Raw genomic sequence first — 244,813 nt, forward strand, 5'->3', positions numbered from 1 at the left:
GAAATCTTAGTATTTAACACAATATTATGAGGTAAAAATTAAACTGTTGAAGTATTATGATAAAATATCATTATTTATTATTACTTTTTTTGTATAATATTCCTTGGGGACTTATTAATGAGTTATCAGTAAGTCAGGACGCTAATGTAAATTTAATCCTAAACCAAAAACTTACAAATAAAAGAAAGTTATTCTTCTCTTCTGTAAAAACATTTTTCCAATATTTAAAAAAAATTTGTTTTATAAAAGTGTTTATGTCATTAAAGATATTAAATTACAGTAATCTCTGAATGAATTTTTGCTCTACATAAAGGGATTACATTCAAATAATGCAGTCTATGGACTTCCACAAACCTGCTTGTTTCATTTATTCCCATAATTTTAAGTGTTGGATTTTTTTTATACATCTCTCAGTTTCAATTGATTATTGTTCCAGAAATGAAATAAGTAATCCGTTCCATGAAATAAGTAATTATTGTTGGTCTTGAAAAACTTATTTTCATGTTTCATATTTCCTTACCTATTATAATATAGACATTCTTCTGTAGCCTAAAAACCTTTATTGAATTTTTTTCAGATGTTGATAATGATCCCAAAAAGAGCACTGAGTGTTAGAAATAGGAGATGATTATCAATTCATCATGTGGAGTTAATCACCATCAAACCTTAATTCACATGAGCATTAATTTATCATCATAAAACCTAGATATTAATCTCATATTTTTCCCTGTAACCTACTTACACTACCAAAATAGGTTGTGATCAAACATTACATCAAAGAATTTTTCTGGTGATGACTATTCTGCAGTTTATTACTGTTCTGTAGTATCTATCATGACATTCACATTATTTTATTTGATATTTTACTTTCGAAGCTTATAAAGTTGGATTTATTTTTATTTATTAAAAATCGCACGGAATGAGATGTTGAATAGCTACACAAATAAATGTATTTATCTCTATAGCATTTATATTGGCACTTGAGTTACGTCAATTTTATATCATCTGCTAAGAATGTTAATTGAGTTCATTGATATACATAAAATATAAATCTGAACCTAATATTGAATCTGTCATAATCCAACTATTAGTTCAGCAAACTGGATCTGCTAATTTCTTACTACTCTTATCTTTTGCTTTATGCTAGACACATTATTTTCCACCTATAAAATTCTATTTAAACTGTTTATTGGCTGCTATACTTGTTTTCTGACAGAGGAATTCAAAATTTACATAGCCAAATGTTTTATGATATACATTTTTATACTAAAACTACTGCATTTAACACTTTTCTTACACAAATACTGTTAGACTACTTGTAGATTTACATTCTCATACCATGTTTTTATGCATTTTGATCTCTTAGAGGATTTGAATTTTTCTTCCATGAATACTCTTATTCTGAATAAAGTTAAGTATTGTCTGAAAATGTTCATTAAATGTATTGTTAATTTCACTATCATCTGGTGATGTATTTTAATTATAAAACTACAACTTAAGGAAGTCATTGCTTACTAACTTAAATATCTCCTTCCTCATTTATTACTTTCCTCACTGTCAAAATAAGGTTTGTTATGCTTTTAAACATTTTTCAATATTTTCCCTTCGTACTTGTTTATATATACACAGTATGTCTGAAAAGTTCCTGAACTAAATTAAATAAGAATATAGATTTAAAGACAAACGAATTTACTCACATCAGCCCTCTACATAGAAGCCTTCTCTAGTTATACACTTGTTGCATCGCCGGTAAAGCCCGTCAAACGCTCTGGAGAAATCACTTTGTGGGATCGCCTTCAACTGCTCTACGCAAGCCCTTTGGATGGCTTTGGATGAATTAGATTCCACGAATGGTTAAAAAATTGATATAGGATTAAACATATGGACCCTGAAAAAAGTATCAAAATCAGATTGCAACTACATTTACAATTATTTTCTTCTGGATGCAATTCTAAGTCAAAGAACTTGCTGTTTAAAAAATAATATTTCTAATAATATCATTAATTATAATAAAATTAACTATGTTAACAATGGCTGATAAAACAAATAGTAGAATATGATATTCAATGTTGTATCAGGATCAAATAAGTAATGGACATTGGCAAAAGTAATGCACAACTTTTGTCTCCTCTGTTAAATTGTGGCATGCTTCATGGATAATATTGTATTTCTTATAACTTGTTTGTTCCTAGAGGAACAATTTTAATAGTATATTAAAAAAGAATTAAAGACCTTATAGAGTTTAAAGAAATATAACAAAGGTGATTCTAAAATTACAAAACATGAACCATATTTAATCATTTATCATTAATAGATCTTAATAGATGATCTGTGCTATTGAAAGTACATCAGTTATACAATTTTTCATGCTAGAAAATTAAGAAAGGGATTTTGTTGTAAAACATATTGATCAATTCATATTGATAAACTCGTACTGTAAACATAAATATTTATACAAATATTTAAATATGCAACATATACAATCATTGGTCATATTTATTTTAATTTTAGCATAATTTAGAAGTGGAAAATATATCCCAAGCAATACCCTTTTTCCTTTCATTAGTTTGTTTCTGCTTCATACTTGGTTACATAACTACAACTTTGATAACATTTGAGATGACTGTTTAGTGCATTAAAGAGCTTTTTCTTGAAAAACATTGTTTACAATTATTAGTACAATTATTCTACAAAATGATTCATTTTTATTCCTTAATAACTAATCAATCTAAATATATATTTAATGGATATTTTAAACTTATGTCTAAATGTTTTCAGTAGATGATATGTTTATCATCAATTTTATTTTATTTTTAAATGATAAACAAATCAATTTTTATGAATATAAGTTTTTTAAAACATATAATGTTTTTAGCCAGTCTTATATGATTTATTTTAAGTTAGGCAGACAAATATTTAGAATATGTTCAAAAAGTATTTGGATTCAAATTATTCATTTAGTTAGTTGTAAAATTAAACATTTCATAATGTGTTTAATATTAATTAATGTTCAAATGTGTTTAAATTTTTGTGTATGTGTATGCACGCTCACACACTGAACAACAGTGTTTTTTTAGTGTATATGAATTTGTAAAGTTTGCCTCTGTTTTACTGACTGGTTTGCAATCTTTACAAACTATTACAGTTACATTTTAAAGGGCTTTTAAGTGTTCGTTGTGTGTATCCTTTTTCACCAATGTCAAACATGTTGAAGTAGACATTTTACATTATTCATTAGTCTCACAGAGTGCAGTTTCAAAAATATAGTGAACTCCACAACTAAGTGAGTCAGCATTTGGCAACAATCTCATAGATGCAAATCATAAATCCCCAAAACATTAACAATAATCATCTTGGTATTCTACACAAAAGAAAAAAAAGGATTACATCTTTGAACATTATGAAATATACAAACATCAAAATATACATTCATATACTAAATGAATCATCCCAACCCCATAGGGGAAGACACCCACCTTGTGATGCTTCCACACATCACACCACTCCCCCCATTCCTAGCCCTGATGCGCTTTAACGAGAGTTTACTAAATGAATCAACTAAATTCAAATTCAACATAACAATTTTTTATCACTTCTAAATGCATTTGCTTAACTAAAAAGAGACCAGCAATAGCAATCAGCCGGCATCAAGGTGAGAACAATATAGTACAATAGTTACTACTAATATTCGCAAGTTTGAAAAATGTTATATTTATTAAATTAATTTTGTTTCTTGTTAAAAATTTACAGTTTTAATTAATTTTCTTTGCAGGCCTTTATGGATAAATATATAGAAAAAAAATTATATTTTGCAAATACACCGACCGGTACATTTGTATTTCTGTAAGGAGTTGGCTATAATACTACTTTGTTTTCAGTAAATCTCAGAAGTGCATTCATTTGTTGGAATTTAGCTTATATATTCCTGGGACTCTATGTTTGTTTGTTTTATTCTTCCTGTACATAGTAACTTGTTTTTTATTTTTCATCTAATAGTTAAATTGAGTGTAAACTTCATTAAATCTTTGAGTTACAGAATCTACTTATACTGATAGTAATTTTTTTATTTACATTATATTTTATCCAGATCAATACATAATTAAATTCTGTACAAGTTACATAAGAAGTGAATAAAAATACTTCTTCTTAGGTAACTAAAGGAATTATTGAAACAATGTAAATCATTGTTACCTTTGCTACAAATTTTGAAATTCTGTTTTTGTTGGTCTGCCAATTGGCATAGTAGTAACATGCTTGTTTTGATTCACTGGTTCTTGGATGCAATTCCCAACAAGGCTTATTTTTGATTAATTATTTCATCTTCCTCATAAAAATATACGTATAGTATGTCTGAGTAGATAATAAAACTAAAAACTTATTGTTATAGGTTAATTAAATTTTGGGAGATTAATCAAATATATTGATTAATTTATTATTAATTTCCTTTAAATTTATTCCTGCTAAAGTAATTAAATTATGACATAAAAAATGGATATTTACACCATGGGAATTCGTTGAAAAGGTTTTGTAAAATTTGAAAAATAATTGATAAATATTTCTACACTCGTACTTTAAATAGTGGGTGAACATATAGTTCCATAACTCTCCTAAAAGATAGCATAATTACTTATAAAGCGTTGTTAATAGTTCGAAACATTTTTGTGAGATGGCGAAAGTGAGAGTTTCATTCTCAAGAATCAATCTTCAATGACGCCCTCTGAATCATGTTAACGAATGTTAGCCAGGTTTTGTTTAGCTCCGTCGGTTGTGGCGAGCGGTCGTAGCAGTACGTTGGTAGCTTTCGATTTCTTTGAGATATTAAATCGTAGACATTTTGTAATTCGTGCGATTAAATCGTATGTAATCAAACAAATTTTTGGTAATACGTTATTCGTATTATTGAGCTATTAAATTTGCAGTAAATTTTCCTTGTGGGTTTGGCCGGATTAAATACGTATATCTTGATTAAGGTAAGAAGAATAATATATTTCAGGCTATATTAATGAATTGATTTTCAGAAAATACAATTTTTTTCATCATAATACGATTTTATTATTTTTAAATATTAAATATTAGGTCAAGGCTATTGGTTACTTACTTTTTGATATAAACTACTACACGATTGTGTGTTTAGTAATTAATTACAGATGATTGGCACTTGATTAATTGTTTGTTTTTAATGTCATTTATTCACAGAACATTGATTTTAAAAAAAGTAAAATAAATTATAATTTAACTAATTATTATTAAACGTGCTGTGATTTATGTCGATGCATTTTTATGTATAAAGTTTTCGTTAAAAAAAAAAAAAACATTTTTTTAGGTTATACGCTATGTGGAAATAAAACAAAATTTTCAGATAAATTTCCTTTTATGTGTAAGTTTTAGGTACTAGAATTTGATATGGATTCAGTCTGCTGTGCAAGTGCAACAATGTTATTGATTATGAAATAATTTATTTAATAAATGCTAAACTACTGTTCTGGTTTCAACTGTTTTTTTTTTGTTTTTTTTAATAATTATATTAAATATTTGACATTTTATTTGTTTGTTGTATCTTTTACTTTTTACTCCTCAGTAAAAAGAAGGATACAACATAAAATATGCATGTAGCAGATCTGAATGATTATAATTATGTAAATATGTAAACATTTAGATAATACTAATGTGCAGTTATTTTAATTTGTTAAGGTAATTGAATTTTAATTCCACTAGTTTAGTAAATCTATTTTTAAATTTCCCATTTTTCTTTGTGAAGTTATTTTTTTATCTGTAAAATTATTTACCATTATGATTTTATCTGTTATTTTAAGTTTTCTAATTAGTAATACTTTTCCCTTTAATTAAAAAAAAAAATTTGTCACTTAAACTACAAAAAAATAAAAGTTTGTATTCTAGAAAAATGTTTATTTAGTGACTAAAATTAGTAATTAGAAAAAGATTGTGGATGTAAAATTAAATTCTAATTATAGTTTTAGTGATTGGATTGCTGTTTATTCTATAATAGAATTGTATTTAATTTATCAATTTTTCAGTATTTTTGTTCATTTACTTTTAAAAATTTTGTTTATTTAATATTAAATTTATTTCCATTAAGTAAGAAACTGATAAAAAAGAAAATCTATTTTTATTAAGTTGTAACTGGAAAAATATTTAGGCATTTAAAAAATGTTAAGCGATTAATTATATTGATTTCCATTCTTTATTCTAGATTTTTGTCATTCATTTTTTACCATTCACTGAACAATAAATTAAATATTTTTAGGCTCACATAATTTCCTTAAATTATATTTTATATTATTGATTAAAATATATTGTAACCAAAAATTAAAGTATTAGTGATGATTAATCATCTAATGTATCCTTGGAAATAATTAATTTTATATTTGTTAAAATGCATAGGCTTTTAAGAAAGTTCATCTGTGAGGGCTACTTTTTAATGCATCTAGATCGAGCAAATGCATTCTATTTAATGATTTTTATTGCTATGTGACGGAAAGACATAAACTTAATTCCAAATAATTATTAAAAAAAACACATGTAAATAAAATTACAATTTTTTTTCAAATATGTTTATTTTATTTTTTTAATGTTTTTATATATATCATGGTTATTTTATATCAGTATGCATCTGATTTTTATTGAAGCACTTATTTATTATTTTTTTAAAGGTTTTTTGTATTGTTAAATTTATGAATGACAATACAGAAAAAGTAAATTTCATTTTATTCAAAATTTATTTGTTAGCTTTGTAATAAAAATATGTGAATAGAAAGATATTCAATTAGTTTTATAACTTTGAGCTTAATATCTATTTCTCAAAAACAAGAAGCCAGTTGATTAATTTTTCTGTATACTACCTACTAACTCTAAAGCATCCTTTTTCAAATGCAATTTTTCATTTTGTGAATTAACACAGAACTATAAACTTTCTTTACTATTGATTCTATTTCTTTAAATGTTATTTGCAATCTTGCAATTAAATATTTTTCTACTTATGAATACTTACATTAAAATATATTCTACCTGTAGAATTATTATGTAATCTTACTTCCTTCTTTCCAGTTTTTTTATTTATTATATCATAGCTGCTTTTGCAGTTCATTGTTATTTGCATTAGCAAAATTCATTTGTTTCATGTCTTAAAAACTTTGTTAATTGCCAGTTAAAAACAAGTACTTTTTTAAAAAAATAATAGTTGAAAACAGTATAATCTTTTTTATTTTTACTTTCAAAATATTTTAGAATAATTTGACTATTTCTGTATTTTGCTTTTACTTTGGAATAGATTTTCTTTATTTACTTATAAAGAATTGGAATACTCGGAAAAAAACAATGTGAAAATATGCTTCTAGGGAATCTTAATAAATTGTATTCGGCTCCGTCAAGAGATTTTATTTTTTATATTTCAGATTTTGTTTGTTAACCAGATTTTATTCAGCTCTGTTAACTGATAAGTTGAAAGAGTGTATATAACACACTATTCCTCTACGGAAGAGGCATACTGAATCATTAATTTACGGTTACTTTCTTCGATACCAATGTTGTTCACTTCACAGCCAGTCCCAGTGGTAAACAGAGTGAAGGTAGGGGTGAATATCACCTTCATTTTGGAGGAATAATGGTTTGCATCTTTTATTTGGTTGAATGAAGAACACCATGGAAACAAACCATTTCTGAGTTTACAATCATAATTTTTCCCTTGTAAGCCTGGCATTGAATGTTTGTTATTCCTAAAGATAGCTGTGTAATTTTTGGAAATGGCTTAGATCAGGTGGTTTAGATCAAGTCACCTGGAACTGTTACAGATATGGAATTTGGCAATTATAAACACACACACACACACACACACAATCAGATAGAGAGAGAGAGATTATGACTAATAAAACAATAAGAAATTAATAGATATAATAGAATTTTACAAAAAATGTAACATATTATACATACTGTTGACTCCATTTAACAAGGCTTTTGTAACCACTCCAAAATTAAAGTTACCAACTTTATCCCTAATAAAGAATCAGAATAAAAAAATCTCTGAAAATATGTTGGAAGTAGATTTTTATGTACTTAGAAAGTTAGCCGTGTTATTAAATTTATTACTTTTTCAAATTTTATTCCATTTATCATGTGCCAATCATTGAATTATTTACTAATTTAAAGCTAATATTACGACATTGGAGAAACAGAAACTAATTTTACTTGGTTTTAAAATAATTATGTTTGTTTAGAATAATTAATAAAAAAATTATGAGAATGCAGTCTGTGAATGAATCCTTTATTTTAAGTAATGATCTTTTGTATGTGTGCTTAAAATTACTCATTTAATTTTAAGAAGGTTTTGTCTTGTTAAATAAATTACTTAACTTGATACAAAAGAATATTCTGTATTTTAATGTTAAATTGTCTTAAGTGTGATAACAAAAAATAATATTATATTTTGATTTTATAAAATTGTAACAGTATCCAGTGCAATAAAATTTTGGTTGCTATACTATAAAAAATTAGAGTAATTTTATTTAACTGCTAAGAATTTTTTTAATTTTTACAAAGATTTTAACAAAATTTTTCAGAATTACTGGTGTTATTAGCACTCTCAATTTAATGTAAATTTGCCATACTGGGGATGACTGGAAAATTATTAATTGATATTGATTGCTGATAGACATAGATAGCTTATAGTGTAATATATTTGATTATATGTATATTTAAAATTCGATTTTAATTTTTTTCAGATTTGACAGTACAAAATAATTTGCCAGTTTAATTTCTGCAATAAACATGTTTATTTTGTGTTTTAAATCATAAATAAAAAAAACCATTATGTTAAGAACATTATATTTCAAACTATAATATGACTTCCATGTGTCATGTCCACAATATCATGTCCTGTTAACAGTTAATGACTTCTCACATGGACTGTAGCATGTCTTGTGCAAATTCTGTACTTTGTAGTTTTCACTTAAAAATTTTTAGTTTTCTACTGATAGTTGCTCGTAAACTTTAATGTTTACTCAACCTCCTTGAGATAACTCAATAGCCATATGTCAGACCTAGTTGATTTATATACAGACTTGTAAAAAGTACAATCTCTTAATTTTACATTTTCAAATAAAAAGAGGAAATTACTATTATTTCATGTAGAGGTGTGTGTTTCTTCCTGAGTGTCTTACTCAAAATGATTGTGTAGTAGATAAATAATAATTGGTTTGTAGATTGTAACATTTTACTTTTATTTCTTAATCTAAAAATTTATATTTTGATGTTTACTACTAAATATGCACTGATTTCATATTCATGTTGTATTTCCTTTTAATTGCAAATGAATTTGTCCACTTTGACTGAAATGATTTCCAATCATATTTCATTGAAAATTTGGTTTTACTGAATTAATTATTTATTAAAAGTAACATTCTCCACTTTTGTTTTTTATTCACATTTATTACTAAGCATTTTATCATTAAGGAGGTCAGATTTATTTTTCTGTCCTGTTACAAGCAAAGGAGCTCATCTTCTCCTCCTTGTAACAGTGCATGTGCAACAAATACATTTGCTCCAATTTGGCATTCAAGAGAAATTAACATCCACCTCTCATTCTCATCTGTTAAAAACAGAATCCTCTGCAGAACTATTTTAATCCATATAATATTAGCATGTTCAAGATGAGAACATTGGAGAAAATAGTGGCTGTTTAGACTAACACTGTGGAAAGTCTGGAATCTATTCCAGGGTAACTTAAATTTGAATAAATACGTTTTTGAAGTATCCTTGTCCTTAAAGTTGTATCAGATTAACTTACTCAGACAAAGAAATCCAGTGATAATTGAGTTTGAACACATAGTATAATATATATTTATTTTTATGCTGTGTTCCCTTTCTTATCCTCATACTTTGGTGCATCAACCTGTAAATGTCGCAGATAAACTGAATTTTTTCACTCAAGTGACTGCATTTTTGTTATTTTGTTTAGCGACTCAAATCTTCATTTGTAGGACTAATGCAGTGTAATGTTTTCCTTTATTTAATAGTCTAATCCTTAATCTCAATACAATAAAAGAACAATTTTTTTTTTATATTAAGAGTTAAATATTCCATAAATTACTTAAAACTTGGGCTTCAGTAAAAGTCCCATGAAGTATGATGTTATGTTAGTAGACTTTTTTGCATTAGATTATGAAATTAATTCTCCTTTTATTCATGGTTGTTACATTAACCAATTATGTTATATTAACGTTCTAATACAAATTAAATTAAAATTGATTGAAAGATTAAATTATAAATGTTAATGAGAAAAATTGGAATTTAAATAAATATTGCAAAACCAAAAAAAAAAAAAAATTAAAATCACAAAAAATTTAAAAAAATCCAGAATTAATTTTTTTGATTTTATGATTCAAATTAATATTAAGAGTGTCAATAGCTTATTATGTTGCCTCAACTCTTATAATTTTTTCTGTTATCCTGAAATAGTTGGAATAAACTTTTTTTTATCTTTCTCTTGGATTTGTCATATTGAAAACCAATGGCGTGACAAACTTCAGTAGCATACTTCACTTTATACTACGGGATAAATTTCTGTTAACGTTTTCCAATCTTCTACTTATTTTATGATAAAATTTTACTAAAGATTAACTTTCAAAACTGCTTTAATTATACTGAACATAGGATTTGGCTAAAGTAGATTGGCTTTAATGACCTTCATCTGAAAATTTTTGGGTTTAAATCCTAGTGAGGTGTAGCATTTTTACATGCTGCAGATTTTCATACTTCATTTCTTTTAGTAGTTCGATATTATGAAGGATATCTGGCTACTTTAAATACTTGCCAAATTCCTTCCAATTGATTTTAGAAAAAATGGGGAGAAAACCCATCGATCTCCATGGCGCAGTGGTAGTGTCTCAGCCTTTCATCCAGAGGTCCCCGGTTGAAATCCTGGTTAGGCGTGGTATTTTTCATACACTACAAATTTACATTTCCATATCCCACATATAAGCTTCAAGCTTATGTGGCGATATCATCAAGCAAAAAAAAGTCATAATGGGGATTAACCAATGGAGTATTATTCTCTTTGTAGATATATGCTTAAACTGCAGAATTGAGTTAATGATTACTCCTGATGTCTGATAGTATTTATCAGCATTGTAAAGAATAAAAATTTTTACTACTCTTTTTTATCAAAAAAACTAATTTTGTATGTTATGAATAACATACCTTCAGTAATCAAGGAAAATTTTGTTGCTATATTTGTAATGAAATATATTTGCATTTGTACCAAATCATTGTAGTTTTATGAAATAAATGATGCTGGTATTTTGATTATTCTTCTACAATTTTAATTCTAAATATTACATTGATACTGTTATTTTGTTTTATATTTTTTAAGCAAGAAAATATTTACTTGCTTGTAAAATATAATTTCTAATATTTTTCCTGGTGTAGTAGAATAATTATAAGTAGATGTTATAATTGCTAAAATTATATGTTTTAATGCATGGTTATGTTAAAAGTTTGTAATAATGCATGATTTTGCAAAATTTAAGCATGGATACAATTTTATACATATGCACAGCATACAACATTTTCACATGCATTTTACTCTATATTTGTTGATCAATTTATTTTTATTAATTTATTATAAAATATTAAGCACATGATTTCATTATGATTATTATTTTTTAATTAATATTGCATTGTTAAATGTAATTTTAATTGAATATTATTTTTCATACTTTTTATTTAATTTTATTATTTTGTTTTGTCTTGTAAGCATGGTTTTATATTTATACATAGCTGAGATGAAAATTAAATAACTTTAAGTATATATATTTATATATATATTTTTTAAGTATAATTTTTCGTATTGAATATACATAGTATGCATATAATTATGCATTAATTTGTATAACTGTTCCTACCATTTATACTTAATAATTTTAAATCATCTATTTGAGAATTTGTACATCAGTTACTTTAATAGTAAAAATATTACAGCTAGTTCTTAATACATTTATATTTAATAAATAATATTTAAAAATTCTGGAAAAAAAATTGTGTGATATTTTTTCAAAATAAACGTAAAATTTATGGTTGTATGACCTGGATTTATTTCATAAAGAGAACTGGTTAAGATAATGAACTATATCTTTTTGTGATTTAATTGTTCTATAACAATTGAAACACCTTAGGAGGTAGTAATAACTGAAGGTTATTGACTGATTTATGTAATTCACTATTGTTTAAAAATGCTTGGTCCAATTACCCATTAGATTGGTAGCTGTCTGCTTTTTTTGGGGGATTTATCAGCTCAGTGACATTATGATTTTACTAGTTAGTGCTACTTAAAAAATCTATTTATAATTTTTTTTTTTAATTGTAAATTATCATATTCTTAGCTGTTTTGTCATAAAACAGAGATCTTAAGTCCAAAATACCAAATTCTTGGTTACTGAATTTCTATGTATCCATTATATGGTTTTATATCTCTGGAATATTGAAACCTTTGTGAAATTTGGTTTGTTAGCTTGTGGGTTATTGATTTGATTAGATTTTATAAAAAAAAACAAATCAGATGAGGCTAATTGATATTAAAGGGATCTATTTTTAGAAGAGGTTTACAAATTTTTCTTTTGTGTTTATTAGCTTATCCAGAAGTAATCAAAATAATGAAAAAAACTTATAAAATCCTGCATTTTCAAAAATTTAATTTTTATAAAGTTTTGAGACATTACTCACTCTGGTAATGCATAACAATTTCTAGCTGTTATCAGAAAAGTAGCTGCTTGTATTTAACCTATGAGCAGCTTGTGTAAAAATATGAGTTTTGTAAACTATTCTTACATTTTACTGTTCCATTTTCAAAAAGAGGCTTTGTTAAATGTAGATCTCCAGACGAGGCTACAGCAAGGGCAAAAACAGAATTTTTAAAAAACACCGATGCAAATGTCTACTGAGGCATTTACGGTGGCATTACAATGAGGCCTGGTTTATAACTGTGAGATGTAAAAAGTTAGAGGGTGAAAGACGACTCCCGTTAAAGCCCTTCAGGGCTAGTAACAGACGGTGGGGAGGGGGTGTGTGGCAACTGGAAGCATCATAAGGCAGGTGTCTTCCCCTATGGGGTTGGATGTTTCATTTTCAAATTGAAATTTATTTCATAATTTCTCTAAATCAGAGGATTCATTTTTAACCTATATCACAAAGGTAAAAGATTTTTTTTAATAAGCTTAACATTGCAATTTAGGAGTTTTTACTATAGTTTTATGATATTAATCTTTGACTTACATATCATATTTAAAGATAAAATCTGATTGACTCGATTACATTTTAATATTGGATTGATTTTTTCCTATGTTGTCCCGGATTACCATTGTGTTATTGGGTTCTAATTAACAATTCATTGTGGCCTAATGATTCATGAATGGTTTGCTCATTACATGAACAAGGGATGTAGCTGCCTATGAGTCCTGAAACAAGAATGTTCCACTATAAATAAGGAGATATCCAGAATGTTATATAAATCAGTCGATCTTGAATCATGAAAATTTTTTTTCACATTATTTGTTATTTTCTTTATATAATAAATTAAGAAAATGCCAATTTCTATAGAAAAATGAGAATATTTTATCTTTTGTTTAAATCCCAGTCATGCTTAATCGATGAAATTAATTCTGTTTCTTTGTGGGGGATCTTATGCATTTTCATACACAGAAATATTAAACCAGTATAAAATTATTATGGGTGAACTGTGTTTATCTTGGAATCCAACTGCTATGCTAATGATATAATTTTCTGTAAAATGTTTTTGGTTAATTTTATTTAGGATTTATTGTAATGGATAGATTCATATTTTCATATAAATTTTGTAATTCTTTTTTACTTTATGAGTAAACAACATTAAAAATTAGCCCTACTTGAATTTTATTTTTGAATTTCTGTAATGAGTGGAAAAAAAATTCTCTTTTGCACAAAACAAAATCAATTATAGAGCATATGATTTCTTTCTTATATTACAAAATAGAATTGTTCATTTTTACCATATTAAAAATAAATTTAATGTTTTATTTTTTTTTTGTTTCCATTTAATTATTTGTATCTACTGGATCTGAAGTTTATTTTGTTTCCATAATAAAAAAAAAATATGTACTGCCAATTTTTTTGTTAATTGATGATATGATCGTTAAAAAAAGTTATAAAAGGAAGAAATAGAATTCAGTAAATAAATCTATTAATAAATTAGGTTTGTTATGCTTATAAACATAAATCATAACATAAATGATTTATGGGGTAATTAATGCAATAAAATTGTGTTATCTTTATGAACAATTTACCAGCAATAATATTTTGACGTAAAATTATTTTAGTCTTATTATTATTAATATTATATTTTTTTATAATAGATAACATATACATAAGCAACTTTAATGTAAATGTAATGATTGAATAAAGTGTGTGGTAGAAAAACTTTAAGGTGAAATCAGGAATTGAAACAGTCACCTTCAGTGCATCAGTTAGTTGTACTGAGTTATGGTTTGACTGCTAATGTACATTTAAAAATTAAAAATCAATTATTTACCGTTGATTTATTTCAAAACAAAATTAAATCAGGTCAATCAGTTATTGAATTATGAAATTGTACAACATATAAATAAGGTTCTTAAGATTCTGCTAAAGGTTAGGAATTTTTTTTAAACGTAGTATGCTTAATTTAGAATTACTGTTCGTGTAAATTTTTTGTATTAGGGAAGCAATTTAATATTATTTGTATTTTAGTTATTTTTTTTTTCATTTATATATACCTAAAGTAAGTATAATTCTTGGAAAAGCTAGAAATCAGTTTTGGTAACTTGATAGAATTATGTTTTATTCAGGGAAGAGCTTAGAGGTAGGTAGCTGAATTCACGTTAATGGGAAATTTTATTCATTTATAATTTTATTATATTGTAGCCTCCCAATAGGATTTTTGAGTTAACATTCAGATAATGATCTTGTTCAGATTGCCAGTCTCCTTAATTGGACTCGCATTTCATCAAACAGCGATGCACATCGGTAATGTAGTCACTTATATAAATAAAGATTTATGTAAATAAAGTTGACATTGGTCAACAAAATTTAATTTTTTGGTTGTTAAATGAAAATGAATTGCTGATTCTTATATTATTTTTTATGTTATTTCATATGTTAATATACTTTTTCTTTTGGGCTCAGTTTTTTTGTAATTGAAATTTTTTTTGAAACAAAGAATTTATGGTGAACATATATGACAATACATTACAGGCATTTTGTACTCGCCTAAAATCTATCTCTTTTGGATTTACTGTGTAATTTGCTGTAGATAGTCCCTCTTTAGATTCCAACAGCAGTCAGCTAACATTTTTGGGTTCCATTTTCCCTGGTATTGTGTTTCCATTCTAGATATCTTCTGTTGAAAGCGCTCTCCATGTTCATCACTGATAGTGCCGAGATTGTTAGGGAAAAAATCCAAATGTGAATGTAAGAAATGGATTTTCAGTGACATGTTACACCCTAGATCTTTGTAGTTTTGAAGGACTTCACTCATAAGTTCTGTGTAGTTATTGGCCTTATGGTTTCCAAGGAAGTTGTTTACCGCATTTTGAAATGATTTCCATGCAGCAATCTCCAAGTCATTTAAAAATTCTTCAACCGCTGGATCACTCATTAGTGTTCTTATTTGTAGTCCAACAAATATACCTTCCTTTATTTTAGCGTCGCTTATATCAGGGAATTTGTTTTTTAGAAACTGAAACCCTGCACCATTACAATCCATTGCTTTAACAAAATTTTTGAATAAATCCAGTTTAATGTGTACAGGGGGTGGAAGATAAACTTTTTCTGGTTTTACTAATGCCTGACTAACAACATTCTTCGCTCCTGCAATCAGTACCTCTCTCCTTGGCCATTGCTCTTTTATGTAATAGTTTTTCCTATCCCTGCTACCCCACTCGCACAAAAAGCAACTTAGTGTATCCAAGTTGCAGTTCAAGTAAAAGCGCTATTATTTTCAGATCTCCACAAATATGCCATAAATATTTTTCTCATACTGAATCCTGTTCAATACAAGTTTCATATTTTCATAAGACTCCTTCACGTGAACAACATATGTTCATAGTATTGATGAGCATTTATTTCCAATGTGCAGTAGAACAGCTTTGTAACAACTAAGCTTTGATGAGTCAATAAAAAGTCACCATTTGTCAGGATGATGCATATGTCGCAAAGCTCTCAAAGTAAAGAGTCCATATCATTACAGTAAACTAAGTTTTCTTACCGAGAGAAAAAATGTTGACTGACTGTCATAGAAAGCACTTATTTTGTTCTTGGTCGTAAAAGATCCTATCCTCTCAGTCTTGACGCTAGTATTTCTGCTTGATTCTTTGATCAATTTAAGTTATGAACCAGATCATGTAATTCTGACTCATTAATTAAATGTAGTTCAATATATCTATTTTTGTAAAAGTTTGGATCTGATAAGTCAGTACAAGATTGACATTTTCATCTAAGTTCCATGTTTCTAGAACAATGTTCCATGTTTATTGGAATTGGAAGCTCTTGGCTATGTGGCCAGTGCCACATTAGTTGGCGCAATAAATTTGGTTCCCTCCAAATCATTGGAATTGCAAGTGGCATGTGATGAAATATATTTAGCCAACTAGTCAACAATATTACACAAGAAGCACTGCAGATATTAGGAGCCGAAGATTTGTCCTGATCACCAAATTTATCAGTAGATTTATGTTTCTTTTTTTAGACTTCAACATTACCTCACCACAGATGTAGCAGAGATTGTTTGGGTGATTAATGCAACTGTGAGGCATTGTTAATACATTACAATAACTAATATTGTTTAAAAAGAAACACTGTATAAACACACTAATTTAATAAACACACACTCACTTTACTGTTATTTTTTTTTTTTTTGGTCTTCAGTCATTTGACTGTTTTCTGCAGTTCTCCAAGATTCCCTATCTAGTGCTAGTCGTTTCATTTCAGTATATACAGCCTACATCCTACAAACCTAACAATTTGTTTTACATGTTCCAAATGTTGCCTGCTTGCACAATTTTTTCCTTCTACCTGTATCTCCAATGTTAAAGCGACTATTCCAGGACGCCTTAATATGTAATCTATAAGTTTTTCTCTTCTTTTAACTATATTTTTCCAAATTCTTCTTTCTTCATCAATTTGCTCCAACTCCCTTAATTTGTCACTTTATCCACCCATCTGATTTTTAACATTCTCCTGTTACACATTTCAAAAACTTCTAATCTTTTCTTCTCAGATACTGAACAATATATACCTACAAATACGATAGCCAGTTACAAAACTGAATGTTACACACACAAGAACACGCACTTGAATGAGAATTAAAAATATTTCTCTAGTCTGCACGACAGTTTATAAGTAAATATAATAACAACATAATAAATAACTAAGCATGGAATTTTTCATATGCTATAAAATTCTCTTTCCATATTCCCATGTACAAGCTTCTGTGGTGTGTTAATTCATCAAGCAAAAAAAAATAAATATTGTGAATTGATTTCACTATAATACAAATTTTCTGTACCTTGTTATTAGGCTGATTTTAGTCAGAAAAAAATTATTTTTCATGTTAATTAAACAAGAATTATGTAAACTGAGGTGTACTTCCTTTATTTTAACTAACAATTTTTTTTTTCATGTTTGTCCTCAAATCTTGCATTTTAATTTAATATACTTCCTGACATTGTCGATTGATGAAATTTTGCTCAGTTACTAAGGTTGGGTGACAATAGAATATTTTCCACCATTTCTTTTGCTAACATCCTCCTGTACGGGGATAAATTTATAAAATGTATGTAAGCAACGAAAAAAAGTTTTGTTAATTAACAATTGTATTTCAATAATCAAAAACTTCTCTATTTCGTTACTTTGTATAATAAATGTTTGATTGAAAATTTGTGTTATATTTTATAAATAGATTAGAAATTTCAATATATGATCATTTGAATTCAAATTAAACTCATGTAACATATGATAATAATTTGATTAAAGTATGAGCAAAAAGTATAAACAAGTTTTTAAAACTTTTTGTAATATTATTCATTATTCTCTTTATCAGTTCTTTTACTTTTAAATTTATTGAAATCCTTTCTTTGCGTTTATTGAATTCCTTAAGGTATGCAGATTTGGATTTTGAATAATTTTATTATTATAATATGAAATTCAATTCATGGAAAAATCAGTTATTTTTGGTGGTTAAAAAATGTGAATAGTGCAAAACTTTGAATTTCACTTAAACGTTAACATTCTGTATCTAAAATCTTTTCTCACAGATTCAGTTGCTTTTTTTTTAGATGTGCTTTTTGCAGTGATTGTGTTCTTTATATTCTTGTTGGATTTCTTCTATATTTTCCTTCTTTGTATTCTGTAACCAATATTATTTCCCTAAATAATCCTGTCATAATAAGCCTTTTTTCTTGTTATTTAAAACGTATAATTTTCATTTAAGACATTGAAGATTTTTTTAATATATTTTCTTTGAAGATTTCGTTTAATTTTTCAATTATATCTCCATGTAGTTTCCTTCATTTAAATCTGATAAAAAATTCCATTATACAATCTGCATCCTGTTAAATTTCTCCTTTGTTGTAGTATTCCATCCATATAATATAATAATCATAATCTATCTTTTTTTTTTACATTTTTATTTTTATTTAAATTTGTTTTTTTATGACATCATCTTATCGTTTTCTTTTTCAGCAGAAGTGACCATGATATATTATGTATTTTTATGTTTTCTTTAATCATTGTTTTTTTATTTTAATAACTTTATTAATTACAATTAATCCTGTAGTTGAGGTAAATTTTAATCATGCTTATCACAGAAGCAAAAGGATGTGAAAGACACATCCTTTTGTTATTTCTTTTTATGTTTATAAATTTCCTTTTGGTCTGTAATTACTTTATTTATATATTAACCTTTTAATTTGTTTCTCTTTTGATGATTAATTCACCATATATTTTTGAAACTTGTGCATGGGAATATGAAATGGAACTTTTTTAGTGTATAAAATGTCCCAGGTTCAAATCCCATGCCGGATGGGATTTGAACCTGGGACCTGGCACCAAAATAGTCTGACAATCTAATCCTCTGTCTTAATGGATGACATTGTTTAAGTATCTGTTTTATAACATTCATTTATTTTGTTTCATAGGAATTGATTGTATTACAATTTCTGAGCGATGATTCCAAGTCTTTTCTTTCAACAGTACATTATTTTGTTGTTTTTCCATATTGCCACTTCATAACTTTTTGCTTAATCATATTCCACAAACCCTTTTTTCATATATTCTTTATGTGTATTTGTTGGGTACCATAACTTAATAGTTGTAAGCGATCTGTGACACAGGATACAAATCGATCAAGGAAATGACATAACCACTATCAAGATAAAAAATTATCTCATATCAAGTTTAATTAGAAAAGTAAGGAATGAAGTGGTTTCTTATATCACCTTCTTCAGCTAAATATGTTGTTGCATATCATCAATACAGTAATAATCTGTAATAACAATTTATAACATTCAGCTATGCAAGTGACACTTCTGTTCAGTTTACTGCTGGAATGGTTGTGTAATAAAACCTTTACTCTCAGAGAAAGCAACTACAAATAGTGTCAATTCGTGAAAAGCTTTATATAATTTATCATAGCTTTAAAAAAGATGGATTTTTTATATTCTTTTTTTTTGTCTCATTTTATCATGTTTTCCTACAAAATTAATTAATTTTTTATGTTGTACAGTTTTCTCTGTTGGTAAATTCTTTTATCAAGAGTTCTCACTTGTTTGAATAATTTCCAGTTGTTTCAATGATAGCTGGAAACCGGGTTATAGCAGAACACATTTATACAGGTGTTACTTAACCCTTTTTATCTTTGTTGCTACTAACCTAAAAGTGATATTATCTTATCAATATTTGTTTCTATTTACTTTGCTTATTTAACAAGGATATCTTTGTTTTAATGAATAAATTTTTATTTAAAAGAAAGAAAAGCAAACTATGGGGTGCATTTGTATTGCAGAATTGTAAATTCTATTAAATTTCAAATTTTTCTAATTAGTCATGTTAATTTTTAGCAGACATTTACATGATATGAAAAAGCTTTTCTGATTAGTTGTTTTGTTAAATTGTATGTAATGTTTTTTGTTTTAGTGATAATTGGAGTAGATTGTTTTTCTTTTAATTTAATTTACACTTTCTTATGTGTTAATTACTGTATAACTTTGTTTGTTTCTTTTGTTTAAATAAACCTACCAGGTGCATTTAATGAATTAACATTAGACTGTCTTTTTTACCAGTTTATGGAAGTAATTTCTTGAATTAAATATTGTTATTATCTGTCATTCCTGTTGTACTTTTCATTGAAGAAAGTTTCCTAATTTTTTTATCATGTCATATTTTAACAATTATTTTCGTATTTCTTGTGAATGTTTATAAAACAAAGTTTATATAAACATATACTTATAAACATGTTGTCTAGTGGTTTGCAATCAATAATTTCCAATAATACCATAAACATACAAAATCAGTTTGGTAATAATTCAATGCAAACTTAATAATTTATATACGTTCTGAATCCATGGATTCATCATTAGTTATTAAAATACTATTTCAGGCTAGCCGATAGTCTTATGATGAACTGAATTAAATTTGATTACAATTAAACAAGGTATCAGATAACCTTATCATATCAGAGATTTGGTTATTTTAACCCAAGATAGGAACAACGTAAATGTAAACTAGATGTGCCAATTTTTTCCCCTTGTAGATATTAAAGATTTATCTAGGACAGGTTAGGTTTCTTTTAGAAAAATTTTATTCCATCCTTAAAATTGTATGATATTTGAAATGATATTTCAATGCAGGAGGAAATACCAGTAATAATAGATTATTATATTCCATTTCGCAGTGGAATGAAATAATCTATAAGAAATGTTTTTATTTCTACATATTATCTGGTAATGATCGGTTCGGTAATATCTCTTCCCCAGAAGCGGAAATCAGTGTTACCAATTTTTTGATGTTTTTGATATAGTATATCTATGAATAAAACTGTCGATCTCAACTTGTGTTTGGGAAATTTGTTGTCATTATTACCTGGGATTTATTTGTAATTGAGTCTGTTATTTGTGATTAAATAGATAGCTTATATTACGTTGAAAACTCTGTGACTGCTTAAAATATGTGGTGGTGTATAAGTGGAAAATTGGTCTGTGAAAGTTGAACGAAAAATAAATTCAATAATACGCCCGATGAAACGATGATTTCTGTTACCGTATCAAAAAATATTTTAATAAATTTCTCTTTTTGAAACAAATTATTTTATTTTTAATTAAATCCTGAGTTTTGAGTTATTTTAATACTTTTTTTCTGATTATACTTTTTGAGAAACAGTTTACGCTTTATTTTTAAAAAAAATTCCAACATTTAATTAATTTAATTATCGCACTCGGGGCAATTACGTCTGCATCGTTTAAAAACGTATCCGTTTTAATATTTTGGTAATTATTAAAATAGTATTAAGTATAACAATGTATTTCTTTAATGAAACTTCACAATTATTTCACGAAAATGCTTGATCATACAAACTGCTCGAAGCCATGCCGGCACTCCGACCGGTAATTCAGTAGACAGCGTACTAAGCAATCCATCTTTGGCAGCTGAGAAAGCGCATACTTATAATTATTTTGTTTTTCCAGTCATATTAATACTCAAAATGTCCATTACCATATTATAAAAAAAATATTTTTCCTGCAAAATATGGTGGCAACTGTTTGGATAGTGATAACATTTTAAGACTGAAAATCTGATACTGGCCAAAATTTATATGCAATTATTTATAGTGTTTATTGTTGTATTTTATATGAAAAGAGTGTGAATTATTTTTATTATGCATGATGAAGAGCGTTCCGATAGATTATTGATAAAAGCCAGTGACATGAAGAAACTGAAGGGTGTATAATACTGAAAGGGGTAAAAAAAAAATATTAATCATTTTGAATTTTGAATTGATCTTTTCTATTATTTTTAGATCAGTTTTTGGTAAAATTTTCTACCGATATATATATATATATATATATATTCAAATAGGCTGCAAAAAGATTTATGCATTCTACGTAACATAGAAGTACCTAACTGAATATGAACGAATGTGGTCAGCTTTAGGATGCTTTTTTGCAAAACAACAGAAGGAGGAGGTGATGAATTTCAATACATTTTTAATTGTTTGTGGAAATGTAATATGGATGTAATTAGAGATGAAATGCAGCAGTCATTTTACTAACATCATCCTTAGTTACTGAATAAAATATTAGGAAATGTACTTGTATGGAATTTAATAACGGCAATCATTTAGAATTATTTTTTGAATCTTTTGGTAGATTTCATGCCATAATCAAGTGACCATTGTAAATTGTGATATGTTCTGGAGATTGTGATGCTCGGGCACTGCTGATGAAGGACATTAAGTAACAACACAACTAGATATTGCACATATACATTTTGCAGCTCTGACAGGTCATTTGATGGAAAAATTCCAGTAGAACCATTTATTTAACAGTATGCAATCTGTACACACTCTTGAGCTACTTCATTTGTTCAAAAAGTTCATAAAGTTTTTCAGTAGCAAACAGTTGGTGATTGATAATGAATTGCAGGAAGCTCTTAATAATGGGTTGGATTGGTAGCAAAGTAAAATGACAATGCTACTATGATTGTCTGGAATAAATATCTCAATTTTGACAGTAATTATGTGTAGAAGTAGGTCAATTGTATCATTGTCAGTTGTCTGTTATGTGACTTGTTTTGTAATATTGAAGAAGGCTGAAATCTAGATGAAGAACTATATCTTTTAATTGGATTTTAATGCTGTTGTTACCAGTTTACTAAATTATTTATTTGAACATTTACATTGTCAACTGGAGGCTTGTAATTGCATTCAGATGACATAATATGTAAAAGTGAAATAATAGATTTACATTACAATTAAACATTTTTTACAAACAGTATTTATATTCTATAATTAGATTTTAATTAATAGTATTGGCTGGCAAGACCAATTTGATTTGGGTTTTGTAAATGTAGGTCTGGCCCAAGCCCACCAGATTGGTCTAGTGGTGAACTCATCGTAAATAAGCTGATTTTGAGGTCAAGAATTCTAAGGTTCAAATCCTAGTAAAGGCTTTTATACGGATTTGAGTACTAGATCATAGACCTTTGGTGGCTGCGTTTCAGTTAACCACATATCTCAGGAATGGTCGACCTGAGGCCAAACAGAAAAAGAGAGGTTTGGCCCAGGTCACTATATCCATTTTGAGGATGTCGACCAGTGTCTCCTTAGAGTAGGTCTGGGTGTGCCTGCAGATTAATTTGGGAATGCTATTTATTGTCCAGTGACAGCATAGTTCCATTATAATATTTAAGAACAAATTCCTCTCTAAATTCAGAACAGTTAAATCAATAGAAAGGTTTCATTAAAATTAAGCTAAGTTTAGACTTTAATTTCATGATGTGTAGGTATTTATAATTGTGAAAATGTCCATTGCGTAATAGTTTTCATAGTGTGTAGGACTAAATAATCTATTACTGTTTTTTTTTTCTATTTGCATGTTTAATATCACAGTTACTTAATTTATATTATTGGCACAGTTATTGATTAATATAATTATTATATTAGTAAATTCATTTCCTTATTCATTATTATTATTATTGTTGTTTTCCTACTGTCACAGAAATTAAATTTTTGCACTTAAAGTTGATGAAAAATAACATAATTGGTTATTATCCGTGATTATAATAATTTCTTTAATAACTATTGTGAACATTCTTTTTATGTTACTATGTTATATTTTGTAAAAAATTAAAAATACTTTGTTAAAAATTATTCTGTGTTATCTTTCATTTATCTAGAAATTTTCCACATTTATTCATATTTACTTTACATTTACATTGCACAATGTGAATTAATTGAATATTTCATTTAATTATTTTAATTGCATGTTTATTTTTATTTGTATTCCAGTACAGTGCGTAATTTAATTAATTGTTAGTTAAACATATAACACTAGTGTAAAAATAAAAATAAAAATAATCATTTTTATGTTTAACATTAATGAAATTATCCATTTATAATTGGTTTGTAGCCGAAAATTAAAAAATAATTAAAATAAAGCTGTAACATGTATAATTTTTTTATGAGCCATGTTGTATTGACCACTAAAGAAAATTTATAAAAAGTAATACTACTCATTAGAAGTAGAGTACTCAGTTTACTCAAACATTTTTTTTTATTTGTCGTGAAATAATATTTTGTTCAACTAGATAATCATAATGTTAGGCTTTGTAAAAATAAAATTAAGAATAATATTAATATAACCAAATTACAATAACATTTTTTATTTTTTTCCTTTTGAGTGAATTCAGATTTTTTTTACAAACCAGTCTTTGCTGGATGGATCCTATCAACGTATTGAGTCTCCGTAGTATTAATTTCTGGTTTCCCAGAAAGATGTTTGAAAATGTAAAAAATATATTTTTAGCGACATTTGATATCCCGTGGCTTGGTAGGAATTAAAAAGCTTCTGTATTATGGTTTTTTATTTTTTTTTGGTATAAAAATCCTTTTACCACATTTATAAACAATTTAAATGCTGTCAGTCAGATTCCTTTTGTTTGAGTTTTCCTTCTTAAGCAGGATTACAGATTTCTTTTCTAATGTCAGTCCCAGCAAATATATACTCTTTAACTTCGGCTTCTCCTAATTATGAAAAAAAAAAGTTAAATGGTTTTTTGTAAAGCCTTCACCTTATTTATTCTTTTTCTTTACAAAATTTTTCCTAATCTTATGTAAAGTGGAGGAAGAAGAATAAGAAGAATCTTTTCAGTTTTAATAAAAGAGCATATGAGATATTTTTTTCACATGTCCAAAAAAAGTTCTCTTTAGTCAGTCCTTTTTTCCCTTAGACTTTCCCATAGGCTTTCCCATAGACATAAAAATAATAATCTTTTGTGAACCCAATGTGAAGACCTGCATGACCTTCAAATTTCACATACATGTCAATAAAAAAGTATTTGACTTAACTGCATTAAGAATGGCAACCACATCATCATATTTTTTCCCCTTGAGACAATAATCAATTGGTATAGAAGGGTTCGTGTTTTATTGTAGAGGAAAACTGCTTTTTTGGTCAAGATTTTGAAAATACACTTATAACAGACAATTCAATTTAATGATTTCAAGTCCAGGTTAAATATCATATTGCAATACCTTTTTCAAATTCAGATTGGCATTGATCAGATGTCGGATTCAATTCTTTGTTCAGAATAAACAATTTTTCTTAATTTAAGAAGTTACTTATTATTCCATCTTTGTCAGAGAAAATTCTTGCATATGTGTTTTACGTATATGTTATCTATTTTATATTATGTTAAAGAAAATTTATTGAATTATTTTATAACAAAAAAATATATATTAAATTGTTGCTTTACTCCTATCTGTTTACATTTTCCTTATAACTTTTACATATTAAAAACACCTAAGGTGCAACACTAAAAAGAGTTATTTTCTTTAATACTCAAAATTTGTCTCTTTATATCCAATCATTGTTTTTCTATTTATTTAGTCAAGAAACAACAAGCTGAAATCCAATTACAGTTTTTTAACATGAATTTTCTTATGCTTATAAAATGCCCTGCCTGATGAGTTCAAATCCATAATCTTCTGCACGAAAGGTAGATATGCTACCATTCTGCCAGAAAAGTCAGCAGAACTGAAATATATTCATTTGGACGAAGAAAGTGTTCTGAAACCTTTTAACTCCTTACCTTCTCTTAGTAAGCATGAACTTATGTGCTTGTTATTTTTGAGAACAGCTGTGACATTTTTTGAGTGAGACTTGGTCTCAATATCAGGTTGCTTATAACCATTTGATTATGATATCTAACAAGCGCAAACTACTCTTAGTAGAATTAGCCGAGTTCATAAAATCTGATTTAAAATATTTTGCCCCAGATTCTCAGGTTTTTATGTATGTGCCTAAATTCTGTAATACAAAATGCTGTTGTATTTTTTCCTACTTTAATTGAATGTTGTATTCATTTAATTACAAGCAAACTTTCTAGACAAAATAAATTTGTGTAACTAAAAATAATTTTTATTTTTCATAAAAGCTTATTTTTAAATCTATATTGTTATTTTTACAATATATTATTTATAAACATAAATAAATTTTCATCTCAGCTTATCAGTGTTTAGTTTATTTAGTTTTCTTTTTTATTTTATTTTTTTTCTTGTAGCTGTTTTTTGTTCAGTTGTTTATGTAAGACGGATTTGCTGGATTTACCTCTTAAGTCAACATCAACTTCGGCACCATGCCTGCGGGGCTGGGGGCCTCGTACAGGTCCCTAACAGGGGATATCTACAAGACAACTACTATTGCTGAGAATAAGTTCAGTGTTATTGAATCTGTGAAGAAAGCATTTAGTTTCACTAGTAACAACAACAGAAGATCAGAACCGCTTATCGAGAAGCAGGAACCAGTCGTTGTTAACAGGTAATGTAATAAAAGAAAAAACAAAGAAAAATTGTTTAGAATTTTTTTTTAAAATTACTTACTATTTTTTTAACTTTGCAAGATTTCTCTGTTCTTTTTCTTCAACTTCATCTTTTCTACTTCACTTCATGACAAGGTACAGTCTTTTTTTTTTTATTCATGTCTAAATTAAAGTTTGTTAATTAGGTGTTGTTTATCATCCTCATAATTTTATTAGTTTTCCTAGTTACTAATGATCTTTCCTATTTTACTTTTATACTTTTTTCTAATAAACAAGATTTATTGTGTGAAAATTATTTAATTGTACAGTGAATGTTGAAATGACTAACCAACCTTTTTTTTTTCATTTTATAACTCATTAACCGGGTCCATTTTAATTATTATTCTGCCGTTAAGTATTACATTGTCTCTGTCATTTGTTGTAGAGGTTTCTTCAGTTGTATTTTAATTATTTATTATTTAATTGATAGTGATTATTCTTTCTTAATATTTTCGTTATTGTTAGATTTAATTTAATATTTTTAAAGAAATTGTAAAAAAATGTTTTTCCTTTTATAAAATAGTACTGTAAAATCTGTGTATGTGTTATATTTCAATGAGTTACTTTATTTATTACTCCGTAGTATTTTTCAACTTTATCACTGCTTTTCTTTTTTAGTATTTTTTAATATCTTTACATCCTTTACAATCAATTTTTTTGAATGTTTCTTAATAGTGGTTTTTCTTTGCACTTTTCTCCTTTCTTCCATGTGAGTCTTTTTTAATTCATCCATGATTTTTCTATTGCATTTACTGATTCTGAGTATTTTGTCTTACGATTGATTGTAAAAATAATAGAACCCAGTTTTTCTCAATAAGAATCTCAGTCATTATGCATTTTGTGCATCTTGGATAGAAAACAGTTTTCTAGAACCAATTACTATCAGATTTGCCACCCCCATTAAGGAAGTGGCTTTCGTCTATCATCTGGAGTGTTGACTCATATTCAAGGTACCTATCCAAGGAAGAAAGTATAACTGATAAGGAAGCTTGGAAATGGGAGTTGTAGGAAGAAAACAATCAATCCACCTTTGGGAGTTAGGTTTTGCTTCCTTTTTTTTAAGCGATTAGGAAACTTCCTTTGCCCAGTAGAAGGCTTCTGCCATTGAAGGCTTGTGTAGCTTATAGACAGGAAAAGACAGTCACAGAGTTGTTTGTAGGCAGCCCGCTAAGCATCCTCAGCATGGAGAACATAGTAGGATGTTAGACCTACATCCACAGAATCAGTATTGGGAAAGAAGGATTAGTAAAGGTGATGGTGAGAAAAGATTTCAAACATGAAGATAAATTGGCAAAGTTTAATATCTTGCATAGATTTCCATATACTTCTATTAATGCAGACCAGTTCTACTGATTAATTAAGGTTTTGCTTTGCATTCAAAAGTTATTTTCTTTTTATTTTATTTAACCTTTCAAATGTTGTTATGAGAAAATGTATCCGTCAATAGGTTTTTATAAAATTAAATAGTTTTTATCCATTTCTTCGTAACTATTTATTTTTTCTTGATTTTACTAGATTTATTTGTATTTTTGGCTGTGAATTTTCATTTTGAACTTTTTGTTGGTTTCATTTTTATGACAATCTACCTCTTTGAGTATCAAGAAACTCTGTTCACCTGAAATTCTGCCAGAAATCCTGGATTTCAAATTTCAAATTTGACTGCAGCTATCAGCACACCATGTGTCCATACAGGAAAGATACTATGGTTTGGCAATGCTTGTTTGTTTTTTTTCAATACATGTATAATAAGTCATAATCTTTTATTTAATTAATACATTTTTTGAATTTGTTTTTGTATAGAATAAATTGATATCAGGACGATGTGAATGTATTTACTAAATTTTGCTGGTGTTTGCAAATTTTAAGATATATATTTCTTACCATTATTGAAATTTTTTTATATTTCCAATAATTTTTGTCTTCTTATATTTTGTGAAGGAAAAACTGTATCCCATACACCTACAATTTATCTTTTTTACTTTATCCAAAACATACATCAGCACATAATTACTATTTCTGATTAGTATGAATTTTTAGTTTATGAAAAATGAGAGGTGAAAACAGGATTTGAGTCGAAAATCTTCTGGATGAATTGTAGATAATTGTGATCATAATTCGACCTTGAAGTATATATAATGTATTATTTTATGATAAATAAGATACATTCATTTATTGGTTTATACCATTGTCCTAGTCTTTCTTTTGGTTATGGTGCCTGTAAAAGATTGTAATAGAAGAGGCACTGGTCATTGATGCTTTCTGTGAGAGTGATGATGTTCATTATACAGCCAATTTTTTAATGAACAAAGTGAATGCTGTTATTTGTAGAGCTGAATATCTTCTTCGTTTTAGCAGGCTTGGCATGCTGATGTGTGATAATATATTTAGCTCAGTGAAGAAGGCAATGCAAAGTCTGTAAATCCCTTAGTAAGCATGGCATAGGATGCTTGTTATCTAAAGCTTGAGGTGCTAATTTTAGAAGCAGGTTGCATCTCATGCCTATAACTATTTTCTTTATGATATCTAACATACACTAATGATAAGAAGATTTCTAATTTGTATTTTGAGTCTGATAACTTACAATTGAGTTGTTACTAATGACTTAATCAGCAACATTTTTTTTTTTAGTTAGTGTCACCTGGGCCTTAAGCAAACTGATAACTACCCTTAACATACAAAAGGGCTCAAATTCCTTTCAACAATTGGTCATCAGGGGAAGATCAGTTGACGAAGCATATATAGAGGCTGCTTAATTTTTCCTTATCTTTCATATATTCTTTCCTGGATAGATAAGCGGTTCATTTGCATCACCAAGGAACCAATAGCTAATAGAGTTTGTCTTTGGGATAATTCAGTGTCTGTATTTTCTATACAGAGATTGCACAAAAGGTAAAACAAGAGATTTGTGTCTATCATTTAACTCTGGACCTCATGCTATTATTAAAATTTAAATCCAACCATTTTGTGGAGCCATGAATGTAATAAATATTTTCTCTTTTACTTCTGATTCATTTTTAAATTAATTTTCTTCATGGAATTTCTAAAACTCCATTAAATAATAGAGAATGTACTTATGTCCTTAGCTGACCCTTTTTTTGTAATAATTGTTACTTGAAAGCTGATGATTTTATAAATACTGTTGAATTCTTGTTCATTTCATCAAAATTGTACTAGCTTGATTTATCTTTCTTTAAGTAATGAGATAATTCCTACCTGTCATTTGTGCAAAATGTATATTTTCTTTCAAAACTCTGGAATGGGTACTGACTAAATCAGAATAAGCTCTGTACTCCTAGTTGCCAGTATTGCAGTTCTTTTATGTTGTTATTTTGGTGACTTAAGTGCTATTTTTTGATAGAAATTTATTTTTTCATTCGTTACATAAATATTACAGGTATGTTTGTATAATCTTCATATGTACAGTCTTGATTTCTTCAGTTTTATGTTCAACCATAATCCAAAGATATTTCATTTGTTTACATATGTACATACATTTTATTTTTTAATTATGATTAATCTATTTTTTAAATATGTTAAACTTAAAATATCAAGGATAAGGTAAGTTGTTTTTATTACAAAATTATTGCCTTTTAGTTAAATCACAATACAGCTATTTTATTTTAATCTAATTGTTCCTTATAATTTTTGCATGATCACTTTTTATTGCCAATGTAGACCAATAGATCAGTTAATCTTTATAATGAGTTTTGGTTTACGCCATCACATGTGTTCTGTGTAATAATTGTACATGAGACTGAGAGACTCACTACGTAATTAAATACATTAAAACATTAATTAGTATTTAAATGCATATATAATTACTTACTGCTAATTGATACTCTTAATATATACTTCAATTTTAACTGGTTTAAAACAATTCAGAATTAAATAGATTAGCTTAGATTTTTTATTGTGTCGTTAATATTTAGCTACATAGTAGTAAAAAAACTACATACTAGTGTAAAAAACTACATAGTAGTTTTTTTATAATTTTAAAATTGAGATTTGAATGTTTATATTTTATTTTTTACGTAGTTTGTTATTGATACATCTTATATAATTTTTTTTTAATTTTATTTAGACAAAATTTTCAAATGAAATAATAAGTTTCAATAATTTATTATTAACATCATAACTTATTTCTTAGGTTGTATTGATTAAAATCAGAATTTATATCTCATCACAAAATTCTTGGCAAGTCATCATTACAAATAAAATTGAAATCAAATCTGGATCACAAGACGTTATTACAGTTCTAAAAATTAGATGCTTTATTTCTGACGAATGACGTTATGTTTTCTTCAAGGTTTAAAGTTTCATATTGAAAAATTTATAGTAAATATTGAATACTCATGAGCCTTCCTGGTATCCTTCACATTGCCTTATTGTATGTTAAAAGAGTTTGCTGCAACTGATTGTTCCTCAGCACGTATTGCTAATGATTGTTTAACAGTTGTAATTATCATATAATTTTAACAAAAATCAGATTTGGTTTCATAATTAAAACTTTTCTACTTAGTTTGATTTTTTTTCCTAATTTTCATACTTTATCTTTGAAATGTTATTCAAAGGAAAATAATTATATTTTTGCTGTAAATTGAATGTAGTTTTATCAATTGCATGTTGTATATGTGTCAAGTCCTAACTGTCCTGGGACTTTACTCATTTTTAACCATATGGGTATGTATACCCTTAAAAAATGAGAAAAAAAGATTTACAAAACATTATATTTTAATTCACACCATATTACAAATATGTTTATATTGAAAGGATTTTTTAATGTTTTTGTCACTTATACTTAAAAAAGAAAAAAATTATCGGTTATAACATAAGATTTAACTTAAATTCCTAGTCAACAACCTTAAACATATCGCAGAAGAATCGGCCTCAATAAAACGCCATACAAAGGATCAATGGTGGAACAGTGAATGTGACGAACGGTGAAGAGACATCTTGCTGGCTATTACACCAAAATCAGAAATAACCTTCAAAAATCTAGTAAAACAAAGAAAAGAAACCACTTAAACCATAAGGAAAATAAAAAAAAACACCATATAAATCAATATAAGAAGAATTCAACAAAATGCAGTCTAGCAACTACCTCAATACCTTCAAAACATAACCCCAAAAATACGAACCCGCAACCCTACTTAAAGATGAAAAAATCTGCCCCATATCAATAAAGATAACACAGAAATCCTAGCTAAATACCCTTCTTTCAACAAACTCCTTAACTGCGAAGAACCGACAGAACTCGTAAACTTCAGCACCAGCTCCCCAATAAAAATACCACTGGAAAATATCAACCTTCCCATAATAAAAGAAGTCTCTCGAGCACGGGGTGAGATGAAGAATTACAAAGTATCGAGAGAAGATCAGATGATTTTGTAGAGATCTTGTATCATGCACGAAGACCAGCAAAAATCGCCCTTCATCAACAGCTTTTCAATATCTGGATTAAAGAAGAACTACCAGAAAAGTGGATGACAGCCCTGATTTACCCACTACACAAAAAAGAAGACAAAACAAACCCTAACAATTAACCCACCAGGTTGATCTAGTGGTGAACTCATCGCAAGTTAGCTGATTTTGAATTTCAGTGTTTGAAGGTTCAAATCCTAGTTAAGGCAGGATTTGAATACTAGATTGTGAATACCGGTGTTATTTGATGGTTGGTTTAAAATTAACCACACATCTCCGGAATGGTCGACTTGAGACTGTACAAGACTGCACTTCAGTTACCTATCATACATATCATTCAGTTACATATTCATACATATCATCCTCATTCATTCTCTGAAGTAGTATCTTATGGTGATTCTAGAGGCTAAACAAAAAGAGACCCTAGTAACTGTATGGGAATCTAACTCCTAGATACAACATACAAAATTCTTTCAAAAATCATCCTCAACAGGATTAGTTTACAACTCCAGAAAGAATTAGGAGAATACTAGGGAGGTTTCAGACCCTGGAGGAGCTATCCAGACCAGATCATGAGGTTCAAGCTAATAATGGATTACAACAGCAAAAGAAGCCAGACTGATAATGTTTCTAGACTTCTCAGACTATATCCCAAATTAATAAACATATAAAACTGTCCCTGAGAAACACAGTCTAAAGTAAAATTCAGAGACAAACACTTGGAAACATTTGAGATTAAAACAGGACTGTGCCAAGTTAATGGACTTTCATAACTACTTTTCAACTGTGCTTTAGAAATGGTAATGAGGGAAAGGCTCAAAAAATGCCTCCCAGAAATTAAAATAGGTCAAAAAATCAAAACTACTTTGGTGTCGCCGATGATTTAACATTGCTAGCAAACTCCATCAACGAAGTGGAATTACAAAAAAAATTTCCCTCAAAATATCATTAAAAAAGACAGAAATATTCTCCCTAAACCATCACAATTAAAAGAAGTAAATATAAGTAGTAGTAAAGTCAAAATAGTAACCCAGTTTAAACACGTCGTAGAAATAATAACAAACAAGCTAAACCACAAAAACCTCAATCAAAGTAAGAACAAAGTAGCTAAAGCACAAAAATTACCTGGTACACTTACAGTAAAAAATGTCTTCATAAATGCAAAAATGAGACATTAGAATGCAGTTATAAAACCGGAAGCCACATATGTAGCAGAAACACACTTCCACCTGAACAAACAATCAAAGACTAGCAAACTCCAGAAAATCGAAAGAATTGGAACCTGCATCAACAAAAAGTACCAGAAAGTTGGGCAGTGGTGGATCGTGCCCAGCAAAGTCGAAAAAAAAGAGTTAGAAACTATCACTGACACCATGCTTAAGAGAGGACTAGAATTCTTTAGATGCATCATAAGGATGCAAGATTTGAGAAACATTTTGTACAGTACAGTATTGATTTGAAAAACACCAAGACAGTATACAGATGAATCAGAGAAATAAGAGAGGATATGAAGGAAATTGGCCTTACAACAAAAGATACTATAGAAAAAATAAAATTAAATGAAAGAGATCAAGGACACAAACAACTCGCTTCACATTCACAAGATAGAAACTTACAACATGAACATTTTCAACACCATAAAGGGGAGCATGGAGATCGAAATGTATGAAAAAGTACTGGGAGGACTGCAAAGCCCGAACAGTTTGTTCGAACAGACTTGGATTATAGACTGACTAAAGTGATCGATCCTATGTTGAAAAGATGAAAAAACACATAAGATTTGTTAAGAATAGATAAGATTACATAATCCATGAAATTTTGAGTACATACATAGTATTTTAAATGATAAAATTATTTATTGCATATCCTCTTTACTACGTAGCTTTGTGTTTTAATCCATTTTATCTTTGTTTTTTTAAAGGAAAATTTAGTTATTTATCAATCACACATTCTCCATTAACTTTATTTAGTTACCTCTGTAACATATGACATGTGCTGATTATATACAGGTACAAATTTAGTATTAACTTTTAGATAGATTACCATTCATTATTGAAAATTTTATATAAGATTTATTTACTTATTTTATTTTTTGTGCACATTCTTATTATGATCATGTCCAATCATATTACTGTTATTTTATTTTGAACTATTCCCATAGAAAGTAATTAATTTAATTGTTGCTTGCATTTTTCAATTTTTTTATTTTATAAAGTGCTTCTGTAGCTTATCCAGATTCCAGACATTATTAGGATAAAATAGATTATAATCTTTCAATTATAATTATTTTTACATTAATATCAAAATGTTTTTCCTTCTTTTAATAAAACTTGTATATTTATTTTGTTATAATTGGTAGAATACTTTTTCTAAATATTTTATATATATAAAATTAAAATTTCTGGAGTGTTTACATTTTTTTTCTGTAAATAAAATTTACACTTGCAGATTAATTTGAAGATGAATTTACTTCAGTTCCGAAGATAATGTTTTCTAGTTGGACTAGGTGTACAACCAGCTTTTGTAAAATTACAAATTTATCTAAAAATTAGTTATGGTTTTTAAAAAGTCAGTAACATGTTCTTTACTTTTTTAATTGTTTTAAAACCACTCCCATAATTGTTCTGAATTGATCCACTCTAACATGAATTTTAGAACTATGGCGAAGAATAAAGGTTTTAAACAATTAATAGAATAATGAAAATTACTGACATTTAAAAAAATTAACTTATACGCAACTGCAATTTTATAAAGACTGATGATTTATAACTTGAAAGTTTTACCTTCAGAAATGCAGTATAAAATTATACTATTACTAATATAATAGTGTAGGTATAAATCTTAACTAAAGAACAAAGTAACTAACTGTACATTCTAGTTTTATAATCTTTAGGTAAAATTGTTATATTTGCTGCTACATGATAAACAAAATAGAACTCTCATAACAGTTATTTTTACACACTTATTCTTATTAAAAAATACCATTGACAATATGCCATTTTAAGTATGAATTCCCATTCTTTGAAAGTTTTCTGAAGAAACGAATTAAGGTTTAATTAAAGTAAGCATTTAAAAGTGGCTGTCTATAAATTTAATAATAATATAGTTCTGCTAAAAGTAAATTTTTTTAATACATAGTCATAAGTATTAAAGCAGTTTAGTAAATGAAAACTTACCAAGAATTTAAGATATTTTATTTATTTGAAATTAAATGTTTCTCAAACTAAAATAGTTAGTTTTGACTGCACAAGAGTATTTACCATTATTAATAATGCACATGTTTCAATCATTAACGCTTAGAAGCATTAACTTACTGCTTTTATTTTATTAGTAATTGCCACCTGTATTTTTAGAAATGAGAATGTTTTGTTTATTTATATTGTATTACTAACTGGTAGCATAAAATGAAAATAAAAAAAATTACTAGTGTATAGATTAATTTTATTAACTAATGTAGTGGCATTCCTCTTAGTGTATGTATTGCTATGAATCGAGTGAGTAGATTTGCAATTATTTTGTTTTTTAGGAAGATGCCGACATCAGTTAGCGCTGAGGAAACAGCACTTTTGGGGTGAGTGAATCGAACACATACACACTGCTTTTAGATATTTAACAGTTAGGTCAGGTAGTACAGTTAATTATTAAGGTTTGGTTAGTTTTAATTTAACAAATTTTGATGATGGATGTATTGTAGATTGGTGAGATAATGTAAGTTAAATACATTTTATAATTTTCAGGAGCAGTATCTACGTTCCTGAAGTCAGTTGTATCAACTGAATGCTAGGAAGTCTTGGTGGTATTAGGTACCGTATTATCATTTCTGAATTTAAAAGAAAATAAAAATATAAAAATGAATTCACACACTGCATTTTATGATCGTATTTCATCACTTACATATCTCCACTGCGCATCATAGGCTGATTTATTTGTCGATTAATAAAGTAAAGATTGCTTAAATTCACTTATTCATTACTGAGGTTTTCATATCATGATAATTAGAATGCTGCAGACAATCAATTTTACTTTACAGGATTTTCCATCTATCTCCTTCCTGTACTGCCCTTTTCTAATTTAACAGTTCTTTTTCTCTTCCTTTATGTTAGTTAACATTAATTTTTTCTCCCCGCCTTTTCCTATCATTAAACCTTCTTTAATCTGTTTGTGAAAAATGTTTGGACAGATTTTTTTTCTCTTTCATGTAGTATTTATATATTAGATAAGCATTTATTCGAAACCTGTCTGCCGTACCTTCATATTGAAAACCTACACCTTATTCCTTAATACTCTCAAAAGCCTCACCTTTTAGTTATTTTTGGATTAATTTTTCCTTGTCATTGTCTCCGTAATCATTTTAATGTATTATTTACAATCAAAGTGCCTTCTTTTGTCACTTAACGTATTTTTTACCTGGTCATTACTAAGCATCATTCCAAAACTCTTGTATTCATTTTTTAAGCCTGTTTTCTAGTTTTTATACCTTTTACATTTTTATTTTATCCTATTTTCATTACAGTAGAATCTCTGTTACCCATTATGAATTAAAGATTAGAGTAATACCTAATGTGCTTAAGTAATACAGTAATAAAATATAAATACCATAAAATTAACCAAAATGAACAAAACCAGGAGGCATTTTTGAGTTCCTTCTTGGTTAAAGTAATACGTTGTATCTGTGCTTTTTTTTAACTTTGAATAACTCATTGCAGTTTGATGGCACTATTTAAGCTTTACTTTGACTGATTTTTTTATTTATTTTCCTTTCATAGCTAGTTCCATTTGTTTTTTCTTCAGATTCAGTCATCCACTATGTTCACTGCTTTTTGGTGGTTTATTATTGTTAATGGTTTAACAACTGGCATAGATTTTTATTTATTTTCAGCCAAAATTGATGACTACATTCAAATTGATACTTTTGAACACATCAACATTTAATTACAATTTGGATTAGATCGTAATGGGATTCACTAGTTGGTGAATTAGTTACATGTTTTAACTTTTCCACTCAATTTTTATAAAGTATTAATTGACAAATTATAAGAAAGAATTATGAAAAATGGCTATTAAAATAAATTTTAAAATTGAAAACACCCAAAACTGTTTAGGAAAATAAAATTAAATATAAAATGATTTAACAAATAAATTTAATTAAATGTACAAATAAGGGATTTCTAAGTGACATTAACAAAAACGATAAAAAAAATTATGCGGTATCATTTTAGAAAATCCCAGTCAGAAGTGGAATGTTAACTTAAAAACCATCGAATACTCAACTTCCAACTCGGATTGCCTGACTGAATTTCTGTAATTGAAAAAGTGAGTTGGGATTTGAATAATTTAGATTGTTTTTAAGTTTCTGCTTTTATTTCAGATGGTCTAAAACAGAGTATAATTTTTAGTCAATGGTTATTTCAATTTTATTACAGATACAGATAGACTCTCTTTGATGTGTTTTATAAGTTTTGTTTATTTAGTTACATATTTTATTCTAATTTCTCAGCATCTACTGATAGTTGTTTAACATTATCATCTAGCTCATTGTTGAAGTGGTCACCTAACTTTAGATTACATTTTTTTTTTATAAATTCATTTTTTTAGCATTTTATATTTTTTAATTTATAAATTCATTTGATTGTTGAGCAATGTTGAAAATTGCACACTTTTAATATGAATTTTTAACGTGTACTTTACACTGTACATCTGGACAGAAGGATGTTAAAATTATAATGTAAAATATAAATGCACATGGAGGGGTTTATATCAATTACTGTTATGTACAATTGATAAATCTGATGAATTTCCTTTCATAATTTTATTACAGTGTTGGATAAACAAGGTTTTCCTGTAAATAATCTTTTCATCATTTTCATACCAATTGCTCCAATTTTCCTCATTTCCATCATTTCATCTGTCATGTCTGCAACCATATTAATATTAAAAAATTATAATGTATTTAGTTTAGTGATTAATATTAACTCACTTTTAATTAAGGTTCAGTAGTTTTCATCTTGCAGTGTTTTTTTTTTCCGGTTTATGTATAGTACATAATGTCACATGCTCATTATTACATCAATTTTACTTTGTACAAAGTTTTAGTACAATTATAGTTTTTGAAGAAAAATGTTTTTGCTAATCTCAGTTAGATTGAATAGTGTGCAATATTATTTATTTTAAATTTATAAACTGTAATTAATGGTCGCTTGTCACAATTTTTACAATTTTTTTCTATATTTTATAATTATCACAGTAATTTTGTAACGGGGAAGTATCTTTTGATAATTTTCACATTATAATGCTGCATTTCAGATTCTTCTTCTTCTAAGAAATTTTATTTATTATTTATTTTTTTAATTTTCAGTTGTAAGGTATGGTCAGTATGTTTATTTACAGTGGTACTAAAATCGTAATTAGTCACTTATTTATACAGTTTACCACAAAGTTTGTTTTGTTTGTATCTTAAAATTATTTTGAAAAATATTTACAGCTTTTTATACTTAACAGGTATGAATGACTTTTTATGTATTTTTTTTTTAATTCTAGAATAACTATTATAGTTGAGTAATTTCTTAATATTCAGCCTCAAGGTTCAGAAAATTTTCCAGGGGATGTGTGTGTGTGTATATATATATACACATTCAAATGTTGGTACAGTTTTTCAAAGAAAGACATTTTATTTGTATTTTGCATTAATTTTTTTAAATAAAGTATTTTGTTTTCTTTATTTCAATTTATTCTTTAAAATCAGTTATTACAGTGGAGAGGTTTTTTAATTAAAGAATATTGTTGGGTATTTATTATTACGAAAATTAGCTGCTGTACTGTTCTGCCAACTCTTGCATCATTAATATTTTCTGATATTTCTCTGTATCATTATTTCTTTTATTTAAACACCGAGTATATTTTTGTTTTACTCATAATATCAATACTGATATTCTTATAAATATTTTTTATCACTCTTTAATTTGTTGACATTATTTACTTTTGTTATTGTTATTATTGCTATTTTTACTCTTAAATGGAGATTTGTTGTGAATATAATATATGTCAGAATAAAAAACAGTCTGAGAAGGCATTTGTATCTTAATCCAATTGTAAAATGGTCACTTATTTGGCTGCTTTTGTCCTTCCACATATTAAATTTCTGATCGATAATACATTGTGAGGTTAAATTTATAAATTCAACATTAGTATAACAACATGTTTTCTTGTTTAACAGATGTGAAGTAAATTTAAAATTTTTATCATAACAGCATAAATCTTAGATTACCAATCTTTTTATTTTGGTATTTTTATGAGGATTAAACAGAGATCAATTTAATGAATAGAGTTAAATTATAGAGAGAATTTTTATTAATAAAATCAGGGTTGTGAACCCAATAGCAACATACTCAATTTACAATATTATAAATGCATGTATATATTCATGGGAGCATATATGGTAATTTGTTAATACTGATGACGTGCCTGTTTACATTGGTGGATGCCCTGATTAGTATTATCTAGCATAGTTTCAACGTTTCCTTTGTTGTGTTCATTCATTTAAATTGGATTGGCTTGTAATGTCAGGTTTCACCACCCTATGCTTTTATTTACTTTTAATCTTTTTTGTTTTTATTTTTCTTTTATATTTATGTTGTACAATAATGTTTACCATAATGATTTAAAATGTATGACTTACAATTCTTAATGTTAAGTTAAAATAGTTTGTCATAATTCAGACAATAAGGCCTAATAATAAAGGAAAATTTATTCATAATTAGCATAGAAAAATATTTTCTATGCTAATAATAAAACATAATTTTTTAAAAATTATGTTGTTCAAAATAAGCTACACAGTCTGATAGACTGCGCTGATTGAAACTAGAAAACTTGTTATTGTAGTGGTTAGTATATGCCGGCTTCTAAATCAACTGGTATCAGATTCTATTTCTGGCAAGGGTATGGTTTTCATTTTCATTTTTATTGTTTCATCCGTCTTATCTTTCTCATTAATGCATGTAAAACCATTTACATAGCTTTGTATATATATATATATATATATATATATGTAATATTAGCTGCACATTGTATTGTATCTTAACTATCAAAAATTATATTGTTTATCTGTATACTGTGAGCTAAATCCTTGTCAACTTGTTATTTTGAAATAAGATAAAAATTTAATCTATTAAATGTTTAAAAGCATTAGAGCCATTAGGCAAGCTTGTATGATACTCCCTACGTCTTCTATCATTTCATTATTGAAGGAAATCACAATTGCTGAGTTGGCCTATCTCCCAGCAGTAGTAGACACAAGATATTTTTTTGGATATCCATTCTTCATCTAAAATACTTTGGAAATGATTTTTTTTTAATATTTGAAATTTTAAGCCCAAAAAATGTAATTTTTATTAGATTTAAAACTGAAATTTTAGTGGTACTGGTAAATGTAACTATGGTTGTAGTAAATTTTTGTTCTTGTTCTAAATTATGTGATTTGTTTTATATTATATTTTTAGTTTCAACATCATGTTTTACTGGTTGTTTTATAGATAATTTAATGATGAAATGAAGTGTAACTATTTAATTTGTTACACTTAGTACTTCCTTTCTTTGAAATTTATTCTGACAATTTGCTGGAACGATTGTAAATAGTTGTTACATTTTACTTTTTTTCTTCCTTGTCCTACATATATAAAAAAACTCTTTACTCTTTTCTTAAAAGAAAGTGCTGTCAGCTAATGTTTTTTCCATTAAAACTTTTTGTTATATTTCTTTTTTAAGTAAGAATTCTTTTAAATTAAAACAAACTCTTGACCCCACAAATTCATCAATCTAAAAATAATTCTCTGTAAATCTTTTTAATTGAAGGTAAAAGTTTTTTCTTTTATAATAAAGAATTTTTTTTTCAGTTTGTTGAAATGTAGTCATAACTCTTTTTAATGGTGTCAGTTTTTTTACAAATTTAACTTTTAGTTATGCTTATTGCTCACACTACCAATCTTTTTTTTTGCGGCGTGTGTGCCACACACACAAACACAAATATATATGTATTTTAGTTACTATTTTCGAAAGCATTTACAGCAATGGACCAGTATCATATTAACAAATTGCATTTTTTTGTTGTTTCTTTATTTACTGCAACATGAATATCAAATTCTGTTTTTTTAAGATATATAAGTTTTAAAAACATTATTTTGAAATAAATTATATTTAGTGTGTCAAAATTAAACTGATTTTCAATATTTATAATAAAAAAAAAATGAATATGATTGTTGCGTTAGAATTGTGCTGTTTTTATAGACTATTATTAGTTAAAATTTTTAATTGTTAGTACTTCCATAGATTAAATTAAATTTATACCATTCTGTTAACAAAATCTAATAAAATGAAATAAAAAGGTATAATGTTGATGATAGAAAATTTTTTTTAATAAATGGTTCAATCAATTTTTTCAATGGTTTTTTTGTGGTAGCAATTTTTATCTATCCAGTATTGTTTTTATATCCATTCTTTGTTTTTTATAAATATTGAAAAACAGTTATATTTGACAAGATAAATAAAATTTATTTTAAAATAATAGTTTCAAAAACTCATGTATCTTAAAGCTTCTTTTAGTAACTTTTGTAGCTATTTAAAAACTCCTTGTCACCAAAGATGCAAAAGCAGGCTGACAGTGTTAAGTGTCATTATTCTAATTCATGTGCTATTACACAAACATTGCTCAGTAAATTTTAGTCAATAGGAACACTACTTTCATAATAGTCAACTTTTATTTGGACTAGAGTAACTGTAACTGGACTTACAAACCTGTTACATCACTTACTATTGATAGGTAGTATTTCTGCAATAAAAAAGGGATGTTTAGAACTTATTCTGTGTTATGGAAATTATTTTCATTTTTATAGAATCATAAGAATAATAATTTTCTTAGGTACTTAGGAATATTTTTAATAATATCAGGTTGAAGATTGTGTGGCTAATTAGTAATTATTTTGTATAAAAAAATTATTTACTTAGTAGATTTAGTCTTAATGAGTTTAATTGATAAAAATTTAAAATGGGAAATGGAATGGATAATTTGGTGGTAAAATGTTGAATTCTAGTTCAAGACTTTCTGGTTCAAAACCATTTCAAGTTGATTAAAAATAATAAAATAATGGTTGCCTTGGTATGTAGACCACTCATTTTCAATTATCAGGAAAGATAAAGGTGATCAGATGTCTCCCGCTAACAGACTATTTGACAATTTACCAACGTTCTGTATTGTTGAATTGAAAGTAGGTTCAACTACAGTTATACACTCTCTTTGTTTTAGTAGTTTATCTTAATGCATTAAACTTTCCCTTCAATGAACAGAACTATATATTCATTGAAGTTGGTTGAGAATAGTTAGAACTACATTTAGAATTGCTAGAACAACACATAAAAGGGTGGTCTACCCTCCACTTTAAGTTCAGTTTAGTACTGTGATTAGTATATAATTTGCTTACTATTGAAAGTATTCCGTTTTTCTTTTGTTCTTGTTTTTTTTTTTTTTTGCACAAGTTCACTTTATTTTTTGTTTGAGAGATATCTTAAAACTTTTGCATAGGAATATAAAATGAAAATTTTTTAATGTGTGAAACTGATTGAGCTAAACTGTGATATTATCACAGATTGCCTTGATTTATAAATGTGCTCAACACAGCAAACCTTTTGTATCAATCTAATAAAATCAAATTATAAAAAAAATTTGCCTCGATTAATAGAGGTTCAGTAATCAGTTTCATGCTGGTAAATTTTTTACCCGACACCCAAATAAACCTATTTGTGACTTTCTTTCAGGGAAGTATGAATTGATGTTTGCTCATATATATCTGCATTTTATTTTTGGGTTAATAAAGGAAGTCGCAGAAATATGAATTGAACTGGTCTCTTGCAGTCCAGGATTTTCTTCATTCTCTGTGTTTTTCAAATGCCCATGATGACTATATCGTCTGTGTAGGTGCAGTAGTAGCCAGATATAAAAAAATTTTCACACTGTTGACTTTCAACAGAAAGAAATTCATGTTTGGAAATTCTAATATGATATTATATCCTTGTCGTAAACCAGAAATACTCATGTAATAAAGCAGCCGGCACACCATATCTGAATTAATTGTTTGTCTAACGATGTATTTCCCCAAATATCTACTATTGAGGCCATAACCTGCAATAAATTATGCATTTACCTTTAAAAACATGATTCATCTATATCTACAGTCGTTTTTGGACTGCTGTTAATCGATAGGATTTTGAAATATGAACGCACTCACTTCCTTCAAATAGTTTTTCCTGTTGTTTCAGTTGTTTTAGTAATGGATTAAAGCATTTACTGTAGAAATCTTATTTATTCTTTATGTTTATGAAAAGTGACACTTTCCTGGATATTTGGAAAGAAAATTTTTAAAAAAACTTCATTATAAAAGTCAAAGCTCTGCCAGTAAATAAAAATCTTTTGTTACAGTTTCTTACTTTTTATTTATTTATTATAAATAGATTATTGTGGAAGTATTTTTTTTTAATTATAAAAAAATCCAAATAATACATAAATGGGGCACACAAACTAGATTCATTAAAACAAATTTTATTTCAATTTGTGTGTGTGTCTGTGAGCGCGCGCGCGCGCAATAAAATTCGTCTGGTGAAGTTTTTTTATCGGCCTTTTGTTTTTTTATAATTATGAGTAATAAACATTGGTTTTGTTTTTTAAACATCAATTGTGTTATCCGATAAACGAATAGTAAAAAAAATAAAAACTTCTTTTGTTATAAAGGTGGTATTTTATTTGTTAAACTTGTTAATACGCGTCATAAATAATGATTTATTAAGCAATGTTGTAACATTTAATTCGTATTGTTCTTTGTTTTTTCTTTTTTTTTTGTATGGTCAGTGTTAACCTGCCTGAGCATTTACAAAAAAAAAAAGATGACAGCAGTTGCTCATTAAATTATTGTGGCGACCTCCTTCCTTTCGGTCTGTATGAAAAAGCGGTTTGCGATTAACAAGAGAAGGACGTAGAAATAAAAATAAATAGTCTATATAAAGTATCCTTGGGCTATACTATGGACTCGGTTAGTAGTGTTCGTTTTATAGTTACGTTTAGGTGTACAGAAGTATGGTGAGGTCATCCTGAATCGATCCGAGTAGAAATAGCTCTGTCGGTCCGTTTTGCATCGATCCTGCGCACCTAATGACACCGCCTAGTACCGCGGAGCCGGTACGCCGCCAATACTGGCCGCCCTGCCAACCGCTTTCAACCGAGGTACGCTCTACTTCAATTTAACTTAAACCTGACAAGGTTATAAGCGCTGTATAACCCTCCTTCCTCACGCCATTTTAACTGCCGTCTGCATGTCTATCTTTTACTTGTCGCACGGTTCAAGGTCACAGAAACATTTGAAGTGTGGAACTGCTGAAAAAAATTATTAATCACGAGTATTCGATTACCTTTAATTTATATTTAAACTGTATCATTTAAAATCCTACTTTAGATATTTATTTGCTGTTTTCCCGAAGTTCGTCCAAACGCCGCTCGGTTTCTTGTCTACCTCAACCCATGACCTAGTAGAACGTTTACTCCATAGTTACGTGGTTTTATTCCCGGATTAGATGTGTTTTATTATGGATGTGATTTACTTTTAATTGACCGGTTGATACGATTCTAAATAGAAATTGTAAAAGAAGTTTTTTTTTTTTTTTTTAATTTTTGTTGAATTTTCGCTGGAGTATTTGAAAACTCCTACAATTATCTCATACTGTGCACGAAAATATATTTATTTAATTACAATTATTTTTTTTGTCTTTTAAATTTCTTTCAGTTTATTATTAATTTTTTTATGTTTTTAAAAGCCAATAAATTTACCACCCTCTCGAAAGGAAGGCTTTGTAAATTCAAGTGCATGTTTTGAAATTAAAATAATTTCTTCTACCAGAGATTATTACTTAAATGCAAGTTTAAAATTTATTTAAAATAAGCTCATTACACAGGTTATCAAATAAATTGTCAAATTCGTTATTAAAGGGATTTTTGTCCTTTTTAAATTTATTATTATTGTCGGTTTTTAACTGTTGGGAACTTAAAAAGAATACTTAACCGCCAATTCTAAAGTATTGTCGGCCTTTAGTAAGGTCAATTTCTTTGTTATAAAACAAAAACCTTTATAGATAAAGAGTCTGTCTTTCGGAACTAGCATAATTAGAAAAAAAGCTTTAACGTAAATTAAGTGTAAGTGAGCACCTTTAATTGTCTTTGTTTGGGTTTATGTTAATCGTGATGTTAATTCAGCTCAGTTGACAGTAGTATTAATTTCTCGTTTTATTCAAGATAAATATTTCTTAATAAGGAGATGGAAAATATTTTTTGAACTCTATCTATCTGTACATTATTATATTAGTCAGTTGATGTCTTTACTGTTAAGTTCGGTACTTAATCGCTTAATAAATTTAAAAAAGAAGTTTTTTTTAATTTTATTATCCTTTCTTTTTTTCTTTCGGTCAAAAGATTAGTTCGTAAATTTCATTACGGAAATTTTCTTCAGAAATCTAAAGAACTTACTCTTTTTAACCGACTTCAAAAAAGGAGGTTATATACTCGACTCGTATACTTTTTGTTTGTTTGTTGGAGCATAATTTTTTTGTTATTAATCCAGTTGAAATAAATCTTGTTACAATCGACGCAGCTGCTTTTCGCGGTGGTATCTTGATGTTGAAAAAAATTTTTGGACACAAAAAATCTGTCTGAAAATTGACAAATTCTTTTTTCGCCGTCCGCGGGTTGGTAGGGACAGTGGGAATCCTGATATTTTGTACGTATGTTTCACGTTATATGATGTCATACAGTCTTCTTTAGAACAGTTAATGTAAGTTTCTTTACAAGATATGTAGCAGCGTTATTAAAATCATCAAAAAACGAGATAGCTCGTCTTAAACCTGTTAGACGAATATACATTATATATAATATACAGCATCGGTGGGGACAGTAGGAATCTAATAATTTTAAATACGTGCGCACATTACAAGGTCTTGATGTAGGTTCCAATGTTTATTTTTTTTTTGTTTTTAATAATTATTTTTCTAATACACTTGTTTTAGTGATTGACACTTCATTAAGGAAAACATCAAGTTAAAAATGTTTAAAGTCCCATCCTTATATGTAGGTTTTAGTATCATTAGTATATAGATATTAACGCTTTCATTGGAATTCTGTCGAGCAAAATATTTTTATAAAAATATAATATATCCTTTTTCTAATTTTTTTTAAAAATCTGTTGGAAGACTATATATTTTTTCTACAGAAATGAAAAATTTTTTCTTAAAAAAAATTCTCCATTTAAACAGTAAACAGCTAGTGATTGTTACATTCCGGTGTCTACTTTTTGGTTATATTTCATTATTTTATGAAGAAAAGCAATCACATAAATAAATAAAAAATATGTAAAAAAAATGTTTAAAACAACATTCTTAAATTAAACACACTAAAAAGGAAAAAATAATTTTAGGACGGAATCTCAGAATAAAGTCATAGCTTCAAATTAAAAATTAGATTTTTTGCCAATTTTTTCTTATGCGTGTTTGCACCTTACTTTTAGGTTATTCATCACGCATAAGGGAAAATTGGCAAAAAATGAAATTTTTTATTTGAAGCTATGACTTTCATCTTGCGTATCACCATCAAAACTTGTCAAATTAATTCTGAAATTCCGTCCTAAATTTTTTTTAATTTTTTTTTGCGTTTAATTTAAGAGTGATGTTTTACTTTTAATATGAGTGGTTTTTAAAAAGTTTTTTTATATATTTTTTATTTCTACTTTTTAGTCTTCATAAATTTATACTTTGCAGCTGCACTAGCGCACAGGTTTGAGCGTATTTAACAAAATATCGAATAGGCACGTTTTACGGTGGGTGAGCACATTCAAAACATAGGGCTAAACGATTTAATTTACGGATAACCAAAAACCGGTCGATCAAGAGTGTACACGATGCATTAAACAGTTAGCGCTCGACCTGCTGATACATACGCCGTTTTAATCGTGAAAATCGGACCAGCAGTTGGTGGCACCCCATCACATTCCTTCCTCAATTTCTGAACGGCGCTCCGGAGGCACTTGAAAATATTATCACCCTACAAGTACCTCTGGAAGCGAATTGGGTGTTGTTAACGCGGGTCGAAAAAAAATTTAGGACCGATCGTTTTCGAGATATTTGCGATTTTCGTCCGAAAATCCGGATCCGGTTAAAAAGTACTAAATTTTCTCAAAACTTCGATATATATTTCGCATATATATCGATATATGTACGGTATATCGATAAATAATAATAACTAGTATACATCTGACAACCACGAGACATGTACTAACGAATCGGGATTTTCCGCTACTGATCGGTACATTCCGGTGCTAAGCAAAAACAAGACGCACATACAAATGCCGTTTAATAGGGTAAAATGTTACATTTATTATAATTACTGATGGATTATGTAATAATAATATTATTACACTATTATATTATCCTTTTTTATACGTTACATGTCTTTATTAATTACTTTTTTTAAACTTGACTAGAGTTTATGTCTGTATGAAACAAGCAATAAAAGTTCATCTTGAATTTACATTTGTAATAATTCTAAAAATATTTCCTATTAACCCATTTTTTTCTAATTATCTTCATCGAATTTTGATGTTTTTGGACTGTACAGTTTTCCGCTTATTCAGTAATTTTCAAGTATCAGTATTTATTTCATCAAATAAAAAATAAGCGTGTACATTGATGATGAAACGGTATTAGAAGTAAACATTATATTCTTTATTAATTACTATAATACGTGTAATAACATAGTTTACGTAATTGATAATGTCGACTGCTATTTATGAGACAAGATTCCGGTTAATATTTTTTGCGAAATCACATCAAGTAAAAATAAAAACTACGCATCGATCCCTAATAAATTACATTTAATCACGTAGTATAATTTTATCCGCGACATAATAACGGTTGATTTTATAGCCTGTTGACTTTTTTTTAATCGGTTTATCAAAACTAATAAACTAGTAATTTAAGTGTATAAAAATAATCATTCCTAACTGATACAGCTGTTATATTGAAAAAAAAAAAAATGGTTACTTAAAAAGTTTGATTGGTTGAGGACAACGAGATAAGGTTAGTTATCTGGCAGTGAATAAATTTTTTATTTTTTTTATTATGAGTTTCACATCGGCTTAAGTAGAGTTAGATTAAAAAAAAATTGTGAAAAAGGTTATCTTTTTCTTCAGTTTTTATGTACTTTTCTTTTTTTAAAGCAAATTTTAATAATAACTGTAAGTTACATACGTTAATAAAAAGAAAATTGTAATTGGAAGGGAAAATAATATTTTATAAAACGAATTATTAAGCTTCAAACTCGTCGGCAAAGATATAACTAGTTATCAATCGTAAGTATTTTCTGTAAATATGAAAATTACATATATAATTAATGTAAATTAATTTTAAAACTACATCGTAAATATTTTTAATAAAATATTAAAAAGGATAAAAAGTGTAAATAAGTTATCATAGACAAAAATTTGTAAATAAGGTCATAAGCCCGTTACTATGACGCTTTGTAACTAAAACTATATTATCGAGCCGAATGCCGTTTACTTTACTGTTCGAATATCTGTCATTAAAGTGTTACGCATTACATGATTTATTCAACACGTACTCCAATTTTGTACCGTTTAATAATTCAGTATGTTTTTCACTTCATTTACATAATATCTTCATTTTTATCATTCTTTTTTTATAGTGGTACTTTTCGTGCTATATAAAGCTCTTAATGTGCGTAGGAGGGATAATCCGATTCAATCGGCGTTATTCATTTTTTTATTTATGTCTTAACGTTTCCGTTTCGATTATCGTGCCGGTTGTCTCGATTATCCTTGGTATATATGGTGGAACTAATACAGCGTAAAATGGAAGTTCCGAGTAATACAAAAAAATTACATGTAGAGGAAATGGATAAAAGTTCTCTTTTAATTTACTTATTTCACTTGAAAATAAGTAAATGTAGGTTAAAGAGAAACAAAAATAATAACCAAAGATAAAATAAAGGAAATAACATATCTGCTGACCTAACTGACTGGATTCCTTAGTTGAAATATACCTATACTACTTCATCACTTCTCGGCTATAATCCACCAAAGCAGTTTTCTATCATTTAACAATCTTATCACTTCTCCTTTCAAAATTTCCCATCTCCCTGACCTTAATTTCCTAATATCTCCTAGAATAGAACACCTATCGATGAAATTCACGTTGTTCTTCTACTCTCGTCCATTATACTTATTAGCATACGACCATTAATTATACTTCGCATATTCGACTAACACCTTTTCCGGCCGATCTGCTATTAAGAAAAAATCGTAGAACTTTGAGCGTTGAACATATTACTTATTTCATTTTATAATTTAAAATGATAAAAGCTCTAAAAATGAAAATTATCGAAAATAAATGGAAAAATTAGTAAATCTAATAAAATAGAACATAAATTTTGATGATATAACTTACTTAACAATTGAATAGTATTTATTAATTTTTATTTTTAATCGAAGTCCACGCAATGCAAGTTTGTCGAGTAGCAAAGCACATCATCTTCATCTCTTAAGTTATTTGATAAACCAATCAACAAAATGTATCACTCTGACGATTTAACTTTTTTTTACATTTTCAATTTTTTTTCTCTTTTATTTCTTATGAAGTGTTTTAATCCCTGAACGTGATGTTGCAATCTAGTCAACTGGATGAACTCAGCGTTTTTTTTACACATTCTCCTCTAATGAAACTTGTCTCTGACTGTTGTTATTAAGTTTAAAAGATGAAAATATCGATATCGTTTGAATCCTTTTCTCTTTGTTTTGCCGGGTATTTTATTGTGTGATTAATCAAGAATAATAGGTTTTTAATTAAGTTAAAAGAATTTTCAGATTCTTAGAAGTTTTTACGGTTGCCGTTTGCAAATAATCAGGCTGTTTATAGGAGTTAATTTACATGATGATTGATTTGTTTCATAGCAATGTTATTAATAATTAAAGTTTATAAAGCATTGGTATACCTGTGTTCGGTCTTTAAATATAAATATATGCAAATATATTATTACCAGGCTTTCAGATTATTTACCGGGTTTTATTTTTAATTTGGTAACAAAGTTTTTTATTTACATTATTTTATGATATTTTATATTAAAATAATTGTAGTGTTTTTTTCTTATGCAACAAGTTATAAATATTACAAAAATACTTCAAGAAATTACAATATATAAATTTATAGACTCTTAATCCATTGCATTTAAAGCAATTCCTGCAATAATTTCAACAAAAAAAAATAATTTTACAAAATAGCAATCTTTACAAAAGATTATTTTAAATCACAAGATATGAAAAGAATTATTAAAACTTACAAATTTTATATAATTTACATTGAAAAAAAACAAGCAAATGCAGGCTAAAGAGAAACAAAAATAATAACCAAAGATAAAATAAAGGAAAGAACATATCTGCTTACCTAACTGAATTCCTTAATTGAAATATACCTGTACTTCATCACTTTTTTTGAATCGCCCATCTCCCTAACCTTAATTACCTAATTTTCCCATGGAATAGATCACTTACCGATGAAGTTCATGTCGTTCTCTTCCTCTCTTGTCATTATACATTAGCATATTCGATTAACGCCAAATATTTTTTGGTCGGTCTGCTACTAAGGAAAAAGCGTAGAACTTTGAGCGTTAAACATAACGCTTATAAATCTCGAAATAAACTTATCGTTAATGTATTTATCGACATCCAAAGTCGTCTCAAGCCTAATAAATTTCATGGACATCTGCCTTACCGCAGCAGTCTACGCATAACTAAAATTCTTTACTTTATTCTGTGATAACAGTAACGCCAACTGAACCTTCCACTAACCACTATATTAAAATAATAATATTTAGTTTTTAAGGTAAAGCTTTGAATGATATAGGGTCAAACCCCGATGGGTACGCAATTGTCATAAAGCGTTTAGCCTGTTGTATATATCGTGTAGCGTGTGTGCGGCTCGATCAGGATATTGAGAGATTGACAATTGAAAATGTTTATATAATTACAATTTATTAGTTTAACAACATAAATAAAATAAGACAAATCAGTAATAACAATGGCAATAAGAATAATAAACTCTCAGTTATAATCAGAATAATAACAATAATGACAACAGCAAACAATAATGATAATAAATGCCAATAATAATAATAATAATAATAACAAAAAGTGATAACATACAATACAGGATTTAAAATAATCGTCAGGATTTATTTAAGGTAGTTAAATATTGAAAACCAGAATTCAGTCCCATTGACAAAAGACATTAGGATGACCGCTAATCTTAACACTTTTAACAATAGTCTTGTATTAATAACAGTAGTACAACAGATAAGACAGATATAAAGTTATTTTACTGCAAATACCTTTTCTGTTCACAAATTTAATTATCCTAACAATTTATGAATGAAATTTAGTACATTATCTCTTTCACTGATAGTTTAACGGTAACTCACAGAACCACTTTTTGTTTTCGTGTACTGGAATTACTTGTGACGTCACCTTAATCGCGTCGATCTTTTACGCACTAGAAATTTGCTCTTTCACTGATCTCCTCGCAGAATTCTCTCCTCACTTCAAACTCTCATAACTCTTCCTTTAGAACTTTTTCGCAGAACTCTATTGCAGACTGACTGTCATCAACTGGTCTTCCCCGGAGTATTTATACTTCTATCCTCTTTACCTACAGGACCGTACCCAACTCGAAGCGTGAGAATGATCGTCCACCCTCAGATTTTCTCATGAGATTCCTATCCTGGTCTGGCAACACGTTTTTACTGGACAACATTTGTTTTCGGGCAGTATTACTAAGAATGATTGTTAAACGGACCTCTTTTTAGCCTCTTTCTGGATTCCTCCCATTATTATATTTTCTACTACTTTCTTGTTAATTGGCAGGAATCCGTTGTATCGGTCTAACAATATTTATTAGATGTTTCTTATTTACAGTCATGAGATTTGATGTTTGTATCGGCTAGCGTGCATGAAAATTCGATTTAAGATTGTGAATAGAAGAATTAACATGTGAAAGGAAATTCAAAAAAATAATACTTTATTTGAAAATGGGTCTTGTATTTGTAATTGGGTAATGTATATTTTGTTAATTAAATTTTTTCTGTGCCGGATTTATTTTGTTGGAGAATTACATTTTTGTGTGAAAGCTTAACATAATATATATATATATGCTTATAAATGATTCGATTGAAATTTTAATAACAAAAAAATTTCGTTCATGTTGGTATTTATTTGACTTAGTGAACGGCTTTTGTGTAATTACAGAAAACTGTACTTTTTAATCAAATGCTACTGTATTTAGTATTTATTTTTAAGGATCGAACGTAAATATTTAATTTTATTGTATTATTTATTTTAAAATAATAACTTCTTTCAAGCTTTGTAAAAACAACACTTTTTGTCTGCTTATATCTCGTTAAATATTGATTCTAGTATTAGTTACTAAAAAAAATCCAGCCTTTTGTGAATTAATTTTCCGCTTAATAAATAAGCAGGAAATTAATTGCACAAAAGATATCTGTAATACATAATCCGCTGATATATTTTCCAAGAAATATTTAGGGGGAAAGCACAACGTAAGCTATTGTAACCGCTAACGATGCTAGCTTTCAGCTAAGATATTCGTAAATTAATGTAGATAAAATTAATGAAAGACAGTTTTATCTTGTATTACATTTTATAAATCGTTATTTTAAATACTTTTAGTACGAAGTAAATTATTTTAAATTTCAGTGAGATTAGAATTGAATTTTCTTTTTCTTCAATATATGGCAGACTATTATCATTGTAGATTTTTATAAAATGTGTTATAGCCATCTAATAATCAGAGTGAAATGAAATAATTCCAAAACTTAAACATAAAAAAGTGAAAAGTTTTGTTAATTAAGGAGAAATTTATGTAATTTTTCGTATTCACGAATTACATTCATAAAAAGTATCTACTTTTGAAATTTATCCGATCTAGTTGTTTTTTTTACTATTAGCTAATGTATTACTAAATTTTCCAAAAGCAGTGAACTCAATGAACTAATAATTTGCTGCATTTCACAGTTCATTTTTAAGTTTACATAGCTTCAACATTTAATTTAAAATGTGGATGGGCTTCAAAAATAAAAATTGAGCTATGCTTATATAAAAAAAAGAAGGTTTTCTTGAAAAGATCGAGAAAAATCTAGATAAAAATAAGAAAGGAATTAAGATAAACGACGTAAAGAGATTGCTACTGATGTGAACTAAGGCTTTCTGAATTGTGAGAGCATTGGTTACTTTTTTTACCGTTAATTTTTTACCAGAAATTCGTTGAATTTTGACGATTGATTTTTAAAATATTTTACTAATATATCAGAGTACTATATGTATGTGGTGTTGACCATATTTAAGGGAGTGATTCGAAACTTCAAAATAAACAAAAAGGTAGGCAAAGTATTGTACGACTTTCCCGGCTATGCCGGTCAAGTTATAAAATACCTTATACGTCTTTTTCATTACAAAATCTTTCGCAAAAATTTTACAAATCGAACATTAAATTTTATTTAAAAAATGTAAAAAGAACTAATTTAAAAATATTGGGAAAATAATATATATAACTGTTTTGAAAATAATGAAAAAAATTCTAATAATATCCTTATGTAGGTTAAGATTAACAAATTTGCTTAAGTAAAGTTTAATCTAAATCCCCTTCAATAAAGGCTAAGATAAGAAAAGAAAATGCTCAAAAAGACTTTTTGCACTTTAAGTTCGAGGAATAAAATTAAAAAAAAAATTGTAGACATTTCATATATTCACTTTTAAGAGGTAGGAGATGTTTTTTTTTAAAAAACACTATTTTACGTTTATTTATATACACGTTGTAGGTACAAATTTGATTTAATAAAGCTTTCTCTAAAATGTCTCTGAAAAAAAACGAATTGGGTTTTCACGATATCCCCCACCCATTAATTAATCTTAAAAAAGTTAATATGATCATTCCCCATTCAAATATTTTTAAATATTAATATTCAAATATATTTATTTGAGCCAAATTTAAAGAAAATCGGTTTGGTCAGTCCTGACATATAAGGCCAAAAGCAGTGTGACACACATACTTATATTTTTGTATCTAGATGAAGTAGTTAGACTCTGAAACGTAAAGATTTGCAAAAAAAAAAACAACCCACAATCCATTTTTAACATGATCACCGTACTTTCCTCTTTAATACAGCTATTCTATCTATCGTCGAGAAAGCCACCGAGTTAGTCTAGTGGTGAACGCGTCTTCCCAAATCAGCTGATTTGGAAGTCGAGAGTTCCAGCGTTCAAGTCCTAGTAAATACAGATATTTTTACACGGATTTGAATACTAGATCGTGGATACCGGTGTTCTTTGGTGGTTGGGTTTCAATTAACCACACATCTCAGGTATGGTCGAACTGAGAATGTACAAGACTACACTCATACACATCATCCTCATTCATCCTCTGAAGTATTATCTAAACGGTAGTTACCAGAGGCTAAACAGGAAAAAAAAGAAAAAGCTATCGCCGAGAAAATTAAAAGTTTAACAAAAAATTTTCTTAATTTTCTGCTTATTATATTATTATTCAACTAGTGAAGTAAATGAAAGCAGGCGCAAAATTGTCAGACTGCTTAATTTTTGGGATTCGGTTTGTCATATCAACCGATTTGATCAAATGAGGTGTAATTTTATTTACAACTAGCAGACCCGACAATGCTTCGCTATTGGTAGATTTAAGTATATTTATATAGATTAAATGAACACTCTTGAAAGTTAGATAAAACATTTAAAAAAAGGAACTTTACGGAACTTCGTAAAATTTAACCTTTCACTTTATAAAAGTCAGAATGTGTGTAAATAAATTAAATTGTCAAAACAGAACACCTATTGGATTTAATTCAAATTGCTCTGTTAATTCAAACAATAGTCGATTCAAAATACCCCTAACTTTTTTTCTACTGGTGTCAGATGGAGTATTTCAGTAGCTTTAAATCTTCTCCAGACAAAGCGGACTATTTTGCAAAAACAAGCGCGTATTAGTTTTTTTAGTCTATAGCGGACACACATACGAACATTGCTTATATATATATATATATATATATATATATATATATATATATATAGAGAGAGAGAGAGAGAGAGAGAGAGAAGAAAATCTGTTTGTATATTTGTTTGTTTCTTAAATATCTCGACACCGTCGCCACCGAACGGGTATAGTTTTTGCAAGAAAGTTTCTTTTCACGTAACTAATATATATTTTGAATATGCCAAATCGGACCATAAATACAATTTTCCCGTTATCTCAACCCCAGCGCCATCTAGCGGGTCCATTTTTTGCATATTTCTTTCCATGTAACACATTCTGAATATGAACCAGCTCGGACCACAAATACAGTTCTACGAAATATCTCGACCCCAACCCACCTAGCGGGTCCAAACTAATTCAGAAACCTTCGCGGGCTTCCGCACAACTCACCAAAGTTTATCGCAATCGGATGAATGGTATAGGAACGCATACTGCACAAACAAACATTCATTTTTATATATATAGATAAAGGCTTAACATTTTATCAAGTAAAATTAATATTTATGGAACAATTAATGATTTAAAACTTTAATGGATGCATTTTGGAATTTTCAAAGGTAACATTTTAGAACTTATTTATTTTTTAGAAAATGTTGTGCATTTATACAAAATTTCATTAAATTATCTCCGTCTGCTTTTTAGATATTCATTTTTATTGAAAAAAATAAATAAATAAATGGCGGACAGAGGGGAAATTGGAAAGAGATTTAGAAAATTTGTCTACATAAAATTTTTTGTTTATTTTGGTGCCCTGAAGTTGGCTAACGCCTCTCATAACTCTTATGTAAATATATTTTTTTAATTTATACATATAGAAATGCGAAAATTGTCTATTTGCAACAGCATGACACGAGAACCAACCGACCGATTGCTTTCAACTATTTAGGATATATTCGTTTTTATCCGAGGGAAGGTTTTTAAGCCGTAGATAGAGGCCTAGCCCCCTTGGGGGCAAAGTTGTGAATTAAACATATTCATTAAAGAAAATATTACTCTTTTTACTCCATTATTTTTCTGTCACCATGGCAACAAAATTATAATGAGATAAAACGACTAATTTTTTTTTCTTTAATTAGTATGTAAAATAATTAATATTCTCACAACAATAAGAATAACGAATGGGGTTGCGTCCCCTGGTTAGACGGTCGGGCGAGCGAAGCGAGCTCTGACCGGCTAATAGTAGTATTAAGCAATAATGATGACAATATCATTTCTAAATAAATCGAATATATTAACAATGCAATTTTTTCTTTAATAAAAACGTCTACTAAAGTTAAAAAAAAAATTAAGAATCATTGGTTTTTTAAACATTAAAAAGGGTAATTTTGAAGATAATCTTCACTTGGATTATAACGGATAAAACAGATGGTATGACTGTTTTCTTAACGTTTTTAACGGCAACACTATAATAGCATTATAATTACATAAGTAATGGTAGTTTGTCATAGTTGACGACCGTTAATAATTACTCGTATTTAAAAATAAATATTCATTTTAACAATCGGTTCGTTTAAAGTCATATAAGTTTCTTATTAGTTACAAATAATTATTCTTTATATTTATATATGTATATATATATATATATATATATATATAAAGAATTCAAACAATAAAAAAAAAGAATAACTTTAGATAAATAAAAAAAAAAAACAAAATGGCTAATATATATATATATATATAGTCATTCTTTGTCACAAGCCTGGTTTTTTAATAATACGCCTTCGCTTAGTATTATAATTTTCTTTTCTTGCTTTTGTATCTCTCTTGCTGTAAGACCTTAAAATAATTATGTGTTATCGGAAGTATTTTTCTATTTTACAATCGACTCGGTACTTAGGAATTGAAGACTGAAAGAGGTGGGGAACAACGTATAGAATCGATCCTATATAGATATACAGAAAGAAACGGGCTTATTTATTTTTAAACCCTGGAATATGCGACTAAGCTTTATTAATATTATTGAAAATGTTATTTTAATATCATTCTGTATTGTAATAAAATAAACATTAAAATAATTAGTAAAAAAGAAGAAATGACATTACACTGTCTTCTAGTTAATTAACTGTTGACCGAATTTCACGTTATGACAATCGTTTAAATATTTTGGTGTTAAGATTAAATTAAGATTCGTGTAAAGTACAGGTGTTTCAAAAAACTGTACACACGCTTTGAACTGTCATACAACATTTAATTTTACCTTCAAGGTTAAGTGGGAAAAGTAAGGTTGCAGTGTTTGAAAAATAAGTTTACTATCTGGTAACTGAATGTTCCAAACGATGGTTAAAGTAAATGTTCAAAATGGTGGCCTCGATACATTTCTGCGTACGAACCACTCGTTGTTTTGTTGCACAACATTTTTCTTTTTTTTTGAACTGTCATAGAAAATCTATTTTCCTTCCTACAAGGTTAAATTTCAGGGAAAATTTCCTGAACAGGTGGCAGCGTGTCACTCATGTGCGACGCATTCTGAAGAAAGGAAAGTCGCGTGTGTACTTTCCAAAGCTGGTACAGCAGCTAAGTGACGACGACCCAAACCGCTGGGTACAATTTTGTGAACGGGTTCAGGGGATGATTACATGTGAACCGAGATTTGTGAGTAGAATTGTTTGGTCGGATGAAGAGCAATTCAGACTTAATGGAACTATTAACAGGCATAATTGTGTGTACTTTGCTGAAGATAATCCCCACATTATTGTTGAAAAGGCTGTCAATTTGCCTTGTGTGAACGTGTGGTGCGGTTTGCCTCCTAGGGGATTGACTGGGCCTTTCCGTTTTGAAGGTACTATAACTGGAGAAAAGTACCTAACAGTGTTTGCCGATTTAATTTTCCCTTCCATTCCTGCAATATACGGTAATGACAGGTTTTATTACCAACAATCTGGCGCCCTGGGGCACTATCATAGGGATTCGCGAGCATAATGTACCAGGATAATGGATAGGACGTTGGGAACGATCGAGTTTATTGCACGCGCTCTGCAAAGCTTACGCCGCTCAATTTTTACTTCCTTGTACGAAGTAAAGGAAGTATTGAGATCGCGAAAAATTTCAGTTATCAGATCTCAACGGAAATATCCATTTTGACCATCCCTGAATCCATTTGACTAGTTTCGGCGTGACGTCTGTACACGTATGTGTCTCGCACAACTCATAAACGATTATTTGTAGAATATCGAAATTTTGTATTTAGAACTGTTGTAACATCTAGTTTTGCACCTTCCTTTTTGATTGCAATCGACTTACCTAATAGTGTCTAAAAAAGCCCAAAATCAAAAAAAATTGGATTATTGACTTTTTCTTAACCGCAGTAATCAGCCCCCATTGAGAGCTTTTTAACAATATACCATAAGTAGTGCTAATTTTCATCGGTTTCATAGTTACAGTCAAATAAAATTTTAATTAATGAAATATTTGGATAGTACAAGAGGAAGGGACGTCGGTTCAAATCAGACTTAATTTCCTTCTTTTTTTTTTTTAACTTTTTTTTAATATTTAAATATATTGATTTATTATATAATTTATTGATTTATAATAATTATTAACCTCTGATTGTAAAAAAATGTGTATATTTAGTAACATATGTGTATAAGGAAGTCATGTAGTGTCCACAATAGATTTTTTCTTATGCGGCACAGTAAAAGATGAAGTGTAGTATCGCAAACCACGTAACCTGGATACACATTGGGATGAGATTCAAGAGGTGTGCGCAGAAATACCATTGGACATTTTGGTGCAAGCTACAGAATATTCGTGACTCGTACTCAAAAATATATAGATGCTGAAGGCCACGGTTTTGAACATTTACTTAACCAAGATTTGGAACATTCAATTTGACCAGAAAGTACACTTATTTTTCAAATTGGGCTGTAACCTTACTTTTCCCAGAAGTTTAAGCTTGTAGGTAGAAAAAAAAAATTTATATGACTGTTCAAAGTGCGTATACATATTTTTTAATCATTCTGTTTATCAGTCTAGACCAAAATCAGCAGTTTAACTGTAATGAGGCTTATACCCGTACACATCTGATTTCAGAAAAGAAGTTTTTTCCTTTCTTCTTTAACCTCCGGGATCACCGTTAGGTATTGCTTCAGAGGATGAGATGAATGATTTGTAGCGTGTGTGAAAATGCCATGCCTGACTGGGATTCGAACCCGAGACCTCCGGATGAAAGGCCAAGACGCTACCACTCGCGCTACAGAGGCCGGCTCAGAAAAGAAGCTAGACTTATTTTATTGTAATCGTAGTTCGGTAGCTGCTTTTATTTGTACTTTTTTGGTAAATATTTATTTTATTGTACTTTTTTTGCGTTTTGTATACATATAGTAAAATGATAACTAGGTTCCTCCCGGTGCGTGCATCGCGCAAAAGCTACTGAACAGATTTTAATAAAACTTTGCAGATTTATATCTTAGAAGCTTGATCATTATCTCCAATTAGAATAATCATGATATTCCTAATGGGGGTGGATTAAATATCAGATATCCATTAAGGAAGAAAAAATTTTTTTTCTTAATTCTTTTCTCTTTCCATGGTAACAAAAAGATCTGTAAGTTCAGATCTATATACTAATCATCTAACTTAATCTGTAAAATATGTAACATTTTATGGGTTTATTAACTTTTATGGGTTTTAATTGTTTATTTTGGCTGCAGATATTAGATTGCCAAAAGTTAGAAAAAAAAATGCCCTTAAGAAAGAGAAGTAACCTTATTATTCAAAGTCTGCTAAAATAATGAGAATACCTCGGTCTACTGAAACCACTGAAGTGCGTGATTCTCGGTTAGTTGCTGACCAAGAGTACTACGCCTAGTGTGTAGGTTCTTCTGCAGCAGGAGCGTATCAGAGCTTCTACGTCAAGAAGGAGGAATACCTTGGAGGAAAGAGAGCTTTTCAGGCTTTAATTCTTCTCTCTGTAACCTCATAATAATGAGAGTAATACTGATTAATAACAATTCAGGCTTTATAGAAACCGGAAAAAGAAACTAGATTACAAAATATCCTCCCAATTATTCACTCCTTTGAGGATGAAAAATTCATAATGTATTTCTGTGGCCGTGGTAACAGAAGTATAATAATGAATTAAAAAGATTCTATTTTCTTTTTATTTTATGAATACCTTTAATTCACAGAATTAAAACCTCGGTCTACGGTTTAAAACCTTCCCTATAATACGAATATATCCTGCAAATTTGAAAGCAGTCGGTCGTTTGGTTCTCACTTGATACGAGAACAAACATACTTTCGGTTTGTTTAAGATGATGAGAGGTCATTGGCATCCTTATTACTTTATTATAGTATCGGATTGTAATTTATGACATAATAGTATATAATTACTAGTGTCTTAAAAGTTACGGGTTTATAATATCATTAATGTAAAGCGATAAATCATTATTATTGTTATTGTTTTCTGAGTAGATAAATTAGATTAATGATTATCGAATAGATGTTGTGATTATACTATGTTGTAGCTAAACCTTGTCTCACGAAACCGTGCTGAAACCAAAACAACAGTACGATACTAATTTAATTTAGCGCAATCTTTTTTTTTTTTTTCTTCAGTCATTTGATTGGTTTGATGCAGCTATCAAGATTCCCTATCTAGTGCTAGTCGTTTCATTTCAGTATACCCTCTACATCCTACATCCCTAACAATTTGTTTTACATATTCCAATCGTGACCTGCCTACACAATTTTTTCCTTCTACTTGTCTATTAAAGCGACTATTCCAGGATGCCTTAGTATGTGGCCTATAAGTCTGTCTCTTCTTTTAACTATATTTTTCCAAATGCTTCTTTCTTCATCTATTTGCCGCAATACCTCTTCATTTGTCACTTTATCCACCCATCTGATTTTTAACATTCTCCTATAGCACCACATTTCAAAAGCTTCTAATCTTTTCTTCTCAGATACTCCGATTGTCCAAGTTTCACTTCCATATAAAGCGACACTCCAAACATACACTTTCAAAAATCTTTTCCTGACATTTAAATTAATTTTTGATGTAAACAAATTATATTTCTTACTGAAGGCTCGTTTCGCTTGTGCTATTCGGCATTTTATATCGCTCCTGCTTCGTCCATCTTTAGTAATTCTACTTCCCAAATAACAAAATTCTTCTACCTCCATAATCTTTTCTCCACCTATTTTCACATTCAGTGGTCCATCTTTGTTATCTACTAAATTTCATTTCTTTTGTTTTCTTGTTTATTTTCATGCGATAGTTCTTGCGTAGGACTTCATCTATGCCGTTCATTGTTTCTTCTAAATCCTTTTTACTCTCGGCTAGAATTACTATATCATCAGCAAATCGTAGCATTTTTATCTTTTCACCTTGTACTGTTACTCCGAATCTAAATTGTTCTTTAACATCATTAACTGCTAGTTCCATGTAAAGATTAAAAAGTAACGGAGATAGGGAACATCCTTGTCGGACTCCCTTTCTTATTACGGCTTCTTTCTTATGTTCTTCAATTATTACTGTTGCTGTTTGGTTCCTGTACATGTTAGCAATTGTTCTTCTATCTCTGTATTTGAACCCTAATTTTTTTAAAACGCTGAACATTATATTCCAATCTACGTTATCGAAAGCCTTTTCTAGGTCTATAAACGCCAAGTATGTTGGTTTGTTTTTCTTTAATCTTCCTTCTACTATTAATCTGAGGCCTAAAATTGCTTCCCTTGTCGCTATACTTTTCCTGAAACCAAATTGGTCTTCTCCTAACACTTCTTCCACTCTCCTCTCAATTCTTTTGTATAGAATTCTAGTTAAGATTTTTGATGCATGACTAGTTAAACTAATTGTTCTGTATTCTTCACATTTATCTGCCCCTGCTTTCTTTGGTATCATGACTATAACACTTTTTTGAATCTATTTGAGAAAAATGCTTCTCTTAACAAACTGTGAAATAAAAATCACTTGTAATAGAAAAATTATGATAAAACGATATATTTACATTAAAAATAAAAATTTACAAAGTACGTTATCGCTCTATTAAAATATTATCCAGTAAAAAATATATATATATATTTTACGCGATGTATTTCTTCAATAAACGACGATACCTGCTGTCTGTTGAACCAATGTCATAGTTTCCCAAATTTATTACAACATCTTAAATAATATTTTCACACAAACTTCCGCTTCACATGCATTTTTCTTCTTTAATTACTTGTTGAATAGAATTTTTCCAAGCATTTGCATCTACTCTATTAACACAATCTCTCAATATATATTTTTTTAACACTTAACAATTGTGTTATTACTTCCAATATAGCCTGTGACTTGGGCTCTTATCAATTCTATCGGTTGCAATGGTTTGGGGAGGAAGACTCAACACGACACAATTTTTTTACCTTGCCATTTCATCTACTTGATAATGAATATATTTTTGTTTTAACTGATTTTACTATTTTTACAAGTTCTACTCCCAAGATGTTTTCGATGTACTGCGATTTTCTTTGGTTTTAATCATTTGGCAATTTCCAATTTTCTTGTCGAAGTGTTTGGATTTTTTTTTTCAGTTTTCAGGCAGTGGAACGGCATATTATCCATTATTATGACGGATCCTTCAGCAAAATGTTGATAATTTTTTTAAACCACTTCATAAAATTGTCACCATTCATTTCATTGTGATACTTTTGGAAAGATCTGAATTCAGATATCCATAAACCACTGTTCAAAAACCCATTTTCACTTCCTACATGTTATTAATCCTTTACCTTTTCCAGCCGGGGTTTTCATCCCAGTTGACAAACCTTTTCATAAAAAAAGGGCACGAAAGATCTTCCTTTGCGTCTCCATTTACTCGTACTTTTTCCGTACATGTTCTGCATTAACCCAAATTTCATCTATATAATAAATTATATTATCCTCTTCACGAAATCACTTTCTTTTAAATATTTCCTACGCCATGAAATATGTTCGTATTCAGTCAATAAAAAATTATTTTTTTCTGGACATGGAACAAAAATTCATTGATTTTCAAGTACGAAGTAATTTTAAAAAAATTCGGCAATTCAGAATCAGTATTCACGGCATTTAGTATTTTATTCAAGTTACGAAGCTCGTTATTGAAATAAAACGATAGCAGTTTTAATAAAATCATCCAACTTTTCAATCAACGCACTTTTCAATTCGCACGTTTTCGAGTCTTTTTATGGCTAACATGTTTGTGTTTCTTTATTATATTAAAAATTGTACTTTCGTTAATTCCTGCTGCACTACTTGCTTTCCGAACAATGCCTCTGACTGGAGTTTCAGGGTCATCTTGTTTTAAGGTTTTATATATACGTTGCTGATGTTTTTTCGGAGCTACTGAAGGGTTTTCCAGGTTTATGTTTTACGACAATCACTTATTGTTAAAATCCGATTGGCACAAAAACGCTGGGTAAATTAAAATTAATGAAAATAAAAATAATAAGACTGTAACATAGACTGAAATACTTTCTTTCGCTGTACTGAGTAATAGCTTGAAGCATTAAAAATGATGTTATCGTTATTAAACATCAGTAACAAAGATAAACAAATTTTTAATTGCTTATCATCGACATGCTACCGTGCCAGACAAGTAATAGCTTACAGTACATTATTATACGCACAAAGCAATAAATAATTACACTTGCACGTGGGAGTGACAGAATGATTCAGCCTGAACAGGTGAGATATTACTCATATATCCTGAATTCATATTTTTATCTGCCTTACGGTTTCGTGAGACAAGATTTATACTGTTTACTGTTGAGTGTGTTAGTCGAGAAACATAGTATGCAGCACGCAAAATAGTAATACAGTACCAGTGCCACCTTAGCCAACTTCAAACGTGTCTAGTTACACAAAAGGTTTAAGATTTTTTTTTAATGCTGTGTTCTCTCATTATAATGGTTACGTCTTTCAAAAAAAAAAAAAAAAAAGGCTGGTACATTCTTAAAAGTTAGTGTATTCAACGTTTTTTTTATGTTGCATATTTGTAGCTGCATATTTATTCATGATTAAAAAACAGACATTGTATTTAATGCTTTGCTCGTTTTTGTTGAATTTTTTAAGTATGATTGAATTTATATTATAGTAATAGTAATAATAATAATAATGTAATTAGGGTGACCTGATTATATACAATCCATTTATTTAATTGTATGCAACTAACAAAGTGCATTAAATAATAGACTCATAAATAATACGTACTTGTGACCTAACCTACTTAATTATTTTTAAACACTTTTTAATACTGAATGACTATGAATCGATACAACCAGGGCGGTTCAAGATATTCTACCGCTGTAGACAAAGAGAATGAAACTACTCCTACCGAGAAATATTAAGAAAAAAATGAATTCTCTCTAGTGAAAAGAACCAGCATAGAATCACTAGTGACATTTAATTCATTTTTTCATGTTGCCAGTACTGGTTCAAGAATAATATATACTGTATTCAACCTTACACTTCTACTGAAAATGCCACCCTTATCTCATACACGCGTGGACGAACATTAACTAAATATAAATTGGAATCGTCTAGTACTTGCATTCATTTCTTTTTTTAAGTATTGTACAATTCTTTCTTATTGTTTGAATATCTCTTTTTTCAGTCTTTCAATTCAGAAACGTTTCCAGCAAACTAAATTCACAGAAGTAATCTTGACTGCTGACAAATTCTTTGTTAATTCAAATTAGTTTCTCTTTATCTGATTTTTCTTTCTTTTTTTGCCGTTTCTGAATATAATTTTTGTCTAAAACAAATTAAGGTTAACTGTTTTATAAAAATTTAATGAAGGCTTTCTTTCGCCCTCGTGAAATGGAAATTATTTTATTTTTCAGGAAGTTAAATTTAGAAAATTTATTTTGGGTCCTTCGCCTAAATAGATATAAAAATAAACAATAGGATAGCTTAAAAATAAGTTTTCCTGAATCCGAGATTCCTCAAAATTAAATTTAATGGGACTGTTCTCGTATTTTAATGAAGCTGTCTAAAAATATGGAATCTCGCTGAAAAAAATCTGGATTACTAGAAAATATGGTGTTTCCATAACGGAAAGGTTTTTAGAACTAAACTTTGTTTTACATCTAAAAGCATTGTTTTTTCAATATCTAGATAAAGTATTATAAATAATACGCACATAATATTATATTAAAAACTGAAAAATTTAATAGTGTATGTAAAAAATACGTTTAAGCTAATTACGTTTTGAAATAGTTCAGATTTTAATTCCCATCTTATCTTTATATACTAAGAACAAGTGAGGAACCATACGTAACAAATTAATAAACAAACGGTTACCATATTTTTAGTTATAAATTATTAGTTGCATTATATATTTGTTGATGAGTTTGAAGCTCAATAAACTAGTTTCACAGCAGTAAAAAACTTAGAATAGATTTATTTTGTTATATATTTAACTTCCTTGTTAACGAAGTAAAGGAAGTATTGTATTGTAATTGCGAAAAATTTCGATTTTCAAATTTCATCGAAAATACCCATTTTGACTAGTTTTGGCGTGATGTCTGTATGTAGCTCGAATAACCCAAGAATGATTAGCCGTAGAATGTTGAAATTTTCTATTTAGGACTGTTGTAACAACTAGTTGTGGACCTCCCTTTTTGATTGCAATCAACTGGACCAGTTATCGGCCGTCACTGGAAGCTTTGCAACGATATATCATAAGTGGTACTTATTTTCATCGGTTCCAGAGTTATAGTCTAATGAAATATTTGGATCTTACAAGGAGAAGGCACATCAGTTCGAATCCGACATTATTTAATTTAAATATATTGATTTATTAATAATTATTAACCTCTGATTGTAAAAGGTTTTTACATTGAATATTAATTCAATAATAACGATAAAAAAAAAATATGAAAAAAATCACAAGTTATTAGTGAAATAACATTTTATGTACTTTTCCAAGTGTAAATGTAATTTAATAGGCGTACAAGGAAATCATGTATGTGGTGACCACATTAGTTTTTTCTGTTACTGTTTATGTAATTTAATTTCATTTTATCTCTGAAATTACATTTTATTAAATTTTAGTCAAACTGTACTATATTCGCATATGAAACGCATAATAAAAAAAGTTCTAAAATATTTAGTAATAATTTATCTTTTCCCTTAGTCCTCGCTCAGTCGAGTCGTTTTGGGACTAAAAAAGCCCAAAGTAATAACTATTTACATCAGGAATGGTTATTTTTGTAAGATCTAAAAGTGGTGCTTTTTTTTATGTATTTATAATCCCGAGTGTGGAGATCCCCCCACCACCATAGGGGATTATTTCATCTACGAGTATACACCAACCACCCTACAGCACTTAGCATATTATACATAGCCGCAGTCGTCTATTTTCCTGGAACATTTTTTTTCCTTAACTTGTAGACTGATTATATATAGAGCTTTGGCCCGTAACTATGGTACAGTTATAGCTCGGTAAGAAAATGTGCATATTAATAAAAATTAACCACTATATATCGCGGATATAATATTTCGTGCCAGTTGGAAAGATGTACAGTAATTTTCCGAAGAAAATGATTTACCGGTGCATTGTATTATAAGGATTGAGGATCGCTGTAGTTGCCACGTATCCTATGTTATTATATGTTGATTACGGTATCCGTCTTTCCATGATTGTTTAATATAATAATATGTTAAAAAGAATTTTTATGTTAATATCTCTCTCTCTCTCTCTTTACGACCTTGTCGTAATAATAGCTTTTTATTTATTTAATAAATAACGTAACGTAGAAGAATAAATGAAGGTAGAACAATACTTGCGATTATCAGAAGGAAGAAAGGAAACCGGATTGTGCTTATAATTAGGGGAAAAGGATTAATAAAGACAATTCTTGAAGGATCCGTTAAAAGTGAAAAAAGAAGAGGCAGGAAAAGACTGAGGTTAATAAATGATAATAATAGGTTGTGAAGGTTATGATGAAACTAAGGGAAAAGCACGGCACAGAAACACAGATGGTGACAGTGCTAAAGCACAGAGGTGTTGGGGACCACCAATAGGAAGAACACCACATAATGATGATTTATTATAGACATTTTCTTTTTCGGTTATGAAAAAAAATTCTTTTAATTATTAAAAAGAATTACTTCTATTCCTGGTTAAAATAGTTATTATTTGAAAATGGTCAAAAACTCCCAAATTTGGCGGAAAATTAGAAAATATTAATTATTACGAAATTAATAGATCATAATTTTAGATTATTTTTGTTTTGGGCATCTCATATCCGAAAAAAGATTGAAAGATTGGGAAGAGTTTAAAAAGGATATTTTTGTTACTTTTTTCAGGAAATAATCTTAATTGTCAATAATATATTTCAACTCGAATAGCTAATCTAGAGTTAATTGAAATGTATAACTGTTTTTTTTTGTTTCGTGATCCAGAATTATTTCAATTTGTAATAATTTTATTTATTTACTTTACTTTATTCGTCTTACGTAAATAATTTAACTAGGAAGATTGTGATATAAAAAGATTTTATGGAAAAAAATTAAACATTATACAACACCCACACACACACACACAGAGGGTGAGAGAGAGGGATCGAGTGTGAGAGAGGGAGGATAAATTATGTAAATAGAACCGGAAGTAATAATATTTTCTAGTCTATCGTTGTTTCCTCTCCTTTCTAATCGTGTAATAAGTGATATACTATACTAAGTGTAATACTATAATTACACGATCTTTAGTTTCGGAAACATACCCTCATCTATTTTTTCAGTATTGTACAGAAGTTTTTAAAAGAAAATTTGTATTTTAATAATATGTTTGTTCAACTTGAACCATTTCTTTTCTTGTTTATTTGACTAGAGTCCGCCTGTATGCAGAATTATTTTAATCAGAATGATAAATGATGGATTTGTGTATTATTATATAACGGTAGTCGAATCTGGAATTTGTAAATAACTGGAATTTTACTATTGACCGACCAATAAAGTAGTTTGGTAGTCTTTCTTTCTTTCTTATTACTGGATTTGTTTTATTATCGGAAGGTTGGTACTGTTATGAACATGAAATTGGGGTTATCCAATAATTTTTGGCTGTGAAGTTTAGATTTATAGAAAGAGTATTTAGAAAAACTGAAACTCAGTAGCGTTTGGTAATAACCTTAAATGATTTAAAGAAGGATTCAGTCCTAAATGTGTGTGTGTGTGTGTGTATGTATATATATTAAACAAACACACACACACACACACACACACACACACACACACACACACACGCACGCACGCACGCACGCACGCACGCACACATTATATGCATTCATTTATGTATAAAACAGTATCTCGCAAACATATCTATTTCTGGTAATTTAAAGCTTGTCAGGGATTTCATTTACATTTTAGACTATCAACAATAAACTTGTTACCTAGCGTGGGGGATCTGGTCGTAACGAGTTCCCTTAATCTGACTAATTCTACATATCTTTCAGTCTTAAGTATATCTCAGGTTGTTCCTCTAAGAACAGGTGTAATTTTGTACTTGATCAGTAATGTGCTCCCATACGGATAAAAATTCCATTATTCCATTATCTCCAACAAAATCCGTTATTTAATTGGATTAGCGCCCGCTGCAACAAATGGAAGAACTTGAGGCTTTCCTTTAGTTGACATTTTTTTTGTCTGGTATAACCTCCGAAGATAGATAATTCTCGCCACCTACCGAATTTGTCATGCTCGATTCCTTCTTCCATATTTTGGATTCTCTTAAGTTTAGGCCTGAATCTGCTACGTCCATCCTTAGGATTTCAGGATTTGTAAAGCCAGTGTATCCTTAATGTGATGTTTGGAGCTGTCTGTGAACCAATTTTTCGATTGTTTTTCGTATTTAGTAGCCACAAATAAGCATAACGGGTAATGTACCTATTGGATAAAGATAGGCGTACTAATCAAATGCATAATACAAAATAAAAATACTCCTGCGAATGTTTTAAGACATTCCAACCCCGTAGGGGAAGCACCCGCCTTGTGACGTTTTCGGTCGCTACCTTCCTGTTCCTAGCCCTGATGGGCTTTAACGGGAGTCGTGTTTCGCTCTCTAACACTGGTGGCATATTTAAAATGAACACTTGTGTGGGTAAAATATATTATAACAGTAGCATTTCATCTTATGTATGAAATAGTTATTTTTAAATGAATAATGAATTTTAAGTGTAAGATTGATCAAATAATACATTATTAGTCTGTGGATGAAGGTTCATGTTGATGGTGCGTGCGTGTGTTTCTTGTTCTCTCATAGGAGTTTTCTGTTCTACTCTTTTGTGAGATAAATATTAATTTAATTTAGGATACGCTTATCTGAGAGTATTAAATCATTTGTAAATTATACTTTTTTGATAAGTAATACCGCTCTAATATTGAAATGGAAAAAATATTTTTCGCAATAGAATAAAAAGGACAAATCTAGGTTATAATTAAGTATCAATTGTATTTTGTATCGACTACATATGGTTTTTTGTAACCTGAAGCCAAATCTAAAATTATAAGAATTAACATTCCCGTTCTAAACATAAAAAAAAATTAAATAGTATTACATTATTGATGCTAACTGTATCTACGTGGAAATATTACGCAACTTGATAGAAACAAATGTCAGATTTAATACAAACTAAATGAATATGCATTATATTAAATAAGGATTATCTTTATTAAATACACGGCACGACGATACATTTGACACCTATTAATATTACAATGTCATACTACCGAGCGAAATGTGTTCGTTATGTAGGCTGCGTCATACTAATGGTATATAATAACATAGAAATTTAACCTTGTTATATCATGTAACAAATAAACCAAACCGCAAACTGATATTATTTTTTATTAACCTTTATATCGTATCATTTTATTTTTAACAAAAACAAGACCTTGTAAATAAGATACCTAAAATATGGAATAATTTGTATATTGTATCTAGTTACAAATAGTCGAATTAATTTATTCTTTTTCATTGTAAAATGAATGATTACAGTCTTGTCAAAGAACAGTTGAACCTTTTACGCACGTTGATAACATTTTTTTCTTTGTTCTTCACATTTCTTATAAAATTAAATTTTATAGAAAATAAAATTTTTTTAAAGTTAATTTCTCTGACAAATCTGTACGGTAATTAAATATTATATTTATTATCCAATTATAGAATAACTAACAAAACTTAAGTTTAAAAAGTTTATCATTTTATTTTAAATATAATATTTTTCGTGTATTTAATTCAATGATTCTAACTAAAGCGCGCGCGCATACCGTATTTAATTCGCGTGGGTGTGGCGGTACTAGTGGCGACGGTCGGCACTAACTAAATTAATGTAATTTCATAACTTATATAGAAGAGATTTCGCTTGTACGGTCGGCACACTGGTGTAGACTCGAGGCTTAATGCACTAGGTACCGAGTGATCGAATTTGAGACCTAGCCAGACCGATTTAATTTTTTACATTTCAATTATTATTCATTTATTTAACTTCACCGCTCACCTGTGTTGTCACAACATGCAGTAGTTTTTTCCTCCCATCATCCTGGAACCGCTCTATAGAGCTATGCGTCGGAAAGGGGAGAGTAACGCCGTCAGTATGCGGAGTGCCTGCGACCTCACTGCGCCAGAACGACCCTCACATGCTCGGGGGGTCCCTCTAGGCGCTCAGTCGCGGGTCTGTCCGGCCCGGCACCCTCTGACGTCTTATTCCCTGACGGAAATGTTCACAGACGTGTAACTTGTCTAGTACCTTCTTGACGAAGTTTTCTACTGCCCTCCATTCGCTGGTTCTCTTTAATATGATGTCCTACGTTTCCTCGGTACGGAACATGTCTTTCAGGTCCAAAGCGTCTCCTCAAGCTCACCTCTAATCCGTGGCCAACAAAAATGCACGTAATATGGAGTCTCCTCCTCGTCACAAACAGGGTATAGGTTCGCATAATCTAGGCCAAATCTGTGAAGGTATGTAACTTTCATGGTCCGCCAGGAACTGTGTTAAAATGTATCCCGGTGAGCCATGTGTTCTCCTGTACCAACTTTTAATGTCGCCAATAAGGCGATGGATCCAGCGGCCCTTTGTCCTCTGGTCTAAGCGCATCTCCCAGATCTCAAGTAGTTCCTCTTCAATCTGCGATGATAGGCGTTTTTTTTGTTCCCGTGCGACAAAAGTTGCTGTTCTCAGAGCCTCCTCCTTTTTTGTGTGACTAGATCTATCCCCACCAGAACTTCGGCTGTTTCCTTCGAGACGGTCCGGTACGCCGCTGTAATTCTCAAGCAGCATTTTGTGTGTACCGCCTCAATCTTCCGTTTATATTTTTTTGTATTTTGTCACGTCGGCCCATAGCTCGGCCCCGTAAAGCATGGTGGTATATGTGACTCCAGCCAGTAACCTCCTGCGATACTAAGTCGGTCCTCCAGTGTTTGGTAGGGCAGCAATTAATCTTGTCCTCTCTGATTTTTTGGCGGTTTCTGTGGCATGAATGCCGAATTTCATGCGGAAGAGTGACCCGGAATACCCCATCATACGTCAGGTTCTAAAGGGTCGGCCGAAGGACCTATCCCTGGGACACACCCCTGTGCAGGCTTGTTCAACTAATCCCTCTTGCACCCTGCACTCGATCCTGCATCATGCAAGGTAAGATCGGATGATGCGCCGTAAATGCGTGGGTCCCCGTGATTTTCCAGTGCCTGCATTATATTTTTTAATTGTTAACAAAATCAGTCAAAACGTCAAGATCCGGTGAAAACCGGACATGCTCGAATTGGACAGATGACAATTTTTCCCTTTTAAAGCTATAGCGCTGAAAAGTAATAATATAGATGATCTGGCGTTTACCGAACTCTAGATGTTTAATTTCACCATCCTCATTTAGAATTGATTCCCATCATTAGAGCTTATTTATTCTTGCAAATCGTTGTTGATATTTTTGTAATATACAGGTTCCATGCTTATTTTAACTAATTCATTCCATTCTTTAGTTCCACACTTTTACCCTCTCACTCTCCTTTCCTCTCTCTTTATGTGCGGGTGTGTGTTGTATGTGTCTGTATTTGTGGTAATAAAAAGGAATTTATTTTTTTTATTTGCACTACAGAACACGGTACTTCAGCTAAAGGGCTCTAACGCCCTGACAGCCGAATTCAGGGTGAATTTTCCCTCCTTCACAAACAGCATTGTCGATATTGTAATATAACTGTTAAAAAAATGGGAAAACTCATGTTTAGCAAATTTTCTGAGTGCGTTTATGGAAATTACTAATATATTTATTTGTAAATAAAATCTTTTCTACCTGCTGGTGTAGAGGCCTTGCAATGTCCTTTGCTCTAACCTGGGAACCAATTCGATCCTTTTCGAGTTACAGTCCATTTTACATCGGCCTTCTTATTGGTCTTCCGTTCATTCTCGCTTCTCTCTTTGTCGTCTTTCATCATTCATTGTGTTCAGATGTTTACAGAAATCTCTCAGCTTTGTAATCTATACTTTCTCGAAGAGTTTGTGTGGTTAGTTTATTTCAGTGGTGATTTTATCCGTTTTAGTTTATTCTCTATTTTCTTTTGAAATTATAATTTTATTGTCTGAAATCTGCTTTCGCTTTTTGTTTTGTAATTTTCAAAATTTTGCAGTGTAGATTGGTACAGATGTTGATTAAAACACAAATTACAGTTAATTTTTTTCCTTTTATTCATCTCTTTTTTGTGTAAGAAATTTCTCTGTTGCTGAAAAAGGCTTCTTCGTGGCCACTACGCAATAGTTGATTAATACTCTCCTTACCAGATGAAATATCCAAATATTGGAAAGTTTTTACCTTCTCGTACGGTTTATCTCTTATTGTAATAAGCCTCCCTATCCGCAATCATGATTTTAAATTTCCTTAGACTTATTTTACTGTTCCTCTTTTCTATTTTATTACCAATATAGTTTATACCCAAATCCAATGCTGCATCGGATATAGTTTTCTTCAGTTTTATCGAGTCCTGAAGTAAGAATAAAATTATGGAATTTATTGTTTTACTAGGCGTTCATCATGTTGATTTTTTGTGAAATCTTATGTTTTTTCGTTTTTTTTCTAACCTCCGGATTCACTTAGGTATTGCTTCAGAGGATGAGATGAATGATTTTTAGCGTGTGGAAGTGCTATGCCTGACCGGGATTCGAACTCGGAACCTCCGGATGAAAGGCCGAGACGCTACCACTCGCACCCTTATGTCAGGTTATTAAAAGTGGCATCATTCATTTCGTACGCGTAAATCACATACCTTTCTAACTCTTTACAAAGTTCAGTTACAGGCAATATATTAGTGTATTTTATTGTTGTTGCTTATTACCACCTAGAACAGACGAAAAAGCGTTATGACAACTTTTTAGCGGGACAGTGTTATATTTGCCGCTCAGGAAGAAATAAAGTTAAAATTTGTTTCTGTGCACCTTGATCCATTTCCAAGACAACTTGAAATGTTTTTAATTTCATTATTTTGTCTCTACTTTAATTTTTTTTTCTATTAATTAAATGAACGCTTATAGAACACAATGGGAATGTTTTTACGCAAAACTTCAGTCACCTTGCACCTTAAAAGTTTTCAGTTCATCGTATTTTTTTTTTTAAATGCTTAATTTCTTTAGTCCAGTCAAATTAATGAAAGCTGTGAAGAACGTATGTTCAACTATTTTTTTTAATAATTTTTTTATTCCATTTTACAAGAAACTTTCAAATCAATTACAACCGTTTTGTTTTCATAATAACTTAAACAACTAATATACACCGGTTACGTGTGGGCGTTTAGTCACTATAAGATAACGTATTTTCTCTTTTAGTATCTGATTTTAATTCCAGATGGTAGATGCCAGTGACATCGATTCTCCACCACTCAAAAAAGAACGTGTTCGTTTTTTAAACACGAACACCAACTTTACTAGTCTCACTTAACTCATTGTGTATAGAATGTTCCAGAAGATTTCTTTTAAAATTTACAAGAGTAGTCTTGTGATTAGAATAATGAAAGATAATGTCGATACAAACAGGATCCTTTAACGTTTTTTTTTTTTAGTTATGGCTAGAGAAAAATTGTTTCCTTTTTTGAGATGAATAGTAAAACCATGCGGTTCTGCGTTTGCGCGAAAGCAATTTATGACTAATTTTGTAATTCTGGATGTAATTTTACATATGATTTAAAAAAAATATTTGTTCAAAATTTGTGCATTATGCCATTTTTGAGAATTCCTTGTGAAATATCGTAAAAAAATGTTACTTTCATTAATTTTTTTGTTTGTTTTTAATGTAAAAAAAATCATATAAAATTATGAAATTTTACATCAAAACTTATGAAATATCTATTTAATTCTGAACTTTATAAAAAAATGTTTAAACATAACAGTAAAATAAGTTGTATTTGCAATAAAAAAATTAAGCAGAAATGTATTTGCGAATAATCAGTTACTTATATTTATAATAGAATAATTTAATGAAACAAACAGTTATAAACAAATTTAAGCGTAGGATTACGGTTGGGATTGTATTTTCCATTATTCTTCTGTTCCTAATTTCTTCAGCGGCAAACAATATTTTTTTGTAAAATTGTTTAGGAACCTCCTAGAACATTATTTTTATACTTAACATTCAATGTAAATAAATAAATAAAATTTTTATATGACAGTTTAAAGGAAACGGCATAAAAGAAGAAGGTTTATTTACTAGTAAGAGCGAATATTAAAGCGGTTTGCGGTTGACTACCTCCATTTCCATCCGATATGTAGGAAAAACAGAAAAATTAAATTTAATGTTGTAATACAAATAAATTTGAAACGACGTGATGCCACCCCAGCTTATAGCTACCATAAAATTCTCTGTGCAAGATTAAAAATATTTTATGTTAACTGTTTTTTAAGGTACTATTCTTTTTTTTTAATAATACTGAAATATTTTCCTTTAAGTTTGTTATTTATTTTTAGTTTGAAGTAAGGAAGAAAACGAATAAAATTTCAAAAATGAAATTTTGGTTCATTCAAAATGAATTATTTTAATAATTTTTAAATTCACCAAAAAAAAAAGTTTAAAATTTTTTTTAATATTATACGTTATTATATAATATATAATAACATTACAGTATATATAATATAATGTTTGTACAAAAAATGATACTGAATAAAAAATTCTATTAATGTCTATCCAATCGTGTCATAACAGCTGGTGTAATGTAACCGTTTGGCTTCCGTTTATGCAGATGGGTGATGTATATTTTTCAAGTTAATTGCGCTTTAAAGCGTTTATTTATTTTTAATTAAATTTTTATTTTATTTTATTAAACATGTATATTGCATGATTTTTTTTATATGATTGATTGAAATTTTTTTCCACCAATTTTTTTTTCTCAAAATATTGTTTTTTTTTTAATAATACTTTTTCGTTGAATGATTTAGTTATTTTTAACGAAGGCCGATGACGCGTAAGTTTTGCCGTATCAAATTTAGTAGAGTTCATAAGAAAACTACCTGTTGTAATGGGTACCATAATTCGACTTCCGGAAAATTTCGACATATCTTCGCGTTTCATATCCCACAGATCCCAAAACCATCGTAAGTTCAAACTTTGATATTACCAACCCTTACGGCAAGGGATGACCAAAATATTGTTGGATTGTAAGATTGGGGCTTGTTGGCTAAACATATGAAACTTTTTTCATATGCAACCATTGTATTGAGTAAACTTAAAGTTTTTCTTAACCTTAAAGTGGAAATGTTTTTTATCCCCTACTTAGCACCGGTGAAATCTACCTACGCCTACGGCGTGTCGAAAGGGATTTTTTGTCTTGACGGATGTTGGTTGCGATAAAATGCTATACAAATGTATTTTTATTTTCTTTAAGTTTTGTTTATTTCTGTATTTTCAATTGTTACATAACCAGCTATCTAGCGGATTGTTATTGTACTATGTCAACGTTTAAAATAAAGCAGTACAATTTCAATATTAACCATAATAAACAAGTATTACTTGATTTTTTCTTAATTTTTTCATGTCTCATTGTGTTCTTAACTGCGGGATTCAGAGAACATAAAGCTTTTTTATCTCCTCTTCCAATGGAAAATAAATGTAACGATCAAGTTTTTAATAATGAAGAAATTTTTTTCTTTAAATTAAACCAGCCTTTCATTCAGATTTAAAAGAAAATCTTTATGTAATTTAATTCTACTTTTATGTTTTATTTTCGAATGAATCGCGAAAATGAACGTTTTAATTAGGTGTTTCAAAATGGAGTCTAAATGGGTTTTACAAGGTGGTATCAATTTCCAGAATGCAGCTATAAAAAAAAATTGTTCTTATTTCTGGTACTCTTTCCGGATTTTTTTTGAGGTTTTTATCGAATTTTCCTGAATATTAACGGACCTTTTTCGGTAATCGGGTACCACTTTTTACTTGCTTGTATGAATTAAAGGAAGTATTATGATCGCGAAAAATTTCGGTTTTCAGATTTCAACTGAAATATTCATTTTGACCATAACTGAATCCATTTTGAATAGTTTCGGCGTGACGTTTGTACGTATGTATCTGGCATAACTCAAAAACAATTAGCCGTAGGATGTTGAAATTTTTTTTAGGACTGTTGTAACATCTAGTTGTGCACCTCCCGTTTTGATTATAATCGAAAAAGTATCCAAAAAAGCCTAAAATAAAAAAAATTGGATTTTTGACTTTTCCTAACTGCAGTAATCAGCTCTCATTGAGAGATTTCCTCCAACATATCATAAGTGATACTTATTTTCATTGGTTCCAGAGTTATAGGCAAATAAAACTTTTGTTACTGAAAGGTTTGGATCGTTCAAGGGGAAGATACATCGGTTCGAATCCGACTTCATATACATATTTTTTTTAAACTTTTATAATATAAATATATTGATTTATTAATAATATTTATTAACTTTTGATTGTAAAAAAGTTTTACAATAAATAATAATTCAATAACAACAATAAAAAATTATAAAAAAATATAAGAGGTTATTAATGAAATAAAAATTTATGTACTTTTTATTTTGAAAAAAATTGTATATGTAATTTAATAGGCATACTAGGAAGTTATGTGGTTTCACATCAGATTTTTTTCTTCCAAATCAGTGGGTATTTGCAGAAAATTTATAAATATAATCTAACCGAACTTAACTTACTCTAGCTTCGCTCGCTTTACTAGCGATTATATTTATAATTATAAGCAATAATGCTTATATTGGATCTCTGTCAGGTACATTTGGAAGACCTATGTTTGAATAAAATCGACGAGTAGAAATTAAAAAATGTAGACGACTACTAATTGATTTTTAATATAGAAAATTGGTCCTTTTTCGGTAAAAACGTTATTTTGTTATTGTTATAGTTATATAAAAAGATTTCTGACAGCGTCAGAAATCGTTGGTCTTTTAAGCACAGCCTTTAATTTTGGGAACAACCTGGGGAATAAGTCGGGTGATGTTATTCGGTAATTGAATTTATTGACCAGAAATTCTTTCCCGATAAGTCCACCAACGCTTGGAGTGTTGCGTTATGAATAATCCATCTGTTAAGCCATAATTTAGATATTCTTCTTTGAACCGAATCTTGTAATTTTTTCGGCACCATTTATCTGTTTATCAACATTGATTAACACTTAATCATTAGTTGAGCCATACCATATCTCTTAATTCTGTTCACATTCGCATCCATATTTTTTTTTTCTTTTGTCCGAGGGATCGTCCTGCACGTTTTCTGACCCATCTTTTTCAAGTTTTCCATAACATACACCATTTTTCAACGTCTTAATAGCCGTTTTGCCGAGATTTACATAAAATTTTATTCTAGCACGCTATATTAAAATTCGATTCAGTCATTTTTAGTTCAAAGTTTACACTCATTTCTATAAATAATTATATCAGGTAACCCTTTCGGCATGAAGTTTAGCACGCATAAATTAAAACATGAACCAACGTGCTTCAAAAAAATTACCACACAAACAACCTTACGCGGTCTTTTTGGTTACAAATCGTAAATTTAAAAAATTGTATGTCACTTAATTTATTTTGGTAATTAATAGAAAGTTTTTTTTTCTTTTTTTCTTAAACCCTTGGAAATGTGTGAACAAAACTTTTCAACTTTTCCACAACAAAAATTACCAGCATCTTCCATCTTGCTGTGAACTCATTGTTTATTCTTGTATAAAAAAAAACTGATGTGGACATCACATAACTTCCTTGTACGTCTATTAAATTACATTAAACATTTTTTTATTTTAAATAAAAAGTACATAAATTTTTATTTCATTAATAAAATCAATATATTTAAATTAAAAAAAAGAAAGTGATCTGGATACCACACGACTTCCTTGTAAGCCTATTAAATTACACATACGCATTTTTAAAAAATGAAACGTACATAAAATTTTATCTCATTAATAACTTATAATGTGTTTTTATTTTTTTTTATTGTTATTGAAATATTATGTATAATTTCTTTTCACGACTACCGGTTAATAAAGATTATTAATAATTCAATATATTTTAATTTAAAAAAAAAAATAGTTAAAAAGAAATGGAGACAGTCGGATTCAAGCCTTCTCCCTTATAAGATCCAAATATTTCATTAATTAAAATTTTATTTCGCTATAACTCTGGAATCAATGAAAATAAGTACCACTTATTATATATCGTTGAAAATCTCTCAGTGAGGGCTTATTACTGCAGTTAAGAAAAAGTCGAAAATCTAATTTTTTTTTGTTGATTATGTGCTTTTTTTGAACACATTTGGTCCAGTCGATTGCAATCAAAAGGGGAAGTGAACAACTAGATGTTACAACAGTACTGAATCCCAAATTTCAAAATCTTATGGCTATTCGTTTTTTAGGTATGCGAGATACATACGTACGGACGTCACGCCGAAACTAGTCAAAATGGATTAAGGGATGGTCAAAATGGATATTTCCATTGAAATATGAAAATTGAAATTTTTCGCGACAAAATATTTCCTTGATTTCTACAAGGAAGTAAAAAATGTAGTCAGTTTTTATCGCTTACCTAATTTTTCCTTTATTTTTAACGATTACTGAAGTATTTAGATAGTAACATAAGTAGATAGTGTAGATATGATATATCTGATATATATGATATATCGCGATATATATGATATATCGCGTTTTCCTAAATCAGCTGATAATTTGGAAGTCGAGAGTTCCAGCGTTTAAGTCCTAGTAGTCAGTTATTTTTACGCGGATTTGAATACTAGATCGTGGACACCGGTGTTCTTTGGTGGTTGAGTTTCAATTAACCACTTATCTCAGGAATGGTAGAACTAAGACTGTACAAGACTACACTTCATTTACACTCATACATATCATCCTCATTCATCTTCTGAAGTATTATCTGAACGGTAGTTACCGGAGGCTAAATAGGAAAATGAAAAAAAAGTAATAAATAAATTAACTTTTCTACGAACTTAATTAAAACCATGTTGCACCTCACATTATTTCATAATTTAATGGTTAGAATTAGATTGAAAAAAATTATACAAAAAGTATATCCCGTGTTAATGACGTTATATTTTATATATATTTCGTTTCTTTGAGCTTTATTCATATACGAGTAACAGTAATGTAGATGTACATTTTTCCCTTTATAGAAGGCTGAATTTCTTGCTTGTTAGTTTTTAATCTTAGAAGAAGCATTAAAAGTTGAATAAAAAAAAATATCTGTTATGTTATAGAAACCTGATGCTGTTGCAAGAGTTTAAAAGGCAGGTGTTATAGCAGCTGCTTCTTCGTTAGTCACCTGCATCCGAATTCTTTACCTGATTTTCTTTTATTTTTGTATGGGTGGTTTAAAAGAGACAAGTATACCCTTTTCTGTAGTTTAATAGAATAAATCTTTTTAAGTTATATATTTTGAAAAAGGTTTACATCTGGCGTAGAAATCCTTTTTATTAGTCAAATGGTCGGATAGGATTTTTTTTTATTGTACCTGAGAGCTGGAGTCGTATATAAACAGATGTACCATTATAATTGAAAATATTTTACTAATAAGGTCCTAAATCTTCCACTATTTGCTTTAATGTTGTGTGCCGTCAGTTACACTATTTTTTAACCATATATGGCATAAGAAATGTTCGTTGATATTTGTTTATTGGCTCATTAATAAATTACTTTTTTCAATGTAATTTTTTTTCAAATTAATTTACATATTTTGAGAAACTGCGTTTTGGTGGCGAATTCACTGAATATCTTACGATAAGCTGAGCGCTTAAGAATCGAAATAATTTTTAATTTTATTTATTTATTTTTTTTCTTTTTTAACTGTTATTATTGATTATTCCTATAACTAATTATATCGCAAAAACTGTATCAATAAGTATTTGTACAGCTGTCTTATCATGCATGTTTGCTTTATATTAAGAGATTTAATTTAGTTTGTCATAATTAAAAATCCTATCGCTAGTTTTTGTTCAATGGACAATCTATGTCGTAGTTAAATGTTTATTTCGTAGATACATATATAATTGAAAATATTTTTGCTCGTTGAAACTGATACTAACTTGAATTTTGTTAAATATTTTTAGTACGACACGTATGAGGGTGTCGTGTTGGTTTTCAGCCTTTTCCCGTCTACTTACAAACTTGACGACGCTGTTTTAAAATAAATTTTATTTGTTATGTGGGACTCTTATTTGTTATGTTAAAAAGAAAAACTAATAATAAGCGTTATTTTTTCTACGCTCTTATTTACAATGGAAATTCTGTTTATTTCAGTTTTAAAATTTGTTAAATTTATTCAGTAATTGAAGTTTACCGCGTATCTTTCGGGTGTTGATTGCTGTACTTTCACTATCTTCTCTCGTATGATATATTTATGTGCTCGCATAAAAAAAACATAAAAAAAGATTCAAAATAGTGTTATGTATGTAAGGAGTTATTTTTTTTTTGTATTTCGAAGTCGAGAGTTCTAAGGTTCAAATCCTAGTAAAGGCAGTTACTTTTATACGGATTTGAATACAAGATCGTGGATGCCGAAGTTCTTTGGTGGTTGGGTTTCAATTAACCACACATCTCAGGAATGGTCGACCTCTCTCTTTTTCTGTTTAGCCTCCGGAACTATCGTAAAGTATTACTTCAGAGAATGATATGTATAAATGTAAATGAAATGTAGTCTTGTACAGCCCCAGATCGACTATTCCTGAGATGTGTGGTTAATTGAGGCCCAACCACCAAAGAACACCGGTATTCATGATCTAGTATTCAAATCCGTATAAAAGTAACTGCCTTTACTAGGCTTTGAACCTTAGAACTCTCGACTTCGGAATCAGCTGATTTGCGATGACGAGTTAAATACTAGACTAGCCCGGTGAGCTAGGAATTAAGTAGAACCCCGGCGGGTTTCAACCTCTGAAGTAATATATTACGGTGGTTCCGGAGACTAAACAGAAAAACAAAGTAAGAGAGTAATTTTTTCTGCAATCTTTGTTTCTTGACATTTGAGTCTATCTTTTGAACATGAGATTATAAAGTAATAAAAAGCCGTTTCACCAAATTTAAAAGAAACTACCATTAAAAATTTTTAATAAAAATATTTCGTTTATTTGACGTGTATAATTTTTCAGTCTGTAATTGAAGTTGTAAGCATACCTAATTTTGGTTTGCAAAGCCGTATAGTGGTATATTAATTACACCAGTAAATAAACCATGGTACACGCTTTCTTCAAAGGCATTTTAACTCCCATTCAGCCAGATCCACTTTGAAGTCCGTTCTGCTTTTACGCAAACATCCTGCTCGGTCGAAACGTCGATTGTAATTTGTTTCACTTAAAATGAAAATCATTTCTTATCATTTGTAATGTTCTTTGCTCTTTGTGCAACACGTTTATTTTTAAAAACCCGTCTACTTGAACTTTAATATTAATTTCACAAATTAAAAGAGGAGAAATACCAGTGGCGAATCGTAGCTAAAAGTAGTGGGGGTGCTGCTCTAGAAAAGTTTTTTCTGGGCCGTTTCAAGGTCATGATTAAAGTTTTCCGTAAAATAAAAAAAAACCGAAAAAAAAGAATCAAATAGATTAGCTGGAATCAGGATAATAATCTAATTCCACACTTTAACACATTCAAGAATATGGTAAACGGTTTTTTGCACAACGTACGCGGAGTAAAGAAAAAACTTCCTTCCACTAGCACGCCAGGGTCGGTACTGCGGTAGCGACAGTGCTGTCTCACCCCCTCGCAGCCTCGCGTGCAGCTTCCTATGTGTGCATGCGCACAACAGCCAAATCCCACGCCGTTGGAACTGTGAAGCGCACAGTCCCGTAAATATGAAAAATATACAAAGATTTTTGTATGTTTTTCATAAACTGGAATTGCTACTGACATTAAGCTTAAGGATTATATATTGTACAAGTATAAAGAAAGAATTAAAGAAAAAAGGATACAATATTAAACGTTATCGATAATATCAAGTGGAAATAGGAGGTGCTGCAGTTCCACAGTGCCTATACGCGAGCCACCTTTAAGAAATTAATTTCTATAAAGGCCAGAAAAGTTCAGTCGAATTGAACTCACGATTTTCTCTAAGAGATTAACTAAATTAGTATTTCATAAATAAAATTAAATGTGTAAATATTGTTCGCTTGATATAGTCGCAGAATATATTAATATCAGTTAACCAAATGAAAATTGAATTATTATGATTGTTTTGGTTTATAAATAGTTTTATATCATAATTCATAAAAAGAGTGGAATAACGGTTTTTATTATACCTTTTGTGAAGTTTGTACGTTTATTGCAACTGGGTATGAATTTATTCTAGCTTCAACCTGTTTAGCGTTCATGTGTTCTAACCCTAGGTATTTTAAAAAATAAATTAATAAAATAAGCATAAATTCAGAGAAAAAAGCTTTAGTGAGCGAAACATTTTATTGTAATAAGTAAAAGATAAGAAAGGCTTTTGAGTACGTAAATCATATAGAATCAGTTTAATTTTTTTATTTAATTCCTTAATCTGATGTTAGAAATGGAAATAACCAGTATCAAACATTTTTTATAGCAATTTTGTACTTGATTTAAAAATTGTTTGATTTCTTTTTTAGTTTCCTCCACTAGTTTTGGAGAAAACTTTTCTAATCGTAAAATCGCAATATTAATTTGCTACAGACAATTAGTATAAGGAAAAATTTATTTACCAAATTTTAATGTTTTACAAGTTCTGTTTTTACTTCCTTGTACGAAGTAAAGAAAGTATTGTGATTGCGAAAAATTTCGGTTTACAGATTTCAACGGATTTATCCATTTTGACCATCCATGGTAAATGAATCCATTTTGCTAGGTCCGGCGTGACGTCTGTACGTATGTGTATATGTATGTATGTGTGTACGTAGGATGTTGAAATTTTGGATTTAGGACTGTTTTAATATCTAGTTGTGCACCTTTTTGATTGCAATCGACTAAATCAAAAGCGTCCAGATGAGCCCAAAATCCCCCCAAAAATTGGATTTTGGACTTTTTATTAACTGCAGTAATAAGCTCTCATTGAGAGTTTTTCAATGATATATCAAAAGTGGTACCTATTTTCATTGGTTTCAGAGTTATACCCAAATAAAATGAAAAAAAAAGTTAATAATAATATATTTTTTTTGTCTTCAGTCATTTGACTGGTTTGATGCAGTTCTCCAAGATTCCCTATCTAGTGCTAGTCGTTTTATTTCGGTATACCTCCTACATCCTACATCCCTAACAATTTGTTTTACATATTCCAAACATGGCCTGCCTACACAATTTTTTCCTTCTACCTGTCCATCCAGTATTAAAGCTACTATTCCAGGATGCCTTAGTATGTGGCCTATAAGTCTGTCTCTTCTTTTAACTATATTTTTCCAAATGCTTCTTTCTTCATCTATTTGCCGCAATACCTCTTCATTTGTCACTTTATCCACCCATCTGATTTTTAAAATTCTCCTACAGCACTACATTTCAAAAGCTTCTAATCTTTTCTTCTCAGATACTCCGATTGTCTAAGTTTCACTTCCGTGTAAAGCGACACTCCAAACATATACTTTCAAAAAACTTTTCCTGACATTTAACAATATATAAATAATATAATTTATATATTATATATTTAATTTATATTATATAATTTATATATTTATAATGTAATTAATATTATAAATAAAATGAAGTATTATATTATTATGTGTTAATTAATGAAATATTTATTTCTTACAAGGGGAAGGCACATCGGTTCGAATTCATTTCTTTTTTTCAATTTTATTTTTAATTTAAATTAATTGATTTATTAATAATTTATTAACCTCTGATTATAAACAAACTTTTATGATGAATAATAATTCAATAATTGACTTATTTAAATAGTTCTATATTTATAATTTATTTTAAATTTTTATACTTTTAATATTGAATCGTTGTTATTCTCTCCTTGATTTTATCTTTAAGACACTAAATTTGTTACTTAATTCCATATTTATTTTTCGACGTGATTACCAAGAATAAATGGAATAATTTTCTTCACAATTTCATGTTGAATATCGTTAAGCCAAGGTTTGGCTTATTGTATTGATTCTGTATTATGTATGCGTTTGCGGCTTTGTTACTACGATTTGTAGGTCGATAATGTTGTACTATAAAAAAAGGCCGACATGTGTCGAGGACTGTTGCTAATCAGGCCACAGCCCTACGGGAAATGGCAATCAATAGTTTATATTACAAAGCCGTTGAAAATTTCTTTGTATTTTTTGTTTATAGTCTACATGTATTCTAGTTGGGTATTGATTAAGTAATCTTATAATTATTTAAAAGGTTAAAATACTGAAGGTGAGAACACCGTTTGGAACTAAGTTTTACTCATAAAAATATGTTGTTGAAAATTTAAATTAAAGCCAGAAAACATCGTAGTTGCATGAAGAAAATAAAACAAGCTCTTTATTTTTATACAATATTAGTAAAATTTAATGAAGATCAGGATTACGGAGTATTGAAATAGGAAAATTTGAAAGTATTAATTACGTTAGAAAAAAGAATAACAATTCAAAGGCAGGTGTTCAGCTACACCATTTCAGCAGTTTTCCTCATGTTATGCCTGCTGTGGAGTCATGAAAGCAGTGGGCAAATAATATATTTTTCTGTTCCTTTCAAACTATGCGTTAGAGCAGTGTTTCTCAGCCTGGGGGTCCCTAGGAAATTAGCTTACAACTTTACATGTAAACATTAATGAAATCATTGTATGAAAAAAAATTATTATAAACATTCCACTTACGTTTAACAATTTAGATCCAGAGTAACAGTTCAAGGTGAAAAGATAAAGATGTTACGATTTGCTGATTATCTAGTACTTCTAGCAGAGAGTAAAATAAGATTTAGAAGAAATTATGAATGGCATGGATTAAGTTATACGCAAAAACTACCGAATGAAAATAAACAAGAACAAATCGAAAGTAATTAAATGAAGTAGGAATAATGTATATAAACCACTGGATATAAAAATAGGAAGAGAAAAGATTACGGAGGTAGAGGAATTCTGTTATTTCGGAAGTAGAATTACAAAGACGAAGCAGGAGCGATATAAAATGCCGAATAGCACAAGCAAACGAGTTTTCATTAAGAAATATAATTTATTTACATCAAAAATTAATTTAAACATCAGGAAAACATTTTTGAAAGTATTTGTTTGGAATGTAGCTTTATATGAAAGTGAAACTTGGATGATAGGAGTACTTGAAAAGAAAAGATTAGAATCTTTTGAAATGCGGTGATAGGAGAATATTAAAAATCAGATGGGTGGATAAAGCGACAAATGAAGAGGCGATGCGGCAAATTAATGAAGAAAGAAACATTTAAAAAAATATAGTTAAAAGAAGAAACAGACTTATAGACTACAGGTTAAAGCATCCTATAACGAAATGAAACGACTGGCACTAGATAGAGAATCTTGGAGAGCTGCATCAAACCAGTCAGATGATTGAAGATAAAAAAACTTAGTTTAAAAGTACACATGTAAAGAAAATAAATTAATGAGATGGTCGTATTTGTTTTTCATTTAAAAGTTTCTCCGTACGAGGATCTATGTTAAAAAAGCATATAAGCAAATTGTTTTCAATTGATAAAAAGACGAATCCTGTATTATCTTTTAGCGTAACCGAAGACGAAAAATCTTGTCACAGAGTTAAGACCCGGCGAAAGGGATTAGTATTTTCATATTCACTTCGACGAGCATGCTGAATCTTATATAACAAACCTTCAATAATGAGTTATAACGTTTTATCGGCAGACATTTCGATGAGCTAGTCGTGATTTTAACTGGTAACTTAGCATCTGCAGCAACATTTTCACTAAATGGACTCAGTACCCATCTCTTCCACAGATTATTTTTATCTTCCGAGAAATACTTCGCTATCTGAATTTTTAACTCGCGTAAATGTATGTTCGTGCTATCTCAGTATATTTGAAAGTGAACGGAAACATGTCAACTTTTTTCTTTGGAGGCGAATAATCCAGATATCAAGCTTCTTAATGAAAGCGTGGACTTAGTCTGTCGTTAATAAAATGTTTTTATTGCGTCCTTGTAAATTCTTATTCATCTCGTTTAAATGCGAAAATACATCAGCTAAGTAAGCCAACAGCAACAACATTACTCATTATTCTGTAAAAACGTTGAGAATGGCGTTTATTTATTCTGGAAAAATATTATTAATTCATCTCGCAGTTCCAGTAACTGGGTAACCAATAGCACTTTTCTCCGCGATAACCGTCTGATTTCTGTATGGAGAAGGAGATATTTTTTCTTTTCGCCCGTTTCATTCCATAATTTAGCAAACTGCCTTTTCTGTAATGGTCGACGTTTAATAAAATTTACCATTTTTACATCTTCACAAAGAACTTTTTTTTTGAGATTTCCCGGAATTTTTTTTTTTGACTAGTTTATGACTATGAACGAAGGAGTGCGTCTATGCCGCCCTTGGTATAAGAGGATCTTTTAGTTTTTCAGAAATCCACTGTTCTTTCCTGTTTTCGTTTTTGCACCATCACTCCATACTGCAATACATTTTGCCCAATCTACGTCACAATTTTTAGTAGCTTCACAAAAAAACATCAAAAAGATATTGTCCTGTTGCATGGCCAGGTATTATTAATTTGCAAAAAACATTTCTTTGATTCATCTGTCCTTATCGCATTCATATTTCACAAAACATAAAAACTGAGAAATGTTTGCCACATCTCTATTCATCAAATTGAATACTAAAAAGTTCGCTTGAACTCACTTGCTATAGTTATCTGATCGCGAACATCGGTACTCATGTCATCGATTTGGCTTGATATTGTGTTGTTAGAAACAGGAATTTTTTTCAATTTTTTGCTTCTTCCACACCTATTAAAACGCTGACCACCATATCATTTGCAGCAGGTAAAATGAGGTTTTCTGCGATTGTATGGAGTTTGGACATCTTAGCTACTCTTAATGCTACAAGTTAAGATACTTCAAGTGTACTTTTATCGGTATGGCTTGATTTACAAATAGAAGCTTTTTATTTCTCTATCAAGAATTTTCTTTCCAGAAATTTCAAGGGTTTATTTTTATGATCCGGACGGATGTTTAGTTTCAAATTGTCATTAATTTTGATGGCTTCATGCTTTCATCGGAGAGAACTCAAAAGCAAACAATACACTGTGGCTTTTCATCCGATGAGGTAAAACCGTTATTTAATGTCATTCTACAATCTTGTCTTTTTACCAATCGATTCAATAGTTGGCTCATTTCGTTTTTTTCACAAATTTATCCATAACAGTTGCACCGTTTGACCGCATACTAAAAAACAGAAACCTCAATTATTATTTTCAATGAAACTACGCTCTTAAATCCAGACCCACACTTCGCATTCGAAATTATATTGACGTTCTGCAATCCCTTACGCCTCTTTTATATTGCTGAGAGCACGACGTGTTCAAACGTATCATATGCATGTTCGAACATTGCACAGTGAATATTACGCAAGCAGACCAAATTACAAGGTGCATAGGCACATGAAGTTGGAACCTGTAAATTGCTCATGTTTAAACACTTCTTACATGCATGTTCATACATGTGTGTGCATGCATGCACTCACTTAATTCACATGTACCCGTTGCTATCAACGCAGCTAAATAGTTTTAAAGTTTTCATTGGGTTCTGACTGGGGGTCGCAAATTATTTATTATGTATACTTTTTTATTTTTTGGTGGTTGTGTAGCTGAAAAGGTTGAAAATAACTGGGTTAAGGGATTGTAGCGATATTACTTTTTTACGCCGAGGGGTAAATTGTCATTTTATTACAAAATGAAATGAAGGCGAATGGAAATTAATTATTTACTATATATTAACGTTACATTTGATAGTTTTGATTGGACCTTTAAAGAACTCCGATTTGTGTAATATTGGATATCGATTTAAATGTTGGCTTTCAACAGTTATTATGAAATATTTTATAAAAATTATGTTTATCGATCTACCATAAGATTTATATTTAATGGGATTAAATTTTGGACAAAATTTAAAAAGGAAGAGTGGTAGTTTTTGCCATCTAATTTTCTTTCAATTTTTTAGTCCCCTTTTTTATTCCTTTTTTTAGTGGTTTTAAAAAACTGTGCTTCAGTACCAATGAAGTTATTTAAAATTCCAAAGTTGTAAGTCAAACTGGTGAGGGAAATTTGACATTACTTTTTAACAGTTTTTGCCTAATATCTCGAAAATCAATTGACCAAAAAATTGAAATTTGACACAAATGTTTGGTTTCATTTTCGAACTCATCACTGTACTCAACTTTTCCCCCTTTTGCTTAGTAAATAAGTATAATTTTTTTAACATTACTAAATTGGGCTAACTTATTAAAGTAAATTACTCCAATAAATAATGAACTTTTAAGCCCCAAAAACAAGGGGACTGATTAATGGAACCTGTACTTAAAATTTAAAAAAAAGTTCTATTTTTTTAAATTTAATTTTGAAAATTGATGTAAAATTTTGTTATTAATTCTGATATTTTGTCTGATTTTTTTTTTAAGTTGTGGTGTTATTAAAAATGTTTTACGCAAAAAAGATCAAATCTGAACCAAATTTCTTTACTAAACATTCTTATTTTTTTTCGCAATTGCCCTTAAATTAATATCTTAAACCAGATAGCGTATTTGAAATAAAAATTTGTCTAGGGAAAGTTATGCAATCCTTTGTCGGCTTTTCTATTTTTATTGGCGTTGGAAATATCAATTTTACTGGTGTACGCATTACCCCCGTTATTTTTTATGGTATTTAAAAAAGTCTTTCCTGTTTGTCTATAAATTATTCGGTTGAACATTCGATTGTTCAGCTTTCATTCAACTAACAAATGGAAATAGTAAATATATGATTTTACCAATGCTCTAATGATAGTTCCCAATATCTATCCACTCTTTGATTTAAGCATTTTGTTCAGAAGGTATTTTTAAATAACAGAAACATTTTTTAAATATTTTTTGTTGAAATAAATTTAATAAAACGCAATATCGTTATCTATATTTTTGATTCCACCTAATTTTTCTATCGTGCATTCTTTTTAGCACGTATCAGAATATAATAAAAGCTGTATTATGCTCACGCGAAAGCGGTTAATTAATTATAGTTGACCTCTTATAAAATTAAATATAAAAAAAACGTAATTACTACAGATTCCTTGGTTTATAATGTATTATTTTCACAATATCTTATTGCATTTAATTATTAAAAAAAAAAGCAAAAATAATTCTTGAAGTAAAATAATACATAATATATATATCTTAACTTTTTAGCTTTCTCTTTTTTCAGTAATTTATGCTTGATTTAATATGATACGCGGTTTCGATATACTATTTTAACCTTGCTTTTGCGTTCTCAAGGCCAAATTATATTATATTGTACATCGGATAAATTGTAGTTGGCGTGATATAATTTGGAACAAACCCCTCTCCGATTTTTTTATTTATTTTAAATTTCATCTAAAGCAAGTTTTTCCGCTCGCTTCATAGTTCGACTTTGATTATTATTAAAGTCCGCTGTTATTTATTGCATTCGTGTTTCTGTTTATAATTATATATAAAAAGTTAATGATTTCATTTATAGTTGCCGTTGTTTCTCTGTTGAGGTTAACATAGTAATTTTTGCGATTTTCATCCTGTTTGTGGCAGTTGTCCACATTAATCTTATAATTTATCTTGTTAATATTTTCAAATTAAATTTTTTTCGTGGCGGGGGATGTAGGATCTGTTCCTACTTTTATTGTATTTTTATTAATATAGGCCGATAATGAGGTAGTTTGAATAGATTGTTTGATAGCAGGGAGTAGTTGATGCATTTCTATTGTCAATATACTTTGGTTCCTGTATGTCTTGTTCTTGAAGTATAACTGCAATCGTTTACCTCTTAGGATCGCTATATCCAAATGTGTTTTTGATTAGAAGAAATGGTGGCTAGATGAAGAACTAATAAATGGGCAGCGTTGTTATAACTTTTCCACTTAGTCATAAGTTTTACATCTAGGCTTTGATCTATCAGACTTTTGCAAAATGAATCTGATAGGATGTCCCATACGTTGCGATCAGCGAAGAGCGGATGTATACTAGAAAAACAAAACCATCATGCATATGGAGAAGTTTTTTTTTTAAATTAAATTTCTAAACCAAAAAAAGACATGTTATCATTGGATAAATATGAAATCGTTGAACTACAAATAGATACTGCAATATATAAACCAAACTTTTACGGTTACCGAGGTTTAGTTTACTCGGAAAGACTGGATGATATCAGGCCGTTAATTATTTACTGAGAAAGCTCCGTCGGTTGGAACGTTTTTGAATGTTATTAAAGAATAATCCCTCTTTCTTGAAGGCATAATTTTTGCGAAAATTCTGACTACTTCCTTTGATAGCGGATTGTATTATTGGCACGTATTTTTTTTTTTTATATATATACATAGATAAAGGAATATTTATCCTTTATTTTTATTGACATTACTTGTAATATAATTACGACTATCAACAGTTTAGGAATTAATTATATCCCAATATATGCGATTGTATTAATCTGCCCTGAATTCTTTTTTTGAGAAGTTTTTTTATTCTTTTGAATTTAGTGTTTGACATTAAATTCTTTTTTTTACTGCGCCGTCTATTAACAAATTTCCAAGTCAAGGCGATAAAATGAATCATCACTTCAGTGTAGTTGGCCCTAATTTCTCGCACATTTCATTCAAGTACCTAAATTTAATGTCTACCTACTTAGTGGGAATTTACTCCCCCGTTTCCGTTCTCTTCATTCCTTTTTACTTAGTTTATCACTCCATTGTAACTAAACGGTGTGTTTAATATCCAACTGATGTTACAGGGTTACCAACATTAGGTACGATATAGCCAACTTAAGCATCTAAAATTTCCCGTTCCTAAGTCCTACTATTTTCATTATTATGAGTATGAGTGGTATATTTTTAATTGTAATGTTTTTTCTTTTTTTTTTTAATTAATGAAAAATTGATTTTAAGCTGATTAATTTTCTTTACGCTTTTATTTTTATATTCTCTGTCTGCATTTTTTTATTTAGTAAAAAAGAAAGAAGATAAGGTTTTTTTAATTCTTCATTACAGTTAAATTAGAAATCGTTGGTGAAGAAAAGTAAAAATCTCCAGCTTAATGTATTTTCATCTTTTAATATTACATTCATATTTCATTAAATTTTATAATTTGAGAAGATTAAAGGACGCTGAAAGATGTAATTTTAATCTTATTTAATGTAGTTTAAGTACAGAAACGTTCAATCTAACTTCAAGGGAGGCCAATTGTACTCGGTGGGGGGCTTATGGTATATAGGCACGCACTCACGCGAGGTTAAGCTTCGCTTAATTGCCTGATACTGTAAAATTATTTTCCACTTTATCTTATGAATTCTAATTCTACTGCATTATCTTAAATTTAAGCTATATATTATAGTGTTGTATTCTTGTTTCTACGTTACATATGTATGAGGTACAATAATGGATGAATTCATATACACGCACGCGCGCTAACATAAACAATTATTCACCTATATACTTTTGTAATAGTAATTTTTTTTAACTACACTTTTAAAAGTTATTAATTATTAATTCTTGTGTTGAATAATTTTATGATTCTTTTATAGATCAGATATTATAACTACTCTGTAAAAAAAAACACACAAAAAACTGCAGCACCCGGTTTAAGTCCAGTTGTTGAAGGGTACATTTTTTACTTTTAATTGGTTTTAACAATATTATTGAAATAATTTAGTAATTAATGCGAGATAAAACCTTTTCTGTGACCTTTTGGTAAGTTAGGCCAGCGGAGTGAGTAAACCTAGTTAGAACATACCAATAAAAGTTTTTCTATCTGCATAAAAAAAAAATTCAAACAGTTGATAATTATTATATTTTTCTTGGTAACAAACATAATTTTATATTATCCTTAAAGGATTATTTGAGGGAAAGAATGCAGAATGATAAATGCGTCCAACTAACTTTCACTGATTGGTTAAAAGAACAGACGGCAGAGTTGTATAAATCGTCAAGCTCGTCTCTTGATATCAAAAAAATACTTATAGTAACTCTGATTATGTTGAGAATTGGTTTTTAAGGTATATTTTTATTTTAAAAACTAGGATTTTGTAGAAATAAATTTTATTTTATCACTAAATATTGTTACTTTAAAAACAGGTCCTTCGTATTTATGATTTAAATTAAAAGTTTCCTCTTTAGTCAGTTGCCAAATAAACAAATTGTTAGTCTTATATTCTATCCTATATTTTACGCTACTTTTATGTACACCTATGCATTCTTTATGAAAATAGATTATTTAATTATCAATTTATTGGTATTTGGATTACATTTTGCAAAAGCCATTGTTATCTGTTAACCTGCACTGCAATGTGTATTCCATGAACACGTGTTACGCTTTATAGCATGGAGGAATTATACAGTTAACAATAGAATCCTACACATTTCTTTTTTTGCTTATTTTTTTTGGTTTCTTTTAAGCATTTACCTTCGTAGTATTCTAGTTAAAGTCAGTATTTACTGGTTTAAAACTTGCTTTTGTTATTTTCCTGGTATGAAAATTTCCTCAATTAATTTTGTTTTATGTAAGGTTTCATGGAGTGTATTTTCTTAGTGTAATTTTTTTTTTTCATTCATTAGTCTTATTTATAACCACCAGTATATTGGTTTCAGTTTATAGAAGTTATTTTAACATGCTAAGAACTTATTTTTTGTAATTTATACAGTACTCCGTGGTAATGTAAACGAATTGCAATCGAACCATATTCGACATATCGAAAATTCGGATTAAACAGGCTAAATATGAGATTTGTGATTCATTTTTAGATTATGTAAATAAATTAATGTTGCTTCACCCTTTCCCAATACGAGCGCTTGAGTCTTGATAGATTTTTCCAATTTTTTTTAAGTATCTTGTATAGTTGCTGTATTTTTCTTCTTTATTGATAAATCCAAATCTTTTTTGACTGATCAGCACTTCGTTTGGGTATTCACGAACTGCGCATTCGCTTAATCCATTTTTACCTCCTACTGGATGCACCTGTAAAGAACAGGAGTGGTAGACAAAGTCTACCACTGATCATTAACCCGTTTTTTCTTAAAAAAATATCTATATATTACTGAAAGAATATTATTTGATTGATACATAATATCGGAAAGTGTATTTTTTGCAGCTTATGTATTGGCCAGCAACACAGCTAGTTTAGAAAGAACAACGAACTACTCCGAATCGTTTTCTCAAGTTTAATACAAGGATTTTCAAAGCCCAACCACATTAAATAATTTTGTAAATATTCTTTAAAATGTACACATTTCTGAGTGCGTGCCTATATACCATAAGCCCCCCACCGAGTACAATTGGCCTCCCTTGAAGTTAGATTGAACGTTTCTGTACTTAAACTACATTAAATAAAAACTACATTTAGAAAAGTGGCGTAATGGCGCTGTAAAAGTAAAAATGGCGCTGTATGTGTAATGACTTTTATATCCACGTACTTGGTGGTTAATACGAGACTGTCGCTTAGTTTACCTTTTTGCTTATAACTTAAAACATTATTTGAGAGTCGCCCTTCATTTAGTCATAAAATTTGACAATTGACATTTTCCTCCATATTCCACGATTTCAAAATTTGTAAACATTAAAATTTAATTTTTCTCATCACTGACCTAAAAAACGCCGTATCTGTCGCTTAAATGCCACTAGTTTCATTAGAGGTTGATGTCCAGTACTTACCTTTATACAAATTATCAGAAATGGTAGTGATTTTTTAAAATTTCAACAAAATATCATCTGTGATTTTGTCTTAAATGTACTAGCGATGGTTCCACATACTTTCATCGTTTTTTCTGCTTTATTTTGAAACAGTATGAAATTTCATAATAAAAGAAAATTAACTTGACACGTTATTCAGGTTTATACTTTAAAACCAGCTTCCAAGATGCAGAGTGAAAAACTTGAAAACCACTTCTCAGACGTGAAAATATATATTTAATATTTTTTTGGGGGGAGGATTTTCTATAACTCTGTTTAATTTTTATTAAATACCCCTTAGTCCAAAAATACTAAAAAAAAGTTTCAGAAATTTCCTCTCTCTTTTTCTATTAAATATTTACGGTGATTAATATCTACGCGCTGGCTTAATGTAAATTCATTGAAAATGAGTCAAAAAAATCTATATAATTTTTTTTTCGAAATGATGGGCAATGACTGCTTTGGTATTTCGGCCTATGAGAATTGAAATTTGTAGCGTTTGAAAAATGTCATGATTGACCGGGATTCGAACTCAGGACCTCCGGATGAAAGGCTGAGACGGTACCGCTCCGCATTCAATTTTAAGAATTAAGAAAGGAGGAACAGTAGTTTTTACCGTTATAAAATTTTTACTTTTTTATGTTTTTGTGTAGTTGTAAAAAAGAGCTTTATTACGATGTAGTTAAGTTATTTAAAATTAAAAAATTTTTAATTTTAATTTAAAAATATTTAATCTAGGGGTGGAGGATATTCAACATTATTATTTGTATACAGTTTTTGTCTCGTATTTCGAAAATCCGTTGACAAAAAAAAATTGATATTTTCCACAAGTATATATATATATATATATATATTTCACCTTTAGTCTGATTTTTTTATCGGACAAGGGGGCCACCATATTTTTTTTAGTGAATTGTAATTTGTTTAGCCTTGTTGCTCTGCACCAAATTGGGTCAACGTCTTGAAGCAAATAATTATCCCAATAAATAAACCTTTAACTTAAATGGGAAAATGGGACCCGTAGTTAAAATATATATATTTTTAAAGCTTAATTTTCACATTGAAAAATCCAACTATTAATGTAGATTACATAGGAACATTTAAAAAGACGGTCCCATTAGACCCGATTTGAGAATTAAATTTTCTATAATTTTTGATACTCTATCTTTTTTTCAAGTTGTGACTGTTAGAAATTTACGTGAGATAGCTGTCGAACAAGCGGCTCGAATTATTGTTACTATATATATTTTTTTTTTTTAGTAATTATATTCTAAATATAGTATATTTTTGATGAGAAACGACATTCGGTTAAGAAGGTCAACTGGTACCCAAAAACTTTTACTAAGAATTTAGATTTTTTTCTCGGTTGTACTTTTTTTTAATATCGTATAATTTTTAAGGTAAAAACCTAATTTGATCAAGAGGGTCAAATAGGAACCAAATATTTTCACTAAACATTTCTTTCTCAATTGTACACAAAATGTTTCATATTTAAGTCATTAATAAATTAAAAAGCTTAAGACATTTGAAATACGGGGAAGTTATTCGACCTTTTGCCGGCTTTTTTTTTGTAGTATTTTTAATTTTTTACCCTAATACATGTTGGATCTTTTATTGCCTCTTGTATGTCGTAGCAAACGTATACAAACGCATTATAACGTATTATCATGTTTTTTAAGTGTTAATGAAATTAAATTACAAGAATTATAATAACGAATATTTAGGTCCAAAACAACGATGAAGTATTTATTTTTGTGTAAAGGCAATTAAATGGTAATTTTGTTCTCAGATAAAAAAAAGTAAGTTGACCGCTTATGACAAATGAGTAATTAAAAATTATAATTTTTGGAAATAGTTCGATTTTGTTTCTTCAATTGAAGATTAGTTAGATTTGTAAAATATTAATTCATTTTATTTATATACTCGTTATAACCAACATGATAATATTTTATAATTGTTAAAACTTATAAATGATTCGCTTTCAGATTAATGGAAACTGTCCGTCAAAAGGCTTTTTGGGACTAATTATTATCTACACAGTACCTTTAGTGGAGTTTCCGTGGCACTATTGTCAAAAACAGTTGTGTTGGCTCTGAAAGGTCTCTGGAAATACAAATTACGTTAATCTTGAGAGTAGTTCTTTTATAATTTTTAATTAAAAAAAAAAAAAATGTATGCAAAAGCTAACGTGAATCAGAAACACAGTTGTTTCTGATTCACATACAATTTAATTTAAAATGTTTTATCATTTTATTTAAATATAATATATTTTTGTTTATTTAATTCAATGATTAATTCAAAGCGCGCGCGCATACCGAATTTAATTCGCGCGGGTATGGCGGTATTAGCGGACGACGGTCGACACTTACTAAAGTAATTTCACAACTTACGTATAACAAGTTTCGGTTGTACGGTTGGGAGACTGGTGAAGCCGCGGGGCTTAACGCTTAAGGTACCGAGTCAGTCGACGATCGAGTTCGAGACCCAGCCATATCGAGTTACTTTTTTACTCTTTAAATATTATTCATTTATTTAATTCTACTACTCACCTGTGACGTCACAACATAGAAGACTACAGCAGCATTTTTTGGGGTGGAGGTGCGATTTTGTAAAAAGAAAACGTACATACGAACATTAACATCCGAAAATTTCCATCCAGTTTTTTTGGGTTACTTAGTAGGTGTCAAATGTCAAGATCCGGTGAAAACCGCATATACCCAAGTTGGACCGATTACAATACTTTCCTTTCTAGAGCTATAGCGCTATCTGGACGGGAAAGTTTTGTGTGTATGTGTGTATATATATATATATATATAGAGGTCACTGTTTTATCTTCCATTAAATCGAATTGAGTTAGCCTGTGGTGCGGTTAAAGAGGGTTCTGTCATGAAAATTCGGAAAACACTATATTATAGAAATATCCCGATATTTAAACGGCTTGGTAATAAATTACTGGAGGATTGAAGAAACGGGAATTTTTATTAGAAACAAATGGACGTACAAAGAAGGGTGCTGGATACAAGACAGACGTTACGACTGCTGAGCAATAAACTTACGTTGCTTATATGCATTTTATGTCTGAATTTTTATATGTTTGCTTTAATTTATTATTCATACTATTACGTAAATTTCAAATAAAAGAAAGAAAGTAAAGTGTAGAGAAAAAAGTAAATATTTCCCGTAGATATTTTCTGCTACTGATCCTACTGCGGTTGCTCCCGATCGGTTTAGTTAGTTGTGGATAAAGTAACTCTTAATAATAAAAAGATATAACGAATATTGTGTTGCTTTAACTTTATTGTTTTTATGATCATCCCGACTTCTGATATTGTATGGTGGGTCATCGATGAGATTTCTTTTCCGGTTGTGACTGATATTTTTTTTTGTGTATTTTCATTTGTTCTGACTTGTTGACCGTGTTGGTTTGTATTACATTTCTTCAGAGTTTTCTTTATATCCTGAGAAATAAGGAATTTTATTATATTGCTAGACGAACGTAATATTCTAGATTTATCTGAATGGCTGCATCCCGTAAAATATGTAATGCTTATATTGTTTTTCTTCAATAATGGGTCCATCGACTTGTTACGTTTTAATAGTTTTCTTCAGAATATTTATTGAACTCTAAAATTTCATCAAAATTAATGAATTAAGATTTTTTGACGCAGTTAAAGTGATCCTTTGATGTAGGGAATTTTGATCGTGAAGTTATCTTTTCTTTGTGTGCGTTTTTAATGTGTTTTATAATTACTGCATATTTTCACAATAAAAACATTTTGTGACCTGTTAATTTTTTGTTTGATAGACTTAATTTACCTCATTGAATTAATATAAATTATGTTTACTAAAATACTTCGCTATCCGCTGTAATTTTTACTGATTTATGAAAAAAATTGAAGGATTATTTTTCTCGAGTTTTTTTATGAGATAATTTTTACCCACTGAGGGAGTATTAATTTCTTAGCTTATTCATTTTATCAATGTTTAGACTTGTAAAATTGTTTTTTTTTCAATTCAAATTTGATTATTTTATGTATATTTAATTAAAGTTTCGTTATGAATGCTTGAATTAATAATGGTGTAAACTTGATGTGTACTCCATCTTTTTTACCTTCGTTTTGTTTGAAAGGATCATTTGTTTGTATCTAGATAGATTTACATTTCTTCCATTCGTATAAAACATTTAAAAAATTCTTTAAGATTCTTTAAAAATTGATCTCTTCCGTAACTTACCTTCCGATCATCGTTATTTTCTGTTTAGATGCTTGGATACCATTTAAAAATTTCTCATAAATTAGGACGATTGCATAATCTTGTCTAAAATGTAGTGAGTAACATAACCAACTTTCTCATAATATTGTTGAAGACTTAGTCATCGTATTTGATAAATGAATAACATTTTTTTAAATTACCTGCGCTTGAATTATCCTAACAAATTCTTTACCTGTATTGTTCTTATTTTTTTTTTTTTATTCAAAAATTTTCCGTTGTATACTTACCATCCGAGTTCTTGTGTATTCAATAAGAAGCATATTAGGTTACAAAAACTATAATTTTTTTTGTTCGAGCTCTTTTTATGAAAAATATTTCAACCTTAGGAAATCATAACTATGTTCCGCCGTATTCACTTCAGACCTGCAGAAAAAGTTAAACGATAATTTTACATAATAGAATTTAGTTAGATATACAGTGTATCACGAAGTTCTCCCGGGACTTCCATAACCTATTCTAGTCGTGAAAATAATGGAAACAGTTCATAAAATACTTCGTTTGCGAGTTACGTCTAGTGAAAGATTTCGCTAGGATTTCAGCTACCCCGGTGAAATGAGGTCGTAGTGAAATTTTTGGGACGTTACTTAAAGGACAGAATTAGTCATTTATTATGTAATTTGACCTGAAAAATAGGTCCCAGAATCTGCAGTAGTTTTTGAGAAATCTAGGTTGAGAACCAATAAATTGGGATAAAAACCCCTATTTTTTATGTTTGACGTACAATAACTTTGTTAAATATGTAATAAACGTATGTACTTTAAAATAAAATGTATAAAAAATTTAATTCTGAACAAAATGGTGTAAGATAAGGTAGAAAAATTCGTATTTTATTTAGAAACAGTAGATTACTGCGTTTGTCAGAAAAGTAACTATTTAATGTAAACGAAAACCATTTTTTTGGTGATGTGAAAAATTTGTAAACACAGAATTTACTGTTAAAGAATTTAAAATAATGGAAATTACTCAACAATTGTAAAATAAAAATAAATAAAAACTACTTAGATATGGCAATAAAATAACAGGTGATCAACAATGTGCAATACTAAAGAATACACTACACCCGGGAATAGGTCCGCTTCGCCGTGAGTTCTACAACTGGTGGAATACAAATCGACAACTCCACAAGTACGTTTTGTTTACCGACGAGACAGATTTCACTCGAAAAAGTATCAACAACTTACGCAATTAGCATACATAGACAGAAGTAAATCTCATGAAATGGTGGAAGGCAATTCTCAATACCGATATATAGTGTGGCCTTCTTCACAAAATGTTGTTTGGACCGTTCATACTATCTGGCCGTTTTAATGCTGAGGTCTACTTGCAATTTCTTCAATTGCCGCAGCTGCTTGAAGGTGTTCCTCCAGAGATGAATCGTAAATTATACTTCTAGCATGATGACGACTTGTGTTGTGCCGTTTCCGCCCATTTAAATCATAATTTCCCTGAGAAATGGTCGTTCATGGAGGTCCACATTCCTGGCCACCAAGATCGCCAGATCTGATACCTTTAGATTTTTGCGTCTGGGAATTGATGAAAAATATTGTATACAAAACAGAAATACATTCTCGTGAAGAATTAATTGTCCGCATTATGGATACGGCTGAGCAATTTAAGTACAGACCTAAAGAACTAAAATGAGCAAAAAACAGTACAAAAGCGTGCCAAGAAATGTGTTGAAAATGGCGGGCTAATTCTTAAACATTTATTATAAACGGGTACGTATAATGCACTTTGGTCTAGTGTACTGTTTCTAAATAAAATTCAAATTTTTTCTTACTTCTCTTTTTTATATTCAACTTATCTTAACCGACTTTGTACAGAATTAAATTCTCTACAAGTTATGTTTAAAGGTTTTACGTATTTATTATCCATTTAACAGATTTATTGTATGTCAAACAAAAAACTAAGGTTTTTTACCCTAATTTACTGGCTTTTCACCCCAGATTTCTCAAAAACTAGAGCAGATACGGTTATGGGACCGGTAAAAAACAATAAGAAATCACTAATTCTGCCCCGTAACTAACGTCCTAAAAATTTCAGTACGACCTCATTTCACCGGAGTAGCTGAAATTCGAGCAAAATTTTTCACTAGCCGTAACCTACAAACGAAGCATTTTAGGACATAGTTTATATGAACGTTTTCTATTATTTTCACGAGTAGAATAGATTATGAATGTCCCGGGAGAACTTCGTTACATTCTGTATATACAAAGCAACCACCTTCTTTTAGACAATAGTATTACCAGAGTGAATGTAAACGTTTATCCTGTCCTTTGAATTTTGTTCGTGACGGGGGATATTTTTTATGTAGTTAAGGTGCATGCTATCTCTATCTTTCTTGTGATAATTGTTTATCGTACCCAGCTGTATATAAAATGCATATATTATTCGAGGTGTACAATCTTATTTGTAGATTTCAGTGTTGTATATATTTTTAAGCTAACTTTAAGCTTTCGATTAGGATTGGCTAAAACTGTTGACAAACAGTTGTGGTATTTTTAATTTTTATTCAGTAAATTAATTTTACTTAATAAGTAAAACATTACTTCAGAAGTAATGTTTATTTCTTTACTAATATTATTTATTTTTTTGTCTATTTTTTATATTTTATTTCCTAACATCTACTGATGTAATTGCTTCATAATCGAAATGACCGTTAAACATCCAACTAAAAAAATTTTTAAATAGTTTTTGAGGAGTTTTCAATTATTTCAGTGACAGTTTCCATAATTCTTTTTTATTTTGTGTTTTATAAGAGTAAAATTATTTTTAACTTATAATTGAAGAAAATTTGATATTAAATTATAATGCAAAAACCTTTCAGCTACAAGTTGCCAGTTTTTTTGTATTATAAACGGGTGTTTGTTTTGCTAAAATATTTGTTGTGTTGTACGCTTATCTTCATTGGTAATTTTAATAAACCGCGTTTAGTTCATAAAAGCAAATTTAATGGGAATTGGAAACTAAACTTACAGGTTTCTGTTTACTTTGTTATTTTTATAGCTAAATAATCAAGCTAGTTAATTTTATGAGTTTAAGTTTCGTAAAAATTTTATCGTACGATCTAAATATTTACTGGAAATTATACAATAATGGTACTAAATTCCTTCTATAGCCTCACAAATACATTATTATTATTGTATATATATTTCATAACACTGGATTTAAATTACAATTAACTTGTTAATATAAACTTTTACAACTAATCTTACATTTTTTTGAAATCAAACAGTAATGATGCGTTTTGTCGGTGTTCAAAACTGAGGAAGGTGGTTGTCAGTTTTATTGTTACTTAATTCATGTCGTTTATGTAACATGGGGAAAATGAATATAATTTTTTTATTTCTATTCCTTAACCTCGTAGACCTAATAACAATATATACTGAATTTTAAAGGAAAAACCCATTAACCTATTCTTTTTATCTGTTTCTTTACACGTTATTATTATTATTATTTTTATAGAAAAGATGATTTTATGTTTCTCTGGTCGCTTTTATGCTGTAATCCTTTTTTCTATTGATAGTTCTGGCTCCTAAAAAAAAAAAACTTTTGATTTGCTGTGATACTTTCTAACAGTATGTTCTTTCTTTGTGCGGTTAAATATAAACTCGCGCATATTTGTGTGTAGTCTAGTATAGACTAATTTATATTTACCGTTGACGACAGCAATGGGATTATTTATAATTTTGTATATTTTGGAAGAGAATATGCTAGTATTACGTGTGTATTTTGTGAAATTCATTTAGTTTAACTATTTCATAATTGAATTTTTATTTACGGGATGAGAGGTATTATTATTATTAATACACGAGAAAATTCCAAGTAGCGGAAAAAGGTTTACTTTAGTCGGAATTTAAAGGGAAAAAATATTTTTTATGATATACCAGTAAATAAATTTAAATGATCAAATTATTCTCTAATCTAGTTCTACTTGGATTACAACTCCGGTAATTTTTCATCAGTGCATTAAAATAACAATCTTTGGTTGGAAAAAATCGTCTACTTTTCATACAGAAAAAAAATCGTGTTTGATAAAAAGAGCCTGAAAATAAGTAACTTATTAACGAGGAGTATGTATGAGAAGTGAGGTTAAAGAAAAATAATCCTTTTTTAGTTTCAAATCTCGGGAAATATTCTCATCAACTTTCAAATTAAAGTTCAGAGAAGAACTTTTTTAATTTTTATTTACTGATTTTTTATAACTTTTTATTCAACAATGAAGATTTTATTTTATTTTAAGGAATGATGGAGGGATTATTCAGTCGATAGAAAACTGATTGATCTGAATTTCAGTTAGGCATCCTTTATCTGTTATCATTGTTGAAAAATTCATAAAGACTTTTTAAAAGATTTGTAGAATAGAACATTTTTTGTATTTTTTTTACAAGTTTATCGCGCGCGCAACACACAAACACACACAATACACACACACAATACACACACACACACACACACACACACACACACACACACACAGAGAGAGAGAGAGAGAGAGAGAGAGAGAGAGAGAGAATCTTAGCGATTAATTTAAGATATGAAGAACTGAACTGATAGCTAGCTAGTTTTCTACAACCTACCTGTAATAATTTTTTTTTAACAAAGAATATATCATCTATGTCATCACTTTCCATAAAATAGATTGGTGCGTGGGTATGTTTGTTTGTTTGTTACATGAGCTCACGTTTATTTTAGCTGCTATTGGTGCAGAACGGACCAATGGTGGTGGGCCGGGAGGCTGCGCGCAACGCACGAACGATTTATACTTCTCGAATGATTTATGCCTCTTTATACAAACGATTTATTTAAAATTCAATTTATGTAATGAAACCTTTTTGGTTAGAGCTGTGTTAAAAATTGTAAAGATTTTTTTTTTTGTTGTTAGTACGCTAAATTCATGAATGTTATTTAGTTACAGTTGGCAAAAACATTTAACATGTCTAGTGAAACATAAACCATGTAACATTTTCACGGCGGGGCGTAGGCCAGCCTCTTTTCTTTTATATAAAACATGTCGTGACTGATTCATAATCAACACCCAGCAAAGATTACTGAAGAATAATAAATTGATGCAATTTTATATGTACGTTCTTCTTACGGTGTGAGTGCACACTAGAAAGGAGTTTTTGAAATTCCTAGTTAAAAGTTAAAATGGGATAAGATTAAATTTTACTATTTTTAATTTCTCGATAATAAATGAAGATATTCAATTGATTTTTGTGTGGTAATCTCTTCATGTGAATATCTAAAAGCGTTTTTGAAATTCCGATTTTTAAGGGTTAAAATGGATTTTTGAGTTTTTATTTTTTAAACGACTATTTTTGTAATTGTTTTGTAACAAATGAAGATATCAACTTTGGTGGTTTTTGGTGAGTGTAATCTTCATGTGACTATATAAAAACAAATTCTAGACTTTTCGAAATTCGTCTTTTAAAGGGATAAAGAAAGATAATAAAATTTTGAACAGCGATTGAAAGTTTTTCCCATTTTCGACTATACTAATCGAGATATTCAGTAGATTTGGGTTTGCAAATATTCTTCAGATAAATATATAAAATCCATTTTCGGTTTCTTTTTTCTTTTTAATTTCGATTTGTTAAAGGGTGCGATGGTGCATGACACGGCGGCTCAACCAACACAGTTGTGTAATACCACTGTGCGATGCGACTGGCTGTATATGCTTCCGGTTACTTGGCTAATTTTTTTTCAAAATTGACCGCGACGAGAAAAGCAAGTAACCATATAGTGCGGATTCATTTACCAAATCTTAACTGTAAATAAAAGTAAAAATAAGAAATATTCTAATGGTTGGCTTCATTTTTCGCCCTTTTTCTTCACAAATTAGCATTTTTTGTAATTAAAAAAGATAATAGAACTGAAGATGGCTCTTAAAATTATCAGTTTCTACCTCTAGGGGACACATTAATTTCAAATTGGGAAAAAATAAAAAATATGTATGAAAATTTATATTTTTATTTCATTTTCTTCTCTTTTAATGGTAATTATTTTATTTAATTTTTGTAACTTATTGATTGAAATAAATATTCGTAAACATCATTATTGCATCGGGTAGCATTTATTTTTTCGTTGTTGATTTAAAAAGGAATATTTAAAAAAATTTCAATGAATGACCTTTTTCCCAGTTCGTGAGCCTTAATTCTGTACAATGAACTAGCCCCCTATGAAATTCCCCTGTTGAAATCAAAATTTCAACAATTTTGATTTCCGTTCAATGTGTTATCATTACAGAATGATAAATATTTGATTTAATTTTCTACTGTACTTTCAATTTATCAATGATATTTTTTTATTTAATTTATTCTCTATTCCGTTGCATTCTTTGGAGTATCTCTTTATATTTTCTCATTAATCGGTTGTGGTTCATTTATAATATATGTATTTATTTTTTAAAAGGTGGATTTCAGGTTTTGGCGTCTGGTTAACAATGGGTATTGGTAGGTCCCTTTACAATTCTTACATCATTGTTTGATCTATCGTTCATGTGTTTACACTTAACGAAATTATTTGTATTGGTTTAGTAATTTATTTAAACGTTGTATTATTTCTTTATTATATTTTGAAATTTTGTTTTATTATTTTTGTCCTTTAGTCTTTTCTCAAAATCCAGTTTTTCTTAGGCTAAAGCAGTACGGCATTGCTGTGTTTCTCTGTAAATGATATCATAACTTATTATTAAGCCTTATATTTTTACGAGTACATACAAAAAAATACCTATTAGCATGCCAAGTCTCCTAAATGCATATGATATTTGGCCGTTTAAGCAAGATGTTTACTCTTTATCAAGGAAATGATTTTTTAATAAACATAATTATTCTCAAAGAAAGCAATTCGAAATGGTATCTCTTATAGTTTACATTCTTTGTACGTATCAAACGGGAAAGGGACAAATTTATATACCTCGTTCTTCCAGAAACAAATCTTATTTTTACACGCTGTCTTCTATCAGTTGCCTAAGGATTAAAATATAAAAATAAAATTTATTCTTTTATATTCTTATTAGATTTCGATTCACGTTGTCTAATCACTTATAACGAATTATGATTTAGAATTCAGAACCAACTGAAAATGATGTTATAAAATTGTTTACGTTATTATTTTATTAGAAATATTTGTATACACGGGTACAAATTCATCAGACAAATGCATTAGGTGATGCTTTTTACTAAATTAATTTTTAGTTACTGGCCTAAATAGTGCTTTGTTGCTGATGAAAACAGTTTTACTTCTATTATCCTATTATTTAATCCTATTATAATCACCCTGCTTTTCATACCCTTTCTAGTCTACATTTTTAAATAAAATAAAAAAAAAAGCTGGGTTAATGGCTTCTCCAAAAACTGCTTTCTGTTGAATTTATTTCTAACAAAGCATGACGTGATTCAGATAAAAAAAACTTATAAAAAAGCATTTTAGTTATTATAAAATAATCTTTTAATTCTTTTGATGACTTTTTTATTTAATTATACATTTAAATACAGTATTTAATTAACTACTTATAATTTTAACATTTATTTAATCAGAATATACAAATATAAATTTTTTGTTACACGAGTAGTTTATGGACATGTATTGTATCAGAATTTGAGAACTATATAACACTTTGTTTTTATTGATTCTTAACTTATTTCAAAAAAAATTGATGTGGACACCACTTTACTTCCTTGTACGCCTATTAAATTGCATATATACATTTTTAAAAGTACATAAAATTTTATTTCACTAATAACTTCTGTTTTTTTTTTTTACTATTATTACTGAATTATTGTTTATTGTAAAACTTTTTTTACAGTCACAAGTTAATAATTATTAATAAATCAATATATTTAAATTTAAAAAAAAAAGTTAAACAAAAGGAAATGAAGTCGAATTCGAACCGATGTGCCTTCTCCTTGTAAGATGCAAATATTTTATTAATTATAGTTTTATTTGGCTATAATTTAGGAACCAAAGAAAATAAGCACCACATGATGTATGGTTGAAAAGCTCTCAAAGAGGGCTTATTATTTCAGTTAAGAAAAATTCCAAAATTAAAATCTTTTGGATTTTGATTTTTTTTAAACATTTTTGGTCAAGTCGATTGCAATCAAACGGGGAAGAACACAACTAGATGTTACAACAGTCCTAAATCCAAAGTTTCAACATCCTATGGCTAATCGTTTTTGAGTTACACGCGATACATATGTGCATACGTACGTACAGACGACGCTCGCCGTAATAAGTCAAAATGGATATTTCTATTGAAATCTGAAAACCGAAATTTTTTGCGATCGCAATACTTCCTTTACTTATGTACATGGAAGTAAAAGTAAATGTTATTTTTGACTATAACTAAAGATGAAGATGTGATAAGTTTTTATAATGGTCTCTTCGAAGTGATCACCGAAACGACTTGGAATTTGATAATATTGTAAATAAAAAGTCTATATTTTAACATTTATCTATACATTGTTCAAAACCTTTTGATGTATGAAGTAACAGTCAGATTTTATTTCACTAAGGGTAATGATGATCTCTTTATAGCCAGTACCTTTGGTGAAAAGATTGTATTAATTGTAGGGGTTGAATTTACAACCGTAAATTTGAATCATTGAAAAAAGTAAAATTGTAAATCATTCATTATTTTGCCAATAAACATTGGGAAGCTTGTTATTCTTATAATTATGTGGAGTGATTTGAAACAGACGTCAATTAAACTTCACGATGGTAGAAATTTTTTTAAAATCTTTTGGTAGAATTATAACTGCTCGAACGGAACGCAAAGATGGGGTGTGTTTTATCCCATTTTTCATTGCAGAGTCTGCACATCAGTCCCTTGCTACTGGGGTTTTCTAATTGTTTAGCGAGTATTTCATTTTGATGTGGGTTATATATTTTATTTTAATTTGCTTTTTAAGGTAGCCGGAGTTTAGGATTGCCTTCCGATCCTTCGTAATTCGTGAACGTGAAAATATTTTTACTCAGGTTATTCCTTGGGAGATTGACAAAATATTTGCGTCCCCTTCCCGATGCGATTCCCCTACAATCCGTTCACTGAAGGCCTTTCGGTCTAGCAGATCTGATGAGACTGTAGTTTTGTGATAGGTCCAATACATTCCCTTCGTGGAGGGAGTCATGTATGATGACTGTAGACGGTTGCCTAACCAATTACGTTGTAAGATGAAGGAAATGTGGGTTGTGGAAGTTCTTCTTCTGGCAGCCTAGGCTGTCGTGGAAAGGTCTTCTTGCTTCCTATACCTCTTCTTTCTTCTTTTTGCCTGACTCTGTATTTGTTGGCTCGAACTAAGGTGTCTTCTTTCGTAATATAAGTTTATTGTTTAGTCGTAATAATATGATTCCAACTTATGAGATTAGATCTCCTTATCGTACGTATGTCACAAATGTAAGGATTTGATTACCGGATGATGCAATACCTTACAATCCCATAAAATATTGAAAAGCAATAATTTCGAAACGGGTCGTCAGATTTTTATATTTGATACACTAAATTTTTTCCAATTCAATTTTACATTTATTGTTTGCTTAAAAAATTGGTTTTGTTTCCTTAATCGATATGTAAATTTTAAAAAATAAAATAAAATTTTAGAGCGAAGATTCTGAAGACCTTTCTTTGGGTGTTTTTAATTGGTAAATTCTGCAACAGATTCCTTCAAATTTTAAAGGGTTTTTCGTAATTTTTAAAAATTATATCGCCAAATTTTAAGTGCCTTTAACTTTTATTTTAATTTTTTTTTTTATCTAACTCCACAGTTACAAGTAGAGATTCATCGTAGTGTAATCGAATTTTAGATTCATTACAACAAATGAAATATTTAGATAAATTTACAATAAGTCAAGTCGTTTTTTTTAGTTTTTTATCCTACTGCATAGGGATAGCATTAATTTGGCGTTGTGTTAAAAGGGTCAGATTCTGTGTTTTAATTTGTGAATTAGTTTACTTTCAGTTTTCTTAACGTCTACTTTTCTTTTAACGTTGACCTCTTTTAACTATTTACAATTAACTGTTATGAACATAATAATTTTAATTTTTTTTTTTTTTTTCATTTTAATTCCCATTAAAAAAATTTATTTGCACGACTATAAAATTCATAATTAATCAGTAATGCATGATGATTGAGGAATAATCCGAAAGCGCTTGGATAATCAATACTCACAATTGTTTGTAAGTGGATACTCTATTTTTATATAAATTAGTTTACTGCCGGTGATTCTTACAACCCACAATCATATTACACCTGTCATTATAAACCAGTTATTCCAAAAATCAGATATAAGCAATCTTTTTTTAGTACTTAAATTGGCGCCGTCGACAAGTAGAAAAACACTTTAAATTGTAATTAATTCTTTAATTTGTCGTCCAGCGCGCTTCGATCGATTAAATTACGACTGTTGTTGTTTTACGGAACTAGGTCGGTAGATTTGGAATTGGGCCCGGAATTAAATTTTATGTTAGCTTTTATTCGCGTGTAGAAAGGCTCTTTAACTTTTGGAAACCGTACTAAAAATCTACAAACTTGTTATTTTATCGCTGCGATAACTGTGACCTTTTACGGTTTTATATATATCTATTATTTCTGATAACTTGCTAGCCATTTATGTCGATTAAAAGCAGTAGAGTTAGGTATACTGTTTTATTTGAAGACAGGCCAGGAATTCTGGATGGTGATTGAAATTTACATACTTATACGAAAATATGTATGTAGAAGAATATGTACGTATACGAAAATTTGAATAAATAAATAAAAAAAATATATCTTTATAAGATAAATTATAAGTATAAAAACAAATTGATAAAAAATCGGTGTGACCGTATTAATTATTTAAATATAAGTTCAAGAAATAATGTTAAGTTCAAATTCTATTGAAAATTATCTTCAGCACATACTTGTGTACACTTTAAACGGGATGCAGAGAAATCAGGGTATTTTTTATTACTATTTTTAATTAGTATTATCTAAAAATTCATCGACAGAATAATATCATTTCGATAAAAGAAAACCTTTTAATTGTATTTTAAATAAACTGGTAGGAAGATTTTTCCCATGGTTCGGCAATTTATTAAAAATGGAAACAAAAGCACAATAAGGGTCTTTCTCGTTAGCTGAAGAATTGTGTTATACTGATCAGATCCGTTGTCTGGTTTGTTGGAAGTGGATATTGTTATTTTTTGTAAGAGTTATAAGAATTCTTTTTACGAAAGTTTTCACATTCATTAATATAATAAAAAGATCGATAAGTTAATATATTTAATTTTCTAAATATTGCTCTACATGATTCAAACTTATAGGCGCCAGTTAATGATTCGAAAGCCTATTTTTATATCTAAGAATCTGTTATCATATTAGCTTTTATTAAAATATGAAGACGATTTCGTATTTCAAAACTGAGGGATACTAGGCCACGGTTAAAATTTTCTGTAAAATTAAAACCGAAAAAAAAGATTAATCAAATAGAATAGCTGGAAGCAGGATAATAATCTAATTCTACATTTTAGCACATTCAAGAATATGGTATACTGATTTTAAGCAGATTGCACTTAAAACCGTATGCGGTTTAACCGAATAAATAATAAAATGTCAATACGGATAATATTTTTTAGTATTATTAGATGATAACTTTAATGTCCGCTTAAAAACACTGTAGTCGATCGGTGCTTAATTTAAATCTCTATGTACACAGAAACAAATTCATAATTAGTTTTTACTAATTATCTTCTCTTTCGCCCTTCCAGCGTGTTTTTGGACAGATTTGGCGATCAAAGAGCCCTTGCTTTCCGCCATCTTCTGATCGATACTGAAAAAACAACTAAATCGCTTTCATATTCCTTCCACCGACTAAACTAGAAAAGGGAACGAACAAGGAACGTTCCATACACACACGGGGTAAAAAAAAAAACTACCTTCCATCAGCACGCCAGGGTCGGCATTGCGGGAACAACAATGGCTCTCTCATCCTCGCAGCCTCGCGTGCAGTACTATGTGCGCATACGCACAACAGCCACGCCGCTGGAACTGTGAAGTGGCGCAGTTTCATACAAAGATTTTCCGTATTTTTTCATAAACTGATGGTTACTGACGTTAAGCTTAAGGATTATATATTATATATAAAGAAAGAATTAAAGAAAAAAGAACTCATTATATTAAATGTTATTGATAATATCAAGTGGAAATAGGAAGTGCTGCAGTTTCACAGTGCCTATACGCATAAAATTTTACATAAAAAACGATGGTTAAAATTGTGCCATTTGTAGTAATGTTATAAATTATTAGTTATTGTGTATTATTATTATTTTTATGAAGGCTGTTAATATTAGTGTTTGGACCGTTAATTCCAACATTAACTGTTTAAAGTTAGTTATTGGATGTTATTCTAAAGGTAATACGAAATAGAAAAATTACTACGGGGCGTTTTACGTTCCGTAAAACAATATTTATTGCTACCCGGATGTTTCCGTCTTTGCATCTTTGATTACTTATAGCCCAAAAACGAAGGCATTTATCGAGAAACGGGGTTTTCTCATAAAATTTTAAATTAAAATCACGTATCACATGTTCATCTTCCTATTAAATAAAAAAAAACTGACAACATATTTGTCGAATTTTCCCTTCACGCGGCTAAAGCCGCGTTCCGGCTACAACTGTAGGTTGTTTCTGAATCACGGCTTACACAATTTAAATTATTTATAATTTTATTAAAATATAATATTTATCTGTTTATTTAATTAAACGATTCTAATTAAAGCGCACGCGCATACTTATTTAATTCATGTGGGTATGGTTGTACTAACGGCGACGGTCGGCACTAACTAATGTAATTTCAAAACTTCCACGGAACAAATTTCGCTTGTGCGGTCGGCAGACTGTTGTAGCCGCAAGGATTAACGCACCAGATGACAGCTAGTGAACCGGGCGATCGAGTTCTCGAGATCCAGCGAAACCGAGTTACTTTTTTACACTTTAAATATTATTCATTTATTTAATTCTGCTGCTCACCTGTGACGTCACATCATAGCAGACTACAACAGCATTTTTAGGATGGAGGTGCGATTTTGCAAAAAAATGTTTTTGCAAATATTGTTATTTTTTAATTATTAACAAAAATGGCTAAGAAAATTATGACCTTAATAAAGCGAAATCTCGAGATATTGAGGGTTAACTTGCTTTACAGCCTCGCCCCCTTGACCTTTTAAGTTGAAAATTTAATAACTTCAATGCCTCATAATCTGACCAAGTTTGGTCAAAATCGTTCCTTCAGTTATGAAAATATAAGGTGGTTTAGAGGCCAGCACTGAAAACATACACACGTACACATGAACATTAACATCCGGAAAATTTCCATCCGGTTTTTTTTGGGTTCCATAGGTGTCAAAACGTCAATATCCGGTAAAAACCGTTTATGCCCAAATTGGACCGATTACAATACTTTCCCTTCTACAGCTATAGCTCTGATATAACGCTATCTAGACGGAAAGTAGGAATGTGATGCAATGAAGCGAATCCAAGATGGCGGAAAAAATGTCAAACACGTCATAAAGTAGTAATTTTATAACTATGTAGATTCACACTTTCTACCTCATAGTATCCTTCAGCTTTAAAATACGAAGCCGTTTTCGTAATTTAATATCACACTATATAACTTTGCTTGGTAATTAATTATCATTTTATACCGTTGATAAATCAGAGATAAATTAAGCCACTAACTTAATAAGGTGCCTAGTAAATGAATAAAGGTTTGTTATAATATTAAATTTAAAACAATCAGTAATTGCTTTACAAGTAAATTGGATAGGTGCGTCAGCTATAAAGATCCGTATACCTAGAGCTTTTTAACCTTTTAAGAAATATAAATATCTTAACCTTTTAAAGCATAAATATAAATAAAATCATTGTAAACTTTAAAGCGAGACGCTTTAATAGTTGTGACGTTTTCTTAATTGAATTAATTTTTACTACATGCCGCTTCTTATTTATTATAAATAAACAATGTTTTTGCTTACGAAAAATCAATTTTATATGTAAATTGTTTAATTAAAATCTGTATAATGTTTGCGATATTGTTATTTTTACTCTTGAAGTGCAATATTGTGTAATGGAAATCTGATTTGATATGCCATTAAGATCTTAAGTCTTCATAATCACGAAGCAAAATTTTAGAAGGCAGTTTTATAAATATTTTTTACTTCAAGCCGACTACACTTTATCGCCAGATAGCATTTTTTCTATGCTGTTACATTTTTAAGCATCTGTTACGAGTCTGTAGTTTGAATACAGTATTGAAGAAGGGGAAATTTGTCCGGTTAGGGGTTAGGGTGATCGCAAAAAATTTCGGTTTACAGATTTTAATGGACATATTCATTTTGATCATCCCTGAATTCATTTTTAACTAGTTTCGGCATGACATCTGTATGTACGTATGTATCTCGCATAACTCAAAAACGATTGCCTTAGGATGTTGGATTTAGGACTGTTGTAACATCTGGTTGTGCACCTTCCTTTTTGATTTTTTTTTCGTAGGAAGAGGAAAAGCTCTGCCAGCCACCGCCAGGACCGCTCTGACGGCAAGTGCGGGGCTCTCACCCGCTAAAAAACCTTCCCCTCTAATCACGCAGGGGACAGACCTAATCCGCATGGTATGTACACAGCCCCTGCGCAATCACTCGGGCGCTCTTGTACCGACTGAATGATTACAATCTTTTTGATTGCAATCAACTGAACCAAAAGTGTCAAAAAAGTCCAAAATCCAAAAAAAAATTGGATTTTGGGATTTTCTTAACTGCAACGATATATCATAAGTGATACTTATTTTTATTGGTTTCAGGGTTATAGCCAAGTAAAATATTAATTAATAAAGTATTTGGATCTTACAAGGGGAAGGAAATCGATTCGTATAGACTTCATCTCCTTTTTTTAACTTTTCTTTTTAATTTAAATATTTTTTATTAACCTCTAATTGTAAAAAAATTACGATAAATAATAATTCAATAATAACAATAAAAAAAAAATATCCTAAGTTATTAATGAAATAAAATTTTATGTAGTTTTCATTAAAAAAAAAGAAAGTGTATTGTAATTCAATAAGTGTACAAGGAAGTTATGTGGTGACCACATCAGATGAATTTTTCTCCTCGCAATCGTGTTTGAATTATTTTATATTTCACGTTGATATATATATGAATGTAAAACGATGTAGGGAAAAACTGCAAATAAATTTTAATTAAAATATAACGTAAAGAGATTATTCAAGAATATATTTAAACTTATATAAAAAAATTAAAATATCTAATTACGCTGATGATATATTAAACTGTTAATAAACATGATTAACTTTCTTTTTCAAAAATGATTACATTTCAATAAATTACAAAAAAAAATTACGTATAATAAAAGAAAAAAAGTATCAGTAATTTAATTTAACTGAAATTTATAATTGACAGTTTCTTCAGTGAAATTATACGATTATTTTATTATTTACAAAATTCATATAACAAGTAATTTAATACATTACATTATTAAAACAATTATACAAACAGAAGTCGTGTTTTAATTGTATGTGACAAGCAGAATACGTTTTTCTTTCTTCTTTTTAATGTTTTAAAATTTTTAAATAATAATTAATATTTTAACTAAACCTGTAAATTATATTATATATATATATATATATATCCTTCGTATGTATATTCAAATTGAGTCCGACTGTTTTTTTTTTTTAAATTTATTGGTTTATTCACACGGCGTTGCTCGGAGTCGTAATTTTTTCATTGGTGTATTCATTTATTTTTTACAAAAATTGTCATTAACTTTTCACAACAAACATAAATTTCCCGTGAATTCTTTTCTGTTGAATTTAACCTTTCAAATATAGTCTCTTTATTACCCTTTAACATTGTGGTTTGAATAAAAACGCGAGGGATTTGAAGATAGAACATGTATTTTAAACTTTCAAAGAATGCAACTGTCAAATATGTTCAATTTAATTTTATTTTATTTAGTTTTAATCTTATTTTTTTAATTTATTTCATTAATCCTGTTGTGAGTAGGATTAATTAATCCAAATTGTCTAGCTTGGATCCGAATTGCTTAAAGACGACGTTCACGTTGGTCCTGGGATTCATTGGCCCTCGATGTGCTAGCGTGTTCCCGCATTTCTTGAAAATGACATTCTCGTTGGTCCTCAGATTCGGTCGCCCGCGATGTTCTGGCATATTCCTGGCCAACCTAAAGCCATTGTTGTCGTCGATCATCTGTTTTGTCTGCCCACAAAAGCTTTGCTTTTTCCTAAACGAAGAAAAGCTTTGCTTTCATCGCTAAAATCTATAAAGTTCTCAGTGATAATATTGTCCGGAATTTCGCTCGCTATCAAGAAAAGAAATTTTATTCCTCGCAATTAGATCTTAATTTCGCACTTTTAAGTTCAAACTGAAGCAACTGACATCTCACACCTCTTGTTATGTTGTTAAAAACATTTGGGGATCTCTTATATTGAAGGAATACTGAAGAATATTCTACAAATATTTCGAAAATTCCAGATTGATCTAGAAGTCATGTTCTAAAATGTTAAAGAAACTTTTGGGAAGTTCTACAAATTTCCAAAATGTAATATTCTCAGCCCTCACCCGTCTCGAAACAGTTGCGTTAGGGATATCCATGTTGCGTAAGTGATAATTGCCCAAGTTTGTTTGGAATCGGTCCAGTGGTTTAGGATGTTGGTTTAGTAGATTTCAATTACGAATGATCTCATTTTCTTATTTGTTTTTTTTATTTTTTTTTTCAATTTTACTATCCCTTTTATGGTGATAAGTCAAAAGTCCTTTTCTAAATTCGATCGATAATGATTTGTTTGATTTTTTCTTCATACATAAATGTTTGTACTTTTTTTTATAAAAGTTACATTTGTCAGAATTAGGTTTTTTGGGAGAACTGAAATAAATTTAAGTTAAAAAAAAGTATTTTCAAAATAACAAACTTTTTAAACAAATTATTCAACCTATTTTTTGGGGTGACAGAATTAGTCCATGGCCTGTAAAGTATAAATTATCGTAGCAGTAGAATCTATTTGTATTATGATAAAGTTTTGTGTTGAAAAATGAGATACGATAAATTCATAATTGGATTACCCATAACACTAATATTTATTTCAGAAAATACTGACTTTTATTCAACAAAACGAACAAATTTATCTGATTTAAGAATAGGAAGTAATAAATTATGAATGTGGAACGATATCGAAGCGTTCATTTCAACAAGTGTAATCTGTTATTATACAGTAAAACGTTCTCATCCTTTTTATCGATTTACAAATATTTACTGGTAAGTGAGTGAGAGAGATGGAAAGCGTGAATTAGAGAGAAAGATTAGTTTTGTAATTTCATTATCGATAGAATGGTTGTTAAAAAAGTAATTTATCTTTTTTCTTATTATTTCTTCTTTACTTAAATCGTATTAAAGATATTGGTGTTGATAATAAATGAAGTAGTCAAACCGATTGTCAGTTAATAATAATGTAATAAAATGGAAGTATATTGAAAGATAATCAATATTATTGTCTCTGCCATTTTTATAAATGTTCATAACGTAATTATTATGTAATCCGAATAACAAGACAGCACTTTATTTTCCTGAATGCAGTGCTGTCTGTTATAAACAGTGCTGCTGCAACAATTTCTGATCATCCCAATAAACATTTAGATTATTACTACATCTTATTATCATCTGCGTACAATAAAATAGATGTTATTGCTGCTATCTTATATGGATAATACTTTAAAACAAATAGTTTTCGTGCAGGTCTCTAATAAAATTAAATAAATAGCAGCATCAATCGAGTTATTCAATTCTTCTTATGTCTTCAAGTCCCCTTAACCCACTTTGAAATTAATATGTTGTTAACTGTTTTGAAAGTCGCGCGATATTCGGTTACTAAAAATTAATCTCCTTACGGTCAACATCATCTAAAAAAAGACATCATATAAAAGATATGAAACCAATTCGACCAATATTTGTGAATGAATTATCGGATGGAGACATGGAACAGCGTATTGTACCCTGCTGCACTTTATTAGCATGACTTCCAAACGCGTGACCCGCACAGAGAGTGTCTTTTTTCTCATGAATGTGCAAATTATCGTCCTTTACGAACTATTAATGTGATTTTCTGAGCTAAGAAGAATCCTCATTTTGTATGCTAATCGGAAAGGAATCAAACGCATGTGGAATGGTGATTTTTAGTTTTCAAATGGGCTACGATTTTTTTTTTTGACTCATTTTGATTTTCGATTTCCTAAATGAGCAATTTCCAGGCTCATTACAACAGCCACCGCGAAACCCTGGCCTTATTACACCCGAAAAATCATTGTAGAGAATAATCAATACCTGTGTACCTCAATGTCGATACGCATCAAATGATGAATTGTGTAACAGTATGGAAAATCCCTTTCTATCTTCGGAAGTGCTTCGTAATATGTCGTGGCAGACATGAAGACTCATAGCTCTGCGCACACAGATCTACTGGATAATTGGTGCATTAGTACAAATGTGTAAAAATGTCAAAATATTTGCTTTTCTAGGAGTACAGGTCGTCTTGGATGTCTATACATAAGAAAAAGACTTGATGTGGGCACCTCATGACTTCCTCGTACGCTTATTAAATTAGATATAAATATATATATATATATATATACATATATATATATATATATAAAATATGTAAATGCATTAATCCTTTTATTTCTTTATATTTCTGCCACCATGGCAAAAGAAATATAATTAAGTAAAATTACTAATCTTTTTGCTTTCTTGTACGAAGTAAAGGAATTATTGTGACTGAAAAATTTCGGTTTTCAAATTCAAATTTCAACAGAAATATCCATTTTGACATCCCTGAATCCATTTTGACTAGTTTCGGCGTGACGTCTGTACGTAAATATGTATCTCACATAACTCAAAAACGATTAGCCGTAGGTAGTTGAAATTTTGGATTTAGGACTGTTGTAACATCTAGTTGTGCACCCCCTTTTGATTGCAATCGACTGAACCAAAATATCAAAAAAAACTCAAAATCCCCCAAAAATTGCATTTTGGACGTTTTCTTAACTGCAGTAACAAGCCTTCACTGAGAACTTTTCAACGATATATTGTTAAGTGGTACCTATTTTCATTGGTTTAAGAGTTACAGCCAAATAAAATTTTAATTAATGAAATATTTGGATCTTACAAGGGGAAGGCACTTCGGTTCGAATTCATTTCTTGTTTTTTAATTTAAATATATTGATTTATTATATTTATTAATCCCTGATTGTAACAAAATTTTTACGATAAATAATAATTCAGTAATAACAATAATAAAAAATAATATGAAAAAATATCAGAAGTTATTATTGAAATAAAATTTTATGTATTTTTCATTTTAAAAAATGTGTATTTGTAATTTAAGTCATCTAAGTCATGGAAGTCATGTGGTGTTCACATCAGATTTTTTTTCTTTAATGAAAATCTGTAAAATACTTAATATTCTCATAAACATGAGGATACGAAACGGCGTCGAGGGTCAAGGTACTGGATCAGACGCCAGATACTGGCGTCGAGGGTCCAAGGGGCGGAACCGCCTGGCTAGACGGTCGGACGACCGAAGCGAGGCCTGATTGGCTAGTCCTATAGTAAAAACTACATACACGATAGAACAAATAGAATAATCTGTTGTTATTCACATGTTCTATAAACTAGAATCATTCTTTATTTTTATATAATTTAAACAAAAGATTTTATATTTTATTCCTTTAAATTTAAAATAAAACAAATGTTTCATGATTGTTATAATTATATATAAATTTTTTTTTTCTTTCTCAAAGTTAATGAATTTTATACGAAAACTAGCCTTCGACGCGCCCATAGGGCGCGCGCGTCTCCTGTCCTAGTCCCTTCGGGGCGCGAACCAACTTCTCCTGAATTCATTTTGTCGTTTGCTCAAATAATACTCCTAAACAAAAATTTAAGGCAGCTACTCAAACCACTACTCCAAACAGCAACGTGCTTATGCCTTCTTCATACAATTTTGATGTACATAAAGCCCAATTTAATAACTCTTTTCTGACATTAATCTATATCCTTATGGCTGGAAACAACTTTGCCCTGAATGATACCCTCATACCTAATTACAACAAAAAAAATTTGACAACAAACTCGTAATACATTCCTGGCACTGGTTATATATTCTTATATAATGGGATGTAAATATGCATGGAAAAAGTTACCCAAGATTTTTTTTTGGTTGGGAATAATTTATGATGAAGTTTTATTATAAAATTGTCATTATGTGTTTAAATAAACCAAAAAATGTTTAAAAGATTCAAAAAATCTCCCCACTTCCAAAATCACCTTTCAAGAACATTTTTTGACTTTTCTAGTTTACTATATTAAATGAAAAAAAATTCCAAAAAAAAATTTACAACCAATAAAACGTCTCCTAAGATTTCATTTTTGATAGTCGGGGGCATGTGAATTATGATGAAATTTTATTGTAGTAATATTACTGAAAGTGTATTATTTAAACTTTTAATACCATTTAAAAATTTAAAAAACCCAAAAAAAACTTTTAAAAATCGAAATTTTTAAACTTTGATTGACTTCCCCACCCACAATATTGCTTCCAAATTTTTTTTTTGGATCACTTGCACTACTACTATGTCTGCTATGCAATAAATAAAAAGATACCTTTTTTCAATCTTTGTGGGCAAACGTTTCTTTTTAATGGTAAGAATGCTTGCATACGTTTTAAGAGAAGTTTGAACAATTTTGAGAAAATTGTTCCCATAGAAACTACTCCCCCCCCCCCAGGAGATATTGACCGCAAAATCTTACCAACAAATTGCCCCAAATACAAGAGTCTTTGTACGAAAATCATCAAAATCTGTTAATCCGGTCAAAAGTATGAAGCTTCGAAAACCCTAACGTACTACGTACGTTTATTACCTCCCACTTTTTTTTGTTTTTTGGGAACCCTGGGTCATGTAACTTCAAGAAATGCAAAAGTATCCATACTCCATTTTTTGACTGATTACCATATTTTCCTTCTTGAAGCATAGCTCTACAGCTATGACGCCAGGAAAATAAAATCAATTCTAAAACTGGTTACATCTATGAGACCTCAACTCTGACGAAAAACTCAGTACTTTTACTATAATGTAGATAAAACCATTTAAAAATCTCACCTAAAATTTTCAGAAGCATTTTTTTGTAATAAAATATATTGTTAAAACGATTTTTAACATCGAAATATACCAAAGTTATTTCTACTATTGCTGTTTAATTTTCTGTGATCATATATCACATGATGATGACAGTTAAATTAATAGTATTTCAGATTAAATGGATAATAATTATGAATAGTATTTAATCTGAAGTTTGTTGTTCACAGAAGTAGAAATTATGTTTTAAGATAATAACACACTTGCACGCATTTAATTATTTTGCTGTACGAGATTTAACTGTAACATGATTCCGATACTCAGCGGTATATGAAGTTTGTAACTTTATGTGCTATTTACGGCCTCATTTTCAAGATTATATTATATGCGGTATCGCCACAGTTTGGTTATCCAAGCCATTAAACTTAACTGTTGGTTCCTGATCGATCCGACGTTTTCAGAACAAATTTAGTAAAACAACAGTTCTTATGAGAGGATTTCCTATTAAAGGACGGAACTGTATGTATTTCTCGTAAAAGAAAATGCGAGCGATATGGGGCTTCCCACGCGTCCTGGAAAATCTGAAATTTGAAAAATAATTTTACAGTATAATCTGTAATTTTGACTTTGCCCTGGTACTAATTTATTGATACCCTGAAAATTTTTAAATTTTATAAAATTTCACTCTTTTCCAGACAATTAATTTTAATGAATTCTTTTTTTTCAAAAATGTATGCTGAAAATAAAGTTAATACGATGGGTAGTTGAGTAGATTCCCTAATAAAAGTTTCAGAAGGAAAACGATAGAGTCCGTTTGTAATTTTCATCGTTCTATATTTTTCTTTATTGTTTCTATTACGGCGTAGAGAGATCGTCCCAAATACCTCTTTTCTAACGTGTGTTATTGTAATATTACGATACAATTTGAATTGATTTTCATTGTGTGTTATTATTTTTTGTATCATGTTATAGGTGTCTGTGGTGAATTCACGTGGGAATATCATACTTTTTTAAAAGCATTTGGCTCTATTGTGAATAAATGAATCAGTTTTCACGCACTTAACTGAATATCTTATTTTACTAGATCGAAGCTATTGCTTTAATCGACAATTTTGATCATCGAAGCTTTGATGGTCAAAATCTCTTATTAACAAAATCGAAAAATGATGGACAATTGTTACGTTTAGGAAAATCAAATAAGTGTTATTATTGACTAATTTTTTTCTCTCCGTATCTTAATATAACACTTCAACTGGTCTCTTTATTTTATCCTTGTGGCAGCAAGTTCAAAAATTTTAAAAATGAGACATTTAAGATTTTATCTGACCGTATATTTTCATCCTATAACAATACGTAATGAAGTCTTCTTCTTTGTTGATTGCATTTAATCTATAAACAGATATATGCATAGCGTTTCAGACAGATTCAACAGATTCACAACCGCTATTGCACTTTATTTTTAGGTATTAAAATTAAAATACAGGTAAACCATTTATATTGGAGCAAGTGTATCGAAGTTGAGAGCCCGATTTATATATATACCATTTTCCAATATAGGGTGTATATTATATATATATTATATAGGGTGTTTCTAAAATGGTGGGCTGGCTATTCTTTTTCGGATTCAATTTGTAAAACTAAACAAAATGCCAATTTCTCCTTCGTTCTTTCCTGACCGCCATTTTGTTACTTTTATAAAACATTTATATCTCACGTTCTGCAAATTACAAAATGGCGGCCATTTTTATTTTTCAATCTGTTATATCTCTATAAATATTAGTTTTAATCAAAATTTATGTTATTTACTAAAATAAGCTTTTTATTTTGAACAAAATGACATTTTATCTTTGAAAATCTATTCGCAAATAGCTGAGTTAAAGCAGAAAATTGATGTCTGTTTTCATGTCCTCCACTTTACGTTCAATTCTATGAAATATTAATTATTTTTATTTATTTTTAATTCTAGTATTGTAAATTAGCATAAAATTTAAGTAACAATTTTCTCACAATAATAGACCTAATAATTATGACAAAAATTACAACATCAGTTTTCTCCCGTAACTCAACTATTTATTTTAACCGATTTAAACAAAATTAAATGTGATTTTTTTCAGAATAAAAGGATTATTATTTTAACAACATAAAATTTGATAAAACTAATATTTATGGAGATATAACGGATTGAAGAATAAACATGACGCCATTTTGTAATTTGCAAAGGTATTTAAATCCTGATTTTTTGCTAATTTTAAAACTTTATTACCAAGACTGTTACCAAATATTAATGTGATTCATCTATCCGAACTTGAGATATAAATTATTATATAAAAATAAAAAAATCTCGGACAGGAGGAGAACGAAGGAGAAATAGCCATTTTTCCTAAGGATATTTTTTGTTTAGTTTTACCAGTAGAATCTGAAAAAGTACAGCCAGCCTACCATTTTAGAAACACTCTACATATAAAGCTCTTAAATAATAAATGTTGAAACTTTTTTTTTTATGTTGCTGTGTAGGTTGTAGAATATAATTTCTTGGAAGATATCAAAAGTTTAATAGATCACGTAGTGTCTGGAAAATGGTAAAATGATAAAGAAAAAAGTTTGGAGTTAAGGTTGGCACCCTGCTTTATTTCTTTGTTTTGTTCATAGCTCTACAACGTCGTTTAATTCTAAAACCAGTGTATAGCACAATTGGTGTAATATCATCGTAAAAAGCTACATAATAAATTTTAAGGTTGCTGTTTTGTAGTAGTTAGAAAAATTGTAAATATAGCAAATAATATATACATTCCAAACTTATGGGGTGTCATTAATTTCTTTGTTAACAAATGAGGAGGAATCAAATATATAATAAAATGTATACGCTTATTTTATTAAATAGGTGGCCTTAAATTAATTAACTGATTTTTATCGTTGTAAATAAATAGATAAATAAAGACAGAACTCGAACTCGACTTCGATTCAGTACTTGATGGAATTTAGAGGTATATTACATTGTCGAAGATATCTGGAGGAATTTAAGCCGTTACAAGCACAGATTCCTGAAATGTCTGTGACTGATAGCGGGTCCATTATTTTCAATTTTTATTGTATTCGATATCCTTTCTCACTGGCAGTAAGTCGACTCGGTATATTCTACACTTCTAATAAGGCGTTAGGAGATCGTTTTATTGTGTACTCAAAAAGTTAGTAAATTACACTGTAAAATCGGTTTGTGTGTCCGGTCGTTTAAGCAAAAATTCTTAAAATGGTCATCCGATCCTTGAAATTTTCTGATTGAAATTCTTTCTTTATTTGAAATTTAATGGTTGCACTGTTCACGATTTGTATGACCATTTATGGGATTTCTTTTTATAGTTTGATAAATTATTCAATAAATTTTCACCTCGACATATTTCATTATATCTCATAATATGATTAATGCCAAAATATCTGTATATAAGTTATTTCTCTATCTGGATTTAATGTAGAAAATATATTTTTTAGCATTGCTTTTTGCCCGTCGTTTCCTCATTGACTTAAATACTGTGGATCAGATTTTCAGTGCTGAGTCGTATCTGATTTTTGTTTTTTACACTGAAAATAATTATTTTCCATTTAAAATCATTAATTATTTTAATCATCAATAAATTATTTTTCTTTTTATTTAAAAGTTCATCTTTTTATTTATTAAAAGGATTATCTACTATGTATTTAATGAATATTTTTGAACACATTAATGATGATTATTACTGCACTTTTTAGGGGATGTCGGATGTACTGAACAAGAAGGTTTCTTCTATATTTATTTTTAGATTGTAAACGAATTGCCTAGGATATGTTCACTTTTATTTTATTCAATCACATTACTACGCACTGAAGGAATACTTATAATCTAAGTAATTTTTAGTTTTATTTTCTTGTTAAATAGATTTTATGGAGAGATTTCACTAAAACGTTTAGGAGAGATTTGTTATGAAATTTCGACGTAATTAGTATAAGATCTCCTGTATAAAGAAGTGTTAGTTTTATTTACTTTTCTTTTTTTTTTAATAAGGAAATGTTTTATTGGAAATTATGCTAGATCAGTATGTACACCGGGAGTTTTGAAATATGTAGTAGCTTAATTATGAAAAAGGATTATTCATGAAAAAATGTCATAAATCTATGTCCAAAAACGCTTCGTTTTTCCTATCTTATGTCATGAAAATCTCCGTATCAAAAAATGATTCAGGAATTTAAATATTTTATTATATAACGTTTAAATTACAATTAAATTTATCATTCTTTTCTAAAAAATTATATTTGTGTACGTAATATGTACAATCATTAATATATGTGCAGTTGTCATAAATATATTTTATTTGGTAATAAGATAGTACTTGCAGGTCTGTTATTTTTTTCAGATGTCCCCCTTAACTTCAAGTTTTCGAAGCATGGTATTCAAAATAAAATGATTAAGATCTTAACATAATAAAAGCATAATTTCAGAAACTGGTTTATTTACTAAGATAGTGACGAATTAAAAACTGTCATAACTGCCGATTTGGAATTTGAAAACAAGTTCATCTCCATAAATATTAGTTCTATCAAAATTTATGTCTTTTGCTAAAATATTAATCATTTTATTTTGAACAAACTGACATTCTAGTTTTTAAAATCGGTTAACAGATAGTCGAGATATAGGAGAAAATTTATGTAATTTTGTGTCATAATTATTAGATCTATTATTGTGAGAAAACTAATACTTAATTTGATACTAGTTTACAAAACTAGAATTAACAATAAATAAATCGATTAATATTTAATCGAATTGAACGTAAAGTGGACATGAAAACAGACACAAAATTAAATTGGGTAATGGCAGCGCTTACCTATTGTAATGGATAACATGATTCGACATCCAGAAAATTTCTACATATCTTCGCGTTTTACATCCCCCAAACTTCTAAACCACCGTCAGTTCAAAAGTATATATATATTATATATTTTAATTTCTTGTGGATACGATAACTGCCGTAATTTTCTGCTAATCACTTTCAAATTGATACATAAAATATAAGGACCCAAAATCTCGTTCGAGTTCATTAATGAGCAAAATCAGACCATAGGGGTGGAAATGGTTTTTTTTTTTTGTTGAAAAAACGAAATATCTATAACTTTGTTATTACGTAAAATATAGAATTCGTTTAAAGTTCCAACTATTCTTTGGGTAAGGGCCTAAAACTTATCTTAGTAAAGTTTTTTGTTATCACCAACATTGGTCCAAGGGGGGAAAAAATTGGGTTTAAAAGACAAAAAAAATCATACCTCTCTTAATAGGGACAGTATCGAATCGGTTTAAAGTGGTCGTTAGTTCTCTAAACATTACCTAAAAACTTTTGTCTTAAATTATTTTTGATATAACTAAACCCTTACGGCAAGGGTTGACCAAAATGTTGCTGGAATTGTAAGAAGATTGTTGTACGCTAAACATATGAAACTTTTTTCACATGCAACTATTGTATTGAGTAAATTTGAAGTTTTAATTAACTTTAAGATGGAAATATTTTTATCCCTTACTTATCATCGGTGAAATCTACCTATGACTTCCGGCGTGCCGAAAGGGATTTTTTTTTTTACCTAATTGTATTTGTGTGAAAACGATTAATTTTTCTTCAAATACATTAAACGTATGAAATCAACCTTTAAGTTGAGCGAGAAACCTTCTTCAATCATAACCTTAATCTTAAATTGAGTGAGTAAACTATTGCAAAAATTCAATTGAAAATATATTTAATTTTCTAAGGCAGCAATGCGCAAAAATACAATTCTTACATTCATAAAACCGTTACGTAGATAGAAGTAGTAATTGTCGATAAAATCTCTAGTAAGAAGGAGGGGGAGGAATGGTATAATTTTAATAATAAGGATGTGCTCCATATGCATAAACTGCCATTGTGTCCATTTATTTCGGTGTGGACTACATTTTATCTGCTGTGTCATTGCTTTTCTGTAGTTTAAATTGTTTTTTAAAGTTTTAATAATTGTATTGTTCACATTTTTTTCTGTTTAGTTGTAAAAAATAAAATATTCATTCGAAATCAGTTTTAGTTATTCTGGATGTGATTTTTTTTTTTAAATTAAAATAATAAAGCATACAACAGCGTAACAAGTAAATATTTTTAAAATGATGTAAGTATTATTGGTAATATTAAATTATTTTGTTTATAAGGAGCTGGAATTGAAGTTGTTTTACATTTTCCGACCACTCAAGTTTTATATATATAGAAATTTAAATCGTTACATTTTTTAAAATGTTGGCATAGTATTGCATTACTTTCTCAGCTATTAATAATAAAAATTAAAAGAATTAGAGCCAAAAAACAAAAAAAAACAAAATGTACATATATTTTTTTAGAGGTGGGAATAGATTGTAAGAAACATTATTCTAAAAATATTTATATAAAAATAGATTAAGCTTAAAAAATTTGCTCAAAGTTTTCTCAAAATCTTACCTTATTTTACCCTTCAATAAAGGCTAAAATAGAAAAAAGAAATTTTAATAAAATTTTTAGAATTTAAACCGAAGTGAGATAGAGCAAAAAACAAATACCATTATAAAAGTGGGGTGGTTGATTTTTTAAAAATGTTTTTTGACTATCTATATATGCATTGTAGGAAAAAAATTTGCTTTAATAAGTTTTTCACCAAAATACCTCTGAAGAAAGCCGAAACTGGTTTTTTGCAGTAACCCCCACCCCCTTAACAAATCTTGAAAAAAAATTATATTGATCAATGCCCCATCCATAGAAATATTTGAGTCAGATTTGAAGAAAATCGATTGGGTCAATCATGAGATATGAGGCCAAAAGCAGTGTGACGCACACATATGCACACATGTTTCTTGTATAGATGAACTAGGTGGACCAAAAAAGTCTTTATTCGTCTGGAAAATAAAGTTGCAACTTTCGTATAGATTATTTTATATATTTTCTACAAGTACCGTCTCATTTCCTTTTAGGTTTAATTGTAGTTTTGAGAAAATCTGTTTTATACCAATAGAAAATAATATGTAATCTTATTTTATTACAAAAAATGTGTAATATTATAAAAGATTAAAAATAGTGTGATATATTATTTTTTATTTGTGTTTAGTTACAAATTTTTCACTTTTATATTTATATTTTATATTAAATACGTTTCTGTGTTACTTTTTTATCGCCTTAAAAAAGAGGTGTTCAATTTTCCACCATTTATTTCTTTTATGCCAGTTTTACGATTACCAAATTACCGATTTTGATAATTATTTTTTTTATTTTACAAGAAGTTCCTCTGGGAGGGGGTTCCGTTGTAAGATATAAAGTAAAATCTAATAATCTCTTTCAATTTTTAATTTTTGAAGTCGAATCCGATTAAAGGATCCAAGCAACTTGAAAATTTTAATTTGGCGCCGACTTTTAAAAACCGAAATTTACAGAGGAATTTAAAAGTATAATTTTTTAAAGTTTATTTTTCTCTAAGATTTAAAATTCTGGTCATTTTATCAAAGCGCTGAATATTTCTTAGGGTGTAAGTATTGATCCATTACAATGGTTTTTGTTTGCGTGTACACTTATAACGAAATAAACTTCCTTCATTGAATTTGTAATTGAATCATGAATTATTAATTTAGTCGTGAAATATAATGTGGTTTTTACTATTATATTTTTTATTTGTAAGCTTACCGTAATCAGTTTTTTTTTAAATTCTGAAATGTAAGTTCATTTTTAAGTTGATAGTAAATAAATTTGTGTTTATTTCTTTACATACCTCATATTCGTATAAGATAATCTAATTTGTTATTATTTAACGTAATTTATTGATTTATTTTTTGTAATTTTAATTGGTGAACTCTCCGTAAGTAGTATAATATATTTATAATTTATTATTTTTTTAAACAATATACTTTATGAAATAATAGCTGCTCAGGGCTCGCTTCGCTCGTCCGACCGTCTACGCAGGGGCTTCGCCCCCTGAACCTCGACGCATTCGTTATCCTCATGCTTGTTAAATTATTAAATATTTTACCGATATTCATTAAATAAATAAAAAATCATTCTACTTCATTATATTTCTGTTGCCAATGTGACAGAAATCTAATAATAAAGTATAAAAAAATATTTTTTTCTTTAATGAATATCTTTACTTCACAAATTCACTTTCGAGGGGGTTAGGACCTCGATCTGTAGCTTAGAACATTCCTTGGAATAACACAAATGTATCCTAAAAAATTGAAAGCAATCGGTCCGCTGATTCTCGCGTGATGCTGTTGCAAACAGATGAACTTTCATAATTTATGTTTATAAAATGTTTAAGTTGTGATTTTTTAATACAGCTCTAACTCCAATATTTGCCTTTTTTATCCCCAAAATACAATATAATTTTATACAAATACTAGCTGACCCGGCAATGCTTCGCTATTCCTAGATTTAAGTGTATATTTTTATACGAGTGTATAGATTAAATTAATACAATTGAAAGTTGATAAAACATTAAAAAACTGAACATTACGGGACTTCACAAAATTTAAACTTTCACTTTTACCCTATTTCCCTGTTCCCTATTTCCTTTTCCATTTTCCTCCTTTCAATTTTGCCTTTTTTATATCCTCTTCACCCTTTCCCCCTTCCCATTTTCTCTTTCCTCCTTTTCCCATTTTCCAGCGCGTAAATCTGCCTAGTAGTTTTTTTGGTCTACAGCGGACTTACATAGGAACATTACCTTTGTATAAAGTCTGTTTCGTAAGTACCTCTACACCGGCGCCACCTAGCGGGTATAGGTTTTGCAAAAAACTTTCTTTTCACATAACTAATATATTCTGAATATGAGCCAAAACGGACCATAAATGCAGTTTTTTTCAAACATCTCAACTCCAGTGTCACCTAGCTGGTCCATTTTTTGCAGAGGTATTTTTTTTCCATGTAAGTAACAAATATTTTGAATGTGAGTTAAATCGTATTATAAATACAATTTTTCGAAATATCTCGACCCCAGCGCCACCTAGCCGGTTCAAACTAATTCAGAAACCTTCGTGGGCGTGTGTACAACTAACCATAGTTTTATCGCAATCGGATGAATGGCATAGGAACAGAGACGGGGGACAAACAAACAAACATAAAGTTATATATATATATATATATATATTATATATTATATATTATATATATATAATATATAATATATATATATATATTATATATACACACAAGATTTATAAACAAAAATTAAATATTAAAAATATCACAATACCAAAAAAATCAAAATGAAGAAGAATAATGACGAAAAATTTAACTAACAACTGTATAATAAATTTTACTGTGTACTGCTATAAAGAAGAGTACGTTTGTGTTTATTAATATTTATTCTATTATTTATTTATTTATATAAAAAAAAATTCAAAAAACTTACGTCTACAATAGTTTTTTTTTAACAAAATGTAAAAAAATAATGGTAAAATAGCGTTTTCAGCTTTTTTTTGTTCTATTATGCACTATTAAATCTAAAGCACTTAACGGAACGGAACGCAAGGGTACCGGGAGTTAATTATCTTCCTACTAATCGCAGAACCTGGGCAAATATCCCTTGCAGCTGTGTCTTTCTTTTATCGGTCGGGTCATTATTTATTTAGTGGCGGTTATAGATTTCTGTGTTTTATTTATGGACGGAGTTTGTTTTTGCGTTCCGGTCCTTTAGCTAATGCGAATTAATTAACCGGAGGTGATCGTGGGAGACTAGGCGCATACGAGCCTCGTACTCCCGGCGTAATTCCCCCCTCAGTCTGTCCACTGAAGTCCTTTCGGTGCCAGCGCCTTTCAGACTAACACGATACGCTTTCCGGGACCCTAGTGTTTGGAGGAAGCAATGCGCTCCCTTCTCCGGAGGGAGTCGCATGTGCTGACTGAATAATGCACTTAAAATTAATGCATTCATGAAAACTACAGCGCAGTTTAAATATACATCAAATATTAAGCTAATTATTTAAAAATATATTGTATAATAAACATTGTTTTTAAAATTATAGGAATAAAAATTTATAGGATAATATCTTAATATTTTTTTTTTAATTTAAAAAAAAATAGTAAAACATATTTTAGTAAAAACTTTGGTAAAACCTTCTTTCAATAAAATTGTATGTGCTGCGATCTAGCGTAGAAGGACTTATTTCAAAATAAAATTGTGAACTCATATAGCATCCTCTTTTTTATTGGATAGATTACATATTATTTTGTAACTTAAAATTCCAAATTTTATTTCTCATGAAATAGTAAGATATAAAGCTCAATTACTGATCTTTTTTGGTACATCTATATATATTTATGAACCCATTAAATTATATATATGAATGGAAATCAGATTTTTTGTTATATTATCTGATCATGTCAAATAATAATAGTAATACCTATTTTACACAAAATTAATAAAATATTTGTGAAATTTTCATGTTTATTTCACTAATCGTGAAATTTGGTGCGGGGAGCTAGAGTATATAAGTCCATTATTCCAACGCTTTGAAAGGGGGTTAAATGAACAATTTATTTTTAATTGTGGTTTGTATTTTTTAGTGTATCTAAAAATACTTTCCTGAAAATAACAGTTAAAATTTTTGAACTTTCTTCTAAAAGAACTTCAACATTAAAAACCGATATTTTATTGCCTTAAATTAGTTATTTCATAGACCGAAGAATTAAGACGAACTGAATCAAGATAATGGGTATATAATCATAGTTTAAACAAAATAACGTGGAAATCGAAAACTTAATATTTTTAAAAGTAGATAACATTTAAATAGTTTTTCTATATTTTCCGGGTAAATATATTAAACGATTTTCCTATTCATCATGAATGATGAGAATAAAAAGTAACATTGCGTCAACGTTGATTCAAAGCAAAAAAATTAATTTTTTTTTATACTAAACACAACGGTTGGTTATCTCCGCTTTTAACAATAGCTATACGTAAAGTTGAAAATCAGTAAGCGAAGTTTTTGTTAATTTTATTTTTTTAATTTTTACACTTAATTTTGACTGCTCTGGGATTGCAAAACCACGACTGATTTTGTTGAAGTTTTATTCATTGCCTTATTTCCTGAATTTAGCTTATTTTTCGTTTATTAAAAATATACAGCGGCGAACAAAATTAATCCGAACACAGTATTTTTAAAAGAAAAAAATGTTTGATAGTCAAACTTACTCAAATTTAATAGTTCATGTGTCCTTTGTTTTTGATTTCTTCATTTCGAAACCAAACCTGTATCACTGAACTAATAAGGTCAGTTTTTGTGCTACAATTCATTTTCCCCAGTCTTCTTTTTAGTATGGCCCATAAATTTTCAATGGAATTCAGGTCGGGAGATGTTGCCTGGCCACTAATTTTTTTGGTTTTTGAAGAACTCTTTTCCTTTCTTTGACGTGTGACATGATCCTGTTGGAAAAAAGTTCTTCTGCATAAGTGGGACTATTTTACTTTGGCATATGTTAATGTATTGGTCCGATTTCATCATCCCATCAACAGGCATAAGTGCTCCTGGCTCTTCATGTGTAAAACATCCCCAAAACATCTTTTTGGCTGGATGTTTGGAGCTTGTTGCACGTGTGCTGCGTAGTAGTCTTCTCATCTGATGACTTACGAATGTAGGCTACTCTCTCCCTTTGGACAAAGAAATGAGTTTCGTTTGAAAAAATAACTTTTTTTCACATCTCAATAGTTCATTCTTTATGTTCCTTTGTCCATTGAAGTATTTTTTCTTTATAACTTCTTTTTAGGTTTCGGAGCAATCTTTCTCATTGCCACGATCTTCTACGAACTGTCATATCAGAAATATTATTCCTACTGGCTCTCAAGACCATATTAAGGTCAACAGCTGACAATCGTGGATTAATTTTGCTTTTTCTTATTAGTAATCGATACTACGTAGGTGTGGTTTTCTTTTTCCGTCCAAATTTTCCTTTTCTCTTTGGAGAGACAGAACCTGTTTCCCTAAACTTTTTCACGATTTCATTTACAGTACCTAACCCCACACTACACGCACTGGCAATCTGTCTGACCCATTTGTGTGTGTTGGGACAGAACAACAATTTTTGACCCCCTTCGTGGGGTTATATCCATTGTATTAACTAGAAACGAATAACAAATTTGTAATAGAAACTCGCGAGGTCGCCAAAACCTAATTTACAATGAATTATAAAAGCACAAAAAAACACTAATTCTGTTTGTATATGCACTAACAACATAACCTGAAACACCAAACTGCAAGCAGTCTGCCACAGAATAAAAATTCCCTGTAACAGAACAAAATTTCCCTTTGTTCGGATTAATTTGTTTGATACTGTACTATTACAAAATCATTTATAAAATACTTAATTCATAAATTCTCACACTATGGAAATAATTTGTTTTCAAAATCTCATTCATGTAAACCAGTCATTTTTTGTCTTAGTCACTTTACCAAGGAGGATCATCAATATACTTTATACCCCTCTTCTAAATTACAGTTGATTCTTATTATAATCGTTAATGTTCAGTACTACTGGGTTCTTCAAAAAAAAATTTCCTAATAAACTCTTGTTGTGTAACTCCTTTACGTTATGTTAAGAGTCGTGCAATAACCAAAATAGTTGACAGCAAAGTTGCAATACTTTCCTGGAATTGGTTATTTATTCTTATATAATGGAAAAATAATGATACATGAAAATAAACAAACAACGTTTTTCAAAAAAAATCGATATTAACTTAAATCGATTCCCCCCACCTACAATATTGCCCTCAAAGTATTTTTTTTTATCACTTGCACTAGTACTATGCAATAAATAAAAAGATAGCTTTTTCGATTTTTTGAGGAAGGCGGAATTTTAGAGTAAATCTTTTTAAACGGTAAGATAAGCACGCGTGCATGAGCTTAATATAATGTAGAGTTATATGTTTGCTGAATTTTTAGAAAATTGACTTCAAAGAAACCACCTATCCCACTCTCTGGAGATATTGATCCCAAAAATGTATCAACAAATTGCCCAATATGCACGAGTCTTTGTACAAAATTTAATCAAAATCGGTTTATCCAGTCAAAAGTTATTAAACTTTAAATTTGCAACATAAGTATGTACGAACATTACCACCTCCCCTAAATTGTTTTGTTTTTTGGGGTTCTTGGGTCATGAAACGTTGAGAAGCGCAAAAGAAACTCTTCCATTTTTTAATTGATTACCATACTTTCCTTCTTTCACCATAGCTTTAGAGTATGATGCCAGGAAAGTAAAAGGTTGAAAGCGATCTTATATGATATATATACCAGAAATTTTTCCGTGCTTAATGATATTTTTTATACTTAATGACAGACATATATTACGACTTAATGGTAAGAAAGTGGTGTAAGTAAAATGTTTTCCCGTTGTCTACACCCTATTGATGGTCGAGTTCTCAAGATCAAGTGATATTCAACCCTTAAATGCTGAATATCTTTATTTTGTTTACCATATATGCTGTATAATAAATATTATTACTCTCCGAGAAAGCAGCTGTTATTAATTTTTCTTGTATGATTGCTTTACATGCGTCGCACTCGTAAGAATGATTGGAACATTCATTGTAAAGGAAAAAATTATATACTTTGACGGTAGTAGAATTCAGTAAAATTCAAAAAAACCTTTGTATATAGTTCCTGGTAACACAAGTTGAACGTGTAATAATGATGATGATGATAATAATAATAATTATCGAATTAGGTTTTTACATTACACTATTTTCGTTCATTTCACCGTAGATTTTCTGCATCTACTTGAGGTCGATGTATAAAAGGATATTATACTCGTAAAATGAATTATGTATAAAGTTTATAATAAAAAAACGGTCAGAAGGTGGGAGAAAATTATACAGAGGAATTCAGTTCTCTCTCGGAAAATAGTTCACTGAAATGTAATTTTATGCTAAGTTAACTAGCTGTATCGGTTTCTTAGTTCGTGATGAAGTGATAGCTATACCATCTTATTGTATTTTTTTAACGCTGTTTGGTTTTTATTGATAAATGTAGTTATTTTTTATTTATAAACTTGTTTTTAACTTTTTTTTAATTAATGTTTGTATTAGTTGAAAGTGTAAATCTTTGCAGTATTAGCCTTCTCGATGTGTGTATTTTTGTGTAGGCGCGCGCGCACGTGTTAATAATATTTAATTAATCAACTCGTTAAGTAAATACCTTCCGTAAATTTATCGGATGAAATTATACTCGTATATGATGAATTAAAATGACATTGATAGAGTAGTTATAGTTATAATTTGAAAATGACTGATGTGAGTATTTAATCAAAATGTTTCCATCAACTGATATATTATAATTAACCTAACCGATCTCCGGCCTTGATATTCTAAGGGTAGCTTTTCAAAATGTTAAATGAATATGCTATTAATTTATTTGCTATTATAATATTAATAAGTTAATTCTAATTTATTTGCATGTTTAATGGGTTTTCATTATTACTATTCATTATTTGAGTGAACGTAGAGTCATTCCCCTGAATGCTTGATAAAGTTACTGGCTTAATTAAATTAAATCGACATAAATCTCCTTTTTACTTCCTTATACGAAGTAAGGAAGTATTGTGATCGCGAAAAATTTCGGTTTTCAGATTTCAACAGAAATATCCATTTTGACTAGTTTTGGCGTGATGTCTGTAAATATGTACGTATGTATCTCGCATAACTAAAACGATTAGCCGTAGGTTGTTGAAATTTTGGCTTTAGGACTGTTGTTACCTCTAGTTGTACACCTTCCTTTTTGATTGCAATCGACTGAACCAAACGTATCCAAAAATAAAAAAAAAATTAATTTTGGACTTTTTCTTAACTGCAGTAATAAGCTCTTATTGAGAGCTTTTCAACGATATATCTTAAGTGTGGTTCGAATGAGACTTCATCTCCTTTTTTTTTAATTTAAATATATTGGTTTATTTATAATTATTAACCCGTAATTGTAAACAAATTGTTACAATAAGTAATTATTCAATAATAAAAAAGAAAAATGAAAAAAATCAATGATATTAGTGAAATAAAATCTTATGTACTTGTAAAAATGTGTATATGTAATTTAATAGGCATTATTACATGTGTATATGTAATAGATTTAGTGAAACTATATGATTATTTAATATAAATTGGAAATTATAATTTAGAATCGTATTATTTTTGGATTTTCTGGTTTAATTTTATCTACATTAAAGTTAACTATAGAATGATTGAAAAATAGACCCTCACAAGAACAGCTTATACACTGAGGTGTACATGCCCGATCTTGTAATAAATTGCAAAAAATTCTTATCTTTTATTTCATTATTCCTTTGGTATTGTCGGACAATATTCTCCCTAAGTCTGAGTTGATCATAACTTCGTTTATTTATTTTTTGTTGCCGATCTTTTAATCTTTCTTTGGTTTGATATAATTCTTACGATATTAATTTGTGTACACGTTCTGTAGTTTTCAAATTTTCTTCTCTTTATATTCATCATCCTCTCTTATCTTTTTATTCTTTCCTTGGTTATAACTTCTTCTTAAATAAGTGTATAAGTATTTGATGTTAATAAAAACTAATATTTCAGAAATTGTGTAACTATCCAGTTTATTAAAGAATAAGAGGATCGTATCTAATTTTCAAATGAAATAAGTTTAAATGAAGTGCAGCAAGTCGTGTGGTGTCCACATCAAATTATAAAAATTTTAAATGACACTATTTGTTAAATGAAGCCAGTAAAAATATAATTAGATTATGTACGCAGGAAACAAATAAAAGATTGTTTCAAATTGCTTTATTGTTATTTTTTGGTAAATACCTTTTCCTTTCTACGCGAAAGGAAATAATTCGAAAATTATATTACGAAATTAAAAAATTAGATTGATTCAAAACTGCAAAAATTCGTCCTCATATGAAACCACATTAGAAAATGCATGCTTCATTACAGTTAGATAATAAAAGAATTGTAATCATGAAGCGTTTATTAAGATACCATAAGGCACTGTTAATATTAAGTTCCTTAATGATTATGGTAGAAGTAAAGTACAGGAGATATTTCACAGTTGATTTCTTTAAGAGTAAAGATCCTATTTAACTTGTTACTATGGTAAACAAAGTGGTGATATGCCACTCAAAATAGAACGCAAGTGTGTCGTGTCGAAAGATGCGTTATCTGTATGTTATTGTTTATGTATTAAAGAGCCTGGAAATTTTATCTGCTCCATAATTCTTATGGAATGGTGGTTAATATTTTTTAAAAGACGAGTTTTCATAATATTCAAACAGACTGTCGCTTTCCGATTCCTTGTTTGATCACAGATATTTTGAAACACAAGGGTGGGAAAGTCTGTCGGGAGAGTTTCAATAATTGTATCATATTCTCGGGGAGGAGAGGATTCTCTTTCTAACCGTTTCCTGAAAACCGTTTCGATGCTTTAATTGCGGTCGTGCAGGAGTGCGTCTGGCGGGGGCCGTAGTTTTGTGGTTATTATACTGTTTCCGCGTGGCGAGAGGTGTATGAGAAGCTTAATGAGACAGTTATCGATTAGTTATCGATTTTGAGGTTGTGTTGGCTTCGACTGTACGCGTGGCATTCATATAGATAAAAGCTACATTTTGTTTACTTGGCATATCTATATATGAATAATATATTTCATACTCTGAAAAGTCAATAGGATTATTGTCGTCTACCCCGATTATTAACTTAGTAAATTTATTATCGGATGTTTATTTTTCTTCAACATGATTTTGCCAGTTTCGGATGTGGTTAGTGATTGATGATGTTTATTTGTGTTAGTGAATAAATAAATGTTTTGTTCTAATCGGTTCATGATATGATAATATTAGATAGATAATATCCCATCCATAACGGTATGTGTGCTGTTCTACAAATTAAAGAAAGGAAGTGCCTTGTCATTTACCCGGACGGATTTAGGGAAAGGCTGCGGTGAAACTAAAAATTGTTAAAGAATGTATTAATAGATAAAGATAATTAATATATTATCTAATTAAAAATTGAGTATATGATGATATTTAATAATTAAAATAAGTTCAAAATTAATAATAATTCAAAAGGCGTTAATGAAAATTATTCGAGTACATTTTGTGTTGGTTAAACATAAATGCAGAAAATTGTAGTTGTTTGTTTTTTAGTATTTTTTTTTAATTCATATTATTTAATAACTTATCAAAAAAATATTATTTCTTTGAAAGAATTTTTTAAATTTTTTTTTTAAATAAAATGCTGGGAAGATCATTTAAATGGGATTGGAATTTTTTAGAAAAACAGTTTTTTTGTTGTTTGGTTTGTTAGAAGTGGATATTGTTCATTTTTTTTAAGTGACTTCAAAAAAGGAGGAGGTTATCAATTCGCCTGTATTTTTTTAATTTTTTTATTTATTTTTATTTCATTGTACTTATAAGGAAGTATTGTAATCGTGAAAAATTTCGGTTTTCAGATTTCAACGGAAGTAACCATTTTGACCATCTCTGAATTTACTTTGACTAGTTTCGGCGTGACGTCTCGTTTTCCTGTTTAGCCTCCGGGAATTACCGTTCACATAATACTAAAGAGGATGAATGAGGGTGATATGTATGAGTGCAAATAAAGTGTAATCTTGTACAGTATCAGTTCGACCGTTCCTGAGATGTGTGGTTAATTGAAACCCAACCACCAAAGAACACCGGTTTCCACGATCTAGTATTCAAATCCGTGTAAAAATAACTGACTTTACTAGGGCTTGAACGCTGGAACTCGCGACTTCCAAATCAGCTGATTTGGGAAGACGCGTTCACCAGTAGACCAATCCGGTTGGTCGGCGTGATATCGTACGTACGTATGTATCCCGCGTAACTAAAAAACTAGTAGCCATAGGATGTTGAAATTTTGGATTTCGTATTGTTGTAACATCTAGTTCTGCACCTTCCCTTCTGATTGCAATCGACTGGACCAAAAAAGTTCAAAAACCAAAACATTTGATTTTTGGACTTTTTCTTAATACAGTAATAAGACCTCATTGGGAGCTTTGCAAATATATATCGTATGGTAATTATTTTCATTGGTTCCAGAGTTATAGCTAAATAAAACTTTAATTAATGCAATATTTGGATCTTACAAGGGGAAGGCACATCGGTTTGAATCTGGCTTCATTTCCTTTTTTTTAATTCAAATATATTGATTTATTAATAATTATTAACCTTTGATTGTAAAAATACAATTTACAATAAATAATTCAATAATACAATAAATAGAAAAAAGAAAAAAAAGAGAAGTTATTAGTGAAATAAAATTTTATGTACTTTTTTAAAATGTGTATATATAATTTAATAAGCGTACAAGGAAGTCATGTGGTATCCACATCAGATTTTTTTTTTAATGTATGTTACGCGATACCTCCGACGTTAGTAAACCGATTTTGATAATTTTTTTTTTTTTTTATTCGAAAGAGTATTCTTTCGCAGTAGTTTCATATAAGTTTTAACCAAGTTCGATGATAATCTTTGGAAAAATACCAAAAAATATTTAAACATTTTTAATCATAAGTTTTAAATTGTTTAGATTACGCAACCTCATCATTTCTGTTACAACTTTCTCATCATGCTAGTCTATTTAATAACTTATTTGGGTCAGACAAGGCGATGCCCTCTAAAGTTTTAACTCAACTAAGAGCCACATAAATCTGCTCCTTGGAAAACTTTTCTCGTCGAGGTCACTGCCCTATTATGAGTTGTACCCTGTTTGTGAATAGTTACAGCCCAGCTTAATATTAGAGATAGGATTCTGCGCTCGACATCTCCGTATCCGTTTGTCGCTTGGAATGTTGCACAAACTGGTAAAAGAGTTACACAACCGTCAACATCATTCATTCTAAGATCAATAGTCTCGTCGTCAAATTTTATAAGTACAGCTTCCGATAATTCTTTTCCCTCGTATATCAAGCCGAGGCGGTCAGACGTTGGTCTTGCATTTCGTCTGACGACAAACGTTTGTGTATTAGACACGATGAGCATGACTTTTTATGACTTTCATTCCTTAAGAATCGACTGTTATACGTTCGAAGCGAAAATATTCATGGCATTTCTTTTTCTGTTTTTCCTTAAACGATCATTCCTTTCATGGCAACTTTCCTTTCGCTGTCTCATTTGAGCAGCACGTTTAGTAGGCCTACCCATATTTTAATATATAATATTTTGTACTTATAATCTAACATATATATATATATATATATATATATATATATATATATATATATATATATATATGAACTAGGTACCACTAAAAGTTGCGAAATAAAATAATTTATAAAAAATAAAAACCCACTTCAACAAATAATAGTACTAAAAAGTTACAAATAATTATATTTTTATTTATTAACTAAACTAAAAGTATTTACAACGAATAACTATTTTTGAAGTTGGTTTATTTAACATTATCTATTAAACATTATAATTTACATTCAAAACTGCATAAATCGTCTTCTACATGTCCACCATCTGCAGATATATCCTCATCGTCTTCCATTTTAAGTTGCGTTTGAATGGCAATGGCATCATATTTGCCTTGCAGCTCTTGAAGGTTTCTTAATTTAATTCGTAAAAGATGAATATCAATATCAAATTGAGAAACGTTATATTTTTCTATAAAAGTTTTTCTTGTTATAGAGGATTTAATTGATCCTCTCTGTCTAATTAATTGTTCTCTGTTCAATATGAATTAATAGTCTTAATTAACATTGGTATATATAAATAAGAATTAAATGAGAAATAATTAAATAAAATGACTTGTTGATAATGAAGCAATAAGTTGTAGGCTGTATTTCACTGGGTAATTGGCAACCCAAAACTCCTTTGTTGAGCCACAAATTGATATGTTGAAAGATTTGTAAGGCATAACCTGGTTGGTCTTTATTTGACTGAAGAACGACACAATAAATTAAGTCTTCACATATCCCGCCCGGAGGACCAAAAAAATATTCGGTATGTGCTTTATTGCACTTTCAGAATTCGAAGCGTTTGCCGCTGGTTCAATAATATTTTCAATAAATACATTGTTACTGTGATTAATTTTATTTTTATTATGTATAATTACATTTTAGTTAAGATATTTATAATATTAATAACTTATTTATATTGTGTAGGTTAATTACTATTATGTACATAGTTTTATACTTAGATTCATAGTTTTAAGTTACATTTTAAAACAGAATTGAAATCACTTTAAATACATTTACTTTTAACATCTTTATAAGAACTTATTTGTTTTACATCTTAAAACACAAGTAATACTGAACAACAAGTAATACTTGTTGTTTAACACGATTTAAAAAAACATTAAAAAACCATAATTATATAATACAATTGCAATTCAATTTGTATTGTCAGGACCTCAAACAATGCAAAATTGTTAATAGAAGTTTTACTACAATAAAATGAGATCTTCAAAAATATAATGTAGCAATAGAATGCGACGGACAAAAATATGATATGAGAATACTTTATAGATACTTAGGTACATATACTATTACCAAGTATAAATCCCTTAACAAACTCAAGATGAGGTATGACTCATGATGAGATGATGAGACTCTCTCTTACTCTTGAGATTCCATTTTACATGTGGGAATCCTGTTTAGCCATAACTAACTCTTTTCCATAACATTATGTTTAACTTGTGTTGAGTTATGGTTCGTTTGGTGACCACTATCAGCGCAAAAAGTACGTATACCCGGGTTTGAGGCATTATAAAAATAAAAGCGTCCGTCAGATATAAAAAAAATATTGTATCATCTTTTACATTATTTTATTCTGCGATTGGTAATAATTAAACCTTTCTTTTTAATAATTATTTAAGATATATAACGACGAGAAGAAAAAATATCGGTTTTTTTAAAAGTTTTCTGTTGCATATCTTGACTGTAATCGCTTTAAAAAAAAAACCACGGAACCAATCGAGTTCACAATTTTGTACAAGATAATCGATTATATTACTATATCACCTACAATATAATATATGACGAGTGAGCGATTGGGACACGTAAGCCGGTGGTGTATCGCACTGCGCTTAGTCCGCTCACGCTAAGTAAGCTCAGGAGCTTACTTCGGACACTGGTCGTTAAACTGTTTCGAGGCTCTGTAGCCGTTTGTGGCACAGATATTCGGTCTTATGCTTTAGGGCGACCGAATGGGGTGGTGGCGGGAGAAATGCCAAGTAAACCAGTATCGCCTACGAAATTTTAGATCAATACTTTTAAAAGTTTTTGAGTTAATTGATTTGTAAAACCGTATTACTTTTGGATCTATACGATATACAGAAACGAGATAAGGTTCGTTATTTTACATTAAGGAATATGATATTTGATAAAACGTATTATTAAACATTCATTTAATAGGGATTTTTACAGCAGTCAGGATGCCCCAGGACAATCCCTTTCGGAGTAAGGGATACGGGCCTAGGGATATCTAGACCCAGCAGATCCCAACCCACCGGGTTAGTCTAGTGGTTAACGCGTCTTCCCAAATCAGCTGATTTGGAAGTCGAGAGTTACAGCGTTCAGTTCCTAGTAAAGCCAGTTATTTTAACAAGGATCTGAATACTAGATCGTGGATACCGGTGTTCTTTGGTGGTTGGGTTTCAATTAACCACACATCTCAGATATGGTCGAACTGAGAATGTACAAGACTACACTTCATTTACACTCATACATATCATCCTCATTCATCCTCTGAAGAATTATCTAAACGGTAGTTACCGGAGGCTAAACAGGAAAAAAAGAGAGAGGGACCCAGCAGATCCCAGATCTGCAGATTAACTTTAATTTTAACTTTAATTATTAACTTTAATTTTGTTATTTTACAATAATATTTATTTTTTATATTTACATTATTAAAAGGTTCGATTCAAGTTTTTGAAAGTACAATAGCTTCTAAAAATCTTACTCATATATTTTTTTGTGTTTCACAACGTTTATCTGTTCCTCTTTATACTTTTTTATACTTTAGTTTGATGATTTTATCTTATTCTATTTATTTAAAAAATAGAATAGAGTCGTACATCTATTAATATCTTCGCAAACCCTAATATGTACATATTTGTTACAAATAACGACGGTAAAATTGACCTTATTTTCAACTAAATTTGAAATTATTGATTTTACAAATATAATTTTCTTTCAAATAGTAGTAGTCAGCTTCTAAGAACAAATAAAAAATAATTTAGTTTTTCAGCTTATCCCCGTACAACGCAATAAGTAATGAGGAATCATTAAAAAAACTGTAAACGTATTTTGCCGTTCTCGAAATAAGTTCTGCTGAGTTTAATTTAGATAGATTCGTAATTAAAAAAGTTAAAATGAAATAAGAGTGAACGAGCAGTCGAAAATTCTGCCTATCTAATAGAATTTCACTTCTTTCGAGCAGTTAATTTAAAATTCCAGTTTTCTTTTTATAATTAAAAAAAACGTACTGTTTGTTTAATTATATCTAATTTATTAACAAGTAATTAAATGAATTTTTTAACATTAAAATTTTTGATTTATTGTACTATGTATAAATTTTATATCGTGTTACATTTATCTATATAGAGTGTAGTTAAAATCGTGTATATAGATTAAGTTTTATCGCTTTTCATCATGCATGAGAAATTTACAAAATATATTTTAAACGATGCCGTTTTATTACTACCCGTTATAAACGGATTGATTTTCATGTCAACGTACCTTTCATTTTCAATAATATACATCTAATTCTTGGTGTTCTGTATGTTGATTCTATTTATTTTATGAATAAAAATAACGTGAATATAAGTTTTTATGTAATACGTTTTTTATGGATTTTTATCGGACCTACTACTTAAAGTAGTAGTACTAGTTGTAGTAAATTAATCTATCTTGGGCGTGTCTTATAACCATTGAATAAAAACGTTATTGTCGATTTATACATATTCGTGTTGTTCGATTTAAAGTTTCATCTGAAAATAAATTTTACGTTCCATTTGTTTGATAGTGGAGTAATTTTTTTTACGGGTTTTTTCTTTATATTACGAGTTGTTAGGTTGTGCTGCTGGTATTGATCTACCGTTATTGCAGAGGGAAATCGTGTGTAAAAAGCTTAAAGGACCAGTACCACACGTAACATAACGGATCTTAGAAAACATTTTTCTAAATAATAAATTTTAGTTATTTTCTGATTAGAAAATTCACTGAAAATTCTTCTCATATGTTTATTAATAATTTATTAATTAGATTACGTGGTTAACATGTAACCCAAAAACAAAAATTCTCGATACAAGGAATTACTTCCTTGCACGAAGTATTGTAGTCGCGAAAAATTTCGGTTTTCACATTTCAACGGAAATATCCATTTTGACCGTCCCTGGATTCATTTTGACTATTTTCGGAGTGACGTCTTTACGTACGTACGTATCTCGTATAACTGAAAAACGATTAACGGTAGAATGTTGAAATTTTGGATTTAGGACTGTAAAATCTAGTTGTGCACCTCCCCTTTTGATTGCAATTATTAAATCCAAAAAATTTGGATTTTGGACTTAACTGAAGTAATAAGCCCTATTTGAGAGCATTTCAACGATATATCATAAGTGGTACTTATTTTCTTTGGTTCCAGAGTTATAGCCACATAAAATGTTAATTAATGAGATATTTGGGTCTTACAAGGGCACATCGGTTCGAATCAGACTATCTTTTTTTTTAATTTAAATGTATTGATTTATTTCAATTATTAACCTCTGATTGTAAAAAACTTCTACGATGAATAATAATTCAATAATACAAAAAAAAAGAATATGAAAAAATATCAGAAGTTATTAATGAAATAAAATTGTATGTACTTTTCATTAAAAAAAAATGTGTATATGTAATTTATTGGCGAACAAGGCAGTCATGTGATTCCGACATCAGATTTTTTTTAATGAAATCTGTATGAAAAAAAGCAATAATAAACTGATTTAAAAAGAAAAGTAAAAATTAACCAATTTTCAATTTTTTTAAATTTCGAAGTTATTTAAGTTGCCGATAAATAACTAACCATCAGTTATAATCAATTGTAATCGAATAGAACTTGACCATTAATTCGACGCCGACTTCGAAACGTCACGTCATTTAAAGAAAAGTGGAAGAACATATTATTTTTTAGTGAGTTTCATCTAATTTGGATTTCTTTTTTATCTTATTTAAAGTATTTAGGTCTAAAAATTAACGCTACCCGTTGTGATAAGCCGTTCAAAAAAGAAAAAATGCAAAAAGCGAGAAACAACGAAAACTTTTTATCCTGTAAAGCAATGCAGTATATCTTTCAGTAAAGAGAAATGAAAAAACAACATATAAGACAAATTTATTGTCCAACCCGCTGGGTATTAAAAGACGTACTGCTCTTTCTAAATACTGCTTTAAAATTTGCTACCATAATAATTCAGGTAGCAGCTTTTTAAACAGCTATAAAAAACCTAAAGTTTAATTCTAAAAGTAAAAACTCTATTAGTTCGTAAGGATCGGTCTCTTTGATGTGATTTACAAAACTAAAATTGGAATTATCTTTTTTTCCACCATAATTTAATTTTTTTGTCATCTAAAATAAATATAAACTATTATTCATAATTCGTTATGAAAGTTGATATTATAATCAAAAACCAAACGTTTGGAATGAAGGTTATTCGTAATTATTTTTGTTTCTTTCTGTACAGAAGCGTTAAAAGAGGAAAACTTAAAATTAACATTTAATTGTTTTTTATATAATTTTTTTCTGTTATATCTATACTGGTAAGGTTACGGTTCCATTGCAGACGGTTAGATCAGACAAACGGAAATGTAATTCTGCTGACGGTTAGACGGAAGTGAAACATAATCTTGGACCAGACCGGCATCTTGTTGAATGAAATTCATATTGTTTTAGATCGCTTCAGGTTTAAATCCGGTAAATATATCTAGTCCTTACAATGAGTAGGATGATTCTCTTATGGAACGTGTATTACTTTTAATCTTAAAAGAAAATGGAAGGTTTTACATTCATGATCTGTGACATTACCATAGCAATGGCAAATACAACAAATTGTGCTTACAGTTCAAAGAATATACCGAAAAATTACAGGTGTATTACAGAAGGGATATAAAAACATTTGAATACATCTACAAGTCATTAAAAATAATTTATTACTTTTGAACTTTAGAAAATGTATTGATTCTCGACAATTATAAATAGTAATAATATAAATAATATTTAGGAAAACATAAATTGTTATAAATAGAATTACTAAAGTTCTATGGGAAAAGGAATGTCATAAGTGAAAAGAAATTATTATCAATAACAATTGCATTTACGACCTTATAAATTAGTTTCATTGTTACGTTCTTCTACATTTAAAAGTTTTTTATTTTGGGTTTTTTAATTATTTAATATGATAAATACTCGTCCTTTATTTTAATCTTTGATATAAATAATCACTCTTTTTATTATATTTTTAATCTTGAAATTTTATGTAACATTTAAAGTGGAACTTTTAAATCTTCAGGTGCAATAATATAACATTTATTATTTAACGTAAGATTTTTAACTAAAAGTATGCTTTCTGAATTTCACAATTTCAGTTCCTAAATTTTAAAAACCTTTTGATTATACAGAATTAACTGTATTGTAGATGAAGAAGTAACCAAAAAATGTAAACAGTTGCCATTTTTTAAAATTGATACAAAAACGCTTTGTTATATATACTTCTTTTTATCTTTTTTGAACAGTTCATATTTCATAAACTGATATATTTAACTCGGCATTTTCTATGAAATAGATAAATATTATAATTTTACATTTTAAAAATGTCAAATTGCAGCTAACTTACGTATTTACTATATCTGTGTATCTACTGGATGTATCTACTACATCCTGTTTACAGCGGAAATAGCGTCGACGCTTCAGTTTAAAACAGGAAAAATTCGGCATAATTTTGAGTTAGATTTCGTTACTTTATTATGAACAAAAAAAATTGTTATGCCCCTTGCTACTGGAATTTTCTTATGAAATTGCAATTAATATGTTTTTTATGACGGGTTTTTAAAATTATTAAATAAATCGTAGATGTTCATTGGGATACCATCATTTTACTTTCATCATTCTCTCAGCACATTCCCTTTTTCTTTAGAAGTCATTAAGTGTTAGAACCTAGTGTAAACTAGCTTTTGGAGTCACTGTTTCGTTGAGAGGTGCATAGTGAGATGTTTTATTTTTCTGGATTTCGTCTCGAGATATAGATTTAAGCATTTTTGCTTCTTTGCTTGATTCTCGATATGTAATTATCCGGTATGCCAAGGATCTGAACGAAAATGTGTCGGGAGGTCCATTATTCCAATATGTATTACAGTGCCTGAATATTTGTCCTTTCCTGCTGGATGATTTTAATTTTAGTGTCGATTATATGGTTGTTGGATAGTTGGTAGAATTGATTTCAATTTTTTTTTTCATATTATCCTTTTCTATGAAATTGATAGAATCCTTCTGAGAGTTACAAAAATTCTTTATAATATCAACGTCATTCCCCTTCAGGTCGTCCTCTGTAAGCCTTTTCGTTGCTGGAACCCCCTCTTTATCATCTAGCAGGAATTTGCGTGGTGGAGGGTTCTGGGTTGTGGAGGTGGTTAATACACTCTTCTCAGAGAGAAGTGCACGGGGCAGCTGGATGAGGTTGACTCTGCCTTTCACTTAGTATCGGGTGTTTTAAGTATCGGATGTGAAGAAGGAAGAACTTAGGTGTGAGAAGTTCTTCTTCTGTTTGTTGCTTTTGGTCTATCGTGAAAATACTTGCGTAAATATGTAGTCGATAACACCCCGCTCTAATCGCCAACTCCCAGAGTAACTAAATCTTATTGGTTCCCCCATCCTTCTAGTCTGCAATAAAATGTATTCCGTGTGGCTTAAAATTTTTTCAAACAAAAATTTACATTATTATTTTTACGTAACAATTAATTTTATATAATTAATAATACTTAATTTCTCAAACATGGTACCGCTGATATGTTAAATAAATAAATTAATAATTAATATAATCCACCTTACCAACACGTTAATATGTTCTTTAGATCTTTCGGCAAAATTAATGCATTAAAGTCAATGTTTAAAATATCATAGATAAAATTTAAAAACAGTCATGACTGTTCGGTCCTACTATTATATTGAAGGAATATACACATACTCTGGTTGATTAAAATGAAATAAAACGGAACCATGTTGTCAACCATGAGTATACTAGAGAACATATCAAGCTGCTGGTAAGGTGGGTTTTATTAATTGTTAATTTATTTAATTAATAATACATAAACAACAAAATACACAGTTGTAATATAAATATTGCGATTAAAAAATTGATGCATTTAAATTATTCATATTCCGCTACTCTTTCCTGGTGTTTAACGCTCCTTAAATATTTTTTTATATGTACCATTTGAAAAGTGTCTAGATTTAATTTTGATCAGTTAATAACCAACCAAAAATATTGTTAAATTCGTTTATTTTATAAATGTAATAATACACATGGTTTGAAGAAGGATGATAAGCTGTCTGCTTTTTCCTTAGAACACCGTAATTTTGTAAATTAAAACTTGGGGACATCCAATAAAATATAATTATTGCTCAAAAAATAATTGTTGGTATTGAACATGTAAAAATTAAACGTTCATTTAGAGAATTATTATAATAAACACTTATTATTTTTATAAGGAAGATTACTTTTTGAACTTGTCATAGTAATGTAGGATCTTAACTGCTACCGATAATTTGATGGAATTGCTGGATGGATAAAATTTCATCTAAAGTAAAATCTTTTGAATCGTTTGGTTAGTAATTTAGATACTTATGTAATGCGTTTAACGAAAATTTGATTTCTTTGTAAAAATCATGAAATTTTGCCTCCTTGGCTTATCTTTGATATAACTTCATTTCATTTTTGACGTATAATAAAAATAATGTTGCGCATTTTTTACATCGTATTCTAATAACCTTTTCCCCTAACGTTATGTTTTTTTTTTCTTTTAAAGAATTAATATAAAATTATTCTTTTTGGGATTAAAAAAAAATACGTGTTTAACTGTCTGCGATTTTTTTTTATTAAAGAAAAATCTTAATTTTAGAACGACTTTTCATATTTAAAATAAAAATTAATCCACGAAGAAAATAGTGAACAAGAGTATGTGTTGAATTAGAAAAGCTTGTTTTTTTCTCCTTTTTATTGTTGAATATACTACAAAAAATGGGTCACAAAGATTAATGTTACATTGTTGTAAAGCATCTTATCTCTTCCTTTTAAATAGTTGACAATAGCCTTCCACTGATTATTCTATTCTTTAATCTCTTATTAAGAAGAAAAAACTCATAAAGGATTATTTTTTTTTTTAAGGATTTTTATTCTATTTGGCTATCTAAGTAACAAACATTTAATTGGATATTCTAGCAACCGGAATGTAAGTGTAGTATTTCAACGCTTCTTGGTCACTTAATTTATTATTCCGAGTTGGTACGGCGAATAATAGAAAAGCTTTACCCTGTTCTGTTTTGTGGTATTTTGTTGTTGTTATATCGTTAATTATTTAGTAACTTACATTAAAGTCGTGTTGTTTAAGGCAATAAACTTGCTAATCCCGGTTTTTCATTTGCTAGCAGGTTCTTATAAGATAAAACTTACTCTTTTAGCTCGAATAATAGACATATATATAGTGAATTTGAGTGTTTAAAGTTCAGAGACCGTAATTTAATTAGTTGTACGCTTGAATCTTTTTGTAATAATTATTACAGTTTTTATTTTATGGTGTACGTTAATTACTTTATTCTAGTGGAACTGAAATGTATCCGGTTATTTATTTTTTCGATGAATAAATTTTCTTTAATAATATTTTGATATTTTTAAATAACACTTATACTTAGTTAATGATTATTGTTGCACTAATTTAATCGATCGAAAGAATGATGGTCTTGTTTTAATTCTTTAATTTTTACTATTTCTTTTTTTTTGCGTGATGAATTAATTCGCCACAGAAATTTTGAAAGTTTGTACGTGGAAATACGGAAATTGAATTTTGTAGCGTATGAAAAATGCCATGCTCGAACGGGATTCGAACCCGGGACCACCGGATGAAAGGCAGAAACGTTACCACTCTGCCACAGAGATCGGTATTTCGTCTGTTCGTGTTTGTAACGCGGTTACGACCAAATGTTTTTCTAGTTTTTATAAAATTTTCCGTTACAAAATGGCGGCCATTTTAGGTTTGAGAAAGAGCGTCCTTTGTTATCCTCACTCAGTTAGTTAGGCCCTGATGAGTAATGCTTGTATTGAATACTTTGTAAATGTTAACTTCGTTGTATATTTATTTCATATATTTTGGTTGAAACAAAAACCTGAGAAGTGGAAAAAAGAAAAAATGGGAGTATAATGAAAGTACCATCTCGACAGTCATCAGTAAGCGATGTTTCCAAGGTCCCTGAAAACCGTACTTATGATAATGATAACATAACAGGATTAATTCTGGCACTGACTAAACCTTTCATAATCAGTCACGGTCGACAGTTTGTTTTTATTTTACTTCCTTGTACGAAGTAAAGGAAGTATTATGATTGCGAAAAAATTCGGTTTTCAGATTTCAACGGAAGTATCCATTTTGACCGTCCCTGAATCCATTTCGACTAGTTTCAGCGTGACGTCTGTACGTACGTACGTATGTATTTCGATAACTAAAAAACGATTACCCCGTAGGATGTTGAAATTTTGGATTAAGGACTGTTGTAACATCTAGTTGTGCACCTCCCCTTTTGATTGCAATTGACTGAACCAAAAGTGTCCATAAAAAGCACAGAATCCAAAAAAAATTGGATATTGAACTTTTTTTTATGTGCATTAATAAGCCCTCATTGAGAGCTTTTTTCAACAGTGTATCATAAGTGGTACTCCACATTTATAGCCAGATGAAATTTTAATTAATGAAATATTTGGATCTTTTAAGGGGAAGGCACATCGGTTCTAATCTGACTTCCTCTCCTTTTTTTATTTAAATATATTGATTTATTAATAATTAGCCTGTGATTGTAAAAAAAAAAATTGTACCATAAATAATAATTCAATAATAACAATAAAAAAAAAATATGAAAAAAATATCGGAAGTTATTAATGATATAAAATTGTCTGAACTTTCATTTAAAAAAATTTTTATATGTAATTTAATACGCGTAAGTCATGTGGTGTCCACATTAGTTTTGGTGAAACATCTGATTATTCGTTTTTGTTTTCATTTTGATGATGGTTACATGAAAATAATTTAAAAAGATTAGATAGATATAAGACATACATTTAATTAAAGTGTAATGAAGGGAATTTTACTGTTAATAATTAATAATACTTTTACAATTAATAATTGTATAAATATTTGACATTAATAACTAATATTTACGCAGTTGTGTAACTGTCCACTTTGTTAAAGAATAGCAGGATCGTATCTCACTTTCAAATAAAATAAATTTAAATGAAGTGCAGCAAAAAATGTGTTTATGTAATTTAATAGGCGTACAAGGAAGTCATATAGTCTCACATCAGATTTTTTAAATTTCTCTTAATTATTCCAGTTACTTGTAAAGCACTATCTAATTCATTACAGAATCTGGGAGATTTTCTTCTGTTAATAGAACTACTTAAATAAATTTTTAATACTTCCTTCAAAATTAATATTTTTAAATATAAATACTAAAAAAATCCATTGATTCCACACGAATACACAAAATTGATACTAAGTTACACTATGAAAATTTCGATTATATTTTTCTGGATTAATGTATGCGCACTTTTCTCGATGTAATCGATATATATCGGAGCATGTGTATCACTAAAACAACATTGAAATTTTGTTGGTACATTAGTGAAAATGTATATATTAATCACGCCGTTGTAGTTTTTCTTTCAAAAACGACTTCACAACTTTAAAAACACAAGCAATATGCTATAAACGTTCATGTAAACTATAAATTTGACTACAAAAAATAAGCTTTAAATGATAAAAATATTAAATGTTTTAAATAAGTGTTATATTCTAAGTTTTTTAAACATGGCACAGTCGGTATATAATATTATTTATTTATAAATAAATGAAATTAAACCTTACCAACAATTCGTCCGCGTTCTCTTTTCTAGCACTTTCGGCCATTCGACCATCCTCAGAAAAAGTTATTCTTCAATTTGAGATCATTAGAATTAAAGTATGTAAGTAAAATATTAATGTAAATTCATAAAATGTTAAAATCACAACTAGTCGTCGTAGTATAAAGTTATTCTTGTCTGTTACGTAAGAAGATTGCAGTTGTTATCTTAATTTTAATGATATGTAATTGAAGCATAACTTTTCCTGCGGGTAGTCGAATGACTGAAAGTGCTAAGAGAACGCGGACGAATTATATATAAATGTTATATTATTAAATATAAACATTGACATTTATATATTTTATTAATCTCTTCTTAATTTAATATATTTTGAACCTAATGGTGAGGAGAGGTATTTAAAAATGTCCCCTGAATGAAATGAATTTTTTAAAATTATTATCTAATTTAAAAGAGTACAAAAGATTTTCAATAGATTATAATAGTCATTAATATACAATAGTATAAGCGTACATTAAATTGTTAATTTTATACAATTGTTCAGTTTAGAAAACGTTACACCTATTTTTTCGTAAAACTTAAAGAAAAAACCATAATTTTTTTTAATTTTTCGATTAAATTTCATATTTTTTTAATATGTTTAGTTAACTTAGGTCTCTAGCTTCCTTAACACAATACGATATTAATGGAGATAAAAATGTATTTTTAAATTCTATATTTATACACTAGCAGACCCGTTAATGCTACGCTATTGCTAGATTTGAGTATATACATAGATTAAATGAACACAATTGAAAGTTCGATAAAACATTAACAAAATGAAGATTACGGAACTTCACAATATTTAACCTTTCCCTTTTACCCTTTCTCCGTTATCCCCTTTTCCTTTCCCTTTCAGTTTCCCCTTTTCTCCTTTCCCTCTTCCATTTCATTTCCCCCGTTTCCCCTTATCTTTCCACCGTTTTCCCCTTCTTCCCTTTTACTTTTTTCGATTTTTCCCTTTCTCCCTTTTCCCCGCGCGTAAATCCGTTCAGTAGTTTTTTAGTCTAGCGTGTGTTGCATCTACAGCCGACAGATAGCGCTGTTTTTAAAAAAATCATGTTTTTACCTCTCACTGGAGTGACATCTTAGGTATATAAATAGTAGGTATGTAAAAACTCGCACGTATTCGATTGCAACGTTGTGCCAAAATTTCAAAGTAATCTGTAAAGAACTTTCGGTTAGAATTTTGAACAAACGAACATTACATTTTTATTTATATAGATAAAGGATGACCCAATTTAAATTAATTCTTTATTACTGTAGGCTGTGTTTATACCGTTCGACTGGAATCAGCGTTACTGTCCTGCCGCAATTATGTATTAGTTTATTATAACGTTTACCGCTATTTTGAACTTTGATTAGGCTTGTATTACCTGAGGACTGTATATTGCGTCTAGACCGATCGTTATTAGTCCAGTTCTGGTGTATAAAACTGTTGTTAACGATTCTTAAGCGAGTAGATAACAGTTGACCGAGTAATAATTGAAACCAGTTCTCTCTTAAGATTATTATCTGGTGAATCAGCGCGTGTGAATCCGATGCATGTTATAAGTAATTACACAATAAATACTGTACTGTATATTGTATCTATATTTATACACATTACTAAATACGTTTTGCCCCGAGGAAGTCTGCTTTGATCTACCGTATGAGTTTATCATCCCTTCTCCTTATCCTTGATCTCGTCTTTCTTTTATATTTATTATTAATAATTACGTCAGCCGTCTTTTTAACTCCACCTTCAGCACCACCTGATAGCCGTTGGGAATCTTCGTAAATCTTTGAGCTCGTTTTCGGAATTCATTTCCTATCTCGAGGTAGCTTAAAGAGTAAAATATGTGACTAAATTGAATGTCATGAAAAAATATCCCTTTATATTCTTCTTACAATTTTGAAGACATTATTAAATAATGTCTTCAAAATGTCTTGTATATAATTCTTATATTACAATAAAATTATTTACTGTATAAATATAAAAATTTACTTCCTTTTAAGATTTTAATACTTTGATGTCAATAACTCGGTCCGAATTCTTATATATCTGAATTATTCGTATTCATCGAATTTTCATATTTATTTTTAAAGGTAAATTTAGAAAATATCTAATAATTAATTATACGCTTGCATAAGTCAGTTGTATTGTAACAATAATCATGAGTTTTTTAAATATCTAGTTTATCTGCTATTCGTAATCTCACATACTGTAATTCGTACAGTACTTTATTATTAGTATAAATGTAAAATTTCTTTATTTACTGATCTCTGTATATGCTAAAGAATTTTTAGCATTTTATTTTTATTAAAATCCGTTAAAAAACTGGTCTGATATTTTGAAAAGAAAATCTCGACAAGGTTTGTTGGATTTTTTTTACCGAATGGGATTGGATTTTTAAGGCATTTACTGTTCAGTTATGTTTATTAAAACCTAATACATTATTAAAAAATTTGCGCATATTTTTAAAATTCAAATTGTATATATAGGTTTCAAATTTTTTTTTGTAGTTAAATTTAGGGAAATTTTAATAATTTTTTGTAGTTTGATGATTGGTTGAACTTTTTCTCGTATTAACCAATTGTGAGTTAGTTTGTGGTGGATTGGTGTAAAGAAGTAAGGCAGGTGTATTAAGGTATTCCGATCCATTGATATTACTGGTGACTGCTAATTGGTTTTAATTGAAAGGGCAGATAGCTAATCAAAAGAAATTTTAAGTTGGAACTTTATCAGGCCGGCTTTTCCGAGTACATTAAATTAAAAAAGCTTCTTTATGAAAAATAAAAATATTTAAATAAATAATAAAAATATAAACTTCTTTATAAAAAATAAATATTTTTTATTGCTTATTAAACATGACGGTAAAAGAAGTTGTCAAAACGAGATAGAAATTGCTGAATTTTTTCATAAAAGTGCTTTTATTTTTTAAACCAATATAGATAAGAAAATAGTTCGCTTTTCGATGATTGTTTTCTGAAAATCCATTTCAATTTTTTATCTGAGAAAACATCTTATTTAAGCATGAATAGTATTTACTTTTATGTTATTGTAATTTGTGTACTTCCTGCACTCGAAAATTAAAAAAAAAGAAAGAAAAAACAATTGTATTATTTAAATTAATATTAAAGTCTTATGATTATTATTCTTACTTCTTAGTTATTATGGGCCCGCTCAGTGAAAAAAAATCTCGCGTATACGTGAGTGCGTACGTGTGAAAGAGAAAGAGTTGTGAGTATATTTAAGTAACGGATAGATATTGTTTGTTCAAGAAGGCGTAGTATATTTAAACGTCTGTGTTTTGCTGTGGAATAAAATAGTTATACTTAGTTTCAGTGGTGCCAGTAATATCGTGGGATTTTAGGGAGTTGCTTTGCCAACATTTAGGTCTACTAATTAGGAAGACGTTTGGATGCAAATGTGAGATACTACTGTACGAGTTATCTAATGAAATTTTGTTTTTAATAGGCAGAATTTCATCGATTTGAGAGCCTCTCGCAATTTAAATTAGGTGTAGAATTACGCATTGCAGATTTTCATAAATTTAATTAATTAAGCTTTGCTAAAATTCTTACTGTAATTTATTATTGAAATAATTTTCTTTTTTTTCCTTGATAATTATTTTTTAAAATCTCATTTAAGTTATTTCGATTTTCAAGTTTATTTTATTTTTTAGAAATTTGAATGGTTTTAAATCTACAGTAGCTGATTTTTTATCTAGAAGACGTCCTCTAAAAACCGCGGAATTATTTTATAGAATTCACGCTTTCTTCTTCTTAATTTATTGTTCATCACGAATTTTTGTGAGATTCAAACCACTCTCAAAAGTGACATAGTCATTTTCAAGATAATAGGAATTGTAAACTTAATAATAAAAATAATGAATAAAATAGTTTTCCTTAACTAAGCCAAACGTGCTGTTGCATATCGAACTGTGTTGTTATTTAATGGAACGGTGCGGTATCAAAAGAAAAACATTTTTTTGTTTAAATCAAACTTGGAAGATAGATGGCGGGCTGAATTCAAATCTTTTAGTCCGATATTGAAAAGTTGCAGGTTGGGATACCATTTTGATGGTAGTTATTTCGTTAATCTATTATGAATGATTTAAATGTAAATAATTTAATATAGCAGTGCTTGTAGATGAACACCGATTAAAAATTGTGCTTTGTTTCGAAGTTCCAATGACGAATTACCTCACGTCGACTGCAGTGTAATGAATTGCATGCAGGATAAGTTATAATAGAAACTACATTTAATTTCATGGTAAAATAAACTGATTACATTAACTGTCGAAAATTATCTGATACATTTTGTGAGCACCGTTTTGATTTTTTAGATCACAAAAGTTCATAGTCTACGCGTAGATGGATATTTTAACTTGTCTTTTTTGTTTTTCTATTTAGCCTCCGGAACCACCGTAAGATATTCCTTCAAAGGATGAATGAGGAAGATATGTATGAGTGTAAATGAAGTGTAAGTCTTGCACAATCTCACATCGACCGTTCCTGAGAGGTGTGATTAATTGAAACCCAACCTCCAAAGAACACCGGTATCCACAATCTAGTTTTCAAATCACGTTTAACTTGTTAAGTCCATAGTTCTCACCTTGTCAGGACGTGAAGCTCATTTAATTTTATTCTCCTTAATCTAGCAGTGATATTTGAGCAAAAAAAATTTAGGTAGTTTTGCTCTATAATGAGCTACGGTATTAAACTTTGGGGTAATGGACCGGCGTAGTTAAAATTTATTTAAGTTACAAGAAAAGTTACTTGAAATAGTATGTAATAAGAATTCATTTATTTTTTTAATTTTTCAACCACAGTTTATATTAATTATTTACTCAATATAATTTATTTAGGAAGAAATAAATAATATTACAACCAAAATATTTAACTAAATAAATAGTTAATCACTAATACCCTTCTAGATTGGTCATATGGTAGAGGAAGTTTGCTTTACGACCCGTTATGGAATAAGTCTTGGATTTTTAGTATACGATCTCGTATCGTTTAATATAATAAAAGTTACAGAACTTAAACTGTAAAAAGAAAGTAATGAAATATATACCAGAAGGCATTTTTTTTATGTTATTGAGTAGTTCAATTAGCGCGAATGTTAAGATTATACCTATTAATTTTTATTCATTTATGTTATCTGCGTTTGTGATATGTATATTAAACAATTTATGTATGCATTTATATTTTATACATTCTGTGTTTTACATCTATGCGAATTGCTCTGTTAGATCGATATGTAAAAAAAAAGTTCCCTTCCAATTACGTCTGACCTAGGATTTGTTCTCGAACACATCTGTGCCATTTTTGAGAGAGACATGTCAGATCGTCAAAATTGTGTGACACTAATAGTATTTAAGGTTTTAATAATGTTTGTCTGAAAGTTCTATCCTTTGGATGTAGCATAGCATCTCTTATTTTTTAATGATTGTATTTTTGATATATTGTTGTATACGACAATATTAAAAAAAGACATAAAAATTTTAAGTCTGTAAATTCAGTGCAATTTTCTTTCAGAGCATTTTAAAAAATTACTCTACGTTTGTTTCTCGATGTCAAGTAAATTTATTTGACATTCAAGATGAATTTTTCAATCTGAGAGAACTGTTGTGTATATGTCAGTTTTTTCATTGAAACTTTAATAACGTAGGTGATACAGGCTGTATTATGATGGTATTGAGTCAACGACAAGAATTATTACCTGAAACAAATTTAATAAAAATAGGTATATCTGTATATGGCACTTTTAGGTTTAAATTTAATAAATGTTTTTGTAAACTTAGGTATTTTTATAATTCATTACGGTTATGTGAATCCTAATTTATAAGTTTCTATAAAATGTATTATATATATTATGATGTTCTTTCACACAAAAACTACTCAACCAATTGAGCTGAAGTTTTGTATCACCATAGTTTTTATATCTTGAAAAAACATAGGACTATTGCCTTACGAAACTTTTCAACTTTTCATGATGTGGTAGCCGTTTTTATGGCTTGCGGTAACAACCGTGATTATGTTCTTTGCCGATATTCAACTTTACTATGGCCAAACCGTTGCTCAAATCGAATTCGGAGACCACTTGCAGTATCTTAAAATTAAATTTTCTACAAAAAAAAGAAGATTTTCTATATATTTTTCGATATCTCTTTCGATTATCGATAAAAGTACTTTTAAAGGTGCGATGGTGTACGGCGTACATTAATTTAGACTTGCCTTTCATTTTCAGACGCCTCCAGTTTCCATTTAAAATTGCTTTTTCGACGACAATAAATAAATCACAAGAACAGACGGTTCAAATGACAGATCTTCAGTTGGAGAGTCAATGTTTCTCGCATTGGCTACTGTTTGCTTGTGCAAAAGTCTCCTGTGGGAACAATTTGTATCTATATATATATATACTAGCTGCAGAGGGCGTGCCTTAGGCACGCCCTCCCCGGGGCGGGTTGCTCTGGCGGGCGACGTCTCGGAATGGTATTATTAGGTATCCAAAATTGATTACCTTTTGTGTAAAAATATTTTCTTTTGAATGATGAAAATTGATATAACGAAAGTTAAATTAGAAATTTCACTCTAGCAACTGATACTAATGAATCGAGATTTTCCGCTAGTGATCGGTACATTCCGGTGCCTACTCTAAAGCAATATAACCAATCATATAAAAAAAAAAAATATTAATATATATTTCGCACACACATATATATATATATATATATATATATATATATATATATATATATATATATATATATATATACACACACACATACACATACACACACACACATCGGTTCATTCCGGTGCTAAGCTAAGGAGGACGGACACACACACTACAAAAAGAAAATGAAGGGCGAGATTGACAGATGGGAAGGGCGAGCGAAGCGAGCCATGAACGGCTTAATTCTTATTATTTCATTATTATTTGTTAATAATCTTTTATTTGATATTTTTGTTTATAATGAACACTTAATAATGACGTTACCGTGTCAGGTTAAATTTTTTAGGCAAATCGTTCAATCTATTTTTGTCATTTGACCTAATAATTGTGTTAAATTATAAAGATAATGTCAGGAACTATAAGGATGTAAAAAGGTCAACTTTTTACTTTTCATTTAACCGTTGTGTACTTGTGAACTAAGTTATAATATACTTTACCGGAGAATTTTACTCACTTGATATTTTCCTCGACTAACCTACTTACCTCTACTACCTACTGTTTTTTTATTGATTTTAAAAACTTCCATGCAAGTATTAGTATTTTTATTTAAAAAAAAGAGAAATGAAAGTAAACAAACCTATTAAAAAGTTACAAATTTTAACTGAATTATAAAAAATTAGTATTTATTTTTAACTGTTTTTTATCCAATTAATTTTCTTCAGGTTTGTAACTTCTTGCCTCATTTGTAAAAAAAGTAGCTACATTTTTGGGTCTTAAGAAAATACATTTTTTACCTTCTGAAGAATAATAACCAGAAATAAAAACTGGATTTGAAGCAAGAATACCAACGGCCAAATCTAATAATAGACCGGTCTCGAACATTACCGAAGTTAAAAAAAAAATTCCCTGTGACTTCCCCTAACTACATAATATTGGTGTTTACTAATTTTTGGATTACTCCAAATGGTCGATGGAACATAACGAAAAATGTTTCCTTGTTATTTTCTTGCTTTTTCTTCCTGCAATTCAAAGTAAGTGTAATAAAAATTATTCGTATTTTACAGAAATTAACTTTCCTTATTTTGAAGAATTATAACACTTTTGACATTCTTACTTGCAGAAATGTTTGTGTGTGTGCTTGGTATAGTTTCCCGATTTATCTAAATCCCATGATCCTCAATGGATCAATTTCGTTAAATTTCGTATATGTTGTCTAGGGAGTGGAAGCAACCCTTTTTAATAAATTGATTTTTACGGGCATACCCAAAAGTTTACCTAAAAAAGAACGAGATTAAAAACAGATGTGGCGTATCCAAGAAGGACACATTAGCTTCGGCATTTAACCGTTAGAAAGGGTTATTTTCCATTATTTAGACTTAACAATAAACAAATTCCTTATGTTATATTCATAGAGAACTCTAACTATAAATCTTATGCCGTTGACAGTGACAATGTATACTGAATTCAGTTGATCGGGTGGATATTGGTCTTTTCTAAGCCTCATTAATAAATCTTATTAGGCACGCTGTTGTTTACCCACCACCGGGTTGATCTAGCGGTGAACTCTTCATCGCAAATCAGCTGATTTCGAAGTCGAGAGTTGTAAGGTTCAAATCCTAGTAAAGGTAGTTACTTTTATACGAATTTGAATACTAGATACCGGTGTTCTTCGGTGGTTGGGTTTCAATTAACCACACATCTCAGCAATGGTCGACCTGAGGGTGTACAAGACTACATTTCATTTACATTCATACATATCATCCTCATTCCTCCTCAGAACCACCTTACGGTGGTTCCGGAGGCTAAACAGAAAAAGAAAGAAGGCATTCTGCTGCTTGTAATGTGTAATTGATGGTATGTCTGAAAAAGTAAGTTTCACCGCTCTACTGAAAAATCTTAATTTTTATTTTTATTAGCGTTTTTTTTATCCCGAGTAATCTATCAATTCAGTTCGCGTGAATCCAGAATATTCGCCCTCCGGGTTTAGATACCTAATTCTCTATAAAAAAAATTACGGGGGGGGCGTCTTTTGGTAAATTTCGATTGAAACATCGGGTTGCCCTGTAGAGGTGGTCGAAGTTTAAAAATGACCTATTTAACGGCAGAAATACGTATAAAAATAGTAATGTCCTAAAGTAATGTCCTATTACTAAATTATCAACTAATGTTAAAAATGCATAACTTGACAAAACATTTCGGAAATATTGTATGAATTAATTATCACGGTACTGAAGCCGACTTAAATAAATAGAAAATAGCTGACCTTGCTATAGCAAGGTCAGCTATTTTTTAACCCGGGGTTTTTTAACCCCGGGTTAAAAAATTAACCCGGGGATTTAATTTTTTATCATCTTGGGGTTAAATGAAATGTAACAGTAATGTTTGTAAAGGAGCACGAGTTCTGTCGATTCATGCATCGTGGGAGAAAGAGAGAGCTGAGTGAGAGAGATGTAGTAAAAGAGAGAGACATTTGGAGAGAGGTAGTTAGAGAGTCTCAGTCCATCTGTTTTAAAAAATAGTTTACTTCCTTAATTTTTAACGTTATGGAATTTCGTGTACGATTAACACTCGGTATTTTAAAATCAAAAAACTAATACGGATAGGTGTTTTCATTTGACGGTATCTGTTCCTAACCGCTGGAAGTAAATTAAATTTATTGGAAAGTGGCAACCCAATTTTTGTATAATTTTTAACAGTTCTTCCCCCGGGTTAATTCTATCGTTAAATAGCAAGTACTGTGTTATAATTCATACAATATTTCCAAGACGTTTTGTCAAGTTAAGCTTTTTTAACCTTAGTCGATAATTTAGTAATATTATTACAACGTATAGGGTATATTTCTTACTTTAATGTAAGGGCGAAGGATTTTCTTAATTCTGTTTCGGATAGCTGTTCTCTATTTTTAGAGGAAGAACAATCTATTGCAGCTTATATTTGAGTTTTTCGATAAAACATTATTACTCGAAAAAATTATTTGTTCTCCTTCCGTAATTTCCCGACATGATTTTTGATTATCTGATGAAAAGACGTTTAAACGATCTTTTAAATGGATTTGATTATCTTGTTTGACTATCCATCTGTGTTTTTCTGTAAATATTTACTCCCGTCCTTAATTTTTATCAAATCCGTTCCGTGGATTCTTATTGATGATGTATGGACCTATAGAATTTTTTTCCCCTTGTAATTCATGCGACTTTATCGGGAGATCTCTCACTCTATAGATCTATCCAGTGGTTGTAAAAATAAAAGATAAAATCTTGGATTCCGGTGTTCTTTGATGGTTGGGTTTCAATTAACTAAACATCTCGGGATTGGTTGATCTGCGACAGTGCATGAGTGCATTTCATTTACATTCATGCATATCATCCTCTGAAGTTGGTTCCTTACGTTGGTTCCGGTGGCTAAACAGAAAACAAAGAAGAATCGTTAAAGTATATATCCAGTAAACACAACTTTACGCTGTACTATTGTTTAAAAAATTAAACTATGGTGATTAAAGAAAATTCTCATTATAAGTCTTCTTTATGCTCATTAAATAGTATAAGTGGGTTAATGATGTAGTAAATCGTAACAGAAAAGTTAATTTTGTTAGATAATTGTTAACTACTGGTAATTTTTTTCTTGGTCTAACATTTCGTTATTGTACTTAACAAATTATTTATTTTTATCATACAGTATACTTGTATTTACTATCTGTTTCATTCTTATTTCATTATAACGGTACCATGTAAACAAATCGTAAATATCATGTAACAATTTTCGAACATTTTAAATTTAATTTAATTTTTCGTATACTTTGTTGCAAAAGTCTATTGTTATTATCTTTATCGTTATTGCAAATTCAAATTTATTTACTCATTTAAATAGTAAAAAAAGTTTAATTAACTTGTTTTTTTTACATACTAGAAATTTTTACTGCTTATCTCATTTTTAGTTTTATAAAGTTGGTAAAATAGCATGATTTCTTTTTATGTTCAGAATATATTTTTTTTTTTAATTAACTTTAATTATTTTCTTTCGTTGCGTTTGTATTAAACTTACAATTTTATGCGTATATTCGAACGTGTTGGTCGATTATGGAGAGGTAATGTAATATAATATTTGTTTTTAAATATTTTATTTATTTATAATAATCGATCAGAAATTATACTTTTAATTTTTTCTAAGTTTTAGAAATCGGTAAGTTATTTTGAAGGTAACAAAAAATAGTTTTGACTGTTTAAAATTATTCTGTTATTTAGATTGCATGACAGTTAGTAATACTAGCGTAAGTACCGTTGGTAAATTATTCTGTACATTATCAAGATCTTCCTTTCAGAAATTTATTTGATTTTCATTATTATTGTATAGTTGACGTACGTTCTATATTAAAGATTTTTGAATGTAAATCGTTATTATACGTAGTAATATTCAACATTGTGTTTACTTTAGTAGATCGTATGTAAAGTGACTATTCTGTCAGTAGTTGACGTCACTCGCTTAAATATTTATGAAACTTAACTTTATTTCTCGAAAGTTTTTTGAATCAACTTATTCACATATAGTTATTTAAAGACACGTCATTGAAAAATCTCAAAAAAAGGTGTTTCCCTCATGAAAAGTCCAAAGGATTGTAGTTTTTTAAATTCAGTAAGGCTATTAATTTAATGATTTTCAATAGAAAATCTAAAAGATTTTTGAATTCATGTCCTGCAAATATGAAGCAAATATTTTGAATCGGTTTTTTTAAAAAAGGAGTTAGTGCATAATAAGTAAAGTAATCACCTATTCATTGTAACCTAATGGATAAGATATTATAAAAGAAATTCACATTTTTGTGTTAGTTTATAATGAATTCATTCAGAATATTAGTTTCAAAAAGTGAAGCTGTTTTAAAATTAAATTTTTGTTTATGATAGAATGCTCCAGTAAAAATAGCTTTATTTTCTGAATAAAAAGAACAGTAGATCGATGAAAATCGACGTAAATTTTAATTATTTCGTAACTCTTTCAAAACTCAATGAATTCCGATCGATGACCCTTTATTTTTTTTGAAGACAGAATATTTACTTATTTTTTGCAAGTATTCCCCTCCCCCCTCAAAAAAAAAAAGTGTAAGGTTTTCTTTTGTAAATCTTACAAAATGCCTTTTTAATTTATTATCGGGTTTGTTACTGTACAACAAAAAAATTAGTTTTTAAAATCATCACCATTTTGAAAAATGTTTTTTTTTGAGTTCTACAAAAATAGTCGAATACGTAAAAATTGTGTTTTTTTTTAATATAATTGATAGCTTTATTTTGGGTATTTTTCAGTATTCTCCGTTGAGTTCCGGGAAAAAAATATATACGCAATTTTTTTCGTAATTTTCCAAAAATTTTATAGGATATTTATATAAATAAATTGTAATCATAAAAAAATGCAAAAACTTAATGCGGTATAAAATTCAATCCTTTCAATTGTTTTTAAGATAAAATTCTTCAAGGCAATGTTTTTGTTTCGTGACTTTCATATATAAAAACATTAAGAAAATTTATTATGTCGGCTAGATGAAGAAGGTCATGATTCTCAGCTAGCCAATCTGTTGTTATTCATTGGTCAATTGAAATGCTGTTATTCTACAAACAGAAGAAGCTCTAAAGTAACAGTAGTTTTTTTTTTTACTTTCCTGGAATCATAGTTATAGATCTATACTGCAAGGAATTTTTTTGGTAATCGATCAAAAAAATGGGGTATGGTTTTTTTCGTTTCTCGTCATTTTATGACCGTGGGACCCCAAAAATCAAAAGAATGGTGGGGGTAATGTTCATACGTATATGTTGGCTACGTGTATTGGCGTATTTGAAGCTTAATAACTTTTGACTGGATAAATCGATTTTGTTGAAATTTTGTACTGAGACTTGTGTATGGGGTCAATTTGTTGTTGGTAAAATTCTGGGGTCAATATCTCCTTGTAATGGGATAGATGGTTTCTTTGGGGTCAATCTTATCAAAATTATTAAAACATAATCCCACTCTATATTAAGCTCAGTACATGCGTGCTTGCTTATCTTATAATTTTTTTTTAATTTTGTCCCAAAATTCCTCGTTTCCAAAAACGAAAAAGAGCTGTCTTTATTTATTGCATATTTTTTTGTCATATTATTTTTGTTATTATGACTGCATTTTTTTTAATATGTTTTTTATGTCTTCCTAGGCATAGTAGTAGTGAAAACGACCCAAAAAATTACTTTGGGACAAGGAGTCGATTAAATTTAAAAAAAAAAATTGTTTATTCTTTTTTTAACTTATTTTATCTAAACATATAATGATAACTTTACAATAAAACTTCATCATAATACCCTCATCCCAAAAAAGAAATCTTAGGTAACTTTTTTTTGTATATAATTATTCTTCCACTATATAAAAATAAATAACCAATGCCAGGAAAGTATTGCAACTTAACGTTGTCAGCTTTTTTTAGCTATTAAGACAACTAATTCCCTTTATATAATCCTTAATCCTGTGTACCTATTTATGCTCTATATTTATTCTATTATTCCTCTTCTACGTAATTTTTTTTGTAATTTTATTTTCTTTCATTCGACTCCTTACATCCAAGACTAGTCTCGGAATTTATCGTCGGTGAGTGTGCATTAATTACTTACTGTATACATTCTGTTATTGAAATGTTTGAGATATTTCGTCTCTGTGGTCCTTTTTAGGTAGATTTTATAAGAAAGCTACCTTTTGTAATGGGTACCATGATTCAACTTTCGAAAAATTTTGACATTTGTTCGCGTTTCACATCCCCAGACCCCCAAAGCCACCGTTAGTTTATATATACACTTTACTTGTGGACACGATAACTGCCGTAATTTTGACCAATCACTTTCAAATTGATACATAACATATAACGACCAAAAATTTCGGCCGAGTTCGTTTAATGAACAAAATCGGACCGTAGGGGTGGAAATGGGTTTTTTTTCGAAAATACGAATTATCGCTATAACTTTTTTATTACATAAAATATCGAATTCGTTTAAAGTTCCAACTATTTTTTGGGTAAGGGCCTAAAACTCGTCTAAGTAAAGTTTTTTGATATCACCAACCATTGGCCCAATTGTGGCAAAAATGGGGTTTCGAAGACAAAAAATATCATATCCTCCTAAGTAGATACAGTATCGAATCGGTTTCAAGTGATCGTTAGTCCGCTAAACATTACCCAAAACGTTTGTCTGAAAAAGTTTTTTATATGATCAACCCTTACGGCAAGGGATGATCAAAATGTTGCTGGAATTATAAGAAGATGGGGCTTGTCGTGTGCTAAACATATGAAACTTGTTTCAATGCAATATGAATAAATTTGTCATATTGAATAAATTTGAAGTGTTTTTTATCTTCTACTTATCACCGGTGAAATCTACCTCCGCCTTCCGGCGTGGTGAAGAGGTTTTTTATATACTTATATTTATCGTATATAATTTTATTACTACAAACAGTCTTAATGGCCACTGTAACCAAATTTTTAAAAATCTATTTAATTTTGTTTTTGCAACATTTATACTTTCCTTGTAGTATATCCGAAATATGTTTTTTTTTTTAATGTTATAGAAATTTGTAGAACTACGATGTAAAAACGTTTAGGAATATCAGTAATAATTATCATGTAATTTCACTTTAGTACAACAAAAACTATGGAATACATAATCAGGTTTAACGATTCATGAAATTCAAAGAGACAAAATTGGACGTAATTGCTTCCTACCTTATCCAAACAAAGATAATTTCCCCCTTTTCAATTTGTATTCTTTAATCGATTTATGGGAATCGGTTATCGACTTTTATTAGGGTGCAATATTACTCTTTTAACTGGTAAACAAAAGGTCATTAATCTCATCTTTCATCCAAATTGTGGTACTGTATTTTATATTTTTGTATTATAATAAGCAATAAAGGTATATTTCATTATTAATACAGTCTCTTGACTCCCCTCTCTTTTAAAAACAACAATGGCCATCACGTCGACCGTATTTCCGTTGATGAATGAATCACTTCCTCCATTATATGTACACCAATAAACGTACGCAATCCACGTATAAGTACGTTTGTTTTGATTATTTCCTTACCGGATGTATTTGTATTTTAAATAATTTATTAATTAATTGAGAATCATTCATCTGCATAGTGATTTTTCTTTTATATATACAATTTATTGTAGTTCATTTAACCCGGTTATTTAAAATGTTAATTTTACCGTAATGAGAGATATGAATGAAATGGGTGTTTTTATGTTTTTTTTTTTTATTTTTAATACAATTCAATTTTAATTATCCCAATTCAAAACATTATTATTTACATTTTTTTATTTTTTTTTTATTAATAGAAATCGATTTTAAATAGTATGAAAATATATCCGATATGCAATTCACATTAAAATTAGTGATCATTCTTTTTTTTTTACAAAAAAGATTATTTAGGAGCAATTATGACTTAATCTACATGGAACTCTATGGACAATTCTATCGTCAAAAAATGAAATCAAAACAGATTCTGTCAAGCGTAAACTTTCATTCGATCATTTTCCTACTACATGAAGTTTCTTTTATAATTCAATATAAGACATTTTTTCTACATAAATATGCCTAAACATATTTATGTTGAACTAATGGTTTTTGCAAACCATTTTATACTAGATCTCGACGAAAGAGATGTGTGAACAAAATGTATCGCAACTTATTTTTAAAAAGGATTCTTAATAGTGTTTTTCGTATATTATTGAAATCATCCTGTAGAGTTCGTTGTAGGATAAAAACAAGAAACAAAGTAGATAAAGAAATGCATTTCGTTAGTAAAATTAATTTACATTGACGTGACGTAAACTGTTAGCGTTTGCCTTCCCGTGCAGGAGGTGGACTGTTCAAGGCTCGGCCATACCAATTTTATTTTTTAATTATTTTTTCTCCCACCGCATTTCTAGCGTGGGGGTCTATTTATAATTAGCTTCGTGGCTTTACATTAAAAGAAGAATGTTTAAGGTAACATGACTACAATTATAATCAGTTTATACGAGATAAAGTAGGGCTGGTCAGGATACGGTTGCAGCTGTCCTCACCGTGGGTGTCTTCCTCCTTTTTTTTTTTTTTCATTGAGCATGCCAAACAGAAATGCAAGTTTTATTCAGCCCTACAAGCGACATCTAATTAAATGAGTGACACTCATAAGGATTAGTTGTTTAGTGAACATCATTACTTTCAAAGAAAGTAACTCTGAATAATACATGAGATGCTTTGCGTCCACTGGCGGCTCGTAGTTGAAATTAGTGGGGGTGCTGCTCCAGAAATTTTTTTCTGGGCCTTTTCAAGGACATGGTTAAAGTTTTCTGTAAAATAAAAGAACCGGAAAAAATGAATCAAATAGAATAGTTAGAAGCAGGATAATAATCTAATTCTACACTTTATCACATTCAAGAACATGGTACACGGTTTTTTAAACAGAATAAATAATAAAATGTCCGTTTAAAAACACTGTAGTCCAACGATGCTTAATTTAAATTTCTATGTACTCAGAAACAAATACATAATTAGTTTTTACTAGTTACCTTCTCTTTCGCCCTTCCAGCGGGTTTTTGGACAGATTTGGCAATCAAAGAGCGCTTACTTTCCGTTATCTTCTGTTCACTACTGGAAAAACAACTAAACCGCTTCCATATTCCTTCCACCGACTAAACTATAAAACATAAGGAATAAGGGACGTTCCATACACACGCGGAGTAAAAAAATACCTTTCACCAGCACCTCGCGTGCAGCTTCCTTGGTGCGCTTGACCACAACAGCCAAACACCACGCCACTGGAACTGTGAAGCGCACAGTTGCACACAAGATTTTTGTATCTTTTTCATAGACTGGGGGATGGCTACTGACATTAAGCTTAAGGATTATGTATTGTACAAGTATAAAAAATAATTAAAGAAAAAAGGACTCATATTAAATGTTATTATCGATAATACCAAGTGGAAATAAGGGGTGCTGCAATTCCACAGTGTCTACAAGCGAGCCGCACTGTTTGTGACACTGCTATAAGAAAGATTAGAACAGTCAATGAAACAAATTAATGTAATCCTTGCTGCGAAAAGCAATGTATTACATACAATGTACAATACATGTACATGTACAATGTATTACATACAGCCTTCACTCAATAGAAAACGTTTCCAGGTACTAATTCTATTTAAAACAATTTTTTTTTTTAATTTAAAATTATTCATGACAATTCTGTCTTTACGTTTGAATGAGTAGTTTTTCCGCGAACATTTCAAGGGAAATTTGGTAGAAAGTACTTATTTATCTTTTAAAATAAATTATTTCTGCGAGAAGTTCGACTAGGTTGACGTATTTGAAAGTAAAGTTTCTGCGTAGGATTCATATATATAAGTCGATAATCGAAGAAAATAATTAAATGTCCAAAGCGATGTGAAAGTAAGAAACGGTTTTTGGCTTATATATTATGGATTATATTAACCTATAATAAAATAACAGTTTCATATATCTTATGATTAGGAGTTTTTGATTGCAATTTTTTTTTTTTTTTTTTTAATTTTCTTCACGATCCTCTTTATAAGCATTGATAGACGCAGATAAAGTAATATTAGTATTTAATTGTAATGCTGTATTTAATTTGATGCTTAGATTAGTAATTATTTATGTGTTGTGGTTTTTTTACGTTCAGTTTTATGGTGTTTATGAAGAATTCTAATAAAATTACATTGAGTTCACTGAATTTATACATCTAACAGTACTTTTTAAATGTAACTTGCGACAAAAAGTAGTTCCTTTTACACAATTAAAAAAAAAAAAGCGTAATGCAATTATTTTCGTTCCGATAATTTTATATGAAGGGAAATATTTATGAAAATTATTTGTTTTATAATAATTTTTCAAGATATTTAAATTAAATTACTTTCATTTTTATTTCATTTTAAAATCCGATCGATCATTTGCGTTCTTAATGCTAGTTTCTCTTTCCCTACTCTATTGGTGAATAAGTACGAGTTGTAGGAGGTTTATTTCAATTATTTTATATTCTCTCCTTCGCTTTTAATTAAAAAAAAAAACGTGCTTAATTATTTATTCAGTTATTGTCCTTTCTGAATGGTACACGATGAACATTGAGAAAACTACCGTATAAATTAAATAAGAATTTACTGACACCCAGTATACCACCGTTATTCCGTGCATTTACATGCAGTGTTTGTTCTCAGATAAAGAAGATATATTTAATATTACATCTGCATATCATGTTACACGCAAATCATGAAACCATGTTTTATGGACGTGTGCTCCGTTTACTTGTTATGTACAGTAAGCTAAATTCATACTAACATTATGAAGTACATTAAGTACATTAATGAAGTAATTCTTCGTAAAATTTTTTGCAGACTGTACTAGATTATGTGTGATAACATTTGAGTATGTTTTCCTTGTATTCTGATCGGTCTACTTTTTAAAATATAACATACGCTTTGTAATAATTGTACTCTGTAAAAGGATGTAATAAATAGGCAGAATTTTTTTGTCTAAAATTTTTTTAAAAATACAAGCTTACTTGAATTTTGTTTACGGTGATAATATTTTCTATTATTTACACGGTAGGACCACCGGGGTGGTCTAGTTGTTAATACGTCATCGAAAATCGGTTATTTAAATGTTGATTTTTTAAGTAGAAGGTTCTGAGGTTCAAATCCTAGTAAAGTTGCCTTTATATGGATTTGAATGCTAGACAATGGATATCGGTGTACTTTGGTGGTTGGGACTCAATTAACCATACGTCTCAGGAATGGTCGGCCTGAGTTTGTACAATACCTGTACCTCATTTACATGTCATACATATCATCCCCATCTCATTGGACCGTGAGGGAGAGGTTGCTGATTGTTCGCTAGTTGAACAGATTGCAACGTACACATTTGATAAATAATAAAATTTACATGTTTGTCAAGGTTGCCAAATCAGTAGGAGTAATTTCAAAAATATGGCTACTTTAAGTGTTTGATGATGATAAAAAAAAAAAAGGATGAGTATCCTAATTACATGCATTAATGTTGTTAAATCATTCAAATCCCAGATATACGTAGCATTTACGCTACAAAGTTCGACATCATCGAAAAAAAAATCTTGGCTAACAATTGGTCATCAACATGCTTTTTCAAAGAATATGGAAGTTTATCATAAAGAAAGTAAAAGCAGTTGTTTCATCAAGTTTTGCCGCGATGAAATCTAAAATTTTATTTATCTCACGTTACAGTATGGTCCGGTTTTTTGTACTAAAAAATTGTAATACATTTCATTGCTGGGTGTAACAGATTTCATTTTTGTAAGTCTAGAATTTTTTATTTTACGTACGGAATAAGTAAATTGAAAAAAGCAGTTGAAAATTATTTTATCATATCAGTTATTATTGACAGTATAAAAATGTTATCTTTTATTAATTGTTTTAATATTTCTTAAAAATGGTCTTTTTACCAAAATTAATTTAATAGGTGTAAAATGAGCATCTGGTTTTTATGAGCAATTGGTATAAATATATTTATTACAAAAATTAGTTTTTTATAAGTTTTTTTAAAAATTCTTTTAAAATATATAATAAGTGAATTACTGTGTGTCTTGTATCAAATGTTACACAGGGTGCTGCGACAAATCATCTGCAGAAACAATATTTACATTATGTTCCATAGTAACATGCAATTACATAACCGTTTCTAGGAACCTGAAGAAAAAATCCAATGAGTTTATCTTAGTTAAAATCAGTTACTACATGTGACCAGTTACAAGATTTGTGACCACCATATGAAATGGCTAAATATTACGGTCTGTTCAGAAAATTACCGAACATTTTCAATTACACCCCAACGGAGATATTTAGTGATGTGCGGTTGGCAGCATTGTGTTCCACTTAACCTCCTCTATAATCACGTGTCCTTGAATTATTGATATCTCGTTTAGTTTTCGTGTTATTGTTATTTGAGTGCAACGTGTTTAAGTGTTAGTAGCGATTTTTCTAATGTGCGATTTTCGGTAGCAACGATACAACGTAAGATTTTGCGTGAATCTGGGGAAAACTTTCACAAACGTTTCAAATTTTGAAACAAGCTTGCGAAGATGATGCTCTGGATTGTACTCAATATTATGGATGGTTTTCACAATTTAAAAGTGGTCGTCAGTAAATTGAGGATGACCCTCGACCAGGAAGATCTTCGACTTCAATTGATGACACCCACGTTCAGAAAATCAACTATCTGGTGCGTCCAAATCGCGTATTGACTGTCAGAGAACTTTCAGAAGAGGTTAGATTCTCGATTGGATCATGCCGTAACATTTTGACTGAAAAATTGAACATGCACAGAGTTGCAGCAAAGTTTGTTCCACATTTGATGACCGAACAACAGAAAGAACATCGAGTGGACGTTTGTCGGTAACTTCTTGAACAAGCCAATGACGATGAATAATACATAATTCATGCAAAGGATCATAATGAGAGAAGAAAGCTGGGTTTACGACTACAACATTGAAACAAAAGTTCAATCATCATAATGTACTGGCAAAAGATCTCCACACCCCAAGAAAGCACATCAGTCTCAATCCAATGTCAAAGTGATGCTCTCTGGTTTTTTTTATTTTAAGGGAATTGTGCATTTTGAATTCTTGCCTCACGGTAAAACAGTGAACCAGGTGAACGGTAAACGGTGAACAGTGAACGGTAAAACAGTGCATATTATCAATGAGTTGTGGCGAGACAACTCTTGGTTCCTTCACCTCGACAATGTGCCCGCTCACTTACCTTTGTCAGTTCATCAGTTTTGTAAAATCAGATGACTGTCCTCCCTACATGCCAGACCTGGCTCCTTACAATTTTTTCTTATTTCCGAAATTAAAATCAGTCATGAAAGGACGCCATTTTGAGACTATTGATGGCATTAAAGCAAATTCGTCACAGACCTTAAAAGGCCATTTCCAATGAAGCTATCCAGAACTGCTTTGCAAACTGGAAACACCGCTGGGAAAAGTGTGTGACAAGGAGAGGGGAGTACTCTGAAGGGGGCAAGTACCAATAACCTGTAAAATAACCAATAAAGATTAAAAATTAATAAAGTTCGGTTATTTTCTGGACAGACCTCGTATGTGAATCTTATGAGGAATATTTCCTTCCAGAAAAACTTTCCTAAAATTTACTAAATGTTTCATAATTTCCTTATCTTTTAATTATCCGTGGAAGTTTGTTGGCAGAGAATATCTGTTTTTCACTTGAGTTGATTATGTTTTCCATTGTTCATATATATTTTTCAATCCAATGGTACAAAAAATTTACTCCAAAAGATTGTACCTACATTATAGAGCACAAGTAAATGGTTATGTGTAACTCTTTATGGCAGTGAATTCTATGAAGACAACACGAGATCTTTACAATTAAGGAAGTTAAAATTATATAGGTTTAACAAAGAATATAAGAAAATTTATATGTAGAATAAATTCTAAATTGAGACAAGTTATGAAGGGAAAGGTAACTAAGTTATCCAATGGAAAAAGTATATGGAAATTTGAATGGTGAGAACCATTCACATTATATAACACATTTTTAGGCAATTCCTACTTTTCCCTCTTGCCACTTAGTAGTGCACTGACATCTTCATTACTATTTCCAGCGTTACATGATATGAAGGTATACCTGCTTTAAGTTGAGAATCTATATAAAATTAAATTTTTTTATCCTATATGGAACTGGGCATCCAACATCTATCATAAATAGTATGATCCTTTGTGGTGTCCCCTATACCTAATCTTTTGTGCTTAGGTGCTTGCTTGTTCTATAAAATTTCACTATTTATATAGGGGCATGATCAATATTTTTTGTATACACCAAGTACACCATTACTGAAATATAAAATCTTGGAATTTATGTATTTGTGTAAAAAAATAGAATTAATTTATCTATATATTTTTTTCTATTAACTCATTAATATTTAATTATTTTTGGTTTAAATTCATTCTCAATTTCTTTGGAATTTTAAAGTTATTTCTGAATTGATAAAAAAATACAAAAGCTAACCATGTTAATAATAATTTTTAGTGCAAATTACACCCAAATTTACTTAGATAATAATGCAGATTTTACCTAAATATTTTTTTTTATGTGCTTTAGTGTATTATTTTATATATATATATTCTAACGAAATGTAAAAGTGTAGTACTCATATTTTTTTTAAATTCTTCTATGTAGTAGGATGAATAAGGTAATCTTCTAGAGGTGTGTTTGAGTGAGTGAGATAGAGAAGTGAAAGAAATATATTGGTGATGAATAAATTGATTTTTTCAAATAAAAATGAAATGGGGTCAATATAAAAATTCTTCTTTGTTCATATTTCTTTGTGTGCTTCACAAATGTTATTTCAAATGTTTATTTGATAATGTGATAAAAAGAATGAATACTGTCATATTGTGATAATATCAACAATTCTGTTCTGTTTTATAATAATATTTCTACAATTTAAATCATTCATCCTTTATTAAGTTGTCATATTTGTCAAAGAATTATGAAATATACAAGGACTTTTCCTCATTCTGCAAGTTTTCTTGAACTCGTTTCACTATGATAAAATTATAATCAAACAAATGGAAAACAACTAAAGAAAAGTGACAAGATGACAAAGTTCAGTGGTTTTATAAATGCTTAACTTGAACACAACAGCAGAATAATTTAAGTGATAGGAATAATTTTGGATTATCTTCATTATAACAACCAAATCATCTATTGTATTATATAGTAATTGAACAGCTTTTATCGGGTTATTACCTTTAAGAAAATTTTATAATAAAATAAACAGAAGAGGTGGCAAAAATTGAAATTTGTGAAAGAATTAGGTAGTAATTTTCTAATATGACAGACTCATGGCTAATTTTTTTCCTTTTTTCCTATTTTATTTCTATCTGTGGTCTAAGAAGTAGTCCTATAATTTTTTTGTAAAATCTTTTCAACCTTTATAAAATTATTGACTAATATTCAAACAAGCAAGTGACTCCGACTTCATAGGAACATATTTATATATGGCCAGTTAATCAGTTACTTTTATTATTATTAGTTCATGATATTTAAATGATAGAGGTTCTGTCTGTTTATAATACTTATAACAGGATTAAGTACTATGTTGTTTTATCACTTGTAGAACTATGAACAACCTATTGTTGTATTGAAAGGATTACTTCAAATTTATTAATTATTGTAAACAAATGCCAATTCTCATATTATTCTACAGTTTACATTTTTATTGATGAATTAAATTGTATAACTACAGAAATAAGTTTTTTTTTTTTTTGTTATATATTTAGTTAGTTGTAAATATATACATATTTTAGATTTTAATACTGGACTATTATAGCACAATTTTTTTAATTAATTTTCCCTCTAGTATATAAACGCATATTCCAATTACAGCTTCCTTAACTTATTTTTAGAATATGAATTTTTTTGTATGTAATGAAATAAAAACCTGACCAGATTAAAATCCAGAATCTTCTACATATGAAACACAAAGATGCTACCGTGCTGCTACGGTGGTCAACCTAATGACATGTCATTATAATAATATAATTATTTGTAAAACTTGAGGTAGAAAAATGATACACATTCCTGACTACAAAATCCATAGCTCATGCTTCATAGAAGTTTCTTATGTTGTTTCTCAATTTTGTTTTCTTATTACCAAGTTGCAGTGGGAAAAATAAAATACATTTCCAGAACTCCATAGCACCTTAGTTGCTATCTCAAGCTCAACAGTCTCTTTACATTGTTTTTCTGCATCTGTATCCTTATTTTTATTAAAATAGATTTCTCCCCTTTGTATTTCTTGTTGAGCTGCCTTTTTTCATATGGGCAGTATTTTGTTGGCCTACTCAAATTTTAAATAAGAGAAGAGTCAAAAAAAAAGAAAAAAAAAATTATTTGTATATTTTTTTTAACCAGTATGTAATTCTTAACAGGAGTGTTTTTTTGTTGATCTGTTAACATTTTAGATAAGAAGAAATAGATTAAAATTAATAACTTTAAAAAATAATAAAACTTGCACTAAAAAACAAAAAAATAATACTCTTGAAATCTTTTTTTAATTTTGCCTTTTTGAAGTATGTTCACAATTAAGTATTGTATTGATAAGTGATTGGTTTTAATTTGGCACCAACTTCTAAAGTTCAAATTTAAAGAAAAATTGGAAAAGATTATTATTTTAATTTTTAGTGCAGTTTTTAAATTAATTATTTTTTTATATTTTTTAAGAGGTTTATTTTTATAAATTGTAAAAAAAAATTCAGAGATTGTAGAAGATAATTTTTAATTTATATTTTTAAATGTTAAACATGGTTTTTAAATTTTAAGATATGGTTACACTCATTGTGTATTTAGGTTAACCTCAAAGCTAGCAGGAGCAGACAAAGTTATTGATTTTCAATCATCTGGAGACAGTCTGTCTAAACCAGCCGGCTGGTCCAAAAACATTGTGGTGGGAGAATTGATCGTAAAACTACAACGATTAACTTTCACTACTTTTCTTTTCTTTTTTTTTCTCCATGAAGGAGAATATTTGGACACTTTTTTGGCAGTGGTACTTGTACTAACAAAATATAATATTTATCACCACCACCTACTTTTATTTTGACATTTATTCATTTATCTTATTCTAAAGTTTTTCCACCTTATATATTTTTTATTTTTTTATTCACCCTTATGTATACATATTTGTCGTAAAAGAAATATGTATCTAGAAATGTTCATCAGTTTGGCTTTTTTTAATATCAATTTCTCAAACATGGTTACTGCTGATATATTAATAAATAATTAAAAAGTACAAATCCATCTTACCAGCAATTAATTTTGAGTTCTCGATATCTTTCAGTTCTTGGACAATAATCAGGAGATTAGAATATCATTATAAAATAAAGTTAAAAAACTAAAATATTAAGCAGTCATGACTACTAGTTGTATATTGATTGAAATGTACTATGTAATCTGGGGGAATAAAATAAAATCAACAGGAACCATGTTATACGAATGATATTTTATTTGAATTATTATCTCTTTATATGTGTATTTAGGGCATGTTTAAACAATCGTACAACATGGTTCCCTTAGATTTTATTTTATTTCACCAGATTATACTGTACATTTCAATCAGTATACTGATAATTAACAATCAGTCATGACTACTTAGTATTTTAATTTGTTAACTTCTATAATAATATTTTAATCTCCTGATGGTGGTTTAAGGACTGAAAGATTTTGAAAATTCAAAATTAATTATTGGCAAGGTGGATTTTTATTTTTTAATAATTTTTTTAATATGTTTTATGATTTTTATACACTTACCTTTTCTTATTTTTTTAGAGATGGGAAATGAGGAATAAATTTTTTAAAATTTTCTACAAATATTCATATATAGGTAAAGCTTATCAGATTTGTTTAAATAAGCTTTCTCTAAATTTAACACCTCCATTGATAAAGGCTAAAATAAGAAAAAGAAAATCTTCAAAAAACCTTTTCTGCATTTAAGGTCAGGGGTCCATAATCCAAAAAAAATTTTAGACATATCTTGTTAGCTCTATATATTATGAAGTCTACACTTTCAACAAATTTTTGAAAAATGTTTAAATCAAAGGGAGATAGAATAAAAAAAAAACAAAAAGCATATATTTCACTTTTAAGATTGACTTTCAAAAAAATTTGTTTGTTTTTATTATTTATATTTGCATTGTAGGTAACAAATTTGTTTTAATAAACTTTTCTCCAAATGCATTGAAATCTGAGAAAATCGAAATTGGGTTTTTCATGATATCCCCATCCATTAATGAATTTGAAAAAAAAAATATGATCAATGCCCGTATAAAGAAATATTTGAGTCAAATTTGAAGAAAATTGGTTTGGTCAATCCTGAGATATATGCCCAAAAGCATTGCAACAGATACATACATAAATACATATGTTGTTTTTTTATTATTAGATTAATTAGTAGGATACTAAAACATAAATATTTGCAATAAAACCGATACCCCATTTTTGTCATGATCGCAATAATTTCAACATTAATATTTATGTCTACAAATTGAAGGGTTTAGGAAGTGTTAAAAAAACCCCTGTCTTTCAGAACAGTATTGTAGTTTGAATAATGAATATATAAAATTTTGTTTACAAAAAATAATAATAGTAAAGAAAATGGTTTTTCTGACTTTGTGTCAAATTTAATATAAATATGAAAACTATCTTTGTTTAATTAAATTCGTTAAAATTAATGTCGGTGGCACGAGTGGTAGCACCTAAGCCTTTTATCCACAGGTCGCGGGTTCGCATCCCAGTCAGGCATGATATTTTTCATTCGCTACAAATATTACATTTCATATTCTTACACACCAGTTTTGAGTTTCTGTAATGAATTTCATCAAGAAAAAAAAATCTGGCAGGGTATCACAAATAATCAACTATAAAAAAGTCTATTGCTTTTATATCCACATAAGACTTCTTTTTCCTCTTTTTCTTCTTTTTCCTGTTTAGCCTCTGATAATTACCTTTTAGATAATACTTTAGAGGATGGATGAGGATTATATGTATGAGTGTAAATGAAGTGTAGTCTTGTACAGTCTCAGTTCGACCATTCCTGAGATGTATGGTTAATTGAAACCCAACCACTAAAGAAAACCGGTATCCATGATCTAGTATTCAAATCCGTGTAAAAATAACTCGTTTTACTAGGACTTAAATGCTGGAACTCTCGACTTCCAAATCAGCTGATTTTGAAAGATGTGTTCACTAGACCAACCTAGTGGGTTATCCACATAAGACTTAATGTTGCTTAAAATTACTTTATAAGCTACAGATTCCTTCCCTTCATAAATGGATATGAATGAGTAAGAACAAATTTTAAACAAATGACACTGATGAAGATATTTAAAATAATAAGTACCACTCTTACTTTCATTAATTTCACTGGCAATGAGGGATTTTTTTTTATTGATTTGATTTATATGATATTCTGGAAAATTTCAGATTGATACAGGGCCCATAGGTAATGCGTACCTCTAGCATACCTCTAATTTATTTCATTCATGATTTACAGGCCACAATGTTTAATTAATTAGAACACAATGACAAAAGGTACCTTGAAGTGCTATCAAGGAGGCATTAGTGTTAAAATATAACCACTATTGATTAGTCCTTGAAATGTCAACCTTTCATTCAGGAAAGCTAGTTAACAACCTTTGCCATACCACACACAGCAATGGGGATAGGCATCCACATTTTTTTTTTATGGGTTACAGAGTTAGTAATTCATTAGATATTTTGATTAAACAAACTATCATAGATAAAGAAGACTAGAAATGATCTAAAATATTAAATCTATATGTATATTTCAATTGTTAAACAGTAAGTAATCATCCTTAAAAATATAGATGTAATTAGTAATAATAAATATAAAACAAAAACTTAGCAGGAACCTAATAAAGTAGGAACAATTTATTTCTCTCTCTCTCTATCTCTCTCTCTCTCTCTATATATATATATATGGACTTAATTTGGACAGTCAAAAATAAAAGATTATCTTTAATTGTCACCACAGTAAAGAGGATAAGCATCTGTCAAATTTTTTTTTGATGGGTTTTCATGGGTAATGAACCAACCACCAAATCCTATTCCACTCCTTTTATATTCCTTCTATTCTAATCCTTTTATAGAGTAGGACAAGGTAAAAATTATCTCAAAAAAATAAAAATAAAATGTACATTCAATTCTTATAGAAATATCTCATATGTTGAGCAAAATTTGTATCTCTGTTAACTCTATTTTTCCTTTTCTGAGTTTAAGCAGTATATATAATACATTGTTTCATTACAGCAAGGGTTTCATTTTTCTATCTGTTCCAGTTTTTCTTATTGTTGTAACAAATCTAAAGCATTTAAGGTGTATGAGCAATGAGAGTTGATTTCTCAGAGAGTAAATTATATTTACCATATAACAAGCCTCTTTGCTAAATAAATGAAAATGTCTTTTTAAGATAGAATATCACCTGTATTTTGGTCGGTATGACATACTGATACTGTACATAGTGGCTTAATGAAGAAAGCAATAGGAGATCACTTAACTCCACTTTTTTTTTTAGTAAGCCTTACACATTGAACACTTGTTTTAGTTAAAGCTGGCTATTTGATATGTTATTGGTTATGGTACTTAACTTCCTTTCTTTGATTGTATTGTAAGATGATTTTATACTTAAAACTGACTCTCCAAATATTGTTATTATTATTTTTCTTTAATACTGATAAATAATTTTTTTATGGTTTTTTTAATTTTTATAAGTTTAAATTAATTAATTTATATACATTTATATACATTGTTTGTTTTTACTAATTACTCTGTCTGTTGATGAGTATTTATCAATTAAAATTCACATCCAGTTTTTATTTTAATTTTATATGAGACTTTCTTATAAGTGGTTCTTTAGAATTTCTATTGCTCGTTTATTTGAATAAGCATTTTGCTCATTCTTAGGTTTTCAATTGAGCTAGATAGAATTTTATTGTAAAATTTTCATAATAGAAAATCAAGCTATTATCAAACAGGTAGTGCTGTTTGTGTTGTTAATAACCTCAGCTAATTTCTGGAAATTATATTATCAACAGTCAGAATTCGGATTAACATATACCAACATGATTTATAGAGTTCATTAACATATTATTGAATATTCTGAAAGTAAACCATAGTCAAACATCAAATTTACATTAGAAATTATATTAGTGTACCGAAGCAAACATTTCAACATCAAAATTAGCTTTCAGAAATCAGTTCTATCTTGGTATGTTGAATTTTAAGCAAACATAGTCGCAGTTATTATGGATTACTTTAATATTCATTCACGCTATGAATTTATATCCACTGTAGTTATAATTTTAACTGAATATTCATAAAATTTGCTAATATAATAATTTAACTGTTATGCTAAAAAAATTATTGATCCGTACTTTTAATTTTTTAAGTGACATGCCTCTTTAAAAAACAGAATTATTTTTTTGATTTATATTTTATGTAATAAATAGACTTTAATTTATTGAATGGGGTTTCTTTAATATTTTCAAGTAAATATTTATGGTTTTTGTTATAGTGATCATTTGATATACTTTCAAGTCACGTGGTGTTAAGTTGTTAATAATATGTAGTTTCCCAGTCAAACTGTCTCACCTACTGTTATTTAACTTTAATTTGCTACCAGAATGTAGATAACTAAATTTTTCTTTAATCATTGGTATTTTATCTACATTTTACTTTCTTTATTTTTAATATCCTTCTTAATGAAATGTTCCTAGTGTGTGGAATCTTCAGGTTGCTAGATAAATGGTGCTGTTCGCCATCTTGTCCAGAACCTAAGAAATTTAATAATAGTAAGATTTAAATTAACGTAAATGGAAATCTTGAATAATTGAGATATAGGTTTAATGCTTACAGATGAATATGTAATTTAACCCTATAATTTTTTTAGGATTATTATTAAATAGACTAGAATTGCAAAACTGCAAATGAATTTTGTCTGTTGAAACTTCTATATAGTACAACTATATAGATTAAATATTTCTCAAATAATGGAAATAATTATATTCCTGAGTTTGTTAATGAAAATAAATTGAAACAATTGATAAGTTTTTAAATATATTACAGTCCGCTTTATTTTAAGAAGAATGTTATAAAAACTTTATCTGTTTCTGAGCTGGCTTGTATTTATAAGTTAAGTTCTTAAGAGGTTATTGCTGAGAGTGCTGATTATTGCAAGGTATTCCACTTTCAGAAAAATCGATAAGAATGTACCATATGTATAAAATGTTTAACTGAATATTGCCCGCATATTCAAAAACAAAAAAAAAGTCATTACAAAATTGTTCACACAACCTCAAATTAAACAAAATACATGTTATCATACACAACAATCCAACAAACTGGATTAACCAGGGATACACAAACTTGACTGCTTAAACTTATTTGAATAAACAGGATAAAGCTTTACATGATGATAGAATGTACTACTGAACCCAACTTTAACATCATTAGAACAGAAGACATGACGTACATTATTAACATGAAAAGCTTAAACACAAACTAGACAATAGAGCAACTCAAAATAAACAAATAAAAAACGTAAAACCAAGATTCTCAATGGATAAACAAATTAAATCACAGATACTCTTTCAATACATAAATAAAAAAGATCTTTCACAACCCATTTCAAACATCTATGTCTATGTAATAGCTTCACAACATTTAATTCTCCCAGAAGAAATCTCCAAAGAAACATAACTAGAACTAAACTAGTTCAGATATTTTTATTTTTTTTAGGAATAAATTTTCTTTTTTTTTTTAATTTCCATGTTTCCTTTAGAGAAGATTTGGAGTAAATTTTTATGAAAATTTATTGTGTCACAATTTATATTTTCCCTATTATTAATTCACAAGTATATATGTACTAGTGTATATAAACATATATATATATTTTTTTTTTAACCTCTGGATCCACCATTAGGCATTCATCAGAGGATGAAGATGAATGATTTGTAGCGCTTATGAAAATGCCATGCCTGACCGGGATTGAAACCCGGGACCTCCAGATGAAAAGCCGGAGGTCTTATATAATATATATATATATATAAATATATTTTAATTGCGTTAATCTGTTCGTTTTATAAATCCACTTAAGAATGGGGATCTGATTTTTTGGTTCTGGGAAGTGCTCATCACCTCATCACTATAGTTAGTGAGGGTATGGACTTTTAGAATTTTCACATTCAATGTGAATTAAATTTTACTTGGATATTTACAATATCCAAGTACTTATAATAGAAGTTTTATTAGCTATGCTTTGCTTCCTTCAATTAAAAATAGTTGAAAAACTTAATAACATTCAAACTGTTCTTTTTTTTTGTCGAGAAAGAAAGGAAGATTTCAAAATTTTTTGTATGCAAGTGTAATTAAACAATTCACAGTGGTGTAAACTATTTTTTTTTTAAATCCTATAACGTAAAGGGTTCTCAGTTGAAATAATGAAATGAATGAAAAACTAATATTTATTTAAATTTATCCACAATAAAACTTTTGCCTATATATCACTCAAAATATGTATTACTCTTTTCAAAACGTTCAAACAAAGTTGAATCAAGTAATCTAAATTGTTACTTTAAATTATATCAATCTGTTTTCTGTTCTTTATGACCAGTAACAAATTTTTAAAGAAAGATTTGCTTTTTTAATCATGAAAAGAACCTTAGTCTATTTAGTGAAACATTTTTAGTGATTGACAATCCAATGGTCCAGATCCTGAAAAATAATTGGATTTTCTTTAAAAAAAAATTATTCTGAAGTTAATTTACTACTGAAGGTTCTTAATATTCAAGTAAATTTTTTTAAAGGGGATTCTAAATATTTCTCTATATTAATTTCTGAATCAAGATGATACTGGGGCATACATGAGAGGAATCTAATACAGGATTAGTTAAGGTAGAATTTAATTTGTTCACCACTTTTTCAAACTGGCCAGATTTTAAACTATTCTTGTTAATCATACAGAGTAAGTGTTTAAAATTTACTATTTAATGTACAGTTTGTACATTTTTGTTACATTTATAATATGTTTTCATTTAATTTTTAATAGGGAAGGATTCTTCAGATTCTTTTATTTTTATTAAGTTAACATGAAACAAAAATATCTGTATTACTGACCTATATGATTTTTAAAAATAAAATGATTATTAATATATGGAAATTTACAGATTAATTAACAACTCTTACCTGCAGCACGATACGATCCTTTTGTCTTAATATTGTCGTAGGCTGAATAAGAAATTTTGTACTTGTTCTGCATGCATGTATACTGTTTTGGTGGCAAGTTATAAATAATGCAGGCACATCTGCAAGTAGATTAGTTTTGTGACTACACCAGAAGTAGTTGCAATAATTTATATGCGTACATTTTTAGTTTAAGTGTGCTACGTGTGCACACATTTATATAAATGTTAGATGTAGGATTTATATAAGCAGTAGTTCATGGGTATTATTATTAATCATGATATACTGTTATGAGTTTTATTTCTTTTTTTTTTTATTACACAGAGTTTTTAATTACATATATATTATATATATATAATTTTGTATCATTATAATTTTGTTCTGCCGCTGGATAAGTCTTCAGATTATTAATTAGTATATTCCATTCTGTTCGCCCATTCAAGTAGTGTCTCCTTGTTAACTTCAATGTTTTGAAAAATAGAGGTGAAGAATTTCTTCATCAGTATTCTTTATTTCTTCTTCAGTATTTATTTTAAGAAACTTACATAATTTTCCTGGAGGAGATGTTATTTCATGAAAATAAGTTTTTCCGATGTTATTTCTTCTATTAATTAAGAAAAAATTGGTTATCTGATGTAATTTTTATTGCAATAATAATTTTATAAATTTACATATTTATAAAATTAATATACATATTAATAAATAATTGTAATTCTGTTACAGTACAATGCCGTCAGATAGCATGGATGATATCGAGTTGAAGAATATTCAGCTGCAGTTTCCAACAGCAAGATCTTTAAGTCGAGATGACCCAAGCATAGAAGAAGTACGTGTAGAAACAGATAAAGGCTCTCTATTAGTTGCGATACAAGGAAATCGATCGAAACCTGCTATTTTAACCTATCATGACTTAGGACTTAACTGTAAGTTGATAAGATTTATTATTTATCATTTTTATGAATTTTTTGTAAGATAATGAAGAAAGATAGTAAACTAGGATGAAAGAGTTAATTAATTTTACTTCTTATGATATTGTAATTAAATTATAAGTGGTAATAAATAAAATCAAAAGCTTATAATTAAAAAAAAAAAACTGACTAAGAAACTCCCATATCGTAACAGTTTCTACCAAATAATAATAATATTCTTCTGATGGGTACAAAACAAATTATTTGTTATAAAATTAAGAGGGACAAGAAAACAATATGATGTTTGATCATTGGTGGTGATGGTTGATCATTTGATCATTGATGTTTGATCATCCACAGACCAGAAATAGTTTGGGGACTTCATGAATACTTATATATTAATTTTTTCATACGTTTTAGTTTTACTCAGTAAGTACTCACATGATTGTGATAGAGTGTGTCTTATCACATGAATTGTGATATTTTTTTTTTTTGTCTTCAGTCATTTGACTGGTTTGATGCAGCTCTCCAAGATTCCCTATCTAGTGCTAGTCGTTTCATTTCAGTATACCCTCTACATTCTACATCCCTAACAATTTGTTTTACATATTCCAAATGTGGCCTGCCTACACAATTTTTTCCTTCTACCTGTCCTTCCAATATTAAAGCGACTATTCCAGGATGCCTTAGTATGTGGCCTATAGGTCTCTTCTTTTAACTATATTTTTCCAAATGCTTCTTTCTTCATCTATTTGTCGCAATACCTCTTTATTTGTCACTTTATCCTGATTTTTAACATTCTCCTATAGCACCACATTTCAAAAGCTTCTAATCTTTTCTTCTCAGATACTCCGATTGTCCAAGTTTCACTTCCATATAAAGCGACACTCCAAACATATACTTTCAAAAATCTTTTCCTGACATTTAAATTAATTTTTGATGTAAACAAATTATATTTCTTACTGAAGGCTCGTTTCGCTTGTGCTATTCAGCATTTTATATCGCTCCTGCTTCGTCCATCTTTAGTAATTCTACTTCCCAAATAACAAAATTCTTCTACCTCCATAATCTTTTCTCCTATTTTCACATTCAGTGGTCCATCTTTGTTATTTCTACTACATTTCATTACTTTTGTTTTGTTCTTGTTTATTTTCATGCGATAGTTCTTGCGTAGGACTTCATCTATGCCGTTCATTGTTTCTTCTAAATCCTTTTTATTCTTGGCTAGAATTACTATCATCAGCAAATCGTAGCATCTTTATCTTTTCACCTTGTACTGTTACTCCGAATCTAAATTGTTCTTTAACATCATTAACTGCTAGATCCATGTAAAGATTAAAAAGTAACGGAGATAGGGAACATCCTTGTCGGACTCCCTTTCTTATTACGGCTTCTTTCTTATGTTCTTCAATTATTACTGTTGCTGTTTGGTTCCTGTACATGTTAGCAAATGTTCTTCTATCTCTGTATTTGAACCCTAACTTTTTTAAAATGCTGAACATTTTATTCCAGTCTACGTTATCAAATTGTGATATATAAATGAATAATTTGAATAAAATCAATATTCTCTCAATGTATATTAAATACAATAAGTATCGTTTATAGTGACATTGGATATAGTGACCAAAAACATGTCTCTTGGTTTGGTATGCTGTTAATATATAAATACAGTAAGTATATTGTTTATAATTACATTGGTTGTAGTGACATATCGATTATTATGACTTATTTTCTCTCTGCAATGCAAGATTTTATCGCTTATAATGACGGACGGAAGTGACTCGTCAGTAATGTAGTATATCTTCTTTCTTCTTTCTTTTCCTGGTTAGCTTTCGGTAACACCGTTCAGTTAATACTTCAGAGGATGAATGAAGATTATATTGTATGAGTGTAAATGAAGTGTAGTCTTGTACATTCTCAGATCGACCATTCCTGAGATGTGTGTTTAATTGAAACCCAACCACCAAAGAACACCGGTATCCATGATCTAGTATTCAAATCCGTGTAAAAATAGCTGGCTTTACTAGGACTTGAACGCTGGAACTCTCGACTTCCAAATCAGCTGATTTGGGAAGACGCGTTTACCACTAGACCAACCCGGTGGGTCGACGTAGTATATCTGCATTGTAGCTACAGAAATATTTTGACGGTTAAAATGAATCAACTTTTCCTTTTTACCTGCACACATAACTATAGTTCTTGTTTTTCTTATCATTTTCCTGTACCAGATTATTGTAAACTGAAGCAGCCATATTCAGTTGTTATTAATCTTTTGCTGTGAGCGTATCATATCGTGCGGATACAGTATACTATTTTACGTATCTTGTGTAATTCATTTAATAGTGATTTAATTATGACTTCGCGAAAAACATTCACGATAGAGGAAAAGACGCACATTATCTGGCGGTTAGAGAATGGTGAAATTAATGACATTTCCCAGGAATTAGGCGTTGGTCATTCGACATTATCGGTGATATGGAAGAACCAAGAAAAAATTAAGAAAAATTTTGAGACAAATTCTGTGAATCAAAAAAATTATGGCCTAGTCGACATAATGATGTAGACCAAGCGCTGTTAAAATGGTTTAAATACCAGAGTGCTTGTGATGTTAGTACTGTAGGCCTATTAGCGGCCCTATATTGCAATATATGCAAACGATTTTTCTGAAAAATTCGGTAAACCACCTGAAATAACTTCAGCTTGGATACAACGGTTCCGTCAACGTCGCAATATTGTATCGGGGAGAATAAGCGGCGTAACCGCAGCAGTTCCATCCGGTGTGTCAGGAAAATGGCTAGAAACCATTTGACCAGTATTAAAAGAGGGCTATTCGGATGAAAAATCTATAATGCTGATGAATCCGGTCTTTTTTTAAACTGATGCCATAAAGAACCTTTCGGTTTAAAGGCAAAACGTTTTTGAGGGGAAAATTATCACTAGAAAGACTAACGGTACTAATTGCTACGAATATAACTGGAACTGACAAAAAAAAACTTATGGTTATAGGGAAAAGTGGTAAATCCCGATGTTTTAAAAGTTTTAAATCGCTTCCTCTTATGTACGAAAGTAACAAGAAAGCTTGGATGACAAGTGATATCTTTACTTTTTGGCTATGAAAATGGGATTTTTAATTAACGATTGAAAACGACAAAATACTGCTGCTCATTAACAACTGTCCGGCTCATCCACAAGTTGAAAATCTTCCGTGTTTAAAGTTAGTGTTCTTATCACCGAACACAACAGCAGTCTTACAGCCCTTAGATCAAGTCTGTAAAAGTCCACTACAAAAAACACCCAATTTTACAAACGATTCAGGATTTAGATAAAAAAAAAGAAGGAAACACAAATAACTATTGCGGATGTTATAATTATGTTAGAAAGATCCTGGAATGAGGTTTCTCCACTGACTGCAAAAAATTGCTTTCTACATGTAGGAATTTTACCTCAGGCTGGCGAAGTTACTGACGTCGTATTTGAAGAAGGATCTTTAGCGGAATGGGGCAATAGTCTGCAAAACTAATCGTCGTCAAATGCATTGTTTGAAGATTATCAAGAGGTTGACAAAGATTTAGAAACGCATGAAACTGTAACAGATGATGATGGCTTCAGTACTAGCAGAAATGATGAAGATGTAGGTAATGACAATGATGAAGACATCAATCCTCCAAATCTTCCAGACTTTAAGAGGCAATGAAAACCATTTGCTGGTTTCTCAGTTTTATAGAAATTGCTTATGAAGAAACAAAGAGTATTTGTTTTGATTTAGAGAAGAACCTTCAAAAACTGTATTACAACACAAAGTGGTCGAAACAAAGCAAAATAACCGACTTTTTGCAGAAAAATTAATTTTTCTCTATCTTCTTTTACTCTACCGTATTTTTATTTATTATTGCATATTTTTGTGTTTTTTTTTTTTTGTATTACTTTACTATGGAAATAAATTATTATTATTTTTAATGATTGTTCTACTCAATAACAGCAGAGACGTCCGACGGTTGAAATGTGTCCATGTACTCGACTTAGGGTCTGCGTAACAGTTTGGAATCTAACACCATCAAGTTTAGTGGTGTCGTATCTAATTTCTTGTTACTTCTCTTTCTTTTTCTTTTTTTTATTTGTTATTAATGTGTGTTTTATGGACTATATGGTGCTGAAATTAATGGTTTGTGATTTACGACTGAGCTTGAAATTTCATATTGGACTATAAGTTTACTTGCAACTATTTATTGTGTGTTATTTATTTTGGGGGTTCCTTAAGGACCTCCTTATCACGTGCTTTTGTCAGGAAACTTACTTATGGCTCCGCAGGAGAGCCGATTGTAATTATAATTGTTATTGAGAAAAAAAAATTTAATGGTTATTATTTTACTGTATTACAGTACCCATGTAGATGGCGTATTAAAGTAGTATTGTGATTATCGGTTATAATGACTTAAAATCATCAGTTCCTTGGATCACCATAAATGATGATTTATTTTATATGTAGAATGTACCTCATGATATATGCTCTTGATTTAGAATCAATTTGCCCATTCCCCACCGATTCTATTGAAATTTTACAGACCTCTTAATGAAGATTCAAAAACTTCTGTGAACATTTCAACCTTCTAGGATTTTTAAAAACAAAGTGACAGCTTTCAAATAAAAACATCAATTTCAGATAAACCATATTTCTTATTCATTACAAAATACCTGGTAAAAAGGATTAAAAAAATCTGATGTGGATACCACATGACTTCTCATTACTCCTATTAAATTATGTATACACATTTTTTGCTACAATTCATTTAAATTTATTTTATTTGAACGTGAGATACAATCGGAGGATCGTATCTCACTTTCAAATCGTTTGCCAGTTTCTCAATTTTACAGAAATTGCTAATGAAGATACAGACTATTTGTTTTGATTTAGAAAAGAACCCTCAAAAACTGTATTACAACACGAAATGTTCGAAACAAAGCAAAATAACCGACTTTTTGCAGCAAAATTAATTTTTACAATTTTTTACATTCTTTAATAAAGTGGACAGTTATAAAATTACTCTTTTTTGTGATATTGAATTGTTCACATAGGATTTCTTTTTTGCTGATTTCAAATTTATGTGCCAAATTGTTCCAGTGATAGTAGTGTTTTTGAGTAATATGCATTAAAAAAATTTTGTAGTTTCAATTTTCTGAAAGCAATATAATATAATATGATTTACCAAAAGTTTGTTTTTCAATGATTTTCTGGTCTAAAAACCTTCACAAGAGTTCATATATAGTTTTGAGTAATAACACTGACAGGCAAAAAAAAATTTTTTAATGTTTCTCTAAGTGTGATACCATTTCTTGAATTGCTTTTTTGCATACATTATAGATCTGTAAATACAGTTTTTCTAACACCTTTAGTTTTAAATAAATTACGCTTCAAAAAAAATTAAGGGAAAATATATTTAAAATCTGTAAAATTTTTAATTTTACATGCCCATACCTGTGTGAGAATGATTTCACTGATGCTTTTCTTTTATAAATGGCCTCAAGCACATCCCAAATTAATGTCCAGCAGTAATTGGCTACCATGTTAGTATTCCATTTCCCTTTATAACGACTTTCCATCACCGAAATGTCTTGGTGGAAATGTTCACTGTGTTCATCACTTACGTCTCTGAGGTTGTCCGGGAAAAAATCCAGATGTGAGTGGAGGAAATGTATTTTCAAAGACATATTACATCCCATAGCGCTGTATGAAGTAAGAAGTTGATTAATAATATCATGGTGATTGTCAGATTTTTGTTTGCCGAGAAAATATTTGCAAACGTCTTTAAATGAAGCCCAAGCTACACTTTCTACATTATTTAACATTGAGACATCATCTTTGATCAGCTCTCTTATTTGAGGATCAACAAATATTCCTTCTTTAATTTTTCCTTTACTTAAATTCAGAAATTTCTGCCTGATGTACAAAAATCCAGGACTATCCTTCTTCAGTGTTTTTACAAAATTTTTCACTAGCCCTAGCTTGATATGGAGAGGGGGTAAAAATATTTTTTTTTGAGTTCAACTAAGGGCGCTTGAATAATGATTTTCCCATTTGGAGTTACATTGTCTCATTTCTTCCATTCTTTGGTATGTTTATCCGTAGCTCGGCTGTCCATTCTCAAAGAAAACACATGTACTTGTATAGCCTGACTGCATGCCTAATAAAATAGCTAGAATTTTCAAATCAGCACACATGTTACAGCTATGTTTTTTATATTTTATTTTTTCAAGAATGTCTTTCATCACATCGTATGTCTCTTTCAAATTAATATTATAAGCGGTTGTATAGAAGGAGATTTTTAACCATTGTGTAGTGGAACCACTTCTAAGCTGTACTTGGACGAATCTATGAAAAGGTGCCAGTCCTCAGGTTTATGAACTTGTCTTAAGTGCAACACAAGATCATCAATATATGTGCAATAAACCAAATTATTTTCATCACTAAAGTACTGAGAAAGTTCTTTTTGTTGTCTTCGAAAGCCCAAAATTTTTGTATTTTTTAAAAATAAATTCCAACCTTGTAGTTTTGATCCTAACAATTCAGTTTGATTTTTTTGATAAATTTAAGTCCCTAACCAAGTCATTTAATTCGCCTTGTGATATAAGATATGGCTTATTGGATGATAACTGAAAATCAAAATCATTGTTGTCTTCTTCAGTACTGCCTGATTCTTCATCAGTGCTTTTGAAACATACATTCACAGGTGGCTCAGGAACTGGAACAATTTCACTATTAGGTACAGATCTGATTGCAGATTGCAATGAAGGATATTTTACAGGATGTTTATATTTTTTAGAAATTCCAGACACACTGGTTAAACAAAAGTAACTATTGATCCTTTAATTCACGCCAAACCATAGGTACACCAGATGGCAAAGCTTCTGTGTACCTTTCAGCCATCCTATTAAATTTACAGAACAATTAGTGCATACTACTTGAGGAGCCCACATTTTATCCTGATCACCAATTTAACACTGAAAGTACAAATGATATGCTTTTCAATTAAAGGTGTAATGTTTTTTCTATTTGATTTTACAGTAAACTCACCACGTACACATCATTTACCACATCCACATCCATTTCACATCATTTACACAATTTCGAGGTGTTATGACATTGCACTGTTAAAAAACTTAAGACAGAAATAAGACTGAACAAGATTAATTCATTCCTAAATCCAGTGCTTAATACAAACAACACAGCTGTGTTTTCAGATACATGTTTTGACCTGTACAGACATTATTAATCTTGTCCATGAAGGCTCACTCTTCAGTATTAGATGTGATGTATTAAATGTAACTATGATATGATTTGATTCTTTGTCTAGTATTATTTATTTATAAGTTACAAATTATATTAGCAAAGTTAAACAATAAAAAATGAGCTAACAAAATACAATATAGGAGCTTTAAAATGCAAACTATATGTTGAAAAATGAAAAAAATCTTTTAATTAAAATTAAAAATTTTTTTAAATGGTGGGTGATAGAAAGATTCTGAGTTCATATTCGTTTTCAGCATCAAAAAACAGATTAAAATCATGTATCACATGTTAGGAAACAAACTTATTTACTTTTTCGTGTCCGAGTGATGAGACATTAAAACCTTTGCCAGTATTGTGCCACCGAAACATAAGGAGATGTTCAAAGTCCTGAACATCTCACCGCACTCGCAGTTCAGGTCGTTAAGTTCTATTTGACGCCATCTAGCGTGGTTAACTCTGGTTGGTGCAACCCCAGTTCGAAGCTGGTTTAAAGTCACCCACGTTTGTCAGTCCAGGTCATGTCCTGGAAGTGTTGGGGCCCTTTTTGGGAACCATGGAGGGGGCTTGATAGATGTAGAGTTCAAAAATCCCTTTCTCAATTTCAGTCTCAGAGGGGGTGGTCGCTCCATCTGGTACATTGTATGTCGTTTATCGAAAGATTGTCTGAACCGTTCAATGTACTTGGCTTCAGCTCGACGTATTCCGGGTTCCTCCATGCCCGCCACTCAGTGCAACTTTTCAATAGGAGTGGGTTTCATACATCCCGTTATTAAATGACAGGTCTCGTTCAGCACTATATCTATCTTTTTGGTGTGTGTTGATCTGTTCCACACAGGACATGCATATTCACCTGTTGAATAGCACAAAGCTCTAGCTGTCGTCGACAGGACAGTTGGCTTAGCACCCCATTTGCTGCTTCGGTGTTTCCTCAGGAGATTGTTCCTCATATTTACTTTCAACATTGTGCCTTGACAGTGAGCCTTATACGTAAGTGATCTGTCTAATATAACTCCAAGGTACTTTGGCGCTTCTGAGTGTTCCAGCTGCCGATTGTCCCATGTAACATTCAATCGTCTTTTTGCTTCCCTGGTTTTCAGATGGTAGGCGCATACAATTGTTTTCACTGGATTTTGTTTTAAGGAGTTTGTTTTATAATACTCAGTTAAACCATTTAGGGCTGCGGTAAGTCTCTTCTCAACTTCTGGAAAAGTTTGGTCTTGAACAGCCTAGGCAAGATCGTCCACATATAGGAAATGCTCAGCCTCAGGGAAGATAGGTTGTTCGTTGGTATACAGGTTGAAAAGTAAGGGTGATAGCACATCGCCCTGGGGCAGTCCATCCCTCTGGTTTCTCCAGCGACTTTTCTTTCCTTTGAAGCTAACATAAAAATGCCTGTTCTGTAGTAATGATTCTACTATTTTAGCTAGTTGGTGATCCCCTGTTGATAAAAGTATTTTTTGTAGAAGCAGTCTGTGGTTTACTGTATCGTAAGCCGCCGATAAGTTGACGTATGCAACGCCTGTGATGAGTTTCTCCTGAAAGCCCTGTTCAGTGTGCTCTGTCAGCTTTAAAACTTGACCTGTACAGATTTTGCCCGGTCTAAACCCAGCTTGTTGAGGAATAAGTATTTCTTCAATAACTGGTTGAATACGTTCCAGAATCATTCTCTCATAAAGCTTGTACATGTGACTGAGAAATCTTCTCAGTCACATGTACAAATATAGATCTGTAAATCACATGTAAATATAGATCTGTAACTGCTGGGTTCTTCAGGAGCTTTGCCCGGCTTGAGAATTGCGACCACCTTGGATTTCCTCCATAGTTTTGGAATAGTGTATTTAATAGCACAGTTGTTAAAGAGTTTAAGGATCCAGCTCCAGGTTATGTCTCCGAAATGTTTTATTTGCTCAGTGCAAATATCATTCTCTGCAGCCTTCCCAATCAAACAAAAATGATGTTTATCAGTAAACATAATTTCAATTTGCAAGTAAAGTTGGGTCCCATTTTTCCTGATTGTAAATTTTCACTGTTTAAATATCCTGGTGAAAGCATTCACTGTGTTCATCTATTACTTATTCAAGATTTTACTTTTCTTTGGAAAAAATCAAAGTACATGTATTAATATAGTTTTAAAGACATATTGCATCATGTAAACAGTATGCTTAAAAAAACTATGTAAATGTTTTGACACCTATGCAGTAGGAATAGAATACAACAGACTTTACTGAGAGTATTATTCATATAAAAACAGCTTCAAGTGAAGCTGTGGTAAGTCAACTAAATAACTGTTTGTTCTCGTTGTGACATCATTAACTGACAAATAAAAAACAGTTAACATTTCATAAATAAATAAACCATTCATAATATAGTTGATATAGTTGTGTGATCATAACATGTTATATTATAACTATTATGATATTAATTAGAAGTTTCTTTACATTATTTTCTGCCAAGACATAAATAGAGAATTTATAAATAGTAATCAGTAGATTTAATGTGATTGCTTGTCCATTAAATTATTCATCATAAAAATAAATTTATTTTGAAAAGGCTTTACATAAATAAATTTTTTTTGTCTTTTCTGAATTGTGTGAGCATGTTGTAAAAAAAAACTTAGCTATTAGGACAAATTCTGAGCTGGTAGATGAAGTCTGCACTGAACGTACATAAGAATCAGCCAAAATCATTCAACAAAATCTTTGTTGACCATGATCATTTGAACTGAACTGAGTCTTCCCATCTCCTCATATAGTTGGGCAAGTAATCATGTAACCAGGGCATGTATTTATGCAGTTGTGGAAGTAGAGTAAATTAGTTTGACAAAAGTTTTCGTATGTGTATGTTTGTATTTTTTTGTGGCAGTATAACTACAGAACAGATTCCCAGTTTTAAATAAATAACAGGTCAAACATATGTTTATTAACAGTTAATAAACCATAAAAAAGAATAAGGTTTTCTACTTACTTTTATTTCTCATAAGTATTTCATTTATTATTAAACATTCAGAAACTGAAGCCCATTAAAAGAAAAAAGAAAATTTAAACAAAAGTTTTTTTAAGATTTTATCGAGATTAGTTTTTCTACCATAATAGTTTTGAGTTAAAAAAAAAAAATGGTAAAAATCATTTTTGATCAAAAGGAGGCCAGTGTTCACAGTATATTTTTTTAAAAACTGCATATTGCCTGAGTTTGAATCAAGACCAAGATTAAATCAACCTTGTGAGTTTTATTAAGAACTGATCAAGCATTTCTAAGTGATATCTGTATAAACAGAGTAACTATAGACACATATGTACGCAAATTATTTACAGAATATGACTCAGGTTAAAGTAATTGTTACATTGTTATATATATTCTAATATTTGAATAAAAAAGATTCCCTAAAATCACACATTTTTTACTTTATTTATTGGCACTAACTGCAAAAATCCTCAAAAAATAAAAAGTACGTAATTAAACATTTGATTCAACTTTTTGGATCTTTTTTTATTCTCTTGTCTCTTTCTTTCATCACACAAGAAAATATGTTTTTATTAGATAAACAGTTGCACTTGTCCTTTATGACCTGAATTCTGGCAACATTGAGCCACATTTAACTGCATTGCTTGTAGGATGTAATGTAAATAGCACTCTTTGCCTCAGAGATGGAGTAAATAATATTGTCAAGTTTCCCTTTTTGACTCTTCTTTAGGAGATAGTATTTAATCTTTTACATGATCCTGGTTTTAGATTAATAACTGAGCAACATGTACCTTGAAAAAATGAGGGTTTCAAGTGTCAGATTTTGAATGATGCTGATTTTTGGAGTTACTTTTGTATTTTAACCAGCTGTTAATACAAACTATATCTATAAAATGATGTACAATTCTTATTAACCATTTATTTATTCTGTAAATGGATTTGTAATGAGTAATAAATCTGTTTTGAAGGTCTACATCACCCAATTGCATTATATTGTTTCCAACCTTTGATATGTTCACTGTAATTAACCATTTTTTAACTTTGAATAATTTATTGTTTTACGAAATGGTCATCAGTTTGAACTATTTATTGCCTTTGTAGTAGTTTTGTTGTCAACACATTTTATCAATTATGTTTAACTCTGGTATTATATATACCCTTATTCCATTTATTATTCGGCTGCTCCTAAACATTAATCTTTGTTCAGAAACTTAGTTTCATCTTAAAACATAAAAGTTCAAATTTGTCAACCTAAATTTTAAATGTTAATTTGATTTATTATTTATAACTATATTTTTAGATTTGCGCATACTACCCACCGGATTGGTTTATTAGTGAATACATCTTTGCAAATCAGCTGATTTTGAAGTTGAAAGTTCTAAGGTTCAAGTCCTAGTAAAGACAGTTACTTTTATACAAATTTGAATACTAGATCATGGATACCGATGTTCTTTGGTGGTTGGGTTTTAATTAACCATACATCTCAGAAATGGTCGACCTGAAACTGTATAAGAAGACTACATTTCATTTACATTCACACATATCATCCTCTGAAGTAATCCTAACTGTGGTTCTGGAGGATAAACAGAAAAAAAATATATGCGCATACCAATCAAACTAACCTGACAAAGTGACAAAGTGAAACTGATAACTATTTTTTGTATAAATTAAAATATTACTTCATGAATGTTACAATAAAATAATGTCTTCTTCTAATATCATACTACTTCTTTTACAAGCTTAATTATTATATTTCGTGTATAATAATAATATTTTTTTTAAAGAGTTAGAAAATAATGTTTCCTACAGTTTGAGTTGAAGAGGTTTTTTCTGGCAACTGTATTGCTTATTATTAATTATGTTTTATAGGATAACATAATTAAAGTTGGGTTACAGAATAGACCACATTTTACCCAAGAAATACAACATTGGCAGTGTATTGTGTGCTCTTCTAAGCATTAGTAGCATACAATATTAGCAAACATTAGCAATTACTTTGTATTTGTTACAACAAAATATTAATTTTTACCCACTTGTATATATTGCAACTGAAGAGAGAATATTTTAATATGTATATATAGATCTGTAGTTGTTTAGTTTATGGGTGCCTTTTCTTATGCATAGTAACATTTTCAAATTATTTCATTTTAATTTAAAATTCAATTTTATTTAAAATAAATTTGTAAAATTTTTATAGAATGTAAATTTGATGCTTGCAAAAAAGAATATAAAAGCTAAATTTTTGTATTCAGACAACAGTAAAGAATCATAATGAAGTAACTGCATGCTAATTATAAATATAATTATCATACTTTTGAAATTTAAATTAGGAATTTTGAAGGAATTTTGATTAGAAACACTAATACTTTTATTGGAACATTAATTGCTAATATTTCCAATAAAAGTATGTGTCATTTTATGTAGAGTTTCATCACATATTATTTTACAATTTTACTGTATGGAAAGGTACATTTAGGTCAATATTTTAATTATTGTAAAATTCTTTAAACAGAATTCAGTTTCTGATGAACCTGTCAAGCATTGATCTCCTGTTAGTAGTATTTATGTTAAATCCTTATACATATTGAGTAACTGGTCATTTGCTTACTGAAATATTACTTATAAATAATAAATGATATTCTAAACATTATTTCCTTCTGTTATCTACTAATATTATTTTTAGGTATAATATAAAATAAAAAATTTTAAATAATAAATTCACTCCCCACAGGAAGCAACAAAACCAAGCGACTAAAACTAAAGAAAAATAGATCCTACCCAACAAATCAAAAATGAAAATTTCCATAGACCAACCAAAAAAATGACAGTCAGAGATAAACTCGAAGACCTAGTCAACAATCTTAAACAAATCACAGAAGAATTGGCCCCAATAAAACCCTGTAAAAAGCTCAATGGTGCAACAGCGAATGCAACAAAACAGTAGAGAAGAGATATCAAGCATGGCTATTACACCAATCCCAAATTCAGGAACATGCTTCTAAAATCTAGTAAAACAAAAAAGAAACCAACTGAACCCTAAGGAAATTGAAAGACAACTCCATAAAGTCACACTGAAATCAGTAGAAGAAAAATTCAACAAAATGCACTCAAGAGACTACCACAAAATCTTCAATAAACAACTCCAAAAAATACGAACTCCAACCCTACTAATGAAAGATGAAAATCATAATCTGGCCCATAACAATGAAGACAACATGGAAATCGTAGCAAGATATTTCAACAAACTCCTAAATTGCAAAGAACTGACAGAACTCCTAAACTTCAACAGCAGCACCCCAATAACAACACCACTGGAAAACATCAACCCTCCTACAATAAAAGAAGTCAACCAAGCACTGGGTGGGATGAAGAATTACAGAGCGGCAGGAGAATATCTGATCTTTAAAGAGATATGGAAACATGTAGGAAGACCAGAAAAAATCGCCCATCATCAACAGCTTGTCAACATTTGGATCAAAGAAGAACTACCAGACCACTAGATGACAGCCCTCATCCACCTGCTAAACAAAAAAACATACAAAACAGACCCAACAACTACAGTGGAATCTCACTTCTAGACACAACGTACAAAATTCTTTCAAGAATCATCCTCAATAGGATTGGTTTACAAATGGAAAAAGAACTAGGAGGTATTGAAAAACCTCGGCCTATATCTCAAATTAATAAACATGATAAAACTGACCCTCACAAATACTAAGTCAAAAGTGAAATTCAGAGCAAACTCTTGGAACCTTTTGAGATAAAAAAAGAACTGTGTCTAGGCGATGGACTTTCACCGCTACTATTTAACTGCGCTCTGAAAACAGTAATGAGGGAATGGCTCAAAAAATTCCCCCAAAAATAAAAATAGGTGAAAAAATCAAAACAAACTGACTTGGTTTCGCTGACGACTTCGTACTTCTAGCAAACAACATCGACAAAGCTAAAACAAAGATATTATAACTTCAGAACATTGTAAATAAAATTGGCCTCAAAATATAATTTGAAAAGGTGATAGGAATTATGCCCCAAAAACCAACACAATTAGAAGAAGTAAACATAAATGGTAACAAAGTCAAAATGGTAACCCAGTTTAAAAACCTTGGAGAAATAATAACAGACAAACTAAATGAAAAAAACCTCCATCTAAACAAGAACAAACTAGCAAAAGTACAAAAGTTAAACTGATATACCTAAAGTAAAAAGTCTATCCATAAATGCAAAAATATGACACTACAATGCAGTTATAAAATCGAAAGCCACATATGCAATAGAAAAACTCTTCCTCCTGAACATACAGTCAAAGACTGACAGACTCCAGAAAATCAAAAGAAGAATTGGAAGATCCTGCATCAACTAAAACTACCAGAAAGTTGGGCAGTGGTGTTTCATGCCCATCAAAGTCTAAAGTGTGTACAAGTTAAAATCCATCATTGATACCATGCGCAAGAGAAGACTAGGATTCTTTGGACACATCATGAGGATGCAAGATTCAAAACTTCTGAAACAGCTGTACAGTACAATCTCAACTCGAAAAACCTCAAGATAGGATGCAGATGGATCAGAAAAATAAGAGAAGATCTGAAGAAAATTGGCCTTACACCAGAAAACACCACATAGAAGATAAAATTAAACAAAAAACTCAAGGACAAAAACACTCACTTCACACTCACAAGAAAGAAGCTCACAACACAAACATTTTCAACAACAGTGAGGGCTCGAAGATGAAGGAATGTATGAAAAAGTAGTGGGAGGACTACAAGGCCCAAATTGTTTCTTCGAAGAGACTTTGGTAACAGACTAACTAAAGTGATCCTGTGCAGTCATAAAGATTAAAAAATTAAATAAATAAGAATTACGAAAATATTTTTTATTTTAATGTAGTTTAGCCATTTATTGTTATTCGCAATTTTTTTTGTTTTAAATCATCTTATTGAACAACGTTTTTTTTGTAGAATTGAATTTAATTACATAAAAACAACATAAATTAACCTCTCAGTTGAACAGTTACACATTTACCTTCGTTTGGATAATTGTCATCCTTTATTAACATAGTACCTGAAAAAAGAGTATATGAGTAAACAAAATGTTTATTTGAGAAAAACAAAATTGTTTAAATTATACAAAGTTTTTTTTCTTATAATCAAGCGATTTCTGTTTAAATTATTTTTATTTAAGAATAAAACTACTTTGTGTGCTTTTTTTAATAATTCAACTAATTTTGTATGAGGGTAATAAAGATAGATAATAAAACTGATCGTACTTATAACTGAGCACTTTACATATTATTGAAAATATATTAATTTGTCATTTTTTACGTATAAAAGTGTTAAGAAATAAAGAAGTGTTACTCATTGCACAACTCTACATCACCCTCATCAGTTGGATTTTTTTAATGTCTACATTACCTCAAAACTTCTTTACTACAGACATTCATTTTATTAATGATTGATGTAGAGAACACAGATGATGATTAGAACAATCCTAGAAAAATTAAAAGATGCAAAAAAGAGACGACTGAATAAAATAAAATGTATAGATAATCTAAATGGAAATGGAAGATAAATTATCAGGAACTCAAAACTTTAGCTAGGAACATAAGGAAATGGAAATGAACATGGTGTCCTGGTTTAGGGCATATAACCATGTAACAATAAAAGGATTTGAAATTCATAAATTTAAGAGTGGTAGGGGCAGGAAAGTGCCTTTTACCCTGGTACTGTAACAAGTATTAGTCAAATTATATTACCTAATTGGTTTCAGATTGCTTCCTGGTTTCTCATTTGTTTGTATTTTTTTTTTTTTTTTTCATTTCTCATTGGTTAGTTTAAATTCTTTCTGTAATTCAGAAATTTGAGTATACCTACCTAACTCCACTTTACTTCTGGGCAATATTGTGAAATAGCTTGATCTCATAATGCAACATATTTTTCCTTCCTTCACTTTTCCCCATTCATTATATTTGAACATTTTTTCCTGGATAGTACTGAACAAAATTTATCAATTGTCCACACTTACATCTATTGTATCTTGAGGTGAACTAGGAAGATAGCTGCTTCTGTAAGACTTTAAGGAATGATAGTTTGCCTGCAAGCTCATCTGGATATATAGTATCGTTCAAAAAGCCTGAATGGTGCCTGACTGGAGCGTTATTACATTAAGCCTGATAGAATGTTTTTACTCCAGCTAAAATTGGTCAAACCAATCTCCTTAAAAAAAAATAAATAAACTAATGATAAAAATATTGTTATTAAAATCAATAATTTACATTGATCAAACTATATATGCAACTGCTGTCCTTTTAGTTGAATTATGAATAACAGAGATAACTAGAGGTAACTTTTGTATAAAGTATTATTTGTGTTAATGAATTTTTCAGAAAATATAGAATTTGTTTTGTTCTTTTTTTTAGATGTAGCCAGTTTTCAAGCGTTTTTCAACTATAATGAAATGAGATCTCTCCTTGAAAATTTCATTGTCTATCATGTTAATGCTCCTGGACAAGAAGAAGGTGCAGCTCCATTACCAGATGAGTAAGTGGTTCTTTTGTTTCATTTTTATTTTTTTCTAGTCTGCTTTATTTTTACATTTATGAATTAATCTATCATTAATTTATCTTCTGTATTACTGGTCTTTAATTTCAGATAACAGGTTTTCATAAATTTAATTATTTAGCAATTCACTTCCATCTTGGCACTTATTAATGGGAATACTTTTATTTAATAGTATCTTTAAATCATAGAGAAGAGCTTTGTATGGCTGTATTGTCAGCTTGTCGAAGATGAATTGTTTGTTATTGTTAATTTTCGAAGCTCTGTAAGTTGAGCATATGAATATCAATTATCCAAAACATTGTTTATCCAAAAGCTCTGAAGGATGTCATCAGTTACATATAATCTTAAACATTCCTGTGAAGTGATAGATGGTGCACAATATGTTGAACACTTCTCATGTGTTTCAACTTCTAAGGAATATGGAATTTGACTGCCAGAAAATATATTTCTGGACTAAAATAAAGAAAAATTTATCTAAAAAGCGTATTCTTCAGTGTGCCAATAAAAAAAAGTAAAATTATTCTTATTTAATACTCTAAGAAAATAAAATCATGCTGTGTAATATTTTATTGTTACCAATCCACAACCTTCTAAATTGCACATATATCTTTTAAACCTTCCTATACCGCTAATTGTTTCTGCTGTATGATTACCAACAAGATCGATTATTTGAAATTGATTTAACATGCATCCGAATCACCATTTGATTTGGATAATGTATTGTTTTACTTTCACTCAGTGAAATACCAATCAATAAAGTAAATAAAGCAAAGAAATGGTTATCGATAAGTAGTTTAATCCACAATTATAATCGTAACCAATACAACTTGTAAATGTAAAAACCTGAATCAAATTGAAAGAAAATTCACTTATTTAAGAAAAACTTAGTTATCAGTATTTGAAAATGTGTCTGAGTATTATAAAAGTTACTTATTACTCATATAATGAGTATTATATTTAATGGAAATTGAACATCAAACATCCAGTTTTTTTTTTTTTAATAAAATTTTACTGTTAGAATTTTCATTTATATAAATTATTTTTATTAATTTAATTAAGTATCATTTTTGAACCGTACTTAAAAAGTTATTTTAAAAATATCAAATCTTTAAATTGAAGTTTATTGTATGTAGTACCTTTATAAAAGAAAATGGATTACAGATTGTTAGGAAGTTACCAACTGTCAAAATGAAATTGATGGATTATGTGTGTAAGTACAAAATTTATTCATGGGTTCTTTAATATGCGTATAGATATAAATAACATAGTTGTTTTTTGAGAAGCGTACCCTTATCAGCACATTACAGTGTAAAGTGAACTTCAATCATATATCACTTTATTTATGGAAATATTGATTTCATTATAGTTCAATATACATTGTGTATTATTATTGTTGATGTAAATTGAATAAATATAGATTCTATTTTTCGTAAATAAAATTACCTGAAGTTATATTTTTTCAGATTCATAGAAAATTAATTTTTTTTAATGTTTAATTTGTACGAAGTGTATTTTATATCATATTCAAATTTAATATTAAGTTGAACAAATAATCTTAAAGTCCTTAATATCTTTATGATGTGATAGTTCATAATAATTTTAAAAGAAAAAATTATCTTTTCAGTTGTGTTTTGTAACTAGTTGTTGACTTAGTTTAACCTTGTCTTAACTGGTAAAAACCAGACAAGAAATTAGTACCTATTACTGTATTTGTCATCCACATGCTTCGTGTCTTCTTGCCTGTCTTTTAAAACTGTTTGCATTCTTTTTTATTTCATATTATTTTTACTTGTTTTTTCTTCAATCATAGAAATTTTATTTTTTATTTATTTGTAAGTTAACTGTTATGAATATTTTATTATTTTTTAATAATTAGACTCCTTTTAAAAAAAATATATCATGGAAAATTTAGTAAAAATTTAACTGATATATATGAAGAATTGTTTCAGTCAGGTTGAACATAAGTTCCCATTTTTTTAAATTGTATTTTGAGAAATAAGATGATGGAATTAAGTACAAGATAAATATATGAAGATTAGGTGAAATAACACTGCTGATTAATTGGAATCTATTATCTCATATTACTTCCAAAGAATTTATCAAATTGTTTTCTTTACTATTGAGTTGAAATAATGTGTATAATTTATAATATTGTTTACTTCTGAAAGGAAATATTAATATCCTGGGAAAACTGGAACATTGATTCCAGTCTTTCTTATGGCTGTTTATGCGCACTAAGCATCTGAGGATAAAGCAGCATAACAAACATCATTTCTTGCTATACAATGATACAGCCAGTACCTGTACTGAATAGAATGATAGTTTCTTATATTGAGATGAATTTTGGTGGGCCAAGTTCACGAAAGTTCATGTAGCAAGATAGACCCAAATTGTTCCAGTTGTTCTTATAACTATGTGTAAAATATATAAGGACAAGAGGCATCAGTAAGACTCATTTTTCTGATAATAGTTATGTTTATTATACTGCCTGTATAATAAATATCAGTCCGTCTGTCTGTGGCAGATAGATTAAAGTTGTGGTTTGTAAAACTGAATATCATCTGCATTTCAGTGGGCTTGTGTTGTATCGGTGAAGAAGATAATAACGAACCACTTCATTCTTCACTTCCTTCATGAGCCTGTTGTGGGATGCTTGTTATAATGAGAATGATTTTTTTAAATTTCAAGAATGACTTATAACTATAACAATTATGGTTTTATTGGTTTTTTCTTGCTGATTTATAACCTTACTTTAGCAATTCAGTAACAGAGATTAAATAAAATAATCATAACCTAGTCATCTGCAACTTTTCGTGGTCGATTTATTTATTTCAACAGTTGAAAGAGTATATTTTCAGTATTTAAAAGTTATTAATTCTTTTTTGTTAATGTACTGAATTTTTTTTGTATAAAAGTAATATATGTATTTCTGGATAATAATAATAATAATAATAAATTATGCTTTTTATTTGATATTCAAGCAAAAAAAATAATAAATAACATTTACAAAACTACAGTCACTAGCTGAATTAAGCAGGTATAAATTATAAATTAAGCAGGAATTAAAGTATAAATTTATTTTTCAAACTTAAAAATCAAAAAATTACAACTCAAATCCTAGTAAAGGCAGTTATTACTTTTACATGGATTTGAATACTAGATCATGGGTATTGTTGTTCTTTAGTGGCTGAGTTTCAATTAACCATACATCTCAGGAATGATTGACCTGAGACTGTACAAGACTAGATTTTATACATTTTATCCTCATTCATCCTCTGAAGTAATATCTTATGGTGGTTCTCAAGGCTAAACAGAAAAAGAAAGAAAAGAGGGAATTATTTACAATTGTGAGCGTAGTATTTCTTTTTTTTACATAGTAATTTTTATTTTAGATTTTAACTATTAGTCCTTTCAGAATGTGAAATTTGTGGTTAGCTGTCATAACCACAATAGTCATGCGAGACCTAACAATTCACTTAAATTAGGTAACCATTTTCAATAACAACCTCCTACACCAGGCTTACTAAAGAAAATGAGTTGTAAAGTGGTTTCCCATTGCTTTCTTCACTGAGCCGAATACAATGTTGTAGATTGGTATGCCAGACCTACCAAAATGCAGTTTATACACAGATATAAGTGACACATTCACTATTTTCTCTACTAAAACTAGTTGTGTACTGAATTCAGTAATTACAGAAAAAGCTTTTCATATGACTCTTGTTTCTCAGGTGATTTAATTATGTCATGTCATAATGAAGTGCAGTGTTATGTTACAAACAATATTTTATTGATGCTTATATTATCCTTATTTAGTACATCACAGACTACTATAAAAATAATTAAAAATATTAAAACCATACGACTGTAATATGCCATCTGTCTTTCAAATGAAATTTATTTATAATTTATAAATCATTTTTTATTTCATTGATTAAGTTGGCAGTCATACATCTTTGTAGTTTTAATCTTTTAAATTGTGTTTTTAATTACATTTTATAAAGCAACGTTCTGAAAAAGCTGAGATCTGTGCAAACTGCTAAACAAATATTATAAAAAGGAGTAAGTGAAAAAAAAATTAATTTTTATAAACTAATTATATCTATTCTATTGTTAGGGTACAATTTTCTAAATTGCTTTAACAGCAAAGAAAATTATTTATTTAATTAGTATGAATAATAAAAAAATTATTTAAGCTCAAGATAATTGAGCTTAAAGTAATTTTCATTAAATTTTCTTACCGTGGTTTTAATTAAAAATAAACAAATGTTAACGCTCTTAATTGTGTTTGTATTTGATAAATTTTAAGTCTGTTGTGAAACAATTTTAAGTCTTACTGATATACATTAGTAAAGTAACGTTAGGACATTTTTTTGTAAAACATATAATTATTTATTCACGTAGTTAATCTCTTTGAATGTTTATTAATCATTGAATAACTTCGTAGTAAATGATTACTTATTTAATGAAATAACAAAATGAAAATTATGGAAATAATCAAATTGCTATGTAGGCCCGTTAGACTATATTCATGTTTTAATGAAAGGAAAATCAAGGACAATGATAGCTGATGAAGGATGATTATCCTGTTTAACTAACATTTTGTTTAATGAATAATTAATGTTCATTATTTAATGAAAGTATAATTGTATAGAGTGTGAAGAATTATTTATACATCCTTACTTATTATTAATATAATTGTATTTTAAATTAAATATTTTCAAAAAGTTGTATTTATTTATTCTCATTCTGGTAACCTAAGCACCGTCAATTAAAATTACCCTTCTTTTTTTATGATAAGATATCAATTTGTAGAATGTAAAGAAAATGCAGGATTCAAAAATAGTACATTGTGGATAAAAGGTAGAGCCTTTTATCAGTCCATCACAGAGGTCAGCAGAGTGTATGTTGGCAATACATTTTCGAATTGTATTTACATATATTTACAAGTTTTTCTAAGTAAAGTTATTGTAGGCTTTAAATTGATTTTTTTTTGTACGGAATTGTATCTTACTTAGCCTATTAAACTATTTTTTTTTTTACTTCTTATTTATTAATATTCCTTTTTTAAGTAAAGAATGATAATTATCTACATTAATAGCATAATTGGAAATAATACTGCTTTTCTTTAATCCTATTACCTTTATCTCTGGGTATATTATTAATTAAATGGTTTTGTTACCACCATTTGACTCCATCATTAAATACATTGAGAGTTTTAGGTTCCTTGGTCAGAAATAACGATAAATAACCATGTAAAATTTTAGTTCATTATTGTTTTCATCTAAATCCCAAAATTTGATTGGATAAACAGGAAAATACTAGAAATTTAGAAAAGATTTGGACAAGACTTGAACTTGAGATCACCCATTTCTTATTTTAATGTATTTAGAAGCTAGACTATCAAAATTAGTTTGGTTAATTTTCAAACATTTATTTTTTTTGAAAAGTTTCTATGATTTTATAAATTTGTTTTTTACTATTATTTATAAAATTGTGTTTTATAATAGATATAATTTTTTTAAGTTGGGAATTTTATGGTTAGAATAATTTTTGTTATTTTTTATATATTGAATGATAATAGATGACAGGTTTTTATTATTTTCAATACCATATTTTCTAAACAGATCGTAATGAGCTTGAAATAGTCATGAAATAAATATGTTTAAAAATTATCATAGATATTCACAGGAAATTATAAATTACACTTGTCTGCGTAGTGTTTTATTCTGTTGCCAGTTTGTCATATAAACTGTTTAATAATTTCTTTTATCCTTATTTCTTTAATCTTTTCCATTTTTGCTTATTTTATCATTTTAAAAACTCAGTTTCAGATTCTAGATGACATATTTATTTGTCATAATTATTTATTTACTTGTGTTTATATGAGATTCTTTAAAAATATTTTGTACTCTTAATTCTAAGGCTCTAAGCTGATGTTATTTTACTATAGTTCTTATTATTTAAAATGTTTGATTTAAAAATATTAATAGCTTGTCATTTTTTTATTTACTAGTAGTTACCTGTAAGTTTAGTTATTAGTTGTATAAGAAATCTTTTTGAAATTTTTTCAGTATTAGATTTTAATTTATTTTTAATTCACACCAAAATCTTAAGTAATTTAGAGATTTTATATAATGACACATTTATTTACAAAGAGAAAGAATGTTCAGTAATGTTCAGATACTGTAATGAGTTGGGTGGTTATTAGTACATAATAAGTGTTGTGTACTTTGAAGCGTTAAGGTCTACTGTGTAATTATATTGATCAGCATGGTTATGACTTGTCATTTTTACCTATTATTTAATAACAAAGACACTGTTGTACTCTTATCTACTAGTAAATTAACCATGCACTGTATCTCCGGTAATTTATCTGGGTGTAACAGGAAGACTGGTTCTGTGTTATTAAATTCATACAGACTTTATTTCCTTTTTATTTGTACAGTTATTTTAATTTTAAATGTTTTTATTATTCAAAAAAAGGAAAAAGTAAAACTGGTTTTTAAAAATATTATTTATTTGTTTTAAATTGTTTGTAATGTAAAATAATGCTAATAAAAAAAATACTTTGCTTACAATTTATATTTTATAAGTTCTAAGTATTTTTATTATGCAAGTACCATTTAAAAAAAAAAAAAATTAATTTAAATAAAATAATTATTATACTGTAATATTATCCAGATGAAGTTTGGTTGAGTATGTAGTTCAATTGGATATTTTCACTTCCCTCACCATTCCAGGGACCAGTGAAGTTAGAAAGCTTGGAACTGTTTTTGAATAGCTCTTTTATTTCTAAAGGAAAAGCAATTTTTGTTGTAGCACATGTTTAAGTTGATCAACACATGCTAAATAAAAGTGTTCTAATCTCAGATATAATTATTATGATAATTATTAAGACACCTGATGTACACTTTGATATATCCTCTGAATGGGATTGTTTGACTTATGCTTTAGTTTGTCCGTGGGTAAACCATCCTTTGCCATCATCCTTTTTTCTTTATTCAAGATTTCTACTCCATTAGATCAATAAATATGACTGTGCTAGATCCTTGCTATGGATACTAGGACTAAGTGCATCATTGATGTTTCTGCAGAGGAGAGGTTGGCTGCTTTTGCATTAGTGCTAATATTTCCAGGGATATATTTTACAGTATGTCAGCTAGTCAAGAGTACTAATTCAAACTAAAATACAAAAAAAATGACGAACAGATAAGTTTATTGTTAAAATACATTTCAAAAAATTATACAGAGTGATTCCAAATTGCACAGCAATCTCTCAGGAGATGATTCTGTAGCCAAAATTAAGAAAAACCGTTCACATAAACATATGTCAGAAAACGGTTTGTTAGTGAGTTTTGTCTCAAGAAACATTTAGCCCTGCTTTTGGCTCCCTGTGTGAAATTAAACTCTAAAATTAAAATTCTTTGGCTACAAATCAAGGGATAAATTTGGTGGTTCCTTATGTTTTTTGATCTAAGAAATTTAATAAAAGTAGTCCTAAACCTCTACCTCACTTGGGTTTTAAGAAAAACAGTATAAAACACAAAAACATTTGTCAGAAAATACACTTTTCTAGGTTTGGAATAAAATAACTGTTAATTTACCATTAAACAAATAAAAATTTCTAGTTAACTTTGTGGAGAATTTAATTCTGAGAAAACTGATGTAAATAATCTCTATTAAAATTAAACACAGATTTGAGAAGTTCAACTTTAATTAGAAACAAAACATACAAGCTGGATGGGAAAAGTGATATGATTTTAAACAGAACAATTTTCATCAGTGTTTCAACATCATAATGTAAATGAAAACATATTGAAAATTTATCAATAACAGAGAAAAATGAATAAAAATAAATAAAAATGACATACTTTTTGGTTTTTTCTCAAAAAATGATTAAATATTAAAATGGTTTCTTGATAAAGTTGCAAACATTTCTTTAAAGCAGTTGTTCAATGTGACCGTCATTCTGTTTAATGCATAGTTCAGTTCGGCAAATCCATGCTAGCCAGGAACATCTCATATATCATTATTATTACTAATATTAGCTCCAGCTTATATTATACGATGTATCAATTCTTCTTGTGTGCCAATATGAGCAGAATAGACTAACAGACTTCATCCAACCCCAAAGGAAAAGTCCGCTGTTAGGAGATCAGGAGATCAAGGTGGTCATTTTACTGATTCATTTATGTTTACTAAATGTGTTTTTTAAATGATTCATCATATCTTGACAGTAGTGACAAACATTTTATGCAGATTTGTTTGCAAAAAATGGAAGTGTGTGTGTGTTTTGTGTGTGCACATATGGAAAATGAAGGAAATTTCTTAAGTTTAGTTTTGCTTGGAGTACATTGTTTCACGACATATTTTTATTTTATCAAAATATATTTAAAAAATTAATTGTTTATTTAGATTTCTCTATCTACAAAGTAAATATTTATATCTGTTTGTGTTAATTTATTAAAAAAATTTGCGAATGAATTAGTTTTAACTCCAGTATCTAATAGCAATTCTCAGCCAGCACATGCGAGATTCCCTCTGGAAAGAGAAGCACTGCTTCCTCCAAACACTAGGGCTCCCGGAAGACATATTCCTGCTAGGCTGAAAGATGTTAGCACCAAAAGGACTTAAGGAAACGGACTGAAGGGAAGTCACACCGGTAGTACGAAGCTCATGTGCGCCTAGTCTCCCATAATTAGCCCAGACAATTATTTTTCATTACTCTAAAGGACTGGAACGCAAATAACAACTCCATCTATAAACAAAAAACAAAAATGTATAACCGCCACTAAATAAATAATGACACCCAATAAACGAAAGACACAGCAACAAGGGACATTTGTCCAGGATCTGCAATTAATAGGAAGACAATAAACTCCCACTATCCTTGCATTCCTAATAGCAGTTTATAATATTTTTCTTGGAGGGGTGGTCCCTATTGTGAAAAACTATTTTGTTTCTTAATATAACTCATTTATGATGCATTTATTAAAAATTAATAAATTATCCACAAAAAATTATCAAATGTTTTTTAACCTTTCTTCTGGGAAATCTTTGGTTTTATTGCTTCTCAGTGAAATAATTTTATTATCATTTATCTTGCAGTTTAGAGGAAAAATAATCTTAAAACAAAAGTTAAACTGTAGTTTATAACTTATTTGTTGGCAATGCCCATTCTGTAATAGTAGAAATTATATTTTGAATTTAATTGAGTGTACATAATTTTCTATCAATATGGAGTTTACCAAACTTATCAGGATGTGTTAGTAAGACTAGCACCCTGACAAAGCCTGGTACAACTGTACTAGTGTTATTAAAGTTTTTATTGTACATTTTTAAATGTAGTACATTTTATGTAGAAAAATTATTTTGCTTTTTTTAACTTTTACGTTAACCGAGAGTTAGTTGCTTACTCCATGCATTTGTAATACTGAGGATGTTTTACTGCTGTTTTAATTCTTACAGTTAATTAAATGTATGACGTATTATAACATCTAAGTTGAAATTTATGGTATTGTTCCTTATATTTACTTTTTTTTATCTTTTTTGTTTTTACATTTTTAATGTTATTTTTTTACACATATTTCATGTTTTATTTGTTGCAGTTATGAATATCCAACCATGGATGAACTGGCAAATCAGCTTAATTTTGTTCTTGGTCATTTTGGTTTGAAATCCATTATTGGTCTTGGTGTTGGAGCAGGTGGAAATATTTTAGCTCGATTCGCTCTTGCCCATCCTGACAAGGTGAAATATATTTTACTCATGCTGCTTTAGCTATGCATTTTATCTAGACACAGCTTTTTTATAATACAATACATGCATACTATATATTTAAATACTTTCATTTCAAAATTAGGCGAATCAATGGTTTTAAAGAATTCAGGATAAGAATTGAGAGGTGTAAGCTGTTATTGGTTTATGGATGTAGAAAGGATCTAGAAGAAAAGAGTTGCAAAAGATTATTAGAATGAAGATGGTAAAGAGAAGACCAAAAGAATGCTATAATACAATGTTTGTATACAGTAGAAATTATAGGCTTTCTAGGCTGTCTTTCCACAGTTTTTTTATTATTTTGAAAAATCTTTTTCAGTCTCGCATCTGATTATTTTCCACTTTTATGTTTACTTTTCTTTAGTAAGATCTCTTTTTTAATTTCAGTTTTGCTTACTTACCATTAAATTGTGATCCTCAATCACCTAATATTCAATGTTGTTCTATGAGCCTTGCTCTTGGCCATTTTATTGACATTATCTCTTCATCTCTACTCTGTTTGGTCTGTACTCATATGATTTTAGAGTATTTTGGACGTTAATGTACTTAGTAAAGTGTAAGTTTCCTATGCTTCGTTGTATTGGTAATTGATTCTATGTTTCATTTTCACTTTGATTTAAAACTCATTAGTAAATTTTGTAGAACATTTTGAGTTTTATTCAGAGCTGAGTAGTATTAGAAGATTTATACTGCTGATCTGTGCTTGTACTTAAAAATATTGACATAATTTTTAACTCAATTTTTGTTTTTAGGTTGAAGCGTTGTGCCTAATCAATGTTGTTTCAACTCAAGCTGGATGGATTGAATGGGGTTATCAGAAATTGAATGCTAGATATCTTAAGTCAAAAGGCATGACACAAGGTGTACTCGATTACTTAATGTGGCATCACTTTGGCAGGGTGAGTGTTTTTTTCTTATTAATTTTTCACATTTACAAAATGGTGTAAAGAAAAGTTGTACCTTTATTATTAATGTTAGATAAATAGATGAATAATATTAATGGATTGCTTAAAATTAAACTAATCTCTAATAATGAAATGCATGACTTGATAGAGTAATCCCTTTTTTAATTACACAAATGTATAAAGTAATATAAGAAAATAATGAAAAAGTAAAATATTTTTAAATTCTGTTCAAAAATCTTTAAAAATTTGGCTTCTCTCTAGAACTAGAATAGTAAAGCTGAAACATTACTGACATCCATGATCAATGGAATAGTTGATCGCATGAAGATGTTTACTTAAAATCAAAAATAAATATATTAATATGACAAATAAATTATAAATAAGCTTTTCATGAATGAGTGTGAGGTTTATTGAATATCATATGAGTATTTTGTAGATGCATAGATTGATATTGTAAAGCTAAGATAATAAGAAGAAAAACTCAAAACACGTCTTTCTTAATTTATGATTAACTGGGTAAGGAACAAAAATAAGAGAAACAACTTTTATACCTCTGATGAAAAAGAAGAGTTTTATTTTATTGTGTTTTTCACTTGTTTGTGTGACAGGAAATGTCAATAGATAACTTCATATCAGAAATTTATCTAATCGATTTTGCATGTTACATTTGTCAACATCATTAATGCATTGAAAAAAGCAGCTTATTAATTTTAATAGTAAACAGAATAATTACGTTTTATGAGCACTTATCTATCAATTCTATCTAATTTATACCAGCTAAATAAATTAAAAAATAAAAATAAATTACTATATGAAAAGCAAAAAAAGGTTTCTAGAACATGTTTAATTTTTTAGCTAAATATTTAAATAATTTTTTTTTTAAATTGAAAAATAAATTAAACTTTTTCTTTATGTAATCAGCTGATTTTTTCAAGTTGCATTTTTCATATATTTTTTGTTTAATTTCAGTTGAGAAAAGTATAATTCATATATACAATTTATATCAGCTGTAACTCAGAGGTAATTTAATTTTTAAAAAAAGAGTTGTAAAAATCCCATAATAACAATTTCAGATGATTTTATATTATAATGATTTTAGGTAAAGTTTTTACATACAAAATTTCAATCAAATCAGTCTGTACATAGAATACAGCCACCCAAAGACATAAATTTATTTATGGGGCTCCTGTATAATTTAATTAACCTTCTTTTCTGAATAAATAAATATTGAATGCATAAACAGATTGACCATGTGTTTAGCAAGATCATTTGAAAAGTAAACTTAATTGTTATTCAGGTTACAATCTCTCAATTGGTTCCATAGACTGTAATTGGATTGATAATGACCAATAGTCTGATAATGAATAATTTGATTTAGTTAATGAAGTTTGAAGGAATTACATAATATTTTTCATACTTGTTCACTTTTTTATATATTTTTTTTATGATATCGTGATGTAAGCTTGAAACTTGTGCGTGATATGTAAATGGAATTTTGTAATATGAAAAATGCCATGCCTGATAGGAATTTGAATCCCAGACCTCCAGATGAAAGGCCGAGATGCTACCACTCCACCACAGAAATCGGCATCTATAATCTTCATCTTCATCTATAAGAAATTTTCTTTCAGAAGAAAGTTAATCAGTTGTCAGTCAGACAGTTTATTTATAGATTTTGTGTCTTCAGTTGTTATAGTTATTCTCTAATTAATACTAATTGTTTGTAGTCAAAAGCTATCTTGTCAAACGTTTTTGATCTTTGAAAAGATTTATTAAACATAGCTTCAGCTACTGGCAAGTTACTCTTACTTCACAGTCTTCAGTTTCCAGGATACCACTTATAAGATTTCCAGGCATTACAGGGTTATATAAAATTACAAAAATTAATATTTTTATTAATTTTATGATCTGGAAACTTCCAGTTTATTGATGAAGTGAAGCAAGATTGTATTTTATCTTGACATTGCTATATTTTGTACTCCATCTGCTTATTAGAAACAAATGTAGTATCTGTTTATTAGAAACAGATGGAGTACAAAATGTTTTTTTAGAAACAGATGGATTGCCATTTGAGATGCAGTTATAAAACACATTTTTCTGATTTGAATGAAATTTTGCATTAAGGTTCCTTGCTACAAGATGGAACAACAGATATGTAGAAATTTTTCTTTTATGACAAAATTTTCCTTTTTAAAATGACAGCTGATATCTTTTTTAGATGGAAGTGAAGAAATTGTGCATTAAAGGGGAAGCTCCCTTGACAACCCACCTCTGCTACCAAACTACATGTAGTTTTCCCTCAGCTCCTTACACGACATACTTCTGACATTTCTCACCATTTCTAGTCTGTCTCTTAGTAGATATACATTAGATATTTCATTCTTATATTTCTCTATATTTAAGCCTAACATTTCCCGTTGAGACCACTCTCCTGCTTGTAAGCAATGTACTTTTTTCAATACGCTGTTAAATACATAATCTTACAATGGTTTAAAATAAACGTTATTTTTTATTATTTTCCTCTTAAATAGTTTTTTTAGAAAATAAAATTAAATAATGTAATTTGAATTTAAAAAAGAAAAATATATAATGTAATTGAATTACTTTTGTCATTACATCAGTAATATCTGGTGTCCTTGGAAATGGTGTTTCTGATGTTGTTGCAGCAGAGTTAAGATTATTTTTGGTACTGGCTGAAACTTCCACAATTACAATAAAAAATTCAGTACTTTATTTTAATTTTATCTTTATTAATTCAGTTTCATTGTATTACTTTTTAAAATTAGCATACTTGAGGGGTCTGTCATTCACTGAGATATTAGTTAAAATTGTAACAATTATGATTTATAATGTTTGTTTGTTTGTTTGTTTATTTATTTATTTATAGGGTACAGAAGAAAGAAACCATGATCTAGTCCAAGTATATAGAAATTATTTCGAACGTTGCATTCAGCCTGGTAATTTGGCAATGTTTATAGACAGCTATATTCGACGTACAGATCTTAATATGACTCGACAGTCAGATGCAGGAAACAAAATTAAAGATCCAACAACTCTTACTATGCCTGTAATGAATATAACGGGATCACTTAGTCCACATGTGGAAGATACTGTCACTCTCAACAGCAGACTTGACCCTACTAACTCATCATGGATGAAGGTATGTTTATTGTTGTTTTGTAAATCAGATATCAGTGTAGTTAAATATCTATTTTCAAAAAGTTATGCATTAAACACAGTAATTATGAACAAATATCAAAAGAAGAAATAGCTGGTAAAGTTTAAATTCCATTAACATAATCACATGATTTAGCAAACATATTGTAACAAGACCAGTATAGTGAGCCTCAGTAACAGATTCCTACCAATTATTATGAGAATAATATAAAGTATAATAATTGCAGAATCCAGTAAGGAACAAAAAGATGAACCCTTTTTGGTAAAGTATAGGTCCATTTAACAATCTTCCTTTGTTATACTGCTCCCTAACACACAATGAACACCTGTTGTATACTGAGAAGAGACCAGGTTTGGAAATCATGGGAACAAAAACCTTGGTCGACTGTTCTCATGCTTCGACTTGGGTCTGATCCAGCAGATAAAGAGGCTAGAAGTATAAATAGTTAGGATAAGACTAGCTAAAAAAGAGTTCTATTAGAACCAGTCTGTGAGGCATTATGGTGTCGGTCCTGCAAGGGCAGTTCTGCAAAGAATTCAGCGAGGAGAGGCTGTGAATCGTGTGGGGTCGGCACAGTTTTGTGAACCAGTCTAGCGAGACGTACGAACCATTCTAGCGTCGCACTGGACCATCTAGTATGGAGAGTCACTCTAGTCCAGTATGGAGAGTCACAGGTGTGAATCTGCGAGACATCAGTCCAGTGAGGAGAGTATCCAGTTCGATACGATTCAGGTGATGCCATTGTCGAGTTACAGTAAAACTATAAGTGTATAAGTGAAAGAAATAATGCAGTAGACTTCATTCATAAACTGTTAGGGTAGACAACAAAAGGGATTTGCAAGTGAATTTTATAAGATTGCTTGTTAATATAAGACTAGTGGTTAAAAGGGTTAAAACTAGTGGTTTCTTTTGTTAATGGGTCTGAATAATAGTTTTCTGTTTATATACCTGGAATAAATTCCCAACGATTGTTTATTTTGAACTCTGTCTTATGTGTAATCTGTATTTATTATTTACTATTGACATTACTATCACTATTTGATGTGTAATATTTTGATTGTAAGCATGACTGTTTTTATGTCATGCTTACTGTTTTAATTATGCTATGTTTTATGTCGTGTAATTATCGTTTACTACTATTATCCTGACTATTATTGTGCTTGTAACTACTATATTAATATTTGTGTTCATTAATTGTTTTATTATTGTCACTTATTATTATTATCATTATTGTATTTATCACCATTGTTATTATTATTTTTATTAATTTGCCTGGTTGTAATTTGAACATTTTAAACCAATAAACTGTAATTACATGAACATTCTAAATTGTCAACCTCTCAACATCCTGATCGTGCCGCGAAACAGGCAACAATATACTTATAATTACATTTGCTTGTTAATTTGTATTAAAAGTAAAGTTAAATGTTCAGACTTTTTATTTTATTCATCATTAGATTTTAGTAGAATTTTAAATCAATTTACCTTAATTTTCTAATTTTTTTTTTTATCTTAAATTCCTCTCATAAATTGTTAACATTTGTAATATGGTAGAGTCATACCCATAAAAACTACTAGAAAGCTGAAATATAATGATTTATATCTTTTATTGTTGCAGGCCTAATCATTCAGTTTAATTCTCATGTCATGAATACAGATTTTTCTGAATGCAAAATAAATTTCATTTCTTCACATCATTGTTTCTTTTTTTATTTCCTCTTGTAAAAATTATTTTAACATTATAATCAGAACAGGAACAGAATGAGGACTCAGGGACTTATTTAAAACTGTAAACAATATAATGCTTCTCTGAAAAAAAATTAACAGCTCAAATGATTTACTGTAACATTTAATAAAAATATTAGTGATGTAACAATTTTATATAATTAGAATTTTTAATAAAAAAAAAAATAAAAAAAAAAAAAATATGTGGCTTTTATTTTATATTTTATGTAATATGAATTTAAATTCAACCCAGAAGAAAAGATAGCATCTTTAAGGAAATGCTGAGTTTATCAGATACAATTCTGTTTTAGTATTAATGTTTTGCATTTGTTTTGTTAATAAATAAATGTTCATTACAAAATTGGAAACGATTACATTAAAGACAAATTTATAAAAAAAAAAATCCTTAGAAAAAATTCAATAGATATATTTTAAATAATTTTATTTCTCATTTATTTAGATCTCTGACTGTGGAATGGTATTGGAAGAACAACCTAACAAAGTGAGCGAAGCACTTAGGCTTTTCCTGCAGGGACTTGGCTTCGGTAAGAAATAATTTTTTTTTTCTTTTAAACACCATATATAGTCCTAGGGGGCTTTTTTAACTCAGTATTTTTATGCTTAACTACCTTTTAATATTTTATGTTAAACTTTATATTGCAATTATATATGTAATTAATATTATCATATTTTGGTATAATAGTATATATATATATGTAACGTGTATTACATATGGACTGCTGGTGAGTAATTTGGAAGCATTTCAAAATTTATCAATAATTAAAGATTGTGTAAATGCATTTTTTATCAAGCAGTACTAGTTTTAATTGTTATATACTAATGTGGTAAAATAATATTTATTCTGTTATTTAACCAATATATGTATAAAGCCAGTACTGTTTTATTGTGTTCAGATTAAATAAAATTATAAATGGCACTGTGCTATTTGTAACATTTATTTACATATAAAAGTGTCTTTGAATGTAAGTGATCTTTTGTTTTATTGTCCTGAATTACTTTAAAATTGTTAAATAATCAATAATAATTGATTAAGATTTCTTTATTAAAAGCAAAATGAAAAACAGTTTTTATCGCCATATAGAAATTATTACAGTGGGCTCCTTCTTAAGCAACTGTCCTGGAACCAGACCCCTGGCAGGACAGTGAAATAACCCATTAATCTAAAAGTATGGAAATAAAAGTAAAATTTTAAATTCATTTGGTAGTGTTATACAGAATACTCAAATTAAGTCATTATGTGGTATTCACACAAGCTCAATGTGTAATTTTATTAATTGATTACTGATTTTTTTTTTTAATATAAAACTGTAAAGAATAAAAATATATAAGGGGATCGTACAGAAAGTAGGATCCATTTTACCAATAAAAATTTATTAACTTAACTTTATTTTACTTCTGCACACTTAAGTAATTTTTTTGCTGTCATCCCAAAAATTTGGATTCTTAATCTCTTAGAAGTTTTTTACACTTTTGTGTATAAGCTCTATCTTAAGAAATTGAAAAACAGATCTCATTTTACATACCACAGGATTTTCCATTACATTTTTAAAAGGGATAAGACCAACTCAAATACTTCTAAACCTAGAATGGTCAGGATTACTGTGTGTAGCAGCTGTACTACTTTTGTTAGAATGTGATTTGTTGAGTTTTTAAGTATATCTTAAATGAAAGTATTTTCACAGATCCAATCTGAATCCAAAGATTTTTTATTGCTTTTTTATTGCTAAGATTATATTGCTACCAATGATACAAATATTTACTATACTTGAATAGATACCTAATTTGTCATGAATAAATTCTGCCTATGCACACTAATCATTTTTTAATAGACATACAAATAAACAACCAGCAAAGAATCGAGATTTAATCAGAAATGAAATGCAGACTTAATAGATCATCAAATTGTGGAAACTGGATGAAGTAAATAAAATTATATGAAATGGTATTGATAAGCAATGATGTCTGATGAATCACATATTTATTTGTGTGTAATGATTTAAAACTTTAAAAAAAGTAGTAAATAAATAATTTTGCAGCAGCTGAACAGCCAATTAAACTGAGAACAGTTAAGAAAGAGTTCACTGTATTTTTATTATTCTGTTATTACAATTTTTAATTTTTTAACACTTTGAACCCTTAGAATCTAACTTGAATCTAACTTGGGCATACTGTAAGTAAAATAATATAATTCTTATTAAAATCCTTTCAGTTATTTTCATTGTTTAGCACTTGAAGATCATATTCTAGTTCATTTTTTAAAATTTATTTTCAGCTCAATCTTAATAAACTTTTTTAAAGTTTACTTCCCTATCTATTGCACTAGATAGAGAATCATGGAGAGCTGCAACAAACCAGTCAAATGACTGAAGACAAAAAAAAGTTTACTGTGAAAGAGATAATTCTATTCTAGTTTTTAATGGTTCAGTTTTTCTTTTTTGCTAATGTTGATTTTATTTATAACGCTAAATCATTAAGGAAATTTTGACTAATAATTGTATAAAATTTAAAACAATTTTTTTTTTCAGATAAAGTATTATGTTAATGTCCCTCAACGGAAAATTAAATTTCAACTATATATCTTTTAAATATCTTAACCAATCATTTTCTCTTTGAGGTTTCAGGACTGTATGTAGCCCAAGTAGCTAGGATTCAAAATGTTAATTTTTTCTGGGAAGCTAATTTATTCTGTATGCACATTTTTATAGTTTTTTTTTTTTTTAGGAAAATGTTCTCCAATAATAAAAAATGGACTTACTGCCCTAAAACTATTTGAGTATCATAACTTTATATTTAGAAATAAAAACATTTTATTAACATTTTATTTACTTCTGGAATATATTAGAAGATAAAAAACTTAAACGGTTTTTTTTATTCTAGTCCATTATTAGCTTCTTCTTGACTTGAAAAGTTATTTATCAGATTTAGCCATTGATTCAAAGGAATTTAAATTTATTACAATGATAATCTTTATATCATTTTCTAATTACTTATGTTTCATTTTTCTAAGAACCTGGTAGGAATTTAAATACTTGTGTCAGCTGGCTGAGTAACTAACATTATGCTTGAATAACAAACTGTTCAAATGTTACTTGGCATTATTTACTCTCATTTATTTATAGCTACTAAAGATCTCATTTTCATTTAAACTTTTTTCTTTCAACCAAAAAAAAAAAAAAACAGATTATTACTAATTGTAATATAATTAATAACAAACTCATCTCATTGTTATCATACTTCCTTCTTAGTTATTGATCTTTAATATGAATAGTAATAAGACGTCAGCTGTAAAAAAAATGTTTGTTTATCCTTATATCTGTTTGTTTTTTAGTGTAACAACTTAATGAATCAGACATTTACTTCAAATTTAATATATATTATAAAAAGAAGAAATTTACATTAATGGAGTAGCAATAAATCCTATTAAAATTTTAGGAAGATTACTGGATATTGTAGTTATGACAGTAATTTAAATCTCGTAGTAATTAACAGTATCTTTTTTACAGATCCTCTTTATCATGCACATTGTCTATCCATCAACCCCTTCTTTCTTATAGAGCCGACAAGAGTGTTATGATCATTATCATTAACCTTAATTTTTACACCTGGAATTATGAAGATAGTAGTAAACAGGCATACCCCCATACATACTGATATCTGCATCCATACAAATGTCTACATATGTAATCTACACAAACAAAATTATTCACTTCACTTATTACTGTATTTGAAATAATTGTTAAATGTTTGTAGTCTTTGTTCAAATCCGTCAGATATTTAGCTTCTGTGTTAAGTAAAAAAAAAACACAACCTTATGTACATCTGAGTGTTTATTGTAAATCATTTTTTATAAATTTTAACCGGCATTGACCACTATGGTCATTAGCAAATGATGCCGATATATAACATTTGGTAGACCTGCACCCAGTATTCTTTAAATTTTGTAATCTATGGAAACAGATTTAATTAATATTTGTGTGGCCATTTCATCCCTATTTCACACTTTTTGATTTCCAGGATAATATTCCTTAAGGCACTTCAAATGTTATTGAACCATCATGTTATAAGGAGGTGTGATTATATCTTATCCATGTCTATAGTTTGTTAATTATTATAATTCAAGTTATATTTTAACACTAATAGCAGCTTGGTACTGTCTCTGGCTATAATTTTGATGTTAGGCTGCAATTAACAGCAAATTTGAGGTTGGTAAGCCATGGATGTACACTCATCATGTAATATTAATAATGAATATAGCTGTCTGTGTCCCAGATCAACAAAGCTGCTCTAGATATCTCCAGAATATCATTCCACTCCATCAAATAAAATGTGCATACAGAATATTTTTCTCTTTTTGTGAAGAGCAGAAATAGTTATTATTGGGCTTTGTTATATCTAAAATATAAATGTGCTGAAGTCTGTTTAATTTTTTTTTATCCATTTCATTTATCAACATAATGTTCTCTTTAGTTGATTCATTAAGCTTATATTAAAAATTATTGTACTTTAATACAATGCATACTTCCTAAATGAAAAATCATGTTCATTTAATGATATAAATTTACAATTTGGAAGCTGATAACTTGATTGCTTAACCATTTAAATGACCAAGTAAATGTAAATGATATACAATCACTGTGCAATAACACCTTTATGTATGTTTCTTAATATAATTTGTAAAAGTAACTATAAAAATTAATTTTATAATTTAATCAAAAAAGTAAGATTAATTTTTATGTTATATATTTTTAATCATATATACTGTTGTACAATTAATATATATTATGACTATATATCATTTTTTATGGCTGTTTGGAAATATTTACAAAATAAAAGCGATTTTTTGTATCATTCCAAAAAAATACATTTATCTTTATTACCAGTTTATTGACGCAATGTGCAGCTCCACTCATTCTAATAATAAATTCTTATTATATTATACAACAAAATGTAATTTATTGAAAATTGATTGATGAAATCAAGTTACTAAAAAGTTCCAGGGAAATTTCAGATGATTCTTCTACTTAAAAGTTATGTCATTGTAATTATTATTACTCTTACTCATCGTTCAATAATTTAAAATGTTTACGTTAATCTGTTTTTATTTTTATTACATCTTTGTATTGTAGAATTATTAAACATTTTTATCAATTAAATGCTTTACATTGAAATTGTCCTTATCAAAAATGTTCTAATTATAATTTATCTAGGTAAGTGGAGTAGAATTGTGAGTTGCGTTGGTGAAATTTTTTGGTACACCTTATGTATCTGAAGAATTCTTTCTTACATCACTGCCAAAGAATCACATTTTATCAATTTTCTTTATTAAAATCCAATTGGTTATGTTTATTCAAATTACACTTGTTTGGTGGTAAATAAATAATCAATTAATCATTAATAAGTAAAGATAATTCTGTAAAGATCTATAATAATTTTTATCTATAAGTCACAAAGTGATAATTTTGCAGAATTCTTCCTGAAAGTAACTGGATTGATTCTGGCAAAGTCAGTTTATTGAAAATATAAGCAAATATATCTAAAAATATTCAAAATAGGCTTCTTGTGCAACAACACAGCACTCCTAGCGCTGTTTCCATTGTTGGTATCCCTTCATATGAATTCCTATGCCAGAATCTTGCAGAAATTCCTCATCGCGGCCTCTTGAACAGCTTCATAGGTCACAAGTTTGTATACTTTCATATCTCTTTTCAGCCGGGAGAAGAAAAAGAAATGCAGGGAGACAAATCAGGGCTGTGGCAGCGTTGGAACTTTCTTTTTGATCAGAAACTCCCTCATTATCAACACAGTGTGGCTGAATGCATTGTCGTGGTGGAGGATCCAGCTGTCAGAGATTTTGGAATGTATATGAATGATGATATAATTTTGGGATGGATATGAAGTCTTTTCAACTGCGGTTAATTGGAATGTGTTACTAAGACATCCCATTACATTCCTCCACTACAAATTTTCCCATCCATCCCCCCTGCATGATCTGCCAGATCCAATATGGTTACTTTCAGGATAAATTCTGTAGCAATTCCTAGCCTTAATTTTATATTTATTTATTATTATTTTTTATTATTCCCATTAAAGTGACTTGATTCCCATCTATGAAAGAGAATTTAAACACTTTGATTACAGAATAAGATTTGATATCTAGCAACTTTAAAAATAATGTGTTTATATATACTTATAATAACATTTCACTACATGTTATATCACCATCAGAATATCAGTTAACATATACAATAATTTGGTGATTGTTAGTAAATGTGAATCGTGTTCATAATTTTTAAGTTAATTTTGTTGCATACTATAGTGTATCTCAAAAGCATATCTTCTTTCAAATTTTTTTAAATTATTGTAGAGTTCATTTTAGATTCTTAGGATTATAAGTCAGAAAATATTTTCCAGTTGATCTGTTTGCAGGTAGTTTCCCAATGACTGTTCAAGCAATTTTCATGAAAATATAAAAACCAAACCATTGGGATTTATTTACAATTGCCCACACCAACCTTTTGAAGTTTAAATTTGTTTTAAGTAACAATGAAATAGTTCATTAATAATAATAATAACTTTAATGATATTGGTGCAGAGAATATGAAAATTTTTACTGATTTGAATTTTTATTTCATTTATATAAAAATTTTTATTTCATTGATCAAGATTGTTATTGTTTTATTTTGCATTATTATGTTTTTCTCTTTTTTCTTATTTTAATTAAAATTTTCAGTGTTACGTATAAAAAATAGCTTTTTGTGTCGCATTATATAACTGATGTTATAAAAACGTTAACAGCTTTTAGGAATATTTAACTGCAATATTATGTAAATAAATCTTATTTGTAATCTTTTAATATTACATTTTTTATGAATGCATGCTTTAATAAAATGTGTTTACAAAACTCATTATAATGAAGTGTAACTGTTACTGATGCGTTTATTATTGTTGTTGTTATTGTTATTATTATTACTGTTCAATTTTAATTTAAAATGGTGATTTTCCACTATTTAAAGCATGTTTTCCCTGTTTGAATATGTTATTTATTTTTTCTACCTGTCATATGAAACAAAATCAAAAATCTAAACTTTTGAATTAAATAGAAAAAACTTTTTATTTGTTTAAGTATATATAATATAATTTGTTACTTTCAAACAATATATTATATTAAAAAATAAATTAAGTCATACAAATAAAAATAGTGTGTATTACTTAAATAATTAATAAAAAAAGTAATATTATTTTTTGTTATTAAATTTTAAAAAAGTAATTAAAATTTATTTCCCACTTTACTTTTTAAACTGCAAATATGTCTATGCTTAATCTCAGGTAAGCGTAAAAATAAAGAAAATAGCTTATTATTTGTAACATTGTCACTATAACAATGTCACTCACTATTCAATTATTTTTTTCTTGTTAATTTATATCATCCATCATCCACGTTGCCGACTTAGTTTCTTATCATCCCCTTCTTTTTTGACTTAAAAAGAAGAAAATATTTTACTTAAAATAACTTTCTACAGAATATTTTTATGAATTATTTTGAGAAGAAAAAATAAACAGGTCTTTGTTATTTAAGTAAGATTGTAAACTATAAAACTATTGTCAATAGCTAAGGAACTTTTTGAAATGTTTGGTTATAAAAAAATAATTCACATAATTTTTTTCTGATTAAAATATATCTATGATTATAACAGTGAATAAAATAATATTAAAGTAATTTTATCTATGAATTTGAATAATTTACTTTGTTTTTAATGTATTATTTAAGTTGAAAACAGTAAAAACTTGTTTTATTTTTTTAAATTTAATAATTTAGATTAGGTTACAGTTCAACCATTTATAAGTCATGATTATTCTAAAAACAACTGTAGTGATTTTCTTGAAACTTTCATTCAGACATTTAAATATTTTTGTAGTTATTAATGTACAGTTAGGTGAAATAATTTTTAATAATGAATAAATGAAAAGAAAGAAAAACTATCAATAATGTATAAATTATGTAGCAGGTGAAATTTTTAAGTTTAAAATTCTTGCACGTTCATAATTTAATAAACTTGCTTTTTACCCTACCAAATATGTGCTATGTAAGTTATCAAAATTGTTTACAAGAAATTACTTATAATGAAATGAAATGTAATTTCTATTTAGTAAACTTTGATAAAAATGTATTTGCACTTTTAAGTTTTGTTTTTGATGTTTGCAGAAAGTTTATAATGAAAGGTTTGTTTTTCAGCAATTGCTAACTATAATAAAAGTTTTAAAGTTTTGTGTTAAACTACGAACAACTTTACTTTCATTTTAAGTTAGTTACTCTCTCATCCTTCTGGATCTGTATTTATGTGTAATTTTATAAAAAAAATAATAATAATAAAACTGTATTTTCTGAAATCTCTAAAGTTCACCTTATTTGATGCTTTAAATGATGAAAAGTTCCTTTCTATAAAGTTTTATAAAGTAAAATAAAAAATAAATACATTTAATTGAAATAAATATTTATTTTACAGAAGGTGAAGACACTTAAGTTTAAAAAATAAATAACAGCATGTAAAAAAAGTACATAATGACTTCTTTGGTTAAACAATAGTTCCCCATCTTTTATCCAGAAGATTCTGCATTTTAATTCCATTCAATGATTTTTAATTTGTAAAAAATTTCTATACCATATTCTGTTTTGTATATTTTGATAAGACAAGAAGAAGGTTTCTGTCTGGATGATGTCCTCAATATAAACTGTTAAGTCTATTCTGCTTAACTTCCTTAATAACAAATTTGCAAATTGATATTATAATAGCAAACATATATTTACATAAAATAAATAAGTAATTATTAAACTGATTAAATTCAGTTTGGTGTTGCCACTGTTTTTTTTTTTTTTTTCATTTTTCATATCTGGTGAAAGATAATTTTTTTTTTAAAGGAAAGAGAATTGACTATTAGTATTTGATGAAATAATATAAAAAAGGTAAATTCATTTGTTGCTTTCTGTCTACTTATTTGTCTTATCTGTCTCAGTCTTAATTATGGCTGTAACACATATAAAGCACCAAGATACAAGCCAGAAACAAGAAACTAGCCAGAATAGTTATTCCTTTGAAAGTAATGACATTCATTTCACAGTTAGTACCTACAATGAAGGTGCTAGTTGTAGAGTTGGCCATTATTTGAGTTGATATGCTAATATGCAACATAATATCCAAATTAGTGATGCAGGCAATAGGAAACAATTTCACACCTTAGTTTCCGTAGTAAGTTTTTCACAGGTTGTTTCTTATCTTGAGAATAACTACCCAAGTTTCAGGAGTTACTTATATCTTGTGTCAGGTATCTTACATCTTTTTGGTTGTGGCAAACATAATAATATAAAACTAGTTAATCCATACAAGTATGAGATTCTAATGTAGTACAATGTAAAACATGATTCTTATAATTACATTTTTTTTCAAAAAAAAGGTATGCATTAGGTTTTAGAAAATATATTATTTTTTTTATTAATAAAAAAATAAGGTAAATGTTTGCTTTTAAGTCTATATGTGTGTACAAACACATGCGCCTGCAAATAAATGTTACTAAATTCCTGTCTTTCATTAGTTAATCACTAAGTTGAGTGATTAATATTTTAATGAATATTTTATTCATAAAGTAAAATAGTTGCCTACAAACTGACTTAATATATATCTAATTAGATATCTTGTAGTTACAAGATATTTAAGTAAGTTTTAAACTAATCTATTTGGAAACATTTTTTAATTTAATTAGTCAATTATTGATTTTATATTTTGTCCTACAGAGCTGCAGTACACATTCATTAAGGCTTATCTTCTTTATTCATAATTAAATTTATTTTAAGGGGAGTAGTTGAATTTTTTTTTCATTCACTTATAATGTATGTAAAAGTTTGTTACATACTAAACATAATGTTTGTTTTTTACGAAAATTGAAATTATGTATTATTGTGATCTGGCTCAGAAATTTATGAGAATGATTAGAAATGTTTTTTGTGTAGTAAATTAGTATAGTTTGCTTTATGTTTAGTGATATTAAACATTAATAATACACTACTATAAACAGAATTTTATGCAAATTATTTTTTTTGTAATATTTAGACTGAAATTAAAATGTAGTAGTTCAAAATTTAAATCTCTACTATGTTAGAATACTGTTTTATATAAATTATTATCAAAGAAGTATTATAATCTTAGCTATGTCTAGGTCAGTTTTTAAGGGCTGACACCCAATAGTGTTAAATGAATTAAAAAAAATAAATTGTCCCTTTAATATGTAAGACTTATCAGCATTTTTTTTTTTTAGATGAAATTCAGGCACTTTGGTCTTTCAGAAGCTTTTTTTGTACTTTATCTATAGATTTTTTTTATATTTATTCATTTATTTCTATATCTACCACTTTCTTATAAGTTCTACTTATTATTTTCCTTATTGTACTTTCATGAACTATAATAATAATAAATTAAGATTTTACTTATAACATTAAAGGAGAAAATAAAAATCTCAACTCAATTTAAAAAGTTACTACATTTATATAGTTTTATATCAAACTAAAAATAATAATTGAACCTTTTTTTTTAATAGATACCAGTTTTTTTTAAACCACTCTTAAAAAGATATTCTTTTTATTATTATTCTGAGTAGAATTGTTTATTTATCTGATTGCTTTCCACCATTAAATCTGTGTAAACATGATCAATTTATTGATTCTCAGATCTGTTTGTTTCTTCAATATTCTATATTTTACTCTTTACCTAAACTGACCTTTATAGCATAGTGGTACTTTCTTTTCTATCTGCAATGTTCTTGATTTAAATCGCATCAAAGTTTTTACATTTTTCATACACTACAAATACTCTACATATCTTATTCCCATGCACAAGCTTCAAGCTTATGTGTTAAATTGATCCTTTTTAGAAAAAATCTCTTATTAATATTTAATAAACATAATATTTTTTATTATAATTATTTCTCTGTTCTGAGCAAGATCATTCTTTGCAGTAAACTTACTCACAGATTACTCTTTGTTGTTTTACTTTCTAACCTTCCGAGATGCACTTGGTATGTACTACTTTGCACATATTTTTTTCACATTTCAGTTTATATATATTGTTTGTTTTATTAAGCTTTTTTTTTGTATGTTTTCATTTTAGTAGTTGCATGAAGTACGTTGAAATGAATTGCATGTTTCATTTGAAAAGTTTTTGTTGTTGTTAAAGATTTTTCTTTGTGATTAAAAAGTTGTTCAACCATTGCACTCCATTATATACTTCTATAGAAGTGTTGTGAATTTTGAAAGTATATTAAAGAATAATATGATACTTGATTAATCAACTAGTATCATGATCCAAAAATAAAACAGCTGTATTGTTGCATATTCTATAAATTCAAATTTTGTATGAAAACACATATAATCAAACATTCAGCTGTTGGTTATTTCTTTAAAAAATATTCTTTAATGACTTTCTTCAAACTTTCAAGATGAACATTTTAAAATTAAATTTTACAATCTACCTTATTCACTTTTTTTTCATGTCATTTGCAATTGGAGTATTGTAGTTACTATTATAAAGGCTTGAAAAAGTTTTTTTTTTAAACTGTAAGGTGCTTGAAAAATAAGGATAGAAATTTACCATTACATCCATGTAAATTTATGTATCTTAAAATCACGGTTGTTTACTGTTGGGCAGTACCTCAGCTATCTTAAACTTAATGCATGTCAATTTTAACTGTTGCTCATAATTTAATTTTAAAAATAAATTAAGTAGGACTTATTTACTTTTCAATTTTATCCATTTTTTTTTTTATTTTGTATATGAATTTGCTCTGGTGGTCTTATTTTATTTTTCTTCTAGAGGTAAGATTTTTTAAAATGAGAATAAATAATATATGATACATGACTAGATGTTAATTGTATTTTCATGCAACAATTTTATAAAATTAACATGAAAACTGTACACGTAAACTTTTAATTACTTAGTTTAAAAGTATTATGTTTATTAGTGCATTTTTTAGAGACTTATGCTCTCTAGCCAGCAGTTTGCAAACATTTCCATCATTATTTATTAATTAAGATCCAGGTTTCTCACATCTTCATTTATTTTATATGGACATTTTTTTTTGTTGTGTCTTCTTATCTGGAATCATAATAAATCTAAAGGATGTAAATAAAGTAAAAAGATTTTCTTAAATAAAACTAACTCCAAAAATAATATTTTTTAAATTCTTTAAACTTTGATATTCTGAAAATTGTACCAAATTGAAATAATTAATTTTTTTTACTTTTATGGTTTTTTCTATCAGTTTTTATTTTTTTTTTAGATATTTTGTTATAAAACTGCCTTAAGAAATGTTTATTAATTTGTATGCATAAGTCTACATTAATGCTTTTCGTTTCCATCAATGTTAATAGCAATATCTTTGATTATGTTAAGCTGTGTGATAAAGTCTGTTAGTGGCCTGTATAATCTGTAAGTCAGAACCTTTATTAAAAAAAAAAAAAAACTCTTCAATTCATTGAATAACTTATCAGTCTATAATTAAATAAAGTGTTAAATTAATGTGCATAGTTTTCATACTATATAATACTATAAATATGCTAAAGAAAGTTTCTCCCCAAATTTTACACATCGTTAGATACAACCTCCCCCTGTTCATATGACCTCACCATCCAACACATAATTAATTAAAATTGAAAAGCAATTATTTCTTGTATTCAAAAGTCATAATATTAAATTTAAAACTGGAGAAAGTATTTAAAATTCATCATAGTAAACTTTTGACCAAACTTTACACATCGTAAGTTACAACCCTCATCTTCCAAGTAAGTTATCTCTCCCATCCGTTAAGATATCAGCACCAAATTTTAATGGCATGAATGCCCCTACATAAAAGACTTTCTGCCAAATTTCAGATTTTTAAATATTCTGCTGAGATTAAAGCGATTTAGGAATGATGCATAGACAGAAAATTTTATCAAAATTTGTTATAAATGCCCTTCTTTTGAGGTCCATAGAACCCAAAAATGCAAAAGTTTGGAGGTTTTTTTTTACCAATTGACCAAAAACCAATACTTTCTTATATATAACTGCCAGGAATGTAATATTTATTACATGTAATTATATTCTACATATTAATATAACTTAATATCAGTTTGTATAATGTCAAGTTGCAAATCAAATTAGTTTTAAAGACACCTTTATAGCTCAGTTGGTTAGACAGCTAACCAATATGCTGGGTTCATTTGCTGATGTGAGTTTACAATTTTTTTGTCAGTCACTGTTTTATTGTATTATATCAGTTGTTTTAAAAAGTACTTTTATGTATATACTATTTGAAATTACTGATTTTGTAGTTAATATACACTTTAATAAAAGTGTCTCTATATTATAAAATTAATAAAATATATCAGGAATTTCTTTATACTACTATAACCTGCTTAAATTTTTTTTATATGCTATAGTTTTTTTTGTATATCATATTAAGTTTAAATTAAATATCTTTATTTAAATGGATTTTTATAAAGACTAATTTTCAAGTAATTTTTTTCTTTTGTAACCAGTTTGTTAATCAAAAGCATGACTCATCCCAGTTACTTGCTATATTAACCTATGTTATTCTATTACACACGTTGCCACATTATCAGTACAACTAATTTTTTAAAAGTGTACTTTACCCAACCAGACTTTTATTTTCTAAAAGATTACAATTTTAATATTTTATTTGCTTGTATCATTTATAATATGTAAATAATGTTAAAACTTATTATATATATATATTATAATTTGCTATTAAATACAATGAAATGTTTTGCTTGTCACTGCATTTCAATTACACATTTGGTAGTTGTAATAAACATGAATTGGCATGATTTATTGGTTTTTTTTTTGTTTTGGTTTTTTTTGGTGTTAGTGCATGATGATGATCCACTCATTGTGTTTTTTTTTTGTTTGTTTGCACTATATTTTAGATTATAAAAAATAAATGATCCATTTACAGAAATCCTACAAGAAATTGATGTACTTCAGAAATAGATTCTGTAGCTCAAAGTAAATAGGAATTCTTAAAAATGAGTCCAGAAACTATTTTCTTTTATATCTACATTTACTGAAAAGTTTTCTCTAAACGTAATGTAAGGCAATATTACAATTCTCATGATGTATATAATTGGAAAAAATTGTAATTTTACATGAAATTTACTTTTTAAAGAGAGATCCCAGTACTGTTTTTTCATTATTATTCAATAAAATCTTTGTAGAATCCAATAAATAAATAAATAAAATCTCCTCTGTGGATTTGATATAAATAAAGTTTGATGATCACATAAAAAAAGATAGATTATAAAAAAGCTGACAACACAATTGTATGATTTTTCCATCACATGGCTAAAGCTGTGTTAATTTAAAACTTAATTTAAAATAGTTATCGTTTTATTTAAATGTAATATTTTTTTTAAATTTAATTCAATGAGCAAGTGTGAAAATACCATATTTAATTCATGTGGGTGTGGCGATACTAACAGCGATAGTCAGCACTAACTAAACTAATGTAATTTCACAACTTACATAGAACAGATTTTGCTTGTATGGCCAGTTGAGTGATGTAGCAGCAAGGTTTAAGGCACCAGTTACCAAGTTATATGGGCAATTGTGTTTGAAACCCAGTGAGACAAGTTATTTTTTTACACTTTAAATATTATTCATTCACAAGGGGTACTATTGATGCATGCAGTATACCCACTTAGCTACTAGTTTAGCAAATTTTTTGTGGTGCGGAAGCGCCACAAAAAATTGGGGCGCCTTTTTACGAAAACCTTTTTGTAAAAAAAGGTTTTTTACAAATATTGTTTTTTAATTTAACAAATGTGCCTAAGAAACATAAGACCTTAATTAGGCGAGATACTGAGGGTGACGTTGCTCTGCACTTGCACCCCCTTAACCTTTTAAGTTGAAAATTTAATAGCATCAATGCCCCATTATATAGAAGTAATCTGACCAAGTTTAGTCAAAATCACTCTAGTAGTTCTGGAGATATAATGTGATTTAGAGGACAACATTGAACACATACAAACATCTGGGAAATTTCCATTCGGTTTTTTGGGTTCCTTATGTCTCAAAATGTCAAATATTTCTTAGCTGTGATAACCACATATGCCAAAATTGGACCAATTACTTTTCCTTCTAGAGCTATAGCACTACCTAGACAGGAAAGTAAAAAGAACTAATAATACAGTTATTGAAATAAATTCATAATTTGAAGAAATTCTAAAAATGGCGTAGACTATAAATTAATAAATGCTGATAGTATGCAATGAAATTATAGGGGTTTTGTTTAACTGCAGCAATCAGTAAGAACGATTTATATTATAAACATTCATTTGGCTGTTGATATTTTATCCTTTTGTCACATCCTCCACTTTTCTAAATAGAATTCCCCCAACATATTGCTGATTTGTGAAACCAATTAGCTCATTTGCATTCTTATTGAGAAACCTACCGTAATATTAAATTACTAAAAATAATTAAAATAATGCTGTTAGTATAGATAGTTGCCTCTAATCTTGTTCATTGCATTTGGGTTTAGATAAGTTAAATTTTGAATTTTTATTTTACTGACTTCAATAAAAGAAGTAGATTTTCAGTTCAGTCCATATCAGTTTTTTATTCCTGTTAAAGTAAAAAAAATATAATTCTTTTATTTTTAAGAGGATGTTCCTCAGTCAGTCCTGTTTTAAGTTTTTCCAGATAACTTAAGTAGAAAATCTGTTAAACAAAAGATTATATTGTACATAGACAATGTGAAAATAGTTTCTATTGTAAACATTGTTTACTGTTGGATTATTAGAGCACAATGTATTTTTTGTATTCAAAGAAAATTCTAGAAATTAAGTTGGAAAAATTTAAGTGTAAAAAGTAAATTTATTTGCCACATTCAAGCCAATTCTCAGTAACAATTTCTATGTTGTTTCTCTACATTTCTTTGCTTATTTTTACCACTGAGACACAAGTTTCTTGCCTTTGTATTTTTTGATAAGCTGTAATTTTTCATTTCAGCTGTATTTTTATTAGCCTCTATCCAAACTGTAAATAAAAATATAAAACTATAAAATAAACTTTAAAAAAGAATATGTATAATTAACTTCAAAAATTTCCCCTATTCTTTTGCTGATTAATGCTTATATTACACTGTGTTAATACTAATATACTGATCTATATTATTTCTTTGCAAACTGTATGCTGAAATGGCTAACTGTATGATTAATTTTTTATCAGTTTAAAAATATTTATTTATATATCATTTATGTTACAAATACTGTGATTTGGATGTAATTTATTGAGTTTTTAAAAATGTTTAATAGTAATTGATATTCAGCTGTGGAATGCATTTTTAAACTCATGAAGAGAAATCAAAATCGCAAAGTATTATAAAATTATTTATACCTACAGAAATTTATTACTATCACTTACTTTACATCATAAACATTTGGTAGCTGTAATTTGAAAACAAACTGTTTCTGAAACTCATTCTATGAACTCTTGTTTATTTCAAGCTGTAGAATCTGTTTCCAAAGTGTGAACATTTCTTTAGTAAGTAATGTCTGTTAATTTTTTTAATCATATCATATTTTTCTTAAAACTAAGTTTTGTTTGTTGTAATGTGTTTATATAGTTTCTTTGCATTTATTTGTTATATTTCTGCTGAAAATAGGTGATATTATTGAATGTTTTAATAGAATTTTTACATAAGTAGTGTCAGCGAAAGTCTAGTGGAGTAGTTTCAAAAGATTACTATACAGAAAAATTGTTTCAAATATTATTTGCTTCTGAGATGCAAAACAGTTGAATTTAGTTGATATTCATACAATTAGTCCTTAGTCCCTTTTTTTTAATAACAATTATACTTTGCAGTTAACTTTCTTAAACTTTCAAGTACCAACATGATTTTTTTTTTTTTTGATTGTGTTATTATTTTACATGATAAATAATGTATTTTTTTTTTTATTACTTATTTAACCTAATGTAAAAAATTAAAAGCCTTATGAATGTGTAGTGTAGTAGATAATTTTTTGTTATGCTCTATGCATAAGTTTTTTTTATCAGTCTTCATATTTTGTAGACTTCCTTCATATTATAATAATTTAACAAGTTTTTTTTTTATGAAATAGGTTAAATAGTGAATTAACAGTACATTCAGTAATTTAGTTATTGTTACATGTTACATGCATGATTATAGTTATTGGAATATAGGTATGTTTTAAGACTAAAAATAACTTTTTTTTTATTCATTGATTTTCTCACCAACTGATTTTGTCAGTTTAATTTATTGGTATGAAATTTGCTGCTAATGTAATCATAAAATTCAAATAATATAAGAAATTCCTCATTTATTTATTGTAACTCTTATTTTAGATTTGATGAGTTTATTTATAATATAAAAAAGAAATTAATTTTTCTTTGTTCTATTGATTATATATAGTATTTAGATTTTTATGTGAGTAATACACTTTAATATTACTCTCCAGAATTAATCTGCCTGTTCCTTTTTGCCAAACCATGAAAAATCCAAACCTATTTTTCATAATTCACTTAATATTTTTTTTTTTTTATTTCAGCTGGTTATTGTGTTTAAAATATTATAAATTATATTTAAGTGTACTGTATCTATTTAAGTGTACTGTATCTTTACATGTAACAGAATCTGTTGGGACTTCAGAATCCAATGTTTTGTCTATGAACCTTTTAGGTTATTCAGGTGGCTGTAAATGATTTTTAATTTTCTGTAAAAATTTCTTTGCATTTCCATGGTGGGGGGATTTCCCATTCCAGGGAATTTCAGCTGTTTGGATAGTGTTTGTATTTAACATCGTTTTTTGTAAATGTACATTTAATACTCTTTTTTTTGCAGAGGTTGATAGATTTTTGAAGTTCAGTCCATTAAGGCTGACTTACACATTGCAAAAAAAAACAGACCCATTCAAATTACATTAGGTTAGCAAAAAAAAAAAAAAGTAGATACAGATAAAAATACCTGAACATCAATTAAAATGTAATTTGTTTAATAGTTAACTGTATGGTTTTGACAGAGTATTATGTGTTAAATGCAAATACAGCACTAAATATATAAACAGAAAATTAATAGATCAATATTTGAACTGTCAACTTCTTTTATTGTCATTTGTTTTTAGAATCTAATTAACAACACATCTTGGCCTGATGAATGTAGCATGTACAAGATTTATAAATATTCACCCTGAGGGTATTAAATCAAATATATCTCACATTTATGATTCTTGCTCAAATCACCTTCACAGTATGATTCTAGTGATAAAATAAGAAAGCAATTTTATCATATAATCTGCCACATTTTCTTCATTGTTTTAAGCATTTCTGCAAGTCTTTTTGCAGATATCATTGGCGTTTTCATAAGTTTGCTTTGCTGTTAAACTGCAACCTTTGTTTAGTTAAAATGTTCTAGAGTAAATGTGAGGAGATGGTTTTCCATCCTCCTGGTATTTTTTAGTGAACAGTATTTCAAAGATAACAGTGGAACTTTTTAATTGTTAGTATTGTCTGTTAAACCGTCTTGAGCATACTTGTGGTGTACAACTTCATGTTAATAAAACAGTAAAAAACATAAAAATCAGGATAATTTCGATACACTTCTCTACACCTGACTTTTTTTATCTAAAAGAATGAATATTTCTCTTGCCTTCTTTATCCCAGAATAAGGCTCAGCCTTATTCTGTGACTTAGCCTTATACATTCATAGGTTATACAGTCAGTACAAAGTCATTTGTAAAAAATTATGTGTTCAGAATCTTCATTAATCCCTATCTTATAAGCACATTTTCAGATAGTTAGCTGACAAGTTATAATAATTTACCTCAAAATTTTTAAATAATATTGAAATTTTAACAATTGACCTTAACATTCATTTCTTTTTAGCAAATTTCAGCCGTTTTTTTAAACAATTACACAATTAATTTATTTTTGTAGCCTTCACATCATTGTCATCTAATGATGAATTATACACATTGTTTTAGCTCAGGTGTCATTAAGCTTTTGGAAGATTTGAAATGTTGTGGTTCAACATTTATTATTATGTTAAGAAGATAGTATTGAACTATTTAAAAAAATTATGTACAATGTCTGTAGGACAGTAACTGACTTCATTTACACAGCTAAAAAAAAAAATTGCTTCTCTAGTGAAAATAAACTCGGTTACTTCAGAGCTAATCATATAGCATAGCCACATCTTTTCATGAATAAAGGATGCAGCTGTTTATATACCCTGACTATATAATGCTTTATCAGACATGACTAGAGTGCAATATTATCTCATAAATTAAAATTATGTTATTGCTTGCAAAGATCTGGGAAAAAATTGATATCTTGAACAGTTTCCAAATTATAGTATGTAAATTGATAATGTATCGGTGAATTAATTGATAGAGTGATTTTCATATTCATTTCATCACAATTTCATTATCCCTAATAAAATAACAGAAACTGTATAATGACATGAGTAGTATGGTCATTAGGTTTAACATTAAAAAATATATTTTTAATTTAATTTCATCATATTTTTTTGAAATAGAGAATTTTTATAAAACTGCCTACGATTCATTTAACAGTGCAGAGTACATTTACCATATGTAACATATGGTATAATTATATGCTACGTATAATAAGCATTTCTAGCACAAGCTTACCATATTATAAGTATAATGTGTTCTTATGAGGGCTATGTTAATAATATTTAAATAAATGTAAAAAATATTATTTTCTTTAAACTGTACTTGTAATTATTAATAAGAATTTTACTAAGATTTTGTTTTTACTAATGATTAAGAGAATTTTTCACTAATAAAAATTTGTGTTAATTTAATTTTTTTTATCTTTTGTTTTGTGCAGCCGTTAAATCTGGCCGGAAAAAACTAAGCATTTCAGCCTCAACTGAAGGTAAATGTACATAAGCACTTGGTAGGCCGGCGATGGCCTCGCACTCCACCAACCACAGCTTTGCTAGACGTGTAAGTGTTTGCTTAGCAAGCCTTGCTGCTTTATGCATGTCACCTTACCTTAGTTTTATTTACCTTGGTTAATTTATAAAAATAACTTATTTTATTTATTCTTTGTAATTACCCTTTATCTTAATTAATACTATAAAAAAAAATAAAAACAAAAAACACAAAGACGATCTTAATATTGATTATAGTTTTTGTAATGTTGGATTTCTTTACGTAATATTAAATCTTGGCATTTATTTAATTTCTTGAATTGTTAAAATTAACAGCACTTTTTTTAATTTTTGAGTACGTATTTTAGTTGTGTAAAATATATACTCTTTTTAAAATATAATTTTTTTTTTTCTATTTAACCCATTTAAGCTATGCTGATTTTTTATAAAACTCTTTGTACAATTATGAGTAAAGACTGATTTTTCTGTCTTTAAAATATTTTTTCCCAATTTTTTTATACCTAGCTGAAAGGGATTTGGAGAGGATTTTAGGCTTGCATCCTTTTTATTCAAAATTCTGGGATTGCAGCAATAAACACATGATTTATTTTAGCGTCATTGCTCGTATGTTTTTATTTTTAATATATTAACACACTTAACTCCTATATTTTATCCTGATTGATAGATTAGGATGTGTCCCCAGGGACTCATTTTCTTTATCCTTTATCCATTGTTCCCTATTAGCAATTCTGTGGATATAGGTCTTGTCTATTCTGCTACTCTGCTAGATTCTCCATGCTGGAGATTTTAATACCTGACGTCGAAGCATCCCTGGTATGTAGTAGTGGAAATTGCCTTTGTTAACTGCCTTATAGCAGCACAAATAACCTAATGGTTGAGGTGCTTTTCGGATAATCCTAAATAAAATTGTAAAAAAACCACTGACTTATATTTTAACTTCAACCATTTGATGGCACTTAAAAAAAATCCTCTAAAGAGAATTCCATTTTCAGAAAAAATTGTTCCCTGATTATCACAAAAGAGTTTCAACTTACATTTTGTTTTTGTATGATTGGCTAATTGTAGCAGTAACTACAGATTTTTTTTACAGATAATGAAATTTGGAACAACATTTTAGTTCTGTGATAGTAAGAAATTAAAGTCATTAATGTAGATAATGCATACTGATATTACAGTTTTATATTTTCATATAGCTTCTCTATTTTAATGCTTTAAAATCACGATATAATTTATCACCATCATAATTACCGATAAAAATTTAATTTATAGGTCTGAAAATTATTTAAACATAAATATAATATATTTAAAATTTTAACTGTTATACTCGTAAAATATTAAGCTGTTGCTGTAAAGTGAAGTAGATTTACCTAATCAACAAATTCTTCCATTCAAGACAGCTAACATTGTATCTAATGTGCAGTGATGTAACGTACACATGCAAAAATTTATTTATTCTTTAATAAAATTAATATATTTTTCTATGTTATTTAAGAGTACAGAAAAGTAACACGTAAGTTAAGATCATCCCATATTAAAAATCATGTACAGAATTTGTTAGAGGTATAGGATAAGAATATCATATATATTGAGTTATAAATAATTAAACTTATATTAAAGAAAACTTGTATTATTAAACTGGATATGTAAATTATAGGAAAAAAATTTTTTTGTATGTAAATTAACATTTAACACTTAATAAGAGTCGAATTTTCATTTTATTGGCAACTGCAGCCTTTATATATCCACTCTTCTTGAATAAATTAATGAACGATTAATAAATATATTAAGCTCATGTAGTATTTTATAATCTTTCCACCAGAGCACAGCCTCTGATGGAATAAATAAAAAAGAGAAATTAACATATTTGTATTAAAAGATTTGTAATTTAAATTTGGATTCCACCAAATTGGCGTAACTGATCATTTATTGTTTTATTTACTGGAAAATCAACAATAAATCTACTATTAATAATTTATCCAGTTATGTTTTTTAGGTCCTTTACAATTATTTTTCAGTGTTTATTATTATTTTTGATTAAATAGTAACAGGTCAAATATTAACTATTTAATTTATTACATTTTAATTATTAATAGTACAATATAAACTGTATTTTATAAAAAGTTAATTTAATAATAAATTTTTCTTAAAAATCCATCAATGTGTTAGTAAGTGATTGATTTGGTAAGTAACAGAAATATATATATATATTTTTATAACATCATTTGTGTAGAATTCAGCCATTCATTTACCACATCATTGCACAGCACGTAAATATCTTATATTTAAATATTAATGTATTATATTTTATAGATTGTCAATATTTGTTTAAAAATAGATAAAAATAATTTTCTTTAAATAATTATGCGATGTTTGATTATTCATTTTTAAAATTGTTTTATTAATTTTGTACATAAATGTCAATTTAATAATGTTTTCTGTCAAGCAGAAATTAATAAACTATAGTTACTCTTTTTTTTTATAAGTAATTCCCATTAATACTTTGATTTGATATTTTCTTACATAAATATATATTTAATATAATCTTTATTAAATGTACTTCTCAGATAATTATTTTTTTATAGTGTTTTTTAACAAGTGGTGGAGTATTCAGGTGATGTTTAGTTAAAGGACCTTACCTGAATTTTAATTTTAAAATTAGGTTCTACTATCTTGAACCTAAAGACTAGTATAGGTATAATTTTTCTTAAAGTCTATCAATAAGTCTTTTTTTATTTCTCCCAGTGAATTTTACTTCAAAATTACTTTAGTATTAAATTTGTTTGTAAATGTTTTAATAGGCCTATCACAGATGTTTGTTTTATAATCCTGATGTTAGTGGTTCAATTGAAGTTTAAAGTTATTAAAATTTGGGTACTAATTCACTTTACAGGTCTTCTTTAATTTTTAACTTATTATTATGGTTGTACATTCGTATTTTTATATTTAGTTTTGATAATTATAAGCACAATATAGTAAGGCTCATTACTGTAAACATAGAAAACTTGGATATGTCATTTCTTCTTTTTCAAAAACATTCATATTATTATCCAAATAAAAATAGATTATTTCCTCTTTTACTTATTGTTTCATATTAATTTATTTTTATAAATTAGTGAACAGAGATTTAGGATTAAATAGTTTTCATTGATAAATATCATGTTAATAATTGTAGTCAATTTCATATTATTGTTAGTAGGGACATTACATTAATTGGTGCTATTAAAGTCAGTTAAATTATTATGAGTAGATTAATCATAAGTAATATCTATATTTAAAATACATTTTTCCTTCTGGTATCAGCAGACATAATAATAATAATAAAGATGTTTTAAAAGTTTACTATTTAATTCAGTTTAAGAAAAAGCATCCCACAATTTATTATTTTTATTTTAATTGTATTTTTTGAGTTAATGATTTCATTTTTTGATTACTGTGTTGTATTACTGAACCTTGCATAGCGTATCATTAAGAGTGAAATTGTACCTTTTTATGCATGAAATAAAGAACTTTGAATTTTACTCGCAAGCTTTGATTTTTTTCTGTCATTCTGAATCTGTAATGAAATAACTTTTTAAATCTATGTAGTTTGTATTTGTGTTGTTCTTAGTTGCTCTAGAAGTTATGTTTGTCATATGAATGTAATACACTTATTAATACAGTTTATTTACGTTTTAGATTGTTGTTGCATATTGCTTGATTACAAATATAATTTTATTAATTATGATTATTAACCGTAAAAGTGTTTTTATTTTTTTTCTGTAACAGACGACTGTTCTATGCGGTTTTCTAAATTTACAAAGCAGCAAATTTCAAAATTAAGATGTAATTGAAATATACAAATAAAAATGTAATTCTAATCATCAATTATATACCAAATTTCTTATTTATTTTTCAACGTAATCCTCAAAACAATTTAAAATCACTTCTAATTTTCTGATTGTGATACTAGTCTAAAAATACCCATTACATAAATTGTTAATTCCACATCAATCAGTCTTATCTTTTTAATTATTGAAAATTATTTTTCTGCAGAATGCTTTTTCAGTTTCCCAATAAGGATTAAGTAGTAGTATAAAGTTGATGCTTTGATGGATATGCTAAAGAATTTTCCAACCCATCTTCAAAATTTCTTGATTCATTCATAATTTACATTACTCAAATAGTGTAGGTAATTGTGTTTCTTATTAATGAGTGATGATCTCCAGCCCTTTAAACTAAACAACTAAGCACTAACATTTATTTTATGGGAAATTACTCTCTCACCATATGCTTTGAAAGTTTTTTTTTATGAATTTTGGCTGGTAACTTTCATTTTGCATTTACATGCCTAATTACAATTAGTACTTCTATTATGAATGAGGTTTCATTGAAATGAATTTTGAAATCTGATAGAAAAACATAGTCAAAAATATTAAACAACCACTGCCACCTACAGTTGGGAGTTCTAAATTTTGCAAATTAATCATGATTAGGATAATTATTGTGCTTGTGTCTATGTTTCAGCACTAGGCATATCTTACTTTTGAAACTGCTTTTGTTAATTTTTCCCATTTTTTATTGGATTTGTTTATTATTATTTTTTTTAAATTTATTTTGGTAAAACTGTATTGGCTAACATGTACTCTAAGTAATGTCCCTTATAGTGCTAATTTCCATCATATCCTCTTTAATGGTTATTTAATATTGCTAATTTAAATATTAAATATGTGAAAATATATTTACAAATTCGTGTTAGCATTGTAAGCATTTGTGTTAGCAGATTTGTATTAGCATTGCATTGTACTTGCTATTTTGGTTATATCTGTTGAAAAATTATTTTGTGTGGTGTTAAGACATAGTTTATATTATAAAATGTTTGAAAACTTGTTATTATGGATTAACAATGAATTAATTTCTTTTCTTAGAATTAGAATAATATAAAGTTATGTAATAAGCTCTTATTGCTCTTATTTAGTAGTAATAGTAAACAGTAAGGTGTAATTGCCTTTTAAAAATGATTTAGTTATTAATTTGTTCACTGAGCATAACTATACCTATCAATCAATTATTCATTACTTGCAATAATAATAGGTCAGGTAGATCTTGAGTAAAAGTACCAAGTACATCCATTTCTATCCTATTCTAATTCTGTTGAATTTAAAATTTCATTAGTAGAAACTATTGCACAAGAGGACTATTTTTAGTTGTATCTAATAAACAAATCCCTAAAAGGATTAAGTAGCACTACGTATTATCTTCATGTAAGTGACTACTTGTTTTTTTTCAGTGACATTTTAACATTTGGTAATACTTTAAGCAAGTGCTATCACTGGAAGTATAAGAAATTAATATTGTTAAGATAACAGTTGAAAAGCTAAATCTACTCTCTGATGCTGTAGATCCCATTTTTAAATCCAAATTATTATTAAATCACTTCTTTTTTTTATGTGAAAAACAGTGTAATAAATAAATAGTTTATTGAGGCCATATTGTAATTGTATATTATAAAGATCACATCAAGAATGGTAGGGTGCTATTTCACAGAAGTCAAAAACTTATATTTCAGTCATCTGGTTTGAATGAATATTATTTGTGAGACTTAAACACAAGAAAAAGAAAACATATTTTTCAGTTAATTAAAATAAATTATTAGAAAAATTGTTGAAATACTTTTAAGGTTTGGAATATATTACCCATAAAAATGATGGGCGTTCCTGATAATTTTGTTACCCTCAGTAGGGAAACATATTGTAAAGAACAGTGCAGTGGTTATAGTAGAAAATGACGCAGCAGCAGACCCCCTTTTATCAATTAAGAGAAGTACATCAAGAATGTGATCTTTCTCCAATCTTAATCAACATTTACAGCTAATATATCATATGGAAGAGCCTGAGAAACTGGCATAATGGTATACAAATAGGAAGTCGGCATATAACTTAAAGTTTGCTGACATTACAATTCTGTTCAGAAGCTCTGAAGTTGAAATTAAGGAGATCCTTGACTGTGTTCAGCAAGAAAGTGAAGCACTAGGAATGAAATTGAATATCAGAAAAACAAAAGATTGAAGACAGCCAATGATCTTCCAGTCAGTGACTTCAAAAAAGTGGACCATTTTGTATATTTAGGATCCACAATAAAGATGGGGGCTCATTGGCTGAAATATAACAGCTGCTTTCAAAATAAGTAAATAGAACAATGTAAATCTAAAATGTTAATTTAAAATATAAGATTAAGAATAACAACGTGAGTATTTGAATATTCATTGTATTCAAATATTCAATAAAACTGGCATTCATTCCATCACAAATATATACTTTCAATGTAAAGTAATACAGCAACTAATTTCATTTTTAATATTAATATTATAAAAAATATTTATATATTGTAGATAAGAAGAGAAACAGCTTCTGATAATCCTAAAATTGGTATTAACAAAATTTACTGAATTTTATAAGTTCTGAAGTTTAAATTAAGCTTTATAGTAGTCCTTTCAAGTTTTATCAGCATTTCTTCAGCAAAGTAATCAGGACAGTAAACTGTGGTTTTATGCAATCTAATGAATGATTCCTCAATACTAGTAACATTTCAAGAAGCTAAATAGTATGTACAAAACAAGGATTAATTGTTATTAATTGAAACTACAATTAATAAATCACTGTTAGATATCTACGGATCTATTTACATTAACAATTGTTTATTCTCTATATTTAGTTGCCAGTTTTGGTCACAACAGTTGATATTATTTATTAAAAAAAAGAGAAATGAAATTAACATTTATTGTATTATTTGTGTAAAATTAATTTATACATTTGAGTAGTTAGAAGTTATTATTATTTTTTTATTATTATTAATTATGTTTGTTGCTGGTTTTTTTTTTCTAGTACTAGCAAAGGTGAAATCATCTCGATCTATTGAAAGTGTTCGTAGCAGCCAAAGTGCTCCTTGGCCCATACATATTACTGAGAATCCAATCTCTGAAGCAGTTGTCTGTTGAAAATAAATTTCACATGTTCACAATAAAAAGAATATATTACATTACATTATTATAATAAAAGCTTATTAGTATTAATGTTATTTTTATTTTTTGCTTGTATTTTTTTCCCTTTTTTATTTTTATAATAATGTAGCTGGCCTAAATGACTGTTTCCTATGATATTACAACTGTGAAAAAAATATATGTGCTGTTGGATTTGATGATGTTTTATCTAAATTTTTTTTTCTCAACTTAACCAGTGATTAAGGCATATTGGCAATATAAATAATTGTAATTCACTAAATTTTTTCACCTATTTCTCCTTTTTAAATGTTTATATCGGTTGAAAATTATTTGTATTTTAATATTTTTTATAATAGTTATAATTCTGAGATTGTAGCAAAATATGGTATATCATTACAAGAGTACAACTGTATTATAAACAAATTTACCTCGCTCGTTAAAATTGTGCAAAATTGAAAACAATATTATTTACTTTTTTATTACTGTTGCAATAATAAAAAATGTAATTATTACAACTATATTATAAACAAATTTAATTCATCCATTAAAATTATATTGAAGTTCAAAATTTGAAAATTTATTAATATTAAAATTATGTTTTTATTACAATTGTAATAATAAAAAAATGTAATTATAAAAGCAATTATTATTTTTATGAAAATTCAAAATATGGCCCGAATTTATTTGTATTAAAAAATAAAATAGATTAATGTATAACTAATTAACAATGTAATATTATTTGTTTTATATTTGCTACTACTATTTGTTTATTTTTTTGTTTAATTTTAGCTTTATTTCTTGCCTTTTTTGCTGGTTAAGTGTTAAAAAGTAGTATGGTTTCTTTTTTTATAAGAAGATTTTTTTTTAATAACTTAGCATAAATAGATAAAATTTTAATGTTAAAAATGATATTATTATTGTTTGTACAGTATTTTTTTTAATATAGTTATATTTTTCTGTGCTAAATTATACAAATACATATGTAGAGTAGTAATTGTTTGCATTAAAATAACATGCAAAAAATAATAAAATTATTCGTACCATGATTGCCTGTTATTTTTATTGTTAATGAAACACAAATAATAAACAGATTAAAAAAAGATTATTTTTAAAAAATATTTTGTGTGCAACTTGAGAAATTGATCTAAATTTTTTATTTATTATTTGTAGTTTGTAAGAGCTGTGAAATTTGTTAATAGTCGTATTATAATTTTAAGATTTTATAAAACTGAAATAAATTATTTAAAAGACATAAGATATCATGATATATGCTAATTATAATATTAATTATGATGATAATAATAATAATAGTAATAACAACAAAAATTAAGCACACACTGCTTTATTTTATTGTTAATTAAGTTATAAGTTATGTTATATTATTCATGTTTATAACATGAAATTATAAAAATAAATATTGTCTAATTGTGTTTATTTTTTTGCCTGTTTTTTCCACTTCTAAATAAAAACTGTTAACATACATTCAGCTAAAATCTGATCGAACATATATGTATTTTTAATGAGAATTTATTGCCTTCATTACTGTATCTAGAATAATAGAAAGATAGAAACTTATGCAAGTTAGAATATAATCTAATTCAACTACTTACTTTCTGAAATCCTGATTTATGAAGAACAAAACTGAGAAGCTAAATATTCTTTCCTCTCCCAGAGCATAGGGCAAAAGCTTAAAAATGTGTGTGGTTGAAAATCTAAGTAGTCAGTAAAAAGTGAGAAGGGTAAGCAAGTTAGGTAATAACATAGTTGTTTTCATTGTGCTCGCTTTCTGCTATCCTGGTAGATTCTGTTAGAATAATAGAATAGTTTAATGGTAGAATACTAATACAAAATAAATGAAATATTTTATGCTGTAAATGGTGCTGACCTCTC

General features: G+C 28.8%; 1 protein-coding gene across 8 annotated transcripts; it reads left to right on the forward strand.

Moving 5' to 3' along the window:
• Positions 1-4,720: 4,720 nt before the first annotated feature.
• MESK2 (misexpression suppressor of KSR 2) lies at positions 4,721-243,490 on the forward strand. 8 transcript variants are annotated; one of them, XM_075372705.1, is made up of 11 exons: positions 4,722-4,970; positions 26,353-26,609; positions 35,597-35,641; positions 183,374-183,573; positions 200,217-200,337; positions 209,967-210,108; positions 210,888-211,034; positions 213,928-214,200; positions 216,404-216,488; positions 235,881-235,928; positions 242,808-243,489. In XM_075372705.1, exons 2-11 carry the CDS (start codon positions 26,428-26,430, stop codon positions 242,918-242,920), a joined length of 1,356 nt encoding a protein of 451 aa, XP_075228820.1. In that variant the 5' UTR covers positions 4,722-4,970; positions 26,353-26,427; the 3' UTR covers positions 242,921-243,489. The 8 variants fall into 8 exon arrangements, 7 of the variants coding, with proteins under 7 accessions (XP_075228821.1, XP_075228822.1, XP_075228825.1 ...); XM_075372703.1 differs by having other exon boundaries at positions 26,368-26,609; XR_012757344.1 differs by having other exon boundaries at positions 4,725-4,970; positions 26,368-26,609; positions 235,881-235,999; positions 242,808-243,486.
• Positions 243,491-244,813: the final 1,323 nt, after the last annotated feature.

Source organism: Lycorma delicatula, chromosome 8 (genome assembly GCF_047948215.1).
Source record: "Lycorma delicatula isolate Av1 chromosome 8, ASM4794821v1, whole genome shotgun sequence".
Lineage (NCBI taxonomy): Eukaryota > Metazoa > Arthropoda > Insecta > Hemiptera > Fulgoridae > Lycorma > Lycorma delicatula.

Bases quoted from the DNA above. Each gene is read 5' to 3' on its own strand.
- MESK2 (XM_075372705.1), top strand. From the start codon at position 26,428: ATGCCTGCGGGGCTGGGGGCCTCGTACAGGTCCCTAACAGGGGATATC. The intron at 210,109-210,887 runs GTGAAATATATT...TTTTGTTTTTAG, and splicing joins CTCTTGCCCATCCTGACAAG to GTTGAAGCGTTGTGCCTAAT. The intron at 235,929-242,807 runs GTAAATGTACAT...TTTTTTTTCTAG, and splicing joins CATTTCAGCCTCAACTGAAG to TACTAGCAAAGGTGAAATCA.